At 36.9% G+C, this 278,705-nt stretch overlaps 31 protein-coding genes and 1 non-coding gene across 50 annotated transcripts; 17 read left to right on the top strand and 15 right to left on the bottom strand.

The window, feature by feature from the left end:
- Positions 1-1,567: 1,567 nt before the first annotated feature.
- On the bottom strand, positions 1,568-4,514 carry LOC133863843 (inactive leucine-rich repeat receptor-like protein kinase CORYNE). Of its 2 annotated transcripts, none has more exons than XM_062299964.1 (3): positions 3,883-4,514; positions 2,755-3,777; positions 1,568-2,153 (listed from the first exon to the last, which is right to left on the bottom strand). In XM_062299964.1, exons 2-3 carry the CDS (start codon positions 3,630-3,632, stop codon positions 1,844-1,846), a joined length of 1,188 nt encoding a protein of 395 aa, XP_062155948.1. In that variant the 5' UTR covers positions 3,633-3,777; positions 3,883-4,514; the 3' UTR covers positions 1,568-1,843. The 2 variants fall into 2 exon arrangements, with proteins under 2 accessions (XP_062155948.1, XP_062155955.1); XM_062299971.1 differs by having other exon boundaries at positions 4,092-4,514.
- Positions 4,515-6,177: 1,663 nt separating this feature from the next.
- LOC133863834 (ADP-ribosylation factor GTPase-activating protein AGD3) lies at positions 6,178-18,276 on the bottom strand. The gene is made up of 20 exons (XM_062299954.1): positions 18,153-18,276; positions 17,342-17,603; positions 16,348-16,424; positions 15,940-16,040; positions 15,645-15,715; positions 14,328-14,390; positions 13,526-13,570; positions 13,069-13,134; positions 12,905-12,952; positions 12,685-12,780; positions 12,558-12,599; positions 11,906-12,121; positions 11,650-11,781; positions 11,325-11,549; positions 11,066-11,152; positions 10,645-10,983; positions 8,690-8,835; positions 8,487-8,580; positions 7,028-7,518; positions 6,178-6,742 (listed from the first exon to the last, which is right to left on the bottom strand). The coding sequence occupies exons 2-20, from the start codon at positions 17,384-17,386 to the stop codon at positions 6,628-6,630; spliced, it is 2,499 nt and encodes an 832-aa protein (XP_062155938.1). The 5' UTR covers positions 17,387-17,603; positions 18,153-18,276; the 3' UTR covers positions 6,178-6,627.
- Positions 18,277-26,170: 7,894 nt separating this feature from the next.
- On the top strand, positions 26,171-28,412 carry LOC133858665 (uncharacterized). Its single transcript, XM_062294137.1, has 5 exons — positions 26,171-26,506; positions 26,638-26,735; positions 26,992-27,080; positions 27,739-27,891; positions 28,139-28,412. The coding sequence occupies exons 2-5, from the start codon at positions 26,639-26,641 to the stop codon at positions 28,292-28,294; spliced, it is 495 nt and encodes a 164-aa protein (XP_062150121.1). The 5' UTR covers positions 26,171-26,506; position 26,638; the 3' UTR covers positions 28,295-28,412.
- Positions 28,413-33,731: 5,319 nt separating this feature from the next.
- On the top strand, positions 33,732-35,802 carry LOC133863826 (uncharacterized). The gene is made up of 2 exons (XM_062299940.1): positions 33,732-34,163; positions 34,770-35,802. Exons 1-2 carry the CDS (start codon positions 33,783-33,785, stop codon positions 35,676-35,678), a joined length of 1,290 nt encoding a protein of 429 aa, XP_062155924.1. The 5' UTR covers positions 33,732-33,782; the 3' UTR covers positions 35,679-35,802.
- Positions 35,803-36,562: 760 nt separating this feature from the next.
- On the bottom strand, positions 36,563-38,790 carry LOC133863820 (trihelix transcription factor ASR3). Its single transcript, XM_062299928.1, has 3 exons — positions 37,920-38,790; positions 37,677-37,718; positions 36,563-37,265 (listed from the first exon to the last, which is right to left on the bottom strand). Exons 1-3 carry the CDS (start codon positions 38,608-38,610, stop codon positions 36,976-36,978), a joined length of 1,023 nt encoding a protein of 340 aa, XP_062155912.1. The 5' UTR covers positions 38,611-38,790; the 3' UTR covers positions 36,563-36,975.
- A 9,184-nt stretch (positions 38,791-47,974) lies between these two features.
- On the bottom strand, positions 47,975-66,169 carry LOC133863801 (histone-lysine N-methyltransferase, H3 lysine-9 specific SUVH4-like). Of its 3 annotated transcripts, XM_062299911.1 has the most exons (16): positions 65,965-66,169; positions 64,831-65,834; positions 63,790-63,858; positions 62,757-62,825; positions 61,747-61,798; positions 61,514-61,620; positions 60,757-60,936; positions 54,940-55,038; positions 52,982-53,080; positions 52,065-52,114; positions 51,772-51,860; positions 51,230-51,389; positions 49,833-49,938; positions 49,567-49,749; positions 48,975-49,211; positions 47,975-48,114 (listed from the first exon to the last, which is right to left on the bottom strand). In XM_062299911.1, the coding sequence occupies exons 2-16, from the start codon at positions 65,722-65,724 to the stop codon at positions 48,001-48,003; spliced, it is 2,508 nt and encodes an 835-aa protein (XP_062155895.1). In that variant the 5' UTR covers positions 65,725-65,834; positions 65,965-66,169; the 3' UTR covers positions 47,975-48,000. The 3 variants fall into 3 exon arrangements, with proteins under 3 accessions (XP_062155895.1, XP_062155887.1, XP_062155904.1); XM_062299903.1 differs by lacking the exon at positions 65,965-66,169 and having other exon boundaries at positions 64,831-65,841; XM_062299920.1 differs by lacking the exon at positions 65,965-66,169 and having other exon boundaries at positions 47,998-48,126; positions 64,831-65,841.
- A 16,265-nt stretch (positions 66,170-82,434) lies between these two features.
- On the top strand, positions 82,435-92,611 carry LOC133863761 (protein MEI2-like 4). Of its 7 annotated transcripts, XM_062299854.1 has the most exons (16): positions 82,435-82,829; positions 82,999-83,086; positions 83,565-83,670; positions 83,878-83,923; positions 86,653-86,940; positions 87,146-87,579; positions 87,688-87,846; positions 88,057-88,173; positions 88,262-88,413; positions 88,782-88,879; positions 88,972-89,382; positions 89,963-90,614; positions 91,376-91,460; positions 91,595-91,663; positions 91,740-91,919; positions 92,141-92,611. In XM_062299854.1, exons 3-16 carry the CDS (start codon positions 83,590-83,592, stop codon positions 92,294-92,296), a joined length of 2,928 nt encoding a protein of 975 aa, XP_062155838.1. In that variant the 5' UTR covers positions 82,435-82,829; positions 82,999-83,086; positions 83,565-83,589; the 3' UTR covers positions 92,297-92,611. The 7 variants fall into 7 exon arrangements, with proteins under 7 accessions (XP_062155838.1, XP_062155863.1, XP_062155848.1 ...); XM_062299879.1 differs by lacking the exon at positions 83,565-83,670 and having other exon boundaries at positions 82,436-82,829; XM_062299864.1 differs by having other exon boundaries at positions 82,721-83,086.
- A 677-nt stretch (positions 92,612-93,288) lies between these two features.
- Positions 93,289-99,430, bottom strand: LOC133863751 (OVARIAN TUMOR DOMAIN-containing deubiquitinating enzyme 1). Its single transcript, XM_062299833.1, has 10 exons — positions 99,225-99,430; positions 98,228-98,510; positions 97,757-97,822; positions 97,590-97,673; positions 97,334-97,456; positions 95,371-95,423; positions 95,167-95,216; positions 94,993-95,093; positions 94,258-94,539; positions 93,289-93,631 (listed from the first exon to the last, which is right to left on the bottom strand). Exons 2-9 carry the CDS (start codon positions 98,393-98,395, stop codon positions 94,276-94,278), a joined length of 909 nt encoding a protein of 302 aa, XP_062155817.1. The 5' UTR covers positions 98,396-98,510; positions 99,225-99,430; the 3' UTR covers positions 93,289-93,631; positions 94,258-94,275.
- A 14,072-nt stretch (positions 99,431-113,502) lies between these two features.
- LOC133863742 (ethylene-responsive transcription factor ERF113) lies at positions 113,503-116,628 on the top strand. The gene is made up of 2 exons (XM_062299823.1): positions 113,503-113,997; positions 115,644-116,628. Exons 1-2 carry the CDS (start codon positions 113,853-113,855, stop codon positions 116,153-116,155), a joined length of 657 nt encoding a protein of 218 aa, XP_062155807.1. The 5' UTR covers positions 113,503-113,852; the 3' UTR covers positions 116,156-116,628.
- A 9,141-nt stretch (positions 116,629-125,769) lies between these two features.
- On the top strand, positions 125,770-130,153 carry LOC133863731 (uncharacterized). Of its 2 annotated transcripts, none has more exons than XM_062299813.1 (5): positions 125,770-126,070; positions 127,523-127,886; positions 128,983-129,053; positions 129,626-129,684; positions 129,794-129,961. In XM_062299813.1, the coding sequence occupies exons 1-4, from the start codon at positions 125,828-125,830 to the stop codon at positions 129,647-129,649; spliced, it is 702 nt and encodes a 233-aa protein (XP_062155797.1). In that variant the 5' UTR covers positions 125,770-125,827; the 3' UTR covers positions 129,650-129,684; positions 129,794-129,961. The 2 variants fall into 2 exon arrangements, with proteins under 2 accessions (XP_062155797.1, XP_062155788.1); XM_062299804.1 differs by having other exon boundaries at positions 125,772-126,070; positions 129,586-129,684; positions 129,794-130,153.
- A 919-nt stretch (positions 130,154-131,072) lies between these two features.
- Positions 131,073-136,337, bottom strand: LOC133863725 (E3 ubiquitin-protein ligase ORTHRUS 2-like). Its single transcript, XM_062299791.1, has 9 exons — positions 135,558-136,337; positions 134,410-134,942; positions 133,960-134,085; positions 133,253-133,352; positions 133,096-133,157; positions 132,898-133,000; positions 132,650-132,794; positions 132,296-132,513; positions 131,073-131,862 (listed from the first exon to the last, which is right to left on the bottom strand). Exons 1-9 carry the CDS (start codon positions 136,044-136,046, stop codon positions 131,368-131,370), a joined length of 2,271 nt encoding a protein of 756 aa, XP_062155775.1. The 5' UTR covers positions 136,047-136,337; the 3' UTR covers positions 131,073-131,367.
- Positions 136,338-139,553: 3,216 nt separating this feature from the next.
- Positions 139,554-143,835, top strand: LOC133863717 (glycine--tRNA ligase, mitochondrial 1-like). Its single transcript, XM_062299779.1, has 9 exons — positions 139,554-140,128; positions 140,266-140,648; positions 140,833-140,950; positions 141,100-141,294; positions 141,415-141,639; positions 142,013-142,072; positions 142,225-142,305; positions 142,406-142,811; positions 143,448-143,835. The coding sequence occupies exons 1-9, from the start codon at positions 139,634-139,636 to the stop codon at positions 143,681-143,683; spliced, it is 2,199 nt and encodes a 732-aa protein (XP_062155763.1). The 5' UTR covers positions 139,554-139,633; the 3' UTR covers positions 143,684-143,835.
- A 626-nt stretch (positions 143,836-144,461) lies between these two features.
- LOC133863701 (cytochrome b-c1 complex subunit Rieske-4, mitochondrial-like) lies at positions 144,462-146,758 on the top strand. The gene is made up of 2 exons (XM_062299756.1): positions 144,462-144,765; positions 145,881-146,758. The coding sequence occupies exons 1-2, from the start codon at positions 144,570-144,572 to the stop codon at positions 146,528-146,530; spliced, it is 846 nt and encodes a 281-aa protein (XP_062155740.1). The 5' UTR covers positions 144,462-144,569; the 3' UTR covers positions 146,531-146,758.
- A 655-nt stretch (positions 146,759-147,413) lies between these two features.
- Positions 147,414-151,876, bottom strand: LOC133863709 (uncharacterized). The gene is made up of 6 exons (XM_062299767.1): positions 151,425-151,876; positions 150,454-150,706; positions 150,254-150,290; positions 149,662-149,767; positions 149,296-149,406; positions 147,414-147,740 (listed from the first exon to the last, which is right to left on the bottom strand). The coding sequence occupies exons 1-6, from the start codon at positions 151,557-151,559 to the stop codon at positions 147,624-147,626; spliced, it is 759 nt and encodes a 252-aa protein (XP_062155751.1). The 5' UTR covers positions 151,560-151,876; the 3' UTR covers positions 147,414-147,623.
- A 5,431-nt stretch (positions 151,877-157,307) lies between these two features.
- On the top strand, positions 157,308-162,210 carry LOC133863691 (probable beta-1,4-xylosyltransferase IRX10). Its single transcript, XM_062299744.1, has 4 exons — positions 157,308-157,731; positions 159,379-159,767; positions 160,622-160,863; positions 161,457-162,210. The coding sequence occupies exons 1-4, from the start codon at positions 157,635-157,637 to the stop codon at positions 161,968-161,970; spliced, it is 1,242 nt and encodes a 413-aa protein (XP_062155728.1). The 5' UTR covers positions 157,308-157,634; the 3' UTR covers positions 161,971-162,210.
- Positions 162,211-165,283: 3,073 nt separating this feature from the next.
- On the top strand, positions 165,284-169,072 carry LOC133863684 (uncharacterized). The gene is made up of 7 exons (XM_062299732.1): positions 165,284-165,590; positions 166,468-166,639; positions 166,881-166,930; positions 167,287-167,587; positions 168,017-168,205; positions 168,300-168,482; positions 168,599-169,072. The coding sequence occupies exons 1-7, from the start codon at positions 165,409-165,411 to the stop codon at positions 168,842-168,844; spliced, it is 1,323 nt and encodes a 440-aa protein (XP_062155716.1). The 5' UTR covers positions 165,284-165,408; the 3' UTR covers positions 168,845-169,072.
- Positions 169,073-169,633: 561 nt separating this feature from the next.
- On the top strand, positions 169,634-173,582 carry LOC133863675 (peptidyl-prolyl cis-trans isomerase FKBP19, chloroplastic). The gene is made up of 11 exons (XM_062299721.1): positions 169,634-169,824; positions 169,912-169,978; positions 170,324-170,449; positions 171,142-171,227; positions 171,327-171,377; positions 171,695-171,775; positions 171,858-171,902; positions 172,289-172,344; positions 172,897-172,972; positions 173,055-173,201; positions 173,281-173,582. The coding sequence occupies exons 1-10, from the start codon at positions 169,753-169,755 to the stop codon at positions 173,148-173,150; spliced, it is 756 nt and encodes a 251-aa protein (XP_062155705.1). The 5' UTR covers positions 169,634-169,752; the 3' UTR covers positions 173,151-173,201; positions 173,281-173,582.
- Positions 173,583-174,087: 505 nt separating this feature from the next.
- LOC133863660 (sterol 14-demethylase) lies at positions 174,088-177,540 on the bottom strand. 2 transcript variants are annotated; one of them, XM_062299702.1, is made up of 3 exons: positions 177,389-177,540; positions 176,388-176,889; positions 174,088-175,323 (listed from the first exon to the last, which is right to left on the bottom strand). In XM_062299702.1, the coding sequence occupies exons 2-3, from the start codon at positions 176,847-176,849 to the stop codon at positions 174,325-174,327; spliced, it is 1,461 nt and encodes a 486-aa protein (XP_062155686.1). In that variant the 5' UTR covers positions 176,850-176,889; positions 177,389-177,540; the 3' UTR covers positions 174,088-174,324. The 2 variants fall into 2 exon arrangements, with proteins under 2 accessions (XP_062155686.1, XP_062155694.1); XM_062299710.1 differs by having other exon boundaries at positions 176,388-176,850; positions 177,389-177,515.
- Positions 177,541-180,223: 2,683 nt separating this feature from the next.
- On the bottom strand, positions 180,224-183,283 carry LOC133858371 (mediator-associated protein 2). Its single transcript, XM_062293829.1, has 5 exons — positions 183,016-183,283; positions 182,466-182,627; positions 181,964-182,042; positions 181,721-181,801; positions 180,224-180,868 (listed from the first exon to the last, which is right to left on the bottom strand). The coding sequence occupies exons 2-5, from the start codon at positions 182,595-182,597 to the stop codon at positions 180,462-180,464; spliced, it is 699 nt and encodes a 232-aa protein (XP_062149813.1). The 5' UTR covers positions 182,598-182,627; positions 183,016-183,283; the 3' UTR covers positions 180,224-180,461.
- Positions 183,284-186,909: 3,626 nt separating this feature from the next.
- Positions 186,910-187,863, bottom strand: LOC133858360 (F-box protein At1g49360-like). Its single transcript, XM_062293818.1, has one exon. It carries the CDS (start codon positions 187,861-187,863, stop codon positions 186,910-186,912), a length of 954 nt encoding a protein of 317 aa, XP_062149802.1.
- A 1,042-nt stretch (positions 187,864-188,905) lies between these two features.
- LOC133863644 (protein NRT1/ PTR FAMILY 6.1) lies at positions 188,906-192,159 on the bottom strand. Of its 2 annotated transcripts, XM_062299685.1 has the most exons (5): positions 191,754-192,159; positions 191,304-191,556; positions 190,816-191,033; positions 190,063-190,643; positions 188,906-189,927 (listed from the first exon to the last, which is right to left on the bottom strand). In XM_062299685.1, the coding sequence occupies exons 2-5, from the start codon at positions 191,539-191,541 to the stop codon at positions 189,039-189,041; spliced, it is 1,926 nt and encodes a 641-aa protein (XP_062155669.1). In that variant the 5' UTR covers positions 191,542-191,556; positions 191,754-192,159; the 3' UTR covers positions 188,906-189,038. The 2 variants fall into 2 exon arrangements, with proteins under 2 accessions (XP_062155669.1, XP_062155675.1); XM_062299691.1 differs by lacking the exon at positions 191,754-192,159 and having other exon boundaries at positions 190,816-190,902; positions 191,304-191,435.
- A 1,708-nt stretch (positions 192,160-193,867) lies between these two features.
- On the bottom strand, positions 193,868-206,501 carry LOC133863618 (E3 ubiquitin-protein ligase At3g02290-like). 4 transcript variants are annotated; one of them, XM_062299652.1, is made up of 5 exons: positions 206,304-206,501; positions 196,574-196,726; positions 194,659-195,097; positions 194,371-194,480; positions 193,868-194,064 (listed from the first exon to the last, which is right to left on the bottom strand). In XM_062299652.1, the coding sequence occupies exons 1-5, from the start codon at positions 206,484-206,486 to the stop codon at positions 194,038-194,040; spliced, it is 912 nt and encodes a 303-aa protein (XP_062155636.1). In that variant the 5' UTR covers positions 206,487-206,501; the 3' UTR covers positions 193,868-194,037. The 4 variants fall into 4 exon arrangements, with proteins under 4 accessions (XP_062155636.1, XP_062155645.1, XP_062155658.1 ...); XM_062299661.1 differs by having other exon boundaries at positions 196,574-196,705; XM_062299674.1 differs by lacking the exon at positions 206,304-206,501 and adding an exon at positions 205,942-206,297 and having other exon boundaries at positions 196,574-196,705.
- A 4,775-nt stretch (positions 206,502-211,276) lies between these two features.
- Positions 211,277-212,195, bottom strand: LOC133863608 (uncharacterized protein At4g14100-like). Its single transcript, XM_062299641.1, has 2 exons — positions 211,684-212,195; positions 211,277-211,580 (listed from the first exon to the last, which is right to left on the bottom strand). The coding sequence occupies exons 1-2, from the start codon at positions 212,150-212,152 to the stop codon at positions 211,420-211,422; spliced, it is 630 nt and encodes a 209-aa protein (XP_062155625.1). The 5' UTR covers positions 212,153-212,195; the 3' UTR covers positions 211,277-211,419.
- A 2,342-nt stretch (positions 212,196-214,537) lies between these two features.
- Positions 214,538-214,990, top strand: LOC133858359 (uncharacterized). Its single transcript, XM_062293817.1, has one exon. The coding sequence runs from the start codon at positions 214,538-214,540 to the stop codon at positions 214,988-214,990; it is 453 nt and encodes a 150-aa protein (XP_062149801.1).
- Positions 214,991-215,662: 672 nt separating this feature from the next.
- On the bottom strand, positions 215,663-221,267 carry LOC133863601 (uncharacterized). The gene is made up of 4 exons (XM_062299629.1): positions 219,948-221,267; positions 218,356-218,927; positions 218,033-218,252; positions 215,663-217,414 (listed from the first exon to the last, which is right to left on the bottom strand). Exons 1-4 carry the CDS (start codon positions 221,166-221,168, stop codon positions 216,065-216,067), a joined length of 3,363 nt encoding a protein of 1,120 aa, XP_062155613.1. The 5' UTR covers positions 221,169-221,267; the 3' UTR covers positions 215,663-216,064.
- A 3,208-nt stretch (positions 221,268-224,475) lies between these two features.
- On the bottom strand, positions 224,476-227,616 carry LOC133858439 (indole-3-acetic acid-amido synthetase GH3.17-like). The gene is made up of 4 exons (XM_062293909.1): positions 226,998-227,616; positions 226,801-226,902; positions 225,816-226,672; positions 224,476-225,236 (listed from the first exon to the last, which is right to left on the bottom strand). The coding sequence occupies exons 1-4, from the start codon at positions 227,285-227,287 to the stop codon at positions 224,659-224,661; spliced, it is 1,827 nt and encodes a 608-aa protein (XP_062149893.1). The 5' UTR covers positions 227,288-227,616; the 3' UTR covers positions 224,476-224,658.
- Positions 227,617-234,362: 6,746 nt separating this feature from the next.
- On the top strand, positions 234,363-234,443 carry TRNAL-AAG (transfer RNA leucine (anticodon AAG)). The gene has a single exon. It is a non-coding gene; the product is annotated as a tRNA-Leu (tRNA).
- A 7,951-nt stretch (positions 234,444-242,394) lies between these two features.
- Positions 242,395-243,322, top strand: LOC133863594 (small ribosomal subunit protein eS27y). Its single transcript, XM_062299616.1, has 4 exons — positions 242,395-242,547; positions 242,664-242,765; positions 242,842-242,870; positions 243,031-243,322. The coding sequence occupies exons 1-4, from the start codon at positions 242,545-242,547 to the stop codon at positions 243,155-243,157; spliced, it is 261 nt and encodes an 86-aa protein (XP_062155600.1). The 5' UTR covers positions 242,395-242,544; the 3' UTR covers positions 243,158-243,322.
- A 6,464-nt stretch (positions 243,323-249,786) lies between these two features.
- LOC133858370 (nudix hydrolase 12, mitochondrial-like) lies at positions 249,787-252,821 on the top strand. Of its 2 annotated transcripts, none has more exons than XM_062293828.1 (5): positions 249,787-250,218; positions 251,164-251,263; positions 251,388-251,471; positions 252,064-252,213; positions 252,412-252,821. In XM_062293828.1, the coding sequence occupies exons 1-5, from the start codon at positions 250,160-250,162 to the stop codon at positions 252,652-252,654; spliced, it is 636 nt and encodes a 211-aa protein (XP_062149812.1). In that variant the 5' UTR covers positions 249,787-250,159; the 3' UTR covers positions 252,655-252,821. The 2 variants fall into 2 exon arrangements, with proteins under 2 accessions (XP_062149812.1, XP_062149810.1); XM_062293826.1 differs by having other exon boundaries at positions 251,149-251,263.
- Positions 252,822-259,825: 7,004 nt separating this feature from the next.
- Positions 259,826-261,365, top strand: LOC133858516 (ethylene-responsive transcription factor LEP-like). The gene has a single exon (XM_062293990.1). It carries the CDS (start codon positions 260,002-260,004, stop codon positions 260,887-260,889), a length of 888 nt encoding a protein of 295 aa, XP_062149974.1. The 5' UTR covers positions 259,826-260,001; the 3' UTR covers positions 260,890-261,365.
- A 9,339-nt stretch (positions 261,366-270,704) lies between these two features.
- Positions 270,705-275,568, top strand: LOC133863578 (U-box domain-containing protein 44-like). 3 transcript variants are annotated; one of them, XM_062299604.1, is made up of 4 exons: positions 270,705-271,062; positions 271,657-272,855; positions 272,952-273,249; positions 273,319-275,568. In XM_062299604.1, the coding sequence occupies exons 2-4, from the start codon at positions 271,662-271,664 to the stop codon at positions 274,872-274,874; spliced, it is 3,048 nt and encodes a 1,015-aa protein (XP_062155588.1). In that variant the 5' UTR covers positions 270,705-271,062; positions 271,657-271,661; the 3' UTR covers positions 274,875-275,568. The 3 variants fall into 3 exon arrangements, with proteins under 3 accessions (XP_062155588.1, XP_062155579.1, XP_062155571.1); XM_062299595.1 differs by having other exon boundaries at positions 271,530-272,855; XM_062299587.1 differs by having other exon boundaries at positions 271,521-272,855.
- A 1,643-nt stretch (positions 275,569-277,211) lies between these two features.
- On the top strand, positions 277,212-278,153 carry LOC133867884 (uncharacterized). The gene is made up of 4 exons (XM_062304658.1): positions 277,212-277,306; positions 277,415-277,500; positions 277,638-277,919; positions 278,017-278,153. Exons 1-4 carry the CDS (start codon positions 277,289-277,291, stop codon positions 278,069-278,071), a joined length of 441 nt encoding a protein of 146 aa, XP_062160642.1. The 5' UTR covers positions 277,212-277,288; the 3' UTR covers positions 278,072-278,153.
- Positions 278,154-278,705: the final 552 nt, after the last annotated feature.

Below are 278,705 nucleotides of genomic sequence, written 5' to 3'. Positions count from 1 at the left end.
TTAGAAACAGATTCAGCCGGATGTAGCACAAAACTGAAATTCCAATATAAAAAAAGAGTAATAATTCACTACCTCCTAAATATACAACTTTTCACCACTTTGTCTATGTGGCAAGGTAGTCCCCTACTAACTTTAGAGTTTTTTTATTTTTAAAAAATAAAATAAAGTGGGAGACCACCTTGTCACATAGACAAGTTGATAAAAAGTTGTATATTTAGACGGTAAAGAATCATTTCTCATAAAAATAAAAATAAAAATAAAAAATCATAAAGAAATACGATCAAGTCGTGCGGTGTCAATAGTCAAAAGTTTTTCACTGCATCTGCATGCTCAACCAGAAAATTATGAGAGTGCGTGGCATTTGTGGTGGAGAGGTGAGCAATCACATTCACAGCTGTAAGGGGGGGTAACTAACAGTTAATTTTGCTCCCCCACGCTTTTTTAAATCAATCTTTTGGAGCATGCAACACTTTTGGCCCCAGATGCATGACCTCTCTGAATACCCTTAGCAGTCAGTCAGTCAGCATCCCCACCACATGCATTCCTTTTCTCTGACTTTTCATGCTCCCTAGGCATGTACACGGTACACAGCATGAGGATACATATTATTGTCACTCAGCTTCAGGCAAGACAAACTACATTAATACTACTATTGTTTCTTTTACCTCTTTCATAAACAGAAACCAACTGCAAAAAACAATAATTAAAAAAGAAGACGAAAACGAAAATCAGAAGGGCAAGATGAACGCTTTAGGACTCATGTTGATCTTTTAATTTGGTCATTTGAAATCCCCGCCAATAGCTAGAGCATTAGCTTAATTAAGCCATCATCCCACATTCCCCCTTTCAAACTTGTGTTAGTTCTGGGTACCATTGGTCCATGGCCTTAGCTGTGCAATACCCGAAAACGATCCGCTTTATTTGGACCATTCATGCTAGGTATTTGCACCGGATGTAACACATTTTATTTGGACCGTTCAAATCGAGATATCAAGGAAAAAAAAAAAAAAAAAAAAGGCTTGGCTGCAGCAGTGGTTCGGCCCCCAAACCGGCCATGCTGTTTATGTATGTTGGAACAACTAAATGTTGTCATCTTTTGAATATATAAAAGCTAGTAATCTTGCACCAAAACCAGAAAGGTGTCGCAAAGACGCAACAAGATATTGTACTCTATCCAATTGCGAATGGGAACTAAAATGAAGTCATAGTGTAACATAACTCAAAAGAGACAATTTTGTTTTCAAGAGCCATCAAAATGCATTCTAAGAAATCACCAAGTTCTGGTATAGATACAGTAAAGTTGAGAGGAGTTTTACTTGGATGACTCAAGCTGATATTTTTGAGGCATGAACGCTGCCTACAAGGCATAAGTAGATTCCATGCTAAGTTGGTCATAAAGCAAAAGGCAAAAATAAAGAGAATTGCCTAATTTTAAGTTAAAAAGGACTCGTGATTCCCAAAAAGTCATGTCCAATAAAGCCAGCCACCCAAACCCCACCATCATTAGAATGTAAAAGCATAATAATGCAAATGTCCCCGCATCATTATCTGATCAAACAGTCACCTCTTGAATACCAGCTTCCTCACTAAAAATATCAGTTATGTACAGACCTCCGTATGCCACGATAAGAAAAATAAAAAATCATACAGATTTGAAAAGAGGCAAGAAGCTAAACAATACAAAATGCAGCAATCACAACCACAACACCATGATCACTTTGCAGTTTGTAAAAGAGATTACTCCACATGTATTGCAGACTAGATCCCTAAAAGCAAAATTCCAATATTCCAATTTCCAAAATCTACAGAAACTGAAGATTCAAAGGTTTTACTTACATTTCCTTCAAAAACTGTGCAGTTGGGTTAGCATGTGAACAAGCTCATCACTAGAAGGCCTGTCTGCAGGACAATCTGAGAGGCAAACAACAGCTATTCTCACTGCCATCAGCATCTCATCTTCCTCCCCTTCTTCCCCTAGAATACTCTTGTCTAGCGCTTCTCGTGCCTCCCCTGCTTGCTGCAAATGTCGGAGCCACTGTCCCAAACTCCCCCCGCTAACCGCTTCTCTAAAGAATGGGTGAGTAGGGTCTCTACCAGTTAGCAAAACGCCCAACAACATCCCAAAACTGAAAACATCGCTCTTATCAGTATACCTGTTTCAAATGGAAATATAACCATCATCAATGCGACAGTATGTGTTTGACACAAAAATCTAATGGTCAGTTGCAACCAAAATACTTATGGATAAGTAGGGGTCCTCAACAACAATTATTTACAAACATTGGCAATAAAGAGGGGGGATAAAATGCTCAAGTCAAATAAAAAAAACAAAAAAAAAACTCATAGCATCAACTAAGCATACAACTCAAGAATGCCTCTAAAATACCACTAGATATAATTAAATTCTCAACACAAGTTTAACTTCACCGTAGCTACTAGAATCTGACTTGGTAATTTCAATAGCTAAAGTCACATAAAAAAACCCATTTGAGTGCTTAAAGAAACAAGATGACAAGAAAAAAAAGAGCAAATATTATCAAACTTCAGAGTACCTTTCAGAAACAAACATGCTGCACACAAAAAATCAAGTTTTTTTTTTTCCTGGTAGCAATCAAATTAACAGAGAAAGGACTAATACCAATCCAGACTACTTCTTGAATTGCTCATCACTACTACAAAATGGAGAATTTGCAGGGAAATTCTAGAAAATAAGGATTTCAAATCTTTCAATTATGAAAAAATTTATGTCATTACCTGCGATCTCGGAAACACTCTGGGGCACTGTAGCCAGATGTTGCTCTATCCAAATGGGGAATGAGCTTAGCCAACCCACAATCTCCCAACCTGGGTTGAAACTCGGCGTCCAACATCACATTGGTAGGCTTCAAGTTATAGTGCAGAACCTGAGGATCACACTCAAAATGAAGATACTGAAGCCCCTTCACAACCCCAACGGCAATCCTAAGGCGCACCTCCCATCCAAGCTGCAACTGATTGTCTCTAACTCTATGCATAGCATCCTGAAGACTCCCGCCCGGGACATAATCATAGAGCAAAGAGAATCCACCGCCAGGCCCGCGAACATAAGCCCTTAGGCTCATCAAATTTCTGTGTCTCAAACCGGCAAGCATTTCCAACTCCTGCTGTATCTTTCTCTTCACCGACCTCTCCGGTGAACCGGCCTCAAACGGTTCGAGCCTCTTGACAGCGATAATAAGCCCGTTGTCGAGCACGGTCCGGTAGTATTTACCATTGGGGCTCGACCCCAGCAAGTGATTCTCATTGGCGAGAGCAGCTTGGAGCGTCTTGGGATCGATTTTGGGAGAGAATATGACGGGGCCTTTGAGAAGGGGGGTTCGGTTGAGGTACCGGACGAAGCTGCGGACTATGAGAGCGAAGACAAAGGCACTAACCAAACCGGTTACCGCTCCAAATGCAACGCTGAGAAGAATTCTTCTGAGCCCGTTTTGGTATTTGGCTGGCGAAAGCTCGGAGGAGATGTGCCTTGTGGTTCTCTCTTGGCAGTACGCAGTGCTGTAGTGAAAGCAGAATGAAACCAACAGCAAAAGAAGAGTAACGAGTTTGTTGTTGCAAAAGTAGAGGGTGTATCTGTATCTTCTTCTTTTCTCCATTCTTTTGTATGCTAAGCCACAAATCTCAGAACCCAGAGAGAGAAAGAGAGAGCTTTAAGCTCTATGCCTTGAAATGTATATGTTCAAGGTGCAAAATTAGCTAATGGAAGCCCCAGCTTTTCTGGCTTTTCAGCATCCCAGAAGCCTGAAAGTGAAAAGGAAGAAAATGAGAAAACCTCAAACGCTCACAAAATTTAGTTTTAGGTCCCTCCTCTAATTAAGATGTATGAAAAACAGATAAAAATCCTACTTTCAACTTAAGCCCTCAAAGGGCTTCAACCCATCAGAGAAGCTTCAAAGTGATTGAGACTGGCGCGCATATCAGATTAAAAGAAAGAACGAATTTTGACTGTAAATCTCAGAAGAAAGACGCAAAGAATCATTTCGTCACCGATTCCCATTTCTCTCTCACCCGAAAATATTCTTTTACTTATCTGAGCTTGAATGTGAATCTTTTACCTCTAAAATTGCACTCTTTACCAAATACCACTGCTCTTCATCATCAAATAAGAGGTGTGCTTACTTTAATAGCCCCGAGTATAGAACACCCAGAAGGTCCGTTCCCTGTTAAAATTAGCAACCTCCTCAAAAATGCAAGACCCAGAAATAAAATTATTTTTATTATTATTTCCTCTCTTTTTTCCCTGTTAGGATTAGCAAAAGCTCAAAGACTCGCAGATTCAAAGTCAGACAGATTCTCAGTAAGTAAACCTAACCAAGCGACTTTGTTATCCTCACAAACATCTACTACCATCACTGTCCTTGAAAACTCGGAACACAAACAAAAATCCCAAAGAAAATTTTGGTCCCTCTCTCTCTCTCTCTCTCTCTCTCTCTCTCTGTGTCTGACTGTCTCTGTGTCTCTGCCTGACCATTCCTCTGCGGACAAAACTGGGTTCCCGCCTTTCGGAGAGACACCGTACTGAAGTGGGGTCCAGTGCCACGTTGGCGGAAGGCATTGCTCGCGTCGCTATCACGAGGGGGGGCGAAAGCAAGAGACATCGAGCTGTGTGCAAGAAGCTAGACGGGATGAGGGATCCCCACCGTTGGTTGGGTTGGGATAAGATCGGGACCGTTGATTGGGAACCACGGGAATTTGTGCGATGTGGCTTTTTGTGATTATAGAAATGCCACCATCTAATCGCGTGGATTAGCAACGTTTTTCACTTTTCTCATCGAATAATTGCTTTTCCCTTCTCTTTTCTTCGTTGCCCAAATAATTAAAAATAATAAATAATAAATCTTCTTTTCCTTTTTTATTTCTTAACTGAATTATGAAGAATTTTTTGAAACCTTTACCGGTAGGGTTTTGGGGACGAGTGAAAGGCCAACACGTGTGCACGTGCGGTCTTTTTTGTAGAGGGAAGTGTACTGTAGCAGAGCTTTTTACGATGCTTTTACGGTATACCTCGAGCCTCACGGGCATTGCTCGCCCATATTCCCCACAGTTTTTACCATCATGATGTCGGGTCCCACGCCCATCCCGCAATGAACTCTCTAATTTCCTTCTTATTTTTCTCTCTTGCTCTGTTTTTATGAAGGAAAATGCTAGAATTCCCACCCCCATTCCACTCCAATCCCACCAACTCTAAGTGTTTTAATTTTTTTATTTAATAAATCAATTTTTAACTTTTTACACTTAGGGTTGGTGGGATTGGGGTAGGATAGGGGTGGGAATTATAGCACTTCCCTTTTATGAATGTCCATATCACTCACCATCATCATTAACCACATTGTTGTGGTTCTCCACTTCTACTAATAAGGAGAACTAAGAAGTGGCCCCCCATCTACTTACCAAAAAAAAAAGAAAAAAAAGGTGGCCCCCCATCTTTCTTCATAGCTTCATTGTATCGTATATTAATTGTATATACCTTTCTCTTTGTAGTAAATACACCTTGACTGCGCGGGAAACATAGGTAGTGGAGTCGGGCCACTTCAAGTAGTCTAATTAAAAAATTTCTCTCGTTTATTTCAATACATTTTTCAAAATCTATATCACGTTGTTTATAAATTAATTTAATAACTTCAAATTAAATCAACTTAACTTTTTTTTTAAAAACTATTCTCAATAAATCTCTACCTACTCCTTTTCTCATTTTCGCTTTCTAAAATCACGTTGTTTCTTTTCTCTTTCATATTTTATTTTCTATAATCTCCCAAATCTTAACCTTTTTTTTTTTTTTTTTTTTTTTAGAGTACTTATTTACAGGAAATGATGGGCAAAATGAGTGGACTTTTCTTCATTGTCCCGTTCCTTTCCTAAATTAAGTTCGTTTGCTTGAGTCATTATCTATATTAATTACATGGGATATAACGCATTTATCCAATCATGGATCATTAATTTATTTACAGGACAATGAAGAAAAGTCAGCGATAACCACTTGTCATGGGGAACCCAGCGGCCAACTTGTCCGACTATGGTGACCTCTGCACAAGGCCACTCATTTCGTGAAAATTTGTTACAAGCACACAGGAGCTATTACAAGTAACAAAATAAAACCCAGAAGTAGATAGTTTGCATAATCAAGCATATAAAGCAACACTATTTGTGCATCCAAAGACTTGCAGCCACAACAAAGCTTCATTAAAAGAAACCAATGTACAAATACACAATGCACTAAACTAAATCATCATAGCTTTCTATTTTTTTTTTTTTTGGCAAGTTAAATCATCACAGCTTCACCAAAGCGGAAGCAAACAAACTGAATCGACAAAAAATATGACATTACAAAGCCCTTTGGCTCAAGGATATCAGTGCGCTTCACTCTGATCAAAGGCGCCTTGTTAAATTACAAGCCCGCACACTCCCATGGGGCAGGCACGCCAACCTACCACTCCCGTAAATCTTCGAAAAACACTGGTGACCTTCCCTTTAATGGAGAACCAGCTCTCAAATTTATGAGATATAATTATACAAAATGCAACACCATCATATCTTTCTCTTACACTGTCCAGCTTTAATGTATTTGGCCCTAGTAAAATCTTGTTTCAGAATCTATCCATTTGAGTCCGCTAATAAAGCAGTGACCTCACCATCATCAAAGTTTGACTCTACTGCTACCTCAAAAGGGTTTTTACCTTCACCATTTACAGCCCGTGGATCAGCTCCCCTGCAAATGCATTGGGAACCCTTTAGTAGCATTCTATAAGCAGTGATGAAAAAAAAAAGTTTAAAAATATAGTGTGATGGTATAAACTAAAAAATAAAACATAGACAACAAAAAATCAGACGCAGATAAATTTGAATATAGAGATTGGCAACCTAAAAAAACTGAAAAGAATACTGCAACTATAACCATGATGTAGCAATGATTTTAGCCACCATCCCTGTCAGATGGTCATTAAACTGTCGGCACGAAAAAAAAAGAAAAGAAGAGCAAGGATCATAAAGTCACCTTGTAAGAAGCAATTTCACAGATGTGGTTCTGCCTTTGAGAATGCAGCGGTGTAGTGGCGTTTGACCTCTTGAATCAGCTACATTTATATGTGCACCATACTGTAGGAGGAGTTCTATCATGCCTATGTCTGCAGTTTCACAAGCAAGGTGAAGCAGGGTGCACCCATCTAGATCCTCCAAGGTCTGGCCTTCAGTTGTGCCTGCCATGTTTGTAGAGCTAGTGGAGGACCTTTCCAATGAATCCACTGTTAAGCTGCTAGAACTGTGGTCAAGGCTTGTGTGCTCGTGCAATAGCATTGCTTTGGCAAGGGTTATAGAAGAGCCAAAAGATGTTTGCTCGTATACAGCATTAACATCTGCTTCAGAATTCACTATGTGACGATATACAGCTTTCTTGTCATTAGCACGCACACCCTCCCAGATTTGTTGTGCCACTAAATGACGATATTGATTGTCTTTTGGCCTACGAACAAAAATCTTTTCTGCATACTGCAATCAAAAGAAAACATCTGTCACTAAAATTTCTGCAGCAGTCTGAAAGACTTAGCAAGTAGCATATGGCAGCGCATAAGATTAGTAATCCACACAAAAAGAGATGTTTGAGAATTTTCAAACATCAGTATTGCATCTTAAAAACTGCTGGGAGATTATCAGAGAGAAGAACAGCATGCAATATGTATTTTGAGTCCCTTTTGTTAGGATTATCACTTATCAGGCAGGGTTTCTTTTGTTCTGTTTGCATAGGACCTCTCTAATTAACTCCCTGTACTTTGTCTAGAGAGAAAAATCTAGTTCAATCTCTCTCTCTCTCTCTCTCTCTCTCAAGGACACCCACCCACCCACAAACTCAATAGTCACTAGCAAACAGTAAGTCCTCAATTCACTAAACTACTAAGCATCTAGATTATTTGGAAACAACCTACCGATTTACTTCTGCAATCCTGCACTATCCGCAGCTATTACTCTGTATAAATGATTTCATCTCACTAAATCATCATTCAGAAACCAAAAATACAAGCTGAAGTGGGTTCATAGTATTATACTACTCCTATCAACATCTTAAGAGTGGTCTAACTATTTTCTTATCTTTCCTGTTCTCATAGATCAACAATTAGTTGGAGTTGACATCTTAAAACTAATGAGTTGTCTAGTAAACCCTCAATACCAAAACAAAAATAGTCTAGTTAAAAATATCACGTTCTTAAAATATGCAATGAAAACAATATAAAGAATGTCACAATAGATCAAAATATTTATACCTAGTCATGCACGCATTTCTATCATAGTGCACATTGTCAGCAACAACATATGATACAGATGTAATTATCCGGCTTTCACAGGAAAAGCGTAAACAATCACTGCACATATCTTATCTACATAAGCCACATGCAATTATCTTCAGGTGAAAGAGAATGACTTAAACAAAAAGATCAGAATAAAAGACTAAATTGTCAAACCTTTGCATGGATGAACTTCTCCTTCACTGATATAGAATCAGCATGACTGGGTTTACTGATAAAAATCAGCTGTGGCTTATCAGACTTGTATAGGCTTCACCGACAGAAAATAACGAGTGTTAGCCACACCTATCAAAAGAAGAATAATATATTTCTGTAGAGTTGAAACAATCCTATTTCAATCATTATTAGAGATTCTTTACCCTGCAGGGACAAGATCAAGCTGAAAAGCACTTCTTGATTGCAATAGTTCCTCCCATACTGAGTTGGCAAAGGTATTGCCCAGAGACTGAAACAAACTTATAACAGAAGGATCCCACACTTTGACATCCAGTGTAAGAGACCGTACCTGCAATAGCAATCAACACAAGAACAAAAGGTGCACAAATGAGCACACAATACAAACATTTATCACCAAATGGAAGTTTATCCATCTGTAAGAAATTAAAAATTAATTAATTTTTCATTTTTGTCAAAAAAAAAAAAAATATGAAAACCATTAAGTAAGAGTATGGCTCAATAAAAAGTCAACAAAAAAACCCAACAATTACCGCCAAATGACAGACTTGATATTCTCCTTGATTCTCCATTTACCCATACATGGGATAATGCATGCCAATGTTATCATGTACAATACAGAATCCAGCAATTGCACAGGCAGAAAGTTTCCCAGCTTCTTTTTAAGAAAGAAAGTTGGGAGAAAAATAATCGACTATTGAATATTTAATAGATCCCACAATAATTATTGGGTAGTTAATTGTTTAATATACAAATAAAAATTCATTATCTTTAGAAACTTCAAAAATAAAAAAGAAAAGAGGAGAAAAAAAATGAGAAATAGTACACTGCATAAAACAATATGAATCCAGACAGTCCTAAGATGTAACTCCTAGGAATCTGAGACTGTCAATAAAGAGGAGTAATCTTGGAAGGATGGAGATGGGTAGGAAGGAAAGGGAAGGGAAGAATGAAATAAGAAAAGAGAAAACTTGTTTTTTGGTGAAAGAAAATACAAATTATGGACCCAAGTAGCTGTAATTGAGGCTTGATACATATCTTGGAAGCATAATAAACTAAATTCAACAACTCTTAATCAATGAACCCTGTTGTCTAAATTGTATGGAGCTCCATAACCTTCTATAATAAGATGATACAAGAAGCTGGATTATTAGTTTTAGGCAAGCATATAAAATTTTGAATGAGCCAGATTTACAGGCAATTTCTTCATCAGTCAAATCAAAGAAAAGTACTAGTACATCTAAAAATGACCACATGCAATTGGCTCTCTACCCCAACAAAGATTCTTAAACATACTTCTTTATGGCACAAATGCAAAGACTAGATAAAGCACAGCAGCAATTTGTTTTTGGGATCATTCAACTATGTGGCTTAAGTCTGATGGTTTTGTGGATAGGATGAAACAATAGTGGGACTCTTATCACTTCCAAAGCACTCTGAGCTTCCTTTTACACATATAGCACCTATCAACCACAATGACATTCCGCTTCCTAAGGTTGTCTACACTAAGGATCTTTCCTAGGGCTGCCGCCCAAGTAAAAAAGGCTTGTGAGGTCGCATGTGCCTTGTGGAATGTTTTCTTCAATCGATTTGGACTGTCTTGGGTTATGTCTAGACGAGTATTCGACTTGTATGCTTGTTGGTGGATTGCCAGCAACACTTGGAGTGCTAATGTGTGGAAGATGGTGCCTTCGTGTCTTTTGTGGCGTCTATGGAGGAAAATAAATGGCAGAAGTTTTAAGGACTGAGATAAGACATTTGAAGAGATTAAGTCTTTATTCTTCTATACTATGTATCTTTAGACAACTCCTTTTGTTTCTCCTTTGGTGATTAGTTATCATGATTTCCTTGTTCTTTTTTCTCCTTCTAGCTAAGTTGTGCTTTTAATGATATTTCAATTACTTATATATATATATATATATATATAAAATAAAATAAAAATATATAAAATTAAATGATAACTGAAAGAAAGTTTAATCATATGATATTTTTGGGCATATATTCATCAGTGATCATCCATCTAAACCTCTTATAAAGACATCTAAATGTTGGTCAACATGGAATATTGTCTATCCAAGAAGCAAGCATGCTCATAGAGAACATGTAAAAAGGACAAGTATCTGTAACTTATAGAATTTACCTTCGATATGTGCACCCCAAGATTACGGTGAACACCAGAACATTCAATACAAACAAGAACACCAAGATTTAATGATGCCCAATCTGGTTCAGGGGCACCGCAATCGGCACATTTATCATTTCCACATACTCTTCGCAATACATCAATTGGCTTCTCGATTTTTATACAGGACCGTTGTGTTTGCATATTTCTTATTGGGCGTTCAAGATGCGAAGTAGCAGGGCCCCTCTCGGATGTATATTCTTCAACTGTGCAATGATCGAAGTCAGAACTTTCAAATGAACTACTCTCACTTGCAGAGCGATGATGACTGCTTCCCATTGGACTAGCAGGCAGACACTGTCATATGATGGAACCTTCAATCATCAAAACAACGATGAATATAATTGGCCACAATCATCAAATTGTTTTTAGAAATTACCCTCTCAGGAGCTTGAGAACTAAGTAATGAAGCTATGACCCCTGTGATCTTTTCAATCCAATCCATTTGATCCAGTGCACTCTCTGCCTGCACTGACAAGCATAAATAAATGTTATTGAGGATCTATTACCAAACATTAACCCTCAGCAGTACCCCATCATCTTGGCAGACTCTTCCAGCAAGAAGCTGGTTTCTGATACTTTAAATTCCATGAAAGAAAACATAAACCCACAAGGACATGCTACCCCTTAAGTCAAACCTGCAAAGTGTAGTTCTTTGTTGGTGAAATGATCCTGAAGCAAAACCTAAGATCTGACTGGTCAGCATCAGCTTTGATTGTTGATGTAAGCAGGTTCACTGTGTGATGAGCAACAGATTTCTCATCGTGTACTCCACCATGATAATGAGAAGAAAGCCACCGACTCAGCAATCCAGAACCAAGCTCAGAACCATTCCTCTGACCAGAAAGTTGACTGCTGGAGCCCTAAAAGATATAACCAAACAGCATGAAAGGTAAAAGTTGGTGCCAAGCACAGACTTGAACCCACGCGCAGCCTGACTTAGCTTATAAACAAGGTACTTACAGATGATTTGCTGCACTGTTTGCGATAGTAATACAGCATTCCACGGCTATCAAGAACAAAAAACCTTCTTTTCCAGTCACCCCTTAAGTTTGAGGAACGCTTTGAGAGATAACCTTGTCGAATGGTTTGAACCTGAGACATTTCTTACAGCATTAGATGTATATAGAGACAACGACTAGAAAGATGAGAAAACACAACTTGAAAAACAAAGACAGTTTTATAGATAGAGCTTCTTGAAAAATTAAAAAATATAAACCTTTCCCTTTGCAGCAGACTGCATAACAGCCTCTATCATTTTGTGTGAACTTCTACCAATGGCTTGTATACCATCTCCATTAGGAGATCCGTTTGTACCATTGTTAGACCACCTACTCTCTCGATCCACCTGCCTTTTATAATCTTGCATTCTCTCATTAAGAGCGGCCTGCTCATAGTTAGACCTTTCTCTTGACTGTTGTGCATAAGTCAAAACCTGCAAAACAACAATAAATCTTGAATTTCAACAACAAACTACACCTAGATAGTATTTAACACAACATTAGAGTTTTCTCAGCTTATCAACCCAGGGCCCATTCCCCACAATCTTGAGTTGGCCACATAAAAAAAAATCTTGCCATTCCGGTCCTCCTAGAGCCACATTCATACAGCGCTTGTACATTAAGAATCCCAATTTGTAGAACATAAATTTTTCTTTTATTTTGGATGGTCAATCCTACTATTTTGCTAACACACCACTGGCTATAAATCAATGGTGTGCTTTCCATTAAACTTCAAATCATTGAAAAAGACTAATGAACAAAAGCAGATCTTTTACAAAGGACAAATAACCAAATTACAATTATTGTAATGGACTGTAACGCAGATATTAACACCTGCTTGCAATATAAAGGCAAGTGTAAACAGCAAACCTGATTAATGTATGGCTCCATTTGATGCAACAACTCATATCCCTACATATAGCAAAATATTCAAGATAAGTATATATATATGACAAAGAATGTGGAAAGGGCAGAAAGTTCCTGCCATGTCATCTACCTGTTTGAAGTAACGAAGGTGTGCATCCATCGTCCCACTGACTGCTTCCAAAAATTCAAACCTCTTTTTCGCCTCAACATTAGAAAGAGCAGTTACCTGGACAGAGTGACCAAAATTATAAAAGTCCGGGTGTCACTATCACAACATCAAGTAGGTGAATTTCAGAGGTCAGAGAAAGATTCATTTTTGGTAGAACAAACATACCAAGAAATTTACTTACCAAATTGAAGCGAGCTTGCTCAAATGTAGACCTTGTATTATGAAGCTCCTATAATTTCTCCAAACTATATTAGAGATTGAAGAATGGAAGATTTCCAGTACTATGACAATTCTACAGATAAGAATATGCAGATGAATAAACTATCAATTAATATTGCATGATACCTCCTCTAAAACAGTTGCTACATCAGACTTTGTGCCTTTCCTCAGTGACAGAAACTTTTCACGAGCCTGTAGCATTATGAGCATAGTATAACAAATTAGGCATTACTTATATATCAATAATACATTGGTCATTCATCTCAAAACATCCATAAGATGTCCAAAACCATGGTCAAATTATTGAAGGAAGGTGGCAGCTTAAGGCTTTTGTTGCTGTTTTAATATGCATAATCCAGATTTATTCATCAGTAACTAAGAAATTTAGGCAAACTGCTGCAAATTCAAGATGCAAGGTTTCTGGTTCACACTATAGTTACAAATCACTTTTAGCCAACCTTATGCTACATGAACATATACGCATTCTATCAAAGGAAGGGTAACCATGACAAGCTTTTCCTGAGATGCATGCAAATGGCATTAACTAGAATAACCGATTAAGAATTTAAGATGAGGGATGCACCTGGTCATAAACCATACTAGCCTTGTCAAAACGCTTCCGTGCTTCCTGCACTAAGAGAAGATCCCTTAAAACCAATTTTGCAACAGTAAATATTAAAAATCAGTGCGAAGATTTTCTCTTTGACACAACCGTCACACTTAGAAGGTCATCTCAACATGATAAGTGACATATGCTTGAAAAGGAAATCGAAACCCATGGCATGAATCACTTGTAACTAGAAAATACTATATGGCAAAATGGTAGTCAAGGCTTAACTGGAGACAATTTTCTGCATGGACCAAGGGCTTCTCAGGTGGAGTAAGAAACAAAGAATTTTCATTTCAACAGGCAAATGGGGATATGTGCATGTCAGTATCTATGATGTAGTGCACCACTGACCTTGCATTCAAGCTTGTTCATAAAAGAATAGAATAAACATTAAGGTTTCAAGTCAGCTTTCATGACACTCTTGTCAACTCGTCTGCATTAGAAGATTCTATGGAGGATGAAAAATCTCTTCATCCTAGCCAGTGGGAGACCATATGCCCCCCACCTCCCAAAGGAGATAAAATTGCAGTCCAAGTGGTCAGCAATGATGTAGATTTTATAACATTACTACTCATCCCATATGCAGTGGAAGCAATGGAGAGATTGAGGCCCTTCTGATAAACAGCTAAAAAGTGATGCTAAGTAAATATAAAAATGCATTTGAACATCAAAGTTCTGTAGTCATACTTAAACGTATACCATATCGAATTGATAGCTCATAAAGAGTTATTAAAATAAATTTCTAAATGCAATAAAAATTAAGCAATTACAGTACCTTGACCTCATGCAAATCAATATTGGCAAACTGCAGTAATCTGTCGTTTAGCATATGCTCAACCTGAGAGAAGGGGGGGGGGGGGGGGGCAATCAAAATATGTCAACAAAACAACAATCTGTCTCTTACTTACCCGAAGAAATATAATTTATTGGAGAGAGAGAGAGGGAGAGAGGAAAACGATATTCTGTCAGATAGCTCACATTTATGAAAAGTATTATGTTCAGATATTTAAGCCTGATATCAATGTAGTCACAACAATTATGAAATTAGTAAATTAAGCAGTAATTGCACAAGAAGCAAATTCTTCCACCTTTTTCTCTTTTCCTATAACAAAAGAAGAACTCAAAACGTGGCTTATAATAGAGACAACAAAGTTATTACATAGCCTCGCCCCACTAAGTAAGAAAGGATGGTAGGACAAAACCGCTTCAACCATCCATCATGCTATATGACAACTCCCTTTAGAATTCTCTTTGATAGTTCTTAAATTGCAATATAAGTGCAAGAAGAATATAAAACAAAGAAAAATACAGCTTCTTATAATTGTAAACAAGACTTCTTCTTTTTTTATAAATAATCGATAAATATCATTAAAAGCGTAACGTGCCAACACAGAGAGTATACAGAAAGAACCACCTAACTAGGAGTAGCAAAAAAACAAGGAAATCACTATAACTAATGATCAAATGAGACATATAAGCAACTGTCCACATATACAAAGTTTTGACGAATAAAGATAAAAAAATATCTTCCAACGTCCTCTCCCGATCCTCAAAACTTCTATCATTCATTTCCCACCATAAACAAAACTTATTTCTTAAAGGTACAAGCTTAGTTTTCTTTTAATACAAGAGAAGATAACAAGTTGAAGTTGAAGTGCTGCTGCAAGATTCCGAATTTTCTGTTCTCTTTCCTCTGACCTCATGAATGTCAAGATGAGCATTAAAAAGAAGCGTTGATGACATCAGCCAGTAGGTACAGACCATACGTACCATACGTGATAAACATTTTGAAGTTTAGTTTGCTCTCCTCAAGTCAAAACTATTAAAAGAGAAAGAACAAAAGGTAGAGATGAGGTAGCATTTTTTGGAAATTCAATGCACCATGAGCCGGACCAGTTGGAAACTAACCAAAAAGCATGTATAGGAGCTAGTATTGGAGTGTCCTAAGAAACATCATTAAATCCATATTCTAGAAATGGCAGTCAAAGCAACATTGGCTTGATTTAACAGGAAATAATTATGATAGAGCAACAAGGTCAAGAAATTCCAAGTTCTGAAAACTAAGAAAATAATTCAGAATTTTTATTTTTACCTGGGACCGGAGAACTTCCTTGTATGTTCCAATTTCTCTCAACGCAATAGTAAATTTGGTCATTACAGGACCTGTAGAAGTAGATAGAAATTCAGTAAAAAGTATAAACTGCATTTTGAGAGCCATGAATACCGCATATTCCAGTCATAAAGTGTAATTTGCAAACATTGTCAATGTAAATAACATAAGTGATTGGAGCATCCACAAAATTAAAATTAACAAAAGAGCCAAGGTAGCAACCATTTTAGCAACCAAAGAAGATAAACCAACTTCCAGCATAAACGAATTGACATACCTCCAAAAGCCAAACTAATTGGATCATTATGCCCTCCACCAAAAGTTTCTAATGCACTAGCAAAAGCAATGTCCCCATCATATCCCTCACCGAGTCCTTCACTGCAAGAGGAAAAACATATGCAATTAGAACCCACACAAACCAAAGGTCCATAGGATAACAAAATACTGATTTGATGCAATAAAAAAACACGAGGAATTGTCATCTGAAACTGCTCAAAAAAAGTTATTTTCATGGTGGCAAATAAAATCAATGTAGAGATTTTAAATTACATTGTCAACATTGTAATTCAAAACGCTAGCAATAGCTAGATGATACATATACTTTGAGGATTTTCTACAATGTGAAAATAGATCTTGAATTAAAGTACTGAGGAACATAGAAACACTTTTATAAGTGTATACATACGTGTATTTTCGACATCCTTTGTAAAACTTTAAACTTCTCTCCCTTAATGATTCAGCACTTTCCTCCAAGCTTTGTATCTGTTTAACAAGAAATCACCAATAAGCCACAACACTTCAGTGCAGGGTATCAAACATGAATGCAATATCATCCAACAAATAATTTCAACCATAGGAAACGGAAATCAGTTGATACAAATATGTTATCCATATATGGATACTATGACAACAGGGACATTTAATTATCATGTTGTAGTCTTCAGCAACCATTAGCGATTTGCATAAAGCGTGGAACAATACACACAGGAAAGATGGCACTAAGGTTATACGTTGTCTTTTATTTTATTTTTTTGTAAATCATAGTCTTTTATTTCAGTTTCACAAACAATCACGAGTGTTTGCTCAACCCACCTAGCTCAACTCAACTAAACATTAAAATTAACTACATAGGTCAGCCACAATAGCTCGTCCAAGTAATCATTAACAAAAATTTACAAGGAGATGAACCAACTCAAAGTCTAATTGCATAGTATTTGGAGCTTCAGAGATAAAGTAACAGGATTCATACCGTAGGCTCTTAAAATGCTTCAAAGAAGAAACATTATTCGGCCTAAACATGTTAGCGTTAAATATTTTATTAATAATAAGAAAAACCATAAAATTCTCAACCGAGAGATGAAAAATCTGATTTCCATAACATGTCCAACAAGTTAGCAATTATGGACAGTGACAATCAAGAAAACTACAAACTCTACAACCATAGCTCTCCTTTTACTCATATCTGTTTAATCAATGAAACTTTCGCTACAATTTTCAAACTTTAAACCATTGGTATACAGCTAACCTCTAATTATGCGAAAATTGTCGAAGTTTCATTTCTCTTTGTAATTTTCCCCAGCAACCAAACAGAGCTTTGGAAAGTTCTCTTTTCTAGTATACAAGTTTAAGATAATCAACCAGAGCATGCATAGCGAGAGAGACAGAGAAAGAGAGAGGACCTGCTTGCGAAACATAGGAGAGTCATCGAGCTTTGCGAAATGCATTTTCTGAGACCACGATTCTTGATCTTCTTGGTGCTAATTATTAATTACCATTACATCCGAAGCTCGATCTTCGCTAATCAAATCTCATAACCGCCACGAAGAAGCGTGAATCCGAGCGAGATCTCGCATTTCACTCCCATCTTGATCGCCATTAAACCAAGACCAAGAAAAGACACAGCAAATTAAAGAATCACCTCCAGTACTCGATATTACAGCCCTGAGACATAAACGAGCATGATTTGCATGAATTTCACACCCACTGACGCTAACGAGAAGAGCAGCTTCGGGAGCTCCATATTTTTTTTTTCGCTTTCTTTCCTTTTCCTTTTTAGTTTTTAGCTTTTGGTTTCAAAACCCTAGAAGAGACCAGAATAAGAAACCCTAGGAAGTGCAGGAAAACGTGGAGGTTGGATTAGCAATATAGCGGTACATTAGAGACAGTGTTTATTGGGAATTGAATGGGGATCGGTTAGGAAATTTGAATTAACCTGAAAATGTCGAAACCACATGTGTGTGAGACAGGCACAGACATAGATAAAAGCGAAACACACACACACAGCCTTTTTCTGTTTCTTCTTCACCCCAACTTTATTTTTCTTTTATTTTATTTTATTTTACTTTCTTTCTTCTGTTTCTAATTTTATTGCTTTGCATACACAGATAAGGTGCGTAAGGTGAATCGTGCAAAAACTACGTCGTTTGGTCGTTTAATACACGGACAGACAGAACGTGGAGATCCATTGAGAAGCGGCGTCGTTTGAGTTACCTGAAGCGTATACATCATGGTTGTCTCGCTCTCTTCCATGGTAGAGATAAATCCGCTGTTCGAGTCTCTGACAGTGGTTGCCTTTTTAGAGGGTGATGAGAAACAAGGAAGACCAGCCTCACCACCGCCCCATCTGGGCGCGTGAATGAAACAATAAGCAGAAACTAATGGCTTAGTTTTCTCATAATTCGAGTAAGCCGAGACAAACGTGATTACGTGATTATTATCCGCCTCATTTGTTTTTTTTTTTTTAGCATAATTTAAATAAATATATATTGTTAAAATTTAATCTGAACCATTAAATAATTTATTTTTATTTTACTCAAAATAGAAAATATCCTATTCCTTTTCAGTGGCTAAGAAGTAAGAAGAAACTAATGGCCAAGCAAAAAGGTGTCGGATCATAATTTAATTTTAAGTATATGCATGTGAATTTAAATTAAATTTTGTACCAAATAATAATTATAAAAGTTTTTTTTATAGGAAGTACTATATCTATTAATTCTCTTAATCTATTACCTCATTTATAGTGTCTTCATAATCTTTCAATGGATTTTATGTACCACACTGATATTGTTGGTACAGTTTCCGGTATGGTGACGTGTCGCCTAAGGATTCGCTGCTACCGAACACTTTGACCCTACAAAAAGGAACAAACAACTCGTCGGGGGTGCCGACCACGCCCACTCCGATGCCTAAGTCAGTCTAAAAAGTTTTCTGTAGAGAATTCTTAATCTTAATCTCAAGAGCTTAGAGAATTCGTGTCTTTATACCTGGTGTGACGGTCTTTATTTATAGGCCGGACCCTCTTGACATTGAGTTGGATTAGGAGTTTGAGTCCTAGCCTGGTTTGAGTTTTAATCATATCTTCTGGGAATTTGAGTAGGAGTGTTGAATCCGCAGTTGATTGCGTTTGTACTTCTTTAAATTCGATTCCATGTCAATAACCATCTTATCCCATAAATCATGGATCTGTAGTTTATCCCTGATCTCCTGAGATTCTATCATTATCGAATTCTGAGACGGGTACGGCGGATGGCACCTTCTTAGGAGACTGTAGCACATTTCAGCTGACCTCCGAGGTGATGATATCCGAGACGTTTCCGCTCTTACCTGGAGATCTCGGGATATATCCTCACCATAACAGGGTTGTGTAAGTCCGAGATGTTTATACTCTGAGATGTTGACTCATCCAATGGATATCACCCCGAGAAGATACCGCACCGACTCGATATCATACCGAGGTGTTATTACTCCGAGGCACAAATATCCGAGATATGTTCACTCCATCTTGGCTGGGAGATCACGGGATATTTTATATACCGTAACCTGGAATGTTAAGACCGAGACATCGTCATATCTCCGAGATGTCTTCGGACCTAAACGACCTTCCCTTCACTGGATGGAACCACGCGGAACAAGTAGCCGAGACATAACTCCGAGATGTCATTGGATCCACGTGTCTCTAGGGTTGATTTTATCCCTAACAGATATATTATTTGGATTGCAATATTTTAACATAATTTTACTTGTAGTTAAAGTTTGGTCATTGCATGTGATTTGATGACGAAATCCATGATAAATATATTTTTCAATTGGGGTGAAACCATTTTCTGTCGCATGAACAATATATAAAATTCACGACGAATTGCAAGCAACAATATTTCTCTCTTCTTGCTGCTTGTTCCCTCTCCCTTTCTCTTATATTGCTCAGGAAAAGAAAAAAAAAAAATACAATAAGCAGTTTACAATGGATTAGTTAACTCCATTAGGACTTCATTTCAAGGTTTTAATAAGTTATTTATCTATCCAATAAGCTTTTATTGAAGTGCGCGTGGTGATTGTAAATCAATCCGAAGAGATGCTTCTGTCACGCCTAGTAAGCACTTCTGTAGTGGGGCCCAGCTATAATTTCCCTCCATTTCCTTGTCATACACGACCAGACAAGGTGGCCACCAGCCCGGTAGTAAAAAAATAAAAACTACATGCTTGTTTGTTAACATGTTTTTGGTAGTATTTTTAGTTTTTTATTTGAAAAAATGTTTGATGTATTATAAGTGTGAAAATTGTTTTTTGTATTTTATTTATTTGTTAATATTTTTATTTTGAAAAAAATAAAAACAAAAATAACAATATTAACAAGCAGAGTTATAAGTTTCAGGCTCCATTTCTTAAGTGTTTTGAGGTTTTTTTTTTTTTTTTTTTAAGTATTGTGAATTTGTGACACGATGTAAAAATAAAAATAAATTTGAGATTTTTATAAAATGTTTGAGCTGTTTATTAATTATTTTTATTTTTTTAAAAAAATAAAATTAACAAACAAACTGATTTACCGCCATAATAATGAAAAAAAACAGTCAACGAATCACCTATTTTCTTCGACATCTTTTAAATAAAATAAAAAAGCGAGAAAATAGAAACAATCTTCCAAGTTGGACGTGCAAAGTTGCAAACTAAACTCTACTGGATGCCGGTCCCACGCACCTCAGTCCCTTGACGAGGCTTATGGGTCAGGCGTAACGGGCATGCCATCATATCACATTTGCTGTTTTGGTTGTCATTGCGCAACAGGAAGCAACAGGATTTTTATTTATTTATTTTTATAAAATTTATATAATGTTCTTAAATTATTATTTAATTGATAATATCCTTTTAGATTTTTAATTTGGAAAATTCTCACTCAAATTTATAAAAATTGTCAATGTTTCCTCCAATAAGGAAAAACTCTTTAAAAAATTAAAAAAAATACTAAAAAATAAAAAAATAAAAGAAACTAAAACTAAAAAAAAAAATTAAAAAAGAGAAATACATAAAAATCAAGGGTGGCCAAATTTAAATTTTATTTTATTTAAAAAAAATAAATTAATTTTTTTTCATTTTAAAATAAATAAATAAAATTTTCTTTTTTTGAAAAAATAAAATTTTTGGTTTTTTCAAAAAAAAAATAAAAATTATTATTTTTCTTTTCTTGAATTTATAGTGGTATTTTTGTTTTATTGAAAAAAGTTTAAGGTCATTTTTGTATTTTTACTAGTCTTTGAGGACATTGACAATTTTTTAATAGTTTGATAAAATATTGTCTCAATTGAAAGTTTGTGATGAAATTGCCAATTGTGATAGTTTGAGAAAGATACGTAAACTTTTTGAACTTTTTTTTTTTTTTTTTTTTTTTTCTGTTTGTAGGAACTGTACAAAGATATTAAAGTACCAAAAATGAGGTCTAACTAACATTCTTAATAAACAAAGAAAAAAAAAAAAAGGTTATATACAACTTTTTATCTCATTTATATTCTTTTTATGCGGATCTAATAGCCATTAACAAGGACTGATCTAAAGATTATTATATCTTGCTAAGTTATCATCGTAAAACATTGTAGGATATTGATGTGTTTAAATACATAGCATTAAAAAAATGGGGGACGAAGGACTGCAAAAGGAATGTAGAAATAAGAGATCAATTTCTTAACGAAACACCCACCTTAAAAACCACGTGGACCAAAAAAGTTTTCATAAAAAAAAAAAAAACACCCACAATAAAAATTAGGGTTAAAGACCTTTTTGGTATATATGGTTTGAAAATTTTATTTTTTGATACATTAGTTTTAATTCGTATTGTAAATAGTACATGAGTTTTTGAAAAATACAGATATGGTACATCTGTCTATTTTTCTATCCAAAATTTAATAGATTGCCACGTGTCTATTTTCAAGAGTTGTCACGTGGCACAATGTACGAAAATTTTTTTTTTAAAAAAAATCTTTTAAAAATTAAAAAATATTAAAAACTTAAAAAAAATTGAAAAAAAAAATAAAAGACAGAAGAGCCACCCCAACCCCAAGGGTCAAAACTCTTACTTTTTCTTTTATTCTCTTTGGCCATTGAGCCAACCCCTTTCCTCTTTTTTTTTTTTTTTCTTTTTTTTTTTTTAAGTTTTATTATTTATTTTTTTAAAAAAATTTAAAAATTTAAAATATTTGAATTTTCTATTTTTTATTTTTTTTACATTGTGCCACGTGGCAACACTTGAGAGTAGAGACGTGGCAATCCATTAAATTTTGGCCAAGAAAATTGACAGAGGTACCATATTAGTCTTTTTCTAAAATTCAAGTGTCATCTGCGATGTGAATTGAAAATAAAATACTAAAAAATAAAATTTTCAAACCACAAATACCAAAAAAGATCTTTAATCCTAAAAATTATGATAAACTAGACTTGCCGAAAGTTCCAGCACGAATTATAAAGCATGTTCGACTGCGAAGATCTCCCTTTTCTCACATCACCATTCACCACACCACTTATTAACATTCCCTGTGAATGCTTCATTTATTTTTTATGAGTATATATATATTATTGAAATAAGAGCTGCCATTGAATTTCTTTAAGATATAGATCTATCAATATGGACAAGCACTTGGCCAGAGACAGCTTTTCACACCGACTAGCAATTTCGTTCGGGAAAAGGGATAAAAGAAAGATTAAAGAATGGAGTTATATATAACTTATACATAGATAGGAGATCAGGAACAGGGAGGGGCTTTTGAGGATTAGATGGAAAGTGGAAAAAGAATGAGCTGAGAGAGAAGAACTTTAATACTTTATGATGACGACTATGGCCTATATTGTTCACTTTTTTGACTGTTTGCAAATCTCTATTCTTTCAACAAACTTGCTGGGTGAAGCCTTTGCCTTTTAGGGGGACATGTGTTGTTATTTCTAAAGTGGGAATCATTTATCTAAAATCGCATTTACTACAATTATTACGACTTACATATACTAGAATTATTGGCATTCTCTTAGGTTAGGCATTTAAGTTTTATAATATTAATTAAATAATTAAATTTATTTAATTTTAAAATTTTAAAAATATATATAGCAAAATCTAGTGGGCTCAACCATAAGTAAACCCGAGTTAAAGTAACCATCGATATAGTCTTTCATGAGCCTTAAAGGACTTGCCTTTTGAAATCTGCTCAATAAAGAAGGAAGGCTGACAGATCGGAGAGCCCGAGAATGAAATAAAATCACCGTATTCAATTGGTGATTCCTGTTTCTGTCAGCACTTGCCTTAACACACTTGACAACCGAAAACAGCTAGCCTATACAAAAGATGAGAAAAATTACAACATAATTACATTATCTTTGGATAAATGTTACGTGTATTTAAACTTTTACAAAAAAAATACCTTACTAAAAACCTTTACATTATTTTTGTAAGGCTTTATTTGTAAAAGTTTAAGTATATGTAGCATTTCTTTTATCTTTTATGACTTACTCTCTTACTTACATTTTACTTACACATATGCTTTGTTCATTTGTCTTCTTCTCAAATGTTTTGTCTCTAATTTATGCATTAGATGTGGTTATTAGATGTGGTTCTGCTATCATAATCGGTGTGTCACTCTGACTCTTGGCTTTCTTGCAGGTCTCAAATATCGAGAGTTTGAACATGTATAATTATAGTACCAACAATTCTATCAATTTTAGTTTTTTTGGGACAATTGTTAATTTGTCACATTAGAAGTTCCAAGTATGTCTACGTAATTCACCAATTTACAACTAATACTATTTAAATTCCGTTTTCACACAACTCAATTTGTGATAAAGTTACATAAGACAAATTACAATGTCCTAGAGTAATCAAAAACTTCGAAATTCCCACCAAACTCTAAAAGCAATAATTAACCACCCTGTAGATTTAGAACATGGAATATTACTTTGGAATCTTTGGTACAACAAGCCAGACAGTTCCAGAGGGCAGAAATTGTGCACCGTCCATTGATGAAAGTTAATCGAAACTTCACAGATGCCAGGGACGGATCTTTGGCAAAAGCCTCACCTAATAAACAGAGAATTGAAGATTCACACTATCTATTATGAACTCTCAGCATCCAACATCCTTATCAAAATCCCAGTATTGCAAGAGATTATGGGACAGAAATTCTAAAAATTATTCTGTTTTAAATAATTCAGTTAACAAATGTGAAAAAAAAAAAAAAATCCTTATTGCTCGAACAAATTTTGAACAATTCATCGATCTTCTTGTAACCTTGTTTGAGCAAATACATCTTATAAAAACTGTCTCATATTTATTTATTGTTTAAACTTCTAATAAATCATATAGAAATTGATAAAGTACAACTCTAAAATCTAGCCATCCAGCAGTAAATGGCTAAAACGAGGATATGAGATTGTGCATTCATTCATATAAGTTGGATTTTTGTATGTCTCAAAGCATAAGCACAAGTCAAATGACAGCACGTGCGACGCATTAACTGACAGCCAAGACCTTAAAGATGTAAGACTCAGAAAAAGCATAATGAGATTGTACAAATTAGAATAAACTAATCAGCATGAGAAAGAAACAGAAGGAAATTCGGAAAGAAAAAGAAAAGAGGAAACCAAAGGACCGACAGACAGGGACCCCTCGTATGAACGAGGAACTAAAGCAGAACATTTGTATCGCTTTTCCTCTTATGATCAAAGAAGTTGCTTTTTTAATTCAACCTCATAATTCCCGCTTCACCCGGCAGTACAAGATGGCTATTCATTCAAGCTGCTTTTAACACCCAGCTCCCTCAGGATCCTGGAGCGGTCCCTTATTTTATAAGGGGTAAAATGGTCTTAAAAAGTGAAATGTCTATTTTACCCCTTGTAAAATAAGGGACCGGCTTCCGTTTCCAAGCAAGGGAAGGAACTATACCTAGCTTTGACTGAAATGTTGCCATGTTTACTAAAAAAATTATTCTCTTTTTTTTTTTTTTTTTCCTCAAAATAAATGCTTTAATAAATAATTTTAAATACAAAAAACTCTTAAAATATAACAACAGATTTTTTTTTTTTAAATAAAAAATAAAAAATTATTTTAAGCGTCTCACATATTTTAAGTACAATTTTAATCACGTGTACATAAGTTTTTAGACAATTTGAGTTATATCTAAAATTTATATCATTTGGTATCAAAACCAATTCTGACATCGAGTATGGGATCAAATGGTTTGCAACTATGTAGTTGAGTCACAAAAATTGTAACTTATAAACTGAATTAAAATGTCTTGATACTATGTAAGTGTGTGTGAGCATAATATTAAACTATAAAAATACTGATATGTGAATTGTCCCGCCAAAAGAAATAGGACTATCATCGAGTAAATGTCGATAGGGTGGGCTACCGTGAACGTCCGCTGCATATCATAGTGGTATGAACGTTACAATCATAAGATTCCTACATATTTTGTGTAATATTAATTATGTATATATAAGCTCTTATATACTATTTCCTTGTAAACTAGTTTTCAAAATGAATTCTACGTAAAGTTTGTATAAAATTTTAACATTTTTGTTACATCAAAATATTGTTTTCAAATAAAGAAATACTCCAAAACAATTTGAAAAAGATCCTCGTTATCTTCAAGCCCATAAAGTTTTAGTCTCAAGTTTGGTAGATCAACGAGCGACTAAGTATAACTCAATTGCCACCTCGTGAGTCTTAGTTTGCGGATCAAGAGAGCAATATGTAAATTTAAATTATTAAAAACTTAATCGCAGCCATGTGATTGCAAGATGGTGGTGATGATTGATGATCGTATATAATAATAATAATTAAAAAACAATGTGACCAAAAGTAGTAGCCTCTCATGTGGTATCCTCATGATTTGGTACCCTAAGAGAAGGAATTAATGTGGATTCGCAAACAATCGGACTGGCTTGGGTTAAATCTAATCCAATAAGCCTCTTCAAAGGTAATCCAATTAATAAGAATTAATCCCTGATTTGAGAGAGCTAATCTTCAAGAACAAACTTTACATCGTGAACAAAATGATACAGAATTATTCGTGGGCTTGGGTTATATACAACCCCTCATTTGTAACTTATCCAACTGACTTCTAACAACCCAGCCCACTAGCTTTGTTGCAACTGGACTTCCTAACAACCCAGCCCATCAGCCTCTACCAGCCTTTTTACAAAGCAAAGGAACTAAATAAATGCTACGCAATCTATAAAAATAAAAAAATAAAAAATGCTACGCGTACTACAATTGAAACGCAAAATCAACAATTAAAACGACAGACAACTCGTAAAAGGAGTCCAGCTAAGTAGACATGCCTCTTCATCTTCTAGCCTTGTATCCAGTCAGAAACTGAACTTCAATCCCTTCGATTTCTGATCCACGCATCTGCTTGCTTCTTCTCCATTGAAGCTTTCTCATTCCCCACGGTCATCTCTAAAGCCTCCATAACACAAAACCATGCCCCTTGCTCTCCCCATTTACTGGAATTAGAGGAAGACCTTTCTCAGGACTTCGACCGTCCTGCGGGAAACATAACTTTTTAGAACGGTTGCGCGTGACATGTTTGGTAAAATTCCTGAACGATCTTTTATTGTGTTGCTAAACGTTAGCATATGTTCTTGGTTGGTCTTTGGAAGTCTTTCCAAAAGCGTCTTACTCACTTCTGGGTACTTAATAAATTTTTCAAAAATTGCGCAGTATGGCTCTTGTGAATGCTCCTGCGCTGCAATTCAAGTCTTCTGCTGTCTTTGGGATCTGTTCAAAACCCTTTAACTTCCTTCCCATTCAGAGTAGAAGTAAGTGCAACCAAGTTACCTTTCTAATGCCCTCTCCCCTGTGGCTAGAATGTGTTCTTTTCAAATGTTTACACAGTGTAGAAGATGCTTGCAGTGCACAGTGATAAGTTCATCATGCTCAGTGGGTTTCTTTGTGTGTGTCTGCGTGCGCATGTAAACGTGCAAATATAAAACCAGTTAACATATACCTTTAACTCTACGTACTGTTTACGCTTTTATCACTATTGGTTTACTTAGATACTTGTTTTTTTCATAGATTTCTTTGAGAAGCCATTGCTTGTTGAAGCGAGGGCAAATATTAGAAAAGAAAGTGCAAAAATACGAAACAGGAGGATGCTAAAGAAGGTATAACTTCTCTTCTTTATTTTAAGAGAATATGCGAGTTTGATGCATAGGGCTTTCTTTTCCTGTAATCTTGTTTAGCATTGCTACTATATGGTGGGCTGGTCCTGTTTTCACGCTGAGGAAGTAGGGGTAGTTTCAACTTTCAACTGGATTAAGTTCCCTCTAGCTAGGTTGCTTCGTCTGAATTCTAAGGATAGAATATCTCTGTGAGATTAGTGTGTTCTTTTAGAGAAGATTTCTTTGACATTTAAAATAACTTCCAAGTATGATATGAAAGCTTTTAAAATCAGGTTACGACTATGGCCGACCAAAGAAGCTGCTGATCTTTATGCATTCCTGTATTTATCTTTATATAATCATTCTAATTGACTGTCGGATCGTTTGATAATGCTCTTTAGGTTTGCTTTTTACTTTTTAGCAAAAAAGCAAAAACATTAACAAACAATTTCAAACAAAATACTGACAAAACACTTAAAACTATTTTCACAACGAACCCTATATTATTCAGAGTTCAGTTTCAACCTAGCTATATTTTACATCTTGTCTTGTACAAGGGAATTCTACTCCTGTGCCCTTAAGTATTTTCTAAAAATAACATTTTATTAGTATTAGTTATTTTGCCAGTCTATCAGGACCATAATTTCTAATTGTTGACCAGTTTAATGGCACACCTACAAGACCAAGGCTTTCAGTATTCTCTTCAGACAAGCAGTTGTACGCTATGCTGGTAGATGATCAAAACAACAAGTGTTTGTTTTATGGAAGCACTTTGCAGAAATCTATTCGTCAGCATCCCCCTTGTAGCACCATAGTAAGTACTCCAACTTTAATTTGGTTATAGGCTTTTATCAAAATTATGGAAGTAAAAAAAATGTTTGTAAAAGTTAGTGCTTGTGGAGGAGAAATCTTGGCTACTACCATCATAGACATGTATTTGATTATGCAGGTTTCATACTAAAACCAAAACATTCTTTTTCCTCTATTCATGGTCGTGATTGTAGATTTGTAGTGCTCCGTGGTCTTGATTTTGTTCTGGTTTGACTGTTGATGATTATCAGGAAGCTGCTAAACGTGTTGGTGAGGAGCTTGTCCTGGCTTGTAATGATTTACACATAAATGAAATATCATCTTATGATCGCAATGGTTTTGCTTGTGGGGAAAGAATGCAAGCCTTTGAGATTGCAATTTCTGGTCATGGGTTCTTGCCGCGATAGACTTGTTTCTTCTTCACTTTTTAACGCATGTTGATAATCTTTGGAACTAAAGCTCTCAAATATAAATGCAATTGTTACTTATAAAAAAAAAAAAAAATGTAATTGTCATCAATTGCCAAAACAGAATTTTGTCAAGCATTTGAAGTTTCCTGTTTTTCGTGGAAATTCATCCCCTAGTTAAGAGCTACGTTGTATGTTGTGCTCTCTGATTTTATCCCACAAAATAGGCAGGGGAAAAAAAAAGAATCTTGTGTATTTATATATATTAATTATATTTCTCATGCCCGACCTAATAGGATTTTTCTCTTGGGTTTTTTTTAGGGCCAACAATGTTTTATACTAACAACAAACCTTCCTCGAATTCAATATAAAATTAACGGGTTAGAGTTAATAGATCTGACCCGTTTAATTAAATGAGTTAGCTAGGATTGATTTATATAGTCTAAAACTTATATTTCAATACGGCCTAAATTCAACATGCGACATAAAGACTAACAATTTTTTACAGGACCCGAGAATCTGACACAAAATTAACAGGTTAGAATTAAAACATCTAATTCTGTTTAATTAAATAAATTGAATTAGAACTAACCTGTAAAATCTTATATAATATACATCACAAGCAAACACAAATTACACCAGCTAAGTTTTGCACTGCATTTGATTTTACTGCCAAAAGAATAAGATGTAATCTACAAGAAGGGATTCACTGGCGCTCGGCTTGAGAGGCGAATTTTAGGTAGAATCTACAAGAACGCTGCCCTGTAGCTGGTGGGGATTGAGGAATTCCTATCCTATCAAGTCACCCGCCAAATCTACAAGATGTACCCTGCATACTTATTGAAGCCTCCAACTGCATTTAAACATGTTATCATCTAAACCACGAAAGAATTAGGTGGCACAATATGAATATGAGTATGAATGAAAAAAACTTAACAATAAAATTTGATAAATAAATAATTTATTAAGTAGCTCACATTTGTTGTCATGCCAAATTGTATAAGTGAGGACTTACACTAAAAACTATAAAATCCCTAACAACGCCCTTTAAGATTTGATCCAAACACTTCATTCTTTCTATATTTTATTACTAATGAATTGGCCAGGTTGGCCGTGTCAGATTCGGGCTGACCCACTTGACCTACTAATCTGTTAAAGATCAACCTTGACATAAATCTTTTAGCTAAACGAATCAAACTTTTCAATCCTGACACGATCTATTTAAATAAATGAGTGACGTGACACATCCTGTTTGATAAATAAGTCGCATTGGGTTGACTCGACTCAATCTGTTTGACCCATTATTTGATAAACTAAAAAAAAAAACTATAAATATAAACATATTTTCCTGCCTACCTATGAATGAGTGATCCCACTTTTCTTTCCGTAGCATAATAATTCTAAATCATACATGATTCTAGAAACCAGTTTTTCCACTCAAAACTAGTAAAAGTGGGAGTAGTAACAGTTAGAGAGAGAGAGAGCGAGCAGTCCATATGAGGCATCATATTTTTTTTTTAAGGATTTCGACGGACCCTAAGACTACAAAGACGTGGGTTGAAATACTCACGATTATATCAAATTTTAATTTATTAATTTCGTGTTAAATTTATAAATCATGTAAAAAATTAATGAGCTATATTCTCACCTATTAATTTTGTGCTGAACTTACAAATCCTGTAAAAAATTAACTAACCTTATTCTCTCGCACACAGTTAATATCCCATCCTAAAAGTAAGTGGGAGGATCCCAACTTGCTTTAACAGTTCGATCACAAAAAAGTATAAAACAAAGGGATGATTACTAGTGAAAAATATACTCTACTAAATAGAATGATGAGTCATGAACAAAAACACCCAGAGGGGGAAATGTTATACAACACTTTTTTGGGTCTCTTTTTCATTTTATTTCATTGATATAATGTAACAGTCCCTATCAATTATTATTATTATTTTTTTTTTAACAATAACTGATTTTTAAAAGTTTATACCCAACTATTAAAAGAAAAATGATCTACCAATTCTTGGGGGTAAAAGAGTTAGAAATATTCACATCATTGTAGTTTTGACAAAAACAAATGAAATTACCATAGATTTGGGTTAACGGTCACGGAGGATTGAGATTTCTTGAAATTTATAATGAGAGGAGGTGTTCCGACAGATTTTGAGTCAACAATTTTATTGTTTAGATTGTTAGTAATTCAGATAGTAAATGTGACATAATTTTTATAAAATTTATATGTTTAAATAGGTATCGAACAATTTATCCACCTATTGAAATAAGTAGACGACTCAATAATGATGTAGATGTTATGAAATTAGTTACATTACTACTCATCCCATATGGAGTGGAAGCAATGGAGAGATTGAGGCCCTTCTGATAAACAGGTAAAAAGTGATGCCAAGTAATATAAAATTGCATTTGAACATCAAAGTTCTGTTGTCATACTTAAAAACTTATACCATATCAAATTGATAGCTCATAAAGAGTTATTAAAATATATTTCTAATATGAAAAATTAAGCAATTACAGTACTTGACCTCATGCAAATCAATATTCACAAATTAACTACAGTAATCTGTCGTTTAGCATATGCTCAACCTGAGAGAAGAGAGGGGAGGGGGACAATCAAAATAATATGTCAACAAAACAACGTCCGTACAACCTGTTTCTTACTTACCCAAAGAAATATAATTTATTAGAGAGAGAGAGAGAGGAAAACAATATTCTCCCAGATAGCTCACATTTATGAAAAGTATTATGTTCAGATATTTAAGCCTGATATCAATGCGGTCACAACAATTATGAAATTAGTAAATTAAGCAGTAATTGCACGAGAAGCAAATTCTTCCTCCTTGTTCTCTTTTCCTATAACAAAAGAAGAACTCAAAACGTGGCTTTATAATAGACACAACAAAGTTGATACAGCTTCTTATACACGTAATTAAACAAGACTTCTTCTTCTTCTTTCTTTTTTTTTTTTTTTTTTTAATAATCAATAAATATTATTAAAAGCGTAACGTGCCCTAAAGTAAACTAAAAATATATAGAAAGAACCACCTAATTGAGAGTAGTAAAAGAACAAGAAAATCACTATAATTAATCATCAAATGAGACACAAATAAATGTCGGTAGATACAAAGTTTTGACCAAAAAAAAAATAAAAATCTCTTCTAACGTTCTCTCCCGACCTTCAAAATTTCTACCTTTTGTTTCCCTCCATAAACGAGACTTATTTCTTAAAGGTACAAGCTTAGCTTAGCTTTGTTTTTATATGAGAGAAGATAACAAGTTGAAGTTGAAGTGCTGCTGCAAGATTCCGAGTTTTCTGTTCTCGTTCCCCTGACTTGATGAATGTCAAGACGAGCATTAAAAAGAAGCGTTGATGACATCAGCCAGTAGGTATGAACCATACGTGACAAACATTTTGAAGTTTAGTTTGCTCTCCTCAAGTCAAAACTATTAAAAAAGAAAGAACAAAAGGGGGAGAGATGAGGTAGCATTTTTTTGGAAATTCAATGCACCATGAGCCGGACAAGTTGGAAACTAACCAAGAAGCATGTATAGGAGCTAGTATTGGAGTGTCCTGAGCAGTGGCGGACCCAAAATTTGACAAATTGGGAGGGCCAAAACTAAAAAAAATAAATAAAAAAATTAAGGGTAAAATTATATATATATATATTTTAGATTTTTGTTTTTTGGAAAAAATCGGGGGCTTGGGGCTGAATAGGTCCGCCCCTAGTCCTAAGAAACATAAGTTGATACAATCTAAGGGATATAATATAATGGGACTTTAATGGGTTAATTAGATTAGTGGACTTTTTATCTAATGTGCTTTTATTTGTAAATAAGTTAGTATGGATGGGCCTTTTTTTTTTTGGAATTTTATTAAGGTGTTGGACCTTATTGTAAAGAGTGAAGTAAGGAGCAGATAAAGATAAACAAGTGATGAGGTGGCAGAAGACTCTAGAAGATTAATTGACAACATTCTGTTATGCAAGAAAAAAAATTATTGCTGATGAACCGATTCTTGGAGAGTTTTGACCTCTCAAAGTGCATTTTTTGGAAAGTTGTAGTCTCTCGAAATGTCTTTATCAAGTAAATCCATTACGTACAAATATGTTATCCATATATGGATACTATGACAACATGGACTTTTAATTATCATGTTGGTGTCTTTAGCAACCATTAGTGATTTGAATAAGAGTAATGATTGACTACTACTTAAATATACAATTTTTTTATCACTTTGCTTATGTGACAAGGTGGTCCCTCACCTTAATTTATTTTTAAAAAATAATAAAAAAAAAAAACTCAAAAGGTAATGAGAAACCACCTTGCCACATATGCAAGGTGGTGAAAAGTTGTATCTTTAGGTGGCATTGAATCATTAGTCTTTGCGTAAAGCATGTGGAACAACACACACAGGAAAGATGGCACAAAGGTTATACATTGTCTTTTATTTTATTTTTTAGTAAATCGTAGTCTTTTATTTCAGTTTCACTAACAATCACGAGTGTTTGCTCGACCCACCTAGGCTCAACTCAACTAAACTAAATATTAAAATTAACTACATAGGTCAGGCACAATAGTTCGTCCAAGTTAAGGCCAAACGGGGGTGGGTCTCTTGGGGTGGTTTTGAGTAGTCCTATTTTGCCATTTGGGAGTAGCCGGCCACCTTTTATTTTGCTCAAAGGGGCAGCTCCTATTTATTTATTTTTTTAAATAATAATAATAATAAAAACTTGTAAAGCTTAGTTCTTCTTATTTTCATTGTTTTTTTTTTTTAATTTTTTTAATTAAGCATAGAATACGTGTCAGCTTCTTAGAGGTGTTGACTTGGATCTCCATCAATTTTTGAACGGAATTTTTTTTAGATGGAGATGTCATCTCCATCTTTAACTATAAACGAGATATCATCTATAATACGAAATGAATCACATTAAGTAAAAAATAAAGTCTTTAAACATCAAGAGAAAGAGAAAAAACATATTTAACCCAAAAATTAACGATAAAGATTTGAAGAATTCACCATAAAATTATCTTAGGAAATGTAGAAGATCTTAATAAAACAAACTATTTTCCAATACAGTTTTCAATCAATTTGCTGATATATAAAACTTTTTCAATTTTTTTTTTTTTAAATTATTAGTATTTCATGCTGTTTAATATTCCACAGTTTTGACTTTAGTTTCTCTTTTCCTTTTTGTTAATACTCACCACAGGCGTGGACTGCATCAACCAATCTGGGCTAAAACTACACTAAGCTCATGCCCACTCTCATTATGGGCCCGTATAAAACATATGAGAGGTCCGCCCCATCTCATCCCAAACAAAACCTACTAAGCCCAAAATGTGCGGCCCAAAATTTCAAATGACCACAACACCCCGCACAAACCAGAAAATATCCCAAAAGGCGGTGCCTCTGCCAATCTGCTTCGTTTAAAGAATCCCACACACACACCGAACAAAAAACCCTCAAATTCCAATGGCGTCTTCAGAATCCATGGACGACAGCTTCCGAGTCCGAGTCGAGAAGGTCTTCGGATCCCTCGCGCCGTCAAAGTCTTCGGCTCTGCAGTCTTCGCCGTGGTCCCTCACCGACGACGAGGTCGAGCGAACAGAGTGGAGGCGGGGTACGGACACCTCCGATCGCGACGACACGCCGTGCTCGTCTTCGTTCGATGAGTTCTTCAAGAAGGACGAGAAGGCTTCGTGGAGGAAGCTTCGCAGAGCGCGACAAGAAGATCTCGACGATCTCGACGACGGCGATGAAGAGTCGGACCGGTCGTTTGGAGGAAACGACGTTGACAGAGACGCATGGGAAATCAGATCTTCGATCGGCTTGGACTCCACTCTCGACCGCGAGGTAATTGAATTTGTTATATATATTTTTGCACACAATTTTTCCTAGCTCTTTTGTTTTGCTAAGCCCTGAGGTGGCAAAATCTGAACCATTTAATTAAGATTCAAAATAAACAAATGTGTTACATACATATTGTTGTGTTTCATGAATTGTCCAACATGCTTACTTAATTGTTTGAGGAGCTAAAGATTAAACGAAACTCATAATAATGAAGTGATGGTAAATTGGTAATGAGCTTACTTTTTATGTAGTTCGAGGGAAATGCTATGGATGATGTGAAAAATTGATGGAGTAGTTAATGGAATCTGTTGATTATCGATGCTCCGTGGTTTTCTGACGTGAGCATTCTATTCATATGGAGTGACATTTATGGTTAAGTGGGGGAAAAGGCAATTGACATTGTCGATGTTGTCGTAGCATAGTGGTGAGAGCATTTCAAAAATAGTGCAATGAAGGGATGGTTGGTGAGTTGGAGTTGTTTCAATTTGAGTGTTCACTAAACAGAGGAACGTAATTTTTATACACGTAGGTTTCTTTTCCGTCTACTTGTGCTTTGCTAGTGGAGGCTGACTCTTTGTGTTTCTTCTATTTGACTGGAACTGGCTGCAGGAAGAGGAAGATGAATATGACAAAGTGGCTACAGGCAGAGAAAATGCCGGTGATCGCTTGTTTATGAGTGATGTTACTGATCATGGGTCTTATTTGAACTCTCACAATGTTCTTCCCAATCCATTACATGCTACTGCTAAAGATCTACATGCCAATCGCCTGGCTGCAAGAATTAGGTTGAATGAAGACGAAGTTGAAGCCCAAAAGTACACTTCCGGACACGTTCATGACGCAGAAGTTAAGGAGGGACAGCATGTAGAAGCATCTAAAGACTGTAATCAGCTGAGGCCTATATTGAAGAGGAAGGACAATAATGCAGTTTCCAAGTCACAAAAACGTGTCAGGTTTGACCCTAGTTGTAGATATGGCTCCGAAGAAGCAGTAGATACGTCTGAGGGTGCCCCCTTGATGGAGGCTACAGTTTCAGATGATGGATCTCTGATAGCCCAAAATGCTTCTAGGGTCCCAGATTATCTACTTAATCCTTCCAAGTATACGCGCTATAGTTTTGATTCAACAAGTGAGATTGATGAAGAATCTAATACTCAAGCATGTATGGATTCCCTTAATCTGGTAAAAGAGTTGAAGCTGCCACAGTCAGGATTAGAGCCAGCGGATTCTTCAGCTGATCTGCCGAAGTCAGTGATCTTCATTCCGAAGAAAAAGGCTAGTGATGCCAAAGCAGTAAGTGACAGCACTGTGTTAAAGCAAAACAAGGAAGAAGATCATAAGCAGTCCTTGCACGGAGCAGACTTTCCTTTGGGAATTGCAGATGGGGAATCCCAACATGAAGTTAGTGCAATGGAGGAGGATGAAACAGAAACAAATGCAGCAGATAGAAGTGCTGGTTTCCAAAGACCTGGTAGGAGGTATAGGACAAAATCAAGGTCAAATGACCATGACTCTTGATGTTCTTTTGAAGTTTCAGACAGGCTCAAGTATCATTTGGACTTTTTTTATCACTTGGTAATATGAGCTCCGATTGCCCTTGATGTGTTCATTTGGTAAAAACAAAATTCTTATTGTTAGTTTTCGTTTGTGTGGGTTTCTTTTTTAAGTCAAATTGTATGGGTTAGGCATGCTTTCTCGTGCCCCTCTGGATACTACATTGATATGAAAAGTTGAATTGAACCCGTTGTATCATGTCACCAATGTTAAAATCATATAGGGGGAATGTTTATGACATGTTATATGTTAACCATAGGAATAAGCTACGGGTTACATGAATTTCAATTGCTTGATGAGAATTTTCAGTAGAAATTTCTCTTCATTTTATTTTTTTCAAGCTTTAGAAAAATCATGTGAACGTTAATGATTTGTCATGGCTGTCCTTTTTTGTTTTGTCAAAAATTCTATCAAATTGGGGCTTCCGTCCATTCTTTTTCCTTTTTGGTAATAATGGTAATAATATTTTCTTCTAACCATTTTTCACACTGATGTATATATAGAGAGAAATGCTACATATACTTAAACTTTTGGTTAAATTTTACAAAAGGAGCTTTATTAACCGATGTGTAGCTTATTCATGCTTATTCATTAGAGATGCTTAAAACAATTAATAAAAAGAAATTTTACTGAGTACCAATGAATAAGCTCTACATTATCTTTATAAAGCTCTACATCATTTTGTAAAAGTTTAAGTACATGTAGTATTTCTCGTGTGTATATATATATATATACTTATCATGCATGCTTAAGAAGGTCGCATCAGTAATCCTTTCTATAGGCAAGGCAATGATAAAATGAAGCAATATATATATATTTTTTTTATATATAAGTAAATGAAGCAATACTTAGTCTCATGCAGCTGCTTGCTATAGTTTCAATAAACTGTACAAACCGAAACAATCACGGGATAATCCATATAAAACTGGAGGTACATAACAGAAAAGCAGCAGAAAGGCGGTACTCGACGACTCGTCTGAAATTTCTATAACCAAAATCTGTATATGGAACCTATACTGCAGTGATACGCCACACAAGTGGCAAATAAAGAAGATTTATATAGAAAGAAAAGAACAAAAAAAAATTTAAAAAAAAAAAAAATTTAAAAAAAAAAAAAAAAAAAACCAGATTTGAATGGCATACTGGATGTCATCTATAGATAAATAATTGAATCTTGTCCTCCAATTCTTCGGCCTCCGCTATTATCTATGGGCGTTGGAGAGAACTTCATTATGTACACTGTATTCAGGTTCCCCTTCCGCTACAACTTATCTGCAATTTTTCCTAAAGCATCCGCAAGCTTATTAAGAACACCAATCAAGCCATTAACATCATCTTTCCGCTGTTCACGATCCAGTAGGAAATTCACATTCTGAGCTTCAAGTTGGGCGGTCAGCATTTTTCCATTCCTTTCCAGTACGTCAACCAACTGATTCTGCATACCAATTGCTTCCTCGTCTTCTTCGGTTGCTAACCTTTTCCGCTTCCGACCGTCTTGAGAAGCAGATCCTACCTCAGGATTTGAGGCAGGCTGTTTCTCGTTTGTTGTTCCTGCAGGCGGACAAGAGAATGTAGTTCTAGTTCTATCATCAATCATCTGTCTTACTTTTTTGTGTCATTAAAACAGAAGACAACCTGGGAATCATTAAAGTAAAGTCTGACTGACCATATAGATGGTATCGGACGGCATTTGACGAAGGATTTAAATTTGGATGGAATTCAGCATAACTTTAAGAACTTTTGGCTTAAATTCATTGAAATGGTCCTCAAATAACTAAGATGATGATTACTATACAGTGGATCTAAAACATAATCCTACAATTAATTAATTAACTCGTGCACTTTCAAGCTAACATACGGACAAGTGAAGCCTGAAATTGCATGTGAATTTGAGTCGGACTGAAGTTTGTTCTACAAAGTCAACATTTGTTAGCCATTAACCAATTAGAGCTTCTTTTTTACCTTGACCCTGACAGCCTCGTGGTGCTGGTTGATACTGCTTCTCTGTCAAACAAAAGGAAACCAAAAACAAGACAATTCCACGATATTAGATATATACCAAAACCGTAACAAAAAGAAGATAATAGAGAGAGAGACTAAAAAGGCAAAAACAAAAACTATTCGTTCCTGATGGGGATCCATTGATCCAAACCCACTTGAAATTCAAAACCGCCCCCAAACAAAGCCCAAAAGTCTTCAATTTACCTGAAATTGGCATAGGAGCAGGAACCGTAGTATCCTTCGTCTTCTCGGGGCTCCGACCTGATTCCTCCTGCTCAAAATCCGAGAACAACCCGTCCTCCGCGGCGGCGACCCTCCCACTATCGAACAACGCGCCACCCTCCTCCATGTTCTCAGCTGCAGGAACCGGACCCGGACCCGGAGCGAGAGCCAAAGCCAGACCCGGAGTCTCAGGGGCCGCGGGCGACCCGGAATCCAAGATATCATAAACCTCCTTATCGAAAAACCCCGGCAACCTCCTCTCCCTTCTCAGGTCGTTCCTCATCACCCAAAACGACTCCGTTTCGTCCTTCACCTGAGACTCCCATTCCTTGATCTTCTTGAAGTCTCCGGCCAGATTGCTCCACCGCTTACGGCACTGGACCGGCCCCCGGTTCACCCCGTGCCGCTTACAGTACGAAGAGACCGAGGCCCACTTGGGCTCCACCTGGCCCGACCCGAACGCCAACCCGGAGGTGCGTCCCCGCCTCGCCCGGGTCTCCGCGACCCGTTTTCCCTGTATGAGCACCAGAATCTCCTGCCTGGTCCACCGGGGGAGCCTCGGCGTTTTGTCGCCATCGACGGAGGTCGGCCTGGCGTCGACGCCGTTACTCGCGCCGTCCGTCTCGCCGTCAACGCCGTTTTGAGCGAGGCTTAGGTTCTGCTCCAAAGCCATCGTAAACACACAAAAAAGGAAAAAGAAAAACGGAATTTTCAAAGACACGTGACTTAACTAAACGAATGGTTGGAAGTAACGGCGTTTTGTGGGGAGGGGTCCGTTACGGGGTTTAAAGGGCGAAAGACCTCCGTAATGAGAGAGAGGGAGAGAGAGAGGAAAGAGAGAAAGGAAGAGAGGGGGGGGGGAGGGACTAAGGGATGGAGGGAGGGAGGGAGAGAAAAAGGAGAGGTGTGCTGTGGATTTTTGGTTTAGCATATTTACTGGCTTAATACTATTCGGCTATTGACCCTTAACCCCTGATTAGGGTTTTTTTGGTATTATTAATTAGGATTATTATCTTTTAATTCTCCATTAATGGGATTTTCATTTTCTTCCTCGTTTTGGACGTCATATATATTAAAGCCCAAACTCATAATCTAATTAAATAACTTTGTTGAGCAATAAGCATGTAAAAGGTCATTTTCTTTTGGATTATAATTTGGTTATAGGCATTTTTTCGGATGCCTTTTTCGTCGGGTATATTCACATAATACTTTTTTCTTCGCCGTGTTTGGTCAATTTGTTTAGATTCGAATTTTGAAACGTTCAAAGGGTGGTGATTTTGATATTTTGTTTTTTGATAAATAAAAGGATGCTGTTGAATATTTTATTCCAAGTATTTATTATTAACTTGTTTCTCTAACTCATGACTCATCCAAATCGTGGTTAGTCACAACCAAGGTGGAGACTAAACCAAGTTGATAAGGGCATCCTACCCTACCACTAAGTAAAATTTTCTCCACCTCTGCTTTCCTTCTCAACCTCTCTTATCTCCATTGAATCATTTGCTCTAATCTTTGCTTAATGGCTAATGCTTATGGATGGCCCTTTCCATTAAAGCCACTTTTTTTTTTCTTGTTTGGACTTTGGGCAAATTATTGATGAGGGTACCACTGCTCTCTCCTAGCATATAAAAACATCAACATCCCAAGGCACAAATCCCTTTATTTTTCTTTCTTTTTTTTTTTCTTTTTTTTTTTTTTCTTTTCTTTTCTTTTTGGCTCTCTCTCTCTCTCTCTCTCTCTCCGAGGCTCTAAATTTCTTGTTAATAATTAGCCCAAAGTTTGATTATAATAACATTTGGCCAAGGTTTATTATATCATAATCGGAAGGTTACAAAGATGACTTTGGAAGCACATGTGTCATGAGGGGTTGTGACTTGAGGGGTTAGTACGGGGTCATATTCTCCTTGTGATCCGGTGGGGACCGAGGTGTGATGCCATATCGCCTGGCACTGCCAAATCTTTATATAGCCTTCTTGGGGCTTTTTTTTTTCTTCTTAATTGTTATTTGGGTAATTAAGAATATTGAACCTAGCTTATATCTAGGCGAGGGGCTACCTATGGTTATCTCGGCTAAATTACTAGAAAATAAGATTTGAACTTATGGTTTTTGCTTTGTTATTATGTAAATTATTGTTTATTCTAAAAAGTATCAAACGCACTTTTTATCGGTTGACATATTGTGTTTTAAATAATTTTTTTTTTCTTTTTTAAAGTAACTGATATGCGAAGCTATGTCAGGTGGAACATGGATATGATAAATGAGTATGAATAGTAGTATTACTTCATCCTTAAAAGATTAAACCGATAAAAAAAGGTAAATTTAATAATTTGATTAATACTTTTACAACCTCTCATGGGTATACTCTACCGTGTATGTATATTTATCGGTAAAACTTAGATTAGCTACATTCACCTTATAATTTGAGTAGTTTTGGATTTTGATTAAATTACTTGTTGGAGTCATTATTTCTAGTTTATTTTTTTACATACTTTGTAAAATTAACAAAAACCTAACAATTTGGTAAATCCTATGTTTTATTTTAGTTTTAGAAGTAAACCTCATCCAAAAAAACTTCATCTAGGTTGAGCCTTGTAAGATCTACTATAAAATTTAAGGGAAAAATGTACAAAAAAAACTCCATGAACTAATAGTCGATTTTAAAATAGCTCCATGAATTTTCAAAGGTACTAATACGACCCATCAAACTACCAAAATGTGGCAAAAATATCACTTTTTTTTATGATATTCCTATAATACCCTTATTATCTTAAAAACTAAAATAAAAAATTAATAAAAAACTATTTTTTAAACAAAAAAATATTAATATAAAACTAAAAAGTTAAAGAAATTAAAAGCTTAATTTTTTAAAAAAAATTAAAAAAAAAAAGGAAGAAAAAACCAAGGGGTAGCTCTGTAGTCTCCCCTTAGCTAAGGGTGGCCGCCTAGAGCCACTGCACGCCACCGCCAGCTCATGAGAGCAGCTGTGGGCCACCCTAGAGCCACCACTAAGGGTGGCCTTTGAGCCACCACTAAGGAAGTCGGCGGTGGTGTGCACCACCGCTGGCCCATGAGGGCCACTGCAGGCCACCCTAGAGCCACCACTGGGGGTGGCTCAAAAGGCAATCCCACCTTAAGTGGGCTGGCTTGCGGTCATCTCTTGGGGTGGCTGCTGAGCCACCCCTTGGTTTTTTCTTATTGTTTTTTCTTTTAATAAAAAAAATAATTTTGAAGTTTTTAATTTCTTTAAATTTTATATATATATATATATTTTATTCACATCGACACATGTTGTCATTATATTGGTGTTGATGTGTCACGTTAACAAAATTAGTTAAGTGTTTTGAGTCTTTTGACAAAATTTGACTGCGGGGAGCTATTTAGTTTTATAAATATAATTTTTTAATATATTTATATTTTTTTTAGTAAAAGTGACACATGTCATCATTTTATTGGTGTTGTCGTTGATACTAAAAGCATTCATCAAGTATTTTGATAGAATTTGACTACAATGACTAAATTCTTATTTTTTTGTCAACCTTGATGACCTTTGAATTATTTTTTTTATTCTGCAGTAAGTGATTTGTAAATTAAGCCAAACATATGGATTCATTTTGCATTTGTCTTTATTTGTTTATTATTATCTTTTAAAAAAAAAAAAAACTTGAAAATTCATGAAGTTATTTTAAAATCGGTTGTTTCCAAAATTAATATAGAATCTCTCTAAGTGAGTTAACTTATGCTCTGTTTGTTTCGACGTAAAATGGTTTCTGTCGTAAAATGATTTCAGGAAAGTCATTTTTCTAGAAAATATTTTTCGTCGAAAGCATTTTTCGGTGTTTGGCGCGTATGGAAAATTACAAATATTTTTAATATTTTCATTCAACCATATTAACCTATAAAAATCAATTTTTATTCAAAACATATAAATATTAATGTAAAATAATATAAAAATTATTGAAGACGAGATTCCGTCACTGACCGACAGAATTTCGACCACTTTTATCAGATTCTGGCCAAAACTGCCGGACTCTGGCATACTGGCCGGAATCAGCCATAACCGCTGGAATCCAGCCGTTTTGGCTAGATCCCGGCTAGTCGGCAAGGATCCGGCCGTTCTGGATAGATCTGGCCAGCAGGCCGGAATCTGGTCGTCGGAATCTGGGTTGACCGGATTCCGGCGACATTGATTGGATGCTGTCTGATTTCGGTACCAGAAAGATTTTGAAAGTCGACTGTGTCGTTTAATAGGGGTCAAATGCGTCTGGCATCTTCGGAAAATGATTTACGCTTTTAAAAAGCGTAAATCATTCTCCAAAATTTACTAAGCATTTTTGGTCAAACATAAATCATTTTTCGGTTGACTATTATTTTCGCCCCTACCAAACACCGGAAAATGCTGAAATCATTTTACGCCGAAACAAACAGAGCATTATTGAACTTTTTTTTTCCTATTCGATAAGGGTGAGAAAGTTATAAAAGGAGATCTTTTCCACTATCGATCTAGAAGAAAAAGAAAAAAAAAAATTGGGAACCAACTGGAAATGTTTTCAAACATAAGGTAAAATACGCCCACTTAACTAACAAATGTGCTTGAAAATTAGCACAACAAAAAATACTTTCAAATCTTTCCAGCTTTGAATATTAAGCGAGTGAAAATGAAATCCTCACCCAGGATCATGACACCATCATTGTAAATAACATATATTTTCTTGAAAATCATTAACCTCAATTAAGGTTAGAGGTAGTGATGTTTTAGGTCATTAGCTAGCTATAGGGTGAAAAACTCATCACACCTGTAAATTTACGACTAAACTCATCACATGTGTACTAAAAACACTAAGGAGTAAAAAACATCGTAAGTATTAATTTTTTAAAAACATCATCTGTGCCGTATGGTGTGTATTCTTCCAACTGAAATAATGTACAGTTTCAACGCAAATTAAGGTAATAATTAAGATTGTCATAAATGAACAATATTCTTTGCCAACATGAAATATGATCATCTTTATATCAAGAAATGGAAACAAATCAATTTATTGTCCAAATTTTATTTTATTGCACCTAACAATTTATATGATATTATGTCATTTAAAAATTTAATGATGTGACAATATATTTATTATGTGGTAATATATACATCATTAAATATGTAAATTTTCATCCGGACCATAAAATAAATCCTCTAAAATTTGCTTAAAATGAAGACGAACATTATCCAAATAGCATACTTTTTAACAAGTTTTGTGTGAACACATTTCTTGTATTGTGGATCGTAGATATAGACACTATTCAAGAATATTGTATGTCCAACACATTAGATGGCTTAGATCTTCGCATTAGGAGATCGATCATAAACTTCTATATTCCTCCTTGTTTGTATAGGGTTACTTTAGGAATGGATTGGCTAAGATTATTATCCCTTTGGCCCATTGGTTTGGTCAAGGAGAAAAGAGTAATGCTATAATAAACACATTATTTAGAATATTATATATAATTATTATAATTAGGCAGCTTACATCATATCAAATACATGCAACCGATGAAGTGTCCTTTAATAAGGAAAATAACACCTACCCACGCACGGCCTTGAATGTTGTTTTCTTTTTCTTTTTTTATTTATTTATCTTATTGAATGTTGTTTTCGATCTATATTATACACTCCTACTTATTCTCTTTTTTCAAATGCTAAAAGTACGTACCGATAGTCAGAAAGAGCCAACTTCGTGGTCACTAGGAGCCCTACATTTGAGGAAGAGGTGAGACATATATATATATATATATATATATATACACATATATTTTAAGTTTCGTTAAAAAAGAGTCAGGTTTGGTTCTTCTGCTTGTGGTCTCCCTAACTCCGTTTAACAACCGTGATGGCAACTGAAATCAAAAGCTACTGAATTGCATGCGCCTCCAAAGAATTATGTGATAATATTTTAAGGGAATTATGCTATGCAGTAATGCAGATTTTCCATCTTTCTCCGTTAAATCCATGAAAGGACTTTATTAATTTTATTGTTTAGATTATTAGTAATTTAGATAACAAAAATGAGTCTTTATAAAACTCACTTATTTGAACAGGTTTCAAATAACCCGTTCACTTGTTGGGGCAGGCGAGTAATCTAAATAACAAATTTATATGGATTTAAATCACATCAACTCTAGCCCATAATTTTTTTTCTTGAATAAAGTTTTTATCCAAATTAAATTGGAATAAACATGGGAAACATGGGGGGTGGGGAACTTTAATGAATTTTCTTGTTTCTTTTTAAAGGCTTAGAAAGTTAGAATGATTGGTAGAGATAGCAGCCTCCCCAGTCCATGTTGAATGTCTTTTTTGTCATTTTCTTTGCATTATAAGCTTTTTATCCCATTGATGTCAAAGCTGTTTAAATCAAAAAGATGCTCACGCATTTATGACACACACACACATATATATATATATATATATATATATATATATATATATATATATATATATATATATATATATATATATATATATATAACAATAAGTTATATACAGGGTAAGCTCAGATAATCTTGTCATTTAACAAAAGAACGCCATACATCTACAGTAATCTTGGAAAACTCCTTATTATCCTGAAAATTCCAATCATCAGAAACATATCCATAAAGACAAGCAACCTCCACACAGGAGTGAGGAGGTTATCATTCTTTGTATATCTCACCATCATGTGAGGACGAGGAAGGAGGATCGACAGCAATTAGGTGATTTAATTGCTAATAATTTAAACATTTATTTTATGAGAGAGTTTATGTGAGATTCAGGTATTCGGGTAGGTGACTGAATAGTCTAAAATTTATTTGGACAACTGAGTTTCACATAAACCCTCTCACAAAAAGTAAGCGTAGATCCCTGTTGATGACAGTTTCTGGATGGTGACGTGTCGATTGTTGATTAGATCTTCAATTGCGAAGAATGCGATCTGCAAAACAACAAAGGGTTGCTGGGGGTTGGCCGACGGCACCTCCTCCAACATTTGGGATCTTTTTATTAAATGCTAGCACGTGCGAGTTCTCATGGAGATGGCGATTAGACAATACTTTTTGGGCCTTGGCATGGTTCATGGGAGACAAGTCGGCGTGTGATGTAGACACTTTCCTTCTGTGACGACTCGTTTTGACCGATCAAAGATAGAGTGCAATAAATGCTTAAAATACTAATAAATGAAGTGGGTTCTGAGCATTTAATGTCTTTCCCCCTTTTACTTCGGCCTCTTCCTCACCAGCAACCTCGGACCTCCAACCCCGATCCTGGCATACAAGGTTCCGAATTCCATGATTCTCAAGAGCCTCTAAACTAACCCTGGTGTGCTAGGGTCCAAGCATTTCTGTAACAATGATAGACTTACCCCGACACTCTCTGAAGAACGTGTTGCTTGGCCACGTGTCCCTGATGACATCATGGCCGGCCCGCTTTCTGATGATGAGCTCAATTCCCTAGGTCGAGGAGTGAAATCTCCCCAACAATCCCAATCCGAAAATAAGAACCACCCAAAATTGTAGGCAACAATTTCCCTTAGTCATGACTTACTTAAAAGAAGTTAGAACATGCTGGGACTGGCTGCAATTCACAACACACCATGCCTCAAATGACCTATTCTTGATCATTTGGCCGGGATATCCCTCTTAAATTTGTGATTACATAAGGTGATAACTCTCACCTTAAATGAATACATTTAGCCCATTGAATTTTATTCTCTTCATTGTGCACAGTTGGGATAAAGAGCAGCATCTCATCTATGAACAACCAATTCAAAACATTAAAAATAATAATAATAATAATAATAAATAAAAAAATAAAGGTGTAAACAATGAAAACAATGCCACTCCCAAATTTAAAAGATATTGCATGTAAAAACATCTCGAGACACGCTAATAATCTTAGAAGTTTTTATTTGTGGGACAAAGATTTTTTCTAACCTAATGTATAAAAATAATGTGTTCCTTAGTATGTAAGAAGAACATGCATTTTTAATAACACGTGAGATGCACATTCTTTCAAATTTTTCCTTATTATTCAAAAAGCAACGGACACATATGTTACTTTTTTAGATTGAATTGGAAGAACTTATTCTTGTTTGTGTATATAAGAAAGATGTACTCCAAATAAGATAGAGCATATCAAGTCTTGAGCTGATGGCTAGCTTCACCTTCTACCTAATTCGTATGGAGGGTTCTTTTGGAGGAATGAGACTTGGCTTATTGGTTTTGTTTTCGTACCACACAATACTTGGTTTTTCAAAATTTTAAGAAATTAGTAAAAGAAAAAAAAATAATAATCAGGCCGGACATAAAAATTTCCAAGAGTTATTTATTTTATTTTTTTTGGTGGGAAAAAAACACAAACTTAAATGTTATTGGTCAGTTAATATCTCCCCATATGAGTACAAGAATCGTGTAAATGAAGTTGTTTTGATTAGTATTGATTTGGCCTTTGTTAGAAAGAGTAATAGGGTGGAAAAGTAAGAAACACAGGGCCATCTTTACGAGGATATCGGCCTACCCTATATCTAAGACTGGGGTTTCCTTATTTCTTACGTATAATTGCGTTTTTAGCTTTCCTAATCACCCACTTGATCTTCGGATCTGCATTTGGCCGCAAGTGGCAGACAAAGACTAAAATGTGTTTTACAGCTAATTTAGGTGATTGATTGCCTCCTATTGGTATGGCCTTTGACCTTTGCCCTCTTAAACAGAGATGTAAGGATGCATTCCTTTGGCTCACCACACTACAACGGCTTTCTTATGCAATTCAAATTAAACCATTCCAGGAGTGAGGGATCAAGCTTAATTTGGATAATGTCACGTGCTCCATTCCATGAGCCATGAGGGGATTAAAAACTTCTGCTTTCAACTCTGCACACCGCCAATGCCCTTTTGGTTTTAAGAGGGCTATGTATTTGACCACTAACAAAATGCTGTGGTACAACAGATGCTCCACCCTTATAAAATGAAATTGTTGGTGTTTTCACTTTTCAGGAAGAGTAATGCTATCCGTACGTCCATTTTACCCACTCTACTCTCCCCCTTATGCGCCCGTGTGACGTGACACTACCACCGTACCACGTTGCACTACACCTCCATCACATCAACCAAAAAAAAAGAGAGATTTGTATTCAAAAAGATTTGGTAATCAACCGTCAAATCTCACTCAGAGATGTCGCAACCACCCATAAAGGTTTGGTGGAGATGACTGACCACCCTTTACTCTCAAGGGGTGGTCGGTCTCCCGTGGGAGTGGCTGTCTAGCCACCCCTAAATAACAACACAAAAACTCTTTTGTTGGTGCAATTTTTTTTTTTTTTGGGCCATGTTGCACTACCACAATCTGCGTCAGCACAAGCTAGCCTTACATATATTGTACGTATAGTTAACATATTTCTTTTCAAAATGAATGAACCATTTGTCTATGTTCTATAACACCATATGAATTATAAGAACAATACGTGTCAGCGTGTACGCTAGCCTATTGTACGTAGACTTAAACATTTTTCTTTTTGAAATGAATGAACTATTTATCTATGTTCTACAACAGCATACGAATTATAAGAACAATACGTTCGAGTCCAAGATCAATTTCTGATACCCAGTTCCTGAAGAATTATGTGATACAATTTTAGGACAGATCCGACAACCAGACCCGGCAAAATGTCACAATAAGCATCTATAAATAATATATACATATTCTGTAGGATTTTCATATTTCAGGTAGAAATATAATGCACAAGGGCACGCACACATGTAAACACAAACCAGAACAAGAAAATACTAAAACATGTACAGAAGTAATGTGACAGTAGCAAAGACATAATAATCTCACTCGCCAATTTTTCACTTTATCAAAATCAAAATGAGCAGAATGATTTAAACCTTTTTTTAGAACTATACTGCCATTTACAATGAAATGTTATCAAAAGGACATCTAATATCGTGTGATAATTTACATTCGGATTTGACTTGCAGGCACTACATACAAAAATGAGGTTTGCGGGGTATCGTCACAAAAAATAAATATGATGTAGAAACTTCATCTGCCTAATACAAACGCTTCCGACAGTCTTGTGCACCACAATAGCACGGCAGCTTCTTTACTCTTCCGTCAGGACCAACGACGCTATCAAGTTCGTATCCGTAGTCGTAAGTTAGTTCCTATTTGTAACACTGAACATTGTTATTCCAAGAAAGTTATTGATATATAAAATCTAAAACATAAATTAAAGTTCAAGCTATAGATCGGGTTCAAAACCTAGTCCCAAAAATGTAATTTAGAAATTATAAGGGCAAACCAAGGTATTATTAAGAACACTACCCAAAACAAAAATAATAACGTGGTGGTGAACAAAGTTGATACCAACAGAATGGTGCGACTTGCTACTCAAATCCGAAGTTTATCATAGGGGGGTCACATCATGATGCCATTAGTACCTCAGCAAATTTTGCTGACATTTTTTTTAATATATTTTTATGAATTAGTTTATAGACATGTTATGCATTTAACTCTAGAGGTGAACAAATTGATTGAATGACGACAAGTGAAAAGAGCAAGTCAATTACAAAAGGAGACAACAAAGTCAGTGGCTTTTTTACATGAAGGAGGTTCATATCTTTTCTCCGTCTATTTTTATTTCCAAACCTCTTCGTCAATTCTCTCCAAATTAGATATGGTGTTAGGATAACAAAAGCAATGAAGCTACAACCCTCAAATGTGAAAGGGTTATAATTATGATGTTTCCCATACATTATTAGATCAGTTTATTTTTCAGTTACCGTATTCATATAAATATATTTCTTAGCAAATGTTAATACAATTTCCAACCTTTTATCAAATTTAAGTGTATAATTTAAAAAGCTGAAAACAATACAATCATTAAAATTACTAAGAGAAAACACCATGAAGACCACGCTAAACAAAGTAGGAACCATCTGAATTCACACTTTCATTATGCTTTGGGCCATAAAAATAAGATTAAACAAAAACAATATAAAAATGAAGCAAAAAGAAGCTTTACCTGCATAGGGGGTATGTTATCCGCAGCAAACAAAATCACCCGCGCAAGTCTAACATCATGGTGAGAACTCAAAACACACTGAACAAAGAGGTTAGGCTCACAACTATGATTGATAAATCTGGCAACATTACCATAAGAACCTGCATCTATGCAAAACTCAGGCCCATTTTCTGATATCTTGCCATGTCTTTCCTCAGCATGACCACTTAAAGGTAGAGATACATCACGTAATCGCCTCTGCAGAGACAAGAAACTTCACATTAATGTTTTGAAATAAAATTGAGAGTGATCCAACTGATAGCTTCTGTATAAGATGACTCTATAATCAAATAGGATGACTATAATTTAACCTTTTTCTTTTTACCATTCTGTTATACTTCAACATAAAGAGCAAAAACCATTTAGCAAAAGTTTGCCTACCACTAGCCAGGGAGAACAACACAAATATAAACCTGCTGCAATTTTTTTTTTAAAAAAAAAAATCCACAAGTTGCGTGCTTCTTATATTCGAACAGTTAAATCCACCCCAATAAGACAGAAGAGATGTCAAATAGCCACAGAAACTAGAATTCTTGCATAACCGTATTGGTACCTCTCTTCCTCCTATCTCATTCATTGTTTGCCAGCAATCAATGTCAAATATATAGTCATTCCCTGAGACATTGTCTAATTCATCATTCTTCCTGAGAATTCCAACATATTCACAAACTGGAGCACCTGAAGGAATAAAGTCCCTAGACCTAACAGCCCAGCCCTTATTCTCCGTACGATAGACCTGTTCAGAGAAAAATGATTTATCATCTGTTACAATAAGCTACATACCCAGAAAACATTACTATTTGGTTTTGGTTACAAGACCTCAAGTTCGTATTTCAGTCCCTGCTGAGATGTACGATTGAGGCAACTAGGTCCACAGCCACATCTTGGACCACATTCAAACACAACATCCGTTGGTTCAACTAATCTGGAAAGGATAAAAAAAAGCATAAAGCTTTCAAGATAAACATACACGGCTCACATATAAAATAAAGACCAAGATATCTGAAACAGATACAGCAGAAACTTGATACCAAACTTCGAAAGAAAAAGAATGATTAAACATTAATAGAAAACATAAATCTTTAAACAATTCAACCAACATGCTAACTTCTAGGGTATTTGCCCAACTAGCTATCATTTCCTAGCCGGATATCCCGATCAAGTATATGTCCAAGAAGGGGTCTCTTCCCGAGGGAAATCAAAATATAAGTGAAATGGAAACTGAACTAGAGTACGCGTGATACTCTTGTGTAAAATAACTCACACACGAGGGAGAGCTGGGTCAATGTCAAAGAGACTCACAAATGAGGGGGAGATTTATTGTGAGTACACTTGTAAGGTTTGTGTCCCACATTGGTAAAGTATAAAGAAAGTGAATAATTAATATACCTAAGTGGACCTAAGCCCATCAGCTTAGGCTTTTGGGCTAGAAGTAGAGTCCTAATATGAATATTAACTTACTCTTGTTGGACTCCCTAGATGTTTCTCTCCCTAACATCTCTGATGGCCACCATTATGCACATCCTTTTTTTTTTTTTGATTAGTAAAGTATATTCAAAAGGCGCAAAGGGGCGCAACCCATGGTACACAGGACGTATACAAGAGACCCCTAATTCAAAGAAAAAAGAGAGCACCTATCTATAAATTCAAAAAAAGAACACTCATGCATAAGCTGAAATTTTTCTCTCCACATAAACATCGTTTGTAGCATCATTCTCTTCAAGTTCATCAAATCAATTTCACAATCTTCAAAACAGCGTGCATTTCGTTCCCTCCAAACACACCACATCAAACACAATGGAGCCATGCGCCAAATCGGTATCAGAGTCTGATTACCCTTTTGCCCCCTCCAACTCCCCAACATATCTTTCACCGACCACGGCATTACCCACTCCACCCCAAACATTTGCAGAATCGTCCTCCACAATTCTGTAGCCCCCATACTATGCAAAAACAAATGGTTAATGGACTCTCCAGAACTCTTACACATAAAGCACCACTCCATCACAATAATGTTTCTCTTTCGTAAATTATCTAAGGTTAATATTTTCCCTAACGTTGCCGTCCAGACAAAGAAAGCCACTCTCGGGGGGACCTTAACTTTCCAAATACTTTTCCACGGAAAGGAATACACCATTATGCACATCCTTTTAAGCCACGACTATCCATAGTTAACATTTATCTCATTGACGTCAAACCAACAGTACAAATCTCACCTGCCACCATCTTGGTTTACGTATGGAAAGTCATCGCCATTAAGTTGAGCACAATAACACTTCGCAGCATTAGTACATTTTCCTTTGCAATTGCATCCGGGAGCATCTGGAGGGATAATTACATTTTCCGCAACTTGAACAGACTTGATATATTTAAAACCTACAAGTCCAATAATCAGTCAGAAGTAATGGCATCCACAATAGGTAATATGAATTGTCTACCAGCAAAGACCAAAAGAAAATATATCACATCCATTTTGAAAAAAAAAAAAAAAAAAAAACTCAGGAGTAAAAACAGAAACACAGAAGGGCAGAGAACAAACATTAAATTAACAAGAAGGACCTTAAGGAAAAAAAAAACATAAATTATAGTCATTTGTCATTAAAGGAATAGAAACCCCAGATAATGTCATGAAAATATCATCAGATGGAGTAAACGTTACGAAGAAATGAATAATTGCATAAAACTTGTATTTTTCCTCATAAAATGTACTCCCTTGTAATTAAACATAAATTGCTAAAAATTAGATAGTATAATTTACCTGCAGGTACAACAGGAGGAACATCGCATACATTTGTAGCAGGAATACATATATTCTCTTGACCACCACAGATGTCCCTACACACCAATCTAGAAAAACAACTGACTTAAGTTCAAATAATAAATCTGATGCGGATGAAATACAAAATATTCATTAGTATTCCTTTTTGTTTAAAAAAAAAAAAAAAAATGGGAAAAAGATTCTATTGAAAAAGATTCTATTGAACAAAATGCCATAGCCCTAGTACACAGGAAGTACTTGTTCAATAATGTGGCAGCTTACAGAATACATACCCATCTAATTCAAAATGACCTTTAGAGACTCGCCGCCAAGCAAAATCTACCTGATTTAAGAAGTCAAGCTAAAATTGAGAACAGTAATATGAGCAATAAAGATGTTTCCATCATTGGAAAGAACAGAAAAGATAAATCAAGCACTAAAATATGACTTTTATGCAGCCCAGAAATCCATCCGAAAGAAAATTTCAACCTACAACCAAAAAGTATTCAAAAGGAAGAGTCAAAGCAAAAAAAGGTACAAAAACTCTGAGTCAAGTACCAGAAGAATAAGTCTATGTTGCACTAGCTAAGATGAGATGTGGAACAGACATGCTAACAGAAATAATTATTTGAAATCATGAAATGAACACAGCAAGAGTTCAACAAAATCTACAGAAATGCTCAAGAAATACCTATTTATGTATGAATATAATCATGTTCGGAAATAAGAAAACCAGGACTCAACGATGAAAACACTATGTATCACCTAGAAGAAAAGGCACAAGAGAGCAATGGTTTGCAAATAAAGTCTTAGTAATTCTCCTCCAAATATCTATTTTTAAGGTGAGATTATCCTCTCCATGCCCAAGGCAAGTAAACTGAGTGCTCAATTTATTCAAATCATTAGAGGCATGTGGGGTATCAGACATGTCTCTAAGAAGTATTAGAGAAGTGTCAGCGCCCATTTTGAAATGCATTTAAGATGTAATACTTAACTAGTTCAATGTCAATGTACTATAGGTAACATTACAATCTTCTACCAAATGTGTTTTCAATATAACAACAATATCCCCCCAACCATGTATAACAGAGAATAATTCCATAGCAATAAATCAAAATGCTTACACATTGATCTTGGATCACTATATATAGTTCCAACTTGTTGTGACTGATACACAAAAAAACCTAGGGAAACAAAAAAATAAGATTACCTGATGTGTGACCAATTTGGGCTGTCCTTCAATTCGCTTTAAACGATACTTAAAAACAATAAATCCAGCAACACCTCTCTCTTTCCAAAAATGATCAACCTGACAGATAATGAAAAAGAAACACAATAGACATTTGGTCAGCTGAAGAATTTTATAAGAATATAATTATCAAAATGAAGTAATTTAGCACAATTGCACAAAGATATGACGAAAAAATATAGTCTGCCCCTATTAAATTAAGGAGTCTAATATTGATTGCAAATTCGTAGGATGTAAATAGACATATCATCTGTTTAAAAGATAAATTCATTAAAATGATCAGATCCTTCACAGTATTTAAGAGAGAGAATGAAGAAGAAACTAATAAAAACAGTGAGGTGGGCATGGTATCAGGAAGAGGATAAAAGGACAGAATCTAATTCCTTTTAATGCAAAAGCATTTAGACAAAGAAAAAACATGGATAAATTACCAAATAAAATGTTATTTTTCAGAATCTAAAGATCATAAATAAATGAACTATAAGGTTTTCCAGTAACCTACAAAGTACAGAAACAAATAGATATGGGTATGAAAATGTAACCTATAAAGTACAGTAACAACATAGTGCAAAGGATATAAATTTCCTACAAATTGGGTAGTACCCATTCTCCAAAATGTCATGTGTCCCTTGAGCATATGAGAAGCATATGTTTTTTTTTATTAATGCTATTTAAAAAGCATGCAAAAAGCACACACTATTAAAAAAATGTGTTTCTCACATGCTAAAGGACACATGACACTTTCAGAAACTGGGAGGTTGCAGGAATTTTCCTAAAACCCAATTTGTAGGAAATTTCTATCCTAGTGCAAATAAAACAGTATTTTATATATATATATATATCAATATCATTAAATAAGCCCAGTTTGGTGCAACCCTAATATTCGGGAAGTATACAAGAGAACCCCTTAATCAAAAGAACAGATAATACAATAATTTTCAAAAAGATAAGATAGAGATTTGGCAAGTGTATAGTTATCCGAATTGACACACGCACGCACAACCCTCTAATCAAAAGAAAACACACATATTTTATCATAGAAAATGTGAAAATAGGGAGGTTTGTCAAAAAACTGTATTTGCAAGTTAATATAAGTTTTGTTTATCATGCATGTGTCCTAATTTTTATCCGTAAAAATAAGGCATTTTAATTCCTTGAAATTAAATTCTAATTATGTACATCATCCACTTAGATAAGAGGTTTGTCCAAAATGTGGCCATGAGTAACTTCAATATGATTTTCATAACAATTTATCAAATTTTCCGCAATTTCAAGAAGGATCGTATGTGGCAATATTTGAAAAGTACCAACAGGTATGTGTATGATATGGAAATGGGCTCCTTAGCTTGTCACCAGTTGTAGAATTGCACCAATTTCTACTTGTACCTATAAACGGAGCGAGAAGGGATATTTGCAAGGCAGAGGAATGAAAATCAATAGACCTCCTCTCCCCACCCAAAAAAAGTGGCAAATGAACAATTAACACTATCACATAATACTATCAAATTTCTTAAATTTCAACAAATCGAAGAGAAACAAAAACTATCCCCACAACTTTCAGACAATAAAAACTATTGGAAGCATGGTATTTATAATTCTAAAGTTACAAAGAATCAAATTCCTAATACATCCACACATATATATTGTAGGGAAAATGACTCCATCAAACATGAAGCTTAACCAAAATTATGAAAATGAACAAAATATAAGGAAAACAAATAGAAAGTAGCAAAGAAATAGTGAAGAAAATTACATGGTCTGTATCCATATAACCATTCTATACTTTATTGAAGATTGAAAATATGATTAGACATTAGCGGTGGCCTCTCAATTAACACAAACAAACTTTCACGGACTTTGAAAAAAATTATAGAATTCTTTGATAATAACCAAAAATCATAATCATAAATATGCTCTACCTTGTACAAACCATCATAGGTGTAAACTTTGCGAGTATAACTACTAGCACATTTATGTCCACGTATCACTCTAACACATACATCTTGATCCATGTTGTTCTGCAAAAGACAAAAATACATATCATAAACGTCATTTAACAAATAACATCTCACATTCATACCGCTATGTCTTCTTAGGTAAATGTTGGTAAAAGATGTGTCACCTTGCTTATTCCCGTATACAAAACAAACATATTAATAATATTATTGTCTCACTAAGTGTGTATTTTGAAGCCACAACATCTAATTCCTATAAGAAAACTAGAAGAAAAAGTGTATATTTTGTGCTACCTTACCAAATGTTGGTATAGGCTCTTTGTATATATAGAGAACTAGAAAGTAGTTACATGTGTTTAGGAGAGTACAATCATAATAGGAATAGAAGACTACAATCTGATTAATCAATGTGATTTAATCAATTACAAAACAAATCTAGAATTTGAATTTAAACTAGGGATCTTATCACTAGCTCCTATCTTTTAGGTCTTTTTTTTTTTTATAAGTAAAGTATATTCAAAAGGCGCAAAGGGGCGCAACCCATAGTACACAGGGTTGACTATCTTTATCTTGAGAACTTATAGGAGTAGGAGATTTAACTATAGAACGCATATCTAGCTGAGGGCTAGATATGTCTTTAACACGCTCCTGCAATCTCAACGGTATAGGAAGAACGTTGAGATTGGTTTTGAGAAAGGCAAACCGTGCGGACGAGAGGGCTTGGTAAACACATCCGCTAGTTGATCCTTGCTGCATATTAACTGTATACGAAGTGTCTTCTTAGAAACCATGTCACGAACAAAATGGAAGTCAATCTCGACATGCTTGGTCCGTGCATGGAAGACGGGATTTGAGGATAAGTATGTAGCTCCTATGTTGTCGCACCACAGTGTTGGAGGAAGAGAGAATCGGAGGCCAATTTCAGAGCATAGGGACATTATCCAGGATAGTACTGCTGCAGTGTTAGCAAGGGCCTTATATTCGGCCTCTATGCTTGAGTGGGCGACGGTGTGTTGCTTCCTACATCTCCAGGAAATTAAGTTGTTTCCAAGGAAAATGCAATAGTCACCTATAGAGCGACGATCATCACGATCTCCTGCACAGTCAGCATCGGAGTAAGCTTGGATGGAGGTCATAGGTGCACCGTTGAAGTGAAGACCGAATTGAACTGTCTCTTTGAGATATCGGAGGAGTCTTTTTACAGCCTGCCAATGAAGAACCGTGGGTTTGTGCATGAATTGAGCCAGTTTGTTGACACAAAAGGATATGTCCGGTCTTGTGATGCAAAGATACTGCAATGCTCCAACTGTGCTGCGATATAGTGTGGGGTCAAGGAATAAATCACCTTCAAAAGCTGAGAGATGTGTTGAAGAAGCCATAGGACTGTTGATAGGCTTGGCCTCAAGCATTTTTGTTCTGCACAGTATATCCACAATATAACGATGTTGTGAGAGCAGAAAGCCAGTGGGGCAGGGAAGAACTTCAATACCAAGGAAAAAATGAAGAAGACCGAGATCTTTGACAGCAAAATCTTGTTGCAATATAGTTAGTAAGTCACGGACAGCTGAGGGCTTGGAAGAGGTGATCAGTATATCATCCACATATATTAACACTAGTGTAGTGTAGGCAGCCGATTTGTATATGAAGAGGGAAGTATTTGACTTGGAGCCATGAAAACCGAGCTGTAGTAATTTCCCACTTAATCTGGAGAACCAAGCCCTTGGAGCTTGTTTGAGGCCATATAGGGCCTTTTGAAGTTTGCATAAATGTGTGGGAAATTGAGGGTGAGAAAACCCTGGGGGTTGGGTCATGTAAACCACTTCTAAAATTGTTCCATGGAGAAAAGCATTCTGGATATCGATTTGATGAATAGGCCAACCATTTGAGAGAGCAAGAGAGAGAACAATGCGTACCGTAGTGGGTTTGATGACTGGGCTATAGGTTTCACCATAGTCAATTCCTGGTTGTTGGTGAAAACCCTTGGCTACCAGCCGAGCTTTGTACCGATCAATCGATCCATCAGATTTTCTTTTGATCCGAAATACCCATTTACACCCAATTATATTAGTAACCAATTCAGGTGGAACAAGGGTCCAAGTTTGGTTGTGAAGGAGAGCATCAAATTCTGTGTTCATGGTTGTTCACCAGTTTTTGTCTTTCACAGCAGTGGAGTGACAAGTAGGCTCCAACTCCAGGGGTGAAGATTCAGCAAGTAGGGCTCTGGGAAGGGGGTACCGAATCCGACCATCAGTAAACTCTCTCGGTTTGGAAATGTTATTCCTGGCACGAGTGACCATAGGATGTAAGGAAACAAGGGGAACTGAAGAGGAAGGAGGGGATGCTGAAGATGCAGCTGGAAGAGTGGTCTCGACAGTGCTTGAAGAAGCTAATGATAGGGTCTGCACTGGTGTGGAGGGCACAAACTGAGATGGAGAAGGAGAGGAGGATTCCGGGATTGATTGGGAAGGAGCAGCCGTTGGACTTAGAAGAATAGGCAAGGAGATTTGCTGCCTTAGATTTGAAGTGTGTGAGTCAAGTGGGGATAATGGAGACGTGTATGGAAATTCAGATTCATTGAAGAGTACATCTCGGGAGATGTAGAGCTGATTTGTTGGCAAATGGAGACATTTGTAGCCTTTGTGAAGAGGGCTATATCCTAGGAATAAACAAGGGACAGATCGGGGTTGGAATTTGTTGGAGTTATAAGGACGTAAGTTGGGCCAACAAAGGCATCCAAATGTACGTAGAAAGGTGTAATCCAGAGAGCATTTGAAAAGTGTTTCAAATGGGGAAAGGTTTTGCAGAACCGAAGTTGGCATTCGATTGATTAGATAGCATGCAGTGGAGAATGCATCATCCCAAAATTTGAAGGGTAGATGAGCATGAGAGAGTAGGGCTAGACCGGTTTCGACAATATGTCGATGTTTCCGTTCGATAGCACCATTTTGTTAGTGAGTGTGAGGGCAAGATACTCGATGTTGAATGCCAAGTTGATGTAGGAGAGTGTTGACAAGGCGATATTCACCACCCCAATCGGATTGAATTGCTTTAATTTTGGTATTAAAGAACCGTTCAACATAAGATTTAAAAGTATTGAAAACATAAATGACATCACTCTTTAATGAAATGGGATAAAGCCAAGTGTATTGCTATAAGCATCAAGGAAAGAAACATAGTATTTTGCACCAATTCTAGAACTAACTGGGGCTGGTCCCCATACATCAATGTAAATTAAAGCAAGAGGACAAGTGGCTGATCCGGAAGTTGAAGCAAAAGGGAGTTGCTTGCTCTTTGCACCAAGACATGCAGGGCAGACAGGAGACTCTTTTGAAGAAGCAACTAGAAGTTGAAAGCTGGAAAGGACACGACGAACAATCCTCAAGGTGGGATGACCCAGCCGTGAGTGCCATTGAAAAGCTGAAATGCGATCACCCACCATGGCAGAGCGGGGATGCTTATTTGCAGAAGGGAAAAATTGGTAGAGTCCATGTCTATTCGGCCCGTGGAGGAGGAGTTTCCCCGTGCGGCGATCCTTTAAGAGAAAATAGGAAGGATGAAATTCAAAGAATGTATTAGTATCTGAGGTGAATTTTTGGGCTAAGATGAGATTTTTGGAGATTTGAGGACCATGCAAAATGATAAGAAGATCAAAATTTGTACTGGGTGTAGAGAGACGAGTTGTACCGATATGTTTGATTGAGAGCCCCTTACCGTTACCAACGCGGATTTGATCCAAGCCCAAGTAGTCCTCAACCTTGATGTTTAGATTGGCCAGATCAGAAGTGAGATGGTGGATTGATCCAGAATCAGGGTACCAGTTCTGATCGGAGCTGCTGAATGGGGCAGAGAGATAAGCTTGGGCCTGAGAAGGTTGGTCACGGCAGTAGGATTCGTTAAACCTGTTGTAGCAATCTAGAGCAATATGACCATGGCGATTGCAGACCTGGCACAGAGGTCGGCTAGACTGGGAGCTGCTGGAGGAGAAACCACGGCCAGATGGTCCTCTACCTCTTCCACGAAATGGCCTGGAATGACCAGATGAGAAGCCACGGCCAGAAGCTTGATGACCACGGGAATTACGCATGCCACAGTGGTTTCCAGAGGAGTGTGAATGGAGGTTGCCTCGGGTGGCAAAGTTAGCATCGGCAACAGAGAGATCAAGAGATGCTTGATGTTGTTCTAAGCGCATCTCATGGGAGAGGAGATGGCCATAAATCTCATCCACAGAAAGAGGTTCGGCTCTGGTTGTAACAGAGGTAACGAAGGGATCAAAATCCGAACCTAAACCAGCTAGGAGGAAGGACACCTTCTCAAAGCCATTGAGAGGTTGACCAACGACAGCAAGGGAATCGCACAACGTCTGGAACGTGTGGTAGTAGTCAGCAATGGACGAGGAGCCTTTCTTGAGGGTCGCCAGCTGATAGTGCACTTGCATGGTGCGGGCTTTCGTCTGAGACGTGAAGAGAGTTTCCAAGGTGAGCCAGGCATCGCGGGATGTGGCACACTGGGTAACATGAGTAAGCATCTTTTCGGAAAGAGCTGAGTTGATAGCACCGAGCAGCAGCTGATCTTGTATGCGCTAGTGAAGAAAAGCTGGATTGGGAGACGTCGTTGAGACACCATCTTTTGTGGATGTCACAGAGGGAGGCGGACATGGCGTGGATCCATCAACATAGCCAAAAATATTTCCACCTTTAAGGTGCGGGACAATCTGTGGCAGCCAGACTGGGTAGTTGACCCCGGTGAGTTTGGTTGGGTTAAAGTTGGTGAAAGTGACCAGCGGAGGGGTTTGATTGGACTCGGTTGGGGGTGGGTTTGAGGTAGTCATGACCGAAGATTGAGGGAGAGGGAAAAAAAAAAAATTGAAGGACGTGAGTCACTGTTGTGGCTCTGATACCATATAAGAAAACTAGAAGACAAAGTGTATATTTTGTGCTACCTTACCAAATGTTGGTATAGGCTCTTTGTATATATAGAGAACTAGAAAGTAGTTACATGTGTTTAGGAGAGTACAATCATAATAGGAATAGAAGACTACAATCTGATTAATCAATGTGATTTAATCAGTTACAAAACAGATCTAGTATTTGAATTTAAACTAGGGATCTTATCACTAGCTCCTATCTTTTAGGTCTTATCTTTATCTTGAGAACTTATAGGAGTAGGAGATTTAACTATAGAACGCATATCTAGCTGAGGGCTAGATATGTCTTTAACTATTCCATAGATAATTCAAAATTGCAAGACGCATATGATGTTGTTATAAAAACATTTCAAATTAAACTACTCCGTAGCATGTTAGCATTAGACAAAAAAACAGAAATTCATGCCTTTGGAATTGAATTGATTTCAACTAAACTATGGGGTTTAAGTACTTCGGACTTATGGTGTCTCTATATGCACATTTTCATTTACAAGTGCAAGCACGAAAATGAACTCAGTTACTAGTTATTAACTTCTTCAACATCACTTTCACTTTAGGGGACAAAATGACATTTTAAACATCTGAAGAATAAATTCCAAATTACCGACTTTAAGCACAATAATTACCCATGTCGTCAAATTACAACGAACAAATAAATATTGAAAGAAAAAGTCTAAACTCCTTCTCCCATACAACTTTTTTAAAAATCAACCATTGGATCAACATTTGGTTTTTTTTTTTTTACAAATGTTGATCCAATGGCTGATTTTTAAAAAAGTTGTATGGGAGAAGGAAAGGAGTATGCTAAATAGCAGTTCTCATGTTGAAAAGTGTAAACTATATTCCATATTACACACCTTAAGAGCTAAATTACCACGACACATAACTTGATCCTTAATTTGACGCTTATTGCCAAGTAAGTTATTTCCACCTTGACCTGTATACACGACTTCTTCTGAATTATCAACATCATCTTCATATTGGCCAGACAACACGATTGAAACAGCAAGTGGCAAGGTAAAGTTCTGGTATTCCTTCTGCATAATCAGAGAGATAATTAAACTTGTAGACTCACAATGCAAACCACTGACAAAATTTCCAATTTTTAAAAAGCAAGAATCATTAAACAATCGTGAAAGCCACTTAGCACCACAATGTTTTAGATATAGTTTACTGGTTCAGAGACAACTACTGTAAAATACCTACTGTGAATACTAAATAAGATCAATTTCTAGTTTTGGGGTAATCCTTCAATACATAGATAATTGGTATTCAAGTTCATAACAAAATTCACAATCCACCACATAAAAGAGGATCCAAGACCTTTTCATCCATCATCATTATCTTGTCAGGATATTTCAATTTCCTTAGCATCCCATGTATCAGAATCTTCATTTTTTCACAAACTTTAAAATATATTGAAAGTTTCAAGTTCAATTTGATGACTTTGAGTAAATGATCAACTATGAGTTTTTATGCATTTAAATTTCAATATAAATATGCTTAGAAACTTTATCAGTGAATTATATGCTTGGATGTCTTTTAACTGAATGTTGCATATGCACTCTACTAACCAACTGCCACAGAATTCTTGATTGATTGTAGATACACTACCATTTTGCAAGATTCTCCAATATAATCAATTCCAGTCAACCAATGTCCATGAAGACCTACAGCCACCATTTCAGCCCGAGAAAAGAATTGATGCCCGATATCAATACCTGCATTAAAGGTAACAACAAAAATTCTAACTAAATTTATAGAAAAGCCATGTAATTATTAATGTTATTCATAAAAGACTAGATAGCAAATATCTACACCCAAACAGACAACCGGTTTTTATGCACCTGGTAGATGACCTATTTTCTTAGGATACAAAATTTTATTTGACTTCACCATCTGCATAATTCACAAAGCAATAGTAAGGAAATGAAGTAACAAAATAGATCAAAGTTACCTTACACTGCAGTACATCGAAGTTACCTTAACTATGTCCATAAAGGAAAGAAATAGAAGTTGCTACTTTTCCAACAAACATACTACAATGAAATCATTAACCTAGTATAGAAAGAAGGATATATAGAATGTTTGTATATTATTTTTTTTTTATAAGTAAGAGAATTTCATTAAAAAAGCGTAAGGCGCCCCCAAGTACACAGGATGTATACACAGAAGCAACTCAGTTAGCCCATATATATGATATATATCTTGGATAAATAAGAAGTGGTCTTAATGTTCACATTAAGGAAAAGAAAGAGAAGTTGCATTCAGCTTTAATACCTTTTTTCTTTGGGGGTTAAGTTCTTTAAAATAAAGCTGGTGGCATTAAATTTTCTATTATACAATATAGTCAGTAAAAAAAAAAAAATAGTTATGTTACAAGACAAACAGCAAAAGTCCTTGTGCCTACGTGCGCACATATGCATGCATAAAAGATCTTGTCTTCCCTCCATGGGCTTTCAATCATCCTAGTATCAAATGCACCACGCTCAAAAAGAAACACAAAGCATGTGACAGGATCACTTCAAGCCTCAGCTTAAAGAGATGCTTGGACAACATTGTATGAACTCACTAGGAATTTGCAAATTGCACAGTTATTTATATGAATGCTTTTAGGCATCACTGTTTGCAAGTTTAAATGCACCTCTACCTAGTAACAACATTTCTAATTCGATATGATTCCAGCATTATCGTGATTTTTGTCAATGCACCAAAAATGCATTAGCAATAAGAAAAATTAAGAGCAGCACAGAGAAGAATGTCATTTTTATTGGCTAGCTAAACCACATTTCTTCAATGACTGAGGCTGAATAGAAAACATGTGTGATATATGTTAACACATAAGCCAGAAACTTGCCTCAGAAATTGCCTTCAGATCAGGTCGCTTGGAACATCTCCTTGAATAATCATCTGATGCATTTCCATTCTGCAAACATTTGTAGCATTAATGTAAATAACCACAAAGATCAAGAATCACCAAGATACAAGTTTTCTCCCATCTTTGAAGGCACTTGACAATTTATTAAAGATATTATATGGGCCATTCTCAATGGCTCTTATTTTGATCCCCCATTTCCACTGCACCAACTCTGTGACCTCCACCCAATAGGCTGATCCAATCCTTCTCATTAACTAACATTTCAAGCCAATAAAACTTTAATATCTACTGCTTTAATATGTCTGTGGAACAGAATCACTAGAAACCATACTGATCCTGGAGTGATTTAGGATTGGCAGATGAATACAATATGTGAATTATGAATGCATGAATTGGCCAATTGAAAAGAGCCAGCATCGATATTAGAAGATTAAAGAACAACTGAAAAAACAAAATTGCTATGGGGAAACCATGAATCCAATGAGGGTTATAAACTAAGGGTTGAGAATATTTAAATAAGAGACTTTAGCAATCATCTGAAATGCTATGCGGGATGCATATCGCACATAAAGGTCAAACTGAAATGGATGGATCTATAGGGTGGCTAGCCTATTCACGTTTAAGGGCTCAAACCATATACACAAGTGAATTAGTGGAACTACAGCCTAGTGTAACAGAGTATAAAGCATGTCAAATATAAAGGTCATATTGACATATATGCATCAACTGGCGAGGCTAGCCTAGTAACATTTAAGGGCTTGAACCACATACAGAACTGTAGTAGTAGAAGTAGAGCCCAGACTTTCAGACTGTCAAATTCAACTTCAGCGTTGTGCTTTCTCCAAAACTGTCAATAGCTAAACTTAGAAAAAGCATTAAAAGAGAGATAGAGCGCAAGGCAGTGCAGGAAACTAGAACTTCTTCAGCATGTTGAAAACAACTTTAAAAAAAAAAAAACAAAACAAAACCACCAAAAAAGAGAAAAAAGGAAACTGAGGTTGAAGATGCTCACATTATTTTCTGAACCATTAGAAACTTGCATATCATTATCCTTAGGCTTCTTGCATCTCTTCTCCTCTTCCTGTAGACAATCACGGACAGGCTATGTCAATAAAAGATTATTTGCTCAAGTTGATAAATTAGACAAAACAAGCTGTGTTTTGTCTTCCTTTGCACTAGTATTAGAAATCTGCAGATATATAAAAAAACACCACAAGCATAGACAAGCTAAGGAAAAGATTACTTATTAAGATGATTAGAGTAGACAAAAAAAGAAAGTCCCAACATACCTACTCCAGATTAATCAAATCAAAAACATACGGAAAAGTTTAGAAGAGATTTTGGTCACTACAGGGTTCTTATACCTTTAATTAAAGTATTCATTGTGGTTTCACAAGATTTAACAAATGTACACAGTAAACTAGTCAAAAGACAACAAGATGGTCACCCTAAACTGTTAATTCTGTATAATGTATTAGTTCAATCTCAGTGTTAAAGGCTCAACACGGATTTGAGGCACCAATGCGTGATGTGTGCGCAAATGAATTATTAGCCTTACTGACACAAAACTGCAAATTGGTATTATCTAGCTCAGGAGGTAAAAAGCATTTAATTCAGAATAATGCGAATAAGAGGTTCATACAATTGATTGACAAAAGTAACCAACAAAGCAATTATGGCAGGTTAAAGTATCAGCATCATTGGTTTACTTTCACTGTTGCACAATTGGCATTTATGAAGCTAATGCTATATTCTTAATATACTGTTGTTTTCTTCTTGAATTTTATTAATCCTCAGCTATTTGTAGACATGTCCAATTTCAAACTTTCCCTTTTCTGTCCTTAATTTAGTTCACATAGTAGCAAGCTAACATAAAAAATAAATAAATAATGTTTGAAGAAACTTTAAAGTGATACAAACAAATTTCTCTCCTAGATAAAAACACATACTAATATCTAAAGCACATCCAAATATTCATAAGTAACACATCTGAAGGCAACTTGATTACAACCATACACATACATACATAGACACACACACATATTGTAATCACCTGAACAAAGCGAAGGTAAAACCTGTTGAAAACCCTCAATGTCCTTTTCACTCTAGCCACACTTTTATCTGAATTATCAACTTGAGCAAGACAACTGTTATGACCCGTCGCCAGATCGCTTCCACAACGAATGTCTTCTGCGAACACCACTTTAGTCCTTTTATTGCTAACTTTCTCTTCGAGGCCATCTGATAACCTCTTTCTATTACTACCATAGAAAGGCTTTTGATCATCAGGTATGTTTTGAAGCCTCGGACTAATCCTTTGCTGCAAGTTTTTCCGTCCTTGGCTACTGTTTGGTTCAATCTTTTCAACACATTGTGCAACACTCTTCTTTGCCGTTACAACATTCTCTTTACAACGAATGTCTTCCACAAACTCCACTTTAATCCCTTTCTCGCTAACTTTATCTTTTAAGCCATCTGATAACCTCTTTCTATTACTACCATAGAAAGGCTTTTGATCATCAGGTATGTTTTGAAGCCTTGGACTAACCCTTCGCTGTAAGTTTTGCAGTCCTTGGCTACTGTTTGGTTCAATCTTTTCAACACATTGTGCACCATTCTTCTTTGCCGTAACAACATTATCTTTACAACGAATGTCTTCCACGAACTCCACTTTAATCCCTTTCTCGCTAACTTTATCTTTGAGCCCATTTGATAACCTCTTTCTATTACTACCATAGAAAGGCTTTTGATCATCAGGCATGTTTTGAAGCCTTGGACTAACCCTTCGCTGTAAGTTTTGTAGTCCTAGGCTAATGCTCAGTTCAACCTTTTCAACACATTGTGCAACATTCTTCTCCGCCATAAAAACACTGTCTTTATCATCAATTAGCACTTTACTTTGACTGCCATCGCCAGAATCAACAGCCATTGATATAACAGGCAACATAAAGTATAATTTTTCACACAATCATCTAGCAGGATTGACACGAAATGTGCTCGGATAACATACTAAACCACTCTCTACATTTATGTGCACAATAAGACATCTCGAAGAGACTGCAAATTACAAAAGAAAAAAGAAGACCCTGTATCAATTTTCGAATCCATGCGAAAAGATCCAGTTCATTAAGAACATCGCCGAGCTCCAGAAATTTGAGTCCTAAGAGATAGAGAATCAAGATGGTACCTGTAGAATCAGAGCGAAGAGTATCAATGTAAAGCTAGCAATCTGTATAGAAGAAGAAACCTCCAGGAGCCTAGGGTTATACATATACGGTATATGGTATATATATGTACTCATGTGTATGAGACCTATGTGGACAGGGAAGGAGAGTTTGAAAGGCGGTAGCAACGGGAAGATTTGGGTCCGGTTTATGTGTTCTAACGTTTTGCTCTTTCTATTTATTGATCTGTATAGTTTTTTTTTTTTTTTTTTTTTCTAGGATATTGATTATATAATTAGTAATGGTATATATATTCCACACATGTCCCTATTATCTCACTGTACTAATGTAACATTATTAATTCATTCTTAAATCAGTCATTATTTCTTCTCAAACAAAAAAAAAAAAAAATCAGTCATTATTTAGATTATTAAAAAAAATCAATTATGTATTAGCAATGCCATGTGTGGAATAGTGGTGAGATATATAATATTATTCTTAGATAATTATGAGAAAATTATAAATGGGTAATGCTATATACTATAATGTCATTCCACCTTTATTCTACTGGATTGATGTGATAATATCCTATCATTCTTTAATTTTATTTTTTTAAAAATAAGGGTTAATCCAAAGACTAAGGCCTCGTTTGGTTCGCGGAATAGACCTATGAAGTGGAATGGTTATTTCTATGGAATAGTCATTCTTTTGTTTGGTAGGGGTCTATTCCTTGGAATAATTATTCCCATTGGAATACATATTCCTTTACGAAGAGGAATACCTATTCTTCTCAAAAATGAAAGGAATAGCTATTTAAAAAATAACCATTTATTTTATATTTTATTTAAAAAATAAAAAACCAAACCCTTCATTGGCTGGCCGGCCAGCCAGTATATGGAGCCGGGGGTGGTTGCACCACCCTTGGAACACCTCGCAGTGGACCCCCGAGGCATTTCGGGGGTGGTGCAACCACCCCCAGAGACCACTCCGGGGGTGGTTGCGGCCGTTCCCAGCTCTTGGTGGGTTATGGGTTTTTTTTTTTTTTTTAATAATTTTTTTAAAAAAAATTAAAAATTAAAAAAAATGTGGGGTTTTTTTATTAATTTTGATTAAATTCCAATTAAAATATATGTGTTCTTACCAAACTAAAGATTAGGAATAGTCATTCCATTCCGCCACCTTCTATTCCTATGAATAACTATTCATTTTCCTAATGGAATAGTCATTCCGCAAATCAAATGAGGCCTAATGGATATAATCACATTAACCCAATAGAATATGGCTTATGATGGTGTAGTACAACATTTAGGGTTGGGTATCAATTAAATTGGTGATGGTAGGGGCATTTTTGCCCACCGAACTGTCAAAATTACATGTAGGCAAAACCCACCCCGCCCGTCTCGAATAAGCCGATTTTTATGCTTAAAATTGCGGGTACAGGTCTCAAGGACTACCTGTGTGGGGCGGGGCACGGCGTGGGTTTTGATTTTTTAAAATCTCGAATACCTGCGCCCGCCCCGCCCAAAATAAAAATACCCTAAACTACCCATTCCTAAAAAAACCTAAACTTTCGAATCCCTCATTCCTTCCCTCCAATCTACACCGCTCAACCAAAATAACCTTAAACTCCATAATCTGCACTGCTCAACCTTGGAGCCACGCCCTCCTGAAGGATTGCTCCAGTCGCTAGATCTTCGTTGATGCGTGTTGATGAAGAGCGGCTGAGATCGGAGAACGACAATCTCCGAAACGAAGGCAATGGGTGTTGTGGGCAGAACTGTTTAAAGGTTAATATAATAGGTTTCCTCTTCAAAACTAACTCCCTCTTCACACTAAACGCACGGTTTAAGCTGATATCATGTTCTCTAGCACTCGGTTCAAGAGACACAAGATTGGGCAATTTTCTGGATATCACATTAAGCTGTCAAAGACTGAATTAAATACTAATTACATAAATGCCAAAACATAATTGTTGACCACTAACCTGTCAGCTAACCCACTACTACACTACTCCCCATAATCCCTTACATTAAGCACTAACCCACGATTGCCTACTTCTATTCTAACTGCTGGGAACACGTTTTACAAACCCACTTCCACGCTTATCTTTCCACTCATTGCCACGTTCTCCTTCCCAAAACTTCTCCCCCCATCTTCTTTTTATTTCAGACACTTTTATAACTTCAGACAAACCCCTTCTATTTATGCGCATAACACGACCGTTTCCCTTAGAAGACCTTGCCCGTAAGGTCCGAAAATTTTCGGCACAAATCCTCCAAATCTTTCCAAGTAGCTTCCTCTTCCGTCGCTCCCTGCCATTTGAGTAGCACCTCCACTACAACTCGGTTCCGTTTCCTTTTCAGTCGTCATCGGAGGACACAATCGGGCGCTGGAGCTAGAGTTCCATCAATGGTGACCTCCGGCAGCTGTGGGTTTGGGTGGATCCGTTCCCCCAAAGTTTTCTTCAAACTGGAGACATGGAAAATGGGAAATATTTTGGACACTGATGGAAGATCCAGCTTGTAAGCCACCTTCCCTACCTTGTAGATTACCTGAAACGGCCCATAGTACCTTGGAGAGAGCTTGAGATTTCTGCAGGTGGACACAGACATTTGGTGGTACGGTCTGAGACTCAGGTAAACCCAGTCTCCGATTTCGAATGTTCGGTCAGTACGCCTTTGGTCTGCAAAAAATTTCATCTTTGATTGTGCATCCAACAGGTTTTCCTTGATGAGAGCTAAGATGTAGTCACAACTCTTTAATTCTTCGTCGACTATGTGAACGCGAGTGGCTCCTGGTTCATATGGCAGCAATCGGGGTGGTGGCTGGCCGTACACTACTTCAAAGGGGATGAGTTTAGTGGACGTATGGGTGGACATGTTGTACGCCCACTCTGCTAAGGCCAACCATTTAGCCCAATTCTTTGGTCTGTCCCCCGAGAAACTGCGAAGATATCCTTCTAGCCCCTTGTTCATGATTTTCGTCTGTTCATGATTTTCGTCTGTCCATTTGTTTGAGGGTGGTAGGCTGAGCTCATCAGGAGCTCAGTACCACTTAACCTGAATATTTCTTGCCAGAAATTACTAGTAAACACTGGGTTCCGATCACTTACAATGGCTTTTGGAATTCCATGCAGCTTAAAGACATTATCCATGAATAACCTCGCCACTGTGCTTGATGTGTATGGGTGTGTAAGAGCAACAAAGTGAGCATGCTTGCTCAAATGGTCCACCACCACCATGATAACATTCCTCCCCATTGAGCTCGACAGTTCTTCTACAAAATCCATACTGATCTCAGTCCAAATGCGGTCTGGGATTGGTAATGGTTGTAGAAGACCCACAGGGTGCAAGGTTTCTGATTTGTTCCTTTGACAGACATCACATTCTCTGATGAAGGTTCTGACTGCAGCTCTTAATCCAAGCCAATAAAATTCTTTCTTAATTCTAGCAAAAGTTTTGTGTGTCCCCATACGCGCTGCTAATGGAGTACTATGGAATTGGTGCAGGACTTGTTGCTGAATTGGCTCCAAGGAACCCAAATGGATTCTACCCTTGTAGAAGAGAAGATCATACTGGAGATGATACTTTCTGGTGTCGAGCTCCCCTTGGTGATATTGCTGGAGCAGTTCTTGGATTAAGGGATCCTCCGGATAAGCTTTCTTTAACTCTTCTATCCATGTTGGGTTCCTGATACTAATTGCATGGTTGTGTGCTGTGTGACTGTGTGTATTATCTTCTTGCATGATTGCCTGTTGGTTTGGGAATTCTGAGTGTTCGGTAGTGTGAATTCTAGATAAAGCATCTGCTGCTTTATTTTCCTTGCCCTGTTTATACTCCACTTCGAAATCAAACCCTAACAATTTTGAAAGCCACCTTTGTTGAGCCGGAGTAACAATTCTCTGCTGGAGAAGGCATTTCAAGGCTTGCTTATTTGTTTTGATTTTAAACCTGTGCCCCATAAGGTAATGCCTCCACTTCTGTACGGCTGAGACCAAAGCCAAAAGCTATTTTTCATATGTTGATAATAACAAGTTCCTTCCCTTTAGCCTGTGGCTGTAATAGGCTAGAGGCCTTCCTTCCTGCATTAGAACAACCCCTAAACCTTCTCCAGATGCATCACGTTCGATTAGGAATGACTTCTAAAAATCAGGTAAACGCAGCACATGAGGGGTTGTCATGGCCTCCTTCAGTTTGTTGAAGGCCATGTTGGCCCCTTCATTCCAATGGAATGACTCTTTTTTTAGCAAGCAAGTTAATGGGGCAGCAATCCCTCCGTACCCAGCAATCTCTCCATACCACTGTACAAATTTCTTATAATATCATGTTAGGCCGAGAAACTCCCTCAAGGCTTTAGGAGTTTTAGGAATGGGTCAATTAGTCATGGCTGTGATTTTTGTAGGATCGACTTTCACCCCTTCTTATGAGATTAGGTGTCCTGAGTATCCAACTTATTGTTTACCAAAGGCACATTTGGATAGCTTAGCAAATAGCTGGTTTGTTTTTAGGATTTCCATAACCAACTTTAAATGTTTTAGGTGGTCTGTGAAGTTTTTGCTGTAGAGGATAATATCATCAAAGAACACTAGCACACATCTCCTCAAGTAGGGCTTAAACAGGTTATTCATAAGACTTTGGAAGGTGGATGGGACATCTGTGAGGCCAAAAGGCATCACTAGGAATTCGAAGTGGCCTTCGTGTGTTCTAAAAGCAGTCTTAGGTATGTCATGGGAGTCCATCCTGATTTGATGGTATCCCGACCTTAGATCTAATTTAGAGAAAATCACGGCCCCATGCAATTCATCTAGTAATTCATCAATATTAGATATGGGGTACTTATCTTTCACCGTTGCTTTGTTTAGTGCTCGGTAGTCTACACACATACGCCAACTGACATCCGCCTTTCTAACCAAAATGACCAGTGAAGAGTAGGGACTTTGGCTGGGCCGGACCACCCATGAAGTCAGCATGTCCCTCATCTGCCTTTCTATTTCCTCATTTTGGTAGTAAGGGTACCGATAGGGTCTCACACATGTGGGCTAAGTTCCCTCTAGGAGATTAATTTTGTGATCATGGCTCCTAGCCGGAGGCATCCCTGTTGACTCCTCAAAGACTCCTCTGAACAGTTGTAGGAGTTGCTGGATGGCTGGATGGGATATGGTGGTTGTCTTGAGATCCCCCGCCTTCACAAGCTGTACCCACACTCATTTACAGGGGCTGCCCCGGTTTTTGCAAATAGACTTGGCCTCCTCTAGGGTAGATTCGGTTGGCCTCATTCCGTGTAGCTGCACTTCTTGCCCTCCTTGCTGGAATTTCATGGTAAGATCCACAAAATCTCATAAAATAGGCCCTAAGAGTCTCAACCAATCCACTCCCAATACCAAGTCACAACATCCCAATGTAAGCAAGTAAAGTTTATGACTAAAGGAATAACCCTGCATAGATACCTGGACTGCTGCACAGTAATCTTGGCAAGGAACAGAGTTTCCACTGGCTACTTTAACTGACAACATACTCCATTCATGAGTTGGCAATTTGGTTTTCTTTGCCACATTTGGATATAGGAAGCTATGAGTACTCCCTGTGTCAATGAGGATCACAACTTCAAGAGTGTTGATATAACCAATCAACCTCGTAGTTTTAGGCGCCGGGGCTCCCACAATTGCATGAAGGGAAATTTCCAGTAACTCTCCTTTCTCTTTTGGTGCTTCCAACGCCTCTCCTTCCTGTATTTGCCCTTCCTGATATGTTGGTACAGCCCCCTCTTCTATCTCCAACCCTTCCAACAAATAAACTCTAGGCCGGCTACACTTGCGACCTATGTGGTACTTGTCATCACAGTAGTAGCATAGCCATTTTTCCCGGCATTCCTGCATTTGGTTTGGAGAAATCCGTCTAATGGGCAAGTTAGATCGTTTTGTCATGGTGTTTGGGTAAGGTATAGGGCGGTTGGGGTAAGGTAAATTGAAGCCCGCACCTCTGGCCATTGTGGGAAAAATGGGGTTGGATGGTTTAAAGAAGGTGAGGGGGGTAGCAGGTTTAGAGTAGGGTGGTTTACTGTTTGGGGACTGGGTAGGAGTTCATGGGCGTGCTCTAGAACTTATATTTCTTCTCCAAACTTCCTTTTCTTGCAGCCTGGCCAACCTGAATGCTGCTGGCATGTTTGATGGCTTAAGCATAGTCACCATAATTCTTACTTCCTCCTTCCACCCACTAATGAAAGAGCTGACTTTAAATCCTTCTGTCAATCCGGGTATCTTGTTAGACAAGACTTTGAATTGGTACTGATAATCTTCCACCGTAGATGATTATAAGAGCTTAGTGAAGGCTCCCACAAGATCATCATAGGCTGATAGTGCAAACCTGGTCTTGAGAGCTACTATAAACTCCTCCCAATTGGTTACTGGAGCCGACTCCATCAACCAATTATACCATTGTAACACTCTCCCCTCCATGTGAAAAGCTGATATGGGAACTTTCTGATTGTCTGGAGTTTGGCCATAGGAGAAGAATTGTTGAGCTTTGAAAACCCAATCCATCGGATCCGCTCCATCAAATTTAGGAAACTCCAGCTGTACGGGTTTTGCCAGAACTCCACCTCATTCTGGAACCGTGGAGCTGGAAGTCTCACCAGTGGGCTCCATATAGACAGCCAACTTGTTGGGGTGTTCATTAGCCTTTCCTTGGACAAGTTCTTGGTTTGTGTTGGGCTGAACAGCAGGTGAGACCTTCTTAAGGATCTCATCTAGGGTGGTTTTAGTACTAGTTTGGAACTCATCGGTACGTTTTTGGGCTGCAACAGTGTTGGTTTGAAATGTTGTTGTACTGGTTTTGAACTCCATGTAGTCATCTATGAGTTTAGCTAGACTCTCTGCCAGCTGAGAAACTCTGGTACCTTCGGCCATGGTCGCAAGAACGGTGTTCTGATACTACTTGTTATTGACATAACTGTTTAAAGGTTAATAGAATAGGTTTCCTCTCCAAAACTAACTCTCTCCTCACACTAAACGCACGGTTTAAGCTGAGATTATGTTCTCTAACACTCAATTCAAGAGACACAAGATTGGGCAATTTTTTGGATATCTCATTAAGCTGTCAAAGACTGAATTAAATACTAATTACATAAGTGCTGACCATTAACCTGTCAGCTAACCCACTAATACACTACTCCCCATAATCCCTTACATTAAGCACTAACCCACAATTGCCTACCTCTATTCTAACTGCTGACTACACGTGTTCCACTATACATGTTAGTGGAACACATTTTACAAACCCACTTCCACGCTTATCTTTCCACTCATCGCCACGTTCTCCTTCCTGAAACTTCTCCCCCCCATCTTCTCTTTATTTCAAACAAACCCCTTCTATTTATGCGCGTAACAATGGGGCAATGTTATTTGATAACTCTTGCCTCGATGGCCGGCACCGGCTGAAGTTGCCAAGAATTGTTTGGTCTTCGGCTGAAGAGCAATTTGCGGTGAACGGTCTCCAATGGCGGAAATTCACCCCGTGCCCAGCCCTAGTCAAATTCAATGTAAAAATATGTCCAATAAACAATTGCTTGGCCCAAAAATTAACCATTTAGGCCAATAAGCAACCCATTCATTCCCATAAAAACAGTCTTAGTCCAATATAAAAAGCCTATTGCTAACCGATTAACAGACCGACATGTAATCAACTTAACCGAAATAGTCGAAAATTGTTACCGTCGATATGAATTCGGTTAATTAAAACTGAGGTAGCCATTGATAGATGTGCAATAAACAAGGCCAAAGTTGTATTTAATCCTATGATTTTTCTTTTTTCAAAGTTGAAAGTCATGTTCAACTTTTAAAGAGTAATGGTATAAATTATATTTTTTATTTCACAATGTTGATGTGATAATCCTAACAAATACTTTAATTAGTTATTGTTAAAAAATAAATAAATAAAAAATCCAAGGCTTATTGGGGCTATCACATAAGCATTGTGGGATAGTTGTTTAATAAAAATGTGGTATACACCATTACTACTTTTTTTCTAATGAGTAAGAGTAATACTATATACTAAATTTTTATCACACAATTATTACACAATAACATAACAGCCCCAACCAACTTTTGATTATTATTATTTTGATTATTATTATTTTAACAATCACTAATATAATGGTTAGTTGGAATTGTCAAATCAGTATTGTGTGATTAAAATCATTTTCCATAACACAAACATGATTTTTTTTTTTTTTAAACAATGGTTGATCCAATAATTAATAAACATTGTCACATCAGCTTTGTGTGATGTTTGTGGAGTAATTATATTAATCACCACATCCCCCAAAGCCAACGTGACGTGGTTCCCAAACCTACAAATCAATATCTATGCAACAAATGTTATGGGAGACCACACCACATAAGTTTTGAGAATATGATAAGTGATGTATATCATGACTCAATGTTTGCGTGGCATGTAGTATTAATTATGCTATATACCACATTTTTATCACACCACTATTCAATCATGTTCACGTGACTATCCATCAACCATTATTAAAAAAAAAAAAGAAGCCCAATGAGCAATGACTGATTGCTACTACCACGTTATTCATCTTATTTATGAGGATCACACTAAATTACTATTGTCAATTAAACTTATGAAGAATGCTAGTCCTATAACTGGTTTATAACTATTTTACAATTTGTTGACACATGTCAGCATATAATTGGAGGATGCTAACATTTTTTAAATGGCTGACATGACTCCAATCACATGTTGACATATGTCTTAAAAAAGAAAAAAGAAAAAAGAAGAGACAGATGTCAACAAGTTGTAAATTTATTGCAAACCAATTGTAGTTCTAGTATAGATTAAAAATTAATAAATAATTATAGAGAAAAATATAACTTTAACCCTTGAATATGAACGTAGTTGTTAGTAACCCTTGGATTTAGGCCTGCGAAGAATTTTCTATCGAAGTATAACCATACACTTTATGCTGTACGACAATGCAGGGAGAAGAGGGCGTAAGGAGTTGCGATCACATAAGATATGTTCAAACTTATAAGGGAGAAGTGAGTTGTCTTTATTAAAGTTAAGTGCCTAGAAAGAAAACTAACGCTAACTATACTTGAGGTAGAAATTGGGCATATATTTTCCTCAAATTATCATTCAATTGTCAATGTTTTTATAAACTATAAATTGTGTCAATGTCTTCATAAATTAGTAAAAAATATTAATGTTCCCCTAAAACCTAACAAAAAGACAAAAAAAATCCTTTTTTTTTTTTTTTTTTCTATTATACAAAACAGTCATTATAATTCGAAAAAAAAAAGAAAATTTTTAAAAATAATAATAAAAAAAAACGAAAAAATAACTGAAAATTATAAAATAAAATTTTAAAAAAGGGGTAAAACGAAAACTGGTTTTGTTAATTTTTTTTAGATTTTTTAGTTTTTATATATAATTTTAAGAATTTTTCTAATTTTATTAAGGGTATTTTTGTTATTGGAAGACATTGACATTTTTTTTGTAGCTTAGGTAGGACAGTGTGACACAATTGATAGTTTGAAGGATATTAACCATAGAGTGGTAGTTTGAGAGGAATATATATACTTTTCAAAAAACAATAATAATATTTTTCACACCATAGTTAATACACTATATTAATGTGGCATGGGTCAATAGTCTTTTATTTAGCATTTGTTAACAAAATAAAAAAAAAATAAAGGGCTACTATCCCAATTCCCATAATATAAGCTGGTGTAAAGAGCATGATAGAAAGCATAAGGACTAGGCCCATAGCTATAGTGGGCCGCCACTTCCCTGGCACAGTATTACCAAAAAATAATAATAAAAAAAAAATCCACATACAAGGATATATTAAATTAAAGATTTCGGTAATTTTTTTTTAAATAGCTAGAGCTTTATTTCAAACAAATTTTATAGTTATTCAGAATTTTCTATATAATATAGATGAAATTTGTGACGTTCATGTTCAACTAAAGAATTTGAAATGTATTTTGGCTTGTATAAGTCTACAAAACGAATGAAGTAAAGGTTGACATTGAAAAAGCAATAACCAACATTAATTCTGACCGTCCATGTATGGGCTCCACTCCATTGTGTCTTGGTGTTGTGTCATTATTGTGTAGTGTGAGTGTAAGGATCACTCCCTAATCTTAACATTGTAAAAATATTCTAATGTAAAAGCATCTATGACAATGTTTGAAATTCTGTTTTGATATGACTAAATTATCACAAACATAGTAAAATTAATCTGAAATGAGGGCCAACTCGTGATCTTAACTAATTAATTAAGCGGTCCGCTTATAGGAGGGAGCTGAGCTTCACAAATCGGTGGCCGAATAATATAATACGAGTTAATCAATGAGGGGGGTACTGTAGATAACACATGTACGTGAAAGGAGATTCGTATAGGGGAGAATCTCATAGGGTGGCCGTGGCTCATCTCATCAAATAGGACCAAGACTCTAAGCAACATATCATTACCTCCCACATGTTCCTTCTAATCATTCATTCTTTTTTTATTTGCTTTTCCCTGAATTCTTTAACCCCTAACGTCCGGCTGAGCATTCATGTTCCCCACTGCGCAGACAATGCTTTCTTACTGTTCTGGCTTAAGGGCCTGTTTGGTAAATTCCCAGACCTAATCGTACTCGCTACTCGGTCTCAAACCAGGTTGGCCAAAACCCGCAGTTCCTAGCTAGTTATGATTCAATGGGTGTCTCGTAAAATAAAGCTTGCATCATTGCATGCAGTTAAACAGTGAAATATTGTAACGGACGATGGAACTCTCACGCGATTCGTAAGAAGATTCAATTTATTGCATGCCAAATTGTGAATAGAGAGATTCTCTATAGAAATCAAAAGGAATGTCAACCATAAAGTGCCGTTATTTCACTTCATCGGTTAAAATGAAGAGTTCGTGAAATAATTAATTTGATTTAATTTGTAGCCCACAATTTATTATGTACATGTTATTTAAGCTTAGAAAATAAAGAGATCGATCTTAGCAAATAGTTAAGATATTGTAGATAGTAGATACGGCCTCTTTTTATCATTCGTACACCCGTCCCTGTTAGCCCGGCTAATTTTGGTCGATCTATAGGACTTATAAAAAATGAGCCAACTTGGGTCGTCAGCCAAATGTGGGGTGACTAGGCCTGTTTCCAAAGGGTTCATTCTTGGGGTGCAGTAAAGACGACGTCTAACCTTATCCTGGGTTTGTTAGAGGAGGATGCTTGGCTCCTTGTGTACGTATCAAAGCTATCCTATTTAACATCCGATCCCGATAATTAAACACACGTTCATGATATTGATCAGGTGTGTCCAAGTACTCGTCCCATCTTTGTGATAAAGCATTAATTGGCACGAAATTAGGTTTATTGGGAACCATGTAAAGAATAATGTTGACAGATAAGAAATTGATTATAATTTAATTTTGTAGGATACGCCAAAACTAATTTGTTCGACATAATAATAAAGAGCATATAAAAGATGATCTGTTTCGAAGCTATATAATATTATGCTTTCATAGCCATAGGCACGTACCTCATTCTTTTGGCATAAATCGCATGCTTATTGAGTCGCAAACTTTTTAAAATTGAACTTTATTGCGTGACAAGAAAAAGAAAACCCCTAAGTAGGGATAAATATGCAAGCCCCCTCCAACCCAGGAGAGAGAAAAAATCACCAGAGAGAAAACCAAAGAGCCTCCCCGTTTTAGAGCCGTTTTGTCAGGGAGGGAGTGCCTCCCTCCTCCCGGCTGTTTTTTGTTTCTCTCAGTCTTTAGGACTGTAGAGTTTTGTTCCCCCCGGTTGAACCGATGGAGGGTGTCTTGCCTCTAGCTCTTTGGGCTATGGTGGCTTTGTTTATTCTTGTTTTTCTTTCTGTTTCTGGCAGGTTAATTCTTCTTAAGAAGTCTAAGGTGGAGTGAGGCCGGTTTTAGTGTCATCGACGGTGTGTTTCTAGCCGGACTTTCTTAGTTTTTCTCGGATTTTTTGAAGCTAGATCTACGTATGTCCGTCGACTTCTGGTGGACACGCGCTACCCAGCCGAGGTCCCTGCCGTGTTCCGCCCTGGTTGCCGGAAGCTGCGGTCGTGCAGGTCCTCGGAGCTCGGCGCGTGGCCCTCACACGCCAGGGCGTCTTTGTGTTTCTGTCTGCTCGTGTAGGCCACGCTCCGCACCTTTTGGCCATGCTTGGCGGCGTCTGGGGTCTCCGGTGACGGATCTTCTGCCGGGTGCGTCTGGATGCGGCGCGTGTCCTACACGCGCCGTCACTCCGGTGAAGCTGCCGCCCTACTTCATTGCCGGCGATTTTTTTAGGGTTTTCTGCCTTTGTGTTGTATTTTCTCATGTTTCTATATACAGTTTGCCTATGTGTGGTTCAAGTTTTATTATAATTTTTTTAGTAAGGGGCTTTATTGTAATTCTAATGAGATTTGAGATTCTGCTAGGCAGCTGTTTTTAAGTCAGATCCTTCTGGCTTAGAGTGTGAGGGATCTGTCTCTCATTTCTCATCTTCTATGCCTTGGGCTTTTAATATCTATGGTTAGCACCGCATGTTACTCCGTTTAAAAAAAAAAAAAGAAAAAAAAGAAAAGAAAACCCCTATGTTCATTTAATTTTGTTTCCCCTCAGCGGTTTCCTCCTGTAGAACTTTGGTAGATTTATTGTAGGATTCCTTGGGAAGGGTGATATAAATACCATTTACATTTCACTTTTTAGCTTTCATTAATCACCGGTCCCCACCCCCCCCTTTTCATCCTTATAATTAATTTCCATGTTGAAATGTGGAACGACAGATGCATATATAATGCCTAAAAAAGTTCTCGATCATCTACCTTCTCTGAATTATTATGATATAATAAGCATACAATTGCCAGGTAAGGGACATGTGGGGCTTTGCTTTTGCAGATTTAGACAAAGTCGAGGCCAAAGATGCTCACTAAAACTAAGATTGGAACGTTTAAGGTATATATATATCCTCCCCCATATATATATATATATAGACACACCATGTTGGTCAAAAAGGAAAAGGATGATTCAAAACTCATGCGTGGGTTATATATGCATGTCTTCTTATGAAAATTATGTGGAACAAATTAATAGGGAGTTTCTAAAAAATAAAAGGTACATATTGCATGACTCCAGTTATGAAAACAAATTTGAGGTTTATGAACCATATGATGTAGAAGTAATTCAAGAGCAATCTCAATATAAAAGTTTACATAGATAATTTTATTACGTAACAGTAAATTGAAAAATAAATTAATATACAAATTTAATTACATACTTTATTTTTTTCACCAAAAAAAAAAATGAATCTATTTACAATGAAGTGGCACAGGTTTGTTATTTTTCCCTGTTTTCGTCGTTGAGATGAACATAAAATGAGTATTTGAGTTTGTAAGAACATATGATTTAGTTACCTTATACGAAAATATCTCTTATGTTATTAAAGTTTGTTGAAATGAAAGTGCGTTCTCTTTAAATAAATATTCTTTTAGGCATGTTAAACAACATCAAACGATTTAGCATGTTTAATTAATATAATTAACTAGACACATTTATTTGGCACCTCATATGTTGTTGTGTAACAGTAACAAAAAATTAGGAAACCAATTCTAGTGCTTTCGGCTACCTTCCAACCTTTTTCACGTGCAATGTGCAAAAATGCCAAAAACTAAGAATGGAAATTCCCCATAATTAGAGAGCCCAAATTGTAGGAAATCATCTTTCAAAAACTAAATTTATTCTCCGCTTGTTTCGACGTAAAATGGTTTCCGTCGTAAAATGATTTTAAGAAAGTCATTTTTTCTAGAAAATATTTTTCGCTGAAAGCATTTTCCGATGTTTGGTGCATACGGAAAATCACAAAAAATTTTCAATGTTTTTATTCAATCATATTAACCTATAATCAATTGTTATTCCAAACATATAAATATTAATGTAAAATAATATAAAAATTACTGAAGACGAGATTGCGTCACTGACCGACAGGATTCCGGCCACTTTTACCGGATTCCACCATTCAGATAAAGCAGAAATCCGAACAGTTTCGTCGAAATCTGGGTTAGCTGGATTCTGGCGAAAGTGGCCGGACTCCGGCATACTGGCCGGAATCTGCCAGAATCGCCGGAATCCGGCTTGTAGGCCGAAATTCGGTCCTTTTGGCCAGATCCCGGCTAGTCGGCAAGGATCCGACCGTTCTGGCTAGGTTCCGGCTAGATGGCTGGAATACGGTCGCCGGAATCCGGACTGACCGGATTCCGGCAGAGATGGCCGGATTCCGACGACATAGATCAGACGCTGTCGGATTTCAGTACTGGCAAGATTTCAGTGATGGTTGACTGCTTGAAGTGAAGGTCGACTGTGTCGTTTAATAGGAGTCGAATGCGTCTAGCGTCTTCGAAAAATGATTTACGCTTTTTAAAAGCGTAAATCATTTTCCGAAATTTACTAAGGGTTTTCTGTCAAACAGAAATCATTTTCCGGTTGACTATTATTTTCGCCCTTACCAAACACCGAAAAATACCAAAATTATTTTCTAGAAATCATTTTACGCCGAAACAAACGGACCATTACCTGAAAATTTTATGGTTGAAATCTAGTTATATCCAATAATATCTAAAGTTTTTTTTTTTTTTTGAAATATCGGGTTACAATATTTTGTTCATTTTCTAGTCCATCATTAATAAAGTGAAAAACCCTATTTTTATATATTTTTTAAGAGATTTTTGGGGGTAGCTGGCCCCTTCACCCACCGGTTAGATCCATCCCTTCAAATGACGAAACATATTTCTATTTTTTAATCGTTTTTAATTGTTCCAATTCAATTGAGGTTTTTCTCGATTCATTTTCCTTTTTATGGGAAGTAGCGTTTTGCGGATATGATAAATCTAAAGACTTCGATAATCCATAATTTTGTATTGAATTATTACCGTTTCTTGCAAAACATAACAAAAAAAATCATGCAATAATTCAAAAAATTAGTTGAGAATAAATAATTGAATAAATTAACGTTAAGCGTGAAAAATTAAATTACAAATGTACATTTATATGTTTTGAACGATAACTAAATTTTGTTGAATTATTTATTTATTTTATTAGTTTTATAAATTAAGATTTTAATCAATTTTTTTTTAACCATGTCTTTTAATCTTACCTCACAAGTCATACGAACTAAAATCTCAGCTCTATCAGTCATTCGGATCGCACATAATCATTAAAAGCAACAAAATCTGAAAATCTCTCGTCCTAGCTTGTTTCAGAGTTGTTTGAAGTCCATGTTAGATCTACCAATAACACAACGAAACATTACCTAACTTTATACGAGAAAAGAAATTATTAGGAAGGTAAAAAAGCTCTGCATCTTGTTTCCGTATATTTCGCATCATCAATGCTGGACATACTCCGAATTCACACGGCAAGTCTGAAAAATTGGCATATCAATCTGAGCTTTCATCGATCGATTGCTCTTGCTTATCCAAGGACAAAGGTGTTGTTTGGCAATAACATGAACGTAACATACTAGTGATTTTTATTATTTATATACTTTTTTTTTTTACCCTATATTTTATAATAACAATTAACATCAAAACATTCATTTTATTTTTTTTCACTTTTTATATCATATAAATAATTTTTTTATTATTATTCAAATAAATTTTTTTATACAAATTTTTTTTACTTTATATCACATTATTACCTTTTACTAATTTTAAAATTAACAACCTATTATTATTTTGTAATTATATTTGTCAAACAAGATTAAAATGCGAGTGTTTAATAAGTGCCGCATATGTAATGTCTGTTGCTGAACGTTAATTAGGACCACGCGTCAGTCGAAACCGAGAGTTCACGTTTTTTTATCAGCATCTCAACGTAAGGCTATCGTTTTCTCTTTGGCTAAAATGGCCACGTAACATCGATAATGATTGTTGTCCAGTAATCAGGTAAGGAAATTAACCGGCCTAACCCGTACAGATAACATTATACCCCGCCTAGTTTCTGACGCGTGTGCAATAAAAATCTGAAAAACTGTTTCTCAACCACAATTCTGAAATGTGATTTGCCTCTCCGGGCCACCAGATAATTTCCCGGTGATGACAATAACAATTTAAACACCGCACGTATCTCAAGGCCCCTGGCCCCACTAATTAAAGAGAGTCCCGAACGGTACCAAACCCCTGAACTATTCTCGTCCCGACGAATTAGATTAGATATAGACCATTACCTAAACCACCTTGCCAGTTTTACCTAAAAGTAATAACCGTTTCAATGACTCAATCATTTCTCTCAAGGGTAATAAAGTCATTTCCAGATCACAACCAATCAACTGACCAGCTCGACTCTGCCAGCGTGGCTTGATATTTCTCATATATATATATCAAAACACACAGGAGAGACTTCCCCGTTGCCTTTCCCGAGACCATACAACGGATTCGGACTTAACGCCGTTAAACAGTTGACGGCGACTGCCCCTCCCCTTTTTTTTTTTTTTTTTTTTTAATCTCCGTTCTGCCACAGCGCCACAGGGTCCAAATTCTAATCTCTCTCTCTGTGGCGAGCGCTCGGAATCTCGCCGGAGAAACTCACAGTCTCACTGGAAACTGCATTCATTGAGACGGAAGGTTCAGAAAACTCTAGGGGAGATGAAGAGAGTAGAAGGAGAGATAGGGAGAGAGAGAAAACTTGTGCTTGTGAGAGAGAATATGATGGAATAATAATTAAAAAAAAAAATTGAAAAATAAGGGGGGGCGGGGGGGAGGTGAGGGGTGCAGTTAACGTGCAATGCAGGGAAAAAAGGCATCAAAGCTTTGGAGGATCTTGCACGGCACAGATGCCTAGATGATCCCCTTCTTCAATCCCCTTGCCTTATGCCGTAATTTATTCGATTTCTCTCTCCCATTCCCACCTTGTTTTTAAATATCTTCTTCGCCTATGTCCCTTCCCCTTATGTCTATACTTATACGTCTTCGTCCTTAGCTTTTTGCGCTCCAATTGCGATTTGATAGAGGTTTTGAATTGTCGTCGCAATTTGATGCGTTTAGGTGCGAGCTTGTTTTCTGATCCTTTTGATCGGCGCTCTTCGGATTTCAACCGTTAGATTTTGATTCGAGCTTGCGGGAAGTTGCAGAGGTAAACTCTGCCATCAATTGCTGAATTTTGAGATTTTCTTTCTTTTTTCATTTATCCTTTTCTTTAATAATTTCATGCGTGTAATCATTGCTTTTGATTTTTCTGAAAATTATGCCCGCGGATTTGAAATTATTATAGATAATTAAGAATTCTGTGATTAGTTAGTTGCATATTCAGACTTTTATAATTAATGCTAATTATTGATTCTCTCTCTATTCGTCATAATTTGACGCGTTATACCCGAGATCTTAAGCTGATCCAAGTTAGTAGGTTTTACTTTTCATAATTTGCCTTGTAACTTTTCTGTATCCGAATATCTGAATTGATGAACCAATATGATTACCATGCAGATTTTTTTTTTTTTTTTTTTTTTCGGTTTTTCTGTTGGAGGGAAAATTTTGAATTACAAATAGAGGTATGCATGTTGTCGGCATCGGAGCTGGAATTTTTCTTTTGAAGGCATTATTTTGTTTGGAAGGGTTTTACTTCTCTTAGGTTTTGCAATGCCATCTAAAACAATGGACCTACCTGGTTTGTCCTCATCGTCTTCGTACTTCTCCGATGACTTGCGTTTTCCTCATGAGGTACTGAGCTACTGATTACCCGTTTATGTTTTGATTCTGCCTTGGGTTTATATTCTATTATTGGAATCCATGGTTCAATGTAGTTTAAATAGGATTTCATGTATGGATATAACGCATAATTGGGAATCAGAGATCTTTTATTTGTTCTTCAAGTTGAGTTTGTTTGTCCAATTGTCCTTATTTCTTTCCATTTTCTATGCTTGGCAGAGACAGCTTGGTTTTTGGAAGTCGGATAGCGTCCCTGATGGCTTTGGTGAGTATCATTAATTTAGAACATGAAGGTCCTACTGTTTTGGTCCATAAAGAGAACACTTGCGCATCTTTTGTGGATTTGTTTGCTGTACTTGGCACGGATGTACAGTTTCTCCATTTGAATTGTTGTTGGATTTAGCGTGTCTTAGATGTAACTGTCAGAATGCTTTTGAACTATAGAGGCTTCTAATTGCAATTAAACTATATCCTGGTAGATACAAGATAGTCCCAATTGTGTCCCCTCCTCTTCTGTATTCAACAAATCAAGAGACCTTGACTGTTTTCTGTCTCACAGCAAGCATGAATTGGCTCCCCTCTAAATTTCTGCATCCATTTAGAATTTGTTATGTAGGTTCAAGAAGGAAAGGGTGGGTAAGTCATAGTTCCTTATCCCGATTTTTCATGTCTTTGTCTTTGCTGTTGTCAGTCTTCTGGTGTGAGTGTTGTAAGAGGTGCATAACATGCAGATTTTTCATAAGAAACATATTAGACTAGGAAGTGTCTGAAATCTGGAGAAAACAGGGCCTATGTAATGATCTATTTAATGGTTACTCATTCGTAATATTGATTTCTTGAAACAATTTCAGAAGCAAGAATTTTAAATATCACAAATATGACTTTTCATCTTTCGGAGGCATGCACTATAACACAATGCATGTATTGGGGGGTGGGTGGGGTAGTGGAAGTGAAGGAAGCATGAATCTTTTACTTTCAAAGTGTATTTCCTTAAATTCTCAGCTGGTGTTGCTTTTCTTGCTTAAGTACACTTATGTGGAAGCATGACCAACATGCTTTCAATATCCATTATTGGTGCTAAGTGTAAATTGACATTGAATTTGTAGTTTTGAATGGAATGTTCTGTGCTTTTGTGGATTTAATACTTGAGAAGCTGGCTGTTTGGAATGCATTATTTGCCCAAAGCGGGGGATTTATTCCCTGCAGGACTTTATTTGTAAAATATTTGCACATTTAGTAAACCCTTCATATAATTTTCTTTTCCACTCTGGCTTTTCCTTTGTATTTGGGGTGTGCTTTTTATTTTGGCTTTCGTCAGCTCAGGTTTTGGGTTTGTGGGGTTTTTTTTGGGAGGGTTGTTCGGGGTTTCTGGTGGGTTTTGGGGGGTTTGTTGGGTTGGGGTGCTTTTGGGGCAGGTTTGAGTGTTTGACGGGGGCTTCAATTGTTTTTTGAGTTTTGGGTTTCATGTGGGTTTTGGGTGTTGTGGGTGCTTTCTGGCTGGGAGGGTTTGACAGGTCGTTTTGCTGTTTTTGGGTTTTGAGTTTGTAAGAGCTATATTGTATATAGCTTGTATACGTAGGGGTGCCTTACGCTTCTTTAATAAAGTTGCATTGTTACTTATAAAAAAAAATTAAAAAAAATTCTTTTCCATGGTAGTTAAATTTTTTTCTAAATTAGAAAATTTGCTTTCACAATTTATTCGATGTAAAAGGTGAGTTTAGGCCTATGTCATTGTGAATAGATGTGGATACCAAGTACTATATGATTGAGAATTCGCAAAATAGGACAATAGAGTTGACAGCATTTCTGCATTATGAGGTAGACTTGATAAAAGATGCACACACTACTGAAGAGTAAGCATTTTCCAACTCTAATAGATGTGAAAAATGGAAAGAAAATTAGAGTTTATCTCTGTACTTTTCTTGAAAATTTATACTCATTTCTGTTTACTGTAATTCTTGCTGATGCATGACTCCATGTGGTGTCGCATCAGTGTATTGGAGCTAGCATATGTTGTTCTGACTGGTGAAGTCAGTCATATGTTGTTCTCAGCAGTGAAGTCATATGTTGTTCTCTTGAGTGTAAACATAAGATAATGTGGCACTCATATGATTTCCCTGCTCAGAACACTAATTATATATTATCAGCATAACCCAAACTGCTCAGTGGAATTCTATCCTTTTTAAGTTTCTAATTCAACCAAGCACAATATATTTATGAAATTGACTGTAGAATGAACTATTATGCATTACATATTATTGCTCCACTGATACTATTATGCATTAGATATTATTGTTCCACAGATAAAACTAGTACTAATTTCTTTTTCTTAGACTTAGATCATTTATTCAGCTTTTCAAACTTAAATAAAATTTGAAGTTTTATATGTTTATTTGAATTCTGTCACATCCAGGTTTCAACTCAGTTTATGTTAAAGTAACTGGCTCAAATTCAAGTCTTGCTAGTTCTGCAATGAACTCAATCTGTTTAAGGTCTTATGCTTAAACTAGCAATTCCAATATTTTGAGGCTGTTCGCATATATTCTAATCACTTGAGTGTAATAGGGATTGTGATTGAGTTTATGACAGCATACTTGTCTACATTTGGAACTTGGAAGGCTTGTTAATTATTGAAAAAAAATAATATGCGACTTTCCTTTGTGAATTACATTAATTTCATAATAGCCTTTTCCTTTTCTTGGCAATGCCCTCTCTTTGAATTCCATTGCATGGGTGTCTAGAAAAAAAATTTCATATGCTTTCTTGTGAATGTATTCCGTCATTGTTACTATTACTAGATACATTGTGGCATTTAGACCAAGAGGAGATCAGTGTGTTAAACTTCTTTGCATGGCTCCTCAATAATGAGTCTCATCAGCATTAGTGAAGAGAGTTATTTTATGTCTATATGGATATGCTTGGATGTCAAATTTTATTGATATAACTTGTAGGCAATTGCAACTAATTCCTTAACTGATCTAATGTGATGAACAGCCAGCAGTAATTCAGTTACTTCATCACCTATGGAGAAACTTATACCAGTGGAAGGTCAGATGGTGAAGTCTGTGGAACATCCCGAGTCTTTTCTAATACGAGACCAGCAAGTAAAGTTAAGCTTAAATAGGCTTGCTGTGGGAGCAGGGAGAGCGTCCAGTCATTCATTGACTTTGAATGTACAGCCGGCATCTTATTCTTTAGAAGGCAACAATGGTAGCATCATGGATGCTCAGTATGAGAGTAGTCTCTTCTCAAGTTCATTGTCGGAGTTGTTCAGTAGGAAGTGTAAGTAACCTTTTCCCCTGATCGCTTCTACACTTGCACATGGCTATGTGCTGGTGCCAGCTTGTATGCCTGAATTTATAACAGTGTCATACAACTAACCTCATGGATTTCTAGGTTTGATATTAGGCTGTAGGTTTTGTTAGGATAGTGGTTGCTGAATCACAAGTTTATACCCTTTAGTTTCATATGAATTTTCTTGATGCAGTGAGATTATCATCAAACAATGCTCTATATGGCCATTCTGTTGATACTGTTGCCTCCCACTATGAGGAAGAGGAACCCTTTGAATCCCTGGAAGAAATTGAGGCCCAAACCATTGGAAACCTCCTACCTGATGATGATGACTTGCTTTCTGGACTGACTGACGGACTTGACTATATTGTCCAACCTAGTGGTGGGGATGATGTGGAGGAGTTGGACCTTTTTAGCAGTGTCGGGGGAATGGATTTGGGAGATGATGGTTCATCTGCTGGACAAAATAATTCTGGCTTTCCCGGGGGAGTTTCTAATGGTCAGCCAGGGGCATCTAATGGTTCAATAGCTGGTGAACACCCACATGGTGAACACCCTTCTAGGACATTGTTTGTCAGAAATATAAATAGCAATGTTGAAGACTCTGAATTGAAGACCCTTTTTGAGGTGTGTTTTCCTTTGTTTTTGTTGGTGGTTTAGTTTGAGCTTCATGTTGTTTTCAGTTGGGCACTATTATAGAATGTTGACTTTTAATTTCATATCATGAATGTGCAGCAATATGGAGATATTCGCACTCTCTATACAGCTTGCAAGCATCGTGGTTTTGTTATGATCTCCTATTATGATATTAGAGCAGCCCGAAATGCGATGAAAGCACTCCAGAACAAACCATTGAGACGTAGGAAGCTTGACATACATTACTCGATTCCAAAGGTGGGCTTCTGCATTTTTCGTCTTGTTTATGCACGGTGTTGCTTTCCGCAATCTACCATCATCATAGTTGTATGTATGCCAGCATGATGTTAGGATTATCATTATATTGCAACAGATCCATTGGTGATTAGGTAGTTCATTCCATGCTCCATCAATTTATGCGTATTCATTTTTGCTTGACTTCTTGCCTTGTGGGTTATCGTCTATCAGGACAACCCTTCAGAAAAAGATATTAATCAGGGTACACTTGTGGTTTTTAATCTTGATTCCTCTGTTTCAAATGAAGAACTTTGTCAGATTTTTGGCACCTATGGAGAAATCAAGGAGGTAAATTCATTGTCTGTTTTTACCATTGACTTAACAAAAGTATAATGGGGGTACTAATACATGGTCAGTTCTTGTTCATATATTGCAGATTCGTGAAACCCCACACAGAAGTCATCACAAGTTTATTGAATTTTATGATGTCAGAGCTGCAGAGACTGCTCTTCGTGCATTAAACAGGAGTGATATTGCTGGGAAGCGGATTAAGCTTGAACCAAGCCGTCCAGGGGGATCAAGACGGTGGTATTCTCTAAGCACAATAATTCTGATTTTATTTTTTGTATATTCTTTGTCAATTTTTCCTTTTACTTTAGCCTAGCCCTATGTGGAATAGTAGTGTAGGTGAGGATAAAATCATGATGCTGTCTCATTTGGTGGGCAAGAATTGAATAAGCACTTATTCTAAGCACAAGGTTGCAGGATATATGCATTAATATTTGTGTTTATAATTAAGATTTATGCTTTTTACTTGACTATGTTTCTAAAATTGGACAGAGTACTGTGCTTTTATTTCTGCTGAAAGGACTTTTGCATTATTATTTTCTTTGGATCCATTACTCACTTTCCTCTTCTTTTTTTGGCCTTTCTTTTGGTTTTCTTTGTGGCTACAGTTTGACACAACAATTCCCTCCAGAGTTGGAGCATGATGAATGTGGCCCTTATCTGCAACAAAGTAGCCCTCCTGTTGACTCAACCACTGGCTTCTCTGGTATTCCTATTGCCAATAAAATTTTGGTCTTTTAACTATTAATTCTGGATTAAGAAGCAAATTTATGTTGTCTCACAAATACTTGTTAACAGTCCCAGTTCCACATGTGGCAATCACATCTGGTAGCATGGATCATGGAACTATGTTGGGGGTACACTGTGCAATTCATAGTCCATCCACGGAAGCTGCATTTCATCATGAGATCTCATCTAGTGTTCCTAACAGCTTACCCTCTCTTGTGAGAGTTGAATCAGTTGGCAATCAGCCTGGCCTTGCTGACTCTGGACGTTCACCAGGACAACTGAAATTTGATATTCGAGGCACTACGAATTTCCATCCTCATTCACTTCCTGAGTATCATGATGGCTTAACTAATGGTGTTCATTTGAATTCTCCGGGCACCATGACAGCAAATATCAATCCCAGTCCACCAGAAATATTCAATAACCGGCAGTTGCACAGAGTAAGCTCAAATGGGCACTCAGTTGAACTCAATGAAGCTGGTAAGTGCCATGGATCACTGGGCGCATTTTCTTTTAATGATTTCATTTTCTGTTTCTGTTTCCTAATTGCGTAACCATTCTAACTTTTCTTGGTAAGGTGGAAAAAAAAAAATTAAAAGAAATAGCAAAAGCCAGAAACAATTGTGGTCAACTTCACTCTGAAAACTGGGTTTGTCAAAATGGCTTACCTTGTTCCTTAACAGTTGTCTACAATATAGTTTATTGGCTGGATAAGTCTTTGTCGTTCCCTTAGTTCCATGGTCAAGCATGTTCTGCATGTGAATATCCAATGTGATTCCAGCACTAGGGAAGGTCAAATTACCTCACTAACCCCTTCTTGTACTTGGTTAGTGATTCGAGCAGGTGCTGCATGTGATATCCACGTAATAGTGTTGGATGCAGCAATCTGATACACTATCACTTGCTTCATAATCAAATGAACCTTTGTAAAGTAGTGTCAATTTGGAATGTAAAGTTTGGCTGAACTGCTTTTCCATTTAGAAGGAAAATGGCATATAATTAGTTTGGTTTGTTTCTTATTTTCTGATATGTTGATTTAATGGGTTTTTCTGTGTCTCAGTTTTCGGATCTGCTGGTAATCTTAGCCGTCCTCTTCCTGGACATCATTATGCGTGGAATAGCTCCTATCACACACAGCCTCCAGGAATGATGTGGCCAAACTCACCATCATTTGTCAATGGACTTTGTGGAGCGCATCCCACACCGCAATTGCATGGACTTCCTAGAGCACCATCTAATATGCTGAATTCAGTTTTACCCATAAATAACCACCATGTGGGATCAGCACCTGCTGTTAATCCTTCTATTTGGGATAGGCAACATGCCTATGCAGGGGAATCCCCTGAGGCTTCTGGATTTCATCCTGGTTCTCTTGGGAACATGAGAATTTCTAATAACTCACTGCATGCAATGGAATTTGTTTCTCCTAGCATCTTTCCTCATGTTGGTGGAAATTGTATGGACCTGCCCATTCCCCCAAAAAATATAGGACTCCAATCCCATCATCAGAGGTGCATGATATTTTCTGGCAGAGGCCAAATGATTCCCATGATGAATTCATTTGATCCTCCGAATGAACGTGCTAGAAGCCGTAGAAATGAAGGCGGCTCTAGTCAGGTTGACAACAAGAAACAGTATGAACTTGATATTGATCGAATAATGCGAGGGGAAGACAACCGAACAACACTTATGATAAAGAACATTCCCAACAAGTAAGAGGCTCCTCACTTCAATATTGAAATCATATTTGTAGTAGTTGGATATTACTTCTTTCCAGTAAAATTAAGCTGGTTGACATCATTTGATATGATACTAACCTGTTGTGCGCAAGGTGCATAAATAATCCATGGATTTCTGAATTCTATCTCAAGGTGAGAGCAATTGGGCAATAGTAAGATAGGTGCTCTGTCAGTGCCCTGGCAGGCGCTTAAGCCTCAAATCCAATATTTGCCCATTTTCCATCAGTATAAGATGCTTGACATGTGGCAGACATTAACTTGGTGTGTATTTAGTTGATGGGTTGCATCTTTTGACTGGCATAGAGTCTTCTTTGAATCTTTATTTTTCCTTAGCAAACAATACCCAAACTGTACTGAAGTCAACTGCTGGTTGGGCACCGCCGCTACTAGTGTCAATAGCACCCTCACGGAGTTTCAAACTCCCAGTCTCTGGGTGTCTTATACCATTTGGCACAGAGGTCACTGCATGACCCACTTGATGTGGCGGTTTTAAACCATATAAATCAATCTAATTTGGCTAGAGGAATTCTCGTGTTTTGCATTTAAGCATTTCAAGGGATAGGAATTGGAGTACAGAGTTTTACCATGCTAGTTTGTCCTAGAAAATGGACGTAATTCATATTTTTCCCAATCTTGCTTCAGATAGAAGTAACCTTCTCATTGGTTAGTATGGTTAGCTGTATTTCCTTTTTTGACACTTTTTAATACTGGGATTTATATGGTTATCATTGTAGGTATACATCAAAGATGCTTATGGCTGCAATAGATGAACGCCATCCAGGAACTTATGATTTCATTTATCTTCCAATTGATTTTAAGGTAAATGCAATCTTATTTACAAATGCCCTTTAATTTTGTGGATGAGAATTTGGGTTATGGTAAGAACCGGACTTGCTGTGTGATCGTACATGGTCTTGTCTGTATTTTTTATGCCCTCAAACATTTTTTTGCAGAATAAATGTAATGTGGGGTATGCATTCATCAACATGAAAGAACCTAGCTTGATCATTCCATTCTTTCAGGTTCGTTATACGTAAGCTTTAAGGTGAAAAGATAAATACAAAGACTAAAGCTAAAAGAAAATTCCAATTTGGACAGGCATTTAATGGAAAGAAATGGGAGAAGTTTAATAGTGAAAAGGTGGCATCACTTGCATATGCTCGCATACAAGGTATAGCGGCTCTCATTGCACATTTTCAAAACTCAAGCTTGATGAATGAGGATAAGCGATGCCGACCAATTCTCTTCAATACCGATGGCCCCAATGTTGGTGATCAGGTGTGAAAATTGCAACAAAACATGCACTTTAAATTTTAAGTAGTTATTATGTATTTTTGAAGCTTTCGAAAATGTTCAGAACCTAAACAGCCTGCCAAATTCATGGTGCACTTTCTATTTTGCATACAAGTATGTTACCATTGTTATTTTAATTATTATTACTAGAGAGAGAGAGAATAGTGCACAGAGAAGAAAGGGTTCTCATGCTTTCTAATCTGCAGGTGCCCTTCCCAATGGGGGTTAATGTTCGTACTAGATCTGGAAAAGCTCGGACCAACACCCATGAGGAGAACCATCAAGGAAGCCCACCCAAATTGGGAAATGGGGAGGATCATACTGGAGATCCATCGTCAGATTGTTCAAAGGAGTTAGACTAAGCAAGCAACATATTTTTGTGGGCACTAACCTTTTACTTTACTGAGTAATCTAAACCTTATCCGACCCAAATACTTGTGACCTATACTCCAGCTGGCTGACGAGGGGAAAAAAATTTATCTTATCCCTGACCAAAGCCAAGTATATTTCCAGTTTTCTTTTGTTTTTTCTTATCAATTTTTGAAACTGTAAGAAAAAGGAGCATCACTTGGAGCTTCAAAATTTTGGATGGCCTTGAGAGTGTTATTAAAATGACATGCATATGTATAGAAGTTTCTGAGCAATGAAGAGATCTTACACTGCGTTTTGATATTGCCTTTCCCTCTCTCTTCTCCCCCCACCCCCTTTTGTTCTCCCCTGGTTTTGTTGTTTATTGATTGCCGACCTGCCCATCTGTAATTCGTGAGGTATAATAGTTAAGGAGGTTTTGTCAAACTAATTTTGTTGTGCTTTCTCTGAAAGAAGTATCGGTCGAACTGCTGTTGTCACGTGCAGATGGTCTCGTATATGAAAAATGAGATACTGAGTCCATTCCTTTATGACTGATAATAAAGTGACTGTTCTCTTCACACTCATTTATTATACAATTTTCATACTGACTTATATAATATACTTTGAGATGTTTTTTCATATTATTCACTTTTTTCTTTTTTCTTTTTAAAAAAAGTCAATTAAAACACACAAATAACATGGTATGAACTATGAAATAAGAGTAACGAGTAGCGTTACTCTGGTTAGCCATCGCTAATTCCTACACCCCCACCCCCAAAGTCCTCCAATAATTCACCCAAGTCGTCGTATTAGTTAATTAAAATTCTTATGACCACAGCACATCTAACAAGGCCTACAACCGCATGGGACAGAGTGAGCCTTGTCAACTACCATAATTATGAACAAAATATACGGAGAAGGCAACTATTCTCAATACAACTTAAAAAAAAAAAAAAAAAAAAAAAATTAAAGCACAAACGTGAACCTTAGAACAAGCGAACCATAGGCAAAAAAATTTGGGTTTAACTCAAAGTAATAACAGAAATTTTTTTTTAATGAATGCAATTCCATACGGACGATTAAATACCAGATGAGGAGCTCAAACACAATTCACGCAATTCAGAACTGAACGCTACAACAAGTCCCAAAGTTTTGAGGAACCTCATGTTTCTGACCCATCGTCTCCAGTCACACAGCTCACAAGTTTTTGAGGAGTTTAGAACAAGTTACAGCATTGAGCTAAATATAGGGGGCCCTGGCCTTCACCTTTCGGCACCAGATGTCCTGTCAACATAGATTTAGCCTGAGAGCCTCCTCGTTCACTGACAAGGGCATCAAAAAACCACCTGTAAATACACAACCCAACATAAACTCAGATAAATACCGTCTCCTTGGGACCAAATTCCAAGTGTAATTCACAAATGGCAAGATTCATTCGCTAACAACACATTTTATTATTCCAGAATCATTGCCACTGCTACTTTGTTACCCACAGAAAATGGGCAACCATCATGGCATGAGGATGCTGCCATCATTCTCTGTTGAAAGGCATTTCAGTAATTCACCTGCTTCACTTTCACTTCAGTAGGTTTAGGGGTTTGTTTGTCGAGCAACATTATAGAACAGCACTGTTCATGTACTTTTTTTTTCATTTTTTTATATTTTCCACTACTAATCAAACATCAAAACATTCTCACTTTTTTTCACTTTTTATATCACATCAATAATTTTTTATTATTATCCAAACAAAAAAATTCACTACAATACAAAATTTTTTCACTTTTTTATACAAATTCTTTTTATTTTATATCACATCATCACTTTTTACTAATTTCAAAACTAACAACCCCACTACTCTGTTCTGTACATGTCTTTGCCAAACAAACCCTAGGTTACACGTCCTATGGAGAGCTATAAAGCGTACCCTACTGTTGTGACCCAAAAGAGAGATACTGATAGGACAAGAGCTTACCACAACCATGTATCAGCTTCACTTCAGATAGAGAATATCGTAGTGACCAGGGCGATATAACAAGGTAATAAAGGGAGTAACTGTCCCAGAGCTGCCACTAGCATTTGGAAGATCACCAATAGCGGGAATAAAATCATGATGATTTACACTGACACCACCACTATCACATGAGCTGCGATCAAGGTACACAACACGGATTGGCACACCCAATGCATCTGACAGGGCAGTAATGTGCACATGGTCGCTCTCTTCACCCATTGGTTCCACTGATGACTTGCAAAACTACACAAACCAGATAACAACATGAGAGAGAGAGAGAGAGAGAGAGAGAGAAAGAGAGAGAGAGGGAGAGAGAGAGAATAAGCTTCGGATCTTAAAATAGTAGGCCTTCAATCTAAATCTTGTAACCATGAAAAGTTCTAACCATTCTTGCTGGGAAACAATCTATTTCCGATGTAACCATGTTGGGGCATATTAGTAACTCAACAAAGAACAATATTAGCATTTCAAGCCCAAAAACATCATAATCATTAACATAACACCCCGATGTAACTTAATTACTCTAAAAAAGATGTTATAAATTACTCATCTCCATAAGAATGACATTGATTTTGTAGGGGTACTTCTAATGGTAATTACACCAGCCACTTGCAACAAAAATATAATAATGCTTTGAAAGGAGGCCGATGTAATGCTGATAAGTATGCCATAAAGTTTTTAAGATATTAAACAAACCTGCTCTACACTTGCATTTGTTAGTCCCATTATAAAAGGTTCAAAAAATTCTGAGCGCTTTCGTATTTCACCAGAGGTAACAAATCTGAAAAACATTACAACTATCCAACAAAATTTGTCAGGTTAATAAGGGACAAATTAAATCAAGGAATTTGTCTGTCTAAAGTCACTCACCATAATCAGATATTGACTGATCTCGACTCCTAAGTAAAAGCTCATCTTTACTGTAGCAAATAATAAATCATGTTTAGTTTACATACTGAAAGAATGATTTAAATTGAACTAATGCAGACAACATAACAATTTGGCGTCAGATTACAGTTTCAATTAACAACTGTGAACAAATAGCCCAAGTAAAGGAGAGCAACTTATAAACACCTTATGGAAGTTTCATTTCCTTGAAGAACACTTTCCAGCTGCTCAAGGAATAGCTGAAATTTTTTCAACACATAGAATAGAGACAAAGCATAGGTGTTAAATAAAAGTAAGTATTAAACTTCCAATTGAAAAAATCGCAGTCTGGTCAACATTGTACAATCTAGAACATTATAAAAGATAAAAACAACAGGCTATGTATTCTACCAACAATATTTCCACTAAAAAATTAAAATTGAAAAGGTTTATGCCAATGTTTGCCCACATTTTATGACATAATGGTCCACACAATAAATGTCCCAAGCACTTGGTCTATTCCAAGTTCTCAAGCAGTCTATGTTCGTGGAGTCCATAAACAATATTTTTCAAAACCAATGTTGACTAATTCATTTCCAAAGCCTATTCATACATGAAAGATAAAAATACAAAAGGTCTATGTCATTGTCTGCCCAAGGCTCTCTACATAAATCACTACTACTTACTAGAAGAAGAAAAATGCTTCATGACCCAATACTGACCACATAATAAACGTCATATACAATCACTTGGTGAATTCCAAGTAATCCAGTTTTTTAACCAAGTATGCCATCTATGTAAAAACAATAGCCATTTGAAAACAAAACAATTGCTCAATGCTCGAAGTCTATGAAAGAAAACATGGATTTTAATTCTACAAGTCCCAAAGCTTTGTTTCATTTCTTTACTTATTCTAGTTGAATTGGGAAACTATGAAAAGTGATTGCTAAGAATGTTTACTTTCAAAAAGATAGTGTCAAATTTTAACAATGTGGAAAGATTACATTCAATATCCTGTCCATGTTTTAAGGAATCCAAATATTGAGTTTGGCTCGAGTGGTAAGTTACTTGACCCTCGTGCCTCATGAAGCATTAGGTCCAAGGTTCGACTTCCCTTGAATGCAAACAATTCTTTGAGGCCATGCCTGAGGCGAAAGCCCGAGCTTTACCCAAACAATATGGAGGGGGCGCTTTGCACGGTGTCCCGGAGATCTAGTCAGGGCAAATCCCCGGTTATCAAAAAAAAACAAAAAAATCAAGATGTTCACCATTTAGGCTAGTCATCAGTGTCAATACAGTATTTACTGAGGAAATATTACATTCAATATTCTGTCCATATTTTAAGGAATCCAAATATCAAGTTTGGTGGAAATCCGTGATAGAATTACTCAAGAATCAAGATGTTCACAATTTAAGCTAGTCATCAGTGTCAATTCAGTAAATACTACTACATTCTGTGTGTGAAGAAGAGATGTAAAACCATGGACCTACAACTTGGTTATGAATAAAAATGCAATATAATCATATGTTCGTCAGCAATGTGTGTCTATAATCTATATATTCTCCCATGTTAGGATAATAATTAAATGAATAAATTCCCACTATCCAATAGCTTAAGCTATCGGGTTGTTGGAGTTTTAGTCTTTTTCTATTATTCTAATATCTTATGGAAAATACTCTAACATCTGAAAAGAATAATTAATGGTTCCCCTGCATCAAATATTATCTGGCAACACAATTTGTTCAAAAGCATACATGGAAACTTCAAAGACAAGAGTCCAGTCCAAATTTGCGGTCACCAATGTAAGTCCCAACATTTGTGAACATAAATAACCTACTTCTACAAAAAGCCGAATGCTAGAAAGAACATCCAGAAGGAGCACTTCAGTCAATTTTCATCAAGCCAACTTATTCATGTCATGAACCAATCTAAGTTCAAGATGAGAACATAGAAAGAGCAATGACTAAAAAAACCACGCATTGTTAAACTAGAACATATCACCAGAGACTTTCAATTATAAGTCATTTATCTCATTTGAAAAATGTTGAATAATATTTATAGTTGAAGGAATGCGCCAAACACATGCGAATATAAAGATTATACAGAGAAACAGAAGTAAATGTCTATTATATATTGAGTTAAAAAAAAAAAACAGAATAATATGTTTACCGTAAAAAAATCCTCAAAAGTGAAGTCTGCATAACCCAAGCTCTGGAGTGTTTTTCTGCATTGCTCAACATTGGCTTTGACACGATCAACTTTTTCTCGGTCTTGTGATTCCAAAATATGCTCCTATTTATGCAGCACAGAAATTATTTTTTAGTAGCTAAAATTACTGCAACACTTACTTCCCCGCAATAATATCAGTGGTAAACACCAGAGTATAGGAATAAAATGAGTTCATAAGATGCACGTTAGGACATACAAGGTATGAAAACATAAAGCTTCGAAAGAAGCAGTTTCCATCCCCTCTTGTTCGCCGAATGGCAGCATATTTTTCATCAAGCACCTGCATTAAGAGAAATAGTAATAAATTTACAAGGATAATACTAATTACAGAAAGAAATGCAGAACACACACAACAAAAAGAACCTTTATTTTTTCCAACAAGATAGGGCTCCCTGATTGATATTCAGCTGCCAGTGTAGACAGAGGTTCCTGTTGTTCCATCACCAATAAATTTATTAATATTGCATAGAAATCAGAACAAGAAGGAGATGCCTTACCCTCAACTCATGATAGTGAAGCCAGTCAGAATCTATAAAAGCAACAGCAATTTGCATTGAAAAAAAAAAATACGGAAGAAGAACGTAAACTACAGGGCACGCACAAACAACATTTGAATACCCAGTATAGGTAAGGTAAAACAAGCATTGACGAGAAAAGATCAAGATATGCTAATACACCAGTGATATAAAGTAAAAAGGAAAGAGAAAAAAGTCTGTGTAATTATTCAATTATAGCACTTATAGCAGACTAAACTAAATCTAAATTATGAAAATGAAGCAACCAAAAGCATTTTCGTCAAATGCAAGAACTTCAAAAGGTTATAGTTGCTCTTACCTTGTCACCTACAAATAGGGTTTTCTCCGCTTCCTCGGCCCGGATTGCAGTTTGCTGGTGCATAATATCATCATCCCCAAAATTTGCCCAGTCATCCAACTCAGATGTTGGAATGGATGTTGCGGCCTCCGTTTCCCCATCTGGTTGGGGCCCTTCCTGATTCTGCATTGTCTCTTTAGCGCAAATAAGAAAACTCTTCACGCCCAATATCCTCCAAATTGGATTATTGATTACTTATATGCGCACTTCCTTTACAAGTATCAGCAATATGCTTAGTAACTACCTGCCAGGGATAATACTCTTAGCGCAAAAGCTCATGAACATGCATAAATGTCATCGTATAATCCGATTTAACTAGCACAACAACATGTTTCACGCTGATCAATCACAAGGTAATGAGTAGTTCTAAATGTCATACCCATGTCCCTCTTGTGTCCCTCTAAAAATGAGATGACTTTTAAAATTATCATGTGATCAAAATTCAATTTTCATCAATTACAAGCCCAACGGTAATTTTAAAAGCCAACTCATTTTTAGAGGGACATAGATATGACGTCTAGCATTTCTCCACGGTAATATACAAAGGCCCGTTCTTCCAATTAAAGAACAACCGCATAGAACTGACAAATTATATTCTTTTTTTATATTCCTAATTTTTTTTTTAAAAAAAAAAAAGAAAAAAAAAAAAAGAGAGAGAAGAAGATTAAAAAAAGAAAAGAAAAGATAGGCATCGAGATTTCAAGTACCGCCTCTCCAATCTTGCTGAATATTTAACTCCTTCACAATCAAACGTATCTGTATGTATAAACTGATAGATCCTGTAACTCTAACCCTTTAACTATATGTAAGTATAAATTAGCCATCAGATATGCAAATTTTCATCTTTCATCAATTCTTCAAATCATTTTCTCAATCTGTAGCAGTAAAACCCTCAGGTTCGTGACCTAAAATCAAAATACAATTTAGACACTGGAAAGACAATGTGTAAGCATAATACCTAATTTCGAATATCGAAGTCGGAGTTGTGATTAAAGGTGATCTCCGAGAGTTCTTGGTTTACGCCTAAGGATCCAATTCGAAACGCTCTCTGGCCCTCTCAGGCCGATGATCTCCCAGGACTCGGACTGTCGGAGGAGCGCCTCGATTTTGTTCGAGTTTGATTGACTACTCAGAAAAATAAACCGTCTTTTTTCTACGATTTCACTTGTGACCTGGGCTGCCTATTTGTACTTGGGCTTTTTACTTCTTTTTTAAGCTTATCACCTTTTCACGTGAGATTAAAAAAAAAAAACAAAAAAAAAGTCCTTCCAAAAAACATACCGCGATGACACGTGATATCTCATAAAGTCAAATCTCGTAATTCATATAGTAAATTTGAATAATATTCGGATTCAACTAGGGCTGGCAATTTTGACAAGACACGACAACCCGACACGAAATTAGCGGGTTTAGGTCTACCTTAAACGGGTTTTGGTCATAAACAGATCTACCCATTTATCTCAATTAAACGGGTCGTGTCACGGGTGACCCGCCAGACACGATTACCTTTTTTTTTAAAATTATTATTATTATTATTATATTTTATTAAAAAAAAAAATTTAAAAAAAAGAAGAAGAAAAAGAAGAAGAAATGGGATTAGTCTGATTAGATGTCCCACTCCTTTTATACGATCCCTAAAAGCCCTAAGGCCCCTAACCCCATTCGACTTCCCTTCAGTGCCTTCACAGGTCACTCCCTTTCACACCGGAATCCCTAAACCCTTTCATCTGCTTTCCAGTTTCCACTCTCCAATCCCTTTACCCCCACCACTCGCACGGTTGCACCCACCGAAACCCTCCGATCCGAGAAAACTCTATTCGCACGGTTGCACCCACCTACCTCTCGGCGCCGACGACGTGGACTACCGGACTCGTGTGCTACTGTCGTTCTCGAGATCCACCGCCGCGGTGGAGGCGGCGGCCTTGTCAACACGAGGCACTGGCCGGATCACGGGTTTCTGGGCTGGGTCTCGGGCGCGAGAAGCAGGCATAGGGTTCTCTTTGCTGCAATATGATGATCTCTGCAAACCAATTGGGGGGTTTTTGCCGGAGATCCAGATCGGGGTTAGGGTTTTGGAAGGCTTGGCAGAGACGCCTGCGCCGGCGAGTCCACCAAGGGCGTGCGGTATGTGTTCAAACTTCACTTACTTGTTAGTGTAAATGCTTTGTAATTACTAATTAATAGATGAGCTGAAACAATAAGGAAAAACTCTCGGTCATCTTCAATCTCATCTAGTTTCATTGTTTTTACTTTCTTTTCTCTTTGGTTTTAGTACTTGGAAGTTGGAAGAGTGTTTAATTTTGGTTATGTTACTTGATGATTCTTGATCATAGTTTTTGTCTTATAAACGGGTCGTGTCGACCCATACGACCCATTATGCTAGAATTGGCAGCAAGACTCCATGAACCTTGCACATAACATAGGATTTTTTGCTCTGTTTCTCGGCAACCTTTGTTGAAGGATGCAATCCACCATTCAGTGAATACTTTTCGAGATCAGCCGCAGGACACCAAGAATTAATTGTTTCACAAGCATTCACTGAATCCTAATTTTTTTTATTATTTTTTTTTAAAAAAAAAGGGTTAAACGGGTCGTGCCGACCCGATATTACCCGTTATGTTAAACGGGTTTTATGGATCGTGTCGGGTGGCCCTTGAAATAGCCATGTCGTGTCTGGAGCCCCGACCCGTTAACATAAACGGGTCATGTCTGGGTCTAGCTTAAACGAGTCGTGTCGGGTACCCATTTTGCTGGTCCTAGATTCAACATCCAAACGGACCAATCTGGCTTGCTGTAGTTAAAAACTACAGCATGTAGAAATATTTAATGACTTAGCTAGATAGTGTAAAATATTCAATGGCCCAGATATAACCAAAGCAAACTAATTAATTTTTTTTAACCAAACACCTGCGGCAACTGCAAATAAACTTCAGTCCCTCCAACTGCCCCTTTCGTGCTATCACCTCAACTTGTCTTTCTGCTGCATTGCCACCCCCAGCACCAAAAACTAATCTATCTCCAGCTCCAAATAAGTCATAATCACCACAAAAAATTAGTCTACCTCCAGCTCCAAATAAGGCATGGCCACCACAAAAAAAATATATAAATCAAATAAAAATTCCAGAAACCCAAACAGCCGCTACAATCCTACCAACATCGGACCCACTACATCACCAAAAATCCAGTCAGAAAATCCCCATAGAGAACCCACCTCAACCGAAAAACCACCATTGATTCAAAGAAAAAAAATCATGAAAGGAAAGGAAATGTATGACTTGTGACTTGTGATAATAACGTTCAGAAACCAAATGTCCAAAATCTTCATAATCTTAGGAATCAACCAAATGCTCAAAATTTACGAAAGCCAGTAATCCAACGCAAATTGACGAAAATACCCAAAACTTAAAAACACCAAAATCAGTCAACCAAATGTCATTCAGCAGGAAACTCAAGAAATCAAGACTTTGTTTCACTAAAGCTTGAGGACGATGAGCGAAAGAGAGTGAGTAGAGAGAAAAACAAAAACTATTACAAAAGTTTTAGGAAAAGAGACAGACATAGGGTGAGAGAGAAATGAGTTAAAAAGAAATCTGGGCTGTTAAATGTTTTTACACCATCTTAGCCATTAAATGTTTCTACAGCATGTGTGCTGTAGTTTTTAACTACAACACACAAGCCATCCTACCTTTAGGGGGTAGAATTGGTTAAAATTTTGAAATAGAGGATTAGAGTGGTACGGAGAAAATATACACATACATTTCAGACACATTTTTTACCGGTTACATATCTTTAAACAACTAAGTTTCAAATTCATTATTGATTTTGTGGAATTCACATTAAATTTCATAAATTTAATGATGAATTTAAAAATGAGATTTATAGAAAATGTATTTATATCATTTCTTTAAGATGATTGACCAACGTTTGGGTTAAATGGATGGTCGGCCACTCTTTTTAGGTGGTTGAACTTCTTCTAAAGCTTATTTCTTATTTCTTTTCTTTTTTTCTTTTTTTCTTTTTTTTTTATTGTTATTATTATTATTATTATTATTATTATTTTGTGACTAATCATTCAAACTACTCCTTTAAGGGTGATTGATTACCTCTTAGGGTAAATGAATGGTTGACCCACTTCCAAAAGCACCCATTCCAATTGTCCGACCACCCCCGCAAAAGTGAGGGAACGGTCGAACCACCTATTTTACATTTTTTGGTTTTTTATTTTTAGTGTTTACATGGTTTAATCCAGTTCATTTACTTTTAGGGTCCGTTTGAGTTTGCGATTTCAAAATAGCGATTTCAAAATGTGCGATTTGAAAAATGTGATTTTTAAAAACGTAATTAAGCGTTTGGCAAAATCGTAGTTTGACCTTTAAAATCGCAGGTTAGCCTTTTAAAATACTGTATTTTCAAAAAAACACCACATTGCCTGCTATTTGAATAAGCACTTTTATACATTTTCAAATTGCAATTTTTTAAAAATACAGTTTCCAAACGGTTTATTTTATGCGATTTGATTTCAAATCGTACTTTTTCTCTACGAAATCGCAATCCCAAAAATTATAGACCCCCTGCAATTCTCTAGAATTACAACAACCTCAATCTTAATTGACACATATCACATACTGCAATGTCACATGTTTTGCTAACGAGAAAGAGAAATGTTATATACGACGTTTTTATTCTATTTTTATTTGTGGTGCCGTTAATCAGTATTTTTTTAAAAAAAATACAATAGTTGATTGGCCGTGCCATATTGGTAAAATAAGAAATATATATATATATATATTTAGTGTATAGCATTATTAAAAAGAAAATGTTAAAAATCACACTTTTATTCCAATTTGCTAATATGGCGATGCTAATTAGCTTTTGAATTAATATTTGTTTAAAAAAAAAAAATCCAGTAATTAATTAGTAGTACAACATCGACAAAGTAAAATAAAAGTGTAGTGTAGATCATTATTTTTTGCTATTTAGCATTCTTTCAACATACTCAATCCCAATATTCTTTCGGTCCCAACATAAAAATATGACATACTCGATTCACCTTTAAATGAATTTTAATTAAACATAATAATAAACCACATCAACTAAATTTACTAAAAAAGATGTTGAAAAAATACAAAATAACATTTTTCTTCCTAAAAACGCATTCATTACGTCCACGGTCCATCTCGGATCAGGATCCCCTCAAATTCTCTGCCCGAATTTGATACAATTCGGGCAAGTTGTTGTGAGTAAGCATTTATGAGATTCACCTGACCGGATAAGCAGTTGGGCAGTCCAACTTTTATTTGGTCAGGTGGGTCTCATAAATGCTCACTCACAACTACCTGCCCGAATTCTATCAAATTCGGGCAAAGAATTTGAGGGGATCTTAATTCGGTCCATCTCCTCATCCACGAGAGGAGTTGCCATAATCTCGTCAACGAAAATACGCTGTACCCTCCGAAGAAGAGATGGGCCGGGCATATGCCGCTACTCAAAGAAGGCCCATTTGCCAGTCGCTATTCTTTTCTGGAGCAACAACAACTTATCGCTCAGTAGGACTAGGCTTTAATGGGCCTGTGAAATTAGAACCTGCACATTCAAGGGGCGGTATTAGAATGTCAGGGGTGTAAAAAATTAATTTTGAAGAGTTTGTATCATAAAAAAACATAAAATTTAGGGTCAATTTAAAAGTTTGGGGGGCTGCTGCCCCAAGCGAGTATTTCCGCCCCTGTATAATAATAATACATTGGAGGCTATTTCCTTCTGCGACTGCAAGGGTGTGACTCTGCCCTCAAGGTCCCTTGTGACTTTGTGTGATGACATCTTATTTCTTGATCTCTTCATACATTTCCCCTCACCTTAATCTTCGCTATGCGCTTCTCTTGGATGAAAATTGAGGGATTTGTGGGAATTGTCATCTTCTTGTAGTTATGATATTGTCATGATAAGTTTCCTAATCTTCGTGATCAATCTTATTCTTGATTTCTGCTTAAACTTTATATAAGAAATTTTCCACTTTTAAATAAATTATATATCAGTTTAGATGAAAGATTATGATATTGTTATGTTAGAGCAACATATTTAAGGAGAGTAAAGGGCCAAAAGAAGAAGAAGAAGAAGAATTAGACCAAATTAATTTTATTAAAATAATATATTTAATTAATATTTTAACACATTAGGAAATCAAATGAAGTAATATTAGAGGCCCGTCATAAATAGGGTCATAGAAATTGAGATATCAAATATTGGATGAGCCGCCTGTTCAGTAATTTGAGCAACATATTATAGAAGAGCTTAATTGAAATTTTCTGGACCAAATAAATATTAAATTTTCTGACCACTTACTGAAATGGAAAATGTTTATTGCACACTTTGTGTACACACTTTATACATAAATTATGCAAAAAAAATAAAAAATAAAAATACCCAGCTGAAATAGAGAGATCTCGTATTGATTCTCTCCCATGTGTTGTCTCCACAATTTGGATTGTGATTTGTGAATAAGTGGTGTTCCTGTTTCTTGCTGTTGACCTTGTCTACGACTGGAAGAGGGGTCTTTCTGACATAAAGAATGACCGTCAATTTTTAGACTCTCGGCTAAGGATTGGATCATAGGCTAGGCCCACGATGGGCTTAGATTGATCCTCGCCTTGGTGGTTTTGTGGGTAAGTCCAGCCGGTTCAACACTTCAACGTCCATAATTAACATCACTTTTACTCTATTTTCTTCATCTTTTGTTGCTTTAAAACGGTGTCACTATATATATATATATCAAATTTTTATAAAGATAAATAATATACATCATATTTTTATTATATTTGTATTTTGGTTTGTTTATATAGTACTGCAAATTAATCTTTATTTTTTTTTTAAAAAAAATCAATAACTAATTAATAATGTCACGTCAACCACGTGATAAAAGTGAAATAAAGTCTGATGAACAGCATTATTCTAATATAAAAGACATTTATTCTCCATCTCTATATATATATATATATTTATTCTAATATGTATCAAGTTGTTTTAGTCGATCTGGTAATTGTTTGGCTCTGTCGTCTATGACATTTTGTGGCCTAATAGTCAGCGACAGCTTCCCAAGTGCCCGGTTTCAACGTTGGACCTTGACGAGCTAGCTACAAATTAACTTACTCCTATAATCCTATATATATATAAATCTGTTTGACCGGGAAGTTTTGCCATATGGAGTGATTTCCAAGTGTTATCACATGATGATGATGATGATGTGATATATTAAATTATTCAAGAAAAGACCATTTTATTTCAGTTTCTATCAACAATTAATTAAAATTTTGAATCGTATATTAATGAGATCGAGAAGGAAAACGTTTGTTTCAAACGATTATTGGGAAGTCTTTTTGCCAGTCATGATTGTAACCTCTAGGTTTGTGAAAAGCAATATTGAAACCAGGAGTCAAAGAAACGGGATCAGAAGCGCCAGACGTCAAACATTCTCAAGCATCAATGCGCGCAATACATTGAATATAATGCAAAAAGTCAAGGGGATCACATGCCAACAGCCAACAACCAACAACCAAACTTCATTCTGAAGCTCGCTACGATAGGGTTTACTGTTTGCAGGGGGCAATGATAGGTTTTAAGTTATTCTCATGTGGCCGCGGAATTGATGAGTTACGACTTTGGTTGTTTAGCTATTCAACTATATATATTGGAATAGTAGATGTATGAAGAATATTAACTAAAATGATTGAACCAAACCAACAACTTTTTTTTTTTTTAGAGATAATTGTACCACTGGTGTTTGGGGTATGTCATAATTACGAATCACTCTATATAGTTTAACAAGTCATTGTGGTAAACTATAATTACAAATCGATCTCTGAAGTCAAATTTTGTTAAATTTTTTGACAGATTCTGTTAAATACCACGTCAGCGCCACATCAAACCAATAAGATGGTGACACGTGTCCATCTGAAAAAAAAAAAAATTATTAAAAAATAAATAAATAAACTTATTTTTTTTAAAAAAAAAAAAACAAAAAAACAAAAACAAAAAATGAATGAGTGGCTGGGCCACCCCCGACCACCTCTGGGCAAATTTTTTAACGAAATTTGACTTCAGAAATCGATTTGTAATTATAGTTTACCACAAGGACCTTCCATGAACTTTTTAAATCATAGGAAATGATTCGTAATTATGGCATACCTTAAGGACCAGTGATTCAATTATTCTCGTATTTTTTTATTTTTATTTTTTTTATTTTTATTTTATATATATATAGACAATAATTAGGCTCTACCTCAAAATACTATGTTCTCTTTCTTTTGAAGACACCTCCTATGCTACCCCTCGCCGCTGAGGAGGAGGTTGTGAAATCCTCCCCCTCCCCCTTTTCTTCCCTCATCCTCCTTCTTCCTCACTTTCTCGACTCTTCTGAGGCTCAACCAGCCTCCTCGGAGGTCCTATCTATCGTCGACGATTTATCTTGGTTCACTCTAGCTTCTCATCAACTGCGGATGGTCCGATTGGAGCCTCTACATGCCGCTCTCAACCTTGGGTCCGCCCTCTTCTTAAAGTTCTTAGATTTGATTTTTTCAAAATCATATATGTCCACTTCATGAAGCTTTACCACCACACGCACCACTTTACCGTGATTTGGGCTTCCTTCGCTCCGCTTTGCCACCAGCTGCTTCCCCATTTAGCCACCACGCGCCAAAGCGTGTCCCACACACGCCGACGCATGGACAACGCAATGTCGAGAGTGTCGGCTTCCTTAGCCTTCCACAGCTACCACCGAACTCCCGTGGTGACTCTAGCGACTGATGCTTCGCCAGCAGCAAATATGTTGTTCCTTAATTTTGTTTTGCTTGTGTTTTTTATGGACTTTTTCTTTTATGTATCTCTTCAGTGTTCCTTGTAATTGTTACCCAACAGATGTTTAGGTCATTTGGACTCTATACACACATTTAACCATTTTTATTGGTGGTATGGGTTATTCGCATCCGTTCCAATAATCAATAGGAACGTGTCATTCATTTGATTCATTGCCTTAGCGTAATTGCTTCTTTTGTGTTTATTGTTAGGTTGCCCAGCCTTAGTTTGCTATAATTTTCTTTTCTTCAAGCCTAAAGCTTAGTTTTGACTTTAGTTTATAGTTCATTTTCAAGTATCTATCTATCTATCTATATATCTACTTAATTTTTTGTTGGAAAAAAGGTAATGATTTTACATGATATATATTAGAGCAAATATTCTGAATTTAAAGATTGTTTTCATCATTCAATACTCATCATTTCAATTAAATATTATAATTTCTACATGCATGTCAAACTTTACAAATTAATAGAAAATTTGAGTCCACATGAGAAGTATTGTTAGAATATTAATTAAATGATTAAATCAATTATTTTATGTCAGCTTAACACGTGGAGAAAAGTGTTATAATATTAAATAAATGATTAAACCAACTATTTTTTTATGGCAATGCATCAACTATGGGCGGCAATTCAAATTCGTATATCGAGTTAATTCGAATTAATCATGTCAAGACATGAATATAAATTATATAAGTCAATCTTAATCCAACCTATTTAATTAAATAAATTATATTCTTTAATTTAAATCCATTAATTTCGTTTTGCGAAAAATCATGTAAAAAATGATAGACGGCATCAACCCAACCGGGAGAATCCCTCCCCCACTTGAACCTATCGGTCGATGCGCTTTCTTTGTACTGTAAACCATTTGGGAGTTGGCCCATGCTACTTGGGTAGGGTAGGAGTCATGTGCGCGCGTGAACATTCTCTGTGGTGCTGCCTTTGAGGTGACATTGATCACATGGAGGAGGAGACATATAACTACGGGACTAGCTACGATAATGGAGAATCTCAGAGATGATCATGACGGGGTTTTTTGTTTGTTCTTAATGTCTTCCCAAACAAATCGAAGTTTCAAGGAACCTTACAATTTAATTAGTGCATTTGATGAGCATTAATTTAGCATGGTTGGGAGATATTAACATGCATGTCAACGGAAGTCCTTGTCCAATATATTGTAACTAATTATATATAGTTCTCTCAAGCTCTATATATCTTAATTATATCGATCAGTGTCGTCTAAGCTAGCCAATTAATTAACAAGTTGTGACATATATATATGTATGCACAGTCAATCTTGATTCATATGATCTTTTGGTCAATTCATCCCCTCTCTCAGACGTCAACGATCGATCACGTGGACGTGTTTAATTCTCTGCATCTGCATATATAGATATACAAGCTAGGGGAGTAAGGATTGAGATTTGTAGGGAACCTTCAATCAAAGGCGAAAATATGATTTTAAATATATATAGGGATGATTTTCTTTTAAAAAAAATAAATTTGGAAGATACAATTTGATTTTATATGGTGTGTGTATATATACTTGAGGTGGTTGCGCGCCTAGCTTGATCATGCATGTTCTAATGTGGAGTGTTGTGTTTCTCTTGTACAATTAACCTTATTAAGGTGTCATAGGTCACGACTCTTAGCCATGCATGCACGGCGTTTAATTCATGTCGTATAGTGAGATATATATATGTCCTTCGTTAGGTGATCTGTAACTGATGAGGTAGTAGTACTCTGAACTTTTGGCCAATGGCAATGGTGGAATGCATGGTCGATCTTATATGGTTCCTTGACGAGGAGAATAAAAGAAGGCAAAACCAAGATGAACAAGATCGATAGATCATGAGGGACACTGTCCACCGTATATAATTAACGGGACAATCCAAGCTAGCTAGGACCACGTTGTCAAGGAGATTTTATTCAAAGAAGGAAATCCAAGCAAGTGACGTTAAAGACCGAAGATGGAAGCAAACATGTACACGGCACGTAGAGTACTGTTGAGGGTTTTCTCTATCCCCACATGGCCTTGATTTGACAGACAAGTGGCAAGCGGTGTGTACTGGCTTCAGCTATATCTTTCCCCTTTTTTTCTTTTTTCTTTTCTTTTTAAATATTATTTACCTCATTAACTTACAGTTATTTTTTATAATATATCACAAATTGACAAGTGTCATAATTTAACCTTTCAAAATATGTTATTATTTAGCCATGTACATTCATCAATTTTAACTGTTATGTTAGATGAAAAATCAAAGTTAATCAAAGTATTCCAAAAAAATTAATGCCCTTATTTTGACCATTGAAAATCAAAATTACCTTTGTATTTATTAATTAGTAGAAAATTAATATTTTTTAAAAATAAAGAAAGAAAGAAATAAAATAATTATGGATAAATGCAAAATCAGTCTATGCGATTGATCTAAATTACAAATAGTTATTATTATTATTTTTTTTTAAAAAAAGTCTTTTTTTACTGATTAATAAATATAAAGGGTAATTTTGGTTTTTTATTGTCAAAATATGGACATTTTCAGAATAGTTTGGTCAATTTTGATTTTTCATCAAACATAATAATCAAAATTGACGGATGTGGCTAAATAATATTAGGTTGGCAGTTTAAAAGGCAATATCATGACACTTGTCCACTCATTGTACTTCATAAAAAAAAATTATTGTTAGTTGAGTGGGTGAAATAATATTTAACCAATGTTTTTTTTTTTTTTTTTTCTTCACTCAACGATGTGTTTAGGACTCTTTGCGCATGCGTATTTTCCCGGTATCACATATGTACTTGCAGAGGACTTGTATATTCTTGAAATTTTACAACCTAATTAATAACTATGAAGTGCCATATATAATTAACTTTCCAGCTATCTATTTGGTGAAACTTTTATATACCACTCAAGTACTTTTCAAGACTTGTATGCTAGAAACAAATTAGCCACTTTATTGACATTATATTAGAAATCATACAAATTAAAAAAGAAAAAATGAAAGAAGAAGAAGAAGCAATACCTTAACATATTAAGATATATCGAAAAACAATATCTAAATATTTATTTTATTATAATAAACTAGCCTGCCAATGTGACTTCTCTCTCGATCTCTAGCATTTTATTTATTGGACCGTGATTTGTAATTCCATCTAAAATCAGTTAGTGTTAAGAAAGACAAACTCAAGTCTTTTATGAACCTTAACTTTACGTTCAATGAGCCCTTTTTTAGACAATTTGTCAATTCGAGAGCTGTCATTCTCCTTAAAATCAATTTGTGTTAAAAGAGATAAACTCAAGTCTTTTATGGACATCAACATCGCACCCAACAAATCTGTTTTTAGAGTGGTTGTAGGTAATGACATTGCATCCAAACATGATCTAATTTCTCTCTCAATTGCAAGTCAAAGAAAATTACGAAAATCCATACTATAAGCTTTTATTTTCATTAATTTATCTTCAACATCATAGTCATGCGTGTCAAGAAGAGGCAAACGACCCTTGTTATTGTCCCACATCGGAAAGGAAAGTAGAGTGAGATGGCCTTATAAGCTCCTCCCTCTCTTCAAGAGATAGGCCATTTTGAAGAGATGTGTTGGATCAAACTTGTAAGACTGTCTGTGTCTACCTCTTCTTCTTAAAAATTCTTCTGATGTGTTGTGACTTCATCCGATTTCCCCTTTCCCTTGTAAACAATGGCGGGTTATTACCCCAGGTATAATGTTTAAGAGGACTTGCCCTAGTTTCTCAACTAGGAAAAAAGAAAAATTCCATTCCCACGCACCAGGCAACCCATTATCCCTTAGTAGGTGGTTTACATTATGAACAAAGAGTAGAAGCAATATTATACTAATTAATTCACACCAAACGTTTTAATCGATCTGTTTTCGTTTAATATTTTAGGAAAAGTGTTATGGGGATTATATATGAGTTATTTCAAGCATTAATTACAATAAAAATATCAAATATTGTGAATGCAATGAAATTAGTTGAATTTTCAAAACAGTGCTTACAATTTATGAGAGATGATAGGTCTAACTCTTTATTTGAAAAAAAATCCTATATTTTGTGCAAAAAGCTTAAAGCTCGAAAAATTTATACCATTATTGTGTGGAGCTTTATTATGATATATATTATAGATATGCAACTTCATCTAAAAACTAAAAACATGTTTTGATGAGGTGAATTATGAATTTTTATTGTGTCGTGTGTGTGAGTCCAGATGACTCATTTGTTGTTTTTATAATGAGAAATTACTTTGCTCGCTAAGCCAGTTACGACAACTATTGTTGAAAGAGCTTCTTCAACATTAATGAATATTGTTAAAAATCAAGTACGCAACCGAATGGATCGAAGATCAATAGATGAGTAGTTGTTTGATTACGAATATTGAAAATGATATATTAAAGACTATAAAAAATGAAGAAATAGGGATAATTGCACCACTGGTCTCTGAGGTTGGCATAAATTACGAATCACTCATTGTGGTACAAAAAATTAAAGGAAGGTTCTTGTAGTAAACTATAATTACGAATCACTCTCTAAACTTGTTTTTCATCCGCAAAGTTAACAAAATCTGTTAGTTTGTCACGTCATATAAATAGTGAAACAACCTCTAAATATCATTTGTATTGTAATACTCTAACGGGTCGGGTTCGGGGAGTGATTTGTAATTATAGTACCATAGCGAGTGATTCGTAATTTTGGCAAACTCTAGGGATCAGTGATGCAATTATTCCGAAGAAATATTATGTAACAATTTTAAAATATGAAATCTTGTCGAGGACGACCGAATAAATTATAAGTTACAATTTATATGTGTTAAAGGATGATTAAATTTTGTTGAATTGTGTAATTATTTAGTTAGTTATGATCAATTTTTGTTCAACTCTCTATCTTTTGATAGTAATTTTGATTAAATTATTGTGTACGTATCTTTTAATTTTTAAACCAAAAATCCTAACTCCACCACCATTTATTAAAGGTAAAAATACAAAACTATGAAAATATACTTTTATAAAGACTTCGACGAACACTCACATTTTCTTGCGACTCTTCAAGAATAAAAAAAAATTAATTAATTTCATGTCTTATTACGTACACCACAAAATCAGCGACTTCAATATTTTTATATATGGATACAAATCTGAGATTGGATGTCATAGTAGAAGCTAAAACAACAAAGTTCACGCAGCTTCCAAATGCTGCCGGCCACGAAAAGAATATTATCAAGCATTAATATTGCTGCTTCGTGGATAGGTAACGCAAATTTAAGTGCAAACAAATTGTTTCCTAAATTCCTAAGGTTAATTTCATCAATGTAACGTGCGGCCCGTTTGGCAACACCCCTTCCCTCCCCTTCTCTTATTTTCACTTTTCAAAAAAACAAAAATTAATTTCAAAACATTTTAACTTTTTTCACTTTTTAACTCACATCAACAATTCGTTATTACTATTTAAATAAAAAAAGCTATGTGAGAGTATAAATGATCTTTCCCTCGTGTTCAGCTATGGCGAGAGCCCCCGAAAGAAGTGACCGATATAATATAAAGTAGAAATAATTTATATGGAAAAGTGAAAAAAAAAAAAATTGTATTGTAGCGAGTTTTGTTTATTTAAATAGTAATAAAAAATTGTTGATGAAATATAAAAAATGAAAACGGATGGAATTTTTTGAAGTTGATATTTTTTTAAAGAAATTAAATGAAAATAAGGAAACGGAAAAATAAGGGGTTGTCAAACGCCTCCAAATAAAAGAACAACTTTGTCCCTTGTTAGAAAATTTCATAATAATTAAAGTTTGGCAGACATGATGCATGTACACGTGGCTTAATCCGACACAAATTAAGGTATTCGGTAATTTATTCAAAATAAAAAATTATTTGTGAAATCATAATTGAAATTGATTTTTTATTCTTTGATGAGATGAATAATTAAAGTAAAATTTTAATTTAAGGTGCCTGACCTAATCTATAAATACAAAGCCTGTGTATTTATTCTATAATGCATTATTAGGCATAAATTAAAAGACACATATCTATAAAATTCTTTTCAAGTTTATGTTACAGAAGTTCTTTAATTTGCTTAAACAAATATGGTTTAAGATAATTGTAAATCCTTTTTTTTTAATCCTATTAAAAAAGCATGTAAGAAGCACCTACTATTTAAATAATATGTACTTCTCACATACTAAAGAATACATGTTAATCTTATATGTAAGTCGTAGGAAATTTATGTCATTATGGCATATTGTTATTTAATGTGTTGAACAACCCTGCCACTTGTTTAAAGAAGAGATGAGTTCTTGATACTGTACATTCACTTACGAGTAACCCTAGCATAGCTCATCTATATATATATATATTTTAAACACACTACCAAATATAAGAAGATAAACTCTCAAGACTAAACAATAAAAACCTTACCCTATTTTCCTCTTTCTGGTGCCTCCTGCCTGCTTTCTAAAATTAAGAGAAGTTCCTTGATTTGGTTAGGTCTCCATTTTTTAGATTTTCAAACGAACCAATTGCTAGCTTTACATAAGCAGATCATGCTCTAAAGCCCCCACTGCTACAATAATATCATAAGAACAGCATTAGATCGATCAGCTTTTGACAAGGTTGAAAGGTGGATCGGAGGCATGGAAAGCGGCCACTTCCTTCGGAAGCATCGGAGGAGAAAGAGAAAGAGCATCATGACTTCCCAGATTATGCATCTTCTTGGTCAGAAACCGACATGTCCGCCATGGTTACTGCTCTCTCTCAGGTTATAGGAAAAATTGATGATAAGCCAACGCCGGTGCAGTCAACCCCATTAACCATCCCAGGGAGTACTGCGGTGAAAGAAGAACCTGACTCATCTCAACCGGTGCAAGATCAAGGTATCAAAAATGGCTCGAGTATTAGCACTTTCTAGTTTACACTTTTGGTACTTTTTCTCAGTTTATTTTAAAGTTACTGGGGCTCTAGATGTGACACAGTAAATCATATGTTTGTTGTTGAATAAACAGCCTAAATTATCAAAGCTTTTTGATTTTGTTTCCCTTATTTGCTCTTCTTATAACAGTTGTTTGTCAAAGATCTATCTCTATCGTCTTATCTACTTTTTTAGTTTTCAGAAAAGGAAAAAATCATCTTCGCTAGTAGAGGTAATTAATTTTTTTTTGTGTTTCTAAGTACCCATTCTTAATTTAAAGAGTAATACCTATTCTGTGACTTAACCCTACCAGATTCAGATGGGACAAAAAGATTCTTCAGGAGAAAATATCTCTTTAATCAGTCTTTTATATTCAGCCAAGTTCAATGTATCCTACTTAATTTCCATAAAGAACTCTTCTCGATCTTTCTGTCTCTCTCTTGTCTAGATCTCTCTCGAATGGAAATGGCCAAATGGGATACATTCTTTTCATGTTTCTTTCCACATTTTCCATGTATTTCAGTCTTTTCATGTTTTCTTTCCCCTATTTTTCATGTATTTTGATTGAATGAAAATCTTTTCACATCTCCCAAACAAGCTATATAAGCATTAAAATCTGTCTGCTATAGCTAGTCACGTTCTCAGTTCCGTGGCTTACTATCCTTCCATTTCTTCCGTCTTTGACCAACTTACCTTGGACCTTATCCTTTATATTATTGTACTATATCTTTTACGCCATCTTCTTAAGCTTTCTAACAATGAAACGTTTTTTGGTTGACGGTGCCTAACCTTGAAAAAGTCAGCCACTTATTGATCAGAATGGTTTCTTGGTGATAAAATTAGTTCCCGTCGAAGTCTTCCTGATGATATGAACACCATCTTCGATATTTTGCCTATATAACTTGATCAAAAATAGTGGGTATCGAACAACAAATTAATCCTGCTCCCCCACATATTTTTCCAGTAGTCATTAAATATCAAATTAAATCAATGAATTAGGTTAAAGAAAAAAAAAAAAAAGGTTGTTGTCACATGATTCTTCCGTTAAATGCATGAGTTTTCCTCACCGGCCCACTTCAGCTCTAAGTAAGAAAAACGAAGCACCTTGAACTTGTGCACTTTTATCTCTTTTAGAACAAAATAGATTCTTTGAGGCTTTCCTCACTTTAGTTAAGCATTTCACGATCGAACTTTTATCGCCTTCAACTTGTGGATATCACGTGGTCGGGACTTCAAACCACTTTAAGTAGTACTCTTTTTGTCATGGCCAGTAGTATTTTATTGTAGGAAAGCGCAGCTTATACCCCACTTCTAGCTTCTAAATTGTGCGTGCATGAAAAATCATGATACCAAGGAGATGGGCGGGGGTGCATGCATTGAGTAACAGAACAAATAGTTATACATTTCAAAAAAAAAAAATAATAACAAATTGTTATTGGATGTGTACGTTGAAGAATGATGAGAGAGCATTATTTTGTTATTTTGTTCGATGACTGTGGATATACATAGAGTAAAATTACGTACGTGTTCCTCAAACCTTATATATGCATCATGCAATATCTTATGTGCTATGGCCTTAATTCCCTTCTTTGCGTGCATGACTTTGTGAAGAGAACGCAAGGAAACGACACTACAGAGGAGTAAGACAAAGACCATGGGGAAAATGGGCAGCCGAAATACGTGACCCAAGAAAAGCAGCTCGAGTCTGGCTCGGCACATTTGACACAGCTGAGGATGCAGCCATGGCATACGATAGAGCAGCTCTAAAGTTTAAAGGGACCAAGGCCAAGCTTAATTTTCCTGAACGAGTTCAAGGAACGACCGGGTTCGGCTATCTCATGGATGGCGGTGGAAATACAAGCGTCCCCCAGCCTGTACAAACTCCCAGGCCAGATTTTCCTCCTCCGCCATTGCCACAGGAAGCTTTCCCTGGCCTATACCAGTATGCACAACTTCTTTCCAGTTCTGATGTCGAATTCCCTTATTACACTTCGAGTCTTTTTAATCAAGATCAATCTTTTCCTTCACAATTTTCATCAAGTACTTCATCCCCACCACATCAACGCCACCAACAACAGGAAGAGAGTGGCAAGGACATTGATTCTAGTAACCCAAGCGAGTAGTATCGAGCTACAATATGATTTTAGTTTATTATCTATCCTTTCTGAGTGATGTTATCATTATTGCCAAGTCTTCGATCTCTTCGATTCTTTCAATAGAAGACATCTATATATCCCCACGGAATCAACCAGGATGTCAACAACAAGGTTATCAAGAGCTTCCATGAGTATTGTTTTGGCGTTTTGGAAGCTCCTCTTGTCTGACTTTTTGTATGGGAAGGACATGGATATCGGTAACCCCAATTGGACCATCTTCCACATGTATAATGAGAGTAGTAGATTTCGGGATACGTACCTAAACTGGTTAACTGTAATAGATTTGGCTTCAGTTATTGTCTATTTTGGAATATTGATGTTTATTTCGCTCATTTGAATTTATATGATGTCGTGAACATCTTAGATCAAGGTTGAAGGAGTGCATTTTACCTTCTTAACTTTGATATGAATATGAGTTTAAAGAGTTCTATTTTTATATATATCAGTAATTTTTGAATTAAGATTAGTAGATGAACTATTATACGTACGTACTTTAAATTTGTGTTGCACCGCGGATATGCACATGTACTGCTTCAGCTGGATTTATTTTTTTGTCTTCAGAGGTTTTTTTTTAAAATTTTTTTATGAATAAGTAATTTGTTGAAACTAGCTAAAAAAATACAAAGAGGAGACCAGCCACAAGGCTCCCGGGGCCAGCTGCAACAAAACAAAAGCTCAATCCTGCACAATTCAGGGGAGAACAATATGCACAAAAAGCCAAACCACAAAAAGGCCGAAACCCGCAAAGACATTCTCAGTAGAACAATACAAACAAACAGAAAAGCAGACTGTTTGACTAGGAATGGATCTTTAGAGATACTCCGGGAGTTAACCAATTACCTTCTATTAGCATAGTTAGACTCAAAGAAGAGGGAGTACTTAAACCGAATCCTAAATGCCGAATAATTATCATACACCCATTAGCCTCTTCTACACATGTTTAACATATATATTGTGCATCATAAATTTCAACGAAAACTTCACTTACAACCCCTCGAGATGTAGGCAGTTTTGTAATCATAAATTCAAACTTTAAAAGTTTGTAACATTGGTATCCCATGTTTTAGTCTGTTTTAATTTCATCTATTTCTTTTTTTTTGTTAAAATATCCAAAATGCCCATATAATGTCTTCGATGTGAAAATTCTAAAAAACAAAAAAAATGAAAATTATGGTGAGCCACTCATTCCAAACGGCCCACGGCGTCGTTGTGGGTCGGTCCAAGGCATGTTTTAGAGTTTTTTTTTTCTTCAGAATTGTCACTTCAAAAAATGAAGGTATTTTGGACATTTTAACAAAAACTGAGTGAAATTAAAATAAAAATTAAAATTAAAACATAGGATACCGGTCGATATTGCAAATTTTTAAACTTTGAAGAAATAATGATTACAAATAAAGTTTCTCCATTTTACATTGATCAAGTGGACCACCTCTGAATCTAGAAGCCTGGAAAATGCATTAGCATGCATCTTCTTCTAGTTTTGCTGATTTTTGTCTGATTTTTTTTTTTTTTTTTTTTTGAAGTAAATTTTTGTCTGAATTAGTGTTAGGTGAGCGGCCGAAATATTCTTCAGAGTGATATTGGCTTATCACCTTAATTGGGTCAGCCATAATGTCACAATCTTGGTCAAAATCTTACTATATATTATTCTTATAACAATATCATCAAAAATTCCAAAGTGCTGTCATTTCGAAACAAAAAGTCGAATATTTGGCGGAAGGGAGTCCGGCTTCTGTCAAAATCACTGGGGTTATCACAGTTCAGAAAAAACACTATAACTAAAGGTTTTTTTCTCTTCTTTTTTCGTTTGAAGAAGGTAAGCTGATGCTGATTCTCCATGTTTAAAACATTGTAAAGAAATACTTATTTGGAGATTTTAACTTTAGAAGCACTTTATCAGCATGCTAAACTTTAAATACACTAATTATGATCTCTCATTATGTGAGGGTAGTTCTGATATATAGCATATTACAAGCGCAAAATATTAAGGTGGACCAACCAATAATCATAATTACATCTCGCGGGACACGAATTAAAGTAATGTTGCATGTAACATGAAACTCAAATTAATATGTTTGTTAGCGTATTTTGATGGTGTTTTTTTTATTTATTATTATTTAATAAAATATGTTGATCTGACTTAAGTGTACAATTTTTTTAATTTTTTTTTTTTAATGTTTTAACGAGTGTTTTGCAATATTCTGTTATATATATTGTTTTTATTGCTTCTTTTTTTTTTTTAAAGAAAGCCAAAATAGTTAGGTACCGACAATTGTCTCATGCTTTTGAGCCTTGCTCCACGCACCTCTGCCAATGGGTAAGTAGCTTATGATTGAATTAACCATTTTTCTTTTTGGTTTTTGACTAGAAAAAAAAAAAAAAAAATGTGGGACAGCCCAACAAATTAATATTTCAATACGTACAGTACTGTAAAATAAACCTAAAGTTTAATGGAAATAGGCCAAAAGATTGTCCCTTAAATCTTGAGTCACCAAGTAAAAAAAATTGTATAAACGAAGGTTCAAAGAGACCGTCTAAAAATAAATTTGCTTATAACAAATTTAGATGTACCTAAAATCGGAGAAAGTTAGAAAAGACGTGTTGAGGAAGAAGACAGCAGCAGTACACAACAAATTTGAGTCTCAAATTAGTGGGAAAAAAAAATAAAATTAAACAGATAACTTAAAGGCTAGTACGTTAAAGACTCCCCTAGAAGGGGGAAAAATGAAAACGAAAGAGAGAGAGAGAGAAGTGAGAAGCACGCATGCAGGGGCTCCAGTGGGCCGTGCCCACTTGCTGAAGAAAGCAAAACTCGAGTAGGCCAGGTGAAATCGTCCAAAGCCCATATAAAGTGGCTTTGCCTTGAATGAAAAAGAACTCAGAAAACGACAAAAACAAAAGAAGCTTCTCTCTTCGCTTTTATTTAAAGCCCCAAGCGTGAATACTGACAGAGTGCACGATTCCCTAGGCAAGCATGGCCTCGTCGGATTGGGATTGGGATTGGGGCGATACGATTGAGACAGGCTTCAATGCATGGTGATGGGTGGACCATACTCTGGTTTTTTGTGTGCTTTCGGCTTCCCCACGTCAATTTTTGCGGCCACTTGGCTTCTTTTTCAAGAAAATACTCAGACCCTTAATGATGATAAATCTTGAAAAGCCACTGCAAAAAAATACCGTACGTCACAATTTGCACACCAGAAGGAACGTGGGAATTTCAAGTCCGTCCAAAATAACTTAGAGCATAGATACTTTAAGGAAAATGTTAAAATTACAATCTTAGTACAACTATTTCACTACTTTAAGATATATTGAGATGAGTCTCACAGGTGTCCCATCCCAATATGCTTTGAAATAGTACACTAGTACGTCGTCTTAAGGCTCTAAACGCTCTATTTTGTCTATATATTACTCTCTTTATATACATATTCTCAGCCAAAAATTAATATCCAGCGTTAACAATAACGGTACCAATTGCTAGTCTAGTAAGAATGATTTGCTTTGTCGCTACTTTCTAAATGAAAGATTGCATTGACAGTGGTTCTTTGATCAAAGGTTAGCCAGTTTTTTTTCTCAAAAGCCCCCAAAATACTGCTGATACAGTATATTGATAGGTCTATGGATACTCACCTAGATAGCACCATGTACTACTAATACAATCAAGAGGTAATGTATAAATATAGTCTAAGATAATCGATTGGAAGCAGAAAAAGCAATTTAATTCAGCCCCCTCTTCTTCTTCTTTTTTTCTTTTTTTGAAGGGTAGCCCCCTCTTCTTCATTATGCAATCTGCAGTTTATCTTCAACCAATGTAAAATACCTTCTTCTTTTTTCTTTTCTTTTCTTTTCTATTTTTTTTTTTTTAAAGTGATTGCCAACCTTTAGACAATTAGTGTACCAAAATGTTGCTTTATTTTATTCGTTATCAATCTTGCTTTATTGTTTATCATATGAGAAATAATTTTTCTACATCACATTATTTTACATCAATCTTACATCAAAACACATAGACACATAGGGTGTAGGACCCATGTATGTGAGTCTCATATACATAAGTCACACACCTAATGTGTCTTGATGTATAATTGATATAAGGTAATGTAATATAAGAATAACACATCACTTCTCATTCTGAGTCACTTTTACGGTTTTTCCAACTAGCCACGATTGCACTAACCCAGTGGTTTAAAGTTGGCCGGTTATACCTGGTTGGTCACCGGTAACCAAGTATTAATTAGTAATCGGATAATCGGTCATTCGTAACCGAGTATTAATTAGTAATCGGATAACCGATTTTACTGGAGCAGTTACCAATTTTAAAAAAATATTAAAACCGGCAACCGGGTATATATTTATTTATTTATTTAAAATAATTAAATAATTAAATTTAAGATTTTACACTTTTACTTTTATTCCAACTTTGGCCAACATATTACGTAAAAAATGTTGAAATGTTTTTTTAAATGTCTAAAAAAGTACGCCCAATACCTAAATTAGGCAAAAAAATATATAATTTTTAAAAAATTTAGTTATCGGTTTTGATAGCATGGTACTAACCGGTAACTGCCAGTTATTAAAAAATCAGTTAATCGGCTACCCAATTACTTGAGTCGGTTGGTGATTTTGACCAACTAACTACCCTAGTTACGGTTACCATTTTAACCAATAACCGTAACCGAATTTTTACCCCAACTAACCCTGTACCAGCTATACGCCTGTATTCACTTTATCATGTAAATAGCAAAAATAATTCTCTAGTCTTAAAATAATGACAGGCAATTGAAGAACTTGGATAATCATAAGTGAACTACCTTCCAAAATAAAATTAGATAAACTCAAAAAAAAAAAGAAAGTCGAATTGTGATATTTACTTCGTCCGAACCGAAGTGGTTTTTCCGTTGTACTTTGATTGGATGGTATCGGTTTCTTGTTGATTCTCCGATTCGGAAAATTGATCAGAATAAAAAAATATTAAAAAAAAAAAAAGAAAAAGAGAAAAAGAAAGCTTGAATCTGAGAGCGCTTTGTTGATAAAATAGTGTGAAATGACTTCAGTTTATGTACTGGTGCTGCGTTTGTCTTTTGTCTCCTAAGAAAATTGTTTGAAAACCATAAATAGTTAAAGTGATTGATCGTCAGGAAAAAATTGAATTCGGATCCTTACGATTATTTTAATATTGTAAATTTTTAAATTATGTGAATTGATACCATTTTTTACAAAAAAATAAAATAAAATCAATATATATATTGAATTCGGATCCTTACGATTATTTTAAAATTGTAAAATTTGCATTTTTCATGATATTCAACGCAAAAAAATGTCATAGATTCACATAATTCGAGAATTTACAATTTCTTTGAATTGTAGTGAATCCTAATCCTGAAAAAACTATGACAGTTTGAAAATATGAGTGTTGACAATAATATAATAATAAAAAATAATAAAAATAAGGATAAAGATTTCTTCAAAACTTTCATCTAACCAAGTCTATAAAAATGTTATGCATCCATTTGCTTGTGAATTACACATGCATTTTTAAATAGTACGTGATAAACATACATTTTTTTTAAAAAAAAATAAATTCTCACATGTTTTTCTAATAAATTTTCTCTCAACTTCATCCTTGCAATTGAAATGCATGTGCATATCACATGCAAATGGACACATCACACTTTTTAAACTGTGTTAAAGGAAGTTTCTCTAAACCAAATTTTGATGAAAACTTTGTCCTAAAAATAATATCTAAAGAAAGTAGAAAAGAAAATAGAGAATATATTAATGTGTAATAAAAAAAAGTAGCTAAAGGAAAGAATTGTAATTTTTCATTAGGCATTTTAGCTATCATTGGTGGATTTGTTATAGCAAAGCGTTCTTGTCCCACTAGCCCAATATTATTTTCGCTACTCGATATGTTAAATAGGAGCAAAAGAGGTTGCATCCAATTCATTAATTTATAAAAAATTTGGTGAACCGCTACGATACTTACTAAATTTAATGAACACTATTCACTCACCGAATATGAAAAGTATATAAAAAAAAATATACTTTTAATTTCTAACATTCTCTATCTAAAAAATAAGAGCATCTCCAGCAGGAGTGCTACTTTAACCAATAAGTTAAATTTGACTATTTTTGTCTCTTTTTCTTCCTCCATCAGAGTAGCTATTCTAATTTTTTTGCTAACTTCATGAACTAGTGGCTATTCACTGTTCACATATCTACTAATTTTTTTTTTCCTCTTCCCTCTTTCTCTCACTCCTCTCTCTCGCCCACCGAAGAATCTCTCGCCCACCGGAGAAGACGAGGTCCAATGCTGACGTCGCTCCTCTGGATAGGCATCGGTCTCCTCTCTCTGCGCCGACGCCGAGATCCGACTGATCCTCCCAAAGCTCCGGCCTCGAACGAGACCGTCCTTGACGATCCAGATGTCGACGCCATCTACGTGCCCCTGCCCACCGACCTCCACGTACGCTGGGTCATTCTCGTTGCCCAAAAGAAGCAACAATTGCTGCTCGAGAAGCCACCATCGATCGCACTGGTTCTGGGTCTTGGGTGTGGGTGGGCAAGTGGAGGTAGAAGTTGAGGGATTTAAGGAAGGCCCGCTAGGTGCAAACGTGGAGGCCATCGATGAGCTCGTCCTCGTTGACACCAAGCTCGACAAGCTTCGCAACGAGATGCTCGACCTCCAACACGCCGTTGCCTTCCTCCCCCACACCAAAATCCACGCCTCCGTCAACTACGCCGTCACCGTCGAATCCGATCTCTACATCATCACTGTCGGAGATGGGTTGGGGTTGGGGGAGACCGGAGAGCGAGAGGGAGAAATGAAAAAAAAATAAAATAAAATAAAGAAAAATATTAAAAAATAATATTTTAAGAAAATGAAGAGTGGAATAGAGATTATTGTTGGAGTGTTTTTAAGATAACCTGTGGTTAAAGTAGAGATTGATACTTTTTGAGTAGCTATTTTAATTCCAATTGCTGGAGATGCTCAATAAAGAAATATTGAAAAATAATATTTAAATAGAATAGTGAAAGTAAATAGTTAAAATAGAGAATTACGTAATTTAAAAAAGTAAGTGGTTAAAATATAAAAATTTGATTTTTTAGTTAAAATAAAGAATAAATTTGTTAAGTTGAATATAAATAGCCTAAATACTGATGTTGGGCCAGTTTTAACTCGGCCCAATTTCTCTCCTTTTGTTTGGGGGAAATATAGTGCAATGTCAAGAAAATTGAAGTACGAGTATTTGGTGGTTGTGTCGGAAGTGGCCTAAATTGGTGAATTTGGGCATTCGTATGCAACTCATTTGGATCGTAACAAAGTCCAACGCCTCCCATTCATGCACAACTGTGCTGTCCATGAAGCTTACCATGCAAAACGAGGGCCCAAAGACGTCTATTTCTAATGAATCACAAAAATGGTTCACCACCATACTCACCCAACCAATCTCAACTAATTAGCTCAGAAAAAGAAAAAAAAAATTAGCTTCGAATAGCAACCCACGTTACATTTTTAAAAAAATAAAAATCGAACAATGTAATTCCAACCCAATGTAGACAGATTTTATGCGTCAATTATAGGGGGCTAGTTTTATACTAGAGTTATAATAAATTTATTTTATTTCCCTCATTTAATACATTTATTTATTATGCATTTGTAATGTTTTAAATAATTTATATCAATCACTTAAATTTAAAAAAACATTGAAGAGAAATTTATGCCGGTGCTAGATTCCAAGCAAATAAAAACCCTTCGATCTAAAAATAAAATAAAATATGTTGGAAAATCTTAATTCCAAGTCGAATTGGAGAATCTTATTACTAGTTGAATAGGAATAGGACTTTTATATCAAATCAAACAATAAACATCTATAGTTCAAGTGGGAGTACGTAATAAATTTAAAACTTTCGGAAGAACCTCTTAATTTTAATTGTTTTACAGTGATTATAGGTTGAATTGTAGTGATCTTACTAAAAACTGTCCCAACAAAATAACAAATTGAAGAGAAAACAATTATTAAATATTAACGGAATCAATCCATTAGAAAGCCCTTCCACGGAAGATTAAAATCAAAATAACAAAAACTAAAAAGATTACATGAAACTTGTGCTAGTGCTAGATGTCCGAGAAAAGGAAAACTCCTCGATCGCCAAAAATAAAAAAAATATTAAATATTAATGCAATCAATCCATTACAAAGCCCTTGTACGGAAAATTAAAACAAAATAACAAAACTAAAAGATCACATGAAACCCTCGTAGAAGCTTCTTAAAATTAAATGGGAGTCGGCAGCAAAAATTAAAGCTTCTTCATTCCAACGTTGTTTCACCTTTCAATCCAAACCGGAGTGTACCACCAACTGAAAGATTCGCCAATAAACCTTTGAGCCTTCTTGTAGTCCCTTCCAACAACGTTGTAGACGACGCACTTCGATTCGGGTCCATAGTTGGCAACAAAAAGCTTCTTCTTCGTCTTTTCATTCAGCGCCAACACATGACAACAAGACCCATATGGAGCAAGAAACACTGAGATATCACCCAAGTCCTCCTCCTCCTCCCAAGCCGCCATCCCATGTTCAGGATTCAATTTATAAAGCTTTTCAATAACACCACAAGCTCCTTTCTTTCCTGCAAATATCTCTCCATTGAATTCCACCAGAAAAGAGATGCAAACCTTCTGAAACTCCTTGCTCGGAATAAGGTTCCAACTCCCATCCTTCACATCAAAAGCACCGACTCTTCCGCGTGAATCCACACAGTACAACACCTCCTTGCTACAAACTGCTTGAATAACATTACCTATGATGAGAGGCTTTGTATTAAATTTATATGCATGGGGGATCCAACTCTCTTGACCCCCCATAAGAAAAGTGTCGATGTGAAGCTCGCATGCATCATTGAAAGAAGACGATTTAATTGCATATACAGTGCAACTAGGGGAAGTAGGAGGGGCAGAGAATGCCGCGGCATTGATAATGCGATTGCTATATGGGAGGTCGATTCTTTAACGTCTTAAGGGGTTGAAGAAAAAAAGAGAAGAGGTTTCTCTTGATAATATGAGTAACCAACCGTATCGAAAAGCAAGACACTCTGCCTGACTTTCAAGCTCTTGAAGGTGAAAGATGTCGAAGGTCCTTCGGACTGGGTCGAAGAAGCCATGCTTGGTTTCCCCGGAGATTTCTCCCAGTAAGAATAACAATGGTGGCTTTGTTGGAGAGCCAACATTCTTGCTGTCGTTGGTGTTGGATTCTTCTTCTGCAGTATCGAAAATAGCACCCATGAGTGTAGAGAAAAATAAGATCAATGCTTGGATATCTTCGCAATCACAAAGCTGTTCATCGCCGCTTCTTTTATTCGTTTATATGTACACGTCCTTGAGTTTGTCTTCTTTTAGGATTCGTAGTGTGGTATTGACCAATGGGGTTGCGACACGTATACCCCAAGCCAAATAAGCTACCGTCTTTTCCGGGTTTTAGTTGTTTCCTTTTTAGGATTTGGATTGTGATATTAATTGGGGGGATTGCGACACGTGTTAATCCAAGACAAGTAGTTGCGGTCCGTTTCGTCTCCTTTTCTGATTTAATTATGAGGCCGAAATTCATTCGAAGTCGTACGTTGTGGATTCTTGGAGACGGACATGGCGTCGCGAGTGTTATCATGTGTAGCAACCATGGCGGTCATCAGCCCCCCGAAGCTCAGTGGGTGCGATTATTGTAGGACTTCGTACCCTTCACTACTGTCTTCCTCTTCAATAGCAGCAGCTAAGTTTACGGTTCGAATTGGGTCTGTAAAGTGCAAGGCTCTGGGAGAGAGCTCTGATCGGACGGTTTATCAGGGAATTTACAGCCCTTGGACGGTTGATGCCTCCGACGTTCGAGAGGTGCATACACGTTTGTCTTTTTTTAACATTTTCAGTTTTCATTAGCATTTGTATGACTGCATGTCTCTGTGTGCGTGCGCGCTTTTCAATTTATGTTGTTAATCATTCCGGTGAAACATTTTATAGGACATCTGATGTGGGTTTTTTCATTCGTTAGTATCTAAAAGGTTGGTTGCATATATATATATATATATAGAAAACTTGAAATTAAAATTTTGACCGGTGAAAAAACTGATTCAATTTCACTCTGTAGAATAATTATAAGCTTTGTGCTGGGTTTGTACTGCCTTACGAAATCACGTTTAAGGCTGTGTATTTATAACTGAGGTTTGTTACATAAGAGAACAATAAAATACAAATTCAAATATCGAGATATACAGAAGACGTAGACTATTTGTTGCTGTCCTGATTATCTTTATTTGAATCCTTGAGCTTATCTTGTTAAATCATATATTTGAAGAAAGAGATGAAAACAATGAAGAGAGACACAAAATTAAGGTAGTTCTTGGCTACATCTTCTTTTTCATTTGATAGAAACTATACAATAAAATGACCTATTTATAGTTGAATGAGGCCATAAATACAATAATTACATAATTAATATGTAAATTGCGAGAATTAGGAGAGTTACATAATCAATATGTAACATTTGAGAATTATGAGAGTTACAAATGGAATTCAAAACAACTATTGTACATTGTCTTCATATGTCTCAATATATCTTCACCTGAGGATGCGGCAGAGGTGTGTTTTGAACTCTTGATAACAAGATGAGAGTTATCAGGAGATGACTCTCTAACACATTCCCTCTTATAGAAAACTTGGAATTAGATCTTGACCTTTAAAAACTACATAAGCCAAATCCTATTCATGGGATTTGAGGAACCATATTCATGAATCATATGGTAATGAGGTTGAGATACCTGTATCTGTGGTTAAGACCAAGTAAATTAGAATTTTAGGAACCTTAACAAACTGAGGGATTGACGTTGTGTTATGTTTAGAGTTTTGGATATCAAACAATTCTGGAAAATTGCAGAGATGACACCAACTCTGTCTGGTCCAACTGGGTCAGGACTTATCTTATCAAAATCAGGAACATTTGGGAACTAAAAGTTAATGTGAGCCATAAAGTGTGTTATAAGATTGTCTTAATTTATATTCGCCCCAGATGTGTTGTTAATTCGTATAATTTTCTGGAAGTAAACATGAGGTCAGTTGCTCAGAACTACTACAGTGCCGATCTGGAAGTAAATATGAAAATTAAACCACAAGGTCTTGTATCATGCAAATAAAAAATATATTAATAGATATTGAAATGTATAATGGTAGAAATATGGATATTGATACTTATCAAAAAAAAAAAAGAAAAAAAAAGAAATATGGATATTGATATGGGGTGGTAGGGGTTTGTACTTGAGTGTCTCAGTAACACTTTGCTTGCTGTGACAGGTTATTTTATACAGGTCAGGGTTGGTGACTGCTGCTGTGTCATTTGTGGTTGCTGCCTCAGCTGCATTTTTGCCTGATGACTCTATGCTAACTGATATAATTAAGCAAAATATTGATCTTTTTTATACGATTGGGGCTGGTGGGTTGGGTTTGTCATTATTTTTGATTCACATCTATGTTACTGAGATCAAGCGCACGCTTCAAGCACTATGGGCACTCGGTGTTGTTGGATCTTTAGCAACTTACACAAGCCTTGCTCTACCAGCTGGTGAAAACTTGATACAATATGTCATCAATAACCCCTCATCTGTCTGGTTTATTGGTCCTCTCTTTGCAGCACTGACAGGACTTGTCTTCAAAGAAGGTGATATTGCAGTTAATTTGTAATTGTAAGCATCTTTTTTTTTTTTTTTTTCTGATTCATTGTATTGTTTTAAGTTAAATGAGTTATCATACAATACTGCAGCCTGACCTCCCACTCTTTTTGATTATTTGATATGTGAAATTAGTCCGTTATTAAACTCAATTCATATTCAACTGATACTTTATTATAATCCTCCAGATTACAGTGTGAATGTATATTATCGAATTCCACGCGCTTGGAAAATTCAGGTTCCTTTTTGAAATGGTTGAAGCAAAAAAGGAAGAGTTTGAGCCTAGTATTTCCTTCAGTTAATTGGCAAGGGCCTGAGCCATCAATGTAGACTGGTTGACTTTTTGACATAACCCCAGTTTCTTTGTAACACTTTTGAATCACCTTCATGTTTTTCAATCTCAGCAGCAAAATTTATCATTAGTCTCTAGTTTATGTTCTCTGCCATGCCAAAGAGAAAGATGAGAACCAATCCAATTCATTTGCATTGCTTCAATTGGTTGAAATCCTTTTACTTTTGTTCTTTGTGTCAAGTTCAGTGATTAACAACTTAAAAGTATGAAGAAGGATTATGATGGTTAAATTCTGTGTGTTTAGTTGTTTGTTTGTTGAAAAAAAAAATTATGAGGAGGTTTGATTTTTTTTTATTTTTTATTTTTTGTCTTACTTACAACAGATGATCCTTGTCATAATAAACAGGTAGCATATGATCGATATGTAGTCATTTATTCATAAATCAATTTAAAAAATGAAGTTATAATTTTGTTGTTTTGTTCACTCTTTTTTTTTTTTTTGCCAATAAAATAAGGATATTGTTTGTTTAATCATTTTCTGGATTACTGTGAAGTAACACCGGAAACTGTTCAATGATAATTAAACCTCTCTGAGTCTCTCACATATATCTATTTTTTTTTTAACAATGTTAGGATCAAGGGTTTAGTCATGAAATTTCTTATAATAATGTTAGTTCGTATTGCAGTATGCTCTTTTGTTTGTTTTATATTTTTTTTATGGCTTTTGAAGTTATATGTACCATGGAAAAATTCAGCAGCATACCCTAAGTGTTTCAGACATTTTCTCCAAACAGGCCTCTGCTATGGAAAGCTGGAAGCTGGAGTTCTCACATTTATTATACCAACCCTTCTTCTTGGGCACCTGGTATTTCTTCTTGCAGTTATTCAAAGTAATCCTTTTAACTATATGATGAGAGTACATAAACACTTATTTTTTCAAAAAAAAAAAAAAATGAAAAAAAGACCAGTTTTATGCACCCATGGTACCTCATCCATAATTAAATAACTATTGTAACCTCACATATATGTGCAAAAGGAAGTTGGCTTGCTATTTGATAAATACTTCCTATGACTTCCCTTTTTGTAGCACACCATCATGTTTGACTAGTCTGCCTTATTCATTTATTCTTTTTGTGTGAAAATTGGATTGATAAAGGGGATTGTTATGACTCTCTCTCATCTTCCCAGGTCGGCATTGAGATGGTCTAATTTCTGTAGTTCTTAGGTTCCTATATATTTATTCCATGGGTAAGCTTAATTGGTGTTTTGAAAACCTTTCATGTATGACCTTGCCATTTTGTAGAGCCGCCCTTGATTAATGATCAGCGGACTTCCATTCCAAGCTTTTAAATTCTGCTTTGTTTAGACCTTTAATGGGTTATACTTTAAATTCACAGACTGGTTTGATGGATGATGGAGTAAAACTTACTCTGCTAGGTTCATGGATGGCCCTTTTTGTGATATTTGCCGGAAGGAAGTTTACTCAGCCAATTAAGGTAAATTTCAAATGATCTAAATTACCGTTAGTGATTACCTATCTAGTAAGATTTACAATGTTAAACATCAATGTCAGTGTCATATTACTGATACACTCTTGTTTTCAAGGATGACATTGGTGACAAATCTGTTTTCATGTTCAATTCTCTGCCGGAAGATGAGAAGAAAGCCTTGCTTGAGAAACTTGAGCAACAAAAGTACAGTTAGAAACTTAACTAGGAAGAGATGTGAGCTAAAAAAAAAAACACCTTGATTTATACAGGAGGTTGTATGAATTGGACTGAAGAGAGGCTTTTGAGGTACGTAGGTAATGTTATGTAAATTCTCTGGTAGTAGCATGTAATATTCTTTGAGGCCAGCAACACAAACCCGTGCCTGCTTCATATTGGCCACTTAATCATACAGATTATACAACATTCATTACGTTAATCCAAAACGCCTGAAGAATGTGAAAGGCTGTACACAAAATATCTTGCTTGCATGGGACCAACCGAATAAATACCTAATCCCACCAGAGCCAAGATCCAAAAGGTAGAACCTGTAATTGCTTCATTTTTCATTGGTAACTTGTATGATCTTATATTCTGCAAGCAAGAGTTCTTTTTATCTTTTTCTTAAAAAAAAAAAAAAAAAAAAAAATTGGCTGGTGTCCTTTTCTCACTGTTGCAAAAAGTAAATTGAGGGGTTGAACGTCCCACATCAAATTCTAGGACCTAATATTTTGATGTTTGAATGTCAAATTCTAGGGCCACCATTTGGTTCTCTAAGTCTCTGGCCACATCAATTGCTTGTTTGTGAGGTCATGACCTTCAATATTATGACGTTTGAATGTCAATTCCTAGATTATCGAACAAGTTTTGAGAAAACAGGCAAAGTTGACGTATCTAATGCTATGTAAAAAGTATTTCATAGTTCATTTTCGCGTTTAATGTGGAGCACATAGAGAGAGTAAAATGTAAGATGTTTTGAAGATCATGAGAAGTTGTTGGAAGAGCTCCAAAACATCTTGATCAAATTGTTTTGTAGATGGATAAGGACATAATATCACACATTTTTTCTAATTTTACTGAATTTGTAGATTTTTGTTCTTTTAATCATTAATGGGGCTATCTCTTATATACATATTTTGTATTAAGGTTGCGCCCTATGTGCTTATTAATGAAATGCATTGCTAATAAAACAAAATAAAAACGTTGCCTAGAGAACCAAATGGTGGCATTTCACTGTAGCAACACCATTACAGAGTAAAAAGTCTAATAAGATAATACATGAGCATTAAGTTCCTATATAGAATTTCCGACGGCCAGGAAAATGGCTCTAGTTTATAACATTTTGAAGTACAAATGGGGGTTTTCTTTTTCGTCGATCATGTCATGTTATTGAGGCATTGAACTGCAATCATTTCCTTTTCAAAAGAGCAATGGAGTTTGATTGATTTCAAGGAACTATGATACATGGAGTATCCATTGCCCCATCGTCGTTCTTAAATTGCAAAAATGTACAATGACACCAGCTCTGCAACCTGGCAAAAGAGATTTTGACAGCTCATCTTTCCCCAACCAACCAAATTTGAGAGAGAAGAAAGGTACTTTGGGCAAGGTACCATAACTAAATAAAAAAAAGGCATGATATCAAACAATGATTGTCATTCGAACATGAAGCAGAATGGACAGTCAATCAGTTCATTCCACCACTTGCATTTTAGCCCTCTTGCTTCTGGTCTTCACTTCAAGATCCAATGTTGACGAGTTGCCTCCATCTCCATGGTTGTACTGTTTCCGTTTGCAAGTTTGTTGGACTTTGCTCTCTATTGCAGGATCTTCTGGTTCTTTACTGTCAGCCTTTTCAGGTTCAAGAGGATCAACACCATTCTCGACATTAGCAGCATCAGGCTGCTTAGGGGATGTCCTTCCCTTCTTTCCACCGCGCTTTAATGTACATTTGCCACCGCTTGCTTTTTTCAGCTTGTCTGCTTGCCAGATTTCACTTTCAATCTGAGCTGTGTCTTTGGCTTCCTCCAGAATCTCACAATGCACATCGCAAGTTTCTATGTTATCAGCAATTTCATCCAGCTTCTCATGGCTGCCATCTGTTTCTTCGCTCAACTCCTCAACATTTTCCTCCTCTACAATTCTTCCTTGTAGTGATTCTATCAACTCCATGAGCTCTCTGTTAACCTGTGACAGAAACTCAGGTATGATCAATAAGATTCTGCAACTCCTTACAATTTTGACCTAAAATTCCAACAAAAAGAGATGGTCATATAGTGTGAGATGATCACTACCAATGCCTAAACAGTACAACAAAATAGGAAAAGACATCATTTTCATGCAAAAGAAAAAATGATGTCATCTATTAATTGTCTTCCGATAAACAAGTCTTAGAAACAAACAACTTTACTCAATTACTATGAATACAATCAACTCATTATATAAATGCCATGCAGGAAATAGTTCAACTTCTGTGGAAAACTCAAGCGCATACCCAAGTGGGCCAAGCCCCATCCTCCCGGGTAACCAAATGTAGACACTCGACTGAACCAACTATTTATAAAGATCCATCAACCTGCTGTTAAAAATCCAAATGAGTGTATAGATCTGCCTAGCATACCTGGGGATTCTGAAGAAAGTCAGCTATGTCAATTGAACACACAGGACATTTCATGATGCTCTTCTGTGCTCGTAATGTCCGTCTGCCTTCACATGTCCTCTGCCTCATGAAACATTGACCAGCAAAGGCACCCTCTAGACAAGCTTTGCAAAAGTTATGAGCACAAGGAGTAGTAAGTGGGAAAGACATCACCTTCCGACAGATATGGCAGCTAAACTCTGCATAGTCAATTACACAACCACACTTTCTTTGTAAATAGGACATTAAAGTGGGTTAAAATAAGATCATAATGATTGCATCAAAATAAGTGAGGAAAATGCAGCTAGTAAATGTGAATTAGAGAAGAATATAAACCTTTTAGAAGTTTCTTTTTTACGGACATATTTTTCGCTTGCCGTTTCGGTTTCCTTGTTCTCTTCCCATCCTCTGAATCTCCATCATCAACCTGCTTTCTGCTAGGTGGTGGACATTTCTTCCACGTCCAGCAACTTTTTTCATCCTGAGTCAAAATTGAACATTTTAGGACATTTGAAAATCAATAGCTCACCGCTTAGCAAAACACCATAAGATCCCAACAGCAAAGTAAAAGAACAGTAGCTTACATCATAGTCCCAGGATGGAGATCCCTTCCGTTCAGTCATGTCAATTGCATCCTTTAACTCCTTAATGACAGGCAATGGTCTTGGACGGTCCCCATGATCATCGCTGCATTTCATCTCCAAAAATTAAGTTCAATGTACACATGCGCTCACGTACACATACTGTGTGTGTGAGAGAGAGAGAGAGTGGAAATAACAGACCTTGTCCATGGGGCAGGATCATTGTCGCATCTAACAAAAAGATATCTGCATACCTTATATCCCTAATACAATAAACATTCATCAGTAAACAAGTTCAGCAAGAACACAGGCCAAGTGGTTATTTCAATGTATTTTATTTCGACCATGAGTATCTTACTTGGATCCCATTTTTCCGCCAGCATTTCTCAATTCTGTAAATCCCATCATATCGTAACCCTATTTCTGGGGCATAAGAAGAGCGCTTCTCCTTGTTAGACCTGCCCAAAAAAACTAATTAAGAAAAAGATAAATGTTCTAATAGAAGTAGAAGACGTACACCTTCAGGAACAATTTTGTGCAATGTTAAGGAACTGATAATGAAATCGGCAATTCAGTAGTTATGGAAATTCTCATGCAAGTACAATAGTAATATGATTAGCTGACACAACCTTTTGGGCAACTTTTTGCAATGAGTATATGCACCCCCCCCCCCCCCCCCCCCCCAATATCAAACTCATGAACTTTTAAGTTTCAAAGAAAACCAAAATGTAAACAGAAATGAATGGGCTTATTAACTTTGCTAATGTCTAACATTTTGTTGTGTATGCTACCAAAAATCACAGAAGTTGAAAACCAAGAATGTCCTGTGACTTTGATTTGCACACACTCAATGACTACCATAGAATGACATCAAAGGCAATGAGGCATTGTTTTCTATTTTTGATGTTTAATCCAAAAAATGAGGACATTGGGATTGATATGCAAGTACCTTATCACAGAGGTTTTCTACATGTAAGAAATTTTTTTATAAGGCCTTAACAATTACAGGCCCAGGTGCAGTTGGATAGTAACCAAATTATCAAAAACTTCATTAACATGACTCACCTGACCACCCGAACAGGATAACCCTTCCGGCAACTTACTCGTAATGCCTCATTCACCTTTTCAAACTTCTGGTCAAAAGAATGTTCCTTGTTTGTGCGTTTATTGCCACTGAGGTCTCTTCCACCACTGTACAGGGAGGGGGGATCAAGAAAAGATCAATCACAACATGTTTGAGATATGAGCAGGAAACCAGAAACAAAAAATGCACATCCCAACTTTACCATTCAATTTCAATTAATATGACTAAGACTACCATTTCTGTGACCGAAAATACACTGGACAAAATCTTTATCTCATACAACCAGATGATATCTCCACATATATGCAAGAAACTTGTTGAATTGAGGAATTTGTCTTACATTAAGAATAAAAATACAGTGAAAAGCAAGCCAAACAGACAGTAAAGGCAGAACTCAAGTATGAACATCAATAGGGCAGACAAGAATATACCTCCCTGTGTAAAGGAACCACTCGCCATGATCCTCATCGTCTTCATAGCCTCCAGAGAGGACCACTGATTGGGCACCATAACTCGACTGCCCAGCAATCCCTGAAACAGGAGGAAGATGGATACCCCATTGCCTACATTCCAGCCTACCTTCCCAACTCTCCCCCACCAGCACACCCTGATTTCTCTCTGGATCATTTTCTGCAAGGATTGGCCCCAGATGATCAGGGGGAACTGTGACAAAAATCTTTCCACTGCTTGCATTAGCCTTTCCAGCTTTCTTTGCTCGTTCACTGGTAAATGCTTTATCTGGACGGTCTTGATTACGGACAAAATGATAAACCCTTGCTGGGCCTCCTGCAGCATTAGATTTCGTCATCTTTGCCATTCTGATGGCAATGACAAGTGCAGAGTTGATCCGAGGTTGGCTGGCCATCTTGGCTGGAATGGGATTGCGGCAATTTGCACAAGTGCGCTTGCCCTGCCCAATCCATTTCTGGAAGCACTTTAAACAAAAGTTGTGACCGCAAGGAGTCTGAAACAAAGAAAATATGGGATTATGAAGGTGTTCCAAAATCAGAACCATCCATGAAACAGCCTCTTACAACCATGACCCATTTACTCTTTAACCATAACGCGTATAATAACTAATATTTAACCAGTAAAAGCACTAAAGGAAAGAAGTAAATGAAACAATTACAAAAGACAGTGCTCAATTCAAATGGTACATCATAAAGGAATGTAATCTATCTAAAAATCTTGAACCTCGAATGGATTAATTACTAGAATGGCATTTGATGGTTTATAAATCTAAATCAATGTAGGACATTATTATGGAAGAGGCCCAGAAACTGTTAATCACTTCCAAACAGCTAAAAACCCAATTAAACTCTTCCGCGATAGTTTCCTCAGCTCCGAATTTCCTTTTACAAATAGCGACCCACCAAAAAAACGACAGCGTTTCACGTATTTTTTCGTCCTTGTTCACAGTTTTAAACCACCGAAAGTACAGGAAGATTGTCAAAAAAAGATACTCCACAATGCAATGCTATGAAAAACGCAAAGCATTTGCACGGTGTTATTTGATTTATGGTTATTCGGGCAAACAGGACCAGAAATTCAAGAAAAGAACGCAGAGGAAAGCACCCACCGTGACAGGTCTCTCCGGTAACTGCATGCAAAACGAACAGTTAAAACTGCTATCGATAATACCAAGAACGTCATTATTGCCGTCGATCGTCTCCTTCCCCTTCTTGCAATTCGCGTCGTCGTCTCCATCGGACGGTCCCGCGCCTCTACACATCAGCTCTTGCCGTCTCTTTGCCTTCTCCCGATCGGTCAACGACCGGTCCGACTCGATCGCCCGGATCGCAGCGATCAGGTCTCCGGAACCCCCCGATCCTCCGGCGACGACCGGGTCGCCGTCCCTAGGCGGAGGAAGAAGATCGGAAACCTGTGAACAGTCTGGGCATTCCCATTGGAGGGCATCGGCTAGGGTTTCGGGGCGGGAGGAGATGCAGTTGACGTGCCAGGGAGTGGCACATGTATTGCACGTGAGGGTCTCCTCGGGGGAGGGCCTCTTCTTGCACGCCATGCAAATCCCGTCCCCGTCGCATGGGAGCTCGCTGACATGCGCCATGGTGGTTTACGATAAGCGACGGAGCAGACGATGATTTTGACGGTGGGGATCGCCTTTATGTGTGTGGTGGGAGAGTGGGAGGTGAAGATGGTTTTTGAAGGGAATTTGTTTGGTGAATTGGATTTTGAAATTTCAACTTTTCCCTCTTTTTCTTTCACACTACAAATGGAAAAATTTCCTGGCGCGGGAATGGTGTGGATAGCTGCTGACTCACTACTAATGGCTGGCCTGACAACTGCCTGTATAGTAGTGCATCTACAGCAAAGAGCCAAAGAGGTTGTGTTGTGCCTGACATGGAAGGTTACAGCTTATATATATTTTAAAATTCGGATTGAGAGTTATTGCACATTTTATCTAGTCTTTAAAAATAAAAAAATAAAAAAAGATTTTTATCTAATAATGAATGGTCTAGATCATAACAACAAATTATAAAAATAAAAAGCTCTTGCGAGGTCAAACCACTCCTTTGGATTGTTTGACGACTTTTTGGCGAAGCGTTTGGGGGATGGTTCGGTCATTTCAAAATACTCTTTTTCTTTTTCTTTTTCTTTTTCTTTTTCTATTGTTTGTTGTCACAATTTAATTCATTTCAAATAATGAATGGTCCAAATAAAATGTATTGCATCTAATTTGGTACAATATCTTAGGTATTACACGCTTGTTTGGTAATTTTTTTTTTTTGCAAATATAAAGTGGTTCGACTTGTTTGTAAATGCTTTTACTTTGTTTTATCGATCTCTCATTGAGACTCTCAAACTGTCATTTTTTATCTTTTATTCAACCGTCTCTCTTCAAATAATTCTTATCTTTTAATATCAAGATAAATTATCGAGTGATCCCGGCACTTAGGTTATAACATATGTAGAAATAATCAAGGTCTAATCTGTCTAATAAAGTCTGTTAAATTCAATTATATTGTTTGATTGACCGTTTGTCTTGTAAAAGTCATAAATACTTCAATTAGACTTTAAATAACATGAAATTTGCATTGTAAACAACGACAATCCATTATTGTTTGCCACCAAATCCTCGTGTAACACGCATTGTTGTTTTGACCTCTACATCTTAAAATCACAACTCTTCCTTCTAACCATTCTTCTCAGAAAATTGGTACTTCTAACCATTGAGTTGCCATATTAAAATGATACCCATCTTTAGACTACATGCACAAGAATTTCTTTTTGCTTTGGAGAATATTTTTTTGTTTCTTCTTCCCAGTACAAAAATAATAAATAAAAAAATAAAAAAAAAAATAATTTCTCTACGCAATAACTAATCTTCAGATGCACTAATATTTAACTCTTCATACATTATAGCAGCACATACATTTTTACTCTGAGAAGCTTTTTAAACAGCTATTCTGTGTTTGGCAATATCTAGGTAGATGTGTTGCCATGTTTACTGCCCATGTACCAAAACCTCAACAATTAATGATAGCTCAATTAATCCAATTACCTCTGAAGAAGGTAGCATATTAATTTATTAATGCTTCGTTAATCAAACATTATTACCCTTTCAGATTTTAAGTATCCAATTTAAACCTAACCGACAATATCTCCAAATATCTCAACTCTCATTACAATTTTGATAATAATTTTATCAACATACTAAGGTTTATATATATATATCACCTTATTATTGTGGCTATCTGCCAAAATCTCTAACACATATCATTTAATCCTCTGCACTGAAACTGAGCCCAACAAATTGTACTATTTTTAATGTCCTTAAACTCTTTTTTTTTTTTTTTTTTTCTTGTTAAAGTCTACTCAAATCTTAGCTATTGTATCCTACTTATACATCAATTAATCATTAATAATTAAACGTATTCTCAAATATTCAACATGAAGCTCTGTCTCTCAATAATCGTTTTTTGGTACCATAATCATGAAAATTTCTATATTCAAAAATTTATCATCTTTAAAAGTTATCGCTTAAGCTTTTATACCTTAAATGCGCAAATCAATTTGGATTTTCACTAATCGCGGTCCTATAATTCTACATTATCTTTGTCGTAATCCCTTATTGTCCTTGTTGGTTTCGATTAAAGCCTATTGCTCTAGCAATGATCGTCACCTAAGAGGTCACTAGTTCTTACTTAATATCCTTAGCTGATGTCTCGCAATCAACTGAATAGACTAATACCACCTATAACGATCATTCTTTCTTTACGAATCTCTCAAATTGTTATTTTGATCTTTTATTCAACTATATCTCTTCAAATGTTTAATATTCTTCAATGCCAAGATAAATCATAAATCGGTCTCACCACTTAGGTTATAACATATCCAAAAAAGAATCAACATCTATTACATCTAGGGGCGAAGCCGAGCCTTACAACTTTGGGGTGCAGGATTGGAAAAATAAAATAAAATTTGGGGGTCATATCTGATTTTTTTTTTTTTTTCCTTGAGAAAACCTTGTGCCTTGGGAGACACCGGGGCAGCACTCAAGACTCTACGTGGCTCCACCACTGAATACATATAATAAATCCTGTTAATTTAAATTCTACTACTTGCTTGACGGTTTCTCTTGTTAAAATTATAAATAGTTCAATTTAAATCCAAATGACATTAAATTTATATTGAAATCATCATTGTTTAATGGCACACAATTCATCCAAAAAAACCACGACAACCCATAATTGCTTGTTACCTTAAAATCTCCAAATAATACACATTGTTGTTTTGACCTTTGCATCTTAAAATCTTTACTTGGGGCATGTCGCTTACAATTTGGATAGAAGAGAAAGGAGGGAGGAGATATGGGAATGCGGCAAAGAAAAAAAGTTAGTTGTGGCCTATTGTGTTGCATTGGAGGCGTAGAAGTTTACACTTATGTTTGACATTCATAACTTCTCAAAAGGAAGATGTTATGATAGAATCAATAGAATATGAAATAAGTGAATAAATGCTCCGATTTTTGATAATATTTGGATGCTAGAACGTCAAAATGATTATCTAAGAGTTATTTTCAATTATAAACCATTCAAGTTTTAGAGATGCAGCAAAATACACTACTAGGAGAGCAGACAAAGCTTCACCAAAATTGGCTGACTTTGAGAGTTAATTTGAGATACTATTTAAATGATTTGGCATTCATGGACAAAAGCTATAAACAAACTGATTTGTAGTCAATTAATAAAAATCAGTATGACAAAGTGTCATGTGTTCTTAAAGCATATAAAAAGTACTTGCTTTTTTATTAATGCTGTTAAAAAAAATTCGCTTTTAACATATTATGAAACACATGTCAATTTTTTTAGACTAATTTGCATTAATTGATTATAAATCAATTTACAGCTAATTTTTCCTTATTGAGTAGAGCCCTCGTGATGAGCTTTGTTCTTGTAAAACCAGAGAAGATCACAAGCAATAACGACAAAAATTTAGGTTGGAAAAAATATTTAAATTTCTTATTAAAAATGGGGCAAAAGCTGCTGCACAGCGTATTGTATCCGCGTCGGGTGCAGGGTAATATTGCATCAAGAGTGGGATTGCATTATCCCTCTCCACAAACAGTCCCCTTTTAGAATCCACAACGCATTTTATCGTAAAACCCTAGCGATTTTTACCCACACAGCTCGCATGCGATCACTCCTTGCTCTGTTATCCTCATCGGTTTCCTCTGGTCACCATTTATTCTCTCGGCTCCGCACTTGTCGCTCCTCAACACTAGCCCACCACGTCCTCTTCAGCCGCCGCGGTGTTGCAATGAACGCCTCCGAGGAGATTCTCCGCATAGCCCTGGCCGAGAAGCAATCAGCCGTCGAAGCCCAAGGCAATGCAGTGCGGGAAATGAAATCCGCCGGTGCTGCCAAGCCGGATATCGACGCCGCGATCGAAGCTCTGAACGGGTTGAAGCTCGAGAAGGCTTCTATCGAGAGGCAGCTGCAAGCCGCCGTCAGTGGCAGCGAGAGCTCGCTCACCAGGGAAGCGTTCCGTCAAGCGGTGGCGAACACTCTGGAACGGCGTTTGTTCTATATTCCGTCGTTCAAAATCTATCGCGGCGTTGCTGGACTTTACGATTACGGTCCTCCGGGCTGTGCCGTTAAGTCTAACGTCCTCGCTTTCTGGCGCCAGGTAAGCCCAAAGTTCGCTCTCTAGCACATATGAATTACCCTCCAAAATAAACCAAAACGTTACAATTTTTGGTAGGAATTAGATCCAAACAGAACTTAAACAGAAAATCAGCTCGTTCATTTTGTAGTTTTTTCCAGCATTTTGTGCTAGAGGAGAACATGTTGGAAGTGGACTGCCCATGTGTGACACCAGAGATAGTTCTAAAGGCATCTGGTCATGTTGACAAATTCACAGACCTTATGGTTAAGGATGAGAAAACTGGGAGCTGTTACCGTGCAGATCACTTGCTCAAGGACTTTTGCAACGAGAAGCTTCAGAAAGACCTCGGCATAAGTCCAGAGAAGGCAGCGGAGCTGAAACACGTACTTGCGGTATTGGACGATCTCTCGACCGAAGAGCTGGGTGCAAAGATCAAGGAGTATGGCATTACAGCTCCAGACACGAAGAATCCGCTCTCTGATCCTTACCCATTCAACTTAATGTTTCAAACCTCAATAGGCCCATCTGGCTTGAGTCCTGGGTGAGTATTGGATAGGCATATAAGTATGTGTGAGATAGATAATGTCAAAATGCTCTTAAGAGCCCCCCTTCTTCTTCTTTTTTTGGGTGGGGGTAGACTCTTTTGATTGACTTAGCTCATCTCTTGAATTTGTGTGCAGCACTATGCTGGTTGATGGAATTGTCAATTATCTTATTGTTTGCAGATATATGCGTCCTGAAACTGCACAAGGCATCTTTGTTAATTTTAAGGACTTGTACTATTACAATGGGAACAAGCTACCCTTTGCTGCAGCTCAAATTGGTCAGGCTTTCAGAAATGAGGTAAATTTGTGTATGCACGCGCCTTTGTGTGGGTTTATACTAATATTTCTTTATGGAAATGGCTATATTGTGTGGAACTGAGATGTTTTCCAACTCCTGTTGTCTTGCGTCGAGAGAGCTAATCTAAAAGTGCTGTATCATATGGACAGATATCTCCTCGCCAAGGCCTTCTGAGAGTCCGTGAGTTCACACTAGCAGAGATTGAGCACTTTGTTGATCCTGAAAACAAGGCCCACCTGAAATTCTCAGAAGTTGCCAACTTGGAGTTTCTGATGTTCCCAAGAGAAGAACAAATGTCTGGCCATTCTGCAAAGAGAATTCCACTGGGTGAAGCAGTTTCAAGGGTTGGTTTGAAGAATATTTGCTTCTACTTTCTTTCTTTCTTGGTTTGGTTTTGCTTCTCCTTTCTCTGCTTGCTTGATTGCTGTCTTTTTGTGACAATGCTATGGTTAAATGTCTTCTAGGGGATTGTCAACAATGAAACTCTTGGGTACTTCATTGGGAGAGTATATCTGTTCTTAACTTGCCTTGGTATAGACAAAAACCGTTTACGGTTCCGGCAGCATCTTGCCAATGAAATGGCCCACTATGCTGCTGACTGTTGGGATGCTGAGATCGAGTGTTCCTACGGGTGGATTGAATGTGTTGGTATTGCAGATAGGTCTGCGTATGATTTGCGTGCTCACTCGGTAAGAATTTGATTGATATTATTTCAGGATTATTGCAATTAGTCAGAAACTCTAAATGGTTATGATTTTTTTAAAGCTCTAATCACTTTAATGATCACATGGCCTGATTCTTAAAAATGAAATGCATCGTTTAATTTCATTTAGCCGCATTGTTGTTCCAAAAGCTTGCTATTGTGGTCTGAGCCTCCTCCATACTTATCATAATCAGTAAGATAATGCTTTTGTTGTCTTTCTGCTAACAACATATCTGCTACAGTATCAAGACTTAGAAAAAGTGCTACATAAAATAAAATGCCAAGTATATATCTGCATTACTATCTTGAAATAATAATATTACATGCTTATGGAGTATTGTTTAATTGATCCGTGACAGGAAAAAAGTGGTGTCCCTCTTGTGGCTCAGGAAAAATTCCCAGAACCCAGAGAAGTGGAGGTAGTGCTTCTGTTTATTAACCATACTCATCATTGTCATAATTAGTACTATAGAAATGAGTGCATGACTTATCTGACAAGATAACAAGAAGCTGTTTAATCCACCTGCTTGACATTGGCTAACATTAATTGAGTGATGGTGTATGATTTCAGAAACTAGTTATCGATCCAGTGAAAAAAGAGCTGGGCCTTGCATTCAAAGGGAACCAAAGGATGGTGGTTGAAGCTTTGGAGGTAAACAATTTAATAGCCCCTCTTCGGTCCTAAATGCCATGATTGCTAGAAAATGTTCTGCCTGCATTCTTTTGATATATTATTTGCCTTTTTGTGTTAGGCAATGAATGAAAAAGAAGCTTTGGGAATGAAGGACACTTTAGAATCCAAGGGAGAGATAGAGTTTTATGTGTGTACTCTTAAGAAAAACGTAACCATTAAGAAGGACATGGTCACAATTTCAAAAGAGATAAAGAAAGAACACCATAGAGTTTTCACACCATCTGTAATTGAGCCATCCTTTGGCATTGGAAGGATAATCTTTTGCCTCTTTGAACATTCTTTCTACATGAGGCCAAGTAAAGCCGGGGATGAAGAGCTAAATGTGTTCCGTTTTCTGCCTCTTGTAGCACCTATAAAATGCTCGGTTTTCCCACTTGTTAAGGAACAACAGTACGAGGAGGTGGCGAAAGTCATTTCTCAATCATTGACTACAGTTGGAATCTCACATAAGATGGACATTACAGGTATTTCTCATCTTTCCATTGATTTGCTTTGGCTTGACTGGGTCACTGGATAAATGTGTGAAGATGGACATTGCTTTAGGCATGTGGTCTCATCCGCTTGCTTGATCGCATATGTTTATATGTAAGTTGTAATTTATCAGTTCATCCATTTCTGTGATCTATAGTCCCGTCCAATTTTGAGAAGTATTAAACTAGTGACTTATATACTTTAACCAAAGTTTTTAGGTACAATTACCCTGTCGTCTAGAAGTCTTAAGTGATCGAAGCTGTGCATGTATTATATTAATCTAGGCATTCTCTGTGCAAGGCAACATGAGAAGCACTTGGGAGTTAAATTCCATGTGATCTGCGTAGCATTGGTAATCATTTATTTGTTTACTTTAACATTGAATTCCAAAAATGTGTACTAAGTCAGCCTATTAAAACTCATCGTAGGATTTAATAGTTAGGCTTCACTTCCATCTTATATCATTTGGGCGGTGACTCTGGAATGTCTTTACTCTGTTTTGCAATAACTCCAATTACAATAGAAAGGGTGATTGTTTGCCTCAAAAAATTATGAGATGGATAGTGCTGCCCAATGCATGTATGTATGGACTGTACTAATTGTCTGTATGTTCAAATGATGTTTTACAGGGACCTCGATTGGTAAAAAATATGCAAGAACCGACGAACTTGGTGTACCCTTTGCAATCACTGTTGATTCAACATCCTCGGTGACAATCCGGGAGAGGGACAGCAAGGATCAAGTTCGTGTTGATGTGGAAAAGGTAGCATCAATTGTTAAGGAGGTAACCGACGGAAGGAGGATGTGGGCGGATGTGTGGTCTACGTTTCCCCATCATATTCCTCTGGATCTGGGGAATGAGTGAAGTTTGAGTGGGAACAACCATTAAAGTAATGCGATTTTTAAATTATTCAGCCAGACATTTACTCGATACTGACCTCTGGAATATCTTTTTACACTGTGATATGCAATTATAAGATTATGACAAGTATAAGCAGAATGTGGCAGTTTCACGTTTCTCTTAGCAATTTGCTTTGTACGGTCTGGTGGAAAGCAGGCTGTCGTGCAAGTCGGTGCCACCATTCCTTGCTGTGTAACTTGACGGTTGACTGTTATTTAGCATTTTGACTCTTGAGGTGCATTTCCGAAAGAAAAACTGGGTTGCATTCTCGGTTATAGAAGCGTCAATTTGCCGTTTAGATACAACATGTTTCTCAAGAGTTTTTGGCGTAAAAAGTTGCTTTCCAAACTTGATGATGAGCTTCGCTCTGAAATTTTTCGACTTTACCATTTCCAGGTGCGTGAAATTCTCGTTAGGCTGGTCTAAAGTTATTATGACTAATTCTGAAGCAAAAATGGGCAAAAAATAGTCCTATCTAGTTAGCCATTTTAGTTAAAATAAAATTAAAAATGGGTAGTTCTTTTTTTTTGAAGTCAAAATGGATACATTTCCTACGTAAAATTTACGTAGGAAATGTAAAAAAGTAACTAAATCAGAAAAAGGCAAATATTTTAACCGTCAACTAAAATTTGCTGAGCGTAATTTTAGCTAAACGGGGCTGCCTTGGCGGCACAACTGTTAAACGACGTCGGTTTCTCGGCAACACTATTCTGACCCCTTCTTTAGGTTCTTCTTCCCCTTGAATAAATTTAGCATCTAAATTTTACAGACAGAACCCATTTCTCTCTCTCTCTCTCTCTCTTGCACTCTGGTCGGTGAAATCCCAAATAGCAGTAAAAAGGAGAAGAAGATGCTCAGAGTGGCGGGGAGGAGGCTCTCATCTCTGGCGTGGAGGTCGTCGCATACAACCCCAGCCTTCGTCTCTTGCGGCCAGCATCCCTTTATAAACGACACCGACTCAGACTCATCCTCCGATGGCTCTTCCAGATCAATCATCTCCAACCCTCATTTCTCCTTCTATTCCCGCTTTCCGCATCTCATCCGAGGTCAGCCCCTCAGATTTAGGGCTTTCTTTCTTTCCATCGCTCTTATATATATATATATATATATATATATGCTGTGAATTAGGTTTTTGTTTCTTTGACCACTTTTTGCTTGCCGAGGAAACGTAGAAAGTAAGAAAACGATAAGAATGACGATGTTGACAAATTTAAGATTTTTCAGATTTTCTACATTTCGATTTATTTGGTACATGTGGAAGCAAGGGTCTTCTTGATGTGGCGAAGTTGGGCTGAGCTATTCATTTCGAAAAACCAGAATTGTTAGGAACCATGAACTTCCATTCTTATGTACTATTATTTGCTTTTGTTTTTTTCATTTGTTCATTCCATGTATTGAAGTGTGTGTTAGATGCTAACGTGTAATAGAGTTTTTGATGATTGAATGCTGTTCGAAAGTATGTTTAATTTTTTTCCTTTTGCATTCACATTTCTCATTCGATAGAGGTCATTCCACCAGTACAAATTTAAGAATCTGATAATCAGTTTATAGTCAAATCTTGAGTTTGGGTTTTTACTATTTCTATTAGATATGCGGGAATTGCATCCTGTAAAGAAACTTCGATAACGAATGGGCTTGGGATGGTTGGCAATTGTTGTAATGTATGGGGGTCAATGTCATTATGTCAGTTTAAGATATGTGTCTGTGCCTCAAATTAATATTGTTCTGGATTTGAGATCAGCTTTCGCTCATTTGTCTGAGGTCTATGGTAAATTTTGAACCATGTTGTTTTGATTAAACCACATGTGCACAAATATACTCTAGATGTTGTGTTAGTATATCCTAAAGAGATCTGTATTGTTATTCAGCAGTTAATTTAAAAACAACCTCTTGGGATAATCCTAGAGATGTTTACATTTCTTATGGTACTATTTTGGCAAGGACCAATTTCTTGTGCTAATAATTAATCATGTGCACATTTGAATTTCCTTCATCCCCCCTTCTTTTTTTCCTTGTGATGTTTATTTTTTAATGGGAGCTCTTTAGGATAGTGAGATTATGGTGAATTGGTGATGGTTTATCACCATTTTGGCACTCAAAAATATTCTATGAGATTCAATAGCATCTGGCAGTTTTTCCTAAATTTGGTTTATTGTTCCAGAGTTTTCTACGGAAGCCCTCACCCCAGGACATGATGTGGGCATGATCTCAGAACCCCCAGCTACTGTGGAAGCTGTCAAGAACCCTACTTCAAAAATTCTATATGATGAGCACAACCATGAACGCTATCCACCTGGTGACCCCAGCAAGCGTGCATTTGCCTATTTTGTATTGACGGGTGGCAGGTTCGTGTATGCTTCCTTGATCCGGCTGCTAATCCTCAAGTTTGTGCTGAGCATGTCTGCGAGCAAAGATGTCCTTGCCCTTGCTTCCCTTGAGGTTGATATCTCAAACATTGAGCCTGGGTCTACTGTTACCGTGAAGTGGCGTGGGAAGCCAGTTTTCATTAGGCATCGAACTGAAGAGGACATCAAATTGGCTAATAGTGTAGATATTGCGACTCTTCGTGACCCACAACCGGACTTGGAGAGGGTTAAGAATCCAGAATGGCTTGTTGTTGTTGGGGTCTGTACTCATTTGGGTTGCATTCCCTTGCCAAATGCTGGTGACTATGGTGGTTGGTTTTGCCCATGCCACGGATCTCATTATGATATTTCTGGCAGGATTCGCAAGGGGCCTGCACCATACAATTTGGAGGTACCTTCTTACACCTTCTTGACTGAGAACAAGTTACTGGTGGGGTCAGGGTGAGAATTGATGAGGGAGTTTTTTTTTTGGAGCAGTATTGTCACTGCAAGATCTCATAAAGATGGTTTCCTTTACTCTTGAAAAGTCTGATGACTTAACTGAAACGAAATTAGTTTTTTTTTCTTTTTCTTTCTCTGTTCAGTTATGCTTTATAAAATAGACACTGTAGCTGCAGCCAGTTCGGGACAAGGTCCCAGCGTTCTGAATAATACAGGTGGACTTCTGTTGGAATTTTTTTGGTTGTTTTCATTATCGAAACGTGTGCATGCTGATGTTGAAGCATATCAAGGTAAAGATTTCCTCTGTTAGATGATTTGTTGTAGTTGTACATCAAAATTTGTCTAATAACGCCAGGAAGACACTAGTTCTCTTTTTTGGACTTGTGCTGATGCTGCAAGCCTAGGGGTTCTGGAATCCACCAGGAAATATAGAGAAATTCTCTTGAAGTATATTATACACGCATTTTTGGATTCCCCTGTTCCCATCGGTGCAACCCAAAATGATGGTGGCTCTTGACCGGCCTCCATATTATATAAAACGGGGCATGCTTAATGTGTAATTTTATTTGAACGAGTTTGTCATGCTATGATGGGAAGACCTGTCAAGGCTGTCATGACCCATATTTAATCAAATCCTAAATTGGGTGACAGCTTTCTATTTTTAGAACTTGTGTTCATGACGACAATTTTGCGGCAGCATTTCACATTCTACTTCCACCTAGGTTCATTGAGGGATTTATTTAACCAGAAGAGGCAATTTCAATATCCAGGATACATGCTTTTTTGTATGCGTGGAGAATCGATTGTGCTTCTAAATAGAAATGCTTGTCTCACTGTCTGTATGTGTGTGTGTGAGAGAGAGAGAGAGAGAGAGAGAGAGAGAGAGGGAGAGAGAGAGATCCTTCTTTTTATTACAGTCGCAGAGAACAAGCGAACGGTGTACATGTATAATCTCAACTATTAGTGTGATGGGGGAGTAGAAATTTTGCAAAAAAAGTGCAGATTTGCCTTGTCTATGTTATATTTAATAATCCAGCTAAGCCTAAAAATAGTGGAGAAGAATGGGAAACTCCACATGCCAAAGGAAGAGAAATAAATTAGGCGCCTTGGATGGGGACCAATGGTAGTTGGCCTCCATAGGTATCTGGCAGCTGGCTCTCCTCAATGTCACTCAACAAAGTGGATCTCAGCTTTTTGTTCTCAACGAAAATGATCTGCAAATACATTGTAGACATAAATAAAGTTAGATTAGTTGAAGAACTACACTCCAAAACTTAACCTGATATGTATCAAATGCTAGTGTTCTTTCTCTTCTGTGCATTTTGGATAACCCGTGCTCTTATACACTTCAAATTTTTCATAAAACTTTTTCGATAACATGAAGTGATGCTAAAACTCTTGATACTTTGAACTCATCATTCAACTTAACCGTTCAAAATGATAATTTTCTTCTCTTAGAATCATAATTTTTTGTTTCGATATCACTTGACTGATGCAAAGATTAATTGTGAAAAATTCGTTTTAGATCCCAAGTGATAACAAATAGTCTCAATTTGCAAATTTAGCAAATATTAAATCAAGCACCACAATTATCAATACCAAAATCAAAGCAACCATTAAAGAAAATTCACACAGATTTTAGTAAAAAAGTAAAAACCTTTTGATGAGCTCTTCAAAAAGAAAAACTACCAACCAACCCCAAAGATATCCTATAGAAGACTTGTGTTGATGTTACTTACAAAACCTTAGTAACTCTCAAAACTCCATTTGTAACCCAACAAACGACTCGCTCACCTCCTACCACAATGGCTTTAAAACCTTAGGCCTTCTTCTACATGGATCACCTTCACAAACGAATCTCTTCCGCTTCAAACCAAAACTCTAATGGATGTAGGTTTTTCTGTGGTTTGAATGAGAATGATGAAACAAAGAAGAATGTTTGAAACAATTTAGGCTCAAGAACAATGATAAACTTATGCAATATCAATGAAACATTGCCTCTCAAGATCTGTGAAAGTCGTGACTTACGAGGCTTATATAAACATTGAGAAAACTGACGTTCAATGTTCAAGTCGGTTAAGATATAACATAGACCGAGGTTGTCGCGTTCGAATAGGAGTAAACCTGTTTGAACGGCAACTAGGGTTTCACAACTTATCGCATGCGGCATTCGAACGGGTTTGAACATCATTATGATCGAGTGTCTCAAAACTGCCTTAATGTTCATTGCGTTCAAACTGGATTCAAACGTGATTGTGATCGGAGCTTTCAGTGACCCTTTGTGAGACAACGTAATTCAGCCTGCGTTCAAACCTAGTGTGATCAAGCCTTTTGGGAACTTTAAATTTTGAAGCCTTGAAGTCTTCCATTCGAACGGCCTACGATCATGACTGCAATTGGAGTATTCTGGAACTTGATTCTTGAAGTGCCTTAATGATCTCATTTTCGAAAGGTCTTGCGATCGAGGTATTCTGCCTTGTATTGTTGAATTGTGTAAAATTGCCTCGACTGAATGCCATTTGATCAAAGTTGCGAATGGGCTCTATTCTTCACTTTGAACCAAATTCTAAGCAACTGACTTAAGACCTAAACGTAGACTTACAATACAATGAGTTTTGACACTGAATTTGCCAACATAAAACCTAACAAAATGCATCAAGCAGTCATGGCGTAAATATTTCAAATTCCAACATAGTTGTTTCTTTGTCGAGGGTTAATTTACATGCATGAACATGTATTTCTTAAAATAAAAGACTTCTCATACTTTACCTTCTTTTTAGTTTTGCTGTCAATGAATGGGTAAACCATCTTCCACGCAGTCATGAATATGTAAGGCACATGGACTATAAGTAACTTGCCTAGCCTCTCTGGGTAGCAATCCTGTCATTAAAAAAAATAAAAATAAAATTACCGATAAAAAGCTTTTCTTGTGTAATTTTACTTTTTTACACTAGTGTACTACAGTTCTTATTTTTTTTTTTTTTTTGTTAATATTGCCTAAATACTTGGTTTATCATGCAAAGCTGGAAGCAAAGTCCCATCCATAGAATAATGAAGTCATGGACTCAAATTGCATTTCTTCATCTAGTTGAGTAAGAACAACAAAATGGCACCTTAGATATGAAAGGGTTAAACCTGCAAGATCGAGAGAGCTGCTAGGTATCCTCGAACGTCACTGCTAGAGTATCCCCATCCTTTAAGATCTCCAATGCACAGAAACTTTTCCTGTCCTCTTGGCATTCTGAAAGATCAAGGCGACATGGGCATGCTAAGTCACATTCCATTAAAAATTAATGTCTAAAAAATAGAATGACTCTGTGTATTCGTCATATATAAGACATAAAACATAACTCTAGGATCTGCTTGGTTTAAAACACATAACAGCTGGAAAATGGGGTATAGAACTCACATCACCATCTTGCTCAAACCACAAGTACTCTTTGTAAATGATCATTTATACCATCTTCCAAATTTAGGGAAGCTGCTTAGTTTATTTTTATTTCCTAAAGTTCAAATTTTAGGAAGGCTGCTTTCTAGGAGATAGTTGGGTTGTCTGTTTACTTCTTATCCATATTATCTGATGATATAGCCTCAAATAACATAGATCAATTTCACAGATACATAAGGATTCTTGAAAGATAATGATACCCCCTCTCCATGGATACCTTCCACCAATAACTTGAGAACAGACATTTGATTTCTTAATAGAGATGGAAGAACAAGTCACCTGGAACATATTTTGTCTAGACTATAGACTACAAAACCTGCAAAATGTAAAGCCATGTGAGTTTAACAAATCACCAGGTCCTATTTGCAGCTGAGAGATTGCGAGAAGATAAGCTAAATACAGTTTTTGCAATGGTTTGTCATATCCCAGTTGCTGGATGATAAAAAACTATGAAATATGATTTCAAAGTCATGACATACGCTTGAACTCCTCTAGATTGTTCTGCTTATGCCTGCCACCAAAGCAAACCACTATTGGGCGTCCCTTCTTATCCACGCCTTGCATAAACAACTTGTTATGGGCTAGTTCATTTGAAATCTCTGATGTGGATATGGAGCCATTAGGAACAAATGTCCGCCTCCAGCTCAGGTACTTCAGGAATAGGTTAGAAGCCTTCTCGATATCCAGATCACGAGCCCGCAGAAATCTGCGGATCATCAAATCGTCCTCTTCCTGCAAAACAAAGACAAACCCAATACATATATAATCCTGCAATATGAATTCCCTACAAATACATCCATAACACAAACTTGTAACATGCCTAATGAGCTTCTAAATACAAACTAATTCTACTTACGAACACCAGAGGATATCAAATCTAACTAAAATATCGCATCTGCCTATTAGTTTTCCTTGAGCTGACATTCATAAATACAGAAACTACGGTTAAAATTTCCAATGATGGTTTTATGTTTTGTAGTTAATGCAGTCCATCTAATTAACATTCAATTGTTAAATCTCAATGTGAAACAAGTTTCTGGCCAGAGGACAAAAACAACATCAAACTCTTTGGATTCGAAAGTAATTGATCTTAGTTTCACTTCAGGTGTAGCCCTACCTAAACTCATTTCAAAAGTAAGAAGCCTTTCTGATTTTGAGACATGGGATCAAAGGATGAATCGAATTTTGTGCCTTATTTAGCATAAAATCCACCGATTAAAACACGCGAACCTCTTCAGTGATATAGCATAATACTCTTGAGTCTTGATTTCTTCATTTTTCATCATAATTGATACAACCCCATTAAACCCATAAATTATTTAGCTACAAAACAAGAAGGATAATAATAATTTAACCAACAAACAAGCCGATGGTGAAGAAAACGAGAAGGGGCCGGAGAAAACCCAAAAAAAAAAAAAGAGACGTAAGATTGAGAAAAAAAGGAAGGAACCTTGGCAGAGGGGTCTTCTACTTCGACGAGAGCTCTCATGATACTCACTTTGCTTTGCTCGATCTCATTGCTTTCCATTGAGAAACTATCTTCTGCCTCATTTGCTCCCACACCGTCTTTCCACTCCTCCTCCATTCTCTAAGATTACCTATACCAAACACTCTCACAACCAACACAAACAGCTCTCTCTCTCTCTCTCTCTCTCTCTGATTTATGTCCTGATTAGAGTTAGAGAGAGAGACGACGAATGTTAAAGCGAGAGACGCGTGGGACTTAAATGCATGGCAGTTGAGCTCAATTGAGAGCTGCCGTTACTTAGAGAGAGGGGCAGGGGCAGGAGCAGGGGCAGGGGCAGGGGCAGGAAATATCAAGTCCAGTATTGAGTCGATTGACCCTGACATTTCTATGGACTGTATATGGTGGTGGTTGGCGGAAGGGTCGCTTTTGGCTCCTCTACCCCTACACCCATTCTCATTGGAGTTGGGTCAACAAGCCATTGAGGTTGCGTCAAGTCATCCACCTAGCATAGTAGCCTCTCTTAGAGGACTTCTTTTCTTTTCTTTTCTTTTTTCTTTTTTAAAGTAGAAAGAAAAAATAACAAATTAAGGAACTATACAAGTGGAGGAAGAAGCATTTTCAAAACACGAAGGAGAAAAGGTTCAGACAAGAAAGAAAGAGCGAGAATGCAGCCAGAATGACGTCTGATTGACTGATTGTTGCTCAAATTATCACATGATGGATACATAAGTTTGTACTTCGATTGACATTACTAACCAACCAGCTAGATATAGAAGGAATAATGGATAGAACTTTAGAGATGATAAGAGCAATATGTCAGTATTGTGTCTGTTTTGATTTTTGAAGAGCCAAACTTATAGTCAGAGAATCACTTTCTAAGATAAAAGAAGAGAGCCGTAAAGATAGAGCCAGACGAACAGCCAAAAATGCCGCAGAAGCTTCCCCATATACAGCTGTGCAACGAGCACTGATAAAAGAAGAGTACTGTGTAATAGAACCAGAAGAATCCCTACAGACAGCAGTAACATGTACACATTTATATTTAGTGTGAGACTTCAATGAAAAATTTTAATATAACGTCCTCTGACTTTATATGAACTTATTTGCTGAAGAAATAAGGAAAATAGACATGAAAAATGAGATGAATACTCTTGATTGTGTTTGGTTTATATAGATTTTATTCAATAAAAATAAAATAAAATTGAGATGAATTGGATAAATAGGAGGCCATTAACTTTGTCAAAGAAATCGGCTTGACATTTGCTAATCCATGTTTTTTTCTTTTACTTTCTCAAACCCTTCTTTTAAACATCCGCAGCTGACGTTATTAAAATGCCTTTTGTAATGGCAATCATCAAATGTGTTGTTCATTCCTTCATGGTTAAGTTTTTCTCTGTTATTCTTGTTCAAAGGTATCTATCTCATTGGTATTGTTTGTGCAAGTCAAAGGATAAGGAAGTAATGGAGTCCTATGATGTCTAATCTTTCACGTGAATAGCGTAGTCTTAGAAATTACAATTACTCTCAAAAAAGAAAAGAAAAATTGTAAAATCAGTTAATGTGATTTACCTAATTTATAATTAGTTTCTTGTGGTATTAAAATGAATTTAGAAGTCCTTGGAGCATGCTAAAAAACAAATCATTTCCTGTAGTCAAATTTCGTAAAAAACTTAACCGATTCATTTGGTGTGTCATGTTAGCACCAATAAAATGATAATAGTGTCACTCTTAATAAAAAAAATTATAAATATAAAATATATAAAACTAAAAAAATTAAAGAAATAAAAAACTTAAAGAATTTTTTTTTTTGGTTCCCCTTTCATTTTTTTTCTTTTTTAAATAATTCTTTAAGTTTTTTATTTTTAAAATTTTTTAGTTATATATATTTATTAAGAATGACACGTGTCGTCATTTTATTGGCGCTAATATGACACACTAACGGAATCCGTTAAGTTTTTTACATAATTTGATTGCAGTGAGTGATTTTTTTTTTTTTCATACCCCAAAAACCTTTAAAAGTTCATTTTGACACCACATGGAGCTAATTGTGAATCAAGTAAATTACAAGAACAAATTATACATTTTTCAGAAGAAAAAAAAAAAGAAGACATTTTACATGTACATTTTTTTTTCTAAATCAACTATTGAATTGTATGATCCACATTTATTTTTTATTTTTTGAGATGGCCCAAAGGATCAGCCCAGGAAAAGTGTCATACAAATGATATATAGTTTTTTTTTTTTTTTTTTTTTTGAGAGAGAGAGAGAGAGAGAGAGAGACGGCCAAGGAAAAGCGGGAGGGACAGAGAGTCCACAGTCGACCAGAAATGACGCAACTTGTAGTTTTCAAGGATTTTCTTACAAGTAAACCACTTCTACTTTCAAATAACGACTGGTCATCAATGGCCTTATAAGTTATATCCATCCCCCTCTAAAATGACTTGCAGGCCTGCCCACAGAGTGAGAAAGGGAAGGAGTTCCAAATTTATTATATATATATATATATTCATTCGGGAGTAAAGAAACGACCAAGAAAGGGGGTGGATATATTACAGGGGTACAGCCGGCAAGAAGGCGAGAGGGTCAAACGCCGCTTGTCCAAAAATTTCTTTAGCCCATGTAAAAAGTTGCTTTGGTTGTCCTAATTGCCATTTGCCCGAACTCTCACTCACTCACTAACTTTCGGGGCATCAACATCATCATCGTTAATTTGGGTCCTTTGGGTTTGAGAAACCGTAATGTTTAAATTAAAAAACAAAAGTTTCTCCCTTTTGCAGTATAAAAATTTCACAAATTCTACTATTTTTTTTTTGAAACAACTCTTCGTTACTGGAAAAGAGGGGATTATTTCAAATGACCAAAGCCAAAGGCCATCACAAGTACACAGTACATAAGGCTAATACAATGCACGAAGGTGAAAACGTTGCCCGTAGGCTATCATAGTGACTGGAGATGAAGAATTTCCACCTACTAAGTTAGGAAAATCCCGACTTAAAGTAGCTACCAATGGTAGACTGTAACAAAGATTAAGAATATACAAAAACTACAGCTACCCAAATAATAAACAAACAATACAAGAAGCAGACATTAAGCCTCTCTTGACAATGAAGCACAGCCTATCACAAATAAAGAGAAGCAGATCTAGCATCCAAGCCATTAGATCAGACAAATCCCCATAATGTCTGAAAATTACAAAGATAAACTGTAAAAAAACACAAGCAGAAAACACCATGTCAGAGTCGGCACAGAGAAGAAAACATCCCAGTGCTGGCGCGTGACTCACACACGCTACCCCCGGGACTCCCCTTTTGCGGTCGAACACCAGCCATTCCGAAAACATTAACAACCAAGTCAGAATAGGTTGAGCGTAGCCCTCACACGCAGGCCCCCTTCTCAGCACATGCAAGCCACGCTCCGAGAGAGGAGGTCCGACACAGCCGAAAGTTGAAACGGTGGATATGGAAACTGACGGCGAGCGACTTTGAAGGGAACGTGTCGCAAGATTTCCGGCGTATTAACATAGATCTAGCTCGAAAAGTGGCCGGAAAAACACGAACGGTCACTCCCCATGGACGTCTCAAACGAAATGCCTTCGCGAAAAGAAAATACAAAAAAAAAAAAAAAAAAAAAACATATAAACACGCTCCATAGCCCCAATAGCTAGGAGGACAACAACCTCTACCAGATCTGATCAGGAGGACCAAAAGCTCCGCAACCAAGACGTTGGGAGAATAACAAAAGCCCAATTGGGAACCAGTGGGGTGAACAAAAGCCACCCTAGCCCATAAGGACTGGGTAGAAGACCAGTGCCGAGAGGGGAGGCAAAAGTTTTGCCTCCAGCGAATCAAAACACATAAATGTTCTCTCTCTCTAGAAGAAACTTAGACATTCTCTCTCTACAACTTAAGAGAGAGACTCGTTATAGCAAATTCTACTATTAAAAGATAAGTGAAAGATGGATTCAAAAATGATTTTTATTATTTCTCCTTTCGTAAAAGAGTTATTAGGTGAAAGAGAGACTTTAGTGAATTTTTTGTTTCAAAGGGCTCAAGGCTCTATCAAATATTAAAAGGGGAATGATATATGCACTTATGGTGTACAACAAGTGCACTACCACAAGGCATAATGGAGTGGGCCCACTATTTCGAGCATTTTCCTTAAATTTATTAACCTTTGGAAAACTGTGTAGAAAAATGTTAGAACTCATTCTAGTGTCCTTATATGCTGATATGTCATTCTGTTTTTAATAATAAAAAAAAACTACAACTTGATTTATCTCTTTCTTACTTTTATTAAAAACTACAGGGTGTCATGTCAACATAGAAGAACCTCATAAAGACACTAGAAGAAACTTTAACATTTCTTAACCGTGTAATGTTTAATATATATTAAAAAAAAAAGCCCCATTTTTTAATATATGTTGACTATATATAATTCACACAATTTTACAGCCCATTTAGGCTGTCGTATATAGTATATAAGTTGAAACGTGAACCTCAAAACAAATAAAGCAGTTGTCATCCGTCAAACAAAGGGAAATAATTTTTTTATATTTATTGAATATTTTTTTAAAAAAATTAATTATTGAATTTGTAGAACCCGCAAAGACCTACGTGAAACCTACGGATCCAATAATTAATTTTGAAAAAACGTATACGAAAGATCTACACGTATCAACAACAGAAGAAATAAAAAAATTGAAAAAAAGAGCAAAGGTGGAAACGCTTCCTATTATGTTGAAGATAGAGTAGATGATATTTTGCTTGAGGGGAATAATATAACTTGATGATTGTTGTCTGTTGAGGGATTTTTTTTACTTTCGGTCCATATGGCACGATCTTAAAGGCCAACTTAAATTGGATCATAATTATGGGCCAAAACTTCATTAAAAAAAAGCCTAAAAGATCTCTATTAACGGACCTTATATTTTTTATTGGGCTCATGGCCCACAATGGGATGAGGCTCAAGATCAAGCTCCAACCCATGATTCATCTTTTCTACATTGGCTAGTCGGCCCTAGTCCAATGACCTCAAGTAACCCTAAGCATTCTTCTTTCAATAACCATACAGACTACAGTAACAGGTCGGCACTTATGGTAAAAGACTCATTAAGACTTTTGGTCTAATATAAACTTCATCTAAAAAAGGGGCGATAACTTTTTTAAATTTTTTTAAAAAATAAAAATATTAACAAACACTTCAAAATATAAAATATTTGTAAAACACTTAAAATTAATTTCACATAAAAATCCTTTTTTCAAACAAAAAAATACTCTTAAAAAAAAAATAAAAAATTAACATACACAGCCACGTCCAATCAGCTTGGAATTAAAATGAAATCGAATTGTCAGTTTGATTGATGCGATATTGGGGTTGCGTTGCCATTTTAATAATTGACGTCATAATTAGACCAAAAAAGTCATATTTGAGGAACTGTAGACTTCAACATTAGAAGGAAAAAGAAACGTTCGATTTTTTTTTTTTTTTTTTTTTTTTTTTTGATTTATTTTCACTGGCATGACATTTTATATTTTTATTTTTTAATAAAAATATAAGAGAAAAATCAAGTTGTAGTTTTATTTATTTTTTATTTTTTTAAAAAAACAAGGTAAAATCATCCCGTTCAAATATAGGAGCTAAAATCTTGAGCTAAGAAATTGTTTATTAGCAAATAATTGTTAATTGTTGGAATAAAAGAGGGCCAACAACCAATAATTGCATTAGAACAACTTCATTAAAAAAAAAAAAAAAAAATCACCTGAAAAACGTGAATTATTTATTCTTTCTTTCTTTTACAGAACAGCTTACTAGTTTATTCATCAGCTTATGAGATGGACTGGTCATCAAACCGGCAAAGAAATTAAAACACAGCTTTCAGTAACCCACATAGATTTGTAAGTGTTCGCTGCAATTTCAATTACAAAAATGTAGCTTCTCCGTTTCTTCAAGCAATTCCTCGCTGTATTCTCTATCAATTCCTACCTGAAAGCCTCATTATTTTTTTTTTAATAGAAATATTCAGTCTCATAATGTCCAAACTCTAAGAAACCTCCTCAACTACCACCCGTAAGACGTTCCAACCATATAACTTTCATATATACAGCTTTTTCCTTCTCTTGGGAGCCAAACCCGAAGGCCCATTTCCATTTTCGTCTATTCTCGGTCTTGGAGACTGCGTTTGCAGGTAGCATAATGAGGACTTGGGTGTGGGTTTTTTCTGTTCTTGTCGTTTATTGTTTTGTTTTGAGGATTAGTGCGGACCAGAATGTGCGTACAGAGCGAATTTCAGGTGATTTTTTGCTTGTGGCGGTTTTCTTGATTAATTTAAGTGGAATTCTTGTTAGAATATTACAATAATAGTTCTGTTCTTTCTTCTTAGCACGTATAGATCAAGAATAAGAATGACATACCTTCATTATTCTCAAGACAAGCTTCTAATATTTGCCTGGTTAATCTCTTGTATATGCCCTCAATTATGCAGAAGCTGTTTGTGTTATCCATTTGAGGTTGTTGCCTTAGTTGACATTGTTTTGGGAATTTGGTTCGGGCTTTTGTTGTTTCTATGTTTTCTACTACTTTGGTTGAAGTGTAGAAACCGCCAAACCGGTAATCTTACACTTCTGCTTCACAGGGTTTGAGTATTACGTGTTTTTTTACCCCTCTTTGGTATTTGTAATGGGTACCTCCATTCTAAATGGAGTGCATGTATGATTACATTGGTTATCGTTAGTCCCATACTAGAAAGTGATTCATTTTTCTGGGTCCTGTTTAATGATTAGTAAGGTGTATGAGCTTGTGGAATATCTTTTGCTTGCTGATATTGCAGCTTGTATATGATCGATCATACTGTACGGTTGTATTGTGTATTGGTTTCATTTTCAGTCGTTACTTCAAAGGTTTGATGTTGATGATGGAAACTTGAAATTAGGGGCTATCTTTAGTTCTTGGGGAAAAAATTTCTTTGTTTAAGTCTTGGAGAAAATTTAATTAGAAAGGAATATTGCTGGAAAAAAATGGTTTTTGGTGGCTTCCATTCTTAAACATTTGTGAGTGTATTCTCTTCTTGTTGTATCCACTAATCGAAAGTGTTAAGAGTCTGGTTAAGAAAGAATTTAGGCGTTAAGGTGATTTTGACTGAATTCATTACACACAAGTGCACGTTAGTTAAAGCAGATCATACAGTACTTAATTTTCTCTTCACTAGCTGTTTACTGGGAAGATATCCATGTTATCACACACATGATCATTTATCTTAAAGGTCATGAATCATGATTATAGCGATGATACATTTGTTGAAATTACTTACCTGGGAGGACCTAGGTTTGATTTTCCTTTAAAGCAGTTTGCTATGATAAAGTTTGTGACACCAAATTATTGCTTCTGTCCTCTGACTCATTAACCGATGATTGTGTTTTCAGATTGTTGTCCAAAGTATTAGATCATATGTAACTGATCCAATGATTCAACTTGTGAACCAGTTCTAAAATGCATGGACTGAATTGATAAATAGTTAAGAGAAAAGAGACAGAAATTTGATTTGAATTCCAGATGCTAGATACTGTTTACATTTACGCACATTCTCAAAATCAGTTGTTTGTTGTTTCTGTTGATTTTATGAGGGTATGCCAATTTTTACTGGAACACTTTCATGAGTAACCCTCTGTGTTCATGATGCCTGATAAACCCAAGAACCTGATTACTTCGGAATATGTATATTGTGAGCATATGTAGCTTCTTTTCTGCCGGTTTTGATTGCAGAAATATAGGCAATATGTGATTTCACGAGTTGTAAATCTGTATCTTTCTAGTTATTTTTCTGCAAAAACCAAGCTTATTCCTTGAAACATGGAAAAAGTGAATGAGTCTAGATTTACTGGAGCAGATTGACTTTTGGAATTCACATTAATCTTAGCTGTGTTTGGTTTAAATGATGCAGGAAGTGCTGGTGATGTCTTGGAAGATGACCCTGTAGGGAGATTGAAAGTTTATATATATGAGCTTCCAAGCAAATACAACAAGAAGCTTCTTCAGAAGGACCCAAGATGTCTGAACCATATGTTTGCTGCTGAGATCTATATGCATAGGTTCCTCTTATCCAGTCCTGTTCGAACCCTCAACCCTAAAGAAGCAGATTGGTTTTATACCCCAATATACACCACTTGTGACCTCACACCCACTGGCTTGCCATTGCCCTTCAAGTCTCCACGGATGATGAGAAGTGCAGTACAGCTCATATCTTCAAGCTGGCCCTATTGGAATCGGACAGAAGGGGCTGATCACTTCTTTGTTGTGCCCCATGACTTTGGAGCCTGCTTTCATTACCAGGTAAGATCCTTAATTTGGATTTGGAAAAAAATGAGAAAATTTATGGAGATTTAGAAGAATTAGATATAAAATTTCCATTTTGGAATATTCTGCAGAGTTTTTTCAGTGGAACTACACTTGAGAGTCTTAGAACCATAACCTTTTTTTTTTTTTTGCCTGGGGGGAACTAAAGTTGTGGCTGGATGTAAGAACGCTCTGTATGTTGCCAATCATCTGCAAGTGTTCGATGAACATGGAAGATGGATACCTCTTGTTTAGTTGGTCAGGTTTGAAATTATGCAACAAAATTATTTGATTGGAGACAATATTCAACTTATAGGTTATGTGTTGTCAACTGTAGTATCAGTCTAGACTGTCATTTCTCCAAAAGGAAGGTGTCCTGATATCCCCTGGCTTTCTAAGTGAAACATTGAAATGTTTTTGTTGAATTTTGAATTGCAATGGTGTGATGGACTAGGAGACCTAAAATGTTCATCTTATAGGGGAATCAAACTGTTCATATTCATTCTCTTTTAAGAATAGGTCAGTCATTGAATATGTTAAATCATCTCAGTGGGTTTCAACTCTTTAAGCCATGATAGGTGGGTCTATACTCTCTAATATGTGGGCTAGTATGGCTTTGGTATCCGGAATATCAGGATTTTGGTCCGGGTGTGCAAGATAACTGTTATAACAATTAGAGAAAGAAACATTTCTTAAGAAATCCGTTCTATATACAAGGCACTGAAGAATTCTCTTCATCCACCCACCTTGCAGGTTCACTTATTAAGTGAAATCATGGCCACAACTTAGTTGCAGGATCTAACATACCGGTCATGACTAATATGATGTTTACTTCTGTGTGTAATCTATAGGAAGAGAAAGCTATTGAACGGGGCATTCTTCCATTACTCCAGCGTGCTACCTTGGTTCAGACTTTTGGACAACAGAACCATGTCTGCCTAAATGAGGGTTCAATCACTATTCCTCCATATGCTCCCCCTCAGAAAATGCAGGCCCACCTGATTCCCCAAGACACTCCACGATCAATCTTTGTCTACTTCCGTGGCTTGTTCTATGATGTTAATAATGACCCAGAAGGTGGTTATTATGCAAGGTATGTTCATAGTGAACTTTTGCAAGTAGTTTGTTGCATTTGAGTCTTAGGCTTTGGTTAGGTGCACTTTCCTTTTCAATCATAACTGCCCTAAGCTGCCTAGGTATTAGGCTCAAAACGTAAGCGTTCATTGCAGTCACATTGCATCAAAATCAATAACCAAGTAGCTACCTGACCTCTGAGGACTGCAACATTTAAAGAATTGGATAGCGACCAATGTAGTTTACTAATACTTAAGTTTTGGCTTAAAAGTAGGTTATATATTGGGAGCCTAATTTGCTTTTAAAAGTATTTAGTGTGTTTAGACCCGTGTGAACTCTAGATATTTGATGTTTCGTAGAATATCTTTTTAAGAATAATGTCTACTTTTCTTTAATTTTGCATCAGACATGTACTTGCGATTATATGACATAGTATCAAAATGTTAATTAAATAACTAAATTCACATCTTCCTAAAAGCTTAAGATGATAAGAAGATGTGAATTTTTAATTATTTAATTAACATTTTAACACGTGATGTCCTTAAGCTTATGTAGCATCTCTGAGATTTTTGTGTCAATTGCGTCGTTTCTGATGCTTTAGTTCAACTGCAGAGGTGCCAGGGCAGCAGTTTGGGAGAATTTTAAGGACAATCCGCTTTTCGACATCTCCACTGATCATCCAACCACATACTATGAAGACATGCAGCGAGCTATATTCTGTTTGTGCCCTCTGGGTTGGGCCCCATGGAGTCCTAGGCTTGTTGAAGCAGTGGTATTTGGTTGTATTCCCGTTATTATAGCAGATGATATTGTTTTACCCTTTGCTGATGCCATCCCATGGGAGGAAATTGGAGTGTTTGTAAAAGAGGAAGATGTCCCTAACCTGGACACAATCCTTACATCTATACCGCCGGAAGTGATTCTAAGGAAGCAGAGGCTGCTTGCAAATCCTTCAATGAAACGAGCAATGCTGTTCCCACAACCCGCACAAGCAGGAGATGCTTTTCATCAGATACTGAATGGGCTGGCTCGCAAGTTGCCACATAACAAGAGCATTTACTTGAAGCATGGTCAAAAGATTTTGAATTGGACTGCCGGACCTGTAGGTGACCTCAAACCTTGGTAATGGAAGTCAAAGTGGTTGCTGTAGTTCTCGGATGTATCAAATTTAGAAAGGTGTTGGCCTATGCCAGAAGGCCCAGAACTGTAATTTTCCCTTTTTTGGGAACTTTAATTTTGTAGAGATGGTTACATTACACATATCCTTTCTGGAAATTGGGTTGGGTGTTGTATATTTGGCCCTGTGTAAGTATCTGTAAATTCAAAATTTTACATTTTGGTATAAATTTGGCAGCCATTCTCTTTAGCTATAAATATTTGTTAAATCATCATATATATATATATATCAAAATTGTGTGGAGGCTGAACACGACCCTTTTCTTTGTAGAAGTTGCAGACAAGCACCTAATTAATAGGGCTGTCGCTTGAGCTACCACAAGGGTCGAATTAAGCAACTCTGACATATTGACGAGGGATAGGCCCATCCTAGCGCCTTGTCATCAAATTTTTGAATTGACCATCTGCCTGCTACATGTAACATGCTACTCCTACTATAATATATTTTTAATAATTTTTTTTTTACATGCTATAATTTCTTAAAACATTATATTATAGGAGAATAGAAAATGCGGTGTGTATATATATATATTGGCTTGCTCTTTTCTTTTATCGTGAAGCTTTTGAATGAGTAGTGAACCTGGTTCTCGTAATTTACTTTTCATTTTAATTGAATATTTTATATGTTTAGTCTCACTTATTGAAAGAGAGTTTAAATTCACATGTAAAAAAAAATGTTAAAATATTAATTACATAATTAAATTTATAATTTTTTATTAACTTAAAATTTTGAGATAAGTGATAATTTATTGTGAAATAATTTTCGTTTCTTTCATTGGTAAAGTATAAAAAAGTTCATGTTCTTGCGGATAGCAAAAGGTTGTAGGATGTTTCTTCATGCATGTTCCCAATCCAAGCAGTACTCATGCGGTGCTGTGTTTTAGATGTTGAACTCTAGTTCCCTTTGAACCGCGCGTGTTATATTGGACTAATAATTGTAAACAACATTATCAATGTAAAACTGCTCTAACCGTGCTTCTGCATGCGTTCCAAACTTTCAATGACATTCAGATTGCGGAATCCAGTTATGATGGGCCGGTATACCGGAAGGTCCTTCTTAGGATATATATAAGTAAATACTTATAGCCTAAGAAATCGAGAAACATTAATGATGTATACTACACTCTATTTCACTTTCATTTTTCCTTGAATTAGTCGTTGTTAAAAATAAAATAAAAAAATAAAAGATTGATTAACATTGACACATCAACCCAATAAAATAAAAGTAAAATAAAAATTTAGTATGTAATATTATTCATTGAGTAAAACAATAGGCTTCCATATATGCCCACATTTGCATTCAACATATTCACCAAGCTGGTGGTTGGAACAATACCCAACTCGAATGGGATTCTTTTTGGTTTCAATGAGCTAATCATGATATATTTTAGGATATAGGTTTAATTTTATTGTATTTAACGATGTATATGGTGTCATAATAATATTTTATCATGTGACAATATATAGATTATTAAATTATAAAATATAGTTCGGACCATAAAATTAATCATCTTAGTTTTACTTACTTACTTGTGTGGACATGTAAAAAAATAAAAAAAATAAAATAAAAATTTTACTTACTTAAAATAAAGAGGATGCTAATACTATCCAAAATTGATATCCAGGTTAAACTTGGCCTTTGCCAAATAGCCTATTTCCTCTATAACTGGAAACTTAAATAGTAAAAGATAAAAATGGGTATTTTCACATTTCCTAATAGCATATTCCATCTGCTTGAAGAAGTCAACCGTTTGATCATTCCAAAAATATTTGACGACGGCTAAAGATAGCAACGGCTCTTCTATTCTTTTTAATTTTTTTTATTCATTCCTCTTTCAAGAATCGTATAGCATACTGAGAAAGTCACTTCGAAAAAAGAAAGCGATGTCCATTAAAAAAACAAAGATTACTCTCTCTTTCAACTTCGGGAAATAATTTTAGGGGGACGGAGCACCCACTTTATCTTAAAAAAAATTAATTTTAATAAAAAAGTTGTCTATGATGTTTCCGTATATCAGTGCTTTTCAACTTAAGGTGATACATGTATGGTCACATCCCTTAATCGATAGGCCCAATTTTAAAATTTTTGTTTTATATATATATTATTTTTCATAAACAAATACATGAACAAGCAATTCAAAATATAAAGCACTAATAATAATAAAAAAAATCTTTAAAGTCGCATCAAAATATTTTTTCAAAAAAAAAAAAAAAAAATTCTCCAAAATACGTTGAAAAGAATTGGGAATATCACTTTTTTTCTTTCTTTCTTGGTGAACTTGGAAAATCGCTTGACGATGCACGCACCGATTTGACAAATAGGAAACAAATATAAACTCGTCGGACATTTATATTTTATACCGGTGGTTTGGTGAGGCGTGCCTCGTTTTTCAAGAGATTGAAATGTAATTAAATAGCTTACTATATTCTTATAACTTATAATTGAGGCATGCTTCATTAAATGTCATGCTACATTTTGAAAGAAAATTACTTTATCCTATACAACAATTCAACTTAGCTCAGGTAATTACTCCCCCGCCGCCCCTAGCAACAACAACAAAATAAAAATAAATCATTTCTTTTTATCTGGTTCTCCTTGTTTTTAATCTGAAAAATTAGTAACAATTTAGTTTAAATCCCCATCACCAATGTGAGAGAGTTTTTTTTTTTTTTTTTTTTTTTTTTAATATTCTTAATCTTAAATTTTTTGTTTCAGTCTTAACTAGGCAATAAGGATAATCCTAATCATTGCCCACAGATAACAAAATCGTAATACATATTTTGAAGAAATCGTCAACAAATTAAGCGGCACTTTAACATGGAAAGCTCAAAAAATATGATACTTTTTATTATTTTTATATAATTTTTGTATCACTTTAATAATATTTTTTAAAATTACTTATTAAATATGTAGAATTCACATATAAAAAAAAAAAAAAAAAAAAAAGATCTAAGGAATAGTTCGAAAAAAAGCGGATAGAGTTAAAAATAGTGAAGGAAAAATGGATGATAAATCTCTATATATATATATATATAAAAAGGATGATAAATAGCAAAAAGAGATAGAAAGAAAACAACGTCAAATGAGATGGCTCACCGATCTACAGAAGAAAACAAAGCCACCAAACTTCCCACCTTCGTTATCTCAGCGACCCTACCGGCTACCTGCCCGTTTGGTCAATCGAGAGCTACTTTTGCTGACCAGCCGTGTGGCCCGTGTATACCTATAAAAAAGAAAAGAGGAAGACAAATAATAATAAGGTTAAACCTTAAAGCCATTATATATATAGTCCTACGCCCATCTTCTTCGTTTGTACCGTTTCGTTACTACAAGATCTCACCTACTCTCTCTGTCCTCTCTCTCACGCTGTGTTGCGTTTGATCCACCATGGCTACCGTGTCCAGACTCTCGACTCCGAGCCCTGCCGCTCATGCGTCGTCTACGATCAAACCCAGATCTTCACAGCCCAAGATTCTGCTCGGTTTCTACAGTGGAAGCAGTTTCAACGCCAAGGTTTCATCTTCCAAATTAGCCCTGCGGAGTAACCATGCTAGGAGTGGCCCTTTGGTGTATGTTTTTCGATTTTTTTTTCTTATTTTTGTAGACTGTAGTATGGTTATCGTGGTCTATATTTGTATCTTTTTCTGTGGCGATTATAATTGCATTGGCTGCTACTGATTTCTGTTTTTGTTTTGTAATTTCTTGTCTCCTTAACATCTGTTCCTACATAGAATATGTGGGGTCTGCTTCTTCTTTTTTTTTTTTTTTTTTTGGGATTTGATGTCTCTATTCTATGATTTAATCATCTGCTTAACTGGGATCTCAAAGTCATTTTCGGATTATTGTTTTGTTTTGATAAATTGGATGATCCGCAATTTGACAATCACCTTTTTTTCCGTCTCTTTTCAAGAGAAACTGAATTGGGTTCTGTGTTTTTGTTTTTAAAGGTAACATCTAGAAACATACTAAGATGAAGAATCTTGTATCATGTGCCAAATCTTAAACGTATGAGGTTTGCTTAATCTTCGCGTTGTTTATGATCTGGTAGCTCTTGTAGCTAAAAATTTGCGCATATCGATTCCTTACAAGTTTCTCATAAAATTTGTGCCTGTCCACCCCTATGACTCTTGATTGATTACTAGCTTTTGATGCATATTCAGTCCCATGCAAAAAATGCATCATGATTTAACATCTTTTCCTCCGGTCATTAGTTGTTAGTGGATACTATTGCTCGTCGTTCTTGACCATAAGCCTCAATTTTTATTGAATTGCGTTCAAATATCAATGCTCTGCATGCCGTATTATACCCCATATTATGTTGGTTGTTGATGGAGTAGATTGCTATGCATCTTCTTTTTTGATGTAATTGTAATCTATGGTAGTTTCTCAGTAGTTTTCTTTATCTCCAATTATAAACTTTGCATTCTTATATTATTGTTATTACAGTGTCAGATGTTCCACAGTTGTTGGAAATGGAGTTCCAGCAAAGCGAACAGTTCTTCATGATCTCTATGAGAAGGAAGGGCAGAGTCCATGGTATGATAACCTCTGCCGACCTGTTACGGATCTGCTTCCTCTGATTGCAAGTGGCGTTAGAGGTGTAACAAGCAACCCAGCGGTAATTATGCATATATTAATCTTATCACTATTATGACCTTTAAAAAAAAATACTGAAATCAAATGAGTATTTTTATTCCTGTTTTTTTTTTTGGTGGGTGGGGGGGGGGGGGGGGGGGGGAGAGATGAGATCAACAAGACCAGTTGTACTTATGGAATTGTGTCTTCAGATTGTTTTTATGTGGTTGTCATTTATCACTTTTAATCCCGTGTAACTAAATGTTTTATAAACATGATTGCAGATCTTCCAGAAAGCAATATCATCTTCAAATGCTTACAATGACCAGTTCAGGTATTGCCGTCAATTAGTTTTTACTGCATTTTACAATGGGCTCTTCATGATAACAAGAATGATTTGCATTGCACTTCATGGTAGCCAAGGTAGGGCAGAGATTATTCGTTGGAGTTAACTATAAACTGCTCAATCAATGCTAAAAGAATTTATGCCTATGGCTATGCCGTATGCTTAAGAGAGTATGACGGAGGAAATGTGGTTGTAACTTGTGGTTTTATGTAACCTGTACCACTCTGCCGGTTGCTGCTGGCTCTTGGTGGTTGGAAATTAGATGTTCTCTGCTTTAATTATTGTTATCCCAGCTGTTCCTTTCACTGCCTATACATCTAACCTTACGTTACTGGAATCTGCAGGGAACTTGTTCAATCAGGGAAAGGCATTGAAGATGCATACTGGGAGCTTGTGGTGAAGGACATTCAAGATGCGTGCAAACTTTTTGAATCAGTCTATGATCAAACAGATGGTGGTGATGGCTATGTTTCTGTTGAAGTGTCCCCCAGACTTGCTGATGACACTAAAGGGACTGTAGAGGCTGCAAAATGGCTCCATAAAGTGGTTGATCGCCGTAATGTTTACATAAAGATTCCTGCTACAGCTGCATGCGTCCCTTCAATTAAGGATGTTATTTCACTTGGCATAAGCGTCAATGTGACAGTAAGTAGTTCCTCATCATACACATCCATGCTTAGCTTAGAAGAAATAGCCCATAAAACTTTTGAACAGCAGACATTGGTAATTTTCTTTATGCTGTCTTTTATTGTGTTTGGCCATGACCTCAAACTTCAATGTCTATAGTGTATGGCACAGTGTTGTACCACTAATCTTAATAGTTTATGATGGCAAAGTGATTGTAATAAACTGGGTTTGTTTGGCCCTTCACACAAGTGAGGTAGTATTCGTAAGGAATGGCATCATCCCCTCGATCGACAAAGCTTTAGGCATGAAGAAAATGGAATATTAACAGTATTTGGTTATTTTGGTTATGCAATAGACGTAGTGTTATGAATGTGTATCAATATTTGTTGACTTGCCTTTTGATTTCCCTTGGCACCGTTCTAATTGTCTCCTGTTGGGTATGCCCAGCTCATATTCTCTCTTTCTAGATATGAAGCAGTCATTGATGCTTACTTGGATGGCCTTGAAGCTTCTGGGTTAAGTGACCTCTCCAAGGTTACAAGTGTTGCTTCCTTCTTTGTCAGTCGGGTAGACACTCTCGTTGACAAGAAGCTTGAGAAGATTGGAAGCCCAGAGGCCCTTGATCTTCGAGGAAAGGTAAGTAGGTTCGATTACTTTTCTTCCTGTGGAGGAACTAAAAATCCTAGAAGGTAGAGATTTGCTAATGTCACGGCAAATTACTACTTTTCAGGCTGCAGTCGCTCAAGCTGCATTGGCATACAAGCTGTACCAGAAGAAATTCTCTGGTCCAAGATGGGAAGCTCTGGTGAAAAAGGGTGCCAAGAAGCAGAGGTTGCTGTGGGCCTCAACCAGTGTTAAGAATCCTGCCTACCCTGACACCTTATATGTTGCTCCTCTCATTGGACCTGATACGGTGAGCCAACTCATCTTTCATATATCATAATTCTGGTTTTACAAAAGCTAAGATGTATCATATGCTTAAGCCTTAGATGTATCATATAGTTAATGATGGTATTTCTCCTTTTGCAGGTTTCAACCATGCCTGACCAAGCTCTTCAAGCATTTATTGATCGCGGTTCTGTTTCGAGGACGATTGATTCGAATGTATCTGAAGCTGAAGGCGTTTACAATGCTCTTGAGAAGTTGGGCGTTGACTGGAGTGACGTTGGCTACCAGCTCGAACTTGAAGGTGTGGATTCTTTCAAGAAAAGCTTTGACAGCCTGCTCGATACCCTGCAAGAGAAGGCAAACTCTCTTAAATTAGTCAGCCTGTGAGCCTTATGGTTTTTGCTTATTTAGTGTCATGTTAAATCAATAAAATTAGCGGGTGCTGAGACCTGCTATAAATGTAGTTGACGAGTGCATTATAAGACCTTAATGATATTGTCATGTACGAGTATGCTTCATTGGGATGTGAGGTTTGAAAGGCCAATGACTGGATCTTGGTCAGAGACTTGTAAAGATTGTAACGATCTATAAAAAGTGCAAGCTTTTTTTGTTTTCTCTTTTTTCTTTCCTCCTATCATTTCTCATATGCATTTTTAATAAAGCACGAGAGAATCATTTTTAATAGAGCATGCTTTATTTTATCTCCTTAAAATTGGTGCGATTTTTAAATTTTCTATTAGATTTGGGATAACTCAATATTATATTTTGATTTAATAGTGTTTTTAAAAATTAAGATGACATTGAGAGTTAAAAAGAGAATAAAATGACAATTTTGGGGAATAAAATAATGGCATATAGAATTACGAGTACATGAGAATGGACGGATGTCAAGGAATTTTCATGAAATTTTCTATAACCCCGTTTAAAGAAAACTTTGGAGAACAAATAACTTAAAAGATCTTTTAAATGAGTTGTTAAAATCTGAATTATATAATTAAAAATAATAATTATCTAGAGAGATTAGAGTTGGGGAAAAAAAAAAAAAAAGGCCTTTTTCTTTATTAGCCAATCAATAATATTTTTTTTTTGCCCAAAAAGGAGAGAGAACAGACTCGAGGCTGTATAATAAGTGACGGGTCCATGGTAGGCCCACGATAGAAAGCAGAAAGTCATACAATTGGACGGTGGAGGCATAGAGAGCTCTTGACTACTAGTAATAAACAAGGTTGTGGCCGTTATCTTCCCGCGAAACCTCCAACCCACTCCTTGGAAAATTTTCACTCTTTTGAGAATCAATGGCGTCAATTTCAGTGTTTGGATCTCTACCGCAATCCCTGACGTTATCTGTTACCAAAGCTCCAACTTTGGTACGTCCTCGTCTTGCTATTTCTCTCATTTACGTACGTGGGTCTTTCTAGTTTCTTCATATATATAACGGCCATTTGATGTTACAGAGATGCTGCAGACCAACTACTTCTGTATCTCTTCATGAAACTCAGATACCCAATTCAAGTTTATGTGGTTAGTTGTTACCCCTTTAATTTGTTAACCCAATTACGCGTTTCGAATTTCCTCTATGCATTTGTTTTTGGGTAAAAAATATGATGTTACACCCGAAATTGGCTCCAATTTTTCAATCTTTATACTGATGGTGTAGATTAATTGAGGTTTTTTTTTTTTTTTTAATTTTCTCTGGGTTAAATTTTCTAGCTTTCTATGTTGTGTGTGCAGCGTGCAAAGGGAAATTTTTGAAAAGATTTGATTGAGTTTTTCTCCAATGAACGTTAAAGTGGTTGAGTAACATATATAATGCTTGTTCTTCACGTTGCAGGGTTATAATTAAATCTATTTTGTATCTTTTTGTAGGTAATGGTACCCCTACGGCAGTAACTGAGCGTAGGAAAGTTGTGATCTCAACTATTGGACTACTTGCGGGATACTGGTGGAAAGCTTCAATCGATGGGATAGCCATGGCATCTGAATTTGCTGACAGTAATTTCGCTAATGCCACACACTTTCACTATATTTTTGCTTGTGTGTTTGTTGTGTATTATTGGAAATGCTGTATTGCATATCATGCTTTCTCCAAAATTGACGTTGGTTTTGGACCGATGGAGTAAATGCCTACTCTTTGGTTCTGATTTATCGCTGCTCAATTAGTAATAGATGCTAGATCCATCTGTAATTTGGAGTATTCAATTAGGATTCTCATTATATGAACTAAAGAGATTCTGCAAGGCTATACTAGAGCCTTAAAGTTGGCCAATGATCTAAATAATGGATCTTTTTGCACATCCATTCTTTTCACTTATCAAAAAGAATATCTTGTATTCGTGATCAATAGCATGATGTCCATCGTCGGTCCCTCAGCTTCAGCTGAAATAAGAGACAATTCCTCCAGGTACTAGTTTGGCTTGGCCATCTCTTAGGACACTACCTCCTCCTTCCTCCCTAATAATATGGTTTTTATGGATCATTAGAGAGTTTCACTGATAGATAGTCCAATTTCTTTAATATTGGGTTTTGTAACAGTAGATGTGTACTCAATCATGCTCTTGGTAACCTAGGTTGATTTCCGTGGAGTAACTAGGTTGTTAAGAAACGTATGATTGATATATACTATAGGAGATGTTGTAGCTCTATATACTATATACTATATGTGAGCACTATGTTCGTGAATACAGTGCCTGCAATTAGGGGAAAGGACTATGGCAAGACTAAAATGCGGTATCCAGACTACACAGAGACAGAATCAGGTCTTCAGTATAAGGTTACCTGTTGAAAAGTACATTATAAGGCCTCCTTGAATGTTTAAGTCCATCACCATCATATAATTATCTATTTTAGTTACATATTAAAAAGAATGCAGGACTTGCGAGCTGGAAATGGCCCCTCACCAAAGATGGGAGAGACTGTAGTGGTAAGCCACTGATTGTGTATGCATTGTTTCGCAATTTTGCATGAAATTTCCATATAGTTGCCAAGTTGAAACCCAGACAAGATGCCTACTTGCAAAGATTTGGTCTCAATAAATTTGCCTTTAGATTGTGGAACATGAACTTCTTTTTAGCCAAGTGAAATCTTTGTTCAACCATTTTCATTGATCTGGCTGAAATTTGGACAAACTCAATATAAAAGACTCGTGGAAGCAAGAATCGTAACTTAAGTTCAATGCTGAATTGTTTTATTCTCAAACTGGGTAACTGTAGCAGCTTATGGGTGATGATCTCATTTTAGGTTGATTGGGATGGTTACACCATAGGATACTATGGCCGCATATTTGAAGCCCGAAATAAGACAAAGGGTGGTTCCTTTGAGGTATGGTATGCTTCTCAGCCTTTTACCGGAGTTTCTATTATGCTCAATTAAAACACAACAATATGTGATTGTTAAAATGCAGGGTGATGACAAGGACTTCTTCAAATTTAGAGTAGGATCTCATGAGGTGAGGAATATTCTTTTCCCCATTCGAACAATAAACAACACTGTCCTTACATCTTGGATGAGATGGGGGAGAGTACTATGTCTACTTAAGTTTCTAATTTGTTATGTGCTTTGAATTCATTTCTTGCTATTACTCTTGGCTTGGGTTCATGCTTTGTATTGGTGATAATTCTTTGTCAATTTATAAATTATATCAGAAGCTATTCTTTATTGTTAAATTCTACAGTGCAAAAATGTAAATTGGGATTTAGCATGGATGCAATTGACTACTAGGTAATAGTAATTGTACCATATTGCGTGTACGATTCACTTGTCTTTTCATTAGCATATTGTTGGATACTCAAAATCGAGGCTTCTAATGGTGCTCTATTGCTTTTGAATCTTCAGGTGATACCAGCTTTTGAGGAAGCTGTTTCAGGCATGGCTCTGGGTGGCATTAGAAGGTGCTGCATCTGCTTTTCTGAAACAGCCTATTAGCCTCTGCTATTTTTGGAGTGATGCCTAATTTTCAATTAATTTACTTAAAAACTGGTGCACATTCCATGCATCAAGTGTATTAAGAGGAGTGCCACTGAATGACATCTATGATAGTTTATTCACTTTAGTGTGATTACAAAAACCTTCCCAATCTCCTGTCCATAGTTCCTCATGGCCATTGACGTATTCTGTCTCAGTTTGCGTCCTCTGACTCTAAGTATGCCAAGAATGCATTCCATGGATGAATTTAGTAAACAGGCTCTATATCTTGATGCTAGTCACCATAACTTCTAGTTAATACTATAGGTCACGAACTGGAGATTTCTTTCATTATATTCGTTTAGGTGAAATTCTGAACTTGTGGATATTGTTAATGAAACTTTCTCTTCACCTCGATCACAAAACTAGGATTGCAGTATTGGCACGTTGTACACATGCATAGTGTGTGCATGGCAGATAAAGGGACGGAAAAAAGAAAATTGAAAGCAAATTTTACAATTTGTTTCACAGTGTTGCAGGATAATAGTGCCGCCGGAACTAGGATATCCTGAGAATGATTACAACAAGAGCGGCCCAAGACCAACAACATTTTCGGTAATATTGAAGTCCTTTTGCTGATACTTGTATTAAACTTACATGAATCCTTACGAAGGTGCAATGCCAATGTGTTTCAAAGGGCCAACGAGCTTTGGATTTTGTACTGAGGAACCAAGGGCTGATAGACAAGACTCTTTTGTTTGATATTGAACTCCTGAAAATCATATCAAACTGATCACCTGTCAAGGTCAGCATGTCTTACGCACGCTACCACCTGAACATTGAGGTTAGTTTTGTTCCGCTTTCTCCTTTTACTTCGGAAAAGGTTTATGGCTTTTCATGCATTCAATCATTCCTTGATCCAGGGAACTGAAAGATATTGCCAGAGAGACATAAAGCATCATCATCTTGATCAACGTGATAGATTATTTCCAAGAAGATAGAGAGATCTGTTTTTTTATTCTTTTCTTGAGATCTGATATAATGGCAAGTAGCTTCCATCAGTTTTGTTATCACTGGTCCTTGCCAGCAAAGTGCGAAGAATGTAACAAAAGTTACTGTTATACGAGCCTGTGTAATTAGAAATTTTGTTTTACTATATGCTTGTACTAGTATTATATCATCGTAATTATATTTCAATGGAGAAAGACTGGACTCTATTATTTAAGCTGGTAATGAATCAACATTCTGGTAAGCGAGTTCATTTTCATGAACATCGGTAAATTGGACCAAATTGATTTACAGAGAGCATTAGTATCTTCCCATCCAAGTGCTTAAACACTCAAACCAACACTCAGAAATCAAAACTCCAGTTTCTGTTGATGGTGAAAGACGCTTTGCTTAGTCAAATTTATGCCCATGGTGGTGCAAGGGAGCCTTACTTCTAGGCTAGCGATTAGGCTTTACAAAATTGCCGGTGCTCAATTGGACAGAATTTTCTAACAAACTAAGTTAGAAAGTTTATCTCTAACCCAGTCCCCCCAGTCCTTTAAACATGTGAAAATTTCATGCTTTTTTTAATAGAATTTCCTCCAACTCTGTTTAGCAATATCAAAAAAGTGTTGTCACTACTCACTCCTCACTAGACCAGTGACCCAGCACCTCCTAGAATCACGAACTTCATACATGGAAGCCATCCAGATATAGATTTCTTGCTCTAGACCCAAGTCATAGATGAGAAAGGCATTCAACTCATGTCAGGAAATCCAATTTTGAAAACTACAAGCTACAATAGTCACCACAAACATATGAAAACTAACAGAAGTCACAATCCAACAAAAGAGAGCAAGACCTCCCCAGAAACACAGAAAGATTGAAGACGACACCAGTGATTAGATGCATACAGGACGGTGCAATAAAATCCCAAAGACAAAGTTATTAATTTAGACCTGCCAACCACCTGACCTAGATTAATTAACAGAAAGCTCCCGCCTCTTGTATCGCACCATCACCTTTCCTTTCACACCCACAACCATGGCATTCCAATCAATCTCAGGAAAAGGTGATACAAGCTCCAACTCAAAGTTCCTCAGCAAATGGCTCCATATTGCCTTTATCTGCAGGTATGCAAAGGGCTCACCAAGGCAACCATGCCTGCCACCTCCAAATGATATGTACGAGAATGCCCCAGCAGCCTTGTCTTCTTCTCTCCCAATGGCAAATCTGTCAGGATCATACCTCTCTGGATCCTTAAAAATATGGGGAAGGCGGTTTGCAAATGCTGGCGATGTGGCAACTATATGGCCCTTTGGGATGTCATATTCTTTTCCATCTCGGGTTGTCACACTAAAATCACTATGAGAGCTACGTAGCAGCATAATCAGTGGAGGGTGGAGCCTCAAGGCTTCCTTAATGCACCTATATAGCACGTCCATCTCAGACAAGATGTCATGATCAACCTTATTCCCATGCTTTCCCATCAGGTTTTTCTGCTCCTCCAACACAGCAGATAGGTACTCCTTGTGACGAAGGAGATAAGCCCCAGTCCAAGTGGAGGTGATGGAACTGGTGTGCTGCCCAGCAAATAGAGCGGCAATAAGCAAGCCAGTGACCTCGGCCTCTGTTGTTGGGCGGCCATCTTTGTACTTTGAGTCAATGAAGCTCTGCAGCATGTCATTCTCTGACTTGCCAGTACTTTTACGGGAAGCTATGATGTTTGCAAAGATCTCTGCAAGCTTCTTGCGGGCCCGGTCACGGCGTCGGTGAGCAGGAATGGGGAGGTATGGGAAGAGAACACTAATAGGGAGCATTCCATTGTCGAGGTCATGGAACAAAGCAGAAACATCATCAAAGAGCTTATCACGAACTTCTCGACCCAAGAGACATCTACTGGCTGTCAAGATGATTAGATGCTCCAGCTCATACTTTAGGTCCACCTCACCACTGTCTCCCCACTTTGAGAAGTAGTCCTGTCCAGTGCGAGTATAGAAAAGAATTAGGACCATATAGAAATCCATTTTGCAGAACAAGGTATAATGCAAAATCTAAGATATCAATTAACCTCACATCTATAAGCTACTCAAACAACATTCACACAAGTATGGTCAAGAGAGTAATTCAAATATCAACTGAAAATGCCTCCTGCAAAGCATAACATTCATTTAGAGTATGAAAGAATATTGAAAGCACTGCATAACTTAGCTGAAAATGGGGAAAATTAGAAGCAGAGTTCGAAGTGTGGCCGGTGACTTCTAGCCTGTACGTTAAACTATTGCAGATGAAAAGTACACACACAGCTTCACATCTAAAACTATAATTTAGCCACTGTCTATCTTTTAAATAGTACTGTATTATGTTTGTACTTACTTTGCATTAGTTTACTATATACAAATACAAATATTTTGCTTCCTAACAAAACATGCTTAACCACTTTGGGTAAATAACTCCCTTTTCTCAGGGATCTATGTGACATTTTGTAAAACTCCGCGCGCCTCCAAAGGCTTCTAAATTGGCAGGATTTATATGTATAGCCATTAATGAATGGGAAAGCTTAATTGACTGGATAACCGTACCTTTAGGTAAGAATTTATTAGATTAAAAAGAAAAATAAAAATCCTAAGGAGCACGCAATGTTTGCAATCTGAAGTCTAAACAATATTATTGTGAAGTTTTCTTATTTATCAAAAAAAAAAAAAAAATCGTAAACTGTATCAGTTCCTGAGCAATTATTGTACTCAAATATTATCCTTCTCCCCACAATCTGAGACGGCTCTATTATTTTATTTCGACCAAAGTTCAGGAGACGGAAATGTATCTATACATGTTGGTGGAAACGTCTTTATTACTTCATTTCAATCAATGCGGGCGGTATATTATTGGAGCTGTTCATAGAAGATTGCCTCAGCACTCGTTACATCTCAAACAAATTACATCTACTTTACAAGATGGAGCCTTTAAGACCTTTTTATACATATATAAATTACCGCTAACACGTGGAAGCAAATTAACAACAAACCCATCAAATACTACTTACCTCTGCTTCTGTAACCATCTGATTCACATATCCCTTCAGCTGATTCACCCTCAAGGCCTCTGTGAAGAACCGAAACTGTTCTTGCCGCACCGAGTAATCAACATCAAATACTACTCCAGGGCCGAAAGTTGGCACATTGAACTGGTAAACCTCCTGCTGGCTAAGATCAGACTCGGGGGCTTTAAAGAAGTGCGCCGAAACCTCAGGACCAATAAAGAAAGTAATTTTCTTGTTAACCAGACTCAATGTGAATACGCTCCCAAGCTTAGGGTACTCCTCCCTAAGCATCACAATCGGACCTTTTAGGAAGCGCATGAGCCCGCCGATCACAGGCCACGACTTAACAACTGGGGGGAGACGTTTTCTCGATCTAGGTATTATGAGCGCAGAAATGAGCTTGGCCACCACTAGAGTGGCCACAATGAGAAGACCCATGTTGAACAACTTGTTATCCGGATCCATCCTGATCGTAATTGGGTAAGGTTATATTTTAGGGATTCAACTGAAAAAAAATAAAATTCCAAAGACAAATTCAGAGCAATGTTAATCAATCACGTTACTGCAACTCTAATGGCAACATATTAAAACAACAAACAGAACTTCCTAGAGAAAATTCAGTTCAGATCTAAATGCTCCTTCACCAAAAAATGTCAAGTCAAAAGAATTATATAATGAGAGCGGACGAATCATCATCAACTTAGGTTGTTCGTCTCATCGCCGGCAATATAGATAATATATACAAATATAAGTATGAAATCCATCAATGTTGTATTAGTTGCACAGGAAATATGGGAAAATGAAGGAATATAGTACCAATAATGTGACGCCAGAATTAACCACTGCCGAAGACAAACTATCAGATTTAAAATGAGGCCAGTATTTCATTGATCGGGAACAAAAAAAAAAAAAAAAAGTTGTATTCCTTCTCTCGGCAATCAAACAGAGCATAAAAGAAAACCACGGAGATTACGATAAAAAATAGTGTAATTAGGGATATGTACCTGATTTCAGAGAGGAATGCCGAAGATAAGGAGAGAGAGAGAGATCAGAAGGTCATGTGAATTTGAGAGAGAGACGAGTGGAAGAGGGAGTGACTAGGCTTAAGCTAATTACTTCGTTTTCGTCCCGTCGTTTTAAAGGCCTTGGTGGGGTTTGGATTTAGTGAAGATTTTACAGCACCTACGCCAAAAGAGCGTGCGAGTGAGCCGAGCGGAGCCGTTTGTCTGAGTTAATCATACGAGTAAATTGAATAATGCTATTTTCACCTCGTTAATCAGGGATATTTTATATGGATTGACCTGATATATTTCAATTTTTTTTTTTTCATATTTTTTGAATAATTAATTTAAAAAGTTACTTTTTGAAACACACTACTAGTGCTAGCCTATATATACTCGTGCATGGGATTAAAAATGAAAAGAAAAGAAAAAACAGTATACTTGTTGTGTAGCTCAGCCTTGATTAGCTGGGCTCCTAGGATTTGCAAATCGGTGGGATTGTAAGGTGGTTTGTCTCAAACTGTGTCGCGTCGAGATTGGCGAAAAGGGTTCTTTTTAGTTTTTATCTCTCTCAACACGTGCACACGAGGGAAGGACAAGTCGACAAGACACAAGTGTGGGTCGGGTCCATGAGGACTAGACGACTGGAGACACTAGTGGACTTTGAGGCCCAAGTGGCATCTACTTTTCTTTTGCTGCCTTTGCTAGACGATGGTCGATGACTCGATGGGAGTCCAAGCCATCCAAGTTTCAGCCGCACTGAGTAAGCTAGTGAGCTCAATAGTCGATCCCTCTTTAAAGCTACCCACACTCTCAATCTCTATATTTTTGGGTGATTTTTAAAATTATCATTAGTTTTGATATAAATTTTTATTGAATTTTAATTCAATGGTAGTTTTAAAAAACATCTAAGGGTATGAAGAAGTGAGAGGGTATATAACATTACTCTAATACTCTTCTCTTTTTTTTGCCAAAATTGAAATATGTAAAGGCGTTGAAAAGGTTTTAGAAAAAAGTATTCAACCTGACTAATAAATGTTTTAATTAGACATTATAGCAAACATAATTACAAATTCTCTCTTAGAAAAATATAATGAAACAAGTATTTGTTTTTTGGATTTCACGTATGTTAATTAAGAGAAGGAAATCCTGTTTTTACTACACAAGAAAAGTGACGGTCAAAATCAAAGAGGGAAATCCTAGGCGGTTGTTTCTTCAGACAATATTGGAAAGAAAATTATAGAATTTGTGTTTGCTGGCTTGATTATAGATATTCAACTTCGTTACTTCCTGGTGTTTAAGTATGAATACTGTATTCATTCTTATGTAATTCACTTCCCAATTCCCATGCAGCTAAGAGAATTAAGAAACTATAGGGCTTGTTTGGATAGCATTAATCAATTAAGGGAAGGGATGTAATCCAACACCATTAAGATGAAAATAATCTCAAGTTCAGACAATGCCAAGCACAACAGAAAGGTCCAAAACTGTGTCACCAGCACGTCTACCCATAGAATCCCTCCCCTGTAAAACGTGAGAAATGACAATGATCCATATATCAAATATCATCATAACACACATGCATAGCATTTGTGGGCGGACATGTTTTAATGACTGGTGGGGAGGAGAAGAACCGACGAGTGAAAGGCACCAAGAGATGGGTGAGATTGAAAAAATTTAGATGACACAACCAGTGAAAATCATGTTGTAAGTATGTAATTTCTGCGTTGAATTTATAATGATGAGTCTTAACTTCTCCTCCACCGACCTACCAAAATTTGATTCATGTTGCATCACTAAAAGGAATATCAAACACCAGATTGTTTTTTGTGTTATAGTGTTACAAACATCTTTTCTTATTCAGACAACCGTTTGATATTAAAACATATTCATGAGTTTTTATGGAGGAAAAAACAAAATTTAAAAAGCTTTAACAAGTTTAATAAAATCGGATAGTCTCCGGTTCATTTCGGTTTCTTGAAAAGGAGAGACAAAAATTACCAAAATAATAATAATAATAATAATAAAATAACAATTTTGCTCCTCTTATTTAAAGAATCAGCCCCTCTCCAAATCTGGTTCGGTTCCAATTTTTATGGCATTTGATCTTCAAGCGTAATGACTGTTTCGTCATTATATATATACGACCTTTGAAAAGTCATCAGCTTACTCACTTCCATAAAACTTAAAAAAAAAAAAAAAAAAAAAAAAAAAAAAGGTCTTCTTCAATCTCATGGAGAGGGATACGTCTGACAACTAAAAGCTCTTTCTTAGAATTCTCTATACCAAGATTTTTTGTCCCAGAAGGAAAAAAAAAAAACACACACACACACACACACAGAGCATCTTCTTTTGTTTGACGCCTCTCTCTTTCCTCTTCATTTACCTTCATATTTAGAAGTGTTCCTGAGAGATTTTGTCAAAAGACCCGATCACTTTGAGTTGAATACTCCGGAAGGCACAAAATTAATCTTTAAAAACAACGCTCTTACCATTTTTCCGTTGTGGTTCTATAGCATTGTGAGATATTTCTTTGTTCTAATTTTAATTTCTTATATTCTATTTATCTTACTGCTAATTTTTTGGATTAATATTATTTAGTATCAACAAGATATTTTGCACCATCAAAAATATTTTTAAATCTTGTTCTTCCTATTCTTATCATTTTGACAATCAATGTTGATAGCGATAAATGACACATTATATTCAACCATCTATCATTGTAGATAAGAACTGGCTCAGATATCAATTACATTTGCTAAGAATACAAATTATACTCGGAAGAAAATTGGGATGACTTCAAGAAAGTGCAGTACCAGTAGAAAAGAGCCAAAAATCGAACAAGGAAATAAAAGAGCAGAAAATATTTAATTTTTCTCACACCAGCGTCTCGATCAATTTTCTTAAGTATTCAAGAGTCCGCATTCCAAGAATACATAATGAACTAGAAAATTTGTAAATCATGATGCAAAAGCAGCATTGATGATTTAGCACCTCCACTTCCCCAAAAAAGAAAACAAAGATTTTGCATAGTTGGGAAAGGTAATTAATTACTGAAGAATGCAGGAAAGGCACCTTACTCCTCATTCTTAACTATCTTCATCTTCTTTGATTTATGGTGATGAGAACGCCCGGAAGACCCCCCTGATGAAGTAACTGCACTATGACCTCGTCCTGAGTCTTGAGTAGAGCGCTCCACAGACCCAGGGGAATCATGCACACGTCTTCTTTTTGGAGTCTTTGATGGCTCCCCAACTTCAGATAAGGAACTTCTCTGTCTGCTACTATGTGTGGAAGCCGGATGTCCACTTGTCAATTGTGAGCTTCTAAGCATAGTACTTTGCGTAGAAAATTGTCGGGAAGAATTTGTCAATGACAATCCCCTAGATTTCTGAAAATGTCTCAAATTGTTGGAATTGGGTTTTTGAATTTCTTCAGGCTCTGGCTCATAGATAAGGGAAACGAGACGTGAAATCTTCCCAACTGCAAACACATATATACTAAATCATAGCCTTCATAGGAATGGACGAAGCACATAAACAATAATGTCAACAATAGCAACAACAATGGTAATAACAGCAATAATATTAATAATAGAGATAACCTATTCAAAAGATCATGCTACACAGACAGAATTGATCTCATATATGGGTAAACTGATCACATGTGACAAATGAAATACATTAAAACTAGAGGTTGGTGATGAAACTTCACAGGATCAAACACCAAAAACAATCCTTCAAACTGAGAAGCATAGATAACTTGATTGTATAAATTCCTGAACAAATATGTGATTTCAGAGTCTAACAAAAAACAATCGTGTATTTGTTTATTTATTTTTCTTTGCTAGGTAAATACTTTGGAAGACAAGACAATGAAACAAAGAACAGGGCTGAATAGAGAGGAAAAAACCTAAAGAAATCAAACTTCAAAATAGAAACCAAATGAACTAGACTAGGATAATTCCTCTCAGCCACTTCCTTTTCTCTTCAATGACTTCTAATGCTTACATAAGCATTCATAAAAAATAAATAAATAAATAAATAAAGAAGAGGAAGAAAAAAAAGAAAAATGAAAAATGAAAAAAAAGACAGCAGAATTGAAGGAACAACACCAAAATGGAGCCCGATAGACAACCTCATCTGAAAAGTTTATATTGTTGAAATAACACATCCAAATGAAGTGACTAAAACACATGGATATCAACACAAATAAGATAGAAATGTAAAAACTACTGATGCAACTTAATTCATATGGGTTAACACTGGATGAAGCTGGAAAGATATGGGGAAGATGGGGAAAAAATAAAAGAAAGACGCTTATTTACAAGCATACCAATTTTTGACTCTGATTCAGAGTTAAGAAAAACTGTTGCATTTGACTCTTGAGCCACAAAGCTGAGATCACAAACTTTTCCTGTCACAATGCACAAGATTGAATAAAATTAGTTCTGACAAATCATATGCTGCAAGCATTAATATTTAAATCAAGCTACATACAATGTTAGAATACACAACAAAAAATGGGCGCTGAGACTAGAGTTTTCCCCAAGTACTGATATAGATAATTTATATTTACCCGATTTATCCTCAAAACTGCCCGACTGTCCATCATGATGAAGCTGGAGTGAAACTTCCTGCCCATCCACTCCAGGAAGCTGCAATACCCATAGATCAATTGATAAACTCAAAGACTTGGCATGGTGACATCAAACTATAATGACAATATTCCAGTGACTGACATTCAAATAAGATCTTTTCACTGTTAGATCTTTGATGCTATGGGCGTCAAATCCAGAAAACTATTTTATGCTCTGGTTGAGCTCCCTCATTTCAAACCAGTTAATTTTGAGTTAAGAAGACAGGTAGACCACACTTTTAACACATAAGACAATTTTGCAAAACAAATTGGTATTGGCCCATCCAACCAATTCTAGGCTTAAAAAATTTATTTTTAAGGATGAAAAAAAAATTAACATGGCAATTAAAGTTTTTTAACAACCACGCACCATGTTGTTTTTGTTTTTTTTTGTCTTCCGCCCTAAAAACTGTGCCCGCATATGCCAAAGAATAAAACTTACTGGTTTCCTAGGTGGCAACCGAATGAGCCAAAGTTCTGTGGAGTCTGTCGAACTAAGATCGATGAGTGGTTCCTTGGCCTCTAACTGAAATTCTGGAGGAGGTTTGTAACCTTGTTCATCGTCAGAATCCATTCCCTCAATCTTTAAGTCACAAACAACCAACTGTATTTCCAAAAAGTAAAGCAACATAACAGTCGGCTGAGAAATAAGAAAAAAGAAAAAAAACACATAAACAATCACAAGCATTTAGTCGAACACCTTTTTAGCAACACCGACTTAATCAATTTTTTTTTTTTTAAAATACACCCATTGTATGAATTTCGAGCTACTAATTCCCGAGAAAGGACAAGTACTCAACAACTAACCCAAGTCACTGGAATAAATTTCGATTTTTTTTTAGCAGTTTTCAGTGTAGACTAGTTTCGTCTAAAGCCACAGCATGAGTGGTTCCCCTTCTTTGCTCAGTTTTCTAGGCAAACAAACAGAGTCTACATAGATAATGAAACTAGAGGGATTATGTAAGCTAAGAAATATAAAAAAAAAGCAATACCTTGATTATCAGAAGAACAACGACGCGGGAAACGGCTGGGATGCAGAGTGGTGCACTGCGCGCCCTCGTCCTTTCCCTACCAGCCCTTGTGATGGGTTTTGGACATAACCGTTGAGTTTTGTATTAAAGGCTGGATATATTTGTCATTCTAGGGTTAATGGCCAAGGAAGAAGGAAAGGAAAGAACAGAGATGCGTTGTATGATTGTATCAGGAGGCGGAAGACGCGAGAAGGAAAATCAGCTGGGATTCGGGACGGCGGTTTGTGTAGTTTAGTAACTTTAGTTGGTGTTTGAACGGTGCGTTTTATCTTTGTATTCATTGTTAGTGGGTTGGGCTTTGCAACTGTCTGATAGGCCTAGCGGGTGAAAAGGTCTATATAACGAGGCCCATTCCTTTTGGGAGAGAAGAGTGTTATTGTTCAAGTTTCCTTGCTCATTGCTCAATTCGATACAATCAATTCAATTCCATAGAATTGGACAACTACACTCGTACCATATCATGTTAAATTTTCCTTTTAGTTGGTAGATTTTTTATTTTAATAAAATCATTAATAAGGCGACGCATGACTTAGTTCAGGTGACCGTTATTCGTTAAACAGTTTACAGATCAAGTTTGGATAAAATAAATTCTGAATGTATTTGTGGTATTGTTTTGTTAAAGTAATTTGCTCTATTTTCCTGATTGAATTATAAATGTGTTATTGTATTATTCAAAAAATAAAAAATAAAAAAATTCATATCACATTCATCTAATTCCAAATTTCAATTCCTAAATACTCTCTCTAACAGAAAAAAACCCCTTTATAGTCCTACGGCCCAAGTCGCGCCCTCTTATGGTTTTATGTGAAAAAAGTTAGCCGCAAAATATATATATATATATATATATATATATATATATATATATATATATATATTAAATAAAAAAAGCCAACACTACCTACTTTTTTAAAGAATGACATAAAATTTCACTTAAAATACGTTATCTCAGCAAATATGACATGAATATGATAAATAAATAGGTGTGAAGATAATCATTAATCTTTTTTTTTAAAAATAATTTTGTGGCTTGTCAAGCATTCTTAGTAGCCTCACCAAATTTTACTCACCAAAATAACTAAAAATTACTTTTTTCTATTCTGGTGAGCCACTTTATTAAAATTTCCCTAGCACCCTTATCATTTTAACTAGTCAATATTCACTATTCCATTTAAATAATAATTTTTTCATATTTATTTATTTTTTCTCTATATAATCATTTTACAAAAAATCATTCATATCGATGAAATAAAGACATTATCGTGTGAAAGATGGGAGAAGAAAATGAGAGAAAAAATGAAAAAAGTGTGCTAATCATGTGAAAGAGAAAGGTAAAACAAAATTTGGTGAGTGGGTTGTTGAGTGAAAATGCCTTATCTAATTTGGTTAGTAATTTCAGTCATCAAATTTTTTTGGTTAAAATGGTGGGCTGCTGGGAGTGGTTTTTCAGGATTTTCATCAAATTAGCTCACCAAAATAGCTAAAAAACTATTTTGATGAGGCTACTAAGAATGCTCACTCTCACAAGTTAGTTTCATTTAGGTTATAAATGAATGATTCACGGTGAGTAATAAATTGTTTAAACTAGGACCGTCAATTTTGCTGATTTTATGCATAATCTGAAAGGGATGCCTTATGGAACAATTATTTGCTAATAGTGTGGAGAGAAGTATATAATTGAAATTAAAAAAAAATAATAAAAAAAAAACAAAAAAAAAATAAAAAAAAATTGAAAACTTAAAAAAATTGATGAACTGCTACCATGCTCACCAAATTTAATGAATACTATTCACTCACAAAATATTAAAAGTATATAAAATTTTAATTTCTAACATTCTCTCCTTCTCAATAAAAAATAAGTAATATTGAAAAATAATATTTAAATAAAATAGTGAAAATGAATAGCTAAAATAGAGAGCTACGTGTTTAAAAAAAAAAAGAATAGTTAAAATACAAAAAATTGATTTTTTTTAGTTAAAATAAAGAACAAAATTGCTAAATTAAGGTCCGTTTGGGTTTGCGATTTTAAAAAGTGCGATTTAAAAATAACGATTTTAAAATGTGCGATTTAAAAAAGTGATTTTTAAAAACGCAGTTAAGCGTTTGGCAAAATTGCAGTTTGGCCTTTAAAATCGCAGATTAACCTTTTAAAATACTGCGTTTTCAAAAAAGCACCCTATTGCCTGCGATTCGAATAAACAATTTTATGCGTTTTTAAATTGTAATTTCCAAACGGTTTATTTTCTGTGATTTGGTTTAAAATCGCATTTTTTCTATACAAAATTACAATCTCAAACGCACCCTAAATGCGAATACTCTAAATACCAATCTTGGGCCAATTTTAACTCGGCCCAAATTCTACTCTTTTGTTTGGGGGCAAATATAGTCCAAAGTCTAGGAAGTTGAAGTTGGAGTATTTGGTGGTTGTGTCGGAAGTGGCGTAAATTGGTGAATTTGGGCATGCGCATGCAGCTCATTTGGATCATAACAAAGTCCAACACCTCCCCCATTCATGAATAGTTGTGCTGTCCATGAAGTTTACAAAACGAGGGCCCAAAGATGTCTACATCTAATGAATCACATAAATAGTTCACGACCATGCTAACCAAAGTACCAAACCAATCTCAACTTAGTTCAGAAAAAGAAAAAAGAAAAAATAAAATTTAAATTCGATTAGCAACCCCCTTTATATATATATAAAATCGACAATGTAATTCCAACCCAAGGTTGACAGATTTTATCCGGCCGGCAGTTATAGGGGGCTAGTTTTATATTAGAGTTATAATAAATTTTTTCAATGGAAACTCTTCTCCCATGAAAAGAAAAGTTTCGGTGGGGGAGGGAGGCTTCACGCCTCCCTCCTCCCTTGGTTTTTTGGGTGTTAGTTAGTCTCCCACCCTTTAGGGGTGTGAAAGTTTTGTCTCCTCGGTGTTGATCCGGATGAGTTTACTTTGTTTTTCTAGTTTAGTTTGTGGCGGCAAGAGAGTTCTTTGTGGAGGATGTCGGAGGGGTGTGGTTGATCTCGGCGTGTTGACGGCGGAGTTTAGTGGCCTTGCGTTCTCATGGTCGGATTTTGGTGGCTAGATCTACGTTTTTCCGTCGTCTTCTGGTGGACACACGCCTTCTTGTCTTTTTCGCCATCAGTCTCCGGTGTTTCTACCGCTCTTCACGGCTGTGCGGGTTCACGGTGGTCGGTGCGTGGGCTTCACACGCCAGTGCTTTCTTTCTGATTTGGGCGCGCATGAGGGCTTCAAACCGCATGTTTTTTCGGTGTGTATGGTGGGGCTGTGGAGATCGGAGGTTTTTCGATGTTTGGGGGTTGAAGGGATGTTCTGGCGCTGGCGCGTGTGTTACACGCGCCGCCACAGACGGTGGCGCTTTCGGAAGACAGATTCCTCTTTGAGCTCTCCTGTGTTTGTTTTAGTTGTGGGTTTTTCTGGCAGTTTGTATAGTAATTGTACTAATTCAGTCATTGGCTTTTGCCCAGTTTGTATGACCGACTCCTTATTCAAGTAAAGGTATATGTCAACGCAGAGGCACCATTCTGTTTGGTTGGATTATTTTAGTTGCAACTGTCTGTATTTATTTGAGTCTTTTGACTCAAATTGATTGTACACCTAGGGTAGATGTATACTGCAATGGATGCTTGTTGTATGTATGCTGTAATGCTTGTTGTAATGTTTGGTTATATCAACGAAAGTTTCAACTTTCCTTCAAAAATCCATTACAAAGCCCTTGTACGGAAAATTAAAACAAAATAACAAAAACTAAAAGATTACATGAAACCCTCGTAGAAGCTTCTTAAAATTAAATGGGAGTCGGCAGCAAAAATTAAAGCTTCTTCATTCCAACATTGTTTCACCTTTCAATCCAAACCGGAGTGTACCACCAACTGAAAGATTCGCCAATAAACCTTTGAGCCTTCTTGTAGTCCCTTCCAACAACGTTGTAGACGACGCACTTCGATTCGGGTCCATAGTTGGCAACAAAAAGCTTCTTCTTCGTCTTTTCATTCAGCGCCAACACATGACAACAAGACCCATATGGAGCAAGAAACACTGAGATATCACCCAAGTCCTCCTCCTCCTCCCAAGCCGCCATCCCATGTTCAAGATTCAATTTATAAAGCTTTTCAATAACACCACAAGCTCCTTTCTTTCCTGCAAATATCTCTCCATTGAATTCCACCAGAAAAGAGATGCAAACCTTCTGAAACTCCTTGCTCAGAATAAGGTTCCAACTCCCATCCTTCACATCAAAAGTACCGACTCTTCCGCATGAATCCACACAGTACAACACCTCCTTGCTACAAACTGTTTGAATAACATTACTTATGATGAGAGGCTTTGTATTAAATTTATATGCATGGGGGATCCAACTCTCCTGACCCCCCATAAGAAAAGTGTCGACGTGAAGCTCGCATGCATCATTGAAAGTAGACGATTTAATTGCATATACAGTGCAACTAGGGGAAGTAGGGGGGGCAGAGAATGCCGCGGCATTGATAATGCGATTGCTATATGGGAGGTCGATTCTTTGACGTATTAAGGGGTTGAAGAAAAAAAGAGAAGAGGTTTCTCTTGATAATATGAGTAGCCAACCGTATCGAGAAGCAAGACACTCTGCCTGACATTCAAGCTCTTGAAGGTGAACGATGTCGAAGGTCCTTCGGACTGGGTCGAAGAAGCCATGCTTGGTGTCCCCGGAGATTTCTCCCAGTAAGAATAACAATGGTGGCTTTGTTGGAGACCCAACATTCTTGCTGTCGTTGGTGTTGGATTCTTCTTCTGCAGTATCGAAAATAGCACCCATGAGTGTAGAGAAAAATAAGATCAATGCTTGGATATCTTCGCAATCACAAAACTGTGCATTCGCTGCTTCTGTTATTTGTTTATATATACACGTCCTTGAGCTAGTCTCCTTTCAGGATTCGTAGTGTGGTATTGACCAATGGGGTTGCAACACATAAATACTCCAAGCCAAATAAGCTACCGTCTGTTCCGGGTTTTAGTTGTTTCCTTTTAGGATTTGGGATTGTGATATTAATTAGGGGGATTGCAACACGTGTTAATCCAAACCAAATAGTTCCGGTCCGTTTCGTCTCCCTTTCGGATTTAATTATGAGGCCCAAATTTATTTGCGAGGAAGTCATACGTTGTGGATTCTAGGAGACGGACATGGCCTTTTGAATACTCTTTATGGGCCTATTTTGGCCTGAATCTAACAGTCGAGAACTGACAGTATTTTGATGGCACACTGTTTGGACTGCTCCGCGGCCCAAATCTAATAGCTGAAAAGACAGACCGGTTATATGTCTCAGGTCCAAACAACAGGACAAAATCTTTTTAGTTTCTTCTTTTCGTTCATTGAATGTCTATTAGTAAAGGCTTCTACTCTTTTCAAAAAAGAAAAGAAAAGTAAAGGCTTCTACTTTCGGTTGATAGATTCAGTTCTTACGCGAGCAGTACATCACCTACCCAATCGCTTGAATAAAACCTCCGCCTACTAATTTTGAGATTGCTTTTAAGTCAATTGGTTTGCCTGGACAGGGATATATTAATTGGCCTGTCTTGAATTCACAGGGCGAGAAATGGCAGCCCCATGTGCTCTTAAAGCAAGCAGGTAGGATGAGCCACCAGTAGTAAATGGGTGCCCCATGTAGACTCCTAAAGAAAGGGTGGATGGGCTTATGCTACGAACTAGCTTCTCACCGTTAATGCTTCACAGGCTCTAGCTCAGGAATTTGCTGGGATGTTGTGAAGCCAGCCGAAAGTCAAAGAAAATAGTTTTGAGATTCTTTCCTTCGATGAGGAATTGGGGTCTATATTCACATTGGGTGTCAAAAACTACGACAAATAGAAAACTGCCTTTCATCTACTACATGATGATTGCTTACATAGAAAAGTGACTCTTTTCAAATACAAAATCCATGAAGAGGAAAATTATACATGGGAAAAATGGCACCTATCCAACTAATGCTCCCCTATTTAGCCCACCGAAGGGGTGTTCCTTTTGTTGGATACATCCCGCTTCCCCCCCATCTCAAGTTTATCATGAGCTGCTCTGTACTGGTATTTATGTGCTGAATATAGAAAAGCACAGAAATTGATTAGACTCAAAACTGTAAGCAGCCAGTACAAATAATCAAATCTCCCGGTGTTTATGTTTTGGGACAACCATGATGGCTGCCCTTTTTCTGCGTTCCCTGTAACGGATTTGATGATGCTGTTCAATATAGTGGCTGCAAAGCAACCTAAACCACCGGCTAGAGCAGCATAAGCAGATCCTATGCTCTTCATGGCATCTGGGGCTTCCTCATATAGGAATTCTAGTAATCCCACTACGGAAAATACTTCAGCTATGCCAATCAGGCAATATTGAATCAACAACCAGTATGCACTTAGGTTGGGCATCTGAGTTAAGAAACTCATCTCAAACCCATGTTTTACTGCATAACTTCTGCGGAACCATTCAAAAACTCCAGCCCATGCCACAGAAAGAATTGAAACTACCAGACCAATGCCTATCCGTTGAAGCTGAGAAGCTCCATGAGGATGACCAGTGAAGCGTCTCGATAATGGGACAAATGTGGAGTAATAGAGAGACAATATGAAAAATATGCTGAGGCCAGGAAATACGGGCATGCACGTTACGGGGAGCTTCAGATGACCCATGTGGGTATTTAGAGTATAGGCTTGTTGCACTGAGAGAGTCAAAAACTCTGTTAAGATTACGTTCAGCATTATCGTGCAAGCTGGTATGGGGATTAGTTTTAAAAGGATCTTGACCTCCTCTACTTGACTCACAGTGCAAAGCCTCCAAGGACTCGGATCAGCACCATCTTCTTCCAGCTGCAACGCTGCCTTGTCCAAACATCTGCCCACATAGCCCCAGATATCATTTACTCATATTAATGAAATATTGGTAACAATTTATGGACCAGAACAGGAAATTTAAAAGATCTAGCAGGAAGTAGCTGGGAATATAATGGAAAGGAAGGGTCTGCTGTACCTAAAATCATCAGTGTGAGCTATCTTTCGGCTACCCTTTATTGCAGATTGTTTGCCACGAACCTCGTACAAGCCTATTAACTCACTGCTAGAGAATGAGGCTTTTCTCTTCCCGAATGCAGCAACCAAGACTTGGGCAACCCGTGTGAGAGGGCTGCCTCCTGGCAACCGATGCCTATACAGAGGAGTGCCAATAAAGAATACCACGTTTGATATGCCCATAGCTATTGCCAGTGAGCCAAAGGCAGATCCCCATCCATGTTTCATTTGAATGTATACTACAGCGGTGAAGGCCACAATTGCCCCAACAGTAACAGAAAGATAGAAAAAGTTGAAAAACCTATCCAGGTGAGCTTTGTAATCTTTACTTGTTTCATCAAACTGATCAGCCCCAAAAGAAGAAACACATGGCCTTATACCTGCAGCTCCAAATGCAGTCACATAAAGGACGGTGTAGAGGTAAATCATCTGCCATTGTTTTGCAGGTTGACAATTGCCTAACAAGAGGGATAGCTGATCACAATGATCTTGGTTTGGCACAAAGATGCTCATTGTTGCACATAGGGTTATTCCTATCAAACCCTCCATGAAAGAAAATAAAACAAGAATTTCATAATTACAATCAGCCAAATAACTTCGGTATACGAAAACATAACAACTCTGTAGCCGTAGCCATTGATTGGGAAAAAGATAAATCAATTATATATGTTCAATATCATTTCATATACATGGGTTCATACAGTGCAAATCCTACCGCAAGATAGATTGTCGTGAAGATTGCTATTGTCCAATATCGTCCGAGATATGCATCAGCAAGAAAACCACCAAGGACAGAGGATACCTGCGATATTCCTAGGAAATTGTTTACAGCATTTGATGAACTGGCAAAGGGTCTATGCATTACATAGAACATAAAGGCCACCATATTCACCGAAAGGCCAAAATAAGCCATTCTCTCCGCCATCTCATTCCCTGGACAAACAAAGATTCAAGCTCACTACAACTAATCATATCCCATAATTCTTTGGCCAAATGCAACGCACAAAAACACACTCGCAGAACTCCTCAACTTGGCTTAATTTACGCATCTATTTGAATTAAACCTGGGGGGATTCTTCATTTGTTAACGACAACAACAGCAAACAACATAAGATATATAAGTCATTTTCATTTTCTTTTCCAGAGTTTGCCCAGCAACCAAAGAAGAGGACTACAAAGGAACAGAAATTTTAAGTTGTTTACCGAATATGAAGAAGGCGGCAATCCAGCCACCCGTCTTCGAAAGATCAGCAATAGGTTTTCCATGGATGTTAACCGGTGTAGTACCCCCGGTATAGCCACGCCCGAATGCCGTCCGCCTATCATCAGATTCAATGAAAAAGATTCCAAGCTTCTTTCTCTGAACGGAGTCAGAATTTCCATCCAAAGTAGTTGGTGTCTCAAGCCCAACTTCAGGTGACTTGATTTCTCTGGCACCCATTAATTCCTCAACTTCCTGGAAAAACCCAAACACCATAAAAGTTTTAGAAATTCTGAAGTTTAGTAACAATTTAGAAACTTATGAAAGATCACCAAGTTCCAACTCCTACGAAAGCCGCGCGAGGTTTCTTTTGTTGAGAGAACAAAGTGCGAGTTAAAAACAAAAGAGAAATATCATTCGTAAATAGTAAGAAACAAGCTGCATAGCCTTACAGTGGAACAGTCTATGAAGTTTTAGTGTGACCGTTCACCGAACTCTGCATATGTGAAGAGCTATATTATATATGCATATTCACCAGTGAAAGAAGTCTTCTTATCGGGACAGTTAGCCAGCAAATTGAACCCAAAATAGCCATCACAATAATAAAGGCCGGGGATCCACCCAACCCGTGAAGTCTCATATAAGACGATTTAAACGCAATAAATGGATATAGCAAAAAAATTAAATATATTAGGCATCCATCTCTCTCTCGGCCTCAGCCTGTCTGTCTGTCTGTCTGTCTGTCTCTCTCTCAGCTACTGTACGTAATAAAACCAAGGGGCAGGCTGCTTAACTTGATCATTGTGAAATATGGTTAGACATCTGATCTCTCTCTCTCCCTCTCCCTCTCCCTCTCTCTCACAGCTAGTATAATGCAACCAAGTGGTATAGGTTGATTAATCTGAGTGTGAAATATGGTTAGACGTCAATATCTTTCGAAAGTCAAGGATGTTGCATCCTTAAATGCATGCTCCATGTTGCTTTCGATCTTCTCCATATATGGGTTTCGCACTAGCAACGGCCAATCCCTAGCTTTGTCACATATTACAGATTAATTACTGCATGGTCTTTTTATCACTGCTGTTTTGTCCGACAATTGATGGGCTTGTTTGGTAAGGAAAGGGGAAGGAAGGGGAATTGGTAGTGAGAGTTAGAATCGATAGATGTGATATAAAGTAAAAAGAATTTGTATGGAAAAGTAAAAGAAATTTGTATTGTAGTGAATTTTTTTTATTTAAATAAAAAAAAATTATTGAGGTGATATAAAATTGAAATGTTTTAAAGTTAATTATTTTTAGGATAAGTGAGGAAGGGAAATGAGAATTCTCCTTCCTTTGCCAAACAAGCCCGATATATATGGGTGCGATATATAGTTAGAACAGTTTTTTGACCAACATCAGAAATTAAAAAAAAAAAAATAACAATAATAATTCATTAAAAGAGAAGGCTAAATTCTAAGCATTTTTTTTATAAAAAAAATCCTGGGGACTTTTCTGATAACTTTGTTGAATAAAAGAGTGCAACGAATTAATTTAAGAAGATTAAGGAAAATGTATCACCTTATCGGAAACGAATCTTCTTCGGTCCATTTTAAATGAACTAGAGAATATCAAGTTTTTGTAAAAATAAGACAAAATTATCCTTTCATAATTCTTTAGACAATTTTGTCCTTCCTTTTACAAGGATTGAATACTCTCAAGTTCATATCGGGATAATGAGATAAATATTGGTCGTCATCCTTTAAAAAAAAAAAATTTGGTGCCGCAAAAATAAAAGTAATATTACTATGATAACCCGAATTTGTATTGTTATGATATTGCCTTTTTTTTTTTTTTTTTTTGGGTGACATGATTTTGCCTTTTAAGCAATCACCGAGAATATATTCCAAAAAAAAAAGTCATCATTGAGGACAGGTGTGACATCATTTACACCGTTTAATACATAATTAAATCTTAACTATTAAATAGCCTATGAAATGGAGAGAATCCTAATCCAATGCATCATTAAATCCTAACTATTAAATAGCTCATGAAATGGGGAGTACGAGTCATTACCTTTTTTTACCAAACCAATTTTTAAGGCTGTATTTTGTTTGTAAACTGGCACGTGTCTTTAAATGTCTATAGTGGTGGTCAATGATGGTGGGCAGAGGAAGAGGAAAAATAATGGGTAATTGGTTTGAGGGAGTTCAGTGGGGTTAGACTAAACTATTCTCCACTATTTTGGACCCTTACATTTCATTTAGCAACGTGGCAAAATTTAAAAAGCCACAGATTAGAAGAAATGGGGGGAGCCAACTCAACCGGAGGTGAGCTGCTCCCGACCTCCAAATGGCCTCTTGTACATCAGCAATATATTATCTATCAATACAAAATTGGTAAGGGAATTAAGGGCACAAACAATGGCAACTGAAAATTTCTCATGCCGGAACTAATTTCAACGTTGCAACTGCCACAAACTACAAGAGCCCAGCCGATCTAATTTCTCCATTACAACTATGTTCATCATCAGCTAATATGATTTTAACATTTGTCAGCAATTTACTATACGATAAGGAGCATAAACATTTAAGAATCAAAACGTAATAGAAGATTAAGATTTATGTATGTGATATACAAACAACGGATTTCTCCTGTGCAAACTTGCTTTAAACAAGATGAGGGAACTTTTATTTACAGATGCTCATGGCCGCTCTATGTATATTTGCTCTATTGCTTTGAAACCAGACCCACAAACTTACGGGCTTTCACAGAACTCCATCTCCTGACATTCCAGAAAAAGCATTGCAAGTTAGATATACCTAGTATTAAACAAAAAGGAACCAAGAGCTGTAAAACCTACTCACATGCATTCGAGTGCACACGTAAAAACACAACTTAGGCCACATCAATGAATCTATTCATGGAACATATCGGAATCATAAACTTAATCGAGTGTTAAACATGCAAGAAGATGAGTCACGACTGTGTGCTTGACTTCAGAAGCTTCTTATTAAAGAGTTGTGAGGGTAGAAAAAATGCTTTTGATACCATATATGTTTTTGTTCTACAGGAGCAATTCTGCGCATACCTTGCCACAGATTGGACAACTTTCACTTCTTTCCAGCCATTCATAAATGCAACCAAGGTGAAAATGATGAGAACATTGTGTCGTTATTTTAGGATCTTCTGGAGTATATTCTGCAAGCGAACAAATCAAATAGTATCAAAATAATTCAAGAGTTCACGAAGAAATTGCTTTTTCTAATATCACTAGAGCAGAATATACTTATGGCCGAAAAACAGAACCTAAGTATATTCTTGTAATAGCAAGGGCAGGTTCTTATCAGCCACTTTGTCACACAAACAAGTTAATTACCGTCGAGACATGTAGGACAGACATCTTCATCTTCGGAAGATGGTTGCATATAAGCTAGTCCATATGCAACTTTAGCTGTCAAAGCCTTCTCTGAGGACTCAGAATGGCCAAGTTTACCATCTTCTTCAGGTTCAACTCCATTTCTTTTCTTCCCAAAGCCCAACGACTCTGTGCCAGAACTGCTCATATTTCTCCTCAGTGGTTGAGAATCTTCTTGGAAATGCGTCATTGACTTATCACGCCTAGAGACCAAGCCATCACGTTGCAGACGAGAGTACCTCTGATCAGAATCAGAAGCCACTGGTCTGGACACAGAGAGATGAATATCATTTGATGTATTATCAGGTAAAGCGGTGCTGATCCCTGATGATGTAAAAGAAGCTCCTTGGATTGGTGAAGATGTTGACCTTCCTTCAAGCCTATGAAACATTGCACCATACTGCATGTGCAGGGTGGAGAAGGTAAACACAGAAAAGATTACAAAAAGAAAATAATATGAAATAAAAACAGCACCAAATAGAAGGGGGTTTCCCTCCATGAAAACAAAAGACCTGGTCTTGTGATCCACTAATTATAGTAATCGCATGAAGAAAGCATCAGGTACGAATGCATGGGGGGCAGGGGCCTCATCTCCCACCCCCAAAACAAAATTGAAAAACACATTTTTTTTTTTTACAGGTTCTCTGTCATTTCATAGGCTTTTTGGTCATTTTACTAACAGTGCAATCACAAGAAAGCATGCCTATTTCATACATTATCTCAAGCACAATGAGTTCTGTGAACATGTGGAAAGTCCTCCAAAATAAAAGATAACAAGTATATGTAGTTTGGACCATAGTGTAGACCACCCATCAGCAAGGGATGCAGAAGTACCCAGTTTGCAAAGATGCCCTGCCCTGGTGGCAATGTCTTGGGCTAGTGAGTTAAGACATTTGTGTAGGTTATAGGTCGAACCACGTTAATTATCTCTATCTCTCTTTCTTGTTCTCATCTCTTTCCTAAATTTTGTGATTTTACATGGTATCAGAGCTATAGGCTAACACCAGTATTCGATCATGTGCCAATTCTTTTTTTTCTTTGTCAAGATGAAATGCCGAACTGCCATTGTATCCTCTACCAACAAATACTACACATCCAATTATCTATTGTTAAAGAAAAGAAAAGAAAAGAGAGAGCTCAAAGAGGTTTTGTGCTCGTAGTTGGCCTAATTCTAGCCGTAGTAGCCGCTTCTGGCCAAAGTTGCTAAAGTCTAAATTTCGGCCATAGTAGCCGATGCGGGCCAAAATCGCCGATGTCCAAGTCCCGGCCATAGTAGTCGATGCCGGCCAGAGTCGTTGCATTCCAAGTTTCGGTTATAGAAACTGATGTTCCAATTCAGGCCATAGTAGCAATTTTTTTTCTAGCCCTTTGATGTTCAAGATCAAACCTCAACGTCCATGATCTACCGTTGGATTTGCGATGGCGTATTGAGACAAGAGCTATAAAAACTCAAAAGACAATGTCATAAGAGTTACAAGTATTCAAGAGACAAGAGTTACAAGATGATAAATTAGATTTATTGTTGTTAATGTAGAAGTAGAAGAAAGTTGTAATGTTTAGACTATTTCTTTATAAAGAGAGTCTTGTATACAATCAAAAGAATTAAGGAAAGATGTAGCCAAATAAAAGGCTTCGATGTGTGGATGTAGGCCATAGGTCGTACCACTTTAATTCCCTCTATCTCTCTTTCTTGTTCTCATCTCTTTCCTAAATTATGTAATTTTACAATTTGACCATAAGATTCCTAACTCGTAATTTGTAGCAGCCATGGAATGAAACGCTACTAAACCAATAAAAAAAAAATGTTCCAACATTTCTATGCATATATAAGCTGAGAAGGCAAAACGTTTAGTTGCTCAAATGTTCAATTGCATACCCCACTAAATAGCTGGTGGAAATAGTATCTCAGGCATAAGCAGTGCCTATATATCGAATTGCTTGGAAGAGCATATTCTTCCAGTTCTCCATCACATGGACAGCAGCAAAAAGCACCCATCTTAATGTTTTCCTGATAAATCCAGAGCACTGGCTGTTGAGCATCAAAACCAACCAATTGGGACAAAATAAATAAATAATTCTATCTTCACCCCCAGATCAATGTGCAAACATGAGACTTTACGGACAGTTCAAGACACTTCAATAAAAACTGTTGGAGAAATAATTAGCTCCAAAGACATGTGGGCCAAGCCCATCGGGTCGGCCCAGCAAGATTAGACCCAATTTATAAGACCATTCGTTATTTCCAAAAAGACGTATATCCCGAGTATATCAAGATAGACTTCTATCCCATCAAATATGGGATAAGGTACCTAATAGAATGACATTAGCTAAAGAGAGTGTCATATCCAGTTTGGACTCTACTACCCAATTTGAATTCTATGAAGATAAGACTCAAGACTATGTGATCTAGGACTCAGACTCCTAATTAGAAAGATAAAATTAAAGACTATGTGATCTAGGACTCATACTCCTAATCAGATTATGCTCCAAGTATTTTAGCAGTTTTATAACTGTGAGCCTATAAATAAGACTACTACGCCAGGTATTAAAAAGCAGATTCTCTGAACTCTTGAGATTACTGATATTTTCCAGAAAATAAGTTTGAACTGACTTAGGCATCGGAGTGGGGGTCCGGTCGGCACCCCCGACGAGCCGTTTGTTATTTTGCAGATTACGAGGAGAACGAACATTGAGGAAGGCAACAAATCACAAGGCGACACGTCACCGTACCGGAAACTGTACCAACAGTTTGGCGCCGTCTGTGGGAACGATGAATCGTTCTTACGAAAAAATAAATCCGCAACGGTGACTGCGCGATCAAGTCAAGTTTGAAATCACGGATCGGAACCTAATTGCTCGGTGATGATGGATTCAGCTTATTTTTGAAACAACAAAAAAGTACAAAATTCACAATGATGACTTCACGACAATTCATGGCTGAAACCGGCCGATGGTTTCCTTCATGAAGACCCCCAATCTGCGTCCACCGACACAAAATCAAAACTCTTCACTGCGGATGCGCAAGATAAGTCCATACCTTTCTTTTCATTATGATTTGTTAAATTGTGGAAAGAAATTCATTGTGTGGATAACTATATGTGCTATGATGAAATCCAATAATGAGAAATTTTGGAGTGTCAGATCTGAAACTCTCTTCAACAAGAGGCAAAGATCAATAATTATTGTGCTCTTGTCCGTTTACAAGCGCTTCGTAAAAAAAAAAAAAATGAAGCCTTTCAACTATACTATGAGTTTTGGTTGGAATGGTGCTTCTCTTCTAATACTTGTTGATTTTTGATATTTTTTATTGGCACTACAAGACAGATAATTGGGTTTATAAAAGAAGAAAAAGATTATTGTGATGATAAATCGGAATTTAAATCACACCAAATCGGTGTTGAGAATATACTAGATCTACGCACAGACATAACGAATTATACAGGTGTACAGTTGTAAATTCGTATGACTTGCTTCATGATGGGTTTGATTTGTTTCAGAAAAACAAGGTTAGAAAAAGTGGCTACATCAACAAGAAGATATTCGGGCCCCTTCTTTCTGGACTGTAAAGTCCAGACCCAACTCAAATGGACCAGCAACCTGACAGCATTTTGGAACCGAGCTCTAGCTGTGACCCGCCGAAGCCTGAACCAGATCTGGAACCAAGCTCTAGCTGTGACCCGCCGAAGCCTGAACCAGATCTGGAACCGGGCACCATAGACAAAGTTTGATCCGAACCCGAGACCACCTCAGTGACCCAGACACCCGAGACAATGGTGAAAGAGCGACTCCACTTCTAAACCTCCGGGACAGCAGCAACATGGAAGACACACACCTACTTCCCTCTTCCATCAGCCCCTCCCAAAACGAACCCAGAGAGAACGTGTTCAGATTGGGCTCCATGTGACGCGGGTCGGTATTGAACACAGGATGTCCTTGAGCGCCGACCTGTCATGAATCCACAAAAATCTCTCTACCTTGTAGAGAAAGACCTGAAAAGGTAAGAAGAGAGGAGTTGGCACAAAAAGGAGAAGCCAACCAGATCCAAATTCTGGCTTCTTCTCCGGATCTCCACCAAAGAGGAGAAGACCAGATGGAGACCCTCGGCTCATCTCAATTCAAGTTCAGACCCTCGCCGGTGATGCGTGAAGAAGGATCTGCCACCGCAAAGGTCCAGCTCTAGATCCACTACCACCGACTCCGAAACCATCAAGAGCCCCAGTGACGCGAACCACATGATGCCAAAGATCGCGACCCTTGTCTTTCCAGGCTACTGAGCCGTAGCTCCTGACCTCCAAGGCAGCGGTGACACAGTGTAATCTAAGACTCCACTCAGAATCCACCGAGTCGTGTTTTCTATGCGTGAAGATCAGAGAAATTGAAGGTGGCCAGTGCCCAAAAACTCAGTTTATGAGGGTCGGATTGGACCGGAATGGCCCAATCGGGGCAGTCCCAGGACCTGCAATCACAATCGGAGATCAAGATCTGCGTGGACTATGCTTAAAAGAGCCCGCAGTGGGCATCGGCGTCTCCATGTGCTCAGAACGCTCCGGAAAGTACCGCGGTCTCGATGTCCTCCTTCATCCAATATGTTGTCGTGGACTCATGGTTCAAAAAAAAAAAAAAAAAAAAAAAAAAAAAAAAGAGATAGACTTGGGGCCCAACCAATCCGGATCCTCCCCTCCGAACCTGAGAGCACCTTCGTGAACCTCCGAGGTAGCAGTGAAGGAGAGACTCCACCTTTGAACCTCCGAGGCAGCGGCGACAGGAAGATCCAAACCGAGTCACCTCGGTTCAAACAAGATCCACACAGGTGACGCCGAGTCAGGTGACGAAGGACCCACAACCGAGAAGGTCCAGCTCGGGATCCTCCCCTCTGACTCCGAGACCATCGACCAGCGCCGTGACCACCAGATTTGTTGCGGGTAGACTGCACATCGGATCTCCCCGAACAGGTGATATCGAGAGCCGCAACGATGCGATCCATAGGACATCAAAACAGAAATCCCTGGGCTCTGTTTTTCGTAGCTTAGATACCGTGAACTTTCGAGGCTCCCAGAGTTCCGACGCGACGGGGAAGAAGAAATTCGAGTCTCTGTGATGGAGGGACATCGTTAGATATGGTTCCCTCTCTGTCAGTTTCAATTAGATTTTCGGAGCTCGGCAGTACAATCATCTACTGTGGCTGTTGAACAAGCACACAGGGAAGAGGACGCTTCGGGTTTTGCCTAGTGAGACGTCGGAGCCCCGAGCGGAGAGGCTGTCTTTTTCAAGAATTGGACCACCGAGGCGCCACCGAAACTCCATTCCACCCAGAACCTACCGAGAATCTGTAAACAAGAAAAACAAATCGACAGGTATGTCCAACCCATTCCGGTTCTGATTTCTTCCCCGAAGAACATATGGAAGAACCCTCGGCTGGTCGGCTCCAGAAGTGCTACCCGATCTGGATTCAACGTGATGCACTGCAGATAAGAGGGCTTTGTAGAGGTCTTCACAGTGCGCATTGGGCAGTTTGATCCTTACTAAAAGATGCAGACCCACTACCGATTGCATATAGAGCCCATGAACAGGTGATGAGTACATGAAGTGGGTTGAGGATTGCTTTGCTAGAAATACCTGCAGGTTCACCGAGACACACTGGTACGTGTTTTGCTTCCTCGGATGATCTTTGGGTCGCCCATCACCAAAATTTTCCAAAGTCCTGGGTTCGATCTCGAGGATGAAAAGAATGGAAGGAGATGTGGACACCGAGGCCCATTACAGGTTCTTAAAGTTTTTGCTTTTCAAAAAACTGGATCACGCCCAATGATCGGTACTGTGGCTGGGTTCCTCTGTTTAGTGTTGTTCCAGATGTTTTTAAAAGGTTCTTCGGTACCAAAGGGAATTGAAAAGGATGTGGAACAGAATTAGGGTGACGTCAAGCTTTTGAAAGAGGTGCCAGAAAAGTTGAAAACGCTGTTGTAGCCACAGTCATTGGATCCGTTCAGTGCAAATCCACGATACTTCGGGTTTCACCCACTGAGACGTTGGAGCCCCAAACGATCTAGAGATTTTCAGTCAAGGACGACGTTGCTGGTGATGAAGGATCCGAGCGGTTCGGCCTTGACTCGGTCAGAAGAAAGAAGAGAGATTTTGGCTAATTTCAAAGCGAAGTTCAGTTGTCTGTGGACCTCACATAAGCTACTTAATGAGATTCCCCAACCAGACATGGTTTTATTGAAATATATTGCTTACGGATTATTCTTCAAAAGGGCTTAATTAATGAAGGAAGCCCTTGGGATTTCCAGACAGATTCTCGTGATGGGTTTGAAGCCCAATTTTTTAGGTGTAGGCTATGTCAACAATATAGTTGGCACGGCCTCAGCAGTGGGTATGATCTATTTGACCACCGAGCCTGAAAACCTGTATGCCAAATATGGATTTACTAAGACTGCAAGCAAGACTCTTAGTACCGATCTGGTTGTTTGAGGCGAGATTTGCTAGTTCGGTCATTCTCTTATTCAAAAGCCGGTTAATCCAATCCTATTTATGATGTTCTCTGTGTTCAATATCTGAATTCTAGAAATGTCAAAAAAGAAAAAAGAAAAAAGAAAAAAGAGAGGAATATGAGGAAAGTTAGATCCGAGGTGTTTTATTGAGGCTGAAAGTTAAATCCGAGGTGATTTATTGAGGCTGAAAGTTAGATCCGAGGTGTTTTATTGAGGCTGAAAGTTAAATCCGAGGTGATTTATTGAGGCTGAAAGTTAGATCCGAGGTGTTTTATTGAGGCTGAAAGTTAAATCCGAGGTGATTTATTGAGGCTGAAAGTTAGATCCGAGGTGTTTTATTGAGGCTGAAAGTTAAATCCGAGGTGATTTATTGAGGCTGAAAGTTAGATCCGAGGTGTTTTATTGAGGCTGAAAGTTAAATCCGAGGTGATTTATTGAGGCTGAAAGTTAGATCCGAGGTGTTTTATTGAGGCTGAAAGTTAGATCCGAGGTGATTTATTGAGGCTGAAAGTTAGATCCGAGGTGTTTTATTGAGGCTGAAAGTTAGATCCGAGGTGTTTTATTGAGGCTGAAAGTTAAATCCGAGGTGATTTATTGAGGCTGAAAGTTAGATTCGAGGTGTTTTATTGAGGCTGAAAGTTAAATCCGAGGTGATTTATTGAGGCTGAAAGTTAGATCCGAGGTGTTTTATTGAGGCTGAAAGTTAAATCCGAGGTGATTTATTGAGGCTGAAAGTTAGATCCGAGGTGTTTTATTGAGGCTGAAAGTTAAATCCGAGGTGATTTATTGAGGCTGAAAGTTAGATCCGAGGTGTTTTATTGAGGCTGAAAGTTAAATCCGAGGTGATTTATTGAGGCTGAAAGTTAGATCCGAGGTGTTTTATTGAGGCTGAAAGTTAAATCCGAGGTGATTTATTGAGGCTGAAAGTTAGATCCGAGGTGTTTTATTGAGGCTGAAAGTTAGATCCGAGGTGATTTATTGAGGCTGAAAGTTAGATCCGAGGTGTTTTATTGAGGCTGAAAGTTAGATCCGAGGTGTTTTATTGAGGCTGAAAGTTAAATCCGAGGTGATTTATTGAGGCTGAAAGTTAGATTCGAGGTGTTTTACCGAGGCGAAAAGTTAGATCCGAGGTGATATACCGAGAAGAAAGTATAATCCGAGAAGTTTGATCCGAGGGTACTCTACCGAGGCAAAAAGTTAGATCCGAGGTGATATACCGAGAAGAAAGTATAATCCGAGAAGTTTGATCCGAGGGTACTCTACCGAGGCAAAAAGTTAGATCCGAGGTTATATACCGAGAAGAAAGTATAATCCGAGAAGTTTGATCCGAGGGTATTCTACCGAGGCGAAAAGTATGTACCGAGATAACACATACCGAGAGTATTATTCCGAGGGTACTATCCCGAGGAGACTATGCCCGAGCTCCTAGTTCCAAATAGCACACTTTGAGGCCCCCTCCAAATTTGCCATCCTCTAAAGTGCACAGTCACATGCCGAGGGACCGATCCGAACCGGAGGTCCAGCTTGAGGAACTCTCCCAAAAAGCCCCATATCGAGTGGCGTGCAAGATAAGGAACTCCAAGTAAGACGGTTCATCTTCATTGAATTCACCAGATAAGTTCATACTCTTCTTTTACAACTATGATTTATGGATAAATGTTGGTTTTTACCAACCAGGAAAAAATATATATATGCATGCACTTGTACACTGTGCCGAAATGTATATATATTTTGATAAAATAGACTCATATGTTGAGGCTTCACTCCTGTCGTGAGTGAAAGGATCACAAAATCATCCCGACGGATGAAAAGAATATATGGTGCTACTGTGCATTCTGCTATTTTGTTTTAGTATATGCAGTGCTTCGTTAACCCTTTTTGCAGAAAAGATACGGGGAGACAACCCCTACAACAAATTAAACAAAGAAAGTCTCTCGGTCAGTCAACACCGAGAGCAGGAAAAGTCTCTCGGTCAGTCAACACCGAGAGCAGGAAAAGTCTCTCGGTCAGTCAACACCGAGAGCAGGAAAAGTCTCTCGGTCATTCAACACCGAGAGCAGGAAAAGTCTCTCGGTCAGTCAACACCGAGAGCAGGAAAAGTCTCTCGGTCATTCAACACCGAGAGCAGGAAAAGTCTCTCGGTCAGTCAACACCGAGAGCAGGAAAAGTCTCTCGGTCACTCAACACCGAGAGCAGGAAAAGTCTCTCGGTTTGTTAACACCGAGAGCAGGAAAAGTCTCTCGGTCACTCAACACCGAGAGCAGGAAAAGTCTCTCGGTTTGTCAACACCGAGAGCAGGAAAAGTCTCTCGGTCATTCAACACCGAGAGCAGGAAAAGTCTCTCGGTTTGTCAACACCGAGAGCAGAAAAAGAAAAAGCCTCTCGGTTAGTCCAACACCGAGAGCAAGAAAAACCTAACGGTTAGTCCAACAAAGGATACAACGGCAGGATTGCAGGTTTTCGGAAGGACAAGAACATCCAAGATAGAATTGGCCCGAGTCCTTTCCTCGAACAACCCGAAATGGTTATGGAAAGGACACCAAGACAAGAAAACCTCTCGGTTGGAGGTCTCCAGACGTTAAAAGATTGGAGCGTTCGGAGATAAAGAAATTAAAAGGGTACAAAGATTTCCGAAAAGAAAGGTAAAGCTCAGCGACCTGACTACCCACCTCGAACGACTTAACCTGCTGTCGCAGACTAAAGTTATGGGGGGTAGCTCATTAAGACAAACATGAAGGTAAAGGTTTAGAAAGACAGAGCTTCAGGAAGGTATGAGGATAAAACCTCTTTAAAAAATCATCAATTCAAGTATTTACAGGTTGAAGCCCTGAGACTCACTCCGAACTCCGAGATCTCTTTTACACCATCGTCCAGGATACTAAGAGGACTTGACTATCCGCCTCGAACGACTTAGCCCGCGGTCGCGGACTAAAGTTATGGGGGGTAGCTCAACAAAGTTAAAGCTTCTACAAAGGCAAAATCACCGAAGCTACACCAAACTCTCCAATTAAGATCTCTCAGGAGCAACTCGAACAAAGATACGGGGAGACAACCCCTATAACAAACCATACGGGGATATCACCTCTACAAAAAATAACCAAGTAAGTTCATCGCTTCTAAAAGATTTTTTCATATCCTCCTCGGAGTTAACTTACGCAAACCGATTGTTTGTTCAAGTTATTAGAGGATAAGTGAGAATTGATTTGTCATGGAAAGTTTTTCCATAACAAAGAATTCAAACATTACAAAGTTCGAAAATAAAGATATTCACAGGTGAGACCAAGCTAGATGGTATTCAGATTAGAAGATTCAGTACGCCAAGCACAAAACCTCGGGCCACCAGAAGCCCCTAGTCGTTATAAGTCTCGGACAACCAAAGCCTCAGTGCTAGTCTGGGCCTCCGAAGCCCCCAAGAGAGATTTTTGTGGAAGCGGTCTACGAAGCGCTACCAATGAAGAAGCTTCGGGTATGTTAAGCCTTTTCTTCAACGGTTTACCATTTTTGTCAGACAGAACCTTGATCTCAGGAAAGTCGTACGCAAAGTGTTATCTCAGAGTGGCATTTCACCACAATCTTGGTGAAATCAACTACATTAGTCCGACCCATCTCCTACCGAGAGTAGAAGATCATCTTCACAACTTTGGCCTGACCGACAATATTATGTGGAGGCATTTATGAAGAAGATATCTATGAGAAGTTGCTATTAGTACTATGACAGATTACAAGTTGGATCCACTCAACCCGATCCAAGGAGGAGATAAACATTTAGCAACTACTTTAGGGAAATCAGGTATTAGTTATCCCTGGTAGAATTGGGATAGGACTTATGGTCCAATCAGATAAGAAGAATGATCAGATCAGAAGTCTAAGAAGATATCAGATTAGAAGTCTAATAAAGGGTCAGAGTCCAATTAGAACTTTGACAGCAGTTCTAGATCGACAAGGAGCAGGAATTCTAATCCTTCCAGAGATTCGAGGCATTATTCGTCATAATTACTTTGAAAGAGGCGGCAATTGTCAGATACAGATTATGGAAGATCCAGATTCAGAAACTGAGGTATTTAATTCTCTTACATTCTAAATTCAAATAAGAGAATTAGGGGGGTAACTGTTGGAGAAATAATTAGCTCCAAAGACATGTGGGCCAAGCCCATCGGGTCGGCCCAGCAAGATTAGACCCAATTTATAAGACCATTCGTTATTTCCAAAAAGACGTATATCCCGAGTATATCAAGATAGACTTCTATCCCATCAAATATGGGATAAGGTACCTAATAGAATGACATTAGCTAAAGAGAGTGTCATATCCAGTTTGGACTCTACTACCCAATTTGAATTCTATGAAGATAAGACTCAAGACTATGTGATCTAGGACTCAGACTCCTAATTAGAAAGATAAAATTAAAGACTATGTGATCTAGGACTCATACTCCTAATCAGATTATGCTCCAAGTATTTTAGCAGTTTTATAACTGTGAGCCTATAAATAAGACTACTACGCCAGGTATTAAAAAGCAGATTCTCTGAACTCTTGAGATTACTGATATTTTCCAGAAAATAAGTTTGAACTGACTTAGGCATCGGAGTGGGGGTCCGGTCGGCACCCCCGACGAGCCGTTTGTTATTTTGCAGATTACGAGGAGAACGAACATTGAGGAAGGCAACAAATCACAAGGCGACACGTCACCGTACCGGAAACTGTACCAACAAAAACAGTGATCAAAATTCATAGCATAAAGTTGAGAAATAACGAAACTATGTTGAAATCTGTTGGGCGCAAGCTTGAACCTGCGAAGCCCCCCAATTGAGCCCCACCCACCACACAGACTTAGATTACTATGATCACGCAGTAATCCACAGCGACTCCAAACAAATTTAACTCAGAGAAGAAAGCAGATTAAGCAAATGGGTCGGAATATTTTAAAGAAATGTTCTTATGGATCAAAAAATACAATGTCGAGTAGGTTATCAGAAAGCACCAATTGCTCACAATACCGAGCCCCAAGCCAAACCTTAACCCAAACCATAGGACCACCATTTACAGAGTCTTACAGGGTTTGGTAGAATGTAAAAGGCGCAAATGGAAAGAAGTGGCGAGTGCGATAGATTTCCACTTACCTTCTGGGTAATCTGACTAGTACGAGTAGATCCCCTCAAAGCTTTTATGAGAATCCAAATGTTACGCCAAGAGCGAAGACTTGGCAGTCCAACCAACCAGATACAAGGCAAAGGTTTCCGACTCTGGGAACTTTCGGGGATCAATATTATGCAATTATTATATGTATGTACACGCGCAAACATTTTGATTTATTATTATTGTGATAATATATAGTCAAGTAAATGTAATGGATTTGGTGGGGGTGTGGTCCAGCTAGCTAATATATCATTTTTTTTTTATTTTTTTTTACTTACAAAATATATATATCAATTTTTTAAAAAAATAAAAAATACTTGCTCTATTTTACGAATGGTGCAATTTTTTATTATTATTATTATTTTTTTTTTATAAAAAATAATAATAAACATGATTGACTAGCCGAATTCAACATGATCCTCTAAAATAATGACATGGGTGGAAGATTTTGCTTGTATTTAGATTTAAAGTCAGACCATAAAAGTTGTCACAATATTTGCACCGTCTACCTAGCTCTTTTCTTATTTATATTAGCTATAGAAGGGTTATTTCCTTTTCTTTTTTTTCTTTTTTTTTTTTTGGTCTATTTTTCGTTTCTGTCTATGAATAAAAGAGGAGGGTTAATTTCTTTTTTTTTTTTAAGAAAATTATGAATATCATTGATAAAGCTAGTCGCATAGAAGAAAAGGATTGCAGCTTGACTCTTGTATGAACTTGTATCCTCAATTATGTGGCCATAGGAACTCCAACAAGGATCCTTTCTATTCAAGACAAAGACTATAATCAGAGAATCTCCCTCAAAAGTCACTTGTTGAAACTCCAACTCACAGCATAACTCCACCGCCTACCAAGCACTCATTGATACATGGAAAGTGCCTTGCCATAGTAGCCACCACGCAACCATTTTCATCCCGCACCACCACCACCACCACCCACACACCCGTACGCCAATCATAACTACAAAAAACTGGGATGCCAATAGTCAATTAAAAGGGTGCATATTTTAGTTATGCAAATATTTGATGGGTATTGAGATGACCACATATTTAGAAGTTGTTTATATGCTATGTAAATATGTTATCACATCATTTTATATTTTTAAATGATGTGATATTATGTACACCATTAAATATAACAAAACATAATATATATCATAAAATTAATTCAAGTGAAAATTGAAGGGATTGTTAAAAAATAAAAAAAAAGTGTAATTTGGTTCGGTTTACCTTGATTATTATGGAGTATTTAATCCATGAGTTGAAAAGAGAAACTTACGGTTTAAATTCATGAGAAAATGAAGAAAATTACGGCATAAATTTAATTAAATTGTTCTACTGGAATTTATAATATCCATAGAATTTCTCTTTTATTGGTAGAGATTTTATGAGCCCCACCAATGGTATTTCGTACTGAGAGAGAGAGAGAGAGAGAGAGAGAGAACAAAAAGAAAAAGAAGAGCTTCTGCATCAGTCGATGGAAGAAATTATGCCACTATATATACCAAATGTATAAATTTTTTAATGAAATAGCAAAATTATACTAATTCATTTAAAAGATATGGACAAAATCATAAGAACTACATCATCGCAAAGTTATTTGTGAACTCTAAATGGATTCTCACTATTTAAAGTGTTTAAATAGAGAAGATCTTAAATTTAAAAATTAATTTTTATTCACGCAGTAATATGTATACACTAATAAATATATAAAATTTAATCAGAACTACGAAAGAGAAAATTGTTTAGACCCTAGCAACATTCGATTGGATTAAAGTTAGGGTCATCCAGGAGAAGTGCAATCAAGTATATATGGCGAAGGAAATTTTGACAGGATTTAAGAAATTTCTGTAATACTAATGAAGGCCTAGCCTGTTTTCCTTGAACTAATGAAGCTACACAGATTGAAGACATTTCAAACCCGTAATTGGCTCACAATCCTCAGAAGTCACAGATCAAAAGACATCCATCCGTTGCTGGGATTACGGCACAAATGCCATCTGTTAAAAAACCACTGTCAAAGTGCGTTACAGATTTTAGCTCTTATACCTAAAGTTCAGAACCCTGTGCATGTTACAGATTTTAGGCCCATTAGTCTTTGTAATGTATTGTATAAATTAATTTCAAAAGTCCTTGCTAATCGCCTTAAGAATAGTCTACCTAATATTATTTCTTGCTTTCAAAGTGCGTTTATCCCTGATAGGCTCATATCTGATAGCATCTTAGTTGCTTATGAAATTAGGCACACTATGCAGAGTAGAATGTGGGGAAAAGAGGGTTTTATGGGGATTAAATTAGATATGAGTAAAGCATATGATAGAGTGAAATGGGTTTTTCTTAAGGCTGTTATGCATAAGCTGGGCTTTGATTCTAGATGGGTTGATGTGGTGATGAAATGTGTGTCATCTGTTAAATATTCTGTTTTGATTAATGGTAACCCTGTTGGGGTTTTTTACCCTTTTAGGGGCTTGAGACAAGGGGACCCTATCTCTCCTTATTTATTTTTGTTATGTGCTGAATGTTTTTCTGGTTTGCTGAGTAATGCTGAGAAGAGGGGTCACATTTCAGGGGTTCCTTCTTCTCCAAAAGGCCCTACTATCAGTCATCTTTTATTTGCTGATGATTGTATTTTATTTTGTAAGGCAAATAGGGTGGAATGGAGGAGATTGTTGAATATTCTTAGTGTCTATGAGGAGGGTTCGGGTCAAAAGGTTAATCTCAATAAGACTTCGGTGTTTTTCAGTAGAAATACAAAGCCTAGCAGAAGACAGGAGATTCTTTCTCTCTCGGGTTTGTCCGAGACTCGCGGAATTGAGTCTTATCTTGGGCTCCCCTGTTTTGTGGGCAGATCCAGATCTAGGGCATTTCAGTTTATCAAGGAGAAGGTTTGGAAGAAACTTAATAATTGGAAGAATGTCTTTCTTTCTCAAGCAGGCAGGGAAGTTCTCTTAAAGGCAGTCATATAGGCCATTCCTACCTATTGCATGTTGATTTTCCAGCTTTCATTCTCTCTATGTAAAGAAATTAATAGTTTAATGCAAGAGTTTTGGTGGAGACATTTATCAAAGTCCTCTAGAATCAACTGGATGAGCTGGGATAGAATGAGTTCTGGAAAATCTCAAGGAGGGTTAGGTTTTAGAGATTTGATGATTTTTAACCAAGCCCTTTTAGCTAAACAAGGATGGAGACTAATTCAGCACCCTTCCTCCCTTGTAGCAAAAATTTTTCAATCTAAATATTATCCCTCCTCTTCTTTTTTGGAGGCTCCCTTGGGTTCTAGGGTTTCCTTTGTTTGGAGGAGTCTTTTCCATGCCAAAGGTCTTCTGTTGAGGGGTATTCTTTGGAGGGTCGGTAATGGGTCCTCCATTAGAATTTGGAAGGATAGATGGATCCCATCAACCTCTTCTCATCTTGTTTGTTCTCCTGTTGGTGTTTTGGGTCATGAGGCTACTATTTCAGATTTGATTGATAGGGAGAGTGGTTGTTGGATTCCGAATGTTGTCACTGAGAACTTTCGGAAGGAGGAAGCTGAGGCTATATTGAATATTCCTCTAAGTCCTAATTTACCCCAAGATAGGGTCATTTGGATTGGGTCTAAATCTGGTTTGTTCTCTGTTAAAAGTGCTTACTTTATAGGTAGGTCTCTCAAAGAAGAAGCCAGAGGTCAATGTTCTTATGCTGGAAACCTGCCGGATATTTGGAAGGATCTGTGGAATCTAAAAGTCCCAGGGAAGGTCAAAATGTTTGCTTGGAGGGCTTGTCAAAATTTACTGCCTACTAGAGAAAATCTGTGTAGAAGGAGGGTGATCCAAGATCCTTCTTGTCCTTGTTGTGGTCTTGCAGTGGAGAATGTTATTCATTGCCTGTGGTCATGCCCTGCAGCTTCAGATGTTTGGGGTGATTATCGGTCTTGTTTCCAAAAATGTAGTTCCTTCCAATTCAGTTTTATGCACCTTTTGGAATATTGTTTCAAAACCTTTGATAAGGAAAAGGTGGAGCTTATGCTGGTTGTTGCTAAGAATATTTGGTTGAGAAGGAATTCCCTTATTTTTCAAGGAAGTTTTCTTTCCCCTCATAGAGTCTGGGAGGAATCCTTTTCTTTTATGCATGATTTTAGAATGTTTTCTCAAGGGGAGAAGGATGTTGCTAGTGCATCTTCCCAGATTGTTCATTCTTCTATTGAGGTTTGGCATCCTCCTCCTGATAACTTCTTTAAGATCAACTGGGATGCATCAGTTGCTCCTAATGGAAGTCAGATTGGCCTTGGATTAGTGGTGAGAGACAGCAGGGGAGATTGTATTTGTGCCAAATGTGTTTGTCTGTTTGTAAAGGGGGATTCCAGAATTGCTGAGTCCCTAGCAGCCCTTCATGCTGTTTTTCTTGGTAAATTTTTGAAGTTAAGGGATGTTATTTTTGAAGGAGACTCTTCTCAAGTGCTGACAGAAATTAATTCCCCACTCCCTCATTTGTCTACTGCTGGCCATATTACTGAGAGTATTTTACAGGAGATCAAGGGGTTCGGTTCCTCTTCTTTTGTACATGTTAATAGGTCTTTGAATGGGGTGGCTCATATCTTGGCTAGGGAAGCTTTGTTTAATTCTCTTAACGCTTGTTGGCTTTCAGAATTTCCCACTTGTATTCTGGGTCATCTGTTTAGGGAGAAGTCTTTCCCTAGATCCCTGTTGGGATCATGATGTATTTGGTTATCTTTGCAATGAAGATCTTTTTCTTCTTGTCAAAAAAAAAAAAAAAAAAACCACTGTCAATATATACCAGCAGGCCCTACAAAGCAATAACCCCGGAATAGATTACTTTGAAGCGATACGTGGGAGAAGCTGGAGCTGTCTTCCAACTTAGATTAGATAGCTTTCATGCCCACTTCACACGCAAACTGAATTTTGTAAAATCTTGATGTTTGTTACGCATTATTATTTATTTGTAAGGGCATATTTAGACATGGCTAAAGTTCATAAAGGAGGATATTGGGGACAATTATTCTCAAACGGAATGAATTCACAAAGTTGATCATACAAACACAGGCATGATTGATGATGATTGATGCATCATATTCTTCAGAGATAATTAATTGAGAGCGCCTCTAACTCTAAGCAAACGCTCCCGAGAACCGCTGGGAATGGCGAATGAATGGCCGCGCTTTTGGGTCGTTTCCATCATCCCTCTTCTCAAAACAGTAGACAGGGGCTTGCCACTTGGCATCCTCAAGCACCGCTCCCACCTCAAATGTCATCACATGTGCCTCCCTCCCTGATCAATATTATTGATCATCGGGCAAATTGACAATTACCATGTTATTGTTATATATCCAGAGTGAATACAGAAAATGCAAAGTAGCAGATAGAGAAATTACCTGTGTAAAAAATCCACAGAACAGGCCTCTTAGTGACAACATCCTCGTAATACCAAATGAAGTCCACCTTCTCCCAAACATTGCAGAGGAACCCATTCACGTGGCGCTGACCCAGGTAGTTGGCGCCGTCGAGCCAATTGGGGCGAAGAATACCCACCTCAACCTTTGCGGTTCTGCACTCTTTGCTGGAGTCCAAGCTGTAGAAGAAGGAAGTCCCATTATTCCATTCTAGGTCATACAGAAGCTTACCCAGCTGGTCCTGTATGATGTTGAAGTTTCGACCATTGGGCCAGTCGTACCAGAGATCGATTATCTGGAGGGATCCGCTGTGGTTCATGAATAGTATGGAGTGGAATTGGTGGGGCCATGGAGCTGGTGTTGGGTCTTCCTCTCTGGATTTGCACTGAGAAATGGTAAAGATGAGTAAGAGGAGGACAGATACGGCGATGGGTTTGGTTGCAGAGGCCATCGACGTGAGTCAGAGAGTAATGGAGAGACGGACGCGTGGTTGGTACTTGGATTTCTTTATAATATCCGAGTGCATTGTATGATTCGTATGAGTGCAAGGCCGTTACTTCGAGGGGTGACGGACCAACGAAAGTATGCACACATGGCATTTGGGACAAACACATGACGGCACCAATTCTTGGTGCCCTTTCAGTTTTTAAAGGGGTGTCAACCATTTTTTTTTTTTTTTTTTGTTCTTCAAAATTACAAAGTAAATTAACCTGGGGTTTGAAAAATGCATTATTTAGTATTTATTCACCCACCCTTTTTTAATGAACGTATTGACCGTTATAGGCCTTTGATTTTAAGGAGTTGGCATTGATTTTTCACACTTTCTCAAAAGTAATTTTAAGATGGGACCATCTACTTAGTCCATTTTTAATAGATTCACTAAAATAATTTTTGAGTCAATTTATTGAAATTGTCTAAAATGAGTTCCTAACGACCTCGCCAATTTGGTGAAAAAAAAATTAATGAATAAACAGTACTCACCAATAATAGTGAAAAATTGTTCACTCATCAAAACAATAAAAAAAAATTCAAATTTTCTCTCTTCCTTTTTATTTTTTATTTTTTATATATATTTATCTCTCATGCATTACAAACAACCTTCCTTTAGACACAAATTATTTAAATAGAATAGTAATAGTTGATAGCTAAAATTGATGCTTTAAAAAAATGGATTGCTAAAATAGAAGAAAATAATTTTGAATTATTTAAGCTAATAAAATTTGATGAGACTACTAATGCTCTTAGTAGACTACTAAATTTGATGAGTCTCTAGCAGTCTCACCAATTTGGTAAAAGAATTTTACTTAGTATACAGTACTTACCAACAATAGTGAGCACTGTTCACTTATCAAGTTAATAAAAAACTATTAAAACTTACTCTTTTCCTTTGTTTTCTTTTTTTTTTCCTTTCATACATCATACACAACTTCCCTTTGAAAAAAAATATGTATATATTTAAATAGAATAGTGAAAATGAATAGTTAAAATGGTGAAATTGCTAAGAGTACTTTAAAAAAGTAGATGATTAAAATTTTAAAAAATAATAATAATAATTTTAACTAATTTGATGAGACTACTGAGCATACTTATATAGAAACAATTGTTTGACAAACTGTAACAAAAAGTTATTTTAAAGATATTAAAGAGAAGGTTTATCGGAAGTTGAATAATTGGAATTCTAAGTTGTTAACTTTGGCCAGCAAGGAAGTTCTTTTAAAGGCTGTAGTGCAGGCTATTCCCACTTATTTTATGAGTGTTTTCCTTCTTCCTTCCAATCTCTGTAATGAACTGAATCAATTAATGCAATCCTTTTGGTGGGGGCATTTAAACCATGGGTCTAAAATCTATTGGATGAGTTGGTCTAGGATGGGGAGGTCGAAATCTGCTGGAGGGCTTGGATTCCGGGATTTGTCGATGTTTAATAAAGCTCTCTTGGCTAAACAGTGTTGGAGGTTGATTCAACATCCTCATTCTTTGATCTCCCAAATTATGAAAGCCAAATATTTTCCTAATACTTCTTTTTTGGCATCAGTACTTGGGAAAAGACCCTCTTTTATATGGAGAAGCTTTATGGCTGCTAAAGACCTTCTCTCCCGTGGTTTGATTTGGAGAATTGGGGATGGGAATTCCATTAATATTTGGGGTGATAGATGGTTACCAAACATTGGCCCCTTGAACTTTTCTCCTGACTCAGGTTTGTCCTGTGATGCTAAAGTGTCGGAACTTATAGATGTTTCGGTCAAGGGGTGGAAGTGTTTGTTAATTGATAATTCTTTTCCAGCTCATGTGGCTAATAAGATTAAAAATATCCCTTTGTGCCCCTCCTTACCTCCAAACAAAATTATTTGGGATGGTACTTCTAATGGTGTGTTTTCTGTTAGAAGTGCTTATCATTTGGGCTGGAGTTTGTTGAACAGTAAGAACGGGGAATGCTCCTCCAGTTCTGATAGAAGTGTTTTCTGGAAGAAGCTCTGGGCTATTAATGTTCCTACTTCTCAAAAAAAAATTTCTTTGGAGAGCTTGTCAAAACTTGTTACCTTCTAAGCAGGATTTACTAAGGAAAATGGTGGTTGATAGTGCTCTCTGCCCTTGTTGTAATTTAGTAGAGGAGTCTATTGTCCATGCCTTATGGAATTGCTCTGGGGCACAAGATGTGTGGGGTTCTGGTCCGGTTTTGTTTCAGAAATGCCCTTTCTATTTTCCTGATATGGTTGTGCTTGTTTCTTACTTATTTGGTAGACTAAATGATGATTTATTATGTCTAACAGTGGCTGTCTTTCATAGAATTTGGTTGAGAAGAAATAAGCTGATTTTTTAGGGGCAGTTCTCTTCCCCAATGGTGGTATTCAAAGAAGCCTCTATATTGACTGAAGATTTCAAAAATTTAAACAGGAAGGAGTCTGTGTTGTCGGCTCCTGTTGTGCAAAGTTTAAATGGTTGTAAAATTTGGAAGCCTCTTGATGTTGGTTTTTTGAAGGTTAATTGGGATGCTTCTGTAAATGTAAATGTCGGTGTTATTGGTCTGGGATGTGTTATAAGGAATGATGAGGGTATTATTATGGGGGCTAAATGCTGTGTTTATAAAGTGAATGCTGATCCGTTATTGGCAGAGGTTATGGCTGCTCTATTTGCTTTAGAATTTTGTCTGGAAATGGGCCTTGCTAAAATTATAAGTGAAGGGGACTCTTTGCAGATCATTAAGGGGCTGTGTGCACAAGATAATCAGCTAGACCGAATTAGACATTTTTTGTTGGCTATTAGTCAAAAAGCATATTCTTTTTCTGTGTAAATGGGATCATTGCAATAGAGAAGCTAATGAAGTTACCCATCCTTCGCTTTACTGAGGAGCTGCCTTTCTTTATTTTCACTGCTTCTCTTAGAGACTATTTGGTCTCTTTGTTGTAATGGTTTCTTCAGTTAACGGAATGTTCTCCGGTGTTCAAAAAACAAAAAAAAAAAACAAAAAACAAAAAGTTCTTTTAAACCCAATTATTTGGAAACAAAGGATTAATAAAGGGTATGTTTAGCCGCTTAGGCGTGTGGCCAGTGCTATCTATTAAAACATAATAATAATAAAATAAAAAAACACTGAGCCTTCTCCAAACAATATCACTGATCCTTCATCAAGGGCCGGGCGGCACCCATCCCAACAGCAAGCAAGGGGCTAGATCATGCCAACCCCATACCCATACCTTGGCTAGGTGGCTACCAGGGGTGCATGTACACCCAAGCTGCCACCAAGACAGCCATGTCAAGCTGTGACATATAATCTTAAAAGGACATTTGTTCCCAATTACGCCCTCATTAAATATTTTTTATTTATTTTTATTTTCCTTGAGCTACGCCAATATGAAATCATTATATCAAGATTACCTCCAGAATCCGGATGGTCAAATTGAATCACTCAACCAATGAACCCAAATCCCAGAAAAGGAGTAAGTTTCTAACACAAATATGATGATACAATTAAAGACATGATTTCGACCACTATTCATCTAACTTACACAGTTTTCACAACAAAATCACCATTGCACAACTATGACCAGTCGATTCGCTCATAAGCTAACCACTTAATTCACTCACATCATACAACACCCGCTATAAATCTATAATCAATAAAATGTTACACTAAAGGGCCAACAGTAAGTAACCAAAAACCATTATTTGCTTGGAAGGTTAGCTCATATGTCTAAGAGTATCAGTGTAATGGCTACTTAAGATAACTCAAAAGATCATCGTTCTTGCAATCTGGAGACAAAATCCCGATTAATGTAAGGACGAGTAAAGCGGTGCAAGACAAACCTTGAAGTTTGATACCTCACTTGAAAATTGCCAAAGCATATTGTACAGTGTATGTATTTCTCTAAATATACTTCAATCCAGAGATATATTGTTGTCTGGAGATTAGCGTCTGGGCAAGGGAATAAATAATTCCTAGAAGCCCCAAAATCCTAATCTTAAGCACATCCGTAATTATAATGGATGGCAGATTAAGCGGCAATATGAGCAATGGCGTCCAATCAGACTGCTTCAAGTAACTCCACACAAACCTGTTGAAAAGGATATGGCTGGGTAACGTAAGAATGAGGAGGGCCAAATTCTTTACAGCAAACACCCAATCCGGCCCGCCAATTTGGAGGCCCCACCCTGCATTCCCATGCCAGACATCTTCCCATATGCTGTACAAAGCAGTCAAGATCAAGTAAGCTGATATGACTACCGTAACAGGGAAATACCTCTGCTTGTCCCCAAATCCAGCAACAAAATCAGAGTCCTGGTTGAGAAGCAGTAAAATAGGTGCAAGGAAGAATATTGCACGATTTGATCCACCTGTGAGGTTGATGTTCAAGATAAGGCAAATAGCAAAGCACATCACAGTAGCTACATTACCAACAGCCGGCATCCAGGCTCCCTCAGCAGCCATCCTCTTGATTGTAAAGGCTGGCGCATTAGAGGCCCGACGCTGTTGCATGAATCTCATTCGTGGAGGAATACTGCCAGAGCTGCTTTGACCAGATTGATTATGTCTAATCCCACCCCTTTCAACGGCCTTTTCCCGCATAAGTGAGGAAAGCTCAAACTTTATCTCTAAAGCTATAAGCATAAAGATAGCTGCATATAGACCAAGAAGAGATGTCCTCGCCCCCTCAACAGCCAGCAGAGTGGTGAGCTTCTTCTCTTCCTCCCCCATGTCTCCAAATCCACTATCTGCCAGGATGTTTTTGATTCTCACTTGGCCCTCCAAAAGATATGTCACAGGAAAGAGAGCCACGAGAAGAGCAAATACCCAAGGTAGGACCTTCGTGCTTGAGGCAGATGGGAAATGGGTGAAGACCACAAACACAGAAGCACAGACCATAGTTACAATAATTAGGGCATGCAGGACAGGTGCCTGAAGGAAGAATTCAGCTGATATGTAGATACCCAAAGCGATCCCAATGGCAATCGAATAAAATGTTCTCAACTCAACCATGTATTTAATTGGTATGATGGATGTAACAGCTGCTAGAGTAAGCAAAATTGCCAAAATAAGCAGCCAAGATGGCCATGTAGGCTTTGTGGCCATGATGCCATAGATGGAGATGTCTTCAGCAGGTTGGCGGGCAGCTTTGATCAGGTCCGACCGGTAAGTCCATGATAATGGGATTGGCGGTTGCATTATGATAAACAGAAGACCTGCTGCCACCACCAAAGCTAGGCATCTCTTAGCAGACTGCACAAAGAATAGGAGAAACAGACTGGTTAGGTTTTTTCTTTTTTTTTGAGCCAGAAAATAGGAAAAGTTCGGTTGGTTTACTCTCTTTTCTTAAATATGACATCATTAGATAGATTTCAGAAACAAGGATACGAACTCTGCCAATGAATGAACATCATGCTAACTGTTTTCTGTTCAGTAATGTCAAACCTACAAAAAGCTTAAGTAACTAAGTAATTTAGCAAATAACTAATCTAAGGAAATATTCTGATAACCAAGTTAACTGATCTCATAAGACAGATTAAGGTTATCTTCCCCATGTAAAACTTGTGTTCAAATTAAAATTCCACAAGGCTGCACATAATTCTTTTTTTTAATAAATTTCAGAAAAGGTGCTATAAGGGGTGCACGTCTGCACATAACTCTTAACTCTCTAATCAAGATAAGATATAACAAAGCCTTAAGAATATAGAAAATGTCAGTGAATAACCATATATAAATCCCATATGAATCTAAATGGGGAGTGAAAATTGTTTAGCTGCACCAATTATTTGGCCAGAGCAAATTCCCCCTTGGCTGTAAATAGAAGAAGAATAAATAGAAACTACAAACATGTAAAAGAAAAGGTTTGCCTACCAGTACATGAGAGAAGTGGAGAGCAACTATGGGCACACAAGCCAATCCGGCAGAGAGAATACAAAATCCCAGAAGTAAACCATCGGATGGAGGTCTCCCATTCCACCATTGGAGGGCTTCAAATATTGTTTCCCGGCAAAACCAGACAGATAAAGCAACCACACCAGCATGTACATAGCCTTGCCAAGCTTTCATCTTTGGGCCTGTTCGTGATTTATCCCTGCAAAGTTCCCACGAAGTGAAGAATTAACAAGGTTGATGTTGCTAAGGCCAAGAAGTGCTGAGAAATATAAAAATCATTGAACGTGCAACAGAATAAGTACTTGTAAAGAAGCAATGGGGGAGAGACAGCCAATAAAAGAACAGCTGACATCCATACAACAGATTTTGATGTAATGAGCAGCATCGCCAGCTTAGAAGAATAGAGGCAAGTCAAAATCCAAACTGCCTTTTGTCCAATTCGATGATCAACAGATAGTCTTCTCACCAGAGCCAAACCCAATAAAGTTGTTACAATAACCATGTAGCTTGGATACATCACCTCATCCTCAAACCCATAATAGTATATGCTGGAGTAATTGAAAAATCGATTCTCAATGTAACATAGCAGCAGCGCATGGCTAATTAAACCAACCTCAGTCAAAAAATAAAGTTTTGAAGGTAGAATAGCTAGACCAGGAACAGCCATGGCCAGGACAAAATTTGCAATTATGAGTTTACAAAAGGACTTCAGGGACATGCCTGCCAACCAAATATTAAGGTCCCAGAAATTACGCATTACAAACCACGTAACCATCAAGCTCCCAAGCACAACAAAGCTGAAGTAAGATGGCAGGCTCTTCTTTGTGAAAAATCGAGCCAAATAAAAGCCAGCAATTGAAGGCAGTGGAAGGAACTGCAAAAGAAAGGATAAGGAATAACTCAAACATTTCAAATAGAGTTGAGAGACTGAAATATACAATAATCTGATCTGATCCAGGTTCCACAAATGTAACTAATAGTGAACAAAGAGCACCACAAGTGAACCAAAGTTTTTGCATTAGATAAAACCACATGAATTGAGCAGAGGCTTCCACACTCAATACAGTCCCATTTTTTTTTTTTTAAATGTGCATTTACTCCATCTTCTGCAAGTGCGCACTCATTTAGAACATTTAATGGTCATCATTAACAATCTCTGCTGCTGCAAGTCCGTAATCACTCAGTGGAGTATAGCTAAGTAGTGGATGGTCCTCAACTATGGGAATTATCCCAAACAGCTCAAATGCACATGACCATAATGAGAGATATAGCCTACCACTGAATTTTCTTTTAGAATTACTTAAACCTCTGATCCCAGATATAAGGAAATAGATCTTTATGGTCCCACCCCGACTACCAAAAGTCATTGGCTACTTAACAGTAACACGAAAGCCAAGAAGCTTCATGTCAATTTGAAAGGATGGGATTTGTCCTGATAAAAAGATCACACTGTTATGATCCTAAGTGTTCCAGGTGAGTTCTCCCCAAGGTTTGTATCACACACACTCAAGAGACAATTTAGTGCCAAATTGTTAATTACATACAAGACAGGCAGCTACTTACATAGAAAAAGACTTCCATTGTTCATTAAATTATTTTTGCAGCTTGTAGCACCATCGGTCTTTTGTTCCACATACATTAGTGAATCAATGTATGAGGAAGCAGAAGATATTTATAGTCAAGAAAAAATATACGGAAGTTGTCCAAGGCCTCTTGCTATTTGCAAATGATGGCACAAAAGTAAAGGATTAGGAGCTCATTCGGGCGAAGCAATCAATGTATAGCCGGCAAAGAACAAACCCAAGTCACAGTAATCATCATCTTTATATTACAACTCTAAATCTATAAGACATCTCTACTAATTTAATTCTATTTGAAACAAAAATCTTCATACCACGATTGGAAATCCCACAACAATCGCACCGGTAGCACCAACAATCGCACCCAAGGCGGTGAAAGCCACCGAGCTGAACGCATCAGACACCATCCCCACAGCATACGCAGCAGCTCCGGCCGCACCGCCAAGCATCGTAATGGTCACAAGAAGGTAACTCAAAGGCGGTGGCACCTGAATGTACCTCCCGAACGAATGGAAAACGACCCTAATCTCCAAACAGAGAACCACAACAACCAAAGCTACAGCGCCATTCACCACACGGATACTATGCAGCTGGTGGGGATTCTTGGTGACCCACCAAAGCGCGCCTCTCGTCGAGGCGTAGAGTTGGAACAGGAAGGGAATGAAGAAGATAAGGAACAAATCGGAGACGGAGGCGGCGGAGGAGAAGATGACGGAGTGGTGAGAGGCCAGGTGAAGCAGCAGAGGGACAAAGAGCAGATTCAGAGTGTGAACGCAGCTCTCGAGCGGACCGAGGATGAGGTTGTCATCGGGGACCTCCCCACCGTGGTACTTGGCCTCGTTCTTGGCTTTGAAGGAGGAGACTCGAGGAATGGAGTAGAGCCAGTAGAAAAAACAGTTGAAGGCGAGGAGATAGTAGGCGGCGTTGCGCATGCCGACGGCGGAGATGGTGGCCCAGGTGAAGAGAGAGGAGGCGGCGAGTGGGACGCAAGCGAAGAGAAGGCGCTCGAGGGCGAGTACGATGGAAGGGTTCTCGATTTGGATCCACTTGAACTGGAGCGAGGCCCATACGCCGATGAGGAAGTTGGTCTCGGCGCAGAGGAGGGCGAGGGGGAGGGCGGTGGCGGAGAGGCGGAGGGAGCCAGAGAAGAAGAAGGCGATCTGAGCGAAGATGAGGGAGAACCACACGGCGAAGAAGGCCCCGGGCTTGAAGCCAAGGGAGTCGAGGATGTAGGAGACCATGAGGCCCAGCGTTAGGGTCGCCAGTACCGTGGGGGTCCCGCCCAGGTCCAGGAGGATGGCGGCGCAGGGTACCAACGCCATGGCGATTCGAGCGTTGTAGACGAAGGTGGAGGGCGAGAAGCGATGACTCTGGAGGGATCTGGAGGATGAGGGGGACCTGAAGACGGTGCTAGAGCTAGGGTTAGGGTTAGATTCCGGGGAGCCATTGCTGAAGGAGGAGGAGAAAGAGGGAGCGCTGATGGAGGACGAGATGTAGGGGCGGAACGACCGCGGTTGGAACTCCGGCGGCATCATTTTCGCCCGCCGCTGAATTGCCAAAATGAAGAGCAGAAAAGTGAGGAGCGTTGTCTGATGCTGGGGTGTTACCGACCCCGAAGCAATCACGGGCCAGTGGGTTTAGAAACGATGACGTGTTTGGGCGTCTTGGAGCCGTTGGATCATCGATCTAAGTAGGTGGGGCATGAGCAAGATCTGATTGGCTCAACTCAAGCCCTTTTAGCACAGCGGGGCGCGTCCTACTGAATGGTCAAAGTGTGCTCCGACTTGAATTTGTTATGTGTGGGCTGATCTCTTTTTACTCCTCAACTTGGGCTCATTGTTTATGAGCTGAGCCCGCCTTCCCTATAGAAAGAAAGATTATGCCTTCATTGCTTTGTAGACAACAAATAACATTTCTTCCTCCTCCTTTATTTTTCACTAACCACATTGGAGTACTCAGATATTAGAGGGCCCTGTGAGCCCAGTTGAGGGCCCGTTGGCCCAAAGAAAGCCCTCAACTCAAGATTCATGTCATCATCAACAATATTGAGCCAGGTCTCAGACACAGCCCACTCCTCCAAGCTGCCTAAGCGCTTGCATGTGGCCACTTGTAATTGTCATGCAGCACCAAATTGATCGAATCCACTCTCGCCAACAATTTCTGTGTGCTGCGTATGTACGTTCTCTACCATTAAATACATCTAAAAGATAATATGGTTAAATTCAAAATTGGTCTATCTGGTTTTTATATTTATCAAAACACTTTTTTTAGTTTTTAAAAATGATAAATTTAGTAAAATTAGTTTTTGGACTTTCCGATTCGTTTATCAGTACCCGTACCAAAAAAAAAGAAAAAAAAAAAAAGAAACCCCACATATATAAGACCTATCAAACGTTATCATGTATGCATTTTCAGCATATCAGCATTACAGCATATCCCTTAAAATAATAATAATAATAATAGGTGGAGGTAGAATTCCTTTTTTGGGTGGTGGTGAGATATTTTGACGAGTACCCATCTCATAGGAGGAGAAGGTAGATGAGCGAAAGAACGAATTTTATCATATATTTTCTAAATCCTAATTAAGGATTGTTTTCATAAATATGAAAAGTACATTAATTTGACTATCTTTAAATATATATAATCCTTGGCATGCAATAATGCTACACTAACTAGTACTAGTCCCACCCGTACTTTAATTTGACACATTCCTTGGAGGAAAGATATTCACCGCCATGATCTCATTCTCTGAGTAGGTCTGGTTCTAACAACGACGATTATATTATCAGTGTTATAAATATTACCCCATGTATTTTAATGCTAAGTAGCACGTACACGCACGATCATATATATGTTTTCTTTTGGCAAGTACAACCATTTCCCTACGCTGTAATCATGTTGACATATATGGATCATGATGCTCTTCATTTCCCCCTTTGCACGAAGGAGTACGTGTGAATTAGCTATAATTGGAGTCTAGTGCCTACTTGTGAGGATTACTTTAAAGATAATGAAGTTTCAAGCGTGACAGAGTCGTCAAATGCGTTAGATAGATAGAGATTAATTGGTATGGTGTTTTAAAGGCACGAGTTACCATTGGAGAAGCAAGAATGACCCACCCTCATTGTCCTTTCATTTTCACTACATAACACGATGACATGACCTTATCCTGAAGAAAGCAACCAGCAAAAGTCCCATCCTCAATTCTATTTTGCATGCTGCAGTCTGAGGGAATGGGTGGGGTTGTAGGGTTCTAAAACGGGCGCACAACCCATCAGGGCTTTTGAGTCAAAGACAGCTAGAAACCTTGTCTTTTTCTCCGGCGCCCTAAACTATTTCAACACACGTGTGGCTCTGGCCAGTGTAGCCCTACCCTCTTACTGACTAACTGCCAAATGCCAACCAGAATCTTACAATATTTTGGGGGGTGAGATATCGATTTCCATAAGCTAGCTTTAGACATTGATTGATACACCCAAATTTTCCTTCCTAGTGATCACTGCGAGCTGCAAACCTGTTAGAAAACTGTCCAATCACCATTCAACGTGTGAGCAAAATGCAAGTCCATGCAACTCCTCGATCGATCTATATGTGCTTAATTGAATAAATGCAAATCCAACCATTCTGCTTCACACAAAAGCTGGGAGGGAGAAAAATTTGCAAGTGGAGCCATATATATGGTGGTGGTTAAGGCCACATGTTCCCCATAAATGCACGAGACAAATCCAAAGGGCTTGGCTTTGTACAGACTTCCCCCCCTCCCTTGAACAGTTTTTTGTCTCCTCGGGTTGCTCTCAATGCCCCCCCTGCTATATATATATGTCCTGGGTGGTTCAATGGATCGGATTTTCGCCTATTTTCCTCTAGTCGTGGCCGCATGTTAGTCGTTAATTGCCTGCATATGTAGCTACAAATTAAAAGGGCCTCCTTTTAGCAACTGTTTGTGTCACTTTGATTTTATCGCGCTCCCGTCACCTCTGTTATGACAACACTCAAAGCAGGCGACGCACGTCGATATGATTGAATGTTTTTGTCACTCTGATTTATTGCGTGGCACGGCCCGAAAACACCGTGATTGAGTTCCGTGGATGTCCGATTTAATCAAATTAATGTGCTGCGCCACCTTTGGATTCCATTTTTACACCTTTAGATCAATTATGTTAATCTCCACACTCTTTTGTTCAGAATTTAAGGATTTTCATACTTAAATTTCAATTCGATCTCCGCCTATATATGCAACTCGTATCAGCTCATATTCTCTCAAAGACTACATCAATATATAATATTTAACGTTCTCTTGAGGGAATTATACTACGTACCCAGATGCAGCTTCAAGATTGGTTCTCGATCGCTTCTAATCTTTTGTCTCTCATCAGCTAGAAAACAGCTTTCCAATACTGACCACACACCTTTTTCCTGTGCATATCGAGTTTAATTTAGTCCCCTTTTATGTGTGATAAAGTTCCACGTATTAGTTTTACAGTGCATGATTTTCGTCCAAATTTACTCGAAAACGATAGCCTTTGATAGTGATAGTGAAATGACACTTGCAAGCACGCACATTTATGCTTCAGCCATCAGATCCAATGAATGGAAAACGCCATCTTGCCCCCTTCGTTGGCCGTGTGCGTCATTGATTAGTCTTTCCCTACGCAACTTAACATGCTTTATCACTTTTCTCGTGTATGTTGGCGCATCAATCTCCTTTTAGTATGAATGAATGATGCAAGCTTAAGGCCAGGCGAAAGTCATCCACTTCTGGAAAACAAGGTTGATCTTCAGTTGCACAAATTGAGAGATAACTGGCCTAACAGAATAATTAAATTTCATAAATATCCGGCATACACAATTGAACAAAAAAAAAAAACACAGAAAAAGACAAGAACTTCTACAAATCAAGTCTGAAAGGATATCTGTCACCAGTGCCGGAAAATTAACCTCCAGAACATACCCAGATGCCAGAATTTAGGAAAAGCAATGAAAAAGTCACCACTGCCAACCGTGTCATTCTCATTTTATTTAGTTTTACATCCTAAATGGCTCCCAAAAAGGAACATTTTTGCTGAAAAACCTTCCCACAAGTCTTGCATCCAAAATCTTAATGGCTTCCTCTGATTTAATGCACCTGGGAGTCTTGTATTGGTTGATAGAAGACCCTTGAGACACACAAAAATCCATCAGTGCATCAAATGCCCCATGCTTCACCACCCTTATCTCTAAGGGTCCAATTGAATTGTCCTTTTTCCTGCATCTCCTATAGACAGAATCCAGGGAATCTTCCACTATGGAGCAGCATTGTTCCATTATGGCATGATCAAGCTCTGGTAAATCATCATTTCCTTTCATTTTAAGCTCCCAAAATAATACATAATGACCTGGGATTGATGAAGTGTCAGCATAGCTAGTGTACTCAGTCAGGAGGAAGCCGAGCGGCTCGAGCGGGCGTTTTGCTTGTGTCACTGCATTTAACAGGTCGTCTTCATTTGTTTTGTCAGTGTCGACGCTTAAAACCACATTTCGACGGTGCATAAACCGGAACTGAGGAGCGTTGTTGTGGAAACCAGTAACCATGAGAATGTCTCCAACTCTGTATCTGTATAGGCCTGAAAAGTTGACATATATGCCTCGTTTTATGGGCGGCGAGAGTTGAAAGTGATAGATATGATATAAAGTAAAAAGAATTTGTATAGAAAAGTTAAAAAGTTTTGAATTATAGTGAATTTTTTTTATTTAAATAATAAAAAAAATTATTAATGTAATATAAAATTGATTATTTTTTAGATAAGTGAAGAGAGAAGAAAAAATTTTATTGGTCTTGCCAAACAAGCCCATAGTGACTGCCAGAGAAAAAGAATATATATATATATATCATATGAACATTCTAGCATAGGATTCAGATATATTGTTAGTCATATTCGTAATTGAAATTTTTTATAATTAGATATAAAACTCAGTCTCATCTAATAAGGAGTTAACTCATTTCGTGTGGATAATTTATCTTTCTAACGCGGAATTAACTTTTTGGGAGTCAGATTTTTATTTTTATTTTTATTTTTATATATGAATGAAATGAATTGCCTATTATTGAATACTAGAGCAGGGAAAACGAAAAAAGAAAGAAAAAAAGAAAAAGAAAAAGGAAATGAGGCGTGTGGGTCAGATCTGAAGAAGGAAAAACTCACCTGTAAAAGTTGTGACGACAAGTTCGTAGTAGTGACCAAGCTTCACGTCCACTAGATCCACCATTTCCATTCTTTCCTTATTACTCTCATTCTGTGTGCAATTCTGATCAGAAATACCATTGCATTGGATCTCCTCAGACGCTCGATCATGGTTTTTCTCCACAGGTAGGAACTCAAAGTAGGCCATGTTAGGGAGAAGTGTGTAAGACACATCAGAAGGCTTACTGAGCGGTTTGAGATTGATGCCAAGGTAGCATTCAGAAGAAGCATACATAGTTGAAACTAAAGGCAGTCCACCGCTGTAAAATTCAAGCGTCGGGATGTATTGGGCCATAGACCCTGTAACAATGACTTCAATGTATTTTGTTCTAGGCCAAAGCCTTTTTATTATACCTTCCCATGGTTGACTGCCACACTCTTGCTCGATCAAATCAGCCAAATCTGAATTGGGTTTGCTAAGGATTAAAGATACAGCGTTTCTACAACTGGGGTCAGTGATCCAGTCACTGACATGACCAGTTCTAATATTTGAACACAGCTCTCTCCAGTAATCCTCTAAGCATTTGATAGCCCACAGGAAAGCGGACGAGAAAACAGCACCAACCCTTAGAACCTTGTCCCTCTGTAATAAACCACAAAGTAATTGGCAGTACATGCTCTGTTTGTTGTCTGGGCACAAGATTGCCTCGTCCGGGCTTGTGTACACATTAAATCGATTGAAAGGCCGGTTTCTGAAATTGTTGCTCTTGTAATAGCTTGTTAGGACAGGTCTTGCCATCAAACCAGAAGGAGCAATAATTTCTGGTTTGATAAACAAAAAGTACATTGCTTTTCCTTGATCCAACCCATCCACATACCTGAATTCATAATCACACGTTTATTTAGTATCCTTGCTTTCACCTGAACATTCTTTTTTAAAATACTAAAACATATATAAAAGAACCAAAAATAAATACATAAGGAGAAAGGCTAGTTAGCTTCTCACTTGTTCATCACAGGCAAAAGGATGTTGTAGAAGAATGTCTTTCTGTCCAAATCTTCAGCAGTTGAAGGCATCATTTTTGGCTGCCCACCTGAAGTTCCCGAGCTGCATGAAAGATGCATAACCTTTAGAGCGAATGAGAAAAGATAGAAAGTAACTTCGAGAGGGGGAAAAAAGAGACTAACGAACAATTTCTTTACCTTGTGAGGAGCTCGGTGATGGGCTGAGCTGAAATGATCTCTGATGGCTCTCCATTAGCAATCCGCTCGATGTAAGGTTTGATATCTTCATAATTCACAGCAGGAACTTTCTCCTTGAAAAGTTTCTTATCGGAATGGCCATTGAGAAAGCTCCTAAGATATTCTGTGTGAACATTTTGCGTCAGTATCTTCTCTAATACCTGTTGTTGCACTTGGTGCGCATTTGTGGTCAGGTCCCCCAAAACCTTCATACCAGCTTCATTGTCATTTGGATCATACCTTGGCAACATCCTTGGGAATATATATATAAGATCGAGCTTTTGGCAGCTCTAGCTAGAACTTGTCACCAACTGTAGTTTGGCATGAATGAGTTCGAAAGAATTGTATTGCGATTGTTCTTTGATCAGATAATTGAATGATGAGTTTGCTCGATCGGTCAGATATAGCCTTTCTTCCTGTATGTTGAACTGGATTTAATTTACAACACTGCCTCAGCAGAAGCCTGAACAATGAGAATGTTCAAAAGAGAGTACTGTACATAACAACTTACAGGCCAGGGCATCCTCTCATATTTAAAAGGCATTTTTCTCTCTAAATAATGAAATCTTTTTCTGTCTACCTGCTGATATGAGGGGTGGAGGGGAGGTTTTAGGAAATGATGTTTACTCAAATTAAAAAGTAAAAAAATAAAAATAAAAGAAGCAAATGGAAGGGAAGTAGAGGCTATAGAGGTCCTACACACGTGGCCTTGTCCGGTAAGGTGTGAATCAATTATAAATTACTGGTCAAAGGTACCTATTTTTCCATTCAAATCAGCCACTTTAGAATCAATAAAAAAGTTTCTTGTAGAATATCAAACCCAATCAATACCTTTATTTGCTCAAGATAAGCCTGGTCAGAAATTAAGTATTCAACCATAAATGCCAGTGTTGCTCCCGGCCAGAAGACTATATATTAATTAGATTAAGCAGATGAAAAAAAAAAAGAAAAAGATTAAGAACAACAAGGGCATGCATTGCAACAAACCCCATGATTCATGAAAGAATAGGACAATTCTATCAAATTGGCAATCATGGAGAAGCTCGCTTTCCAGCTTTAGGGCTGAACCAAGATATCGTAACAGGAAACATCATTTCAAAAGGGGGGGCCTTCATACGTTTTTTCTAATATGGATGATAGACTTGGGTAAGGGTTTGCTACTTCTTATTACATGTTTTAGGTGGCATCACACATGGGGATATCCGGATATGCATGATAGCACAGTAGGTTACACCTTCCATGACCTCATCAAGTGTTGCTTGTCACACTTTCGGCCAAAAATGTGCTTCAAAACAAAGGGATCTGTCTGGCTGACACTCTTGTGGATTTCAAGCAGACAAAAGATTGTCCGCAGTGTGAGATATTGGAAAAGTTTCCACCCCCCAGGAATCCACCAAGACCCACAGAAAGATTTCTCTGGCCTCTAAGAAGATGAATTCTTTTTTAAGCTAATAATTGTTTTTGTTTCTTAATTAATTAATTGTTTGAACTCTCAAATCAATTTCTCATTCTCGATCAATCTTATACAAAGGAAGAATTCCAAACCAGCTTTCAAAATTGACAACTGTATGACAGTATTCTAATTAAAAAAATATATATCAGATCAAGATTATATATACTGTAATCCCTAGACTGTTGTTCCCGATGAAGGTTCTAGGGATTACAATCTGAGTTCACGGGTTTCCCTATATCTTACTGAAATGAGAGAGAGAGAGAGAGAGAGAGAGAGAGAGAATTTGTTGTATATTTAATCAGACTAATCAATGATAATCGTACCATCTTAGATTGCAATATTCAAGCACAAAACAATACAATTCTTCAGTTGGGTACAATTTCAGAGGACTAGTTCTGCTTTTGCAATGACATGTTGCCCAATCTTGATTGAAATTCAAAAAACAATTCCATTCGATATGATCATGCGTCCCAACTGGCTCAAAAAGAAAGAAAAAAGGTTCAATTACAGTCCAAATAAAAATATTTATAAAGGAACGTCGTATACAGACAATGGTTGTCATGCTGGTGAATCATGCGTCGTTTCAAGGGTCCTACTCCGGAATCATCAAATCATGATTGGAGACCAATTAATGGAACCAAAACTTATCGGGATTCATACAAGTAAAGCCATGCCATGTTGGGTCATGAATTTCAGAGCTACGAGTCAAAAAATTGTTTGCTTGCATCCGACCCACCTGGCCGGTAATTGAAAGGTCTAAGGACAAAGAGAGTACTATTTCACTCGTCGATCTCCCAAGAAGATCAGCCAAATATATATTATATATATATATCCCAAGTCTCTTTGCTTTTTATCTGTGATTTTGTCAATCATATTTTCCTTCTGTTTTTGGTATAAGAAAGCTGGTAATATTTTTATCAACAGCTTACTTTTCACTGAAAGGTAAATATGTGATCTGTAAAGGCTGAAAAGAAGATGTTTGTACGAAAAATGTAATTTTCTTTCTAGTGAATCCAAAGAGGCCCCAGTCGTGCAGGAGATGGAGTTAGTTGCTTGATGTATGGTACCGGTGTCACAACATGGACATGGAGTTAGGACATGTCCCCAGTTACTTTTAATAAGAAGATTTGGCCGTCATCCAAGCACTGCTAGCTGTCAATTAGTAATTTGTAAAGCACATTGAAAAATTGTAAAATAATGGTTAATCAGTTGTTAGTACATACAAATCGGGATTTGCTAGATTTGGTTTGGGAAGGTTTTCATGTTGAGAGAAAAACAAAGAAGGTGTGTTACATATGGGAGGGGACAGGCTGCCCCTGAAATGGGCAGGGGAATAGGAGCAAAACAAGGGAGGGAAGGATGAGGAAGGGTGGGATCGATCTCCCGCTCTGTTTGCAATTAATACATCGTTGTTGACCAGCAACTATATTATGACTTACAAATTTCTCAACCTAAATAATTACCTTCATCAAAACTCAAAACCCCAATTAATTCTTACTTCATTATTAGTTATATATATTAACTTTTACATAATCTAATGAAGTTATTTGGAGAATTAGTTCGCACGCAATTTGAACCAAAAAGCTTTAATTAATTAGTGCTTGGTACGTTAGGCAATAGGCAGTGCCATATTAATCGGATGAAAATTAATGTAATATAATTATTGTTTTACTAATTAACATATCGTTATATTCTACAAAACCTCGTCATATGACCCGGCCGGCCTCAACTCCATCCTACATTTTCTCCAAAAAAAAAAAAAAACTCCATCCTACATCACGACGTTATTTATTTTTCCAATACAGCATCAATCAGTGGTTGACATACTTTTACTTTGAATAATCTTAAGACGAGACATTGACCAAAATCACCAGATCCAAGACCAAATTTATATCTCTAACTAGCTACTCTAAACAAAACATTAATAGCAATTCCTAAAAATAGATCACATGAAGTTAGGGCATTATAATTAATTAATGCCCAGGATGGTGATGATCATGTTATAAATTAACATGGTAAACTCCATGATTGCTGAAAAATAAATTAAATTATTTACATGCCTTAAAAAAAAAAATTATTATGATATTATTTTTCATGACATTTTATGATATTATTTTCTATAATAAAGCCAATCAAATACCATAAATGATAAATCGTAATAAAAAGCATTTTTATTTGGCGAATGATTAGAAACAGGAGTGCTAGTTCTTCGTTGCATGTGGCATGCAGATGCAGGAGGCTTATGGTGCGTTTGGGTATTGAATTTTTAGAATTAGAATTGAATTCTTATTCTAATTGCGAAGTTCGAGGCAAAAAGTTGTGTTTAGGTGTTGAATTTTTAGATTAGAAAATATTATTTTTAATAGTAATAAATGATTGGAAGTTTGAAAAGTTGTGTATAATGATTGGTATTGTGAAAAGTTATGTGAAATAATGATTTAAATAATAATTATTTAATTAAAAAATAAATATTTTTTCTTTTTAAAAGAAAAAACAAAATTAAAATTAAAATTAAAAAAAAAAAAATAGAAGCAAGGGGTGGCCGTGCGGCCACCCCCAGTTGTCGGGGATAGCCGCGCGGCCACCCCCAGTGGTCGGGGATGGCCGCGCGGCCACCCCCAGTGGTCGGGGGAGGCCGCGCGGCCTTCCCCAAGTGGTTGGAGGTGACGCGCTGCCACGCCCGGCAACCTCAGGGGGTGGCGCGAGGCCAACCCCTAGATTTAATGGTGGCCGCGCGGCCACCCTCGAGGTCGGGGGAGGCCGCGCGGCCTTCCCCAAGTGTCGGGGGTGGCGCCCCCGGCCACCTATGGTGGTGGCAGTGCGCCACCCCCTTTGAGGGGTGGCTACCAATCGGCAGCTACCCTGCTTTTTTTTTTTTTTTTTTTTTATAAAAAAAAGTTATTATTTTTTTAAAAAAATTTTTTAAAAAAATTATTATTATTTTTTTAAAAAAAATAATTTATTATTATTTTATTAAGTAAATGCGGGACCCACGCACTGTGCGTGGGTCCCAGTGATCATTGAACGTAGAATTGGATTCAGAATAGAATTTAAATTCTATTCTGAATCCAAACAGACCATTATCGTTTGAAAGCGCAATACCATTGACCAAAACAAGATAAGACGCTCAATTATGGCCTACAGGGCTTGGATTATACTCAAAATTTGGCCGGCGGTTAAAAAAAATGGCACTCTGCATGTTCTGTTTATACAACTTAATTTAGGGTGCGTTTAGCATGCATGTGCTTTTTTTAAAATACTTACTTTTAAAGCTTAAATTGCAATTTTATTAAACCCTTAGTTGTGTTTTTAAATCACACGTTTTAAAATTACACTTTCTAAAATTGCAAACTCAAACCGATCCTTCAACTCACGCATGCATCTTCATAAACAAAAACATGAGTAAGACGTTTTAGATGATACTTTTTGTTTTCTGACTATGATGTTACATAAACATGAACGTAATTTTAAATAATTTGTGCCGTATTTTATGTTTTGAGTTATTCCAAAAAACACAAAAACAAACTCTACCCTGAAAAAACATTATCAAACTAGCCCCTTTATCATAGCCTCTCTTTTAGTAAGAATGTGGAGGTTACGCACATGGAAATTGCGGCATCCCGGAGAAAGAATTATCAATTTGAGGCTTTGCCTCCTTGGAGCCGTTTCATGAAAGGAAGGGGTCATCGACTATTGAAATATGTGCACCGAAGGCTCTTCTTTGAAGATAAGGTTGAAATATAGAACAATCTATTTTATGGTGAAGATATTTAATTGTTGTATTTTTAATATATATACATGCATGTATTAAGTCATTTAAAAAATTTTAATGACTTGATAAAATATACACCCATTAAATATGTAAAATCTAGTCTTAAACATGAAATCTTGTAGGTATTGATGTCCCCATTTGACATTACAACCCAGCCCTTGTAACCATGCAACTAAGAGCATCTCCATTAACAATATGTAAAATACTCAGTTAAAAATGCAATTTTTTATTTTAGCTACTGTTTTACTATACATTCTCTAACCGATTTTCTATTGTATTTTCGATCTACTTGCTTTAAAAATATTATTTTCACTCATTTTTTATTATATTCTATGTTCATGAAAAAGAGACAAACAATAAACAACTAAAAATTAAGGGATAATTACACTATTGGTCATTGTGGTATGCCATAATTATTTTTAACTCCCTGTGATTCAAAAAGTTCATGAGAAATCTTTGTGGTAAGTAATAATTACGTTTTACTCCCTAGGTTGATTTTCCATCCACCGGTTTGAGTGAATTTGTTAACCATACATGTCAGACCCAGTAAAAAATTGACACGTGTCCATCTGAATAAAAAATTATAAATTTATCAAAAATAAATAAATAGACTTATTTTTTTAAAAAAAATAAAATAAAATGAGGAGGGGTCCACTCGCCATCCCCAGGGGTCGCCGGGGGTGGCCCAGCCACCCCTCCCATTTTTGTTTTTTTTTTTTTAAAAAAAAAAAAAAGTTTATTTATTTATAAATTTCTATTTTTTTGGTCTGACGTGTATGGTTAACAGATTCCGTTAAACTGATGGATGGAAAATCAACTCAGGGAATAAAACGTAATTATTGTTTACCACAAGAATTTCTCATGAACTTTTTGAACCATAATATGGCATATCATAGGAACCAATGGTATAATTATCTCAAAAATTAACATGAAAAAAAAAAAAAATATATATATATATATCTAGTGTGCTATCGTGAATAGAAAAATTCACTATAGCATTTTATGTATTTTACCTGGACTCTAGCAACTCTGCTGGATAAAGTGGATGATAAAAAGGGGTAACTATACTTGGCTAAAATGAAACTTTTAACTAGTTGGTTGAAGATGCTCCAAAACGAACAAAGATCAATGACCGAGGGGAAAAATATTTTAGAATTCTCTTGTAGTTTTTCAGATTTTTCTTTTTAGATATTCCGTCAAATAAATAACAAAAATAATTTTAAAAATACTATTATGCCCTCCTCCATAATTTTTTTTTTAAAAAAAAAGATAGAAAATAATAGTATTTTATCATCGTTTTTATTATTTATATGAGGAAAAAAATGAAAAAAAGTTTTAAATATAAAATATTTGTTAACTCGGGCCTTAAATTGGTTTCGAATTAAAAATTGGAATTTAAAAATAAAAATCTGCAAAGAGATTCTGAAATATTTTTCCAAAAATAAAAGCAACAAAACAATTTTGGGCCTGAACAAAAAGCTCACATTTCTAAGAGCTCTACTGTTCTAGTCCAGCAATCCGCTCCATGCCCATGGCGATGTCTTTGTGGGGAGGGAGGCCGCAGCACAAAACCTTGAAATGGATGAAAAAGTTCTTGCAACAGCGAAAGTCCAATCTTTATTGCTCGGAAAAAGGAAAGCCCAAGACTCCATCAAGATTTTCCTTCTTTATGGGGAGTCGGGTCTTGGAGATGAGAAACGTGAATTTTAGCCCCAGCAATGCTCAACAAGGTGCAATATTTGTGAAGTTTATATATAAGAGGGGAGGGCTGATACATGGGAACGGTTTTCCGTCTCCCATCACCATCTTTTAGTTTTTTTAATAACAAAAATTCAAAAGAGGGTGATGGGGACTGTTATTTGCTCTCCACCAATCAATTTTCATAGGAGGGGGCTAACACAATTAGCTGTTTGCTAAAGGCATTTGCAAGAGGACCAAGGTTATTTCAGAAAAAAAAATAATAGATATACATATATATGTTGGAAATAATGTTTAATTTCTTTAAGTGTTGTGGAAAACGAATACAACGACTTGAAAGCTACTTGGGTGCCGCATCTTTGAAACGTGTTATTATATACATTCTGTGCCAAAAAAGCATGAAGTTGAGATGGCCGAGTTGGTCTAAGGCGCCAGATTAAGGTTCTGGTCCGAAAGGGCGTGGGTTCAAATCCCACTCTCAACAATATTTTTTCAATTCTGACTTCTCTGTTTTTAAAGGGTGAACAATGTCTTGTTATTCGCTGGAAATTGGAAAACACTCCTTGCCAGATGATATGCGATAGAGACATGTTTATGCACCTTTTTTTTTTTTTTTTTTTTTTTTTTGGTTAAATACATGCTTGCTCCATGTGGTTTGAGATGTTTATTTTTTGCTCTCTCAGTTTTATTTTTTTTATTATAGGTGGTACCTGTGCTATGAGAAAAAAATGCAAATGGTACCTCCGTCCATTTTTCTATTCAAAACTAACGAAAATCCACGTTAGCGCCACGTGGCACCATTCAAAATGCGACATATGGCCACAATATTTTTTTTAATTTTTTTTTTTAAAAAAATTGAAGGCATTTTTTAAAAAATATAAAAAATTGTAGGGGTTGCCAAACCACCCCCCGTGGCCTTTGGGGGTAGCTCCTAATGGCCAAACCCTCAATTTTTTTTTTTTTTGAGAGTTTGGTCCTTGAAAGTGGCTGAACCACCCCCATGGCCAACCCCATAGGCCATGGGGGTGGTTTGGCCACCCCCAGACCACCTGATCTGGGGTGGCCGAACCATCCTTATAAGGCACGGAGGTGGTTCAGCCACCTCTACAATTTTTCTTTTCTTTTCAAAAAAGCTTTAAAAAAATAAAAAAATAAAAATAAAAATATTGTGGCCATGTATCGCATTTTGAATGGTGTTACATGACGCTAACGTGGATTTCCGTTAGTTTTGGATGGAAAAATGGACGGAGGTACCATTTGCATATTTTTCCATAGCACATGTATCATCTATGATAAAAAATAAAACTGAGAGAATAAAAAATAAAGGTCGCAAACCACAAGGAGCAAAAAATAAAGGTCGCAAACCACGGCCACCACAGGGAGCAAGCATGTATTTAACCATTTTTTTTAATATATATATAAGAGATGTGCAAAAGTTATTTCTCTATGTGATAAAAAATTAATTTTTTTTTAAATGGTTGAATAAGTGATAAAAGTTCCTCATTGTTTGTTGATTAAAGTTGGGTCGATCAATTACTGCTTCATCCTTCATCAAGATTATCATGTTGCTGCTGTTTATTAGGTGGCCTCCCCTAATCTTCATCTGATGATGAGGATCTTTTATCACTCATCATAAACTTACAATCCCTATTGCCGCGATTGCTTACGACTGGCCTTCCACCGTCTTTCCATATGTATATTGTCTTTCCATATTTAGTGCAATGGAGAAATGAATATGGTACTGCCTTCCCTTTCTTGTTTCTCATGACTTTTAAATTAGGTCAATTAAAAAAAATTAATTTGACATTTTTCTCTTATTTTTAAATGAAAAATATCTTGTGTAATCATCCTTTCATCCCAAAGAGGGTTTTTTTTTTTTTTTTTAAAGGCCCAACACCAAAAAGAGGTTCAGAAGGCCCAATCTTTTAAAAAGCGGTTAGCTACCTAGGTGATTGCGATTAGTGGTTTTAGTCAACAATCACTAACCGTAACTGCCTTCTCAACCCTACCTCCAGCTAGGTCAGGGCCTTAACTCTCGTTTTTAAGCTTGGTTTTGATTTTGACATTTATATTCAGAACTCGTTAGACACCATAGCCAATAAGTTATCTTTGGGAGGGCCATTTTTTTTTTTTTTTCTTTCTCTTCGTGTACTATGTTTTCACCATACACAAAAATAAAATAAACACAAACTAAATTAAAAATGATTAATTTTATAACATAATGCGTGTATAACAAAACAATTAGCTTGACCAATTTTGTATTTTATATTTTTTCTTTAACGCACAATGAGAATATTTATACAGGTTAGGGTCGCATACAATAAAAAATTTATACTGCTATAAAACTTAGACGGCGAAGCCAATAAGTTATCTTTGGGAAGGCCGATTTTTTTTTCCTCCTCATATACTATGTTTTCACTATACACCAAAAACATAATAAACACAATCTAAAATAAAAATGAAGAATTTTATTACATAATACGTGTATAACAAAACAATTAGCATGGCTAGTTTTGTATTTTATCTTCTTTCTTTAACACACAGAGAGAAGATTTCTACGGGTCGTATACATCAAAGAAAAATGGATATTGCTATAAAACTCCTGCAAGAACTCCTGCTCGAGCTACTCGGATAACCCTAGGTCTTTCGAAGAACTCCTTCAACTTCCTATTTTGCACCTATTTTTCTAAGTCCTAGTCCTCACCAACAAGACGAGTCGTGTATGTATACACTTCACACCAAGACCAAGAGAATGGAAAGAAGTCTTTAGGACGGAACATGCACATCCATTATCTAACCATCTCATATTTATCTTCGTATAACCAAGTTTTAAATTCATAATTGGATTTGTGGGACCTAATGTAGATCTTTCAAATTGAATAGTAATTTTAAAAATGAGATGAGAAAGAACATGAATTTGCATAATTTTTCCTTGAGGACATGATTTTTAGAAGGGCTAAACCATCTAATGGAATAAGAATAGCTCTTTCATAGCTTTATAAGTTTTTTATTCCTAATAATAAGTATCCTATAAGAATAACTATTATGTATATATAAAAAAAAAAGTGTGAAATAGTTATCCCTTTTATGTACAAAATAATATTTACACAAGTGCCCTCCAAAATATCCCCCACTCTACACAAGAATTCTCGTCAGGCACAAAGGCACAATTTCCTTTGTACAATTGATCATCGTCACTGAAGTGCTGGTTACCGGAAACGATCCAAAGCTACGAGGGAAGAGAGGGGTTTTGATGAGAGAAGATTCTTCATCTGGCTTGCGTTTGATTTTGTTCATGTTCTTTCAGATCTTGAATCTTGGGGGTTTGACTTTGGATTTGGATCCAACACAGAGAGAGTCTCTGGGTGAAAGAAATTTTTTTAATAAATTTTCTTTTAACTTTGTCATTGCTATTAAAAATGTATGTACATCTTACGTGCAAATGAACACATGCATTTTTATAAACTTGATTGAAGGAAGTTCATCCAACCCGATTAAGAGAAAATCTTTGTCCTTAAACTAGTTTGATGCCAATTTTTGTATATTTTAGACTATGTGTAGACGATACATATGGTTTTTTTATTTTTTTCATCTTCTTAGCATTAAAAATGCACCCTAACCGGCCCAAAGAAATACCCATTGTTTAAATAATAGAATACTGAAGAATCAATTTTTAATCTTGCTGAATGGAGGTCACGTCTCATGAAGCGGAGGTCATTGGTTCGAATCTCTTTTTCTCCCTCTTGAATGGATATGTCAAAAAAAAGAAAAAAAAGAAAGAAAGAATCAAATAATATTAATACCTTCTCTAATTACTTGTTTACCAAAATAGAGGCTTTAATTAAATAATATTAACAATAATTAGAGCTTTAAATATTTTTTTATGGAATAAATCTTTATTAGTAATTTTCTATGGGAGGCCTTCAACGGCCGCGTAATTGTTGAGCTGCCCCGGGCACAAATGTTGTTTGGAGAAGGTTCAAAAGTACTTGGTAAAAGGATCAGTGTGGGTGCGACTCATGCACTGTCAAGGTGCATGGCCTTGCTGCTGTGGCCCATGGTTTCTTAGGGACACATATATCGACTTGTTGGTGTGGTTGGTAATATCATCCCAGTTTGTATTTGGATCTTCTACTAATCATTTTCTCATTACTGCTTTCCAAATTCTTTTGCAGAAACCTCGTTGAAAGAAGAGGTGATCTCGACCTTCAATACAACTCCTACAAAATAAGCACAATACATCCCCTTTGAAAACTCATTTTTGAAGCCTCTCTCCTGTTGTTAGACTATCTCTTATACCCAACCATAACACAAAGGAATGTTTAGGAGTAGCTATAAAATGCCAAACTAGACTCCATCAGTTTTTTTTTTTTTTTTTTTTTTTTTCCTATTCGGATATGGGTAGGGAGAATAAGGGAATTGTAACAGTGTTAAAAAAAAAATGGTAATTTAATCGGCTAGGGCCACACCTTATAAAGCGGACGTCACTAGTTCGAATCTCTCTTCCCTCTCTTATATGGACATGTAAAAAAAAAAAAACAACAAACAAACAAAACAAAAAAAGGGTATGCAACCAAACAACAGCCCAAAAATAATAGACGACAGTGCTAAAACAAAGTAACACATAAATAAAGTAACAAGGTAACTAGCGGGAATGTGCCAAATAAATGACTTGGCCAATAAATGGAACTAATGCGGCTACAAAGGACCAAAACAAAGCCAAGAAAAGGGTTCCGAAAGAGACAACCGAGGTAACGACGGTGGAGAGCAATAGCAGGGGGGAGCGTGAAGGCCATGCACCAGCACGTGGTTCTCAAATGGAGGCATGCAGGACAATGGAACAGCCAATGGAGATGTTGGTGAGGCGTGTAGTTGGACCAGAGTGGTGGATAAAAAAATATCTGGCTTTGGAAAAGCCAAATCCGTGACGACACCAAAATCGAGGATGAGTGTAATAGTGGGCTGCCAGAAGTTGGAAAGGAGGCGGATGCAGGGCCGACTCAACTATAAGGCGAGTTAGGCAGTTGCCTAAGGCTCCCAAGTAGAATAAGGCCCCCAAAGACATGTTTGTTCCGAAGAAAAAAAAAAAAAAAAAAAAATCACTCAATCATAATCTGGAATGATTTTGAAAAAAAAATAAAAGAAGCATGATTTCTTCTTTTGAGACTTTTTAACTTCAATAGAAAACGAAATAGTTAAAGGCCCAAGAACACAACAATTAATATCAACATATTAGGGGACTCGATTGAAAGGAAGTAGATTACAAGGAAACCAATGAAGACTTATTGAAATACAAGTCATAACTCTACAAAAACTGTTAGTTTTTTATTGGCTACATTCTGTTAGCAAAAACACTATATTTGTAAGGTTGCATTATTTCACAGGCATGCCGTTTTATTTCAGAGTCTTCAGGTGTTATGGACAGTGCCTTATATTATGACAAGTGACAGTTCACATGCTTCTAGAAGATGTTCATGAAGATTCTACACAAGATTCCATCCAAACAAGTTGGATCCCATGCAACCGTCCAGACGAGCCTTTGAAGGCGTCTGGGCTCTTCCAAGTGTCGAGAAGCTTATGGCCTTATGGCAGTGCATTCGTCCAGATGATAGGGCAACACCGTTCGAACGCTAGGTCAAACTTTCCGAGTCCTTCAAGTATTCGGATTTTCGAGAAGACACTAATTGAGAAAGTATTATGCAACTGTCCGGACGCTAGAGCAACATGTCTGGACAAGGTCTTGATATGAGAAGCTTTCAGCGCTATTTTGGAAAGGCAATTATAGTTGATTGTCCAGACGCTCGGTCAAGCCGTCTGGACGCCCCTCAGTGTTTGGAGGCTTTTGAACACGTCTCAATATTTTTATCATAACTTTTTGCTTAAGTATCAGATTGAGACGAAATTGGTGTAGTTGGAAAGCTAACAAAAAATGCTACAACTTGAATGTCTATAAGGCCCAGCGTTTGGACGAAAAGATAAAGCACCCGGACGCTCTCCAGAATTCAAGAAGTTTCAGAATTTCTTTTCAGACACAGAAACAGTTGACCGTCCGGAAGCCCAAGATTGCCGTCCGGACGCATGTGCCGGAGACTCCGATTCTGACTAGAATTAGGATTTGTAAAGCCTATAAATAAGAAGCTCTAGGCATGCATTATTTCATGAATTTAGTAGTGAATTCCTTGTAGCTTAGAGATGGTGTTTAGGAAGATATTGAAAATCTGATAGCTCTCAAGCCGTTGCCGTTGTGTGCTTTTTTGGGAAGCGTTTACGTATAGGTACGTGTTAGAGTAATAGGTATGATTGCTGCATCGGGGTATGTGACTATGTGAGTGTTATTATCTATGTATTAGCTTTGTCTTCTGAATAATGGATATCATGAGTTTGGCTGCCCCGAAGTGATTTTTCTCTTAATTGAGTTTTAATTTCGTTAACAAAATATCTGTCTCCTTTAATTTTCGCATTTTAATATTTTGTTGTACACTATCACACACATACGATTAATTAGAAGTCACAGTTTATTTTCAAAAACAACCAACACTAAGAGTGGGGCCCACAAAAAAAGGCCTCGTTTAAAATTCTCACTTTAGACCCCAAAATATATCGAGCCCGCCCTGGGCGGATGACAACCGATCTATGCAGGAGAGGAGATGAAAACACCATTACCAAGGTTGGACTATGCTGGTGGAGGGAAAAACAAATGAAAGCCGAAGAGAATAAAAGAAAGGGAAAAACAAGCTCCATATCTCCTCCCTCAATCAAACTTACAAATGACTAGATTTGTCTCCGTAGAGACTAAGGAAGAAAAATCTTATAGAGTTTCTCTCTTCAAACAAGAGAGACAAATAAGAGTTCCCATATGGTTTTGTGTGACGTCCCATATCGCTTGGGAATGAGGATGTGCTTATATGTATAAATGTACCATTTATGACACAACGCGTTTTAAAGCCATGATGGTCATGAACCTATCAAAACTCCGCAGTTAAGCGTGCTTCTGCGAGAGTAATCCCAGGATGGGTTACCTCTTGGGAAGTCTGATTTGGGGAGCCAAAAACGGACAATATTGTGTCATTGGGAGTGGGTCGTTACAAATGGTATCAGAGCCATTGCCCAGCCTGAGATGATGGGAGCGTGCACAAGCCCAATGAGGGACGCCAGCGGGGACGCTGGGTCCAAAGAGGGGGTGATTGTGACGTCCCACATCGCCTGGGAATGAGGATGTGCTTATATGTATAAATGCACCATTTATGACACAACGCGTTTTAAAGTCGTGATGGTCATGAACCTATCAGAACTCCGCAGTTAAGCGTGCTTATGCGAGAGCAATCCCAGGATGGGTGACCTCCTGAAAAGTCTGATTTGGAGAGCCAAAAGCGGACAATATTGTGTCATTGGAGGTGGATCGTTACATTTTGTCTCCTGTCTAAAATATAACAACCTAGAATCACTTAAGGGTCTCATAAATTTTTATTGGGCTAACCTTATGGCCTAGCAAATATTTCAAACATTTTATATAAAATCAAACTCTCATTTGATAAAAAAATAATAGGTTGTATCATCACTTCATCGGTACACAATTGTACCAAGATATCATATAATTTCTACCTAAAAAAGAAAAAAAAAGAAGAAAAAGAAGAGAGAACATATTTCGCAATGAAATATGTCTACAGAATTAAGTAATTAACGAATAAAGCCTTTTTACCACTTAAAGTCCACGTGATTCCAAATTTCCAACTTCCTAGGTTAAAAAATCTTACGAGAAAGTAAGGGTGCGTTTATGATTGCAATTTTCGTAAATAATAAATGTGATTTTAAACTAAATTTTAAAACTGAAAACTTTGTTTTTAAAAGTTGTAATTTGGAAACGCAGAAACTATACTTTTTCAAATTACAGGTAAGATAATGCTTTTTTAAAAACGCAGAATTTTAAAGACTAATTTGTGATTTTAAAAGTTAATTTAATTTTGTCAAACCCTTAATTACGTTTTTAAAAATTATATTTTTAAATCACACATTTTAAAATTATTATTTTAAATCGTACATTTTAAATTCGCAAACGATCCTAAATCGTAAAGCGCATTCTTCCGCTAAAATAAAATGGATTTAATTTTTGACTACTAAGTATTTGGTCAGAACCAAAAAACGTGTGTATAGAAGACTTAGAAGTAGTCTCTAGTGAGTGATCAGGTGGTGAAAAAAAAAAATCAGGCGGTGAAAATAGGCGTGACCTGCCGGGTGAGGATGCGAAAACAGCGAAAGTCAAAACGAGAAGCATAAAAGAATAATAATAATAAAAAAAAAAATTTTAAAAAAAGCCATGTAATAGACGTTTATACCCTTCAGGCCAGTGTTGCCCTAGATACCTCAGACAGGACAAATGAAGCGCTGAGATCTAATTGACTCCAAATCTAACGGCCCACATCTTTCACCAAGCCCTTTATATTGATCCTGATTTCCCAAAACCTCTCCTTCGACTGCAGTCATCGGACGTTCTCGCGCTCTCGGCAGAGCTTCTTCTAGAGTTCGCGTTCTTTATCAGCTTCTTCTTCTAGGATTCGCTTCATTGTCAGCTTCTCTCTCTGGTCAAGATGGTGAGGCCGCCGATACATTTCTATCCGAATCGTTTCTTTCACTTTTTTTTCGCGTTATTTGGTTTTGCTTCGTTTTATGAGATTTTGATGGTTTCCTTTTAACTTGGAGTGTACAGGTTCTTCAAAACGACATCGATCTGCTCAATCCTCCGGCCGAGCTTGAGAAGAGGAAGCACAAGCTCAAGCGTCTCGTGCAATCTCCCAACTCTTTCTTCATGGTAACTATCCCTATTATCCTTTTATTCTTATATATTCTTTTTTTCTTGATATTTATTTGGTTTGAATTTTGATCAGGACGTGAAGTGCCAGGGTTGCTTCAACATGTAAGTTCCGCTGTTAATTGTTTGTGATAAAACTTGTTATGCTTAACTGTGCTCGTCGTTTTTAATGCATTGGATGCAAGTCGAAAGACTGGATGTTTGTTTGTTTTCGAAATTGAACAATGAAATGAAAAAAAAACAATGAATTATAAATTGAATGCAGAACAACGGTGTTCAGTCACTCGCAAACGGTGGTGGTTTGTGGAAACTGCCAGACGGTGCTGTGCCAGCCGACTGGTGGGCGCGCTAGGCTTACCGAGGGCTGCTCTTTCAGAAGGAAGAATGATTGATTAATTGTTGGCTGTTTGCTTAGTAGAGTTCCTGTGGGGCGCGCCTGGTTTTTGTTTTGATATGTGTTATTACTTTAGGAACAAGTTTTGGACATCTATTGTTACGTTGTTGTTCGTATCTTAAATTTTATTTGGTGAAATGGAACTTGTTTTTGTTTGACATTACTAATTGTATCATTTCCCAATTTGTCATGCTCGTTGCTTTTCTTTAGTTGCGATGTCTTATGGACATCAAAGTGTTGTTGCCCTTGGATGTTGCTGACAATCCCAACCAGTGTGGTTTGATTGTTTTTGCAATTTTACTGCTCTTTCGAAGGCTCTTGTTGAATCATTTTTATCAATTTAAGTTTTTACTCGTGATCAAGTTCAGAAGAATGCTTCTACCTTTAGAAACCAATGCTCTGTTGACATCTTAGTAAAACTTGTATTTGATGCTTGAAATGCCTGGGATTTGATGACCAATATACATACATTTTGGGTGACAAGTTATTTCTTTCTGGGATTTCTTTTAGATGATGATCAATATGCCTGGGATTTCTCTTCTATAGTGTCTTAGTTATTTGGATTTTTCCCCTTTTTAGTATGATCTTGGCATGCTTCCTGTCTATGTGTTTTTTTTTTGTAAGGAGTTGCACACACTAGTAGGACCTCTTCAATTGTTCTGCGTGGAGTCAATGTTAGAAGTTTTTATGCCAATTGGATTTTAGTAAGCCTTTTAGTAGTTATGTTTCAAATATATCATCAATTTATACCGGCAGAGATGCACATATGCAGTTATCTTTTGTCTCTCTCTCTTTTTCTTTTTCTTTTTCCTAACAAGGATAAAAACAACTTAACTAAATTTAACTAAATTGGGAATTTGTGAGAAATCGTGTTCCTTGAATATGGTCTGGATGGAAGACGGAAAACTTGTTGAAAATATGAGATTGGAGCTCAATCTTTCTCTCAAGTTTTTAATATATTGGAGGATATGTAAACTATTTTATCATGATTTCGTTCCTTTCCTATTCATGTTATGGTTCCCTGATAAATAGAATACTGCTTCATTACTCTCAAGAATTGTAGGAGCTACTAGTTCAATTTTCCAGTTCTACCTTGAGGTAGCAAGCTTTAACAAATGTATATTCAAAATTCTACAAGTCTTATCTATGAAAAAAATAATAATAAAAAAAAAATTCTACAAGTTTTGGTTTGTTAATTATTATTTTTATTTTTTGAAAGAGTGGCTTTGTATGTTGCAGTTTTTTTTTTAATCCTGGATAAGAGATCGTGTGAAAATGTGTTTTCAGCAATTTTCTCTAAATTGTACTGATGCTTTTTATTATTTGTTATTGGCCACTAAATATTCCTGTGTTGCGTTATTTATTTTTTTTTAAAAAATTCAATTAATTGTTTTGATTAGGATCATTTGTGATCATTGAATTTGTTTAAAATTCTGTTGTGGAATTTCTTTGGGTTTTGGCGAGTCCTAATAACTGACCCAAGGACGAAACATTGCTCTTTTGGCTCACAGATAAAATCTGCTTATAAATATCAGACTTATTTGAAATTTATTAGCTGTGGTTTGATAAGGATCCTCTCTGAGCTTCTTTAGTCTCTGGTTGTTAAAGTGCTCCAGTCTGTGATTAATGTGTTGTTATTGTTAGAATCTAATGATTTGGTTGCGAATAAGATAGTCCTTGTGCTGACACGGTAATTGCTTATTATGGAGTTATGCTGACACGTCTATTCAATGCTGGAAGGTCAAGTAGAAAACATTCTAGTTTGCGTTCATTCTTATAATGTTAGTGCGTCGCAGTTGATTCAGTATAGGGTAGTCAATGTTGTAACTGATAGAATGTTAAACTCGCAAGCGAAATTGAGAATGTGTTGCGATTGGTGACTAGCTGAGAATTGAGTGTGCTCCTTGGCCCTTGCTTGCGCCTTACTGCTCCAGAGCATATTTTCTTTGATGGCTTGACAGTGTGACATCCACATTGTTCGAGGGTTTGGTTGGTGATATATACATTATCCTTACCCAACTCCTGAACTCCTCATTCCTCACCCTTGGTGAGAGCTTGAACCGGCGTTTGCCTCAGTCGCCAGCAAGTGCAGGAACGTTTACTTGGTTTGTGCAAATAGCTTGTTGCTTATATAATTTTGATTCATAGATCGATATAATAAGTAGATAGATGGAGAAGAAAACAAAACCTTAACGAAGATGGGACAGGAACGGGGAGAGATCATATCCATAACCCTGATGGATGCACGAATTTGATACGCACTACGGCTGTGGCTGCTTATAGCATTTCTGATAAAGTAGGTAAATCCTTAGTAATAATAGTCAAATTTGACTATTATCAATATTTTTGTTAGCATTTTTTTTTTCTCTCCAGTAGAATAGCATAGCCACAGTGCAGTTTTTTCTTTTAGAATGAACAGTAAATTTACCGTTCACACTACAAACTTTATTTTATTATTATCTCTCTCATATAGTTGTCTGATCTCCCCCACCTCCACGACAAGCTCCGGTTCAGATGGAGGGGAAACACTACAAGTCCCACAGCTTCGATATGGAGTCCCACAAAAGACCCCAAAATCAAAGAAAAAAGCTTCTTGTCCACAGAAGTACAACAAATCATGCTTGAAATGCATCAGGCTTCGAACCCAATTTCATAAACTTCATTTTTGCTCACTCCAAAATACCTCTTCCAAGTGCCACAAATCACAAGAAGACTTGCTCCGCAAACACGCAGAACCAGCCCCTCTATTTCCAGCGAAGCTGCCCATAGCCAACCCCCCAACTTTCTCTCTCCAAAATGGCGGATTACGCTTTCCACTAGACCATGACAAGCACCGGATCGAGACAGACTCTCCCCAATCTTCGAACTGTATCCGTTTCTCTCTTTTGGTTTCTCTCGGTGTGGAAGACAAACATGGGAAAGGGGTTGAGTGGAAAATGAATAAAAAAATGAAGTGAAAAAAAAAAAAAATTGATTGAAAATTGATATTTAAAGAAAATAGAGAGTAAAATAGATAATCTGTTGAAGTTTGTATTAAAAAAAGAGCAGGCAAAATAGGAAAGTAAGCTTTTTAACTAGCTAAAATGACCATTATTGCTAGAAATACTCTGAACAATCACATTATCTAATTTTAATTAAAGGTTTCTTTGAAGTTGACTTTTGTTAGGCCCATACATGCTTGTCGAAACCTATATGTTACAATTCTCTGTAAATTATTATAGATTATTCGTGGGCAGAATGAAAATAATTAGGGGACGAAGGGCGGGTAAGGAATGGGAAGATCAAGAAGTTGGAAGAAAGGATTTTGTTTTGTATACGATGGAATTAGCTAAGCATTAATGGATGGTTTTGTCTGTTACTACTTGTTCCTGTGTGTGTGTGTGTGTGAGAGAGAGAGAGAGAGAGAGAGAGAGAGAGATTGAGAGAGAAAAGGATTGGAGATGGGAAAAGTGGAAAGAGGTGTGGAGCCTTTTTGGGATTAGACAAAGTCTTATAATTCTAAGTATTGTTCAAAATGCAGTTGATGCGTCACTGCTCCATTCTGGCCTCCGGTTATAAAATTAAAATGTCTTCTCTTCAGACTCTTCTCTACCAATTTCATTGTAAAAGCCCAAACCGCGCGCCGGTATAAATAACAAAACTGAATGACCACCATTTTTAATTGTTAATTGTGGTGTAAGTGGATCTGGCTTAAATTTGAATGAGAATAGCACGTTTACAAGTGTGCTGGTTGAGGCCCCACCCATTTTCACGTGTTTGAAAAAATCGGTGGTAGATACGTTATTGGAGGAGAAAGAGACTTATATTTATTTGAACGTCTAAAGTTAGGTATAGGGCTAGCAAAATGGGTTACCTGACATGACCTGTTAAAACCTGTAACCCGTTTAAGCTAGATTCAAACACGACCCGTGAAACCCGTTTAACATAATAGGTCGAATCGGGTCGACACGACCTGTTTGACCCATTTAATGAATTTGCTAGAAATCATTGATGCAGTAAAGTAGAGGTAGAATTAGACGCACCAAAATCAGTGAGATCCAAAAAAAAAAAAAAACCAGAGATGCTTGAATCAAGCTTGATCATGAAGACATGAGCATTTACAAGAAAGATTAATATTTACAAATAATCAAATCATTTCATGTCAAAATGTTGTAAAAAATTAAAAATGGAAATCAAGTTAATCAACTATTTACTATTAACATACCAGATGCAACATGGCAATTCGGCGGAAGAGGGAGAGACTGAAAGAGAGAGTAGCAGAGAGACGGGGGGAGGCTGGAGAGTGGAGAGCGTTGGCAGTCGGCAGTTTGTAGTCGGCGGGCAGAGACTAGAGAGACTGAGAGAGAGTGTGTCAACTCGGTCACTCGGGTGGGTCCAGGCGTCTAGCCGACTCCAGTGGGATTGCAGGAGGAAGAAGAAGGGACTGCGGCGGTGCGGCGCTGTGCGGAGTTGAAGAAGAAGAAAATGGAAGAAGAAGAGAAGGGCGGCAGTCACGGCAGCTGAAGGAAAAAGGGAAATTTCGGGAAAGAGTTAGGGTTTTCACTTTTCACTTTTGATTCTTTTGATTTTTGAAGTTTGAACTATTGTGTGTTTGAATTTCAGCTAAATAGAGTTAATTCGGTAATTCCCAATTTCTATTTCCCCTCTTTTTTTTTTTATTAAAAAAAAAAGAAAAGAGAGAGAGAGAGAGAGAGAGAGAGAGAGAGAGAGAGTAAGAGTTAATCGTGTCTGGCTGGTCACCCACGGGTGACCTACCACCCGACCCACTAGACTGTTTTAAACGGGTCATAAAAGGGTCGACTCGTTTATGACCTAAACTCGTTTAAGGTAGACCCAAACCCACTAATTTTGTGTCATATTCGTGTTGGATTATTGGGTCGTGTCAAAATTGTCAGCCCTAGCTAGGTACAGATAATCATATTCTCATCAGCAAGGGAATACATGCGAATACAACCACGATTATTTATAATATTCGCAATTACATTTGTAAAATGTAATTACATTTTAGATATTTGCATTTGCATCATATTTTTATTAATCATATATACATGATTATAATGGTTATTATCCGCTTTCCGCATATTAGGTAATTGGTATTTTGGGTTTTCTTTGGATCTTTATTAGGGCATATTTTAAACGATTTTGAAAAATAATTTAGGCCCATTTTTAGTATTTGAGCTTGGTTTAATTTTTTTAAGCCTTAATCTTTTGAAAATATATTAATTTCACATTACTTTTTTCTTTTTGCCCAAATGTTACACGAGAAAGCAACACAACCAATAAAACCAAAATAAACAAAACCTATACCTAATCCAAAACGTCGTTGTTTTGGTGAATTTATTAAATATAATATATATATATAAGAAATATATAAAATTATATATTATATATAAAAAGTTTACGAATGCGGTGATTAACCACTCCCGTATATCCTAAAAAGTGATATCTGTATCCGCATCGACATTGTATAATTAATGAATAGTTGCGAATAGCAGATGTAGGCAATTAATATATACCCATATGTACACTCCTAATCATTACCGCACTATTGTATTTTCTTATTCTTTTATTTTAAAAATTAATTATTATATCTATTTTGTTTGGGTATTACAAATTCAATGAATAATTTTATTTTTTATTTTACAAAAAAGAGAATAGGAAAGGAACTAAAGTACATTACATAGCATATCTCAATTATATTATCATCCATGAGTGATACATGCACAACAAAACAAAAGTGTGCACAACATGTGAACAATAAAGCATGGTTAGGAAGCATGATCAGCTTGTGCGGTGGGGGCGTTGACTTAGAGTCAACGTTTTTGGCATGTATATGGCCAGTGGCCAGGCAAATTATTGATGGGGTCTATTGGGAAAATAGTGGGGTACCCTGTTCCGATGGTGTGTCCGAAATCGTTCGTTGTCATCTTCATCCATCCTAATCCGTTGTAACTGGGAACTAGGGACTGAGGTGTTGCTTCTTCATTTTGGGACTCAAAATGGAATGAGAAATCACAAATATATTTGTATCGATTCATTACCATTCTTGGGAAGCGTAGAGCTGGGTTCCAAACATTGGATTTTTGGACCTAATTTATGCTGATCGGGACCCCGCCATACCTACCTTTTGTCATTCTTTTTGTACATTTCCAAATCAAAAGTAAGGTTGTAACCAGGAGTCCAGGAGACTCCCTAATGTTGTTTTCGAAGCAGGTGAATCTCCTCGCTCATTCTAATTTTTGTGAAACTAGGTACTTGTGTTCCTTTCATAAAATGCCCCATTGGATAAGACCGGTTAGATTCAAGAGACGTGGCATTACTCAAGAAAGATTAACATGGATTACTTTTTTGTTTTTCTTCTGAGCACAAGACTTAAATGGTTTCCATCGTCTTCTCTAGTCTGTCTCATGTACAACTCAGGTAGGACCGACATATGACGTGGGAATAAATTAGGCCTTTCCTTTTCTGTTTGTTTTGTAAATTGCAACTGATGAACACGCAGATACTGCCAAAGGATATCGACGAGGTAATAAAATATAATTTTAAAATTTTTTTTTAAAAAAAAATGGTACACAGCCCCTCCAAAGTCGTGTTTTGAATTTTAATTTACACAACCGTTAGGTTACATTAATTAGTCCCGCTAACTGCAGTCCGTCTTATTCTTGTTCTTGTTCTCTCTCTCTCGTCTCGTCACTTGTTGGAGGATGCAAAGTATAGCTGTTTCCTTGAAGGAGCTAAGAAGCCAACTTTTGCCTCTGTTGTGAACTTGGTAGCAAATTCTTCGCTAGCACCGACACACCGACTCGAGCCTTTCCCGTTGCCGTTGTTGACTGATCTTTTGCCTCTCTGCTTTCCACTTTTGAGTTCTTCAAAACCATTAATTATATGGCAGACGAGACTTCTGCTTCTGCTCAAACCAATCATAGGCCCCTCTGCTTCGTGGACTGTGAGACAGGGTGTTAGAGCTTAACTTCTGTTTCGTTAGAGTGCAGATTTTATCATGGCGAGAACTGGGAGACACAAACAGCGCTACGAGGATCAACTTAGGCTTGTTTCGGGGTCAGTCAATCACTTTTCAAAGCTCAATCTCTTCCATGCTGCGATCAAAATTTTACTTTTGTCATGTCAATTATCTTTATCTCTTACTTGAGCACAAGTCGTGTACTACTTCAAGGCTTCTAATGTCATATTAGCATATTGCGGTTGGGTAAAATTGTGTCTTTTCTTCAACAAAGGCAGCATAGCGTCATGCTTCTAGACGATAAAAGTGTTTCTTTTGATCTCCATTGCTCGTGATAAAGGGTGTGGTAGACGGAGCTGGGCCTAAGCATTGACTTTATGCTACGTGTGTTTTTTTCTTCCATTTTTACTATAATTAACTTATAATACCATTATTAGTCACTTTTTCCACTGTAGTAATGCTGGTTAGGTGGGTTTATGGGCTATCCAGTTGGAAGTTTATGTTCCATAAACGTTGAAACCTTGACTCTGATCTTTTTTAATTTACCATTTACCCAGTAATTCCATTCCATGGTGCATACATTTGTCTGAGAGAGTTAGTGAACACAAAATGCATGAACCCATGTTAACAGATATGCTTCAATAGCAGTCTTCCTCTCATAATTAAGTCTGAGAGAGCCAAATTAGGTGAAATGAGTGGCTCGGTTTCCAGCTCATAATGCAACAAGCCAACAACTAATTAGGAAATTCATGCTCATGCACTAGTTTGCCTTCATTATGACATGATTCACTGGGAAAGGTAATGTATCTGGTAAAGAATTTGAACATTTTGGTGTTACTAAAATACAAGCATGCTCTTAGAGTTAAATCCTCCCAATTGACAGTAATTTTCCCCTTCCTTTTCTCCCTATACAACAGTTATATTTTATTTTCATTTTTGCATTGCGCCCTTACTGCCAACACTTTACCCTTGCATGGATTGGAATGCTTTTTCTATATACTTAATTACCTGTCTGGTGCAAACAACAGTTGTATTCCTTACAGGCTTGAGCAGAATGTTGAGGGTTGCTATGGCAGTTCAGAGAACAAATTGCTTGTTCTTATGATTTCTACACCAAATCGGGATGATCTTGTGTTCCCAAAGGTATCAATAACCCTGCTTTGTTTGCTCAGCACATGATGCTTAACACCTTTCATTTTTGTAATGTTACGTTCTGTATAAAATATAAGTTTTGGGTTCAATGTCAATGCCTTCATTTGATTATCAGGGTGGATGGGAGGATGATGAGACTATACGTGAAGCTGCATGCCGTGAGGCTTTTGAGGAAGCCGGAGTGAAAGGAATACTTGGTGTATGTTTCTTTTCTGTGCTCGGTACAGGCGTGATAGCTATTCCTCTTACATGTATGATGCAAGTTTGCAACCAATAACAAGGAATTACTAAAGCTTAAACTGGATTTCTCAGAGTTAAATTATAGAAAGTGCCCTTTGTCAGATTTAAGAGTGCAGCTCAAAAGTCTAGACACTTGGATTTAATTCTTGTACAGTTATAATATCTGTTGACAAGTTTCTATTCTATTTCGTTTATAATCTTGAATCATATGATTCATTCACATATGTAACTTTCCTTTTGATTTTTCATGACTTATTAGCTGGTTTTATGAAGGAGTGTTCTAGATTTGAATATTTGTACGTACATTCTCTCCCAACAATGAGCCAAGTGTTTCTAGTATTGAACACAATTTCTTGCTCTGAGTTTTGTCCTAGCTTACACATATATTCTTGCTGATGATATGCGTATGGGCTTGTAACTGTTACGGAATTCATGCCAGCGGGTGCCTTTGATGTGGCATGTTATCATAATGAATTTAGTTCATTACATGAAAGTGATTATTTTTTCGATGAGTCACATCTAATTCGACCTGATTTCTCAATTATTTTCAGGAAACCCCAATAGGAGATTGGAAGTTTCAAAGCAAGAGCAGGCAGAAAACCTGCAGCCCGGAAGGAGGTTGTAGAGGTTATATGTTTGCATTAAAGGTGACAGAGGAGCTTGACTCTTGGCCAGAGCAGGCTAACTATGATAGGAAATGGGTCAGTAATCAATAAAGGTTAATTGATTGGAATTATATGATCTTGTAGCATAGCATCATGTGTAATTGTTAATTGAAAGATTCTATGTCAATGAATTCTGTGGTTTTCCTTGTATGGTCCCATGTTGACAAGTCTTTTGGTTTGCCTAATAGCAATCTAACTTCAGTTGAAGACTCTGGCTGTTTTTACCTTCTGCAGCTCACCGCAGAGGAAGCATTCAAATTCTGCCGCTATGATTGGATGCGGGATGCTCTTGAAAGATTTTTGACAACTCTCGGAGAGGAAAGAGCAATCAGGAGGAAAGAAGAATCAAAGGAACCACCTATAAGGCCAGTTCCAGATGCTGTTGAAGAGCATCAAATGTCATCACCTGGCTGCTTTGGTAAGCCTTCCAGTGTCCAACACCTTGAGAATTCTTGCAAATGCATTGTACTGGGTTGATGAGTCGAATCCTTCTTTGTAGTGAAGCAACTGTATTGTAGAATTCCTTGACGCCCTTGATTCTGTAATTCTAAGTAAATTTAAGACTGTTTTGCTTTAGGCGAAGCCTGTGCATCTCTGTAACTAAATCAAATTTGAAGAAATGAACAGCTATTTTTTGTCTTGTAGATTTTGTTGTCAATGTCTACCATTAAATGACTGATTATTATCCATTCCTTTCATGGTTTAGTATTCTCCTTTCTTGGGTCTTTAGGCAGGTTAAACAATCTCAAATTATTAGATCTTGGCGGTCTATCTACATACTGAGTATCAAAAACAAAGTTCCTTTGTAATATCAACTTTTGGTAGCAGTGATAGCAAGTTTACGGTACCTCTCACGCACCGAAAATAAGATTCGATGAAGTTGTTCCAGGTATTTGGCTCTTGAATCACTAGTTTTAATTTTTCTTCTCCATGCGGTGGAGCACGCTACTAGAGCGATACCCAGTACACCACACCCACAGTCTAGGCGCCTCACATCCACATAAAACTAGAAAGAGAGAGAGAGCTTGTGTGGATACCACACTTTCTCTCACACACAATATCACACATACACCTTTTGCAAGTTTTTCACGGACTAAAAAAACCCAAAAACCTGGTTGTCATTTTGTGCAGTACGCTCAAATAGTTGCAGACTTGCAGCATGACTTGCCATTTAGTGTTGTGTCTTTAATGCTGTATTTACTTTTGGCTGCCACTGATGAGCGCCCGTTACTTGTTACAAGTTCAAAGCTCATGACATGTGACTGATCGACCTTCTAGCTAGCTTTGGTATATGCACATTTCTACAGGGATGTCAAGGTTGATCTTTGTGTACTTGGACCACAGAATTTATATATGGGGGGGTGTGGCTCGATCGCAATGATCATGCCTCTGGATTCTCTGCTTAACAATGTTGTGAAAAATAGTGCAGTGCAACCAACAATATTTGTCACCATGAAAACAAAAGCCAAGCAAATTAACCAAAGCCAACCTCAATTTCCGGGCATGATTTTCAAAGGCGACAAAACATTCAAACTTACGCGCTCCCTCGATTACTTAATCCTTCCAGTAAATGTCAAATAAAATAAGCAGTACAGCACAAACTTTAAGCTCTACAAAGATGCTGAGGAAATAGATTTCCTTCAAACTGGTCGGAGGAAATTTCTTCCAACTTAGTCTATAAAACTTGATTTTCTTGTGTAATTCGAAGAAATTTCTACAACGTACCCAGTTTAAAAGAAAATTATATCTGTTAAAGTATAATAGGGCATGCATATGAACTCTAATAGAAATTCCAGTTTAAGTAATAATGTATGTACAGGCTGGTGTTTGAAGTTTGTGGGTGGGTGTGAAGTTTCTGACTTTTCCTTTCTATTTCGAGCAATATCTGCATGGTTGTGTCTTGGTAGGGATAATTTGCTGTGAAAAACAAGGGCAATACCGCCGGCCGTGTGCTTCATTAGTCTAGAGGGATGGACCGGGGACGTTGATCAACTTTATAATTAAATCAATCCTCCACCTTCTTTTCCATGTAATCGGGGAGGTTTCCTTTGACTTAAGACCTTTCTTTCCAAGGCATCTTTTGCACTTAATTATCTGTGTTATATTTTGTATCCTTGCGCCATTCCCACCTAATCTGTGTTTTTATCTGCTCCTTGAAAACGGAGATTCATGGGATTTACAAACGAGACTTGTCCCCATTGAATTTTGACACTTGTTTGCTTTTTGTCTTACCAACTCAAATTTTAATTTTACCCTTATCCATGCAATTTGCAGAAAGTTGCACAAAAGTGTCGAGAGTTTATTTCTCCTTTACTTCTTTCAAACCAAAAAACTCTCATTATGGACTTGTTGAAAGCTTCGCACCTTATCCCAAGTTTAATGGTTACTTGTCAATTCTCATGAGATTATATATATATATATATATATATATATATATATAATACACATTAATTAGTTGAATTATCTTCTCTTTACGTTAATGAATTTTAGTTAAAAATCATCAAATGGTATCTCCTTAAGCTTGTAAATTATATTTAAAAAGTAGAATACACTATTTACGCATGTGAAGAGTCGTGGTGTGTATTGTAACTATTGAACAATAACTCACGCTGCTCTAAAATCTAAAACTGGTTTTGGGCAGCATGAGTAAATATAAGTAAAATATCAGTCAAAAGCATACTAAATAAAGTTTTAAAAAGAATAAAAAACAAAAAGTACTTTTCACGGAAAAATGTTGCCCGTAATGTTTATAGAAGAAATTCGTTTGATAAGTTAGAAAGTGTTTTTAAAAAGTAAAAATTTAAAAGCATTTTATTTTATTTAAAAAAAGTAAAAAAATAGAAAATAGCCGCCGAGTGATTTTAAAAGTCACCTTATTTTTAGAAGGATACAAGAGTAACACAAAAATGATTTTTTTTTTTTTTTTTTAACATATTCACACAAGAGGGGGAGGGAGGATTCGAACTAGTGATTTCCGCTTCATGAGGCGTGGTCCTCAACCAATTGAGCTACCCTTTGGAGACTAAACACAAGAGGAACTTCTAGCATTACTTATGACCGCCCGATAGAAATAGTTATTGCTGTTTACAATCTAAACACTAAATACATTGTGCAGCATCAGCACAAATCTCTACATTCACATTGATTATGACAGTATTCAAGTTTGTAGAGGATCCCCTCAAATTTTTTTAAACATTTGAGATTCTCAAATTGTTAAATCCTAACCATGCTTTACATCTAACGGTTCACAATGTGCCAACTGTCCACATGTAAAGCATTTATTGATACCACTTTTTGTTAATAACATTTATTAACAAATATATATAGCATTGCAAGGTTTCTTAAGAAGGCACTTTAAATGCTACCAACATTACTAGTGGCGGCTTTTATTAGATATTCTTTAAATTTTAAAAAATTATAATATTTTTACTTTTCTATTTAAATAAACTTCACATACGGTTTAAATATTCATTCAAATTAATGATAGGAGAAAAAAAAAAAAAGGAAAGAAAAAACATTTTTTTAATAAAATAAGGATAAGGTCAGATAATGTCGTACAGTATAACTTCTTTTGATTTAGGAAACACCAAGCGAGTATGTTGAATGAATTTTTAAGAATTTTTGCTATATTTAAAAAGTGAATAAAATTTAAAGAATCTAATGCCAGTGCTTTAAGAGAAATGTTAAGAAGATGTATAAAGGCAAAATCTCAATTTTTTAATTTTTTTTTTTTTTTTTGGAGAAGAAGGCAAAAACTCAAATCAAGAATCGGGGAAGACAGTCAAAATAATTAATAATATTATAAAGCTTAATAAGATAGAAAGGCAAATGTGCCTTAGTGTCTATCGTCTTTAACTTATGCATCAACTTGCGTGCCCGTTCCACTAAAAAAATTATTTGCCTCTCCTCTAAAGTGGTCGCAAGATTTTTGACCTATATATATTGCTAGCCACCTCGGATAAGACCAAATTTAATTTGCAATCTATATATATATATATATACATTTCTTCACCAATTCATTAGACTAATCCGCATTTGAAATGGTCATTAATTTGAAACCAATCTAACAACACGTTGTTCGGTCAAGTCATTGCATCTTGTTTTCATGGGTTCGATCGGCTTGGAATAGATGGGACTCATTAAGATTGAGGCATATATCCAATTCTAACTAAAACTCGACCTGCGAATTAATAATCTTAATTTGAAAATTAAGTAGTTAGAATATGGAAGAAGCCAATAAACTTTGATTCAAAGAGGAGGGATATATATAAATATATATAAATATTATGATGATTTAGGTGGAATAATAGGGGGATCATTAACCGAGACGTTTGTCGTACAAGATTTGATAAGTAAATAATAGTCTAATGTACCGAAAGGCCATAAGCTGGGGTCCATGGCGCTTAATGTTAAATGCTTCTTCAAACTAATTCTTTTTTGAGTAGGTAGGTCTTCCTAGTGATTGTTTTCTTCAAAAAAGCACGCCTTTGTGTCCCTCTCACATGCATCCCAAAATGCCTTTCCCTTATTTGGAGGTCGATGTGTGTTCAACTCTTCACACCCCTTCGAATTATTAATAAAAGAGGAAAAAGCCATTTGCATCGAATTAAAAAGCCACATTTGGGATGAAAAAAGGTGTGAGCGATGGTGGAACATATCATTAAATTATAATTTTTATTCAGCTCAAATTGGATGCACATGGTTGATTAATGAAATCTCTAATCTCATTTAACCAATCTTATATATTTATATATATATTACTCTTCACAAAAAAGTAAGAGGTATATGGAACTATGCATGTGACAAAAGAAAACATGTCACGTGAGGGAGTCAACAAAAAAAAAAAAAAACAAAAAAAAGTGGATCCTATTAATTACACACATATATATATAGGGACATAAAAGAAAGCAGTCTCCTACAATTTGTAACGCGTGCAAGAGGGTTAATTAGCATAATTAAAGAGAAATATAAAAGAAATTAAGTTAAATTTTGGATTTTGGATTTTCTGTATATATATATGTATATATATTTTTTAAGGCAAAAGCTTAATTGTATATATAACTATCTTATAAAGATTTATAAGGTAAGGTCAGTTAAATTAATATATATATATATATATATATATATATATGTTGATGAGATTGTAATGATCAGATGATGGGTTACTGACAATTGAATGATGATGGGAATGATAGTTGGATTTGAGGTAATGTATTTAGCAATCATATGATACTGTTTAATCTATTGCTAACCTTTTTGGGATTGGATGAAGTTCATCTAATTAATTAAGGCGTGCATGCTAATTATTTATACTGGTGATTTGATTAATTAGTACAATCCATGATTAGTATCTGATTCAAGCGTACCCTCTCTTTCTCTTCACATGCATGTGAGAACTTTTGGTTATATTAATTAAAATTCATCATATAATTGCAGCTAATTAACCAAAAGTACAAATTTATCTTTATTAAAAAATTAGTTTACTGGAAAGTTGGTCAAGGAGAACATGCCAGTCATGACTATCGATCAACTTGCTTATGATCGATCGAGAATGCCCATAATTAATTACACACTTCACTGGGTGGAAAATTGGACATCCTTGGATTTAGGATTAATTCTAAATGTTATTTTTGTGTCCTTCAAAATTGATGTGGCTTTTAAAATTATTATTAAAATGACGTAACTTTTAAAATCATCATTAGATTAAAATTTAATAGCATTCTATTACAAATTTAATGATAATTTTAAAAGCCACATTATTTTTGGAGGGAGACAAAAGTAATATGTAGCATTATTTAGTATTTAATTGACCGCCTTTTCTTTCTTCCCAAGGAACTGATCGAAGGACAAGATTATCCTTATTTGTATAGAGGAGGAAATAGACAATATATTAGCCATAAATACTAATGATATTCTTTACATTCATTTCATACCAATTGACATGACATGCATGTTTTAAGGTTTTTTTTTTTTTTTTTTTTTTTTTAAAAAAAAAAAAAATTGTATGATATAAGAAATCACGTAAACACGTCACGTTAGTTAGTATGAAGAGTAGCATTACTCTTAATCAATTATCAGCTGACAAGAATTGTGTATATATTATAAGTGGCTTAGACCTTTTTGTCAAAGTGTTTGACGTGATTAGAATCTGTTTAAAACACATAACGTTAACTAGTGTGATAGACTGTGATAAATGGGTATGAAAAGTAGGGCTACTAATTAATTAATTAAATTAATAAGTCAAATTTTTATTTAATCATTTAATCAATTATGAACTCCGTCATATCGGTTTGTAAAAATATTTATATATAATAAGCCCTAGCCTATAATAGCCCAAGCATTTTCTTTAGGGGTGGGCAAATTATCCGCATACCGACCGCTTACCGAACCGCCATCAACCGCCTACCGACTTTAACCGACTAATTTCGGTTCGGTAGTCGGTATAAAATTTTATTCCGAAAGTTGGATCGGCAGCCGAACCGAACCGAACCGCCTCTTAAGCGGTAACCGAATCGAACCGAATTCTATTTCGACCGATTAACCGAACCGACATAAAACGAAACGACGTCATTTTAGTAAGAACGAAACGTATGATCATTTTTTTTTTTTTCCTTTAAAAAAATCAAAACAACATCGTTTCAGTACCCATTTTAACCGAATGTTAACCGATTTAACCGACTTAACCGACCGCCTATTAACCGCCTTACCGACTTAACCGACCGCCTATTAACCGCTTTACCGACTAAACCGACCGCCTATTAACCGCTTAACCGACCGTCTATTAACCGCTTAACCGACTTAACCGAAATAAATTCAACGACTACATTCCGACAAAAGTCGGTTAACCGACCGAATTAACCGACTTAACCGCCTACCGAACCGACGCCCACCCCTAATTTTCTTTATATGTAAAATTGAGTTTATAATTAAAAATTAGTTCAATATAAAGAAATGGCTAGACTCATGTGGATTCCGGTAGACTCGTGTATTGTAGGTGATCAACTCATGATCAATATTAAGATGATCGTTGTCATGAAGCATTGTTAATAGGGATAGTTATTGTAGGATCGTGTACTATATAAAAAGAAACGGTCATACTAAATAATATTTCTCTTTATTTGGAGGTAGTAAATTAATTAACCATTCAGATGGTCCAGATATCATTCCCTACTAATGACGACTATATTAATTCTAATTATAATGTAACGGATTGTGCATAGAGAGGTGGTGTTTCTGTTTACTGTTTCTCATCTGGTCTTTAAAAGAGGGAATTCAAGCTAGCTAGCTAGCTAGCTAGAACCATAAAATTAAATTAAAAAAAAAAAAAAAAAAAAAAACCTGTCGTTAATTGATTTCTCTAATGATATCACCCACCGAGATTAATCGTGGGCCCACTCTCAGGCGATCAGTATTGAGTAGCAAGAGTGAGCCAGTGAGATTGGTCACACTCATCGTTGGCTCATCATTTGTGCGGGATGGGATTTGAATGGCCTTTGTCAAGTTGTAAAGGGCAAGTCTTGTAAAAGGACGTGGTGTATTATTAAGCGAATTCGAAGTTCTTATTTAAACAGCCTACATGCAACAGCCGGAAAACAAGGCCTACTATCATTCTCTTCTATATTTCACTTACTCCATCGATCTATACAAAGCAGAGAAGAGACTCTCTCTCTCTACATAGAAAATCTCTCTTCTTCTTTTTCTTTTCTTTTTTTTTTAAATAAGTTTCAGTGACACAGAGTCTGAAATATTCAGGCAAAGGCAGAAAGCTTCTCTTTCTGCCTATCTAAAATCTAAGGCTATCTTTTATTCATAGAATCATACATCATGAACTTTAACAACTCATCACCAGCCAACTCACCCTCCTCATCCAAGTCCAAAAGAAAGCAACCACTAGAAAAGCAACAGCAGCAACAACAACAACAACAACAACAACAAGGAGAAACAAGGTTTCTCGGGGTAAGAAGAAGGCCATGGGGCAGATACGCAGCAGAGATAAGAGACCCTTCCACCAAAGAGAGGCATTGGCTCGGCACCTTTGACACTGCTGAGGAGGCCGCCTTGGCCTACGACCGCGCTGCTCGCTCCATGCGTGGTTCCAAGGCCCGCACCAACTTCGTTTACTCTGACATGCCACGCGGCTCCTCTGTCACCTCTATCATCTCGCCCGACGAATCACAACATGACATCTCCGCCCTCTTCACTCCCCAACAACATCAAAATGATCATACGGATACCCACTCCGCCACCCAGCTGTTCTTCGGCCAGGACCCTTTCTTCAATGCTGCCGCGTGTCCTTTTTCCGGCGGGGACGGCTGGGCGCAGGGGACTGCAACCCTTGGGTCTAATTACCAGCCCATTACGGGTATTATGGATGGTGGGCTGTCACAGCCACAGCCACTGCCACAGTCACACACGTACTCATCCCATGAGGCTGAGCTTCCACCTTTGCCTCCTGACGCATCCACTTTTTATGGGTCTGGAGTGGCGGGCTCAGATATGGGCCAGGGACAGGGAGTTTGGAATGACAGCAGCTTCTTCGGGTTCTCTGAACAAACTTCAAATGAGCTAGAATCAGTAGTCAGTGGGCCATATTTGGGCTTTGATTCTAGTGAGTTTGTGCAGCACAGCCCACTGTTTGGGAGGATGCCACCTGTTCCAGACACAAGTACCGATGGATTCGATTTGGATTCGCCATCTGTCTACTACTTTTAAGATGTATGTGTAGTAGTAGGCAACGGGTTGCATATATGCGTCCGTTTAATCGCTGGGGTACGTGTGCTTTATGGTTTTCCTTTTTGTGATGTGATTGTGGCGGTATAAAGGCTATGGTTACATGGATAGTGTTGGGCTTGGAATGCAAAAGCCTGCTGCTTTTCTTCTTTTTGTTCTTTGTTTGTTTGTTTGTTTGTTTTCTTTTAGCCAGACGCCTAAAAGCGTAATGTAATGGTTTGGTTAAGCGTACGCGTAGGTATTGCGAGATTTTGACCTTTTCGGACTTCTAAATTCAAATGCCTGCCTGCCTGCCTAATAGTCCAATTACTTAGACCTTGAGTCCACGACAAGCAGCCCATTCCTCCACCAAAAATGTCTCCCTCTGCTGCCAATGACAACGACGAAACCCTTTTGGTACTCGTAATGAGCTTTCTTTCCAATGAATTATTCACTCGCGAAGCCTTTTTGAAGGCACACACCAGTCCAAGATTTTGAAAGAGTTTGTGCACCTTTCAACATTATGATCTAAGCCTAAAAAGTAGCAATTTGTGGTGAGACATGTACGTGGCTTAGGGGCTGCCTGCCTTTTTCTTTTCCTTTTTTTAGAGATTTATTCCTGGAGCAACGCGCTCAGCTGCTTGAACTTTTTTTTCTTCCGGGCCAACGCGTTCGCTGGTATTCATCATGTCAATGTCAACTCCACATTTTTTGCATGCAAGGATCACGGTAGTTCTATCTCCACAATCCAGAGCGTGGAATATATTTTCGGGTTACCAACTACCAATTAAGTAGCTAGCTAGGGTCAGTCAATAAAGTTTCTTCAAAAAACGAAAAAAAAAAATAAAATAAAATTGATAATTGGCTCCACACTTTTTGATTAGGCACGGTTAAAATAGGCCAAGTCTAAGGCATATCTTATTATTATTATTTTTTTAAAAAAAAAAAAAGAAAAAGAAAAAGAAAAAATGACTTTAAATATACCCATCCGATCATAATTTAACTTTTCTCTAACCCAACGCAACTCTCTCATCTCGCCACTCCACCATTTGCCAAGAGATTCAAGAGTACGTTTGTCAATATATTTTTGGGCGATGTCTTTCTTATTTTTTATTTGAAAAAGTATTTTTACGTAACACAAGGATGAAATTTGTTTTTATATTTTTTAAAGTATTTTATATTTTAGTTTGTTAATATTTTTATTTTGAGTAAAGAAAACAAAAGACGTGAAATAATCATAGGCTTGGGGTGAGAGCACTTGGAATATATAGCTTAAGAGTACATAAACATTGAGACACTCGGGTTTATAGCCATTGGGCCTGGACAGGAGGCTCATCCCAAGGAATGACTAGCCCAGGCCCAGTCAAGGCAGTAGTTGAACAGATTCCGGCTTCATCAAACATTCAAACATAGGCATGAACACCGAATGTATAGAATTCTATAGAAATTAAAAGGTATGATTAATACAAGCTAGGTCATTTCGTTTTCCATACGGTCCAATAAACAAAGAATGGAAATCAGTCAAATAACTAACCATATTTTCCCCCGGGCCCCAAAAATATTAATTGTAAGCTTTTAGAACTATATTTTTCTCTCCATAAATATTGTAAGATTATAGTATTGATATTTATAACTACACAATTATTCACTTCTACCACAATTATGAATAGTTATAATAACTATTCACCTCTAGGGGTGGGCAAATTATCCGCCTACCGCCTACCGCCTACCGCTTACCGAACCGAACCGCCATCGACCGCCTACCGACTAATTTCGGTTCAGTAGTCGGTATAAAATTTTATTCTGAAAGCCGGATCGGCAGCCGAACCGAACCGAACCGCTTTTTAAGCGGCAGCCGAACCGAACTGAACCGTCTTTTAAGCGGTAACCGAACCGAACCGAACCGAATGTTATTCCGACCGATTAACCGAACCGACATAAAACGAAACGACGTCGTTTTAGTAAGAACGAAACGTATGATCATTTTTTTTTTCCTTTAAAAAAATCAAAACGACGTCGTTTCATTACCCATTTTAATCGAATGTTAACCGATTTAACCGACTTAACCGACCGCCTATTAACTGCCTTACCGACTTAACCGAAATAAATTCACCGACTACATTCCGACAAAAGTCGGTTAACCGACCGAATTAACCGACTTAACCGCCTACCCTACCGAACCGACGCCCATCCCTATTCACCTCCTATCTCTGTAAGCATAATATATAAAATAAAATGCTATAAAATAATAAGCAGTGGAATTATAAATACCTCCAGCTATATTTTGTTCAAGCTTGATGAAGAACGAAGAACGAATAAATTTTCTGCAACACTAAGAATTCTGAAAAGACAAAATTTAGAGAGTTCTTCTGGCCTGTGCCTATAAGTATGCCAATAAATGGATACACAAGGCTCTTTATATAGGTAAGTTAGGGACCCTCGTTATTAATTAGATGGCTGATTATTCTCCTCCCATCAAGAAGAATAAATCAGAAAATTAATATAAAAAACTGTTTTAAACCGTTATGATTTCATATAACTTAATGTGGAATAAATCATATTTAATCTTTATATTAAATAATTACCGTTATGATAATTATTTAAAATTCCAACCTTTACAAATTAAATAATTATCATAAATTAAATAATTAGCGTTATGATAATTATTTAAATTCCAACCGTTACAATGAATTAAATGTGTCTAAGGGACACATATGTAATTTCTTACATTCTCCCACTTGGCCCTTATGACACATATAATTCCCTAGATGTCCGGTTCTTCAATATGATTATCACTTTATTTATTCCAGTCATTCATGAAATCCTCCCACTCACATAAAGAATATTACACATGAATCATGGCGGTAAAACTTTATATAATAAGTCGTCCCTTCCATGTATTACATATAAAATATTCCTTAAATGAGTACTATATGAGCAATCAAACTTTATGAATAAACTTCCTATAAGTTATTCGGGTCCAACTTTAATTTTATCCCCATGAATAATGTAACAAATGTGCACAAACTTTATTAATAATAACTTGATGTCTATAGACAAATTAGAAAGAACTAAGTACAAAATGAATCAATGAGTCCCATATGCTCCACATGACTTTTAAACAGCTTTACCGGTAAACCTTTAGTCATAGGATCCGCAATCATCAATTCAGTACTGATATGCTCAACGAGCACTTCATTCCTTTTGATGTTCTCTCTCACACGAAGATACTTGATGTCGATATGCTTACTTCTGCTTCCACTTTTATTATTCTTAGAAAAGAATATGGCAGCATGATTATCGCAGAAGATCTTGATTGGTCTCGCTATAGAATCGACAATTTTGAGACCACCAACAAAATTTCTTAACCATAGCGCCTGTGTAGTGGCTTCATAGCACGCAATAAAATTCTGCTTCCATTGTAGATGTAGCAACTATAGTTTGCTTGTTACTTCTCCAGGATATAGCCCCTCCAGCCAAGAGAAAGATATACCCTAAAGTAGATTTTCTACTATCTACACATCCAGCAAAATCTGAATCTGAATACCCAACCACCTCCAAATGGTCAGTGTGTCTGAATGTCAAACCGTAGTCCTTTGTTCCTTGCAAATATCGCATGACTTTCTTTGCAGCTTTCCAATGTTCTATTCCTGGGTTACTTTGATATCAACCCAACATTCCAACTGCCATCGCAATGTCAGGTCTAGTGCAAACTTGTGCATACAATAGACTGCCAATTGCAGATGCATATGGAATGTTCTTCATCTGCTCCTGTTCCAATGCATTTCGGGGACATTGATCATTACTGAATTTGTCTCCTTTAATGATAGGTGCTACAAAAGCCGAATAGTTCTTCATTCTGAATCTTTCCAAAACTTTTTCAATGTAAGCCTTTTGAGACAGTTTTAATATTTTCTGTTTTCTGTCTCTGTGAATCTCTATGCCAATGACATAAGAGGCTTCACCCAAATCCTTCATTTCAAAATTTTGAGAAAGAAACTGTTTGGTTTCATGCAGCAAACCTAAATCATTACTTGCAAGTAAAATATCATCTACATATAGGACTAAAAATATGACTTTACTCCCACTGACCTTAAGGTATATACATTGATCAACAAAGTTCTCAATAAAACCAAATGAGGTAATAACTTTGTGAAATTTAATATACCATTGACGGGAGGCTTGTTTTAGTCCATAAATAGATTTATTTAGTTTGCAAGCTTTCTGAGTGTTATTATCAAAACCTTCAGGTTGTTTCATGTAAACCTCTTCTTTAAGTTCCGCATTCAAAAAAAGCTGTTTTCACATCCATTTGATGTAGCTCTAGATCAAAATGAGCTACTAATGCCATGATTATCCTAAATGAATCATTCTTGGATACTGGAGAGAAGGTTTCATGATAATCAATACCTTCCTTTTGTGTGAAACCCTTGGCCACAAGTCTAGCTTTATATCGTTCAACATTACCAGAAGCATCCCTTTTGGTTTTGTAAACCCATTTGCAGCCTATGGCTACAGCTTTCTCTGGTAAGTCAACAAGATCCCAGACTTGATTTTTAGCCATGGATTCCATTTCTTCCTTCATGGCATTTAACCATAATGTGGAGTGTTCCCCACTCATGGCTTGTGAAAATGAATTTGGATCATCCTTAGGCCCAACATCGAAATCAGACTCTTGGAGGTATACAATATAATCACTAGAGATTGCTGGTCTAATTATTCTAGAAGATCTTCTTAATCCTACCTCCTCCTCATTTTGAGGGGGTTGAGTAGGTTCAATATGAACTTGTTCCTCATGAGTTGACTGTTCTGAAATTGATTGTGGTTCAAGGCAATCTGTTTGGATTTCCTTAAACATAATCAAACGTCCTTTAGATAAATGAGCATCAGTCAACTCTTGTGCTTCCTCTAATTCAATCCTTTAAGGATAAGCACTCCCACTATGTTCAAGATCCTCTAAGAATTTTGCATTCATAGATTCAACAATTCTAGTATTATTAAAAGGACAATAAAACCTAAATCCTTTGGAGTTGACTGCATAGCCGATAAAATGACCGCTGGTTGTCCTTGGGTCTAACTTCTTTATATTTGGATTATAAATCCTCACTTCAGCAGAACAACCCCATATGTGTAAGTGATTTAAACTTGGTTTCCATCAATTCCATAATTCAAAAGGTGTCTTAGGGACAGCCTTGGATGGTACCCGGTTTAATACATACACAGCAGTTTTTAAGGCTTAACTCCATAGAAATAAAGGTAACTCAGAATTACTGAGCATGCTCCTTACCATGTCCATAAGTGTGCGATTTCTCCTTTCTGCAACACCATTTTGTTGTGGTGTGCCAGGCATTGTGTATTGAGCAACAATGCCTTCTTCTTCAAGAAATTGCGTAAATGGACCTATCATTTGTCCCTTTTTCTGTGTACCTTCCATATACTCTCCGCCTCTATCAGATCTTACAATCTTGATTTTCTTTTCCTTTTGTTTCTCTACTTCTACCTTATAGGTCTTAAAAGCATTGAGTGCTTCAGCCTTATCATTTAGAAAGTAAAGATACATATACCGTGTATGGTCATCAATAAAAGATATAAAATATCTTTGACCATTTAGGTAGGGAGTAGGAAAAGGTCCACAGATATCTGTATGTATGATTTCAAGAATCTCAGAACTCCTTCTGGCACCTTTAGTGGTCTTGTTGGTTTGCTTTCCCTTTATGCAATCCACACAAGTATCAAAATCAGTAAAATCAAGAGTTTTTAAGACTCCATCATTTACTAATCTTTTGATTCTCTCTATGGAGATACTTCTACCTTATAGGTCTTAAAAGCATTGAGTGCTTCAGCCTTATCATTTAGAAAGTAAAGATACATATACCGTGTATGGTCATCAATAAAAGATATAAAATATCTTTGACCATTTAGGTAGGGAGTAGGAAAAGGTCCACAGATATCTGTATGTATGATTTCAAGAATCTCAGAACTCCTTCTGGCACCTTTAGTGGTCTTGTTGGTTTGCTTTCCCTTTATGCAATCCACACAAGTATCAAAATCAGTAAAATCAAGAGTTTTTAAGACTCCATCATTTACTAATCTTTTGATTCTCTCTATGGAGATATGTCCCAATCTCCTGTGCCATAACAAAGTGGAGTTTTCATTCACAAGGCTCCTCTTTATGCCAACACTAGAATGCAATGATAAATGATTGTTTTCAAAGTCGGGATCTAGATCAATTTTGAATAAACCATAAATTTTGGTTTCACCACCAATAAAATTTTCACCTTTAAAAATACTAAAAGTAGAGTTTATAAACCAAAAACTAAAACAAATAACATCCAGTTTAAAAACCGAAATTAAGTTTCTAGAGAAACATGGAATAAAAAATACATTTTCCAAATCTAAAATATAACCAGTTTTCAAAATCAATCTAAAGGTCCCAACCGCTTCCACATGTGAAAACAACTTATTTTCGGAATAGACCCGTTGCTCATTGCTTGCCGGTTTCCTTGTGTTGAGAAAACCCTGCATTGTATTAACAATATGGATTGTAGAACCAGAATCAATCCACCATGTATTACAAGGAGCCTCAACAAAAAAAGATTCATGACATACTAGAGATATGATATTACCTTTCTTTTCAAGCCATCTTTTATACTTTTGGCAATCCTTCTTCATATGCTCCCCCTTTCTTGCAGAAGAAACAAGTATCCTTATTATCATTTTTCTTGATTAACAACTTGTTATCTTTCTTGAGATACGGGGCACTTTTGTCTCTTTTACTCTTTCCCTTATCATGAGTAGCCACAAAGTGAACACTCCGTGGTTTCTCCTGCTTTAGCCTTTCCTCCTCCTGAACACACATGGTCAGAAGTTCATTCACTGACTATTTATCCTTATGTGTGTTATAGGATATCTTAAAAGGAGAGTACTCAGTCGGGAGTGAGTTCAAGATGAAATGAACTAAGAAGGAATCAGAAATATCAACCTCTAGGGACTTCAGTTGAGTTGCCATGTCCCTCATTTCCATAATATGCTCTCGCACACTTCTGAATTTGTCAAAGATTTTGCTTGAGAGTTTCTTCATTAGGGTGCTTGCCAATGCTTTATCGGAACTTACAAATTGTTCATCAACAGCCTGCATGAACTCTGTTGCCTTTTTGCATTCAGGGATAGAACTCCTAATGCCCTTAGTTACGTGAGACTTCATAAACATGAGACTTAGGCGATTAGATCGCTCCCACCTCTCATGCTTCGTAACTTCTAATGGCGTACTAGTATCCGTGAGGGCAGGTGGTTCGTCCTCACGGAGCGCCAAATCAAGTTCTAAGCACCCCAAATAGAAAAGTAAATTTTCTTTCCACTCAGAAAAATTGTTCCCATTAAGCATTAGAACAGTACTTTCTAGAATAGCAGTAGTAGAAATAGCTGCAATAATCAAGGAAAAAAAATTTAATGCTATGAAACTTTATTTTAAATTAACCAATGCTAATTTAATAGTAAATAGTAAATTTCAACCTACTTGTGGGCAAAGGTTGCATCACGCATGAAATTTACCCTTTATTAATAAGACTAATAAATTTAAATATTAATAAATAAAATTTTCCGTACCTGTGGGCCTAAGAGAAATTTTATTTTTAACATTAAATTTATTATCTTATTCTAATTAAGTCATAAAAATAAAAACTTCCCTGTGGGGATTAGCAATTAAATTTATGAATTAATTACATAATCGATGTTAATTTTTTCTATATGAAGTTCATGTGTATAACCTTGATGTAATTATTATTCTAAAATTGGGATGCTGTGGCTCTCCCAAAAATATTATAATAATTACTACTTCATTAACACCTATTAACTATATAGATGCTCACAAAAGTCCCAAGAATATAACAAACCAATACCTAAATGGGGTAAATAAGTAATTTTCCAAGGTGCAACCAGGTGAGTTCCCAGGAAAGTGAGGGGGGTCACAACGGACACACTTAAATCCCAAGACTTTCCTTAGTCAGAACTTTTCTAGACATTGCATTCTTGAATATTATTGTAAACACTCCAGCATATATGGTTTTATTCTTAGGTTTAGGCATCAAACCAATTATATTTAAACAATATAATTAAAAATTAATTCTATTCCTAAGTTCAAGTATTTAAGAAACAATAATTTTAATATTGAACATATAAAACATAACAAAAATAAATTTATGACATGAAAGTATAATAAATATTATGGCCTAATGGTTTAGTAAGTAGCCTTAGGCCCTTTACACTTGAAAACCCAAGTTCTAAACCCCAAAATAACCCAAATTTATTTATTTTTTTTATTTTTTTTTATTTATTTTTTTTAAATTCTGGATGAGCTACTATAAATGGGTCAGCCCACTTTATAACCCAAAAACTGCATGGGTTTTAAACCCTACCCAAATACCCACATGTTCGTGTAGCAAGTTTCTCAATGGCAAAACTGTAAATAAAAATATCCATATCTATGCTTTCATGCTTTACCGTGTTCATGTTTTACGATGTGCAATTATTGAGAGATTTTCACACATATGTAATTTCTTACAATCTCATTATATATTTTATAAAATTTTATATTTAATATATTATGAAATCTTTTCAATTATTTTATTTTTAATTATTTTTAAGTATGAATGTCTATTCAGTATCCTCGTTGATATCACAAAGTAATGAAGAAAAGCCGTGAATATCTATATCTTTGCTTGGAAATTGGAAAACGAAGCCAAGTAGGGTCAGGGGAGACGAAGGAGAAAGGTTCAACGTAAGACCAGTTATGTGATGCTTTTAACATCAGTAGCGCGCGCGTGGTCAAGTCACTCTGTTTACACGAGTAGATGAAGTCTGAAGTCCGGCCGAGTTCATGAAAGACCGTGGCGCGTTAGGCTGTAGGGTTAATTCGTTAAATGTTTGGCACCCAAGTTACGCAAGAAACGATGGCGACTCTCCTGATCCGTTAATTGGTGGCCACTGGCCAATTGAATCTTGATGATGTTGGCGCTGACGTGCGTACATCACGTGGTGGAATTGGTCTTGCCGTCTTGGACTCTCGGCGATGAAAATGAAACTTCCAAGCAAAGACTGAAACAGTGAAACATGGGTCTAATAAGCCAGCGAGCCAGTGGCAATTTAGATAATATGAAATGAGTGTCAATTTTATATGATAAACAGGGTCAACCGTCAAGGGCAATGCTAGAATTACAATAAGTGCATTATCGATGTACAACTTTAAGGCATATTTGGGAGATTTACATGTGTAGACTCCACCTCAATGTGCTTTAAAATTGTGTACTTGTATTGCATGAATCACTTTTCCAAATAATTTAATAGATTATTTATTTTTAAAAAATATTAAAAATACAACAAATACATAATTAATGTACAACTTTAAAACACATTAAAGATACCGACACGTGTCTTGAAGTTGTGGACAACATATATCCCAGCCCTTTTAATTTTTGAATAATGATTCAATGCCACCTAAATATTCAACTTTTCACCACCTTGTCTATGTGGCAAGATGGTCCTCCACAACTTTTTGAGTTTTTTTATTTTTTAAAAATAAATTAAGGTGAAGAACCACCTTACCACATAAATAAAGTGATAAAAAATTATATATTTAAGTGATAGTGAATCATTACTCTTAATTTTTATCTTCTAATTCGTTGTGTTGCTAAATGTCAAATGATATGTAAAGCTAGCCAACGCGCTTAAAAAGTCCCCCCAGGCCCCCAACAAATTAACTAGTGACCACGTGGCTGCTCTTTTACGCGTCCACATACGATCCATTCAACTGGTCCCAGACACAGCACCACAATTTCCCGTTCATTTTCCATCCCAAAAGCCAGGACCTTTTCTCATCGTTTGAATTTGACCGACTGACCACCCCAATTGGGAATTCACACTCCTTCTCTCTTTGCATCCTCTCGATCGTCTTCAATAGAATCCTCCACACATTTTCCATGTCTGTCTATTTTACACAACTATTTGTTTGTAGTCCAGCACAAATAACTGCGCTTTGCCAAATAACTCCGTTTTCAGAAAGTCAATAGTAACCAATAACTCCGCAGGCTTGGTACTTCGTCATATCAACTGGAGAGACGAAACGAATTGAAGAGGGAATTTTTGCTCTGGATTTGCCTTGAGAACGAACCAGCTCTACAGGTGAGACAACCTCCAGCTCCTCCTCATATTTCTTTTTTGAGTTTCTTCTTTTTCTTCCTGAGGATTTTGAATTTACATGACCTTTACTGCTAAATGTATCGTTTACCTTCTTCAACGAACAATTTCTATTTAATTCTAGTAATCTCAGCAAATGAATTCTAATAATTTTCTTTTAGAAAATATTGTGAAAGCATTGCTCACTAAGCCGACTTACTTTCTCTAGGGACTAGGAGTAACCATGAGTCCATGACTAATTACTTACCCAATTTTGATCCCTATAAATATAATCATTAGCAATACCGCCTTCATAAAAAATGCTTCAAAATACAGTACTGCATCATCGCTTTCCAGCAACATAGACAACCTGCCAGTAAAAAGAGCGGGCATGATGAAAGTAATATTTAGTGTAGTCCAGCTTTGTACTGCAGCTTCAAATCCTAAATGTTTTCTGATTTTAGGGTTTGCAGGGCTGGATGCAAATCGAGTTGCTATGAATTATTGGTGAAATTGACTGATCTAATAGGGAGATCAAGATACCCAATCCAGACCTTCAAATTTCAGCAACTTCAGATAATTCAATGGACTTCAATGTAGGAATCATGGATGGAGGGATGGCACTACTGCAACAACTATGGAATGAGGTAACACAACAGGCGATGGAACTTGCAAGTGAAACAAGTGTTGTGGTGCTTAACAAGGGCAGCTTTCAGGAATTCTCCAAGATTATTTTTGAGCTGAAAGTCCTCTTTGGCTCGCTGAATGCCCAGAAAATTGTTGATGCAACAGGTTCAGAATCCACAAGAGCTGCATTAGAGACCTTGAGTTTTCAGCTGGAAAAAGCCTGCAAGATCATTAAAGATTACAAATCTGGAAGCCGCATCCGTCTCTTATTTAAGTCACACTCAATACTCTTGCAGATGCAGGATGTGGCAAAAGATATTGCCAAGGCCATTTCCTCGTTTCAGCTGATCAATCTTGACATCGCCCTGAACTTGAAGAATAAGACTAACCAGATCATTGACAATCTGAGCACAATGGAGTTTCAGTCAGCACTAGCAACAGACAAAATTGCTTCAGAAATAGAGGATTCAATATCCCAGAACTGTAAGAATCAGGAGAATGCTGAAAAGCTCCTGGAAAAGATTGCAGAAGCTGTTGGTGCTAGTATGAATGCATCCATGGTACAAAATGAACTGGAGCTTCTGAAGCAGGAGAAAGAAGAAATGGAAGATCAAAAGAAGCAGGCAGAGGCACTTCAGTTATCACAGTTGATACAGTTCTTGTACAGTACAGAAATTGTTACAAGGCCACAGGACGACATAATTGCCACATACCACCAGCAGTACCCAATTGATTCATTCATATGTCCATTGTGCAACGAGATGATGACAGATCCAGTTGCAGTCCTTTGTGGCCACAGCTTTGAGAGGAAAGCAATTCAGGAACACTTCAGAAGAGGAGAGAGAAAGTGCCCTACCTGCAAACAGGAGCTCCCATCTATGGACCTTACTCCAAATCTTTCCCTTCGAAACTCTATAGAAGAATGGAAACAGCGGGATATGGACTTAAAATTCCAAGCTGCAGTGCCTGGAATCACCTCAAATGACCTTTCCAGACAGAAAAGGGCATTAGAGAATATGCAAGTTTTGCTGGAGGTACCTTCATATGCAGCCAAATTTGCAGAGGAAGGACTCATACCAAAGTTGGTGGAGATCCTAAAAGACAAAAGGCTAAACAGTGCAGCAGCACTAAAATGCCTCTACTACCTAGCTAAATATTGTGATAATCATCAGGTAAGCAAATGGTGAGTAATAGTATTAACTCATCACATTTCCATTTCATCTTTAACCCAACTTAATGTAAGAACTTTTGTTGCTTGGAACTTGCAGGAAACCATTATTAAAGCCGGGGCTGTTCGTTGCATCGTGAAGCAGATATATAAAGATGGCACAGAACCTGATGCCATTGCAATCTTGTTGGAGCTGTCAGAAAGAGAAACCCATGCGGAGAAAATTGGAAATACAAAAGATTGCATTCCTCTTTTGGTTTCTTTACTCGCTAACAATAACCTTGACATTTCACAGAAAGCCCACAAAGTGTTGCAGAACCTCTCCTCCAACACACATTTTGTGGTCAAGATGGCTGAAGTCGGACACTTCCAACCATTTGTGACTCGCTTCAACCAAGGTAATATTATATTCCATATGATACCTACCAACTGGCAAACCATATACCAACCTGGATCTCTTCTTGCAGGACCTCAAGAGACCAGAACATTGATGGCTGCAGCATTGATAGAGATGCAACTCAAGGAGAGCAGCATTGAGGACTTAAAAAACAAGCAGTTCATACATAATTTAGTCCAGATGCTCTCTTCTAGTGCCCCAGCATGCAAAGTAGCTTGCCTCAGATCTATCACAAAGCTCGTAGAGTACCCCAGGATGGTAAAGCGACTTCTGAAAGACCCTGTTACAATACCACATTTGCTTGGTCTCATTTCATTTGCCAGGTCTGACCCACATGAGAAAGAAGAAGCAGCTAGGATTCTCGCTCTACTGATTGGAGCCAGTCAGCAACTTGAACTTCAGAAATATCGGGGCTTGCAGGAACTGCAATCAAAGCACAATGTGAGTCTCCTTCTGCATGTTGTAGCCAGTTCTGATCCTAAAACTAAGGTTCAGTTCTTACACCTGCTGGTTGAGCTCAGCCAAAAATCTGAGACAGCTCAAAACCTAATTCGATCAGATGAAGATGCAGTTGGGCAACTCTTCTCTTTGCTTCACAGTGACCAGCCTGTGGTGAAGCGGTGGACAATGAGGCTCATATACTGCATTTCTGAAGGTCATCCTGCTGGGGCTCCACTACCCCCGTCTCCTGCAAAAGAAACAGCAATCACCACCCTGGCAGGCATCCTCACCTCTTCACCAGATATTGAAGAAAGGTCAATTGCTGCTGGAATCATCAGCCAGCTTCCCAGTGATGATGTTGATATTGATGAGATTCTCCGCAAATCAGACACATTAAAAGCCATTCATGAGGTGATTTGCAATGCCGATGAGGAAACTGATGGAAACATGGCTCCTGGCACTTCTTTACTAGAAAATGCTCTGGCTGCACTTTTACGATACACAGAACCTACCAAACCTGAACTTCAGAGGCAAGTGGGCAAACTTGAACTGTACCCATCACTAGTTCGTGTTCTCTCCAGGGGAAGCTCACTTGCCAAGCAGCGGGCAGCCATTGCACTTGCCAAACTATCCCAATCCACGAGCCAGTCAATCTATGATGCAACCATCGTGGCAAAGCAGGCCAAACACTCTATGCCACTGATGAAGCTCCTAACAAACATGTCTTGGTGTTGCTCAACCTCTTCAGAGAATGTAAGTATATGTTCTGTTCATGGTGCTGCCTGTTCACCTAGAGATACATTCTGCCTTGTCAAGGCAGATGCAGTGAAGCCACTGGTGCGAACTTTGAGTGAGACAGAGTCCGGTGCAGTGGAGGCTGCTATAATGGCACTCGAAACATTGCTAACAGAGCATAGCACACTGTCTCGTGCAACTGCAGCCATTGTTGATAGCCAGGGAGTGGTGGCCATTCTACAAGTCCTGGAGAAGGGTTCCTTGGCTGCCAAAACAAAAGCCTTAGACCTCTTCCAGAAGATCCTAAGGAATACACAGATCACCGATACATTATTTCAGCGGTCAGAGAGGATCCTCATCCAGCTTCTGCATGATGCTGAACTAAAGAAAAAAGCAGCTTTGGTGCTTAGGCAAATGAAGATTCTTCCAGACCAATCTTCGTATTTCTGAGTTCATTTGGTTCTAAAGCAGGAAACTAGAGTAAAGCATATGGTCTTGAACCGTAGAACATCAAAAGGAGCCTCGCAGGGTGTTGAAAACAGTTATTAATGCACCACGAGCTTGACAAAACTTGAGAGTGAAGGAAAATGAATGCGGTCGAGAACTTCAGCCTGGGAAAGTTGAATGTTTTCTTGGTGAGATAATGCCATCCGCTTGCGTGCATGCTACTGGCTCTAATAATACGAGATGATGGACCTGCCAAAAAGTAAGCAGAGAATACCGATTCTATATGATCTCAGACGCGTATGCATGTGAATATTTCTAGGAATAGACTAAACATTTCTGATGGGCATAAATCGCCTTTGTTGGCCTTGTAAAGAAACACCTGAAACCAGATTCTAGGGATAAAAGCATCCAGTTTTCAAGTTACAGTCGACTTCAAAGATAGACTAGAAAAAAATCTCCTTTAAACTGGAGGGAGGATATATTTCACAGTACAGCTGGATGCTTAGCTAGATTTAGGATTGTTTATCACGTGTGTATTAATCTGTTATTCTGTTTAGCTTGTTTTTCACGTGTGATAATTAATCTTAGACTCAACAGATTAGATCAGTTTCTTTTCTTTGTAATAGTTCTTATATAAATAGATACTACTTAATTGTATATTTTACATTTTAATGAGAATCAGAAATTTTCTTTCCAATTTTAGTTTCTAATAATATATAGTGTAATTGTCACTTCATTTGTTGGAAAATCGGTACATAGTCTAGAAACCGACGTTATTTTGTTAAGACATGGGACAATATGGAATTTCACATCCTAAATGTGTCGCACATGATCTCCAATGTCATCAATAACGCGACACGTGAAACTGAAAACCGTTGAAGTGTTAACAAATTTCGCTACACAAAAATACGAAATGTGATTGTAATTTGTATACGAGAGACAAAAAGTATAAACTGAAACGTACAGCCATATCGATCAGTTACCTCAGACATTGAAAACAGACTCCAATTAATGGAAAATTAAACAAAAAGGCTACAAATTTAAAATGAGCCTTAGCTTAATTTTCCCCTGCTTGCATGGTTAAATCTTAAACAATTAATATATTCAGAGAAACGAAAGAAATATGGCGATTCAACCCACTAAATATTCCGCAAGACGACGAAGATAAAGGGAATAATTACAATACAAACACGTACGCCAAACATATCTGGTTTAAAGTCTAATTCATTTTACTAACAAAACCGAAAATTCCAAACTAAGGTTTATCATTTATGGAAGCAAATAATAAGTAGAAAACAATGAAAATGGCAAGAATATATGGGTCATACTCCATCTTGCGGCCGCTCCAAGAAAAGTCCTACGTACCCCATCTTCAAAGTGATACTCCTACAAGCTAGAAGTCAGCGACATTCAAAATCTCCGGGACTTCGTCTCCGGCGAGGTAACCTTTGAATTGCGCCAACGCTATTTGATGAAGACGTGGCTGTCGCAGCCCGAACCACCATGAGCAAGAGCCCGAAAGAAGCAAAATTGGGCAGTTGTGATGGTTGTTAACAGTAAGTTTACTTGATGGTTCTTTTATGTACACATCAGTATTCCACTTTTTTCTTTTCTTTTTTATTTATTTTTTTATATTTTTTTTGTAGGACAGTCCAGCAGGTTCTAATTTTTTTTTTTTTGGTCCTAAATGGAGCACTTTTTTTCCTTTTTTTTTTTTTTGTCTTAAACGGAATAATTAATTTTTGTCCTAATTTTTTTTTTTTTTTTTTTTTTTTTTTAATTTTTTCACTTTTTTCACTTGCTCATCGTGTGAAAGTCAATTAATTGGAAAGACAACAGGTAAAAGAAACAAAGAAAAAGGGTTAGAAGAAAGGAAAAAAAATAAACGAAGAAGGAGAATAAGGGGTTAGAAGAACTAAAGGTCATGTTTATTTGAGAGAGACATTAGATTCAAAGAAGAAAGGTTTAAGACAAAAAAAAAAAAAAAGAAGAAGAATGGAGCTAACACTATTAAAGTTTAAGACACTTGTCAGCTTGTTAAATCAATTTGTAGCTAATTTTTGTCCGCCTCTTAATAGATCCGCTACTGTCCACCACCACCACATAATTAATGATCGATCTCTTCTCTTATATCATTTATGGAAGCAAACAAAGCCCACGACTAAGGGTTCGGCTCCTACAAAACGTGCATGCAAGCAACGTGTCTCACCGCTCATCAGTCGGTCCGCTATGTTAGGCATCAACGTGTCATATATACATACAGGCCACAACATTTGCCACGTGGGTCTTGAACCTTGTTAATTTGTTGAGCGCACTCTATAAAAATGAACCCCCACAACCTGAACCCAATCGAGTCGTCTCAAAAAGGTCAATCTTCCGTTTTCTGCCTGGTCGATCGATTGGGAAATTAAATTAAGATGGCTTTCAGGGCAACTGTAGGTGCATGCATGCTTCATTAATTATCATGATCATCTTTCTTCCTAATTAATTTGTTGACTTGATTGACGTTTATCATAATATATGTATATGGGATTTGGGTGCAGAGCTTTTGGAAATCAATGCAGACCCGACCGGGGGGAAGCCGATCCTTTGCATCCTCAACCACTTCTGCTGATAACCATCGTTCCGGGTTTGTTTAATTTTTGTTGTCTGTGGCTAGCTCTGGGTTTAATACTTGGTTTTACAGTTTGCATCTTCCCATCCCTTTGTGTATTTATTATAAATGTTATTTTTCTTGATTTGTTTGTAAAATCCTCGTTTAATTAGGATCGCTATGAAGGCGGAGTTTACTCCAATTTACGTGGTGCTGGGACTGGTGGCTGTAGCAGTGAGTATAGGGACGCACACGGCGAAGCAGCAGCTCATGCATTCCCCAACGGTTCACGTGAGCAAGAAGAGGAGAGAATCCATGCCGGAAGTGGAGGATCCGGACCGTGTCATTAGTTCCGCCGATAAGTTTGTGAACAAGTCTTTCCTCAGGAAGGTGGCTCACATCCAGGACAACAAGCCTACTCTCCCTGATCCCATCCGCCCCGACCCCTTTACCAGGTCTGCATCTTATTGCTTTGTGCAGTACTCTTTGCTTTTCTGTATACATATATATGCGTGCTCATGATCATGAATTTTTCTTTTTTGAAACTCGCAGTCCTCGAAATGCAGAGACCCTTAAATCGGCTGGAGTGGATCCTGCTCGCCACTGACTTCAAGCGCCATATATATATATATATCATCGTCTTTCTTCCTCCATCTATAAACTTGTCTGACATTTGTACATACGGGCCCTCCCTCATTCAAGATTGAAAGTCCTTCATTGTGAGCGGAAAGAGGCCTCCCATTTCTTGTTTTTTTCCCTTTGTTTGTTCGAATAAAACGAAGACACCGTTGCATTTATAACTTACTTGAAGTACAGCCAACAAACTAGTAATCCTGTGTCTAAATGTAGGCCTCCGAATGGCTATTCCTTTTCCTGAATGACTATTTCATTAGGAAAAGGAATAGCTATTACTAGTAACAGAAGAAGGTAGAATGGAATAGTTTTTTTGTTCTTTTATTTGGTTTTAACGTTAGAATAGAACACTGAATACATTCAGTGTATCATTTTGTTTGGCACAGTGCAATACGCTGGTGAATAAAATCATATTGTAATCAAATTTCTTAACACATCCTTATAGTACAAATATAATATACATTCTTAAAAACATTTTTTTCTTTATTTTAAAAACATAAACCGTCATACTATAACTTTCTTTTTCTTTTTATTTTTTATTTTTTTTTTAACTCCGTCGAGTTCATGCATTTTTTTTTTAATATACAATTAAGCTACAAAATAATTTA

This window comes from Alnus glutinosa, chromosome 1 (genome assembly GCF_958979055.1).
Source record: "Alnus glutinosa chromosome 1, dhAlnGlut1.1, whole genome shotgun sequence".
NCBI lineage: Eukaryota > Viridiplantae > Streptophyta > Magnoliopsida > Fagales > Betulaceae > Alnus > Alnus glutinosa.
The sequence above is the reverse complement of the archived record's forward strand: the minus strand, read 5'-3'. Positions and strand labels throughout refer to the sequence as shown.

What these genes read in the sequence shown, in the direction of transcription:
- LOC133863843 (XM_062299964.1), bottom strand. Translation starts at nt 3,632, where the DNA reads ATGGAGAAAAGAAGAAGATACAGATACACCCTCTACTTTTGCAACAAC. An exon ending in GAGTGTTTCCGAGATCGCAG is followed by an intron (nt 2,154 to 2,754) that starts GTAATGACATAA and finishes CATTTGAAACAG; the next exon opens with GTATACTGATAAGAGCGATG.
- LOC133863834 (XM_062299954.1), bottom strand. Translation starts at nt 17,386, where the DNA reads ATGCATTTCGCAAAGCTCGATGACTCTCCTATGTTTCGCAAGCAG. An exon ending in TTGATTTGCATGAGGTCAAG is followed by an intron (nt 13,571 to 14,327) that starts GTACTGTAATTG and finishes CTCTTAGTGCAG; the next exon opens with GAAGCACGGAAGCGTTTTGA. An exon ending in TTGGGGTGCACATATCGAAG is followed by an intron (nt 8,836 to 10,644) that starts GTAAATTCTATA and finishes TTGCTATTGCAG; the next exon opens with GTACGGTCTCTTACACTGGA.
- LOC133858665 (XM_062294137.1), top strand. Translation starts at nt 26,639, where the DNA reads ATGGCTCTTGTGAATGCTCCTGCGCTGCAATTCAAGTCTTCTGCTGTC. An exon ending in CCTTCCCATTCAGAGTAGAA is followed by an intron (nt 26,736 to 26,991) that starts GTAAGTGCAACC and finishes TTTTTTTCATAG; the next exon opens with ATTTCTTTGAGAAGCCATTG. An exon ending in ATCCCCCTTGTAGCACCATA is followed by an intron (nt 27,892 to 28,138) that starts GTAAGTACTCCA and finishes GATGATTATCAG; the next exon opens with GAAGCTGCTAAACGTGTTGG.
- LOC133863826 (XM_062299940.1), top strand. Translation starts at nt 33,783, where the DNA reads ATGGCGTCTTCAGAATCCATGGACGACAGCTTCCGAGTCCGAGTCGAG. An exon ending in ACTCCACTCTCGACCGCGAG is followed by an intron (nt 34,164 to 34,769) that starts GTAATTGAATTT and finishes AACTGGCTGCAG; the next exon opens with GAAGAGGAAGATGAATATGA.
- LOC133863820 (XM_062299928.1), bottom strand. Translation starts at nt 38,610, where the DNA reads ATGGCTTTGGAGCAGAACCTAAGCCTCGCTCAAAACGGCGTTGACGGC. An exon ending in TGCTCCTATGCCAATTTCAG is followed by an intron (nt 37,719 to 37,919) that starts GTAAATTGAAGA and finishes TTTGTTTGACAG; the next exon opens with AGAAGCAGTATCAACCAGCA. An exon ending in ACGAGGCTGTCAGGGTCAAG is followed by an intron (nt 37,266 to 37,676) that starts GTAAAAAAGAAG and finishes GTCCGCCTGCAG; the next exon opens with GAACAACAAACGAGAAACAG.
- LOC133863801 (XM_062299911.1), bottom strand. Translation starts at nt 65,724, where the DNA reads ATGTTGCCTGTTATATCAATGGCTGTTGATTCTGGCGATGGCAGTCAA. An exon ending in GTGGTAATTTAGCTCTTAAG is followed by an intron (nt 55,039 to 60,756) that starts GTGTGTAATATG and finishes TGTCTTTTGCAG; the next exon opens with AACAACATGGATCAAGATGT. An exon ending in TCCTCCTGTTGTACCTGCAG is followed by an intron (nt 51,390 to 51,771) that starts GTAAATTATACT and finishes TTGGACTTGTAG; the next exon opens with GTTTTAAATATATCAAGTCT.
- LOC133863761 (XM_062299854.1), top strand. Translation starts at nt 83,590, where the DNA reads ATGCCATCTAAAACAATGGACCTACCTGGTTTGTCCTCATCGTCTTCG. An exon ending in ACTTGCGTTTTCCTCATGAG is followed by an intron (nt 83,671 to 83,877) that starts GTACTGAGCTAC and finishes TATGCTTGGCAG; the next exon opens with AGACAGCTTGGTTTTTGGAA. An exon ending in GGAGTTGTTCAGTAGGAAGT is followed by an intron (nt 86,941 to 87,145) that starts GTAAGTAACCTT and finishes TTCTTGATGCAG; the next exon opens with TGAGATTATCATCAAACAAT.
- LOC133863751 (XM_062299833.1), bottom strand. Translation starts at nt 98,395, where the DNA reads ATGCAGAATCAGGAAGGGCCCCAACCAGATGGGGAAACGGAGGCCGCA. An exon ending in TCTTGTTGGAAAAAATAAAG is followed by an intron (nt 97,674 to 97,756) that starts GTTCTTTTTGTT and finishes CTCTTAATGCAG; the next exon opens with GTGCTTGATGAAAAATATGC. An exon ending in GCTTTATGTTTTCATACCTT is followed by an intron (nt 97,457 to 97,589) that starts GTATGTCCTAAC and finishes CTGCATAAATAG; the next exon opens with GAGCATATTTTGGAATCACA.
- LOC133863742 (XM_062299823.1), top strand. Translation starts at nt 113,853, where the DNA reads ATGTCCGCCATGGTTACTGCTCTCTCTCAGGTTATAGGAAAAATTGAT. An exon ending in TCAACCGGTGCAAGATCAAG is followed by an intron (nt 113,998 to 115,643) that starts GTATCAAAAATG and finishes GACTTTGTGAAG; the next exon opens with AGAACGCAAGGAAACGACAC.
- LOC133863731 (XM_062299804.1), top strand. Translation starts at nt 125,828, where the DNA reads ATGGCGTCGCGAGTGTTATCATGTGTAGCAACCATGGCGGTCATCAGC. An exon ending in CCCTTCTTCTTGGGCACCTG is followed by an intron (nt 129,054 to 129,585) that starts GTATTTCTTCTT and finishes TTAAATTCACAG; the next exon opens with ACTGGTTTGATGGATGATGG. An exon ending in AGTTTACTCAGCCAATTAAG is followed by an intron (nt 129,685 to 129,793) that starts GTAAATTTCAAA and finishes CTTGTTTTCAAG; the next exon opens with GATGACATTGGTGACAAATC.
- LOC133863725 (XM_062299791.1), bottom strand. Translation starts at nt 136,046, where the DNA reads ATGGCGCATGTCAGCGAGCTCCCATGCGACGGGGACGGGATTTGCATG. An exon ending in TACCGGAGAGACCTGTCACG is followed by an intron (nt 134,943 to 135,557) that starts GTGGGTGCTTTC and finishes TCTTTGTTTCAG; the next exon opens with ACTCCTTGCGGTCACAACTT. An exon ending in TGGTTCCTTTACACAGGGAG is followed by an intron (nt 134,086 to 134,409) that starts GTATATTCTTGT and finishes CTCCCTGTACAG; the next exon opens with TGGTGGAAGAGACCTCAGTG.
- LOC133863717 (XM_062299779.1), top strand. Translation starts at nt 139,634, where the DNA reads ATGCGATCACTCCTTGCTCTGTTATCCTCATCGGTTTCCTCTGGTCAC. An exon ending in TGGGTGAAGCAGTTTCAAGG is followed by an intron (nt 141,295 to 141,414) that starts GTTGGTTTGAAG and finishes AATGTCTTCTAG; the next exon opens with GGGATTGTCAACAATGAAAC. An exon ending in TGGTGGTTGAAGCTTTGGAG is followed by an intron (nt 142,306 to 142,405) that starts GTAAACAATTTA and finishes TTTTTGTGTTAG; the next exon opens with GCAATGAATGAAAAAGAAGC.
- LOC133863701 (XM_062299756.1), top strand. Translation starts at nt 144,570, where the DNA reads ATGCTCAGAGTGGCGGGGAGGAGGCTCTCATCTCTGGCGTGGAGGTCG. An exon ending in CTTTCCGCATCTCATCCGAG is followed by an intron (nt 144,766 to 145,880) that starts GTCAGCCCCTCA and finishes TTATTGTTCCAG; the next exon opens with AGTTTTCTACGGAAGCCCTC.
- LOC133863709 (XM_062299767.1), bottom strand. Translation starts at nt 151,559, where the DNA reads ATGGAGGAGGAGTGGAAAGACGGTGTGGGAGCAAATGAGGCAGAAGAT. An exon ending in CAATCTAGAGGAGTTCAAGC is followed by an intron (nt 150,291 to 150,453) that starts GTATGTCATGAC and finishes TACATTTTGCAG; the next exon opens with GTTTTGTAGTCTATAGTCTA. An exon ending in ACAGCAAAACTAAAAAGAAG is followed by an intron (nt 147,741 to 149,295) that starts GTAAAGTATGAG and finishes ATGTATTTGCAG; the next exon opens with ATCATTTTCGTTGAGAACAA.
- LOC133863691 (XM_062299744.1), top strand. Translation starts at nt 157,635, where the DNA reads ATGAGGACTTGGGTGTGGGTTTTTTCTGTTCTTGTCGTTTATTGTTTT. An exon ending in GAGCCTGCTTTCATTACCAG is followed by an intron (nt 159,768 to 160,621) that starts GTAAGATCCTTA and finishes TGTAATCTATAG; the next exon opens with GAAGAGAAAGCTATTGAACG. An exon ending in GAAGGTGGTTATTATGCAAG is followed by an intron (nt 160,864 to 161,456) that starts GTATGTTCATAG and finishes GTTCAACTGCAG; the next exon opens with AGGTGCCAGGGCAGCAGTTT.
- LOC133863684 (XM_062299732.1), top strand. Translation starts at nt 165,409, where the DNA reads ATGGCTACCGTGTCCAGACTCTCGACTCCGAGCCCTGCCGCTCATGCG. An exon ending in GTGTAACAAGCAACCCAGCG is followed by an intron (nt 166,640 to 166,880) that starts GTAATTATGCAT and finishes ACATGATTGCAG; the next exon opens with ATCTTCCAGAAAGCAATATC. An exon ending in CTCTCATTGGACCTGATACG is followed by an intron (nt 168,483 to 168,598) that starts GTGAGCCAACTC and finishes CTCCTTTTGCAG; the next exon opens with GTTTCAACCATGCCTGACCA.
- LOC133863675 (XM_062299721.1), top strand. Translation starts at nt 169,753, where the DNA reads ATGGCGTCAATTTCAGTGTTTGGATCTCTACCGCAATCCCTGACGTTA. An exon ending in AATCAGGTCTTCAGTATAAG is followed by an intron (nt 171,228 to 171,326) that starts GTTACCTGTTGA and finishes AAAAGAATGCAG; the next exon opens with GACTTGCGAGCTGGAAATGG. An exon ending in CAAGACCAACAACATTTTCG is followed by an intron (nt 172,973 to 173,054) that starts GTAATATTGAAG and finishes TGTGTTTCAAAG; the next exon opens with GGCCAACGAGCTTTGGATTT.
- LOC133863660 (XM_062299702.1), bottom strand. Translation starts at nt 176,849, where the DNA reads ATGGATCCGGATAACAAGTTGTTCAACATGGGTCTTCTCATTGTGGCC. An exon ending in AGATGGTTACAGAAGCAGAG is followed by an intron (nt 175,324 to 176,387) that starts GTAAGTAGTATT and finishes CGCACTGGACAG; the next exon opens with GACTACTTCTCAAAGTGGGG.
- LOC133858371 (XM_062293829.1), bottom strand. Translation starts at nt 182,597, where the DNA reads ATGGATTCTGACGATGAACAAGGTTACAAACCTCCTCCAGAATTTCAG. An exon ending in CAGTTTTGAGGATAAATCGG is followed by an intron (nt 181,802 to 181,963) that starts GTAAATATAAAT and finishes GCATTGTGACAG; the next exon opens with GAAAAGTTTGTGATCTCAGC. An exon ending in TGAATCAGAGTCAAAAATTG is followed by an intron (nt 180,869 to 181,720) that starts GTATGCTTGTAA and finishes ATGTGTTTGCAG; the next exon opens with TTGGGAAGATTTCACGTCTC.
- LOC133858360 (XM_062293818.1), bottom strand. Translation starts at nt 187,863, where the DNA reads ATGGGTGCTATTTTCGATACTGCAGAAGAAGAATCCAACACCAACGAC.
- LOC133863644 (XM_062299685.1), bottom strand. Translation starts at nt 191,541, where the DNA reads ATGGGTGCCAGAGAAATCAAGTCACCTGAAGTTGGGCTTGAGACACCA. An exon ending in TGCCGCCTTCTTCATATTCG is followed by an intron (nt 191,034 to 191,303) that starts GTAAACAACTTA and finishes TTGTTTGTCCAG; the next exon opens with GGAATGAGATGGCGGAGAGA. An exon ending in TCACGACAATCTATCTTGCG is followed by an intron (nt 190,644 to 190,815) that starts GTAGGATTTGCA and finishes TCTTTCATGGAG; the next exon opens with GGTTTGATAGGAATAACCCT.
- LOC133863618 (XM_062299652.1), bottom strand. Translation starts at nt 206,486, where the DNA reads ATGTTTGCGCGTGTACATACATATAATAATTGCATAATATTGATCCCC. An exon ending in TCCACCAGCTATTTAGTGGG is followed by an intron (nt 195,098 to 196,573) that starts GTATGCAATTGA and finishes CTGCACATGCAG; the next exon opens with TATGGTGCAATGTTTCATAG. An exon ending in CTGTCCTACATGTCTCGACG is followed by an intron (nt 194,481 to 194,658) that starts GTAATTAACTTG and finishes GTTCGCTTGCAG; the next exon opens with AATATACTCCAGAAGATCCT.
- LOC133863608 (XM_062299641.1), bottom strand. Translation starts at nt 212,152, where the DNA reads ATGGCCTCTGCAACCAAACCCATCGCCGTATCTGTCCTCCTCTTACTC. An exon ending in TCTGTGGATTTTTTACACAG is followed by an intron (nt 211,581 to 211,683) that starts GTAATTTCTCTA and finishes AATATTGATCAG; the next exon opens with GGAGGGAGGCACATGTGATG.
- LOC133858359 (XM_062293817.1), top strand. Translation starts at nt 214,538, where the DNA reads ATGGTGGTATTCAAAGAAGCCTCTATATTGACTGAAGATTTCAAAAAT.
- LOC133863601 (XM_062299629.1), bottom strand. Translation starts at nt 221,168, where the DNA reads ATGATGCCGCCGGAGTTCCAACCGCGGTCGTTCCGCCCCTACATCTCG. An exon ending in TTGTGGGATTTCCAATCGTG is followed by an intron (nt 218,928 to 219,947) that starts GTATGAAGATTT and finishes TTTCTTTTGCAG; the next exon opens with TTCCTTCCACTGCCTTCAAT. An exon ending in TCCACTTCTCTCATGTACTG is followed by an intron (nt 217,415 to 218,032) that starts GTAGGCAAACCT and finishes TTCTTTGTGCAG; the next exon opens with TCTGCTAAGAGATGCCTAGC.
- LOC133858439 (XM_062293909.1), bottom strand. Translation starts at nt 227,287, where the DNA reads ATGTTGCCAAGGTATGATCCAAATGACAATGAAGCTGGTATGAAGGTT. An exon ending in ATCACCGAGCTCCTCACAAG is followed by an intron (nt 226,903 to 226,997) that starts GTAAAGAAATTG and finishes TCTTTCATGCAG; the next exon opens with CTCGGGAACTTCAGGTGGGC. An exon ending in CTTTTGCCTGTGATGAACAA is followed by an intron (nt 226,673 to 226,800) that starts GTGAGAAGCTAA and finishes TTATGAATTCAG; the next exon opens with GTATGTGGATGGGTTGGATC.
- LOC133863594 (XM_062299616.1), top strand. An exon ending in CTCCCAACTCTTTCTTCATG is followed by an intron (nt 242,766 to 242,841) that starts GTAACTATCCCT and finishes AATTTTGATCAG; the next exon opens with GACGTGAAGTGCCAGGGTTG. An exon ending in TGCCAGGGTTGCTTCAACAT is followed by an intron (nt 242,871 to 243,030) that starts GTAAGTTCCGCT and finishes AATTGAATGCAG; the next exon opens with AACAACGGTGTTCAGTCACT.
- LOC133858370 (XM_062293826.1), top strand. Translation starts at nt 250,160, where the DNA reads ATGGCGAGAACTGGGAGACACAAACAGCGCTACGAGGATCAACTTAGG. An exon ending in CAACTTAGGCTTGTTTCGGG is followed by an intron (nt 250,219 to 251,148) that starts GTCAGTCAATCA and finishes TGCAAACAACAG; the next exon opens with TTGTATTCCTTACAGGCTTG. An exon ending in CTAACTATGATAGGAAATGG is followed by an intron (nt 252,214 to 252,411) that starts GTCAGTAATCAA and finishes TACCTTCTGCAG; the next exon opens with CTCACCGCAGAGGAAGCATT.
- LOC133858516 (XM_062293990.1), top strand. Translation starts at nt 260,002, where the DNA reads ATGAACTTTAACAACTCATCACCAGCCAACTCACCCTCCTCATCCAAG.
- LOC133863578 (XM_062299595.1), top strand. Translation starts at nt 271,641, where the DNA reads ATGGACTTCAATGTAGGAATCATGGATGGAGGGATGGCACTACTGCAA. An exon ending in AATATTGTGATAATCATCAG is followed by an intron (nt 272,856 to 272,951) that starts GTAAGCAAATGG and finishes TGGAACTTGCAG; the next exon opens with GAAACCATTATTAAAGCCGG. An exon ending in TGTGACTCGCTTCAACCAAG is followed by an intron (nt 273,250 to 273,318) that starts GTAATATTATAT and finishes CTCTTCTTGCAG; the next exon opens with GACCTCAAGAGACCAGAACA.
- LOC133867884 (XM_062304658.1), top strand. An exon ending in GCTGATAACCATCGTTCCGG is followed by an intron (nt 277,501 to 277,637) that starts GTTTGTTTAATT and finishes TCGTTTAATTAG; the next exon opens with GATCGCTATGAAGGCGGAGT. An exon ending in CGCCCCGACCCCTTTACCAG is followed by an intron (nt 277,920 to 278,016) that starts GTCTGCATCTTA and finishes TGAAACTCGCAG; the next exon opens with TCCTCGAAATGCAGAGACCC.